The sequence below is a fragment of the Prinia subflava genome, chromosome 7 (genome assembly GCF_021018805.1).
Source record: "Prinia subflava isolate CZ2003 ecotype Zambia chromosome 7, Cam_Psub_1.2, whole genome shotgun sequence".
NCBI lineage: Eukaryota > Metazoa > Chordata > Aves > Passeriformes > Cisticolidae > Prinia > Prinia subflava.
Genome location: NC_086253.1, coordinates 11,415,774 through 11,704,131, shown reverse-complemented (window position 1 = coordinate 11,704,131; position 288,358 = coordinate 11,415,774). Strand labels below are relative to the sequence as shown.

The following is a 288,358-nucleotide window of genomic DNA, read 5'->3' as shown; positions in this document are numbered from 1 at the left end:
AAATAAGGAGGGAAAAATGGAGTTTTGCCCATTATGGGAACACTGTGTAAAGAAACTGTGACCACTGAAGCCTGCCCTACCATGAATATGCCTCCTGAGTGCAACCTTGGATTGCAGGTTAAGCCGCCTAAGGGAACTTAAGATAAGGTGATAATATTGCTCAATCATATCAGGTCTAAGGAAAAGCAAACAAGGCTGAGGGAGAAGAATGCAACCACCCAGCAGCTGTCCTGAAAATCGTCCCTGGCTGGGTTTGGGAGGCCATAGGCCACAGGCTCATCTGCTGAGGCAGGTTTGTACAGACTGCCCCCCAACCAAAGGGGCAGGAGGAGAATTTTGGGTGCGTGGCCTAACCTCTAGTCAGAGACAGTGAACACCCAGCCTCCCTCACACAACTGGTTCAGCTGTAAAAACCCCACCCTGGGAAGGCCATGTCCATGGGACATTCACGTGAGAGGCAGCTGAGGGGGTGTCATAATCCATCAGACCCCCTAAAGTGCTCCCCAGTCTGATTCCTGGGGCCCTGCAGCAGAGCACTGCATGTGATGCAAAGGGATGCAACAGATGCAGAGTCTGCTGCAAGACTGTGCCAAAACTGACCCCCCTCGTCAGGGGAGATACCTGGGCATTCCCACCCAGCACAAATGTATATAATCCATTGAACCCTATGTTTTCAGGGGACCCTCACCACCAAGAAAACCAGGACACCACTGGGATCTACAGTGTGTGTGGTGATATTTTCTGCCTAATGTGTCTCTGTCGTTATCTTTCTCTCTCCACACCTCTTTTTTCCATTTCTTTCTTTCTCTCTCTTTCTCTCATTTACTGTTAAATGAAGTCTATACTACTGACTTTGGCATATGGTCACATTTGCACCTTAATTCAGGCAGAGGCATCTATGTCATTCTAATAATTTTAGGACCTGATTATAACACCTGTTCAGCCTGGAGAAGAGAAGGCTCAGAGGGATCTATCAACGTACATAAAGACCTGAAGGGAGAATGCAAACAGGACGGAGTCAGGATCTTTCCAGTGGTGTCCACTTAATCACAAGGCCAGAGGCAGTGGACACACACTGGAACACAGGAGGTTCCCTCTGAACATCAGGAAGTGCTTTTTTTCCTAGCAGGGTGACTGAGCACTGGCACAGGTTGCCCAAGAAGCTGATGGAGCCTTCACCCTTAGAGATACTCTTAAAGCCATCTGGGCACGATCCTGGGTAGCCAGCCCTAGGTGGCCCTGCATGGGCAGGAGGGAAGAGCAGCTGACCTCAGCATGTCCCTTCCAACCTCAACCATCCTACTGATGCCATGAGTCATAACTGAAATTTAAATAGCTGCTGTGCCATGTTATTACAGTACTTCCATGTTTCTTCTCTGTAGCTGTAACAATTTGCAACTGTGATAATGCCAGATGGGAACTCATCATTTGTGATGAACTAATGCCAAAGTGAAATCAGTGGAATGGATAATGGAAGCTGTCATCATGTCTGAGTTTGTAACATCACTAATTTTATCAGTATTTATATAACACGTGAGTATATAAGGTGTGTGTGACAATTCATTTACTGCAAAGGTTTAGTTGGCCTTAACTAAGGACCTGATCAAATTCAGCAATGGCAGTAATGTGCACCTTCCATGTAGGATCAGACATAAGCAACCAGAGAGTATTTTACATCAAGCCTTGCTGTTATGAGGGTTAGAAGCCAGAGTGGCAATTTTACCCTTGAACTGAGCTCCTCTGGAATGGCTTCTGCCATGTGTGACTCTGCCAGTGCTGGAAAGCAGCAGGGGTGGCTTTATTTTACACTTCCTTTTTAGTTACTCTTCCAGCTACCACCCTCATTTCCACCTGTTCCCTAAGCATGTTACATCCGTTAAGCACACCCACTAAATATCAAATCAATTGTATAAAGTAATATCTTGAAGGAAATGTGAAGGGGAGCAGATTGCAGAACTTCATCGTATCAGAGTTAAGTCACACTGTCAATCTAAGGAAACAACAGGTAACACATGGCTGGCATTGCATGTTCCTGATGGAACACATTACACTCAGTCTACAAGTGAACTTCTTAAATGTGTTTTCAAATTTAAGTTTATTTTGAAGTAAACAGAAGCATAGCCATGTTTGGTTAAACTTGTTTTGAGGGGAAAAAAAAAAAAAAAAAAAAAAAAAAAAAAAAAAAAAAAAGTGTTATGCTTTCCAAGGCAAGGAAATTACACTGGGGAACCACTTTTTTGTGTGGGCATTAAAAAACCTCAACAGATAGTGACCAAGATTTAACTGACATTGAAAAAAAATTGAGAATTTTTACTTTGTGAAAATCAACAAAGTAACTTATATGAATGACTGAAGTTTAAACTTAATCTCCCACTTTGAATTTGTAGCTTGTTTGTTTGATTGGGGTTTTATACGGAAGCTATTCAAAGTACCATATAGGGACTTATTGACTTATTTAAACAGCTCGAAAATAAAAATTATTTCTAAAAAGTACTATGTTCACCGTCAAAACAACAGCAACACTTATACATAAGTTTACAGTTTGCTTCGTGCCCAGAAGCCTTCCACATTTGCGGCAGAAATGCCTGTAGATGCAGTAGCAGTGACTCGGAGGCCATTTAGAAAACATCACTTACGGCGTTACCGCCCTTTCCCCCATTCCCTCCGCTCCTTACCGAAACCCCGCGCTGGGGAAGGTGCGGTGCGGCACCGGGCCCGGCTCACACCGGCCCTGCGGCCGCCGGAGCGGGGCTGGACCCGCGCCCGGCCCCGCCGGCCTCCGCCCGCCTCACCCGGCACCGCCATTTTGCGGCTGCCCAGGCGCGCCCCCGCCCTGACACCCCCTGACCCCAATGATGGGCGGCCATCCCGCCCGCTGCCGCTGCGCGGGGCGCGGCCGCACAGCCCGCTACCCCCGGGACTGCTGCCCTGCTGCCGCCCGCCCCTCCGCCCCGCCGGCCCTGCGCGAACGCCGCCGCCGCCTCCCGCCGCGGGCCCCGCCCGGCCCCGGCGGGGCCTCGCCGGAGCCCTCCCCGAGCGGAGGGCGGTGAGTGGCGGCCGAGAGGGGAGGGGGCCGCGGCCGATGGGCGGGGCAGCGCCGCCCCCCAGGGCTGCGGGCTGCCGGCGGAGCCCCAGTCGGCGTCCGGCCGCCTCCGGAGCCGCGAGGAGGTTCGTGATCGGGGGTGTGCGGTGCTGACTTCGCCCGGCCGGGCTCGGTGAGCGTCTGGGGCGGGAGCCCGCGCAGGACGGCCCGAGCCGCCGGCCCCCGCTGGGGCTCCCTGGCCTTCCGGAGAGGCAGGGCCGCCCCGGCGCTCTCGGACCTCGCGGGGAGCGAGGCCGAGCGAACTCCGGCGCTCCCGACTGGGAGTGGGTGGCTGGCGGTGGGTGCGGATCACCGCCGGCAGCGCGGAGTCACCACCGGGGGTGCGGAGTCACCGCCCGCTGGCTTGGGAGCAACCCGGAGGAAAAGTTGGTGGTGCCCTTTGTAGGACAAGCGCGGAGTGACTTTAGTGACTGGAATGTTTTTGCGAGCCGGCTGACAGCGGGGTGAGCTCCTGCTCACGGCTGTGCCGGAGAGGCGCCGGTGCTGCCCGTTCTGGAAGCAGCCGGACCCGCCCGAGCCGCGCATCCCCCGCGGGGCACCCCGGGCGCGGCCTGGCCGCGATCGCCGTCCCTTAGAGAGCTCTAAGGTCGAGTTAAAAGTGGAGGCACAGTAACTTTTGTGATTGTATGGTTAAAAATACTCATGCTGGTTTACCGGGAAGGTATTTTAATCTCTGTGTTTTCCGAGGACTGTTTGAAGGTTGAACTGAACTGTGTTGGTTTATTTATAACTTGATGTAGAAACATAATACAGAAACGCATTTACTTGTATCAGTAAAATATTTTCTGGTTTAGGGAAGCTTAATTTTGGCAGCCAAGTTGTCAAATTACAAGTAATATGTTTGGTTGTGGTGACATGCATAGTACTCTTAGCACCCTGTCGTGATTTTAGTGTCCTTTGAGTGGAAAAAGTTGTTGCTTAACTGGTGTCTGTGGTTTTGGCTATACTACTTTCATCTTTACAAGGACGTCTTCAGCTCGGTATTCTGAATTAGTCCTGTATTTATACAGAATTAAAAGGTATTGTTTATTGCCAGAAATATTCTACAATGCTCCTTGCTAATTGCTTAACTTTAGGGAAGTTGTTCTTAAGCAGCAGGAGTTACTATGTGTTTTGCGGTGGTAACTTAAGTAGCATAACTTGCTAGGTTTGTCTTGTGAAAGCTAAACTTTAAGTAGGCATTTTATGCAAGTTTACTTATCTAGGGAGCTTTTTACTACAGAGCAGAGATCCCTCTTACAGGGCTTATAGTTAAACGGCTCTCTCTTGTAAGGCCTTTGCCATGTATGAATATTTAAAAATGGGACATAAAGGTATTTAAAGTAAGCCTATTTTGAGTCATGGGCATTTAAGTTGGTAATGTCTAAAACCAGCATCCTTGATGGTGTTCCTCCTCGGACTTCCCATGCAGAGTTCTGTGTTTCCTCCTCTTTTGCCCTCTTATCGTTATTGTTTTTCTCTGTCTCCTGATTAGGTGATGACAGTTAACCGGGCCTTTGATAGGAAATGAATTTTTCTATTACTACAGACTTGTCCCCAAAAAGTTAGGGGCTACTCTTTCTTTCTGGTGTGGATAAGCAGAACATTAAATTCAAAGAAGAAATTTATATGCAGCATTTACAGGATTCATTATTAGTTTTAGCATTTGTTTACGCTTGAAACTCAGTTATTATTAGGGAAAAAAGCCATCAGTGTTCTGGCACAATGCTGTATATATGGTCAGACTCAGCTATAGATGCTTATGCTTGGAATTACTGAAGAAAGTATAAATCTTGAAGATGCTATCAGCCTTCTTGCCGTGTTCTAGGCTTTTTGTTTACCTCATTATACAAATACGTTCAGATTTTAAATTTTTATTCAGTTTTACACTGTAACCTTGCTTTCTGATAATTAATCATTATTTTCTTCTTTGGCAGCTAAAATGAATTCAGATCCTGATCCCGCCTCGAGTCCCTCTCACCCCCAGCAGCATCTTGGAAGGTCCCAGCTAAATGCTGCTCCTGGGGACCATGGTGAGAACAGTCAGAGACCTGGAACATCTTCAGCAGACTCTGCAACTTCTTCAGTTCCTGGCTACTCCCGTAGCAGGGAGAAAACAGAAAAAAAGGGTAAGTATGAAAGCAATTCTTATGCAAAATCTGCTTACGTTAAACATGGGGAGATTATTGTGTGTATATGTATTCTAAACTCTGTTTAAAGACACTGTAAAGTAGGAAAATAAATTTCTCCGATTTCTCTTAACCTGTTGTTGTGGAAGAGTCTTTTCTACTTCAGCTTCCTTTGTGCCTATTTTCAAGTTTTCCTATCTAACTTTTCAGGTTTGTACAAAGCAATAGGAAAGAACTTTATTTGAAAAATTGGCAGGGAGATTTAATTAATCAGCATAATAATGTTTCAGTTTAATTTCTTTATTTGGCTAGAACACATACTATAACTATAGCTTTAATATACATAAGATACTACTGTAATGTAGACTCAGAGAATAGTAAGCTGGTACATGAAACCAAAATTGAAGTTAATGTTAACAGTAAAATAAGAATTTGGATTTACAGTCATGATACACTTTCAGTCATGAAAGGCAGTATGATGGGGTTCTTTTCCCCAAGCTGCTGTGAAGCCATTGAATTTCAAGGTTTGTGGAAACTGATGTGATGAGACAAAAGTCTTGTGTGAAATGAACAACAAAAACTACCTGGCTCCTGTAGTCACCTGCTGAGTTCCAGTTTTAATTCAGCTTGTAACCTCAGACTTGTGCACGATGGTCTTGTGCTCAAGGTCTAGCAAATGCCCGGCTCTTTAACTTTCTTTGAAATTGGACTTTTGATTGTGAAACTGCTTACGTACATGTCCTTATAATCACAAATATGAGTCTCTTTATTGAAGGTAATAAGGCTATCCAAGTGTTTAAATTTATTAAATGTGTGGCTATCTGTGTGGCACATACCAGATGCAACTGAGCTCTGCACATAGTTCAGGCCAATATTATGGCCTGATATTTGTCAGCAAATCTATTGTTTGCATCTAATTCAAAATTGACTGTTGGAACCTTCTGGGTTCCCTGTTTCAAATGAAGGAGAATTTTTTTGCATACCTGAATTTCTATCATGCCTCAGTATTCAATACCAATTTTGTCATCTAGCCCACCTGTAAAAGAATTGAGAGGTTATGGAGATTTCACACTTCTAACATTACCTACATGGTTGCTAATTTAGAGTCAGTGCTAACAGATATGTTTTCTTCATTTTCCAGTTTCTTAGTATGCTTCAACAGAGACAGAACAGTAACTGTAATAGGATTATGGTATGAAGTTATCTTGGGCTTAGTTATGACTTGAAAATACCTAAGTTTCTGTTGTTGGTGCCCACATTCATGCAGGATTCTGGAAACCAACACAAGTTATTTATTTAGTGGTATTTTGCACATAGGTTCTGTCAGATCTTCTTTTCTAGCTAATTTGGAGATTTTCTTACTCTACACAAATGTTGGACTTGTAAAATCACATTGATTTTTATCTTAGTTCTCTTTACAGTCCTGTGTATTTACCAATGACCCCTACCTACGCAGCACTGTATTAGGGATGCTGCTTATATGTGCTCCTGTAAAAGAGGGCTTTTGAGCATTGATATATTTCTCCTTTTCAGTTGTGACTCATTCCTGATTGCTTTAAATCATTTCCCATAAAATGTTGTGGGTGCCTGGTGTCACTGTCATTGCCCTTCCCATGCCCTTCTTAATATATGCAAGTGTTTAACACAGCAGAATGAGCTACCATTGCCACAGTGTCTTCCTGGAGTCTCTAAACCCCAAGATTTTAGTGGATTTTGCACACAATAATACGTAATAAAATATCTTCTTATATGGCTGTTTTAGTTATGTCATTTGTCATAGTGATAACAGTTTCTAGAACTGAAAACTTTATTGAAAGAAAGGAAGGTCTGGTCATCAGAAAGTAAAAATAAGTATTTTAGTAGGACTTTAGAAAGAAGTGCAAATAAAAATACAAATTCAAATATGTACATTTGAAAACAAATATAAAAGAAGCTGATATGTCATACAGAAAATTGTAACTTCAGAAATTCTCGAAATATTTTAATGGACAGAGAAGGTGTTCCTTGGAATCACTAGAGCCCTTACCAATAAAAAACATTCGAGTTTCTCATAGGTCTAGGAAAAGTAAAAGATTTGGACTCTCAGCCAGGGCTTGGTGTGGTTTGGTTGTATGAAAGGAAATACGCTCCAGACCAGATGTTCTGGGAAGGGCTCCTCTGACTTTTTCCTCAGCAGATTAAGAAGTCAGGTAATTTTCAATAGTCACTATGATCATGACTAACTCAGAGTGATGGAGAAGAGGACAGAAAAGACCAGCACACTGATATACAGAGAGCTTGAAATACTTAGAATACTCCTCTTTAACGATGACATAAATATCTTCCTCAAATTTAAATTACTATTACAAATTGAAGTTTTTATAATTTTTAATAAATCACCTATGATTTCTGTTTGAGAAGGGGATGTATTGTGTATATCTCAGTTCTCTGGAAAGGCAGTTTCAGCTGAGGACTATCTACCACACCCCCATGTGCCCTTCCCCCAGAGAAGGTCACTGGTATCCTGGGCTGCAATAATTGAACCATTGCCCAACAGGTGGAAGGAGATCCTTCCCCTCCAGTCAGCGCTGGAGTGCTTCACCCAGTTCTGGACTACCCAGTCATGAGAGACATGGAGAGAGTTCAGCAAAGAGATAGTGAGTGAGCTGCAGCATCTCTCCTGCAGGAGACAGCTGGGGCTATTCAGCCTGGGGAGAGAAGGCTCGGGGGATCTGTCAATGTGCATGAACAGCTGAAGGTAGGGTGCAAAGAAGATGGAGCACGATCTAGCCAGTAGTCCCCAGCACAAGGACCAGAGGCAGCGGGCACAAACAGGAGGTTCTCTTTGACCATCAGTAAACACTTCTTTTTTTTTCTGTGAGAGTGACTGAGCACTGGCACAGATTGTCCAGAGAGGTAATGGAGTCTGCATCCTTTGAGATACTCAGAAAAGTATTTGAACACAATCCTGGGCAGCCAATGTAGTTGGACTTGCATCAGCAGGTTGGAACAGGTGATTCCAGCGGTCCTTTCTAACCTCAAACATTTTACTAATTCTTGTAATATTCTTGACACCATATCTGTATTTCTGATCTGTTTTTCTTCCAGTTTTTGTTAATATACACTGTGTTTAAGGCTATAGCATCAAAATAAATGTTAAGTAATTTGTTTCCTGGAAGCACACATCACATCATCTATTCCTGCAGCATTATCCATATCTTGTTGTGTAATTCAGCAAATTAATGAATGCCTTGGCTCTGACTCAGTAAAGCACTTAAACACACACATATCCTCAGCAGCACAGGTACTTCCCTTAGCTCAAACTCTTATATTGCCATTTTTTTTCTCAGCATTTTTTTAGTCTCCATTCTGCTAATGTATCATTAGGTAGTGTTTATGTTATTCCTTGAACAGCTTCTTTCCCAATGGGAGGTAACAGTGCTTTGAGAATTTATTGAGCAGATTGAATCTGGATTTAATGAAAAAATATTCAACCATTAGGATAATTTATAGATACAGGTTTTGTTGTGTTAAAAAAGAAAAGGAGGGCATTCCTATTTCTACCCAAAACTCATGCGTTCTGCTTATATATGGTTTTCCTTTCCTTGCATATGTAGGAATGGAGTGCATGTCAATACATTGACTTTCATGTTTAAAAATAAACAAGAAAAAAAAAAGAGGTTACTCTTTCAAGGATGATCATGGACAGGGAGCTTATTAGTGAGCAAAGCATATACACTACTAATTAGGGTTCCTGAAATTTTAAAGCCATGGAGTCATCACTATCCATATAAGCAAATTACAGGAGAGTTCGTGTATAGCAGGGAAGACCAGTGTCTGCTTGCTAGTGAAGTCTTTCAAGACTCTAATCTCATGAGACACTTTCATGCCTCTCAGGTGCACAGGCCCCTCAGTTTCTGGTCCAGGTGCTGCATACCCCCTTTCTGGTTTCTGTGTTTCATCCACTGTGTACAATCTCCTTCCTTCAGATACAGCTTTAAAGCAATCTGAGAAGACAGAGCTTGGATGAGAGCTCTGGAGCTCCCAAAACCAATTTCTCCAAGTAGGCTTGAAAACACCATTCTTGCCTGAGAAAAAATTACCTCTACTTACAGAGCAGAGCTAGGAAAAAAAGCACTTTCAACACGATGACTTAGCCTGTGAGTATCTGTAGTACTGCGGCTATTAACGTTTTCTGAAAGAGGTGCCTGAGTCTGCAGTCGAGGTAAGTGCCCTGTATTGCTGAGTTAGAAAGGAGAGCTCTGTGTCCCAGGAGATTTTTTGATTCAGATGAAAGGAAAGCAGAATGGGGAGAAACTTTTCACAATACAGTGGTGATCAGATACTTGACTGTAATTTCTGGATTCAAATAACTGCTTCAGTTCAGCCACAGTGATAACTTGAACCGGATGACTCTCACCCCAGGTGAACATTTATTGTGCTGCAGGTTATCTGGAAGAGTTACCATTTCTTGTAATGCTTAAGTACAATCAAGCATGTAAAGTGTCTTTTTTAAAAATTGACTATCTGCCAGTCAGCAGGTAAAAGAGGTCATGCTTAGGATACTGGAGAAACTGGGGAGAAGATGGTATTTTTTCATATGTGCATGAAACAATTATTACTGGCTTATTACATCATTCATGCACATTTGCTAGCCAGTAAGATTAGAAAGGAGAAATTGCAAAGCTAAATTGCAGTGTTTGAGGAAAGGTCTCTTTGGTTAAGGAACTAGTTGGGGTTTTTTGTCCATGGTTTTGCTGTAATCTCTTCTTCTGGAATTGAGAACACATGGAAAGGTGTTTCTACAGAAAGCTTTGCAGACAGAAATCGATTTCTTATATTTTGTTTGTACATATACAGAGTTCTGTGTGTACTTAGATTATGAGCGTTTTTTGTACCTCTAGGAAGAGAATTAATTTATTGATTGACTGACTTCAAATTTATGAATAGTAAAAAAAATCTTTGAAACAGTTTACAGTGCATTGCAACAATTTACAACAGTGTGTCTCTAAGGCATTGCTAAATGATAGCTAACAAATAAGGAACGTTTCTAATTTACAAATATTTTCTAAGTGTTACCCTCTTCCGCTTAAGGTTACAAAGAACCTTTGCTTCAAAGCTGTATTTTGGCACTTCTGGGTCTTTACTTTTTGGCAAGTAGCTATTACAGACTAACTCTTGAGGCAATGTGAAATGTTTGTGCAAAGCTTGAAGAAATCTCAGAAAAATCTTTGATTATTTGAAGGAGAGGATTATGCCTTGAAGTATTAATTACTTAACAATTTATCTGTCAGTTTATTAATGCTCCTTCAAACTTTACCTTTAAATGCTCAGGCTCTAGCAAGCTGATTTGCCAGGCATTGCTGTGAGAGAGAAAGGATTCTATCCAAACAAAAGTTAATGACTCTATTTTCTGATAAAATTTTGGGACATCATCATTGTTGGTGCAGAACAATGGAAATGGGCTTTTCTGTGCCTGCTGCTACTGTCAGTAACATGCTGGTATTTTTACCCTGGATGGGAGGAGGATTTAACACCCATTTATTTGAGGAAACATTCTCCATCTTTCCTTCTACTGACATTTGAAATACATAAATGGGGTTTTTTGTCTGATTACAAAGATACTATTACTGCTATCAATTTTTCACATTCACATCATGAACCAGATTATGGAAGGTGCCCTAGCTCAGTCTTCATCCATTATTTTCCAGGTGGATCAGTTTCCTAATCTGTTTATGGTAACAAAATTTCTAGTGTAGTCCCAGGGTGCTGGAAGAAAGGAGGGTAGAAAGGGAAGAGCTATACACATATTAGTGAATTAGGTAATGAAATGGGAGTGGCCCTATAAATTCTTTGGTGCAAAGGACTTGACATTTCTTTTGCACACATTTAAAAATTTAATCTAGTGGCTGGAATCTTTCAATTCAGTTTCCTTCAGAAGAGATCCAGTATGTGTGTTCCACTGTGCAAACAAATCCCTGTTACAGTACAGTAATCAAGGAGAGGCTTGGAGCTGTTTGTTGCTGGAGTGCCCCTCACAGCAGCAGCAGCCCCACTTCATTGTGAAAGTTAGAAAGTGAGACTGGGAACAGTAAACTGGGAAGTAAAGCTAATAGTTTGAAAAATTAATTTTTAGTAATGCTTACTTAAGCCACTGGATTTGTGGATTTAGTAAAAAGTTCCTTTTTAAGGGCCCCTCTGTTTTGACAGAGAGTGAACTGCTGGAGTGTCCATGTGGTGAAGTGTTCAATTGCTGAAAGTGCAGAATTGCTGGAATTCCATGTGCATTGTGCAGGCTGTTATGATAACTTTCCATCTGCACCTACAAAAATATGTGGGCTTGGTGGTCTCACATTTTTCATTGCTTTCTCTCTCTCTCTTCTTTTTTTTTTTTTTTTTTTTTTTTTTTTTTTGAAGAGAGGGTTAATATTGATGATTATCAACTAAGAAATGACAAAATGTTAATTTATTTTTAACTCTACAGTTTTGGAACTGTAGATTTGGGTTAGATTTATCCGAGCTCATCCATAAAGGATTCAATCAGAAATGCCTGCATAGAAAAAGCAGCAGGACTGGCTCATTAGTTACATGTGAAATTATTTTAATGACTTTAAAAGATCATTGTACAGTAATAGCTATGCTAGAAAAATACAGATTTGAAGAATGGTTTTTCCTCCAATTTTAAATTTATAGTCTGTAATATCACTCATGCTTTGTTTTTTTTCTCTCCTGACGTTCATGTTGTGGGGGTGCAGAAGTTGTTCCCATTTCAATTTAATGCTATTTGATGACTTGTAACTGGGGTGTGACTAAGACTATTACCATATCTACAAATTGCTCCTCCCAGAGAAAGTAGAGTTGAGTCCTAGACTTGAAAAAAGCTCTGTAAACAAATGTTATTCCCTTCTCTCCCACCACTGGTAATCACCTTTTAAAATAGAATGCCTGCCAAAGTATGGTTGTATAAGAACTCCAAATTGTTCTTGGGACAAATAGGACCATCTTAAGATTTGACCATGGAGGTTAAAGGCGTAAAAGAAATACATGCAATGTACTCTTAATTGTACCAAGTCCTTACTATGCAGTTAAGAATTCAGGAGGCTTCTAAGTGGATGAAAGGATTCAGCACTCAGGGATGAGCAGCTAAGCATCTGAAGTTACTAAAACCTTTTTTCAAACTGTTGATGTTTGTTGAGCAAAGTATTTCTTCTCTTCCATCAGTTCCTGTGTGTTGTCAAATTTGATATGTACAAATCATGTTTATGACATGACACTTGATGCCAGATTTTAGGTGGAATGTCAGTCTTTCCAGAAACTTTACTCCTACATAGTTACTGCATACAATACCACTGAGCTGTTGGAACTTGTGGTTAGTAATTAGGAGTATTTCTCTAGAGACTCAGGCTGGCTCTCCTGAGCACTGAAAGCTCAACAGTACAGTCCAGTGACACAAAAAAGCTGTTAGAACCTGCATTTATTGTTATAAAATGTACAGATCAACGTTTTCTAAAAGCACATATTCTGCCTGTGGATGAGTGAGAGAGATCTGACATCTTTCACTCAGCAGATGAGCTTACACAGCATCCTCTAACAAAATAAATTATTTTTGTTTTGCATTCATTGTGTATGCCTTTACTCCTAAGGGTGTCTGGATTCTGGAAAGCTTGTTTCATAGTGAAAATAAAATCTGCAATAAAAAGCTGTATGCTGTTCTTTGAAATTGTTGAATTTGTTTGATTTTTTTTTTATTAACTTAACAGATTTGTGCTTACAAAAAGAACTTTTCCTGCATAAAATCCAGTGCAACACTACCAGAATTCCCACTATGCATTTCCAAAAGGAACTGGACATATTATATAGGATGTGACTCCAAAAGAAATACCTTCTAGGCAGATTGTGCACAAAATGTGGTGCTCTATCTATTTTGCTTTATATCCACAGGGAAGCACCCCCGTAAGCTTTCTTTTTCTTACTTTTTCTTGATTATTTACTGCTTGACAAATAGGCTTTGATTATTTACTTTTTATGTACATGCATTTTTGTTGCCTGCTTCCTATCCCATGTTGTAAAATTCCTTCATGCTAGCAAATAAGCTATTACTGAAAATCCACAGCAAAAGGATTTCCTATAGCTAGTATATTTAATCTGTGAAAATTGTTAAAGCAAGTTTATTCACTCTTCTAACATAAAATAACTGGTTCATATTTGTGATAGGGTGTTTTTCTGATGGTTCTGTCATGCTTTGGGGTTTGGGTTTTGTTGTTGTTTTTTGATTTCTGGTTTTTTAAGTACTGCAGTAAGACCAGATGATTATAATACAATCCTATCACAGTTTTGAACAGTGCAATAAGACCTCTGCTGACTTCATGAGAAACTATAACATTTTTTGACTATAGCAAACTGGATGAATGGAGCACAAAACTGATGAAAACTGAGCTACAGGAGAAGGATTCTCCTTTCAAAAGGTGTCTGGGAATCCCATTCAGTCATGCAGAGTTGAAAGATGCCAGTGCCTCAACGTAGTCTGCAAATATGGAGGTTTTGCAGCTGGGATGTCTTCAGCAGCTGGATGCCTGGTTTGTAAGGAGCCACATGATGCTTTTTCTTGTAGTTCATTTTGGGTTATTTGTACCATAGGCATTGAAATCTAGGGAACAAAACACATTTCAGGGCTGCTGAATGCAAACTGAGGATGAAAAACTAGTATGAAAAGCTGACTGGCTTCCAGCAAGCTGATTGTCTTTGTCAATATTTGTGGTAATAATTAAGGTGATGTAGGTGCTTTGATGCACCACCCTAAATTCTTTCGGCACGGGATTCATAGCATGTTTTTGACTTTTACTGGCTATTTCTTTTTCAGTCTAATCCAATCCTGGGTTATATAGCGGCATTTTAATCTTTTCTCTGGTGAAACTTGCGGCAAAGTCTGTGTTTGTGATTCTAAACTTAATTGTAGAACCTATCTGGAAGTACTGGTTAAGCACTTTTTTAAGCACTAAGAATGGGATAAGCTTTGTATGTTGCAGCTCAGAGGCATATTTTTATGGAAATTCCTAGACATAAAAAAAAGACTAAGTAAAAATCTAGCTTCAAGTCTGTCATAATGGAAGGCATAGAAGAGGCTTTTTCAAATACAAATAATTCTATATCTGTATTTTCTATGCCATGTCAGTCTCCACCTACGCATTCATTTGTTCATCTTACCTTGTGGAGCATGGTGGGAGGAATGCAGTTTAGCAGTGAACATAGTTTATTCATACTCGTAGCCTCTCACAGTGGAAGCAAGTAATTTTCCTTGTAATTTAGACAGTACTCCCTTTCAGATTCAATTACAGTAAAGCCTTTTTGCTAAAGCAGTGAAGTGATGTATGCCTGAAGCTCCAAGTAAGTGCAGTGCTGTGCAGTGTGACAAGGTTCGGTTCAGACATCAGTGCTCTTCATGGTATATAGAGAATTTGTTCCTACGTGGGAGAAGATCTAATGTCAAAGAAGACATTCTTCACTCCTGTCTCCCACCCCAGTAATTTAACTGGTGGAAATGCCTGGGGATGAAGTCTTGTTCCATACTACTCCATCAAACATCTCAATTACTTTTGTCAGTTAATAACGTGACACCCAGGGAGGTACCTGACATCCTGTGACTTCTTATAAGTAGAAAACCCACTTAAGTAGTGAGCTTTTGGAATGAAGCTAATGAAAACATGAAGTGCAGTTTTTCTTCCTCTGGATGCCATCCAGCTTTTTCTTATACCTGAACTAACATGGGTGTGTTCCAGTTTAGGAAGGCTCACGGAAGTTGCTGTCAATACTCAGTGCCAATACTAGAGATTGGTGACAGGCTTTTTCAGGTTCAAGGTTCTTGTTACCTTTCTCATGAGAATCATTTACACTGTTATTTACAGCACTCCTGTTAGAGCCAAGGGTCTTTTTTTAAATGCAGTGTTAGTGCTGTCCTTACTTTATTTCATTCAGAATATCCTTTATCTACTTGCAGCCTAGACATTTTTGTAAAGCCTTTTTAAACTCGTAAAAATATTTGGCCTTGGCCAAATACTTTTGATCTGTTTATGCTCTTTAATGGAAAGACACTGAAGTCTCTTTATTTACCTTCTCCATTTCATTTTCCTCAGTTTCTTCCCCAGGTTATAAAGCTCTGATAATAGTCTTATTAACACTGAGCTGTGTATTTCATGAAACACTGTTTCAACTCTAAGGTGTTACGCTGTGTGATAATGGTTCAGAGCTTATCACTGTGTGTGCAATGATAAAGTGCCTTCGTGGTTTGCTGCATTTCATCTAGCCTTTTATCACTTAATTAGTCATTAAATCCTTTCTGCTGGTTTTGCTTGAGTTTTTGCTGTTTTTTTCTAGAATGACACAGAATCATCAACAGATTTTTGCACCTTGGTATTAGCCCTTTTTTCTTTCATTCGCATATAAATGTATTGAATGATTTAGGCCTTATTTTGTATCCCTGTGTGTCTAAACTGATAATCTTTCCTCTGGGAGAAGGAAAGCTGTGTTTTTCTAATCTTCACACTCTGTTTCTCAGTCTCTCACTTTTCCATATAACCTGCATTCTAATTTGTTTAGAGGACTTATGTGAGAAGGTTTGCTCCCTGTCTTTAGAGATGTAAATATAAGCTGGATCTACCTGTCCAACCCAGTATATCTTTTTTCTTAATTAGGGAAAAAAAGTAGGTTTGTACCTTTTTTTTTTCCTATATCCTCCTTAGTTGGAGGAACTACTTAACATATAAAATTATTTATTAAATGTATTTAAAATCATATCCTGTTTTTGAGTGTATAGTTTTCTGGGATGTAGTGGAGGTAGTTATTGTCACTTTCTTGCCTTTTTGCTGCTCTGTTTTTTGTCAGTGTGTCTTAGTCACATTTATTCAAACAAAAGATTAAGGAAATGACATTTAAAACTCTATACCTAAAACTAAAATTTGCAAGATCATTTGGAAGACTGCCTGCTTACTGCTTAGCTCACTTTGCTGGACCACCTTGATTACAATTTTCACTTGTGTCAACTGTCAGATCTCATGGAATAATGAAAATGGTTACGTATTTTTCTAGGTGTGTGCTCAGTGAGCTTGGAGGTGTGAACATATTATTTTGTTGTGCATATGCTGACCGTTTTCAATCACTTCAGGAATACTTCCTGTACTATAAAATGGGAAGGCCAATCCAGAAGTCTTGTTTTGTATCTTGTCATCTCAAATCCTTTTTTCTCCCCACCATGTGGGTTTTATGCTCCTCCTACTGCATGTTCCTGTCACTTCTTTTTCTGAGCCCAAATGAATGCATGAAGTAATGATCATATAAACTGTGTGTGCCATACAGGTTTCCTTCATACTCTAAGTGTGGGTGTTGCTTAATACATTAATCTTTTGTTCAGTAGAGTTTCCATGAGCTTTAATATTCACTTGTAAAACCTATAATTTCTTTTAAACTTACATATTTTGTATGAATGTTTCATTGTTGCTTCCTGTCTGAGAAAGTGCTTTCAGTTTTCCTTTTATCCTGTTCTCACTAGGTTTCCACCTTTTCATTCAAAGCACTTAGAAGTCCACAGCTTGTCTGTGTTTGTTTAAAAAATTGTTTTTCATGATAGCATAACTGTCATGGGGCCAGCCTCCAATAACTGTGTGAACAAATATAATCTTAAGCTCAAAAGGCATAAGAAATTCTGATCCTTGAAAATACCTTTTTTTTTTTTTTTTTTTTTTTTTTTTTTTTTTTTTTTTTTTTTTTTTTTTTTTTTTTTCTTTGTTATTCCCTGTTCATGGTCTTTGACCTCTTGCATAATCTGGAATTCAGGTGCTGTAGCTGTGATCTAAGAAGAAAGCTGTGTGCACCTGGCCAGGGGGTGATACTGGCAGGCAAAGGGCTAAAACTCACTTGAGCTGTGTAAATCCACTGCTGAGCGCTTCAATGTGTTTGTGTTGGTAGGAAAGTAGATATACAAACACTTCTGTTGTTCAGCATGCACTCTATTGATCCTTTCTGCCTGAGGTAACTTTAGCAGATTTTTTTGAAGGAAGGCAGTGATTCCAAGTGGTAGGAAGAGCACTGAGAAAATTGAGGGTATTCTGTGTGACGGGTGTGTGTGTATAATCCACTTTGTGTGCATAAATATACAACTAAAAATCGTCCTTTACGTGAAAGGACTATTATGTGCCTTTAAAGATTTCAGAATTCAAGAATGGAAGTGTTATAACACAACGTCACTTAAAATGCCGGGGTTTGGGAAGCAGTGTTTGTCTAGAATGTGTGTAGAACATTTTTGCTAAATACATGATCATACACTTTACAATAGGTCAGCCAATGCTCACATGATGTGATTCAATTGTGTATGTTAAGGGTATTAAAAGGATTGGGAATCTATTGCATCTGTGACTGATTTGTATTAGAATACTGGGAAGGAAATCTTGTGACAACCCCAGTTTATCTTTAAAATCTTTTGCACTGAACAAATTTCTCACCTAGATTGTTTTGTCATTCAAAACCTTGTATGAATGTTGAACAGTGTGTTGGGTTTTAGTCTTCAGTATAGTCCAAAGATGAGGTTTAGATATGTTATTTAATCTCTAACCTATCTTCCTTCTATGATTTAAAGTTGTAAGCATTGGTATCTCACAGTCTCACTTGGACTAATCCCCTACTGTAGATTGGCTCAATTTAATGGTTAAATTTCAGAGGTAAGGGACAATAATTGCATCCCAGCAAAGTATTTGAGAAACTGAAATGTTTCCTTCTTAAACACTTCCTATTTCTGATCAAAACCTAACAGAAATAGTAAAAATGCCTCCCTATGGCAGAATGAATGCTGAATTCCCATTTGAGCTTATAGCATCAAAGTTGGAATCTTACATTATATGGCCAATGTGCCAATTAATGTCTAAGGCTTCCAGAAGTAAGTAGTTATCTTTACTTTTCATCAGCCTGTTTGCAACCTCCCTACATACATGCTTGTGTTTAGACTTTTATATTCTGAGTATTTCTCCTGGAGATGTAAAACATACTTTTTTACTAGGAAAACAGAAATTATTCTATAGTCATGTTTGCCAGTACCATTGAAGTCTATCACTTAATAGCAGGCAGTTTTAGTTTAGTCTTCTTCTGAATGCTGTATGACTATGAAATGCATACAGGTCTTTATGTAATGACCTGTTTTGTTGCAATGAGTCTTTTTTAATAAATGCTTTCATAAAATGGGTTTTTAGGGATGACTTTAACCTGTTCAAAGAAAAGGCTGAATATCAAAAATGGATATTTCTGTAGGCCTTCAAAGGTTTAAATGCTTTCTGTAGTATGATGACATAAATGCAACAAAGTCAGAAATGCATCTACATCATACTTTGCAGATCACAAATAATTTTTTTCTGGTTTTTGTAGTGAAACAGAAAAATTGAAGTATGCAGTGTCATTTCGGATTGTAAACCTAAGACATTAGCACACAAATTTAAAAAAAACCACTAACATTTTATTAGTAATGTTATTGTTACAATATCCTAATAATAACTAATTTGTGTTGAATGATCTGTCTCTGGGAAGGTAGAATTAACTATATTGGGAACTGAATTATAGAGCATCCTGATGATTTAGGCTGCTTAAAACCTCAAGCTTTACACAGTCTTGAGGTTCTTGGTGGCAGAGTTGGAACTACAGGAAATATTAAGTACTAACCACCCTTCTACAGCCTTGCTCTTAATTTCTTTTAGGATTGCTTTGTCCTGTCTTAAACTTCATTGCTTTCTCTTGCCTGCTTTCATTTGAATGATTGCAGTGCTTGTGAGCCTTGCATAACTGATAGACTTCATTGGCTTGTATTAATGCCCTTGACACAAAACAGCTAGTGAAGTCTATTTTAATTGTCATGAAAGATATGTGAAGTGTTGCAAGATGAGTGTTCCTGTCTTCTGAAAATTTTTATATTCAAGACAGAGTAAAATTTGACATTAAAAAAGCACGGGTTTTTAGCAAAGCTGGAAAATAAAAGCTTCCTGTGACAGCATTTCCATTGCAATACTCTTACGTGGGAGGAATACTCATCAAGACATTTTCTGACTAAAAACACACTTAAGAACAAGGGTGATAAATTACAGTCATCACTTATGGTATTGTTATGGGGGTGCAGGTACTCCTGTGTAGCTGTTCAGTGCTGAATTGAATTGAAGGAATGTGTTGGCTGTCCTTGTTCTGAAACACACCTTGACTGTGTTTTGGACCTTTTACCTTCAGAGACTGACCTGTATACCTTATGAAAAAGTAGATTGATAATGGCAGCCATGAAACTAGAGTCATTCATGCTTGACCTGTTTAATTATCCTCTTGGTTATCTTTTAAGCAAAGGAAAAATATTGCTGGTTACAAGAACTGTATATACTGAGATACTCTAAACCTCTGTTCCTCCACCTTTACCCTACAACTACAGAATCAGCCCACAGGCATATTTTATAATACCTGACTGTTATTTATATTCATAGATCACATAGATCACACATGCAAGTACATAGAATTGATGACTGGGTGGGAGGAATTGGGCAGGAGTTGAAAATAACCACAGAAATTGTTTCTTTCCCATGGCAGTCAGCTCTGTTAGAACAAACGTTTCAACAAGTTTACTGCAATAACACCATTTTTTTTATCATTGAAGGAGGTAGTTGACCATAAGGCTGCACATTTTAAGGCCTATTTTACAATAATATTTTTACAGCTTTTTGGAAAGACCAAGTACTAAATGAAAATTATTTTTCATTATGTGCCTTGCTTAGTCAGACAATGTTATAAACTGGCATTAGAACTTTTCCAAGTGGAACTTGTCAGACAAAACTGTGGGATGGTGAAGAAGAAATCTTACTTCATGGTTTGCTCTTGTTAAATACATCCATTCTAGTGAAAGCATTGGCTTTTAGCCTGTTCTTTGAAAATGGTCCCAGTACGAGAGATGTTAAAGAATGCAAGTAACCCTATTCTTCAGGAGATCATGTGGAATGGGGTTTATTTCTTCCTTCCTGCCATCTTCTGAAGAGCTGATTCTGCCTGGCCCCTCAGCTGGCAGGGCCGCTGAGCAGCTTCTCACACTGCTGCTGCCCCAGTCAGGTAGGGACTGGAACTTGAGTAGATGCCTGAAAGTCACTTTCCTACATCTGCAAACTGCTTCCCAAGCACACTTCTGCTGCCACAGCCCTCAGGACATAGCTACAAAGTGTCACAGCGTGTTTGTGTGGGGTAATGGGGTCAATAGGGGTTAGACTTCGGCGCTTAGTGTAGAATCTGAGTCTACCTTTCTAACTATAATTTTAGGTTGGTTAGTTAGTAAAGCTGTAACTCTGAGTCAGTGGTCAGTTGTCCTTTCTTACCCAACCTATAGCATACAAGCTGTATTGATTTGGCTCTTTAAAATTTTATCCAAACTAATTTGTGAGAAGTCATAAGAGAGTAGCAGTCCTGGCCTTCATCAGCTTTGCTATTAACTAATTCTTTATTCATCAAGTAGCATGCAGCAGGATGTTGTTTACAAACACTGGATATCAGATAAAGCTCTCGAGTTTTTCTTTATGATTGACTGGTGGAGTAGTATGATAGTAGCTTTTGAAGAAAACAAATTGTTTCAAGTCTGTATGTGTTCAGTAGATGGGAAAGAAGAAAGGTACAAGATGGAGTTTGGAGCAAAATGAAAAAAATCCAAGGTTTAGCAGGTGTAATAGTTGTTAGTTACTGTATACTCCAGAGACTGATGAATTGAGTTTTCAAATAAACTGTTGTAAAGGCTGATTAATTTTTCAAAATCCTAGAAAAGGTTCCAGTGCTAAACAGAGATTGACAGGTGAAAAACTGAAGTGGTATCAAGAGAAGAATAGTAATAGTACAAAAGCTGATCCATATTACATGGTCCACATGTGCTCACATTTATTGTAATGAATATTCTATTGAGAAATGAATTCTGTGGAAGTAAATGAGAAACTGTAAACTGTGCATCCTGTGCCATATACCAAATAACAAGGGTAAATATACTGAAATACAATACTGAGATGGAGTGTCAATATTGTAATAAGGTAACTCCCACAGTTCTTGTGAGAAATCCCTTGTGTTGGATTTTTTTAGTTACAATCATTTAATTCTTCAACCGCATACAACAACAATTTTTAAAATACTTTATTATTACTAAACAAATCTCTTTGTCTAATTTATAGAGGGCATGAAGGAGGAACCTGAAGTGCTCTTTGAAGAACTGCTTGAAAGGGCCAAAGCTGGAGAACCAAAAGCACAAACAGAGGTAATTTTGTGGTTTTTGTCTGGTCTTGTTTGCTCTTAATTCCAAAAATAGCACCACCTGCTGCAGAACTCTTATCTCTTCCTCAGTTGAACTGTGTCTGTTCAGATGCTAAACTATTCAAAGAAAGGTGATGCCAAATGGTTTCTCTGCCTTGGGAAATGCTGCATCCTTGAGAGTGTGAGTGGTTTCAGGTCCAACTCTTTAGGATGGAAAAGGTACAGAACTGATTTACTTTTCTCTTTTTTAAAGAAGCATGTGTGGAGCTGTGCAGACAGGGACTGTTGAATGCTGTTGCTTCAGCACTACAGTGTATACAAAGATACCAGGGCTCTTAGGCTGGACTGGAGAAAACTGCCACTGAGCTGCTTTAGCAGGGACAGAGGTTGTTGCTGGTGTTTTGCTCATATACCATTTCTTTGTTGAGTTACACATTTTAGAAAAGAAGCCCCTCATTTCTTGAAATTGGCTGTGTTTACTTATTTCATGGCAGATAAAGTTGAATTAATAATATCAGTTCTGTTCTGCATTTGTTAGAACTACAAGTTTTCCCTTTTAGAAAAATTGTACTAGTTTTCTACTGTGTTCCTGGTATAGTGGTCTAGTATAAATAGCTTAAAATTGTCTAGAAGGGTATTACTTTGTGTTTAACTTGGTAGTGTTTTACTTGAGCATACTTTTCCAAATTCAGCTTTGATGCCATATGATAGTGGTTGCAATCTCCTACATGCTCATTGGTGTTTTGGATTTTTCCCCAAGGATCATCACTCCTTGTGGTGATTTTATTGGAAATAAAATTTAGATTAAAATTTAGATTTTATTGTAAATAAAAATTAGAGGTCGGGATGGGAAAGCAATTCTTTTAAAGCTGGTTAAAAAAAATACAGCAGTGCTATTCTTGTTCCCCATTCTATTTCAACTTGTTTGAGGGGCAGGCTGACCTTGGAGTTGTAACCTGAGATAGTAACACATTCCTCACTTTGAAACAGCTGGTAGCTTTGTGGAGGATGAAACATTATCCTGGAGGGAATCATTGCTGTAAAATCCATCTTTTGGCTCTATTCCTCCACATATAAGAAAACAAAGTCCATAATATTCTTAAAGGATATAATTTTCAGCTGAGTATGAATACTACATAATCTAAGTCTGTGATGCATACATATGTATATAAATGATATATATATAATATATAAATGATAGGGATTTTTCTCCTTTGCTATTAATTCCACTTTCACTCTCTTCCTTTATCTCTTTACTGTGTACATTTTCTATTCACATACAATAATAGGATTCTTATCATAAAAAGATACAGCATACAGTTTTGCTTCAGTATGCACTCAGGATGAATTGACTCCCTGAAATGGAGCCCAGTACAAAAAAGTACAGTATTTTTTTTTTTATTCAGTCACATTTCTTGTTACTTGTGGAGAGGGAATTAGTTTTTAGTTTTTAAAACTCGAAAACAAACTTATTTCTTCTCTATGGTTGATTACATTCCTTTTGAATCAATTAGAAAAATGTGGTTTTATTTCTTACATTTGTAGAGTATGGAGTATGGATGAGAAGCTGAGATGCCACTTCTGTGCTATTTGTTAACAATTGCAAAGTCAAAGACAAGAAATCAGCTGGTTCAATGGCTTGTACTTACTTTGTTAGTCTGTATTTATTCAAAAATAGTTCTGCAGCGACTATGGAAATAAATGCACTCTGAGTGCCTGTCAGCATGTATTACTGTAACTTTATATATATATATATTTTTTTTTTTTTTAATTGAAAAGTAACTGTATGGCAGTTACATAAATGAAACACCCACAGCTGGAATTCTGTAATGGAGAAAAGGCAGTTCTGTGTCTTTAACCAGAGGATGTCTCCAAGGGGACTGCTTGAGATGACCACCTCACTTAGCAAAGCCAGAGACGGAGCAACCTTTAGAGAAGTACAGTGGGAGGGTCTGTGCTACCAAATGTGACTTTATTTCACACTTTCAGCTCATGGGAAAGAGAGAGTCCCAGACTGCTTAAATGACAGATTTGAGGTTAACACCTTTTCCCATCTTTTTTTCTTCCTTTGACTGCTACAGGGCAGAGCTTTGCAGCCATTTTCAGGTGGTTTGATGCAGGAACTTTGCTGTTAAAAACACAGACAAGCCCAAAAGTAATTCAGTCATAAAACAGGCTGTGCTATCATTTTGCTTGTGAGTAGCCTTTTGTGCTGACTAGTCCCAGGATCTGTTGGTTGATGTTGCAATACGTGTTTCTATGTCCAAGAGGCCCTTAGAAACTTAACGGCTGTGTGATTAAATGCTGCTACTCTTGAAGCTTTGCTCAAAATCTTAATGGCTGTAAATATAAACATGCTTAAGAAACAGCTGTTCTTGTCAGATGGGTGTTATTTGTCATGTAACTTGTTCAAGCAATTCCTTTCTGAAATAAATAGCTGTAGGTACACCTGCAGTTGAGCCATAGATTACTGTGCAATTGCTGAAATCCTGTTTTCTTTTGTTGTCTCATACATTCTCCCCATGGTGTGCCCTCCCATTGAACTCTGACTTTGTAATCAATGTTTGGATTATCTAGTCCAATTTTCTCCTTATTTCTGTATGGGTTTGGATAGCTTCACTGTATGTGCTATGGATTTAATGTCTACCCAATAACTCTGTGTAGAAGCTGTTGAAGCACTCACTTAAATGTATGAAACCAGTTAAATGTCTGGAGAAATAACCTTTACTGGGAGAAGAAAGACCTTTCTGATTAAATCAGTGCTTTTAATCTACATAAGGATAATGTGATTTCTTAATCTTTCAACAGTATTTCTTTAGTCACCTTTAGTGGCAGTAACAAATGAAAGTTTCAGAGAATCTTTCAAACAGAGGTTTTTGTTCCAGCAGATAATATTGTGGATTTAAAAAGCTATTAAGATATTGCATAAATTGCTTCTAGAATGTAGCTGAAGTAACACTAGGGAGAGACAGAGAGAGAGTGCAGTGAGCCAACCAAAAATATTTTTGAGATTCTTGAGGTATGCAGATAAAATTTCCAGTAGTTCTGGTCATTTTCTGCCATTTAACTTTTTATTGCCTTGTGTTGTGATAAGCAGAAGTGTTTTCATACTATTTTGTGAATATATATAAAAATATATTTACTATTGTATTTTAATATATTTTAATTTTTAGAAGGAGGAAAAAAGTGAGGTTTTTTTCTTACCTGTAAAACAGTAATATAGACACCTACTTGGTAATTTCTGTAATCCTGAACAGGAGAATTTTTTGTATGCTTTTTCATGGAATTTGCTTAAGCAGTATTAGTTTTATTCTATTTGCCAAATAATCATGAGTTTGCTTTGACCTTCAGTGACTGAACTGGTGTGAGTCAGGGATTGCCTTTCTTGAACCGTGTTTCCATGTCAAGGCCTTGTCAGTAGCTTCATTTGAATTTCTGATTGTCACTTACACCAGATTGTATTACACTTATTTTTTCTGGCTCTAAAATGAAGTTAGCAGTATTGTCTGGTCAATGTTGCAGGAGGAAAAGAGTCCAAGAAAACTTTTAACACCATGAGCTTCACCTGATCCTGCCAGATGCCTGAACACCGACAGCAACTGGTTCACTGACCTGGCCAAATGTGTTGCAATTCCTTCTTGCTTCCAGTTCTTCCAGATCTTTCCAATCAGAAGATCAGCTTTCAGCTAGGTTCTTTAATGCTAGGAGCAAATGTTTTGACCTTTTGTTCAGAGAGAATTTATCTTAGCTGACTTCCAGGGGGTGAGAGGGAAGAAGAGAGAAAGACATAGAGACAAAGTAAAGTATATTTCAGTAACTGAAGGAATTTTATTTCCTATTATTATAGGTGGGGAAGCACTACTTGAGATTAGCAGAAGAGGAGGATGAAGAACTTAACAATTGTAGTGCAGTTGACTGGTTCATCCTTGCTGCTAAGCAAGGTCGAAGAGAAGCTGTCAAACTCCTGCGTAGATGCCTGGCTGACAGAAGAGGTATGGGTTCTTCTCAGGCTTCCTGCTTGGACTTCCCACATTACCTGAAACAATATTGTGCTCATTTTAACTCTGAAAAGAGGGGTTAAAGTTTGATGGAAATGGTGGTGGCAAAATTGCGTGAATAGTTGCTAACAGACTGTTCCAACAGGTAATTTAAAAAGACTAATTACCAATACTGTTTATTAAAACATTTTTATTAGTTATTTGCTTGATTTTTTTCATGAAATCCACACATGTTCTTCTTGTCCTCACCGCTAATGGAAGCTTCTGGTTTTTTGACTCTGAAAAACACATATAACCACACACCAGCTACATGTCTGCTGTTGTTTTATTATTTGCCACTCTCCAACCTCTTTTCTAATTGGTCTTGTTCACTGTCTTCTCCCAGTTTAAGGTCCTCACCTTCCTTCATGCTACTTCCCATGCTTGGAATGGTCTCTTCTGGTCCACCAACTATATGAACTCTTACAAGGGGGGAAAAAACCCCAACAAAACAAAAAAGAAAAATTACTTCCATTCAGTTCTTGGTGCCTTTGCATGTCTCCCATGCCTGTCTGCACTACCTTTTGCCTGATCCACTGTGCTTCAAAAGTTGAAGCAAGACATAGTAAAATGCATGGAGTACAGTTTAAACCTAGGCAATGTGGTTAGATTTTGATAAGCAATGGACACGGAAGGGCATTTGAGTCATTTACTTAGGTGGTCAGAATGTGACTGAACCTTGAGATGTTTCAGACTAAACTGAGAAATATAAATTGTGAGCAAATCTATCATTTTTGCATGGGTGTGGGTTAAGTGTGTAATGTATTTTTTCTTTTCATGAGGCATAACTTTTGAGAATGAAGAAGAGGTGAAAAAGTTAACATCTGAGACCGACTTGGAGAGAGCGGTGCGAAAAGCTGCCTTGGTCATGTATTGGAAATTAAACCCAAAAAAGAAGAAGCAATTAGCAGTTTCTGAACTGTTGGAAAATGTTGGGCAAGTTGACAATGAAGGTTTGTTCATGAGCTGATTTATGGTATTGATAAAATACAGATTTTTGGGCCCAGTACAGCTAAAAACCTAAAGGGCTTTATGAGCAGTCAGGAATGCGATATTAGTAACTGTACAATCTACTTAAGATAATGTAACTGTCTCAATGACTAACCCTCTTAATAACTATGCTTTCTGGACCAACACTTGCTTTAGGTCGTGGGTCAGTTAAAAACTTGTTCAAGTGACCATATATATAAAATATCTTTTTTTAGCACTCCTTTCTTTGGAAAATAAGTAATTTATGGCTTTGCTGTATTTGATTTTTTTTCCCTCTAACAGTCATCCTGACGATACCTCACTAGATGTTTCAATTTACAGATTCAGTCTTGAAGACACTCTGCTACTACAGCACTAAATGTTAGCTATGGCAGTCCTGTTTCTTTTTCTAATACAGTAACAGGAATATAGAAAACTATATAGCCACTTGTTATCTGTTTCTATGTAAGTTTGTTGTTTTCTTACTTTGAGGAAATACCATGGCCCAGATGTTGCAGTTACTGTTTGCTCACTTTAATTGACTGCTTTGTCTTTCTATTATTGAAACAGATGGTGAGAAGCAGCCTGGCCCCGTCCCAAAGTCCGTGCAGAGGCAGAGAAGGATGCTGGAGCGATTAGTGAACAGTGAATGTGAGTTCATGCTGCTGCTTTCAATCTTGGCCAGTGGTTTTAGCTTCTGGTTTGCTTTGGTAAACAATTTTGTGCTGCCAGACTAAGAACCTACAGAACGTTTGGATTGCAATAAACTGATAGTGTCAATTTATTCCGTGTAGAAAACAAATAACTGATCTGCATGTGAACTCACAGGAGACATCACCATTACAGTCAACTCCTAAAGGGAGTTTGCCTGTCATTTGTTATTTTTATATTCTTGCCCTCTCAGTGCTCAAAAGTTTCTTCAGCAAAGATTTTCACTTTCAGTATTTTTTTTTTTTTAGTTCTGAATGCAGTAGGGTTTCTGATTGCAGTGAGAGAATGAATTATGCACTAATTTAGTGCAGACAGATCCTTCATTCTATTTGCCTCACCTCTGTTTGCCCTTCCCTTATAATTAATATTTGTCTTTCCATAGTTGTTCAATGAATGATTTTGGAAAGATGCACCAAGTCACTTCTTTTGTTATTTACAGCAGCTTAGTTCATGTATTGTGAAGAATTAAACCCCTTAACACACACAGGGTCAGATTTGTAGACCTAAGTCTGTGGGTTTTGTAAGGTTTGGTGGGATGGGGATTGGAAATGAAAGTTCTCCTCAGTCTGGCATAACTAAGAAATGGTGATGTGCTTTTGGGCTTTAAGGAGGAAAGTCAAAGTATGTTGTGAAAATGAATTATCAACAATGCAGCATGTATAGTTTTTCAAGAACAGTATTTAACATAAGGTTCAATTATTCATTGTCAGGAAAACCTCAGTTTCCTGAAATGCACTAAGTCATATGGAATAGCTCATTTGCAATCTAGATCAGTACTTGAAAAGCACTTTTAAATGTCACAAAGGATATTATTTCCTAATGCATCTGTACTTAAGACTATGTGAAACTAAAGCGTCATACATGGGATAGGGAGTCAATTCTGGAGGTTTGCAGGTTTAAAGTCCTTGAAAGATTAGATTTACATTTCATTAGGTAAATTTGGCCTTTACCTTCAAGGATTGTGTTTGTTACACGGGTGACTTGAAAAACAGCATTCTTGAGAATAGTGGAGGATTTTAGTTTTCACTAGCTTTGGCAGAAGTAAAAGAGGAGCAGGGGCACGTGCCCATATGTGAATATGGGATTAAGGGATGTGAGAAATAATATATTGGAAAGCAGGCTTGTGGTCCTATCAAACCTTCTGTGAGACTATGTCAGCTGTTTTTGTGGCTTGGCTGCTGCTTCTGGCAAGCTAGAAACAGTCCTTGAAGGACAAGGCTGTTGAGTTTCATTGTCCAGTCATTGCATCATGATGCAGATGTATTTGGGTTCATTTGAGCTGTGTTGAATTGAGGTTCTTTCCATTCCTTTAGGTGAACTGGCAATTGCTGCTACTGAGTGAGTGCCCAGCAAGTCATTTTGTTCTGGATACTTCAGTAATTCAGAGAGTTATCGGAAAAGGAACTGGCAATTTTTTTTAAGCCTTAAATTGCGGATAAAATAGCAGGGCAGTAAATGAACCTATTTGTAAGTGTAGGCAGAAATTGATGTGAATATTTTTCTTTTCCTAGGGTGGATGGAGGGAGGCAGGGGAATTTGTCATAACCAAATTGAAAAAAATCTATGAATAATAAAGTAGAATCTACAAAATATGCTTTTTATATCAATTTAAGAGACACTTGGATGACAAAATACTAACGACATTTTAAAATGAAAAGTTTTCATCATACACTTAAAAGTGGGAGTTAAGCTGTTACCTCTTCTCTAGAGAGCTTTTACTTTTTCATGGAGGAACAAGAAACCTGTTACTCTCCAGCTTTTATTTCTCTGACTCACTGAGTTTCTTCATTTACTGTGCCAGAAGGAGATGCTTCTTTCACTGTTAGTACATTGCTAATACTTAGAAGATATTTTTTAAGCCAGATATGGCTTATATTATATTATTGCAGATATCTGGTCTGGTTTGTCCTTAATGGAGGTATAAACAGAAAATTAGAGGTGACAATGTCAATGGGCAGTTGTTGCATGCCTGAGAGGGTGCATGTCATTGCAGTGGATAGGTCATCTATACATAGTAAGTTAATAACTCCTTCCTTTTCAGGATGTCCCATGATCCTCTAAAAGTACTGTTAAGGTATTTTTGTGAGGTTCTAACATGTCTGCTTGCTGATTCTACATAAATAAGACTATTTCAGCACTGTATATTTCTCCCAATAAAACAGTAAATTTAGATGATGCCTTCTGTATTAGGCTTAATTTGAGGCCCACCAAGTCCGTGGATTTCTTGATGCTGGTAGAGTTGCCTTACAGTCTGTGAATAATAAGAAGAGTTAGCAAAAATAAATCCTTTCTTGTTTCTTGAGAGGCATGCCAGAATGTATTTTGTGAGACATAAGGGTTCACGCATGGAGGAGGGGAAGTGGTAAAAGTTCAAGCCAAAGGCAGCATCCTTTTTGAGATTAAACCAAAAGATAGATTGTAAGATGCTGATTTTCTGTTGAACTCTTAGCATTCCTCTTCCTCTAGTATGTATCTTTGGACAAACACTTTATTTTGTTGTATATCTCCAGCGTTTTCAGTATTAAATACTGAGTTATTTATATGTTGCTTCTATAAATGTAGCATATTTAAATTAAAAATTTTCTGGGCCCAAACCCATTCATCCTCAGATTCTGCATTTGATGAAGCAGTTATCTGTCTCTTTAAAATATCAAACTAGTAAGCAGGCCAGCTTTCATATCTCTACATCAGCTAAGTAGTTAAATTCACTGTGTAGGAGGTGTGTTACAGATTTTTGTCATTCAATTCTTTCATTTATAAAGCAATGTCATTTACTGTATTTTATGGGAACAAAATGCTGTTAATTATTCTCCTTTACAAACTGCATCAAACTTGTCTGCCACAGAAACTAGTTAATCCATGCTAATGTAGAGAACTGGATGCAAAGAGTTTGAACCAGTGTATGAATCACCTCCTGTCCTGCCGTTTCCCTAGAGTTTTCAATAGTAACATCGTGCCTCCCTTATGCTCACAGGAGTGGATAAAGATCTTCCAGGGCAGAGGGGTGAATTTTGTTCTATGTAAACTGAGCAAGGTCTGTTCTGCTGCTGGTAGCTGTTTTAGATCATGGTTTATACCGTTTGGAGGAGGCCCTTTGTATAGCCATATAGCATATGAAATTAATACATTTTCGGTGTATTAAGTCTCATAGATACAGTAATTGTGTATTTCCCATAATTATATGCCTGTAACCTCTGAACTCAGAAAAATGACTGTTAAATGACAAATCAGAAGGCAGTGTTTCAGTTGATGATATACAGATACTTCATTACTGCTTCTATACAAGTCTTTCTTTCCAGTGCAACAGTGCAGCTGTTGAATATTCCTCTGAAGCAGATACAGTAGTTCATGATTTAAAACAATGACTTAATCCAGTAGTCTTTTTTCTGTGGAGTACTTGCAGATGAGCTACATTCACTCACTCTGTTATCCTAGTTATTAGTATAATTAACTTACCTACTGATCTGACAAGATGTAAAGTATTATATGTATTGCTGGCACAAGGAGATTGTTGTTTTCAGCAGAGATCTGGGGACAAGTTGCAAGGTCAGCCTGTGTTGTCAGTAGCTAAGTTTTTGTAGACTAGATTCTGTCAGGAAAGAAAATTAATACTCCAATTCATCATCAATACAGTGTTGTCATAAAATTTACTCCCAATTTTCATTTTATCTTTTTAGCTAAAAAATTTATTGCTTTGGATGACTTTGTTGAAATTACCAAGAAGTATGCAAAGGGAATCATCCCATCTAACCTGATTATGCAAGAAGATGATGATGAGTTTGCAGGGAAGAGTCCTGAAGAATTACCCCTACGACTGAAGGTAAAAAGGCAATATGGAACAGGTTAGGTTGGCCTCTTATGCATTGCAGACAAAACAGGAGTGACTCTCTCAGTCCTGATGTTTAGTCTGTATAGATCAGTAAGAATTGTTGCTGTAAGTTCTCTTTGGACTTGACCTCATGTATATGTTTCAAGTTTAGTATATGTAAGTCACATATTTAAAAAAAAAGTGACAGCAGTTTTCCCTGTAAGAGGACAATCTACCTTCATTTTGTCTTCAGTGAGGATTTAAATGTACCTGTCATCACTGCCCTAGTTTTATTAAAGATGTTTTTATATGCTTTGTATCTTTTTAATTTAGACAGGAGCAAGCAGGTAGGAAAAATTATCCATAGCATGAAAATGTTCTGTTCTGACAGAATTCAGAAAAGATGAAACTTGCTGTTAGCTACTACACTGGTACTACTCTAGACAGTGAAAGGAGAAGGGAATATTAAGGTGCATGCCTTCAATACCAGCATAAATTTTAGGTAAGGTAGAGGGTGTGTCGCTGCTGACCTGAGAGTTTGTGCTGTAATTTTGTTGTCCATTATCATATTGCAAAGGTGGGAAAAAAGGGGTGGGAAAAAAGGGGTGGAAAAGGTGTTGCTTTCTGAGCTTTTGCGTGGCTAATTGTCTGAAAGAGATACATTTATGAAGAACGGAGGTGCCTTCACAAATAAACATGTTTTTGCCCAAATCACTGGGGCGTGTGTTGTCCCAGTTCATCACAGTGCCCAGGTATTTGCTGGAACATTCTTTGCTTTTCCCCTTGGACTAATTAATATAAAAATGTAAGATCTGGGAAAACGTAAGTCTGTCATTTTATGGGGGAAGGAGAATTGATTGCAGCATCTAATATTTGCAATCCCTATGCAATATTTGAATGTATGTTTGAATCCAGTACTTTTTAATTGATATTTGTTAAGTGTGTGGTTGGTTATAGGGAGAATGTTCAATCCAGTAGTTTCTATGTTGTCTAGTGAGTGTGGTGGAAAATGCCATGTAAAATAGATAGAATTTTAAGATCCTCTGCAATAATTGTTGTGGAGTTAAAAGAATATGTAAATGTGTAGTAATTGAATTTAACATACTGCTGCTGCTTCCAAAACAGGTTTTGACACCTGCATCCCTAGATTCTTGGGAAGGATTGTTTAAAGATAAAACTGCATCTGTAAAGACTTCCTGTATGTGTATATGAATCATAGGCATTACTTCCTGCAGTGTATATGTATATGTAGAATGTATAGCATAATCCTTGCAGAATGTGGCAGTTACATGCTTTAAAGTACAGTACTCACACTCAGGTAATGACTTAAGATAGTGCAGGGCTGTAGCCGTGTAGTTTATCTTCAGTATGAAGTTAGCAGAGCAGAATATTTGACTAGGAAGCCATTTAATTATATGTGTCAAAGGTAATGAAATACATCTTGCCTGAAATCAAAATTGCCTCTGAGCTTCGTCTGACTGAGTTAATCAAAATGGAGCTAATAATCTCGGACACAGTAATCTTATTTTATTGGCAACATTGATCTGAAATATAAATCTTTCCATGTTAGCTGAGGTTAGACAGCTGGCTGCTACTGCTTCAGCTAAGAATGTCTCTGATGTAAAGATATGAAACTGCTCGTTAATAAAATGCTTCTTTCTCTTTTTCCAGGTTGTAAAATATCCACTTCATGCCATTATGGAAATAAAAGAATACCTTATAGATATTGCATCAAAGGCAGGAATGCATTGGCTGTCTACCATTGTTCCAACACACCATATCAATGCTCTCATCTTTTTCTTCATCATCAGTAATCTGACAATTGATTTTTTTGCCTTCATTATTCCATTAGTCATATTCTATTTGTCCTTTATTTCTATGGTGATTTGCACACTGAAAGTTTTTCAGGACAGTAAGGCTTGGGAAAACTTCCGTGCTTTGACTGACTTACTGCTTCGTTTTGAACCAAACCTAGATGTTGAGCAAGCTGAGGTGAACTTTGGATGGAATCACTTAGAGCCGTACATTTACTTTTTACTCTCAGTATTCTTTGTAATTTTTTCCTTCCCTATAGCAAGCAAAGACTGGATACCATGCTCAGAATTAGCTACTGTCTCAGTTTTCTTCACAGTGACAAGTTACATGAGTTTAAGCACGTGTGCAGAACCTTACACACAAAGGGCATTAATGACTGAGATAGCTGCAGGTTGCTTATCCCTATTGCAGATATTACCTGGCAATTTTGGCTACTTGAAATTCTTAGGTAAAACCTTCTATACAGTTCCTGTAGGCCATTTCTTTGTGATCAATGTAAGCATCCCATGCCTGCTGTTTTTGTACTTGTTCTATCTTTTCTTTAGAATGGCCCAACTACGGAATTTTAAAGGCACCTACTGCTACCTGGTCCCATACCTGGTGTGCTTTATGTGGTGTGAGCTCTCTGTGGTCATTCTGCGGGAGTCCTCTGGCATTGGGCTCGTTCGTGCATCCATCGGTTACTTCCTCTTCCTCTTTGCACTCCCAGTGCTGGGTATAGGCATTACACTGATGTGTCTTGTCCACTTCATTAAGTGGTTTTTGTCTTTGGAGCTCATGAAAATTGTAGTGACCCTGGTTTTGTGTGGTGTTCCTTTGCTCTTTCGATGGTGGACAAAAGTTAACTTCTCTGTGGTTGAAGTGGTTAAATCGCTCACTCAAAGCTCGATTGTGAAGCTCATTCTGGTGTGGATTACAGCTGTAGTGCTGTTCTGTTGGTTCTATGTGTATCGATCTGAAGGAATGAAAGTTTACAACTCCACCCTGACGTGGAATCAGTATGGTTTCCTCTGTGGACCCCGGGCCTGGAAGGAGACTAACATGGCACGGACTCAGATTTTGTGCAGTCACCTGGAAGGGCACCGAGTGACGTGGACTGGGCGGTTCAAATACGTGCGTGTGACAGAAATCGACAATAGTGCGGAATCTGCAATAAATATGCTTCCATTTTTTATTGGTGATTGGATGAGGTGCTTGTATGGTGAAACCTACCCTCTTTGTGATCCCAAAAATGTTACACTGGAGGAGGAAGAATTGTGCCGTCTGAAGTTTTTGACAAAGCATAAATGCCACATGAAAATGTTTGATCGGTACAAATTTGAAATAACTGTGGGCATGCCTTTCAGTAGCAAAAATGGAAGCAAGCCTATTGAGGAGGATGATATAACCAAAGATATTGTGCTGAAGGCAAGCAATGAGTTTAAAAAAGTGTTGCTGAACTTGAGGCAAGGGAGTATAATTGAATTCAGCACAATTCTGGAGGGTCGTCTTGGCAGTAAATGGCCTGTCTTTGAACTGAAAGCAATAACTTGCTTGAATTGCATGTCTAAACTCTTACCTGCAGGGAGGCATGTGAAAATAGAGGAGGACTGGAGGAGCACAGTGCATAAAGCTATGAAATTTGCTTTTGATTTTTTCTTCTTCCCATTCCTGTCAGCTGCATAATGTGCTCACATATTAGTTCAGTGGTATTTTCAGTGTCCGCTGCATTTACACTACCAAAGGTTTGGCTTCTTAAGAGGAATAAAAACCCAACAAAAATCTACCTTGCTGTAGCAATGCTCAAAAAGTGTGCCAGAATAGAGCATTGGTTGAGTTTTGCAAGCGTACACACCGTATCCTGACCTTAAGCCCTGTATGACTGATGTCATATATAGTGCTTCAGTATTATAAATGAATGCAGGGGATCGCTGCTGACTAATTGCATGGAAACTGTTTTGTCCAAAATGGATATATTGCCTGTGGTACAACACTAGATGCATTCACTTGATCAATGTAAAAAGCACTTTACTCTTTTAAGTATTCACAATGTGCCCATTTGTATTTTCACAGGTATAGTTTAGAATAGAGGACTGACAACAGCTTTTGTTGCATTTATTGCTTGTATTTATTTGGTGTTTTCTAGAAAAAAGTGATCTTAGAGTAAGTACCTGGTGGTGATATTTGCGTACAGCAATCACTGTTTCACTATTTGTCCAGAAGATAGTGACCACTGTTTTTTGAAAGGGCACAACATTTTGCACCCCATCAAGGTTTTACAAATTTCCCAGGCTTCTACTTTGCATTAAATATTGTATATGAAATTTGCTATTTGTTCTGACTGGTTACACTAAAGTATAGCCCATGCTGATGTGTGAAAGGCAAATACTAATGCTGGTATTGAGATGGTACCAGTAATGGACAAACCACAGCAACTGAAATTATACCTGAAAGTCTATAGTGGAAATGGAAATAGAATGTTTAATTACTTGTATTTTGCAAATAAACATGAAGTACAAACTTGAATTAAATGGGTACAAGGTTTGTTCATTATGCTTTGGCATTGTGACCAGTTGTTTGTGTTGTGCTGATAGCAGTTTTCACTGAAAACTACGATTTGGAATGTTTAAAATATTCTGGTGTGAGATACTTGAAGTTGCACTTGACCGTTTTGAAGATAACAGTAAAATCTGGTGTGCCAGGTGAAGTTTTTGTAGCTGTGCACCTTTTCTGGCCACTGTGGCTGTATGTCACAGATACATCCTGCCATTTCCATGGCTCCTCCACTGAGCCTGCCTTGGATTCCTTTTTCAATTTGTGTGTCAGTCGTCACCAGGACCAGGGACAAAGGTTAGCAGTGAAAACCTGATGGAGAAGGGAAACTTTGGGGGACAGTGAGGCAATGGCTGCACACCAGCTATGAGCACCCTCTTGAGCATTACCCAGAGCTGCAGCTGGGAGGGAGGACAGCAAAGGCACTTACAGGCATAAATGCAAGTTTTGACAGCTTCCCTTACCTAGGCCCATTTTGCCTGGAAATAAGCCAAACTTGGGCCTTTCTCCTCCTCTTGTTAGAAAATCCATAGGCTCTTTTAAAATATCCAAACATTTTTCCTGGCTCTGAAATGTAAGCGCAAAAAATTTTAATTTTTTTACTTTTTTCCATTACATACACACAATTGTGAAACTTCTATTCATATGTTTATGAGGAAAAAAAGGCAACAGTATTGGTATTCAGAACTAATGTTAAAATTTCTCCTTTTAGCTTTTACCCTTTGTATAGATGTCAACTTAGTGACTTACTGTGGTGCCTTTTGAAGGAGTTGTTATATGCCCTGAAAATGAAAAAGTGACTCAAGTCAGATGTGGGAAATTTTGCAAGAGGAGGGCAAGTACTTGATTTCTTTGGAATTAGTTGCTTCTTTAAGAGACAAAAGGCACTTGTTACCTCAGTTCCCATCTGTATCATAACAACTCTGAAACTTGTATTTCAGTCTTTTTTGTGGAAGTTGTTAGAGGATATTGGCATATAACTGTTACTAAATTTGCAAGCTTAGAATTATTAGCTAAAAATCTCTGGTTTCTTGGACGGGAGAGCTCTTCCAAAAATACTCATATCAGTATTGGTCAGATTCAAAGTTAAATAATTACACTTTATGCACTTACATGAAGAAAAAAAAAAAAGAAAGCCAAACTCTGAATTAGCTAGATCCTAGGAAAAATAATTCATGTGCTTTGTAGTGATGGATTAATGGGGATACTTGAATTTGTCAAGTGCCTCTTTTCAGAACAGGTGGGAAGTTTTGCAAAGTAGCACATTGAAGGTCATTTTCCATATATTTTCAGTTCTTCAGTGCAACCACAAGGGACAGAGGAAGCAAATTTTACTATAAGACCTTTAAATAATGCCTTTTAATGCTAGTTCTCAAGTGTTTCTCCTTGATGCTTTTAAATTTTTATGGAAAAAGAGGACACATTAATGGTAACGTGATGGATAGGTACTCCATTATCCTGTCGGTCTAGTGTTCAGTGTTCTGAAACCTTTACCAAATAATTCTTTTCTTTCTAAAGTGTATCTTAGCTGACAAGCACAAAATTGCTGGAATTTAATAATCAAGGTGTTTTTGCAAAGGGTGCCTCTATTTACTTTGCACCTTGCAAGCAAACAGAGCACAAAATATCTTTGTTCCATTCCTGCTACAGCTCTGTGTTCCAAACCAGTCCATCTTCTAGGCTGGAGAGGCACAGAATCTGGCAGCTGCTGTTAATTATTCAATTACTCTCACATTTATTATTCTTACTCAGTTTTCAATATATGATGAATTATAAACAGTTCCAAAGGCAGATGCCCTTTTTCAAGGCTGGTAATTCAGTCTTTTGAATTAGTATTAATTAACAGAAGAGGAGGAGGCTATTTCATGGCTATTGACAATTCTTAATTAGGTTCAGCTGTTCTTCTGTAAGTTCAGCTTTAACATTTAGAATATACAGAATTTAGAAAAAATATTCATTTGAATTTCATTTTCAATGTAACATGAAAAAGTACTGCTTGTTCTACAAATGGGTACATTTTTCCATAACCACAGAAAAACAACACAACACATATAGAAATTCTGAATAACTTAAGAGCCCACTCTGTAATGACTAACAGCATCTTGCAGGAAGGAAGAATGCAGAGTTTTGCCCTGTTCTCCCAGAGAAAAAAATTGGTAGGTCTGTAGGTACTAACATGTGGTTTTATTTCTTAGAACTAATGGATCTCTTAAGTGCCATAAAATAGCTGTTACTAATTGGAAATCTGTTGCAGTTTTTTTGTAAGACAGGGTAATAAGAATGTTGCCCAGAGATCCTGTGGATGCCCCATCCTTGGAGGTATTTAAGGCCAGGCTGGATGGGGCTCTGAGCAATCTGGTCTTGAGGAAAATGTCCCTGTTCATGGCAGGGGGGTTGACAGTCCCTTCCAACCCAAACCATTCTGTGTTACCACTGGGGTAGTGTAGGGCTTTCTTACATTCTTACACTGAGCTGCTTGTCTGCCTTCTGGCTTCTTTATTTCCATTGGAAAAGGCAAAAGAAGTTTTGAGATAGTGAATACCTTTTCAATAGTTTTGAAACCCATTGCAGCCTCTCAGGGTAAGGCTCACATCCACTAACAGCTGAAGGAGGTTGGAAGAAGCTGTGCTCCAACCTCAGCTTCACAGCTGCAATTGTTTGCACACCAGATGGATATGAAGGAAAACCAACAGTTATGTCATTGAGGTAGAAATGTATTAATCCATGCAGCAGAAATTAGGTGCAATTTGCCAACTTGTAAAGGAGATAACATACCTGTTCTGGCACCTATGTGCAAAGCAAGTGTTGCATGCAAATAGGATGCCTGGAAACCAAACAGCAAATCACATCAGTGTTTATATGCATTAAGATGGTTCATTTGTTTTCATGTTATTACTCAAAAGCTTTCATTACCTTTTACTCTAGGGAAAAAAAAAAAAAAACAAGCTAGCATCCTGCAGTTCCTCTTACAAACCATAGCCTGATGTGGAAAAGATGAGAGTCACCTTCCCTTTAAGGATGGATATTAACACTGAGAAAACTTGTGTTTTTCTCCCCTCTAACTAAACTTGAACTGCAAGTTTTGAAGCAGAACAGGAACACAGAAACACTGCTTATAGCCTTCCTTTAAAAAATATTTTAAATGAGTATGGAAGAAAATTGGATGTGTATCTGCCCACTGACAGCTACATGAAGCAGTTTCTGTAAGATTGCAGCTTCACAACACCAACTTCAGCATTTTCATCTAACAAAAAATTTGATTTAAATCTGCACAAGAAGTGATGGTTTTTACTGCACATCGTGATTTGAGTGCTGAGTTAGTTGGGCTGTTTCCTCTGGGCTGAACTGCTGGTGGAGCTGAGGATCTTCGCAATCCTACTGGAAAATATTGTGTGTGTGTGTATACACGGCAAGTGGCGGGGTGATTAAAAGAGCACAGAGTTCCTCGTTCTCATTAGCCAGGCAGTGCAGAGCTTTCCTCCAGCCAGTGTTGGGGGGAATTAAAAGGGCTCTGGGGAGTGCAGTGAGCAGGGGTGGGCAGGAGGGAGTGGCACGGCTCTGAGGGCATGGCAAGGCAGTTCGCGCAGGCGGGGCAAGCACACGGGGTTGCAGGTTTCCTCCTGCTAGTGGGGTTTTTAGTTTCCTCCTGCTAGTTTCACTGTTTGTTGTGTTTTGGTTGGTTGGTTGGTTTGGGGTTTTTTTTGTTAATAATGGCCTTCACACTATCAAAACCTGCAGCTGGTAAAAGTGTGTGAAGCCAAACAGAACCCTCCACAAAGGATGTGCCTGTCCAGATGCCTTCCTGTGCAGTAACAGGGGGTGTTGCAGAAGAAGCCTGCCTGTGGTGTGAGCAGGTGAAGATCTTTTGCTTCAGTTTGCCCCCACCCTGGGCAGGTAAGTCATCCCTGGAGCTGTCCTGTCCTTAGGGCCCTCAGGACCAGATGTGAGCTGTCCCTCCCCCACTTCTGCTACCTGGTAGACTCCTGTAGCCCAAACTCACCTCTCAGATGACCTGTGGGTTGGGAGGTGAATTCCTCCTTCACTGTCTCACTTAGCAACAAAGAAAATAAAGCAGTGAAACTCCAATGCATTGTGACACATTCCCACTTGTCCTGAAGGACAAGCATGTTTTCCTACAGTTGTATCCAAACAGTGGGCCACTACCTTCAGGCTTGCAAATAAAGGAAGATCTCTTCCCAGGGCAGTGACAATACTAATAATTCATGACTTGGCAGCCCAGACATTGGCAGCCTGCCTTAGGCTGATAGGCACACCTGGAGACATGGCAGTACCTGCTCAGAGGGTTTGCTTTGCTCAACAAGCTGCAGCAAAAACAACATCCCCTCTGCTGAGTCTGGCTGGATTCTCAGCCCCAACACATTTACAGCCTCCTGCATCTTCCCTTCTGGAGGTCCTCACTACAGAGAGAAAAGAGAGGGTTCCACTCAAAGGTTTGTGGATGCTCCAGTTTGATGGGGATGGATTTACCAAGGGAGGCTGCATTCCATTAGTTTTGAACTTTCCCACATGCCTTTAATAATAAAAATTGTCCAGCTTACATGTAGAGGTGCCCACTCCAGTGCCATGATGTGCTGGTCTCTCTCATCCTGGGTCCATTGCCAACAGGAGTTCCCCAGTGGGAGGGAAATTGTTTATCTTTTGGTTCCTCATAGGTGCTGCTGTGAAGGTCAAGTCTCAGTGCTAAAGAGATTGTGTATAGCCACAGTGAGCTGACAGCAGCTTCTGCTCCAGAGAGCAGAGTGCTTTAACAGTGCTGGGTTTTCAGGAAGATCTTGAACTCCCTGAGAAGGAGGTGAGCTGTTTTGCCACCTGTGGTAGTGCTTTTTCCCCCTCCTCCTTTCCAGGCTGCAATATGATTGAGAAATTCTTGGCCTTGAAAACAGCATCTGGGCTCAACTATTTCCAAGCTTATCAGAAACATTGTCCACTCCCAGGAATTGCTAACAAGCTCCTGTTTTCATTATGACTAGTGCTGGAAAATACTCCTCTTGCCTGAATGGCATAACATTCCTGTTCTCACACTTTCAAAGGAAGTGACAACCCAAACTGGAGCCAAGATAAAACATTTTTGTTACTAAAGCCGTCTCTTTTATGACCCTATAAAAAATGGTCCAAAATGAGACGCTCTGAGCTCTCCTAGACCACAGCAAGCCTGTGACCAACATCTCCCTCTGAGTGGGTGTTTGCTGTACCTAGAGGATGCCAAAACATGATGTATCCTGGGACAATATCCCCACTCCTTGAGACCCCATCCTTTGCCCATTGGGAGATGCAAAAGCATCTGAAGTGGGTATTTCACTGGGGGAGTTTTTCACAGGTACCTTGCTTGCACTGACTGGTTTTGTCTGTGTGCATGCCCCAACGCATGTGCTGTAACAAATCTGAGAGAATCACTGCTTTCTTAGATGTTAAGTACCTTAGATATCTAAGTAAGTTAGGCCTGTAGGTAAGGTTAAGTTATAACTATAAACTTACTTAAATGCTGCTAAGTGTTGTTATTTTTCTAAATTGTTAAACATAAGTTATAAGCTGAGCTAAGTGTTGTCAAGCATCCTTCTGTTAAGTTGCCAAGTTCAATGTCAAAGTTGTAAGTTAGGTTAACTGCTGTTAAGTGTCACTCCTCTGTTAGGTTGTTAAGGTTAAGCTATAAATTAAGTTATAAATTAAGCTGGGTATAAGTGTTTCTCCTCTCCTAAATTTCTAGGCTTAAAGCATAAATTGAGTTAAAGTATTTTTGAGTGTTGTTAAGCTTTAGGCCTTTTCATCCTTGCCGGTACTTGTCTTTTGTCACACACAGACACACACACACCTTCATAGATAGCTCTCAGTTTATTTTTGTTTTGATTGCCTGGATTTTGTTTGCTTTCCCTTGTTGGGCCTTAGCTGTCTTGTAAGGAGTAGAGTGAATCTTGCCAATGAACTTGTCATGCTTGCTTGCTTAATATTAAATCTGGCTTTTTCTCATACTCTTGCTGAAGATTTTTTAGGCAATCTCAAATACTCTCATTTGTAACACCATCACCTGGAGGTCTTTGGGGTTCCTGTGTGCAGAATATGACGGTTAGCATGGGCCATTTCTGCTTTAAGGCAGTGCTGGGGACTCAGTCCTGGAAATTTTTTCTATTTCAGTTATTTTTCCTAATCACATTGTCTTTTTTAAGGTGTTAGGATCTTCCTGACCTACCTCTAGATAACATGCATCAGGTTGGTTGTTTTTTCTGGGGCCTTTTGGAGAGGCTTGAATTTTCCCAGCTCAGCCTGGCTTGTTCTACACACAATATAGATGAAGTCTTAATGTAGGATATTTTTCAGTGCCTGAGCTTAGCCAGTGGGAATGCTTCTTTTGTTACTTTCCTTTATTGTTTGGGCAGTGGGAAAGCTGTAGATTTGTGACATAAGAAGCATTGTGCCTCCAAAGCCACTTCAGTCCCTGCCCAGCACAGGTCTGGAAGTTAGGAAGATTGTGGCTGAGACTGTGGCTGCCCCACATATCTTGATGGCCTCAGGGCACATTTGAGTGCCAGTGTGTACAGCAAAAGCCGTACACTTTTGTGGATCAGCTGTGCCAGGCCATCAGATAGATCCACACTGTCCAATGGATCTGATTGTCCCGTTCCTCTACTTGACTAGAGGAAGGGCCCCTCTAATCCTGGTCATGGTCCACATTTGGCTCTTCCTGTAAGTGTGACCAGGAGGACCCTTCAAGAGGATTGGTCATATCAATATCTGTATATTCCTGTACCACCTGGAGTCTCGCCCACACAACACCAGAGCAGCATTTACCCTACATGAGCTTCTTCCAGTAATTGTTCCTCTTTTCAATTCACATACCCAGGCTGCTAAGGAAGAGGTGGGTTTTCCATCCCATTTCCTCATGTCTTCTCCATGCTCATGAGGGGAAAACCTTAGATTGCCTCATGGAGTGTACTCTCTCTCCTTGGCTGGGGGATGCCTGCTGCTAGTAGCAGAGAGTCTTGTTGGTCCTGGCAAGACATGGAAAATTCCTTCCTTGAGCTCTTCTCTCAGTTTCAGGTGGCCCTGTTCAAGTTTCTTTTCCAAGCTCCAGATGTGCTCTGCCAGCATTTTTTCCCACAGATGAGATGTGAGCCTGTAACTGGGCAGTAACAGTGTCCTCACAGATCTTTAATTTGCTGACCAATGCACCCACCTTGTGCTCTCCCTCCCTCCACTGCAGCGTTGCTAGGTAAGGGGAGTATATCTCTGGTGCTAATGTCAGCCACGCCTGTGACATGTGCTGGACACTGTTTGGACTCTCAGGGAATCTCTCACCCTCTGAAAAGATGATCTCCAGGACTGCTAATTCCCTTAGGTATCAGATACATCGGTCCATCGTGTTCCACTATCCTTGGTGCACCTGGAGGTCCTTCTTAGGAAGGTGTACATCCATTAGGCTTACCAGCAGTCACCGTCAAAGGCTGAGTTTCCTGTGTTTTCCTGACCCCCTGGCCAGTGACCACATCCCAGGACAGGGATCCCTGTTGCCTGGCCTCACCTCTGTCCAGATGGTGTCATTGGCTGTGACGTCCCAGATGTGGAACAGCCAGGTCAGGATGGACTCCTTTACCTGCAGGTGACCTTCCTCTGCAGGTCACACAGCTCACCCATGGATAGATACTGAGGGATGATCTCTGGCTCTTTTGCTGGGTGTGAAGGTCCTGCCACCTGCTCATCAGTCAATATGTGGCCTGATTTGATCTTGGATTCCTTTTTCTGAATGGGGGACAACTGTTACTGGCTTAGGCTTCTGGCTCAGACATGGTTTTTGTGGACATGGTTCCTGTTGATACTCAAGCACAAACTCTACCTCTTCCATCCCACTCTCTGGGTCTTGAACACCAAAATGTGAGCCATGCCCTGGCCCCTGCAGAGCCTCACAGAGTGTTGTACCCCTCACACTTTGATGGGTCTGTTGGGAAGTGCTTCTGACAAATGGTCATGAGCCTCTTCAGCCCCTCTATGTATTTCCTTTGAGTTCCATCATGGAGCACATGGGCCACGTACTTGAGATAAAATTTTTCCTGCCTTGTCCATGCATGGGTGCCAACCATGGTGACACCAATAGGCCAGAGAGCATTTCCAATGGCTATCTGGAGATAGGCATTGTTTGCCTTCACATGTTCCCTTTGCAACATGAATTTAATAATATCTGTTATTGGTTCTTTGATGTCTGCAGGAAGTGTCCTTTTGTGGAGTTTCCTGAAGAGTGGCCTCAGGTAGGACTTTCTGAGTGGCACAGTTCAGCTTCCTCTGCACTCCCTGTTTCACACAGTCCTCTCTGGAATTCAGCTCCTTGGCCCAAACTCCCAGAAGAAACTTCAGGAACTTTATTAGGATGTCCATATCATAGTGATCATCACCCTGTCCTCAGGATTCTCCCAAAGCTTCTAGTTCTTCAGTGGCATTCTCCTCATGGACATTCAGGTCATTCTGGGAGTCGTCATTGCCTGCTTCTTGGCCACCTACAATTTCATTCAGATACATGTGATAAATCTTATCCAAAGCAGCTTTCAGGTGATTCTCAGGCCCTTGTTCACTTCAGGTGAAAGGATTTCTATCTTCCTCAGATGTTGAAATGCATTATAATCTGTTTGTCCAAACAGCCTGATGGGCTCACCCTTCGCTCATAACCTCCTGATAACCTCCTGTCTGGAGTCACTGGTAACTTGTCCTCTGCTACTTTGAGTTCCAGCACTGGATTTGATGCAGCCAGTTGGTTTCTCCTCCCCTTCCTGCTGCTGTACCTTGTAGCCACATCTCTGGAAGTACCCCCCCCTCTTCCTTTTTAGCTAATTCACTGTGTTTAAAATAGTTATTTTCCCTCAAGAGCTCCTTGTCCCCAGCTGCTGGCACTTTCCTGCTGATCTCCTGCTTCAGGATGTCCATGGCAGTCCCAGAAGTATCAGCCCAGACTAGGACAGGCGAACAAAACTGAAAATACATTCCAAATTAAATTTACTGCTTCTGATGTTATCATGCCTAAACATAGTATATTAACAAAGCAATTTTGATTTCTCCTCTGATCTTAAGAAGAGCATCACGATGGGTAAATATTTCCCCACATGCAGAAATATGTATAGGGTAAAGCACAACACCCACGTGAGTACATTAAGCATCATGATGATCAGGGAGTCTTGTATCCCAATATGCAAATGGTTTAAAACAAAACTGTAATTCCAATTTCTCTCTCACGACGCATATCACGAGCCAAAAGATGTGCTGGTATGAAAGTAAACCAGCAGGAGAAATGAACCCTACTCAATTACCTTCAGAGAGATTTCAGGTTGGAGTAACAATTTAACAGAAAGATTACAATAAATGCAATGATACAAAGAAAACTGGCTTAAAGCCACAAAATCAGAGTACAGCCTGGCACCCTGTGGGTCAGGGTAGTGGTCACAGTCCTATCAAGTGGTGGTTGTTGTCCTATTGAAGTGATGGTTGCAGTCAAAAGAGGTGGTCCTGTGGAAGCTCTGGTCCTCCTCTAGATCCGTCCAGGTGGCTGTGGTAATGTCCAAAGTCCCCGGTTGTATCTGCTCAGGTTCAGGGGTAATGCTCAGAACCTCCCCCTGGGCACGGAGTTTCACAAGGGAATGATACAATACTGTGAGTCAGGGCATATTTGGAGGTCCTTGATGGTCTAAGTCTTGCAGCTGCCTATTCTGCTGGTGCCATTGAGTCCAAGATGGCCCATGAGCAGAGATAACCCCTCAGGATGGGTGGGCCCCTTCTGGTGCTTCCCAAGAGAGGAGTTATCACAGCTGAGTCATTGGTGTGGAGAAAAAGAGACACCACCCTGCCTCATGGGGTTTGCCTTTTCTTTCTTATCTCATTTAACACCCAGCTTGTAGCCTGAGGTGTGCCCTGGGCAGAGACTGTGAATGACCCATCATTACAGTTTGTCAGAAACAGCACTTCAGCCTGGGAGAGAAGGTTTTGTGTGAGTTCTGGCAGTTCAATCCAGGTGGAAATGTAAATCACACTGTGAGCTCTGGCTGTGCCAGCTCTGGAGCCCTGGGGGTACACTGTTTTCTGCCACAAAACACTCCCTTGCTTCCTCTGCAGCTCCACCAAGGCACAGGGCAACACTCCACAGCTCGTGACACAGTTGCTTTATCTCCAGCTGAGTTTCTTTGGTGTTGCCAGTGCATCTGATTTTATTCACACTCTCATGTCAGGTGATATTTCTCTTAACCTTGTTCATGAATCTGTTGGTGTACGTTTTAGAATCTGTTGGTGTACATTTTACACCTGTTGGTGTACATTTTAGAAAAACAAATGGAGTTTTACAAAAAAGTGGTTTGTATAGGCTAAAATCTAAACTTCACTTAAAATCCTTTCATTTCACTGCCAGGTTTGTACCTTCATTTGGTTGGCATTTTGTTTGTCGTGAGGCTGGATTACTTGGCGTTAGTGACATCTGCCTTGGCTTTACAGAGACGTCAGTGAATGATGTACAAAGGTAATTATCAATTCACATTTCCAGTATTAATTATTTGCAGAGGTTCAGTTCTCGTCTGGAGTTTGATGTCAGATGCCAGAAGGATCACAGTGTGTCACCCACTTGTTTCTGAGTTACACTTTTTCAGTATGTTCTTTAAAAAGTAGGAAGGCTCAGTCCTCGGGCATCCAGGAGGTTGTGCCCTCACGCAGGGGCATTAACCTCCAGAGAGGGCACATCTCTGCTGGAGCCTCTCTGTACTGTTTGCTTTGTCTGCTCAGGACTCTTGGCAAGCAAGTGGCGCTGCTGGTTTGGCAGAGGGCAGGTGTCCCCGGCTGGCAGAGCCCTCACCTGGCGCTGTCCCTCCCGTGCCATCAGGTGGCACTCCAGGCTCACGCTGCGCTCTGCTCCCTCTGCCGCTGTCTCCAGAGGGCACCGCCAAGGAACAAAAGAATCAGGGGCTGGTTTTACTCCATTTCGAAGAGGAAATGCAGTTAGAAAAAAACCCTCTTATGAAAAATAGATAACCATTTGTGAAGCTGATTGCCTGCCAGATACAAACGAAGTTAAACAAAAGCAAAGGCATCACTGTGGAGTGTGCCTGCAATCCAAGACTATGAAAAGGGGGGGAAAAGATCCATATTTCTGTGTGATAAAAAACTGCACAATGATAAATGAACAGCATATGAAACAGTGCATGGCAAACTTAGGGAAAGTGCAGCCTAGCCGATTTGCAGCTCAGCAGGTTTTGAGAACATTCCTGTCTCTAAGATCTAAAAAATAAGCCTGTCAGCATCAGTCTGCATTGTCTGGTTCTGTAGTAAAGTGAGTAGTGACAAAACACAGTCCTGCTGATGCTGCTGGTGGAAACCCTGGTTTTCCCTGCATCTTCATGTATCAGATGAAAAAAAAAAATCACGGTTTATAAGAGCTTAAACCTTTTTATTGACTCTCTGTTATCTGCACAACAAGAAAGACAGAAGCTGTGGCACAGTTTAATAAAAACTTAGGTAGGCACCATGCTGATTTAAGGGAAATTCTAACTGCAATTCTTGCTTGAGATACCCATGGACTGTAGTTAACAAAGGATTTGGGAATGTGGAAAACTTATGGCAAGATCACATACCAGGTATAGACCAATAAAAAAACCTCTGGGATACTGGTTTTTCATCTTTTACAAATCAAAATGGTAGATGACAGCAGGTTGCTAGAGATGTTTTTTTCTGTTTTTGTAGATGGCTGGATTTTTGTGCAATAACAGCAAGTTTGGCAAAAGAAAGGGCCCTGTAAACGTTGCTGTTAACCGCGGGAGACAGCAGTGCCTGACAGCAGGAGCTGGGTCATGCTAAATTAGAAAGGGCTTGAACCAAGCCCACAGAACCCGTAATATCCTGGGAATCAGTTTGTGTCGATCTCAGCATGGCCTGTCTTTATCTGAAATAATTTTGTCACTTTAAAGACCAAGGCATTTCAACAAAGCATCTCCTCTGAAGTTCCTTTCCCGTTCCTCCCTCCCTATTCATCGGTGGTGACAGCAGAGAGGTTTCCACGACAACAAGCCATGCTGTTGCCTCAGGTGACAAACTACAACTTCAATAAACAATCACTGAAAATAACTTCAAACAATTAATTAGGTAATGGCAATGTTATTTTAATAGGGCTTAGATGCTTTGGAAGTAGTCTACAGACCAAGTTCTGATCAAGATTTTGTCTAGAATCAAAGCCAAAGCTGCCATCTGAGGGTCAGGATGGATATCACTGTCTGAATATTCTAAGAACAATCTCTTAAAAAAAATCCTTCAAGATCAAAACATATTCAGTCCTAAAGATGCAATGCAAAACAATTCAGGGGTTTTATTGGTTTGGTTGGTTGTTTTTTATTTCTGTTTTTGTTTGTTTTGTTTTGATTTGATTTCCTTTGTTTTGTTGGGTTTTTGTGGGGTTTTTTAAATTTTAATTTTGTTCAAAGCACATACTGGCAGGAATTTACCAACCTGCTCACTGAAGGCAGTCCATGGCTGACACTCTCCCCATGTGTGCCCTTGCACCACGGTGACAGACAGATTATGAGCCCAGCAATTGGTTTTGCAATAAATGGATTTTTCAGTTTTCTCTTTACAGAAGATGCTTTCCTAGAGTTATAAATGGATCATTAATAAATCTCTCCTAATACTGCTTCTAGTAACAGTTCAATTGATCTTTAATCGTTGTTTAAAAAGTGAATCTCCATGGAGTGCTTCAATCCTATAGCCTGAAGTTTCTCTAGCCCAGGGCAGCTCTTATGTCTAAGCTTAGACGTGCACAGTCTTTAAGTGCAGATGGATACACTGAATATATGCCTGTGCCTTATATCACAGTCCTCATTAGCATGGGCCCTCTTTGGGGCTGGTGGTGGCCCTGGCAGAATTTCTTACTTGCTTTATCTATGATATTAAGTTTCTCCAGAATAGTGAATTAATGAAGCAAGAGCGAGAAAGACAAGGGCTGCCACCTTTCCTGTCCCATCAAGTCTGTGGGCTGTGCAAAGACCTGCCCTTGGAGGAGCCACGATGTGCTCCTGCTCCCCTCAGAGGCTGGTTATGCACTGTGTTCATGGGTTAGGCCCTACATTTCTGTGCACAATGTTTTCAGTCTGTGTATGAGGGACTCTGCACCGCCTCTACTGCATCTTCTTCTGAGGCAGCTCCTTTAGGAAGGATTAAAAACAGCCCTTGAGCTCCCTTTGCAGGACAGTGGGGTTCATCCCTGTGTGTCATCACACAGCTGGGATCAGGCCATTGAGAACAGTTTAGAATAGAACAGAATGTGATCGAAATACTGGCGAGAATTTTTTTTGAGGCAGAAAATGGTGAATTGTCTAAACTAACTTCTGCAGATGCCCTGTTGTTTTTGTTATAATTTTGTCAGGTCAAGGATGAAATCTGGATTTGCTGCAGGTGTGAAAAACCTGAAACAGCTGTTGTATGGGGTGTCCACATAAAGCAGAGAGAGGCCTGACTCCAGTTGTACCAATACTTGGAAGAAAAGAACTGGGGGAAACATGTATCTGAGGACTGACAATTAAGGTACTACCCAGGAAGGGAAAAAAAAGTTGGAATTCTAAGCAGGGTATACATCCTGTATCCCAGCAACTCTTGTGAAGTGATCACAGCCTTCTGCCTATTCCACTCTGAGTTTTCATTGTGGAACTCCTTTATTTCGCCTTGGAAAGTTTTGAAGATCTTGCTTTGGTCCTATGGGCATAAGATTAATATACAAAGCAGGGTTTCTCTGCAAAAAGATGTCTTTTCTTCCCTCTTCTTCCTGCAGGAGAGCATAGGAGGTGGGTGTGGGCACCCTCTCATTTGTGCAGGGAAGGGAGCAGGTTCACCCAGGTGCCTTTGGCAGGTGGATGTGCATAGGGCAGTTGTGTCCCTCACTGGGAATTGCTGCACAGGCTTTGTGTCTGGTGCACAACAGCTGCTTCTTTGTGGTGGGCTTTATAATTGAAGGTTTAAACAGTTAAACTGCTTTCTTAATGCATTTGTGGTTGCTAAGATACAACCTCTTCAATTCTGTAGCTCTTCCACTTGAAATATAGCACATTGGCAAATGGGGCTTTCCCCTGTGACAGCCCAGGAGAGGGGGAGCTGACAGGGCCCTTACCCTTGTGCTGGTGAGAAACTGCTCCTGCAGCCGCCTGAGGGGCTGGCTTTGGTCCACTGGTGGGAATAACTGAGGGTTTTACTGAGTTCTGGCCATTCTGTGTGGCTGGAGGGGAAAAGTGGGGAGTCATAGGATGTGGCAGAAGGAAAAACACAGAACAGGCAGCACAACAGGCTAGGAGAGTGTGTGGGATAGGACTGGGGACTGACTGTAGAGGAAGCAAGGGAAATCTTTCTGTTCCCTTCTTTAGACAAACTCAGGCTTCAATTGCCCTTCTCAAGCAAGAATCATCATCTCTGCTCTTTGATAATGAAGAGTGGATCTCAGAGAGTGTGGTTTTGGGACAGGTTTGATAAAACTTTAGGGATAAATTGGGCAGGGAGAGATTTCTTGCAGTTCTAGAAACTCATTAGGAGATACAGATTTAAAAGTAGCACTAGACTCCTCAAAGCTCATTAGCAATATTACAATATTGCTACAATATAAGCAGCCCAAAATAGCCCGGTATTTTTAAAGGAAGTCTTACAAACTATGTGGAGGAAGGTGGTATAAAATAGTGCCGCTTATCTCTCATTTCATGCTAAAGTAAGTCTTTACCTGCGCGAGTTGCAGAGAATATTTTGAACATGTTGACAGAGCTCAATTGATGCAGAAACATCTCTCTGGGTTTGCAGATCAATAGCTGTGAGAAACAGAGAGTGCAGCTGTTCATCCTGGAAAGGTGTTAGCAGAGATGTCAGAGGGTAATAATTGAACCAACAATGTTCTCCTCCCCACCTCTTCCACAAGGCAGTCCAAGATGTGCATAAATTTTCTGTGAGCATCACCTCCTGTATTGCAAATAGATCACAATAATAAGATCTCTCTTTTCTGTGGGAAACCTCTGCTTCTTTCTGCACCTTCCCACTAAAGTGAGGAGGAGCCTGGTCCAGAGCATCATGCAGAGCTGCTGGAGGTGTTCAAGCCTCACCAAAGGGAAATGAAACCAAGAATGTGCCAGAGCTGGGGTGTTAGAAGTTATTGACAGTGGGGTACACTGTGGTGTCTTGCTTAGGCAGCATTTATATTACAGGTATAGAATGGAAGAATATCAACCTATTTTCTCCCAATCTGACACTGAAATCCCACTTTTGGTTACCTTTTTTTAAATATATATAATTTACGGTGATTTCACCTCCCACCCTGCCTTAAATTGTTTCTCCTGTTTGACAAATGATGATGAAGCCAAAGAAGTGATGGAGTTTCTGGAGTTCTCTGAGCTAAGCACTCTTCTCCTTGAAGCACAGTCATAGTGCCATATTCACATACCTATTGTCAGCTGAAGAATTCGGTCCTGTATTTAAAGCTGACCTGCTTAGATCAGGCTATTGCATGGGACATGCATATTAGTAGTATGATTAGTACTAATTTTGAAACAAGGAGTGGCTGTCCAGGAAACCATCCTGCATATTTTGATCAGTATGTCACTGCTGCAGGGTTTGTTGGAGCAGCCATGTGATAAAAACAATGTATAGTGTTGTCATGAAACTAGAAATAACTGCTTACTGGAATTGTTGGTTTAAGGATCTTGTCTTATTCAATGACTGCCTCAATTGGCAAATGGCAACACAAATAATTATCTGTACCCTGCCTGGCTGATCCACACTCATGGTAGCTTTCAGAGCTGAGGGAACTGAGGAGTTTATGCAGTCAAGTGCCCCATGTAAACTGCTTTGTATCATGGGCCAGATTTAGGATCTACAACTGCCTGAAGAGTTGTGTTCACTTTCACATGAGTAAAAGTTTGATCCTCCAACTTGAGAGAGAAGGAAAATAAAATTTCACTGCTAAGAAATAATTTTCAATGGTGCACTCTGAGAGCAAACCTTTTCAGAGCTGGCCTGTACAGAATTTTCAGACTATTTATTGGTTTCACAAAGCCTAAAAAACATACCACATTCCTTTAAAATTAGATCCATTCCAGTAATCCTGGTTCTGCCACGTGAACAAAAAAGACTTTATGCTCTAATTTTAGACTCAATACAATTTGCTGACAACACTGCAAATGGAAAATAATTCCTATTGGGAGTGGGAGCAAATTGATAATAATGTTACTGAAAATTGGATATAAAACGATCCTTCTACTTGCCCTCGCTTTGGGGCAGCCAAAGGCTCCAACCAAAGGCTCCAAAAGACTTAAAGTAGCACAACTTCCTGGCTGCAAGCAGGTGGCTCATGCCAGTATCGCCCCCAAGCCACAAAGGGTTAAATTGCCTTATGTAGCTACTAAATATGCGTGTGAAAATTTCAAAAGCATGCCAGTGAGCCATCTGGCTCCTGCTCCTACTGGGTATTTGGGGATGAAAAGGGAAACTGGAAAGGTAAATAGTGTATTGCTTGATGTGTTGATTTTCAGCTGAGATTTCTCTCTTCAGTGCCTAGTCATATTTGTCCATCTAAATGAGTGGGATTGACTGTGTCTGCCTAAAAAGGGCTGAAAAAAATTAGCATGTAAGCTCTGGGAGAGTTGTGCAAAGCCACACTCTGCCTCATGTAACAGCTGAGACAAATTTATTCTGGTCTGCATGCAGAAAAAGGCCTCAGCCTCTCTGTGTCTAACTCGTGTAAGAAGGGCAGGAGGCTTCTCAGCCCTGCTCAGTCAGGATCAGCTGCCTCAGACTGAGATTCCAGAGAGCTGCCCCAGATCTGGGCAGTGCCATGGTCACCACGGAGAGTCAGGCATCAGCTCAGACTGGAAAGAGAATGGTTTCCTACCTTGAGGGTGTGTGTCAAGCCAGCATTTTTTTGTTTTCTATTATTACATTTTATTTTCCCCTGTGGTAAAGATCGAGTGGTGGCAGAAAGCAGGATGCTGCTCTGCTGGTAGCATCTGGTTTGTCACCTGGGCCAGTACCTGTCTCATTTGGGAGGCTGGCCTGGCCACATCCCTGATGTGCTCCCATGGTTGGAAGGTCTCAAACCTGGCCAGTGATGACACTGTTGGAAAATATACCAAGTTTAATTTTTATTTTTATTTTATAACTTTAGCCAGTTTTTACAGAATCACAGGATGAACTAAGTTGGAAACCTAGTTACCTTTGTTATCATCAAGTCCAACCTATGTTCTCCTTTGCCCCAGGGAAAGGGAATCAGAGTTTCTTTCCAGGGCATTGTTCCACCAGGTGAAGGCCTGATCAGGTTAACATCTCAGCAGAGTGGGAGTAGCCCAAAAGACACCCCAAAAGATAAGGACCACCAGCAGAACACCAACGGCCATCAGCAAATGTCAAAAAACATCTGCCTCAGAGCTGCCCCTGACATGGCTGGAGACACCTAGTCCAGAAAAGACTGATTAGGAAATCAGGGAGTGAGGATCCAATTAACATCAGAGGTGAAGAAACCCAGATCCAGTAGGAAACAAAATACCAAGGATTATGTAACTTGGAGCCAATGAACATTGAACCGATGAACCTCTATGGGTCTTAACTGTATAAAGTCTGTGAAAAATCTGGTAAAATCCATGGGTCATGGAACGACTTTCTCTGCACACCTGGGCTATGTGTGAACGAAATGATTTCTGTTGCACATCCTGGCCACAACAACATCTTGGCCAGAAATAAAATGTTGTTGGAGGGCTTTTGGTTTTCCCACAGTTTTGGTGACAACACCAATGCCATTTTTTTACCTGTGACTTTGTTTGGCAATTCACACTGTACATCTCTGATTCCATCTGTAGGAGATGGAAACTCAAGCCTCCTAATGGCCAGGTTGGGTTATGAGCAAAAGAAAAAGCTGATCCTGGGACTGAACCTGAGCTCCCCTAAAGCTGCCACACTCTTCTTCACAAAACACCCTAATCCCACTCATGGCATGTGTTCCCTCCTCCACCTGCTACAACACTTGAGGTTCCCACAGCAGCTTGCCCTCCGAGTCCTGATCACTGTGACTCTTCCTCCTCGGTAAAAGGAGCTAAAAAAACTCCTTGCCTAACTTTAAAATAAGCTGTGCCTTGAAGTCATCTATTTATGCCTTTTTTGGTTGTAGTTTTATTGAAAAAGCTGGTATTAACATATTTATATTTTTATTCAACAACAGTTAGCTAATTTGTGCAACACAAAAAATGCAGCCATGAACAACAGCTTTCAAAACAATCAGATTTACCAACTTTACCATCACTTACTCTACACCACTGAAAGCTCAAACTAAAAAGAGAAAGTTGGAAACGTTCACAATGACGATGTTAACTTTCCATACATTCAAGAAACCAGGAAACCGATCTGTAACAGTGTTGTCAAAAACAGGAACGGAATACTGGTCTTTGAAAGGTTTCTAGTTATTTCCTCTATAATTACTTCACGGTATTTTGGTTGGGTATTTAATTAGTTCTATAAAGCTCCAAAGATATATTTGTTTATTGAATTTTAAAATGTTCTTTTTGGTACCCAAAGCTGTAACAGAGTAAGGTACTTCAAATTAAAAACAAAAAATGGTTGCACTAAGATCTGCTTTATAATAAGTTATCTATAGAATCTTACTTGAGAATGTTAAAAGCTAAATATATGTTTTACAGTATCTCTAGCTGCAAATGCCAATATGAGCTGATAGCAATTTTTTTTTTTTTTACTTTTTGAGCTGCAAAGTTAATGGAGGGGGCCAAAAGTCAAAAAAATTGTATGACACCTTGAAGCAGTAGTTTGGCATTAACAAGTTCTCTATACAGTTTACCACACTCTTAAACCTTTTTACATGGAAAAAGAAAAGGAAAAGGCAATTTTGTTAAATTTCGTTAGAATAAATATGTACATATACTGTCCATGCCTGCTGCAGCATACAGTATTTTATAAACAAACATTCTTTGTTCCCTTTAAAGTCACCCTACACATTTCATACTGTATGTGTTTAATGTGGCTGGAAACTGGTGCACATGTGTTTGTGCTTCTACACACAAAATATACAGCATTGATCTAGAAAATTCAAACAGACAGACTTCAGGTGTGGTGTTGAGATGTCATATAAAAGCTCTAGACTTTGTTTTTTTGTTTCTTGTAAGCAGATTTTCACCCATCCTTCTCCCAAACTGAAATACAAAAGCATGCAGATCCCTTCTTCAGTACATTCTCCACTTACCAAGAAATCAGTGCATAATGGCTTAAAGACCTTTTTCTGAGGAGTTTTAATATGGGCAGATTAACAGGTCATGTGAGTTGTGCTCTTTTTTTCATGGTTAGAGTAGGAATCCTTTGGGATATTGAATTTTCTGCCAGAGCCATCAAGGGTGCAGCAGAACTTTCTTTTCCTGGATTAAGAGGACCTCCTGCCCACTGCACCGTTCCTGTACCATTCCAGCATGCCCTACTTTGTGTGTACTTTCCTTTTCCATTTATGTCACTCATCATTACAGAACAGAGATAAATCTAACAGCATTTCTGTGGAGGAAGGTTTTGTTAGGTTTGGATTTTTCAAATTTTCTCATTTCTCCAGGACTAACTTTGTCTCCCAGAAGTGGCCTCGTTCAAAAGTGTTAAAATTCACTGAGCGGTGCTGCCTCTGCAGTACCATTCTTTTCACAGTTACAGACACCAGGCATTGCCCAAAGGCCAGGATTAACATAACCATTCTGCAAACAACAAACAAGGGACTTTATCAAGTGTCTAGCAGGGATGTAACCTTGTTCCCACTCAAGTTCATTGCTGCCTTCAAAGAGAGCACTTCTAGCCAAGGTTTCCAGAACTCCAACCCCAAACAGTAGCACGGGTCTGTGTGTGAATTGCCAGGCTGTGTCTGAACAGCCAGTCCCCCAGAGTTGCAATGCCAAGTTTTTTAATAGTCCTCACACAATGAAGATACTACTCACTGTTTTAAACAGAGCAAAGAGAACCGTGGAGAATAACCTTCTTAAAATAAGCTGGCTGAGTAACTATACCAGTCTGTCACGTACTCACTTGGGAAGGTGAAGCACAAAGTAATGTGATAAATAAATAAATAAATAAATAAGAGGGTATTGCAAAGAAGGGAAAGGGATGGGTGAGATGGGGCAGCTTTTCACCAGCAGGGATTCTGCTTCCACCTCTAACTCTCATGAGGTCCATCCAATGCGCCACATGCTCTGACGGGATGTGGCTATTCATTCTTTCAAACATGACTGGCTTAATTGAAAGACAGGAAAAAAAAAAAACAAAACAATCAAGAGATTGAGGCAAAAAGCTCTAACAATGTGGTAAATGCTGTGCACTGCAAAAGCAGGAAGGGCACCAGAACACCACAGTCCCGCAAACCACTGAGACCCTTGAAAGGATGGACAGGAGCTGAGGAGCCTCAGCCCTCCTCAGAACACTCCTAAACTGAACAAATACCCCTGCTTGTTTAAAGGAACCGATACAGACCACAGTACTGGATTTGCACTCGTGCCTTTTACTCATACAGTTGCAGTGATGGAAAATAATTGGCTTGCCACCAATAATGATACAGGCTGAGGGATGAAAGGATGCAACCTACAAATCCCACCACAGAAGCCACAATTTTTGTGAAGATCACATCCTTCTACAACTCTCAAGAGGCTGGTTTGTAAATATAGAGGGATATTGATAAATCTAGTGCATTTCTGAGTTCACTTTATCCTGAAATATGTACAGATTGTTTGTCGCTGCTATAGCAATGATGTTCTCGGTCGGGTGCCATGCTGTGTGCAAGATCTTCTTAGTAAAGTCCAAACTGTCAACACTGATGTCGTCTTTCCTCCTTTTGCCTCCCACGCAGACTCTCCGGGGCTTCAGAATGGCTCGTGGCTTACTGCTCTCCCGGGAAGCCTCCAAGGTGACATCCCGCTTGGTGTTGCGGTCAAACATCCGAAAAAAGTTGTTGTATGCACCTGTCATTATCACACTGCAGAGACACAGAGAGAGAGACAACAAAGGCACTCAGACAGCAGCTTGTGCAAGGCCTGCCAACATGAGCGGATCAGGACAGCCGCGTTCGACCTTAGGGCTGGCTGTCCTCTGCTTTCAGATGGCAAAGAATAAGGAACAAAAAGGTGTTTGCCCAGTACGCCCCAGAATGAAGAGTTTTCTTCTACCTCTGCCTTCCCCTCCCATATTACTCAATGAAAACTGCAGTTTCACTACCTCAAATAATGTCCTGAGATAATATGATAATCATATGATAATCATATGATTATCATATTATCATATGATATACAATAGTATAATAGTATATAATACATTTCTATTCTATTCATATACTATGATAATAATATGATAATCATGAGATAACAATGAGATCATGAGATCATCACACGACAATAAAAGCAACATGTTTTAGTAAGTCATTTTTAATTGCCCTCCAGCTTTATATGAGTGCTTGAGGATCATACGTTTCAGGCTTTTTCCCTTTCTCTGGAGCTTTACCTTTAATGACAGCTGAATTTTACCATGATTCCAGAAACAGTCTAAAAAGCTCCCATATATTTCAAATCTTTTGATACAACAAGAGTAAGGTTTAGTACATAATTGTGTATTTTAAAGAGTCTTTTGAAGAAGGGTGTTTTGAAAGGTTCTGAAAAATCACACTGAATTTGCATATGTGAATTCTTCCCAGATGAAACTCTTTTCCTTGCTGAAGCCACAGATCTTGCAAGTTCAGATATCATTAAAATTTGTATCTACAATGCTTCTCAGAAATAAACACACTGGTGTCAGGATTCTGGCATCTCTTACATGCAGTTTGAATGAAACATCAACTCAGGACATATTTCTGGGTCTGGGAGAAAGGGACAGAAAACAGACCTCGATCTGTATAAAAATTACCTCATTAATCAGCTAGCAGTTTGAAATAATAGATTGCCAGTTGCTTCACTCCCCTGGTCCCTAGGGGAGGATATTTTGTCACTAACTTTAATGAATTCAGGATTTCATCCATGGCCCTCAGGTTATTGGATTAGCATAATCATGGGTTTCAGAGCCTTGTTCGAAAGCTCATCCCCTGTGAACTTTTTCCATATGTGAAACCAGGGCTGTTCTCTACGCCCCTATCTCAGCCCCAAACAGGGTGGTTTTGTTCTGAATTCCCATGTCTCCACAGAAAAAGCTGCACAGTTTTAAGACTCAGGCAATCAGTAACTATTTGCCTTTCTAACAGAGAGCCCAAAAGAACATATTTGACGTGTGTGGCATTAATAAACAAACCTCCATCTCAAATGACAGCTGCTTTCACACTTTGCTGATGGAGGGGGGGAATCTGTGTTGAGAAGCAGACTGGGAAACATGGAGCATATGGAAGAATAGGGGAGAAGTCCCAGACACGAGCCACAGTCTCCACCACACAAACACTCTCCAGCTGATTAGATTAGATGCTCCTGGATTCAGAAGTGCCTTCCAGTGTGTGCACAGCCTCCAGCCAGAGCTGCCTTGATCTCATTTGGGGCCATTAGGAGCGAATGTAATACAAATGAATGCTGCTCTGGAAAAGCACAAATGTGAGCTGGGACTACAGCTGGCTCCAGAGCCGCTGCAGGGTGGCTGGAGCGGGTGAGCTGGGTTTGTGCACTGGGAATCACCCAGCTCCACCCTGCTTCCATGTCTGCTGACACACTGCAGTCTGCTGGCAGCTGATCCTGAGCTCTGTGCGGCTCCTCAAGAGCCAGAGGGAGCTGCTGCAAACAGAGAGCTCAGCACAGAGACCCAGCACCCACTGCCCTGGGCAGGAGCTCACCTACAGCCTCCCCTCTCAGAGAGGGGCTGCTCCCTGGAGGGCTGCAGGGAGCTCACAGCCCGGGGGATGCACAGGGGCTCTCATCCAGCCCCATCCAGCCCCGGCAGGGAGCTCCTTGCTGCTCTCCAGCAGCAGCACCCGCCCCTGGCTGCCTGCACAGAGGTTTCTCTTTCCTTCTGCACCCGCAAAAGGCCCGGTGCAATCCTGCCTAGCAAGGCACAAGTTAACAACCTCACAAGCTAAAAAACAGGACTCAGTGTGACGGCTTGATAAAATGTATCCCAGAAGCTGCAGAAAGCCTATTGATCAAGATTAGTGCTCATTTCAGAAATTGAATCAACAGCCGTAAATCAAATGTTCCATTCCTTCCAAATCACCATGTCTTGTCATTACAGCTCCTGCTGTAATGGTTATTTGCAACATGAAAAAGTCAAGGTTATTTCATATCTCAGCACTAACACACACACTTTGTGATGCAAACAGCCCATCTATATATTTTTCCCCAGGCAGAATTTTGAAGCAGGTTCACAACGCTGGGGCACCCCTGTGCCAGGGGCTGCAGTGCTGTGGCTCCTGGGGAAAGAGGAGCATCCCTCCTGATGGCAGTGGGAACTGCCAGAGAAGCAGCTTTCATGCTGGCAGAGTACCAGTGCACCAAATGCAGACAGAGGTGTTTGTCAAGGGCCTTATTTTAGAAGGTTTTGCTTGCAGTAAAACTGCCTTTACAGTCCATTTGCTTTTTAATTTCTTGATCTCTCGCATGTTTTTAAAAGTCTGCTTTTGTCGGTTGGATTTACTGCAGTTATTTTTTAACATATGTAGATGACTACTTTTCATGCTGGCCCTATTTTTCTGCAGTTTAATGGCTCAGTAAAAAACAGCATTATGTAAATGAGAAACTGCCCATTCTTGTTCAAGGTCACAAACACAGATGGATTATAACCTTACCTGCTGCTTAAAGTAATAAAAGAGAGTGAAAACTAGACGTAAGCTGTCAATTCTTTCCTGTTCAGGAAAATACAATGTACAATAATAGAGTCTATGTGATAAGGAGATTTTTTAAAACAGTAGAATATAAATTGTAGCTCAGTGTAGGAAGAGTCTTGTCATAACAGCAGTGTTATGGCAAGGGCTTGCACAAAACCCTTGCAGCAGAGGCTGGTTCAAGAAACCCAAGTCCCTCATTCAAAACACTACTTCATAGGTGAGTAAGGCAGCAGCCCAGAAAAGCTCTGTCTAACCACCTTTAATTTTCCTTAGGAGGCAGGTTTACAAGTTGTGCTACACAAGGTCAGAGGTACCATCCTCTCCGCCATGCAGAGGTATTTAGGACGCAGAACACGCTCCAGTGCACCCTGAGGAGCACAGTACTGATAGCTCAGCCTGGAGCAAAGCCTGACTGCACCAGCTCAAAACAACACAGCTACAGCCAGCATGATTGCAAAAAAACCCAAATAAAACAACAGCACAACCCACCTTCTCTCAAACAAACCCTCCAAACCAAGCAAACAAAAACGCAGGGAAAAACCCCAATGGCTGCAGCACGACTACCACTACCTACATTTCACCCTCTGCAGCCCAGCCAGTGCTCTGCAAGGAGAGACAACACCCCATACCTGCAGGGCCCTCAGTGCATTCACACAACCCCACGTTAACCCTGCTGTGCTGCCCCAGGCAGGGAATGTTCTCCTCTCTGCACGGGGCTGCTCTGCAGAGCACCTGGAGAATTCTCTGCTCCCTCTGTTCGATCTGCTCCAAGCAAGGTCCTGGCAATTCTTCAGGTATGTGTGTTTGGAGTGATGACACAAAACGCCACAGATTCCTCCTGCCTGCACTGGCACTGGGCACACTCACCAATGATGCCACCTGAGGCACCTCACTGCCAAACTTCAGTCCTCACCTGGGGTCACTGGGGCCCTGTCTTAACCATCTTTTTGTTGTTGTTGGGTTTTTTTGTTTGTTTGGTTGGTTTGTTTGTTTGGTGGGGTTATTTGTTTGTTTGTTTGTTTTTGGGTTTTTTTTGTTTTTATCAAGAATAACAAATGCATTTTTACAGGATTTAAAAGGGGAAAGAGAAAACTCCACTGCAGAACAAACCCTATTGACTATTCTTTTCACTCCCTCCCTAGGTACCGTTCTGTTCTCTTTTTCTCTTTCTTCCCCTCTGATTTTGATTCTGCCTATACCACATTTCCCACATAGGTTTCCCTTTCCCCTTCTCTTCATTCTCCCCTCTTCTTGCATTTCCATCTATCCTGCTCTACAACTTAAAAAAACCCCCCTGCTTTATCTGCTTCTCTCTTCCTCTTCCCACCCCTTTCAAGTCTGTTTTATTTCTGTAGGTCTCCTTGCTCACCCTTTCTTGGTTATCTCTCCCTACCCTCCAGTCTTGAAGACAACTTGTTTGGTTCCCCAGGTGTTTTGGGGTGCATCCCTCCCTTCTTTGGGCTGAAGGCTGGGGAAACAGCAAATCTCCAGGAACCAGAGCTCATTTGGGCAGGAGAGATAATTAGCAGAACATTTAGTGTACACCTCCCATTCAGTTCAGGCTTCTTCACACTGTGCCATGTTGATCTGGTAGCCAGCAATAATTCAAGTAGGGTTGTTCTTTCTAAAATTAATTTTAAATCCATAAAACTGTCTGAAATAAAGGATTTGAGAGAAAAAAGTTCTTCCTGTTTGCATTGTAACAGTAATACTCAAAAGGAGCAAATGTTTACCTATGGATAACAATTTTATTAAATATGACACCAGCACTGTACCACTGATGTTTAATTTAGGGCTGGAGTTTTAGGGTCTACAGAAACAACCTCTCAGCTACTGATAGCTTTGGCATCTTTATTATCTTAATACTTTTAAGCATCCGAGTCTCAGTATTTTGGTTTGGGTAGTGACTTTAGTTATGAAATGTTTCAGTACGGGATTTTCCCTGCTAAAAATTCTACTTCTCTTGGGCGGTCAAAAAATTCTCTACTTCACCAACTTCAAAGGCATCTGAATAAGATTTTCACCATTTCACTGACCTGCAATGAGATATTCCACAATATTTTTAGGCAATGAGATTTCATCAAACTTGTCAGTCAGTAAGAACTGGCATATCTCTGTATTCCTCAGATTTGTTATTCTCATACCTCAAGCCAATCTCTTAAATGTTATCCATGTTGCAGCCATCCTTGCACACAACAGCCTTCATCAAAATCACTCCATTCAGCTGCACTCCTGGATGTCAGGGATTGCCCTGAAGATTTGGGGTATCAGCTGGAATTAAGGCTTGCTTAAAAACCAAACTATTACTTGCTCCACATTGCTTTGTGTTGTTTTTCTTGTTCAGGGTTTTTTATTTATTTGTTTTTGTGGGTTTTTTTAACCCACAAAAATTTTGACAATTTTTGGGCTAACTGCTTCAAATTAGTCTTCCCAGATGCAAAGAAGTTTTTATCACCTGCAGATTTCTATTGTGTGGAGAAATCCAGCTCGTTTCATAGTTCCCCTCTTTCACTGTTGCTCATGAAACCATGGAAGCCATGGGATGATGTGACAGGACTAAAAGCAGGGCTGGGCAGGGCTTCAAGGACCCACATACATCCTGCTCTAAGGGTGAAAAAGGTAGAAAAACTAAACCAAAAAACTAAAATTAAACCCAGCTGCCCTGCCCCTCAGTGCAGATGTGGCAGCAGAACATCACTCCTCAGGGCAGGAGGCAGGGCTTGGACTTTGCAGGTGTGAGGGGAGGAGACTCAGAGGGCAGCTTCCACAGAGCCTGCAATACACTTGTAAATCTCAGCAAAGACGTCCCTCAGGCACCCAGCATGAAAAGGGACCTTTTCTTTGACCTGAAACTGTCTCCCAATTATATTTTGGGCCCCTAAATTTTCAATATTTCACTGCAATGTGTACCAGTGCAGAAGAGAACATCTGTAGCCTACAATGATTAACATGTAAGGTCCACCAGATCTGGTTTCATTTCCACCCAATGAAAGAAATGATTGATTCCAGAAAAACTCTTAAACAATATTTTCCATAGGAATAAAAAGGGAGATTTACTATAGCACAGGGAAAGGAGGAAGCATTGTTGCAAGCAATAAGGAACTCCTGAAATACTGGGAGATTTTCCTGTATGCTGTGCTGTGTAAAGTCACCAACTCCCCATCACAAAGAAGGAATTACTTGAAACCTGGGGAGGAGGCTGCTAGAAAAACCCGAGACACAAGAATCAGGGCTGTGGCACCCTGGTGCAGCTGTCTGGCATAGTGCTGGGAATAAGAACAAGGGATCCCCAAGTACTTCCAAGCTAACGTTTGACATGCCAGGCTTTGAGAACAAAATGATGTCTTCTAGCACGCCAGCAGGGAGTGTGCTGCCAGACAGGAATAGACTCCTAACATCTCACCCAATGGGATCTGCCAATTCCTCCCAATCAGAGTGAAGGCTGAAGGATATTCAGGGGGATGAATGACAGTTCAGTAGGAAAGGACTGACTGAACAGTTGTATGTGACTTCACTCATCTGCTTGCAACATATCACTTATCATGATGGTATTTAGAAGCCTCCCTGGCAGGGGTCCTATACACCCATTCATTTGAAATCTTAAGAAAAAAATAGTTAACTAAGGTATTCACTTGCTATCATCTAGAATTAGGTTTTGTTTGGGTTTTTTTCTAGCTTCTTTACCTCACAAAAAGCTACAAAATTGTTTATTTTTTAATGTAAAACTAAAAGCTGTTGACAGCAGGAATAAAACAGTGTCCTCCAGGTCATTATTAAAAGACTTGACTTTGGATGTGAATGGAGGAGCTAAATTAAATTGCTGTATAAGTAGAGCTCACCTATAGTCATGTAATGATGTATATACAATAAAGATAGCATGATTTTTGTGTAATACACTCAACTACAGATAATACATGCTCATCTGGATGAATTAGTGTGCGACCCCTGCTTGGCTCTCTCCCCTGACCACTGTTGCCAAAGTACACAGTGATTAATGTGTCCTTCAGCAAATGAGATCAGCTCTGTCTGATTGTATTAGTTCCTGTTCATTGGAGTAACTGAGCATCAATCACGTTCCAATCAGAGCTCACGTATGTTGATTATTTTTGTGAACAGCCTCACCATCAGGTTCTATCACAGCCCAGATTAACTTCTTAGCAATGACAAAACTTAATAAGAAGTATTTTCACCTAAATAATAAACACACTGCCATTTTTAACTGAACAATCCTGTCACTACAAATTGTCATTATAGCTTTGAAGTCTGCAAAAGATAAAACAGTATGTTTAGAAGTGCAGTTATTATTGTTATGCAGATGGATTAATAATCTAAGTACTGAAGCATCTCTTTGGAGTACAACTGTCAATATGCAATTTTTACCTTTAGTAATAGTCCTTTTTTAAAAACTGCATACTGAAAGACTCAAGTTATGTGACCTTACTGTTCAAATGAACTGGTTTTTAAGAGGTACAGTTACCTAAATATTATTTAAATTATGATCCTCCAATAAAAAAAATATTCTGGTAATGTATAGCAATACTTGTCATATTCATAAAGCAAGGAGCTCAGAGGAGTGAATCAAAAGATGAGCATCAGTTCTGATACATTTGACTCCTAAAAAGAAATAACTAAATTAAAGAGAGCCCTTTTCTTTTGTCAAATGTTTGCAGCTCCTCTACTCAAGAGTTTCTTACAATCAAGAGCAGCACATTGTGTTTAGTGACGGGTTTGGTAATTGTGCATGACTAATAATGCCTTGGTGTCTGGGAAGTACAATAAATGAAGCCCTCACAATCTAATGCTCCCACTTAATAATTACTCCCTGCATTGATCTTTCTGATCTGTCAAGTAGGAATGAAAATATTACACTCACTTTAAACCCTGATATTGAACAAGAATTCCATTACTACCAGGCAACTATCTGGAGAGCGCTCTTACCACACTAATGAGGACAGCAGCACTTCATCTGGCCAGAGGAGAGACTCCAGGCCTGGGAGTAAGTGGCTGCCCATCCTGTAAAATACACTAGGAATTCCAATCAAGGATAAGCAAAATGGTCTGAAAATACCTGAAAAGTCCTGGATCTTTTTCAAAATTTCCCAATATCTCCATGATTTGAATGCACTGTTGTTCTGTGCCAGACTTTGGCAGGAATCAGCACTGTCTGTTTTCTAATAAATGCTTTAAATTTTGTACTTCTAGTAGGGCCAAACTCAAGCCGTAAACACACTGAGAAAACCCTCTGCTAAAACAACCATTCATGCATGGGTTTGGGAGTTCCAGAGAAAAGCCCCACAACCTGGATCTTCCACTAAACTTTCTGTGAGTCATTTCCTAATCTTTGGCCATACCAAAGCCACAACAGCTGGTGCCCAAGTTGCAATGACAGCAATCTGGGAAGTATTTTGCTCAGTGTAGTCCATCTATGTAATTTTAAAAGGCCAGCAGTTGGTACCACAGGGGATACTCAATGCTGAGTTAATTCTTGTCAAAAAACACATCACTCTGGCAGGCAGGCAACAGAGATAATAGAATATATATGTATTTTCATTTGCATTATGAATGATACAAGGTAAAAGTTTCATTTTTAGCAAAGACAGAATTTTTCCACTGGTCAGGTAGACAAATTGAGCAAAGAGAAGGTGCCCCTTACTCAGTGTACAGCTTAATACTTGATCTGCATTTGTGGAACACAGGACTAGAAGAGACTTTGTTCTGCACTTCCAAGTTCAGACTCTTAATTTTAACAAATAACTGCTTTCATAAATTTCCTGACCACCACCATCAGAACAGTTTAGTTTTTTGTATCTCCACCACTCAGGATGGGAAGACAGCTTGTCACTGTTTGGACAGGTATGAACTACCTCTAATTTCCAGGTTATAACTACCTGTTGACTCTCAACACCCACTTGGTACTGTGTCATTGTCACTCACATTTATTTTAGCTAGATTCTCTTCCTCCCTATGTCTATCTCCTTGGTACATTTACTACAAGCAATTAAAATCTTGGCTTCTCTTTTGCTAAGCTGATGAAAACCAAAGTCTTGGCCTCTCTTCTTTGGAGCAGCTGTCCATCTGCTTGATTAGCTCACCCACCTTGGAGATGAGGGACAGGAAATGTGTAAATGCAGTTCAAAGGTCTTTGAATAAGAGCCCAACATAATGTCACCACTACTCCTTCCTCTGCTGGACAGCCCAGTCTTGCCCATTCAAGGATCATATTTGTCTTTCACAGATGTCTCAGACTGCCCGTTTCACAGTCCTTGCCCACTCCAGGGTGGTAGACCTGCTTCAATACAATGGGACAGATTGCTTTCCCAAATGAGAGGCTGAGCTGAAGGAGCAGTTCTAGGCTCAGTGCCAACTTCTGCCTCTTGGCTCCCCACTCTGCTGAACCAGGAGTCACTGTGTGTCACTCATTATTGGCTCCTGTGCTCTCTTTCACATGCATTTTGTAAACTGCTAATCCCTCCCAAAGTCACCCAGCATATGAATGTCCCTGGGAGTTGTTCCCAACTGATAAAATGAAGGCTTGTGCTCTTTTTTTAACTCAAATCCTCACCTTGCATTATACTCTTGGATTTTGTCCATTTTTATTAACCCAGTGCTCTTGGCTGCTCAGCTATTGCTGTACCATATTCCTACTCCACAAAGTACTGCCACCATTTGCCAGCATTAGGACGTTAGCCCGCTCTATCCTTGCTCACACTCTCTGACTTGTGCCAATAGTTCTCATTAAAATGTTGGACAAGATATTATGTCCAAGACAAAAACAAGGACCTCTCCATCAGTGCACAGGGAACAGGACGGCTCTGATGGAGGGAGGTATCAGAAGTGTCATTTGGCAGCAGTTTGGAGAGAATCAGTGGGTGCCTGTGATGCTCCTTCCTCACATCCATTTCCAGTAAGTGAACTGAACTTCTGAGGCAGCTCATGTGCAAATACAGGATCATGTAACTTTCCTCAGTGTGTTGGTGGGATTGTGTGAGTCGGCATCATTCTTTTTATCTTTTGCAGCTTGTTTATGATTTGGGTGAAAATGGACCCAATAATTTAAAGGGTTTTTTCCCCTAAGGCACAAGCCAAGGTTATTAAGGCTTACATCATGTCTAAGGCAGTCAGAAACACAACTGCACCAACATTCAAACATCCTCTATCAACCCCAACACTGGCGTGTGATTCCCTGCATTGATGTGGAAAATAACCACGTGTAACTACTCAGTTTGCTCCCCATCATGTGAGAGGTCTTCTGCTGAATGAGGACAGTGATGGACACAAGGATGGATTGATTACCTGTCTGATCCATTCCATGCACATTCAAACTTGTCAAAGATGCAGTCGTTTTCATAGAGGGAACACAACTTGCTTCTAAGGTAATCATGGACCTGTTTTAAAGAAAAATGACTGTTATTCTTGAAATCAAAGAAAATATAAAACGCCGCAAACAGTCCTTCACTTTCTGCATTATTTCCCACATTCAGTTTCAAAATATGCTGCATAGATTGGTAGCGCTGCAGAAGATACTGTGTTTAAACTCCAAAGAAGTTAACTGTACTTTTCCACAGCCCAATTAACCAGGTGCTACAGAATTACTGTTTCAGGAAGGCATGAAACATGTTTTCCTCAGCAGGCTGCAGACCACCCCTCTTCAACATATTTGTTTCCTGCTTGGGTGATTTTTCTCCCTGCTAGCCTAATTCCCAGAGACATTTCACCAGCTGATACCCTAGATGGGCTAATTAATGTGCAAGAAATCTAATTTAAATAGTAACAAAAATGCCATATTCCAAGATAAGTGGACTCTCACTTATAGCAGAAAGAACTTGGCTCTATTAAAAGAACCTTTATGGTATTACATTTATTTTTGTAAGATATTTTAGAAGCCAAATACAGCACAAGGTTGTAGTCGCACAGGCTGCAAACATGAACATTAATTTAGCCCAAGGATTTCTCCTATTTGGCTGAGAATTAAAAACAACATTGCAAATTCTCATTTACTAACTAGAAAAGTGGGATTACCCAGCAGAAAGACTCTCCTCTAGGCCACACATCTCTGCTGAACAAGGATTATCACCAAGAGACCTCATGCAAACTGTTTCAGTCTTTTGCTTAATTTGATTACTTTTTCTTCTGGATGATTTGGTTTATTCCATAAGGAAATAATAAGGTAAAAAAATCCCTGCCTAGATAAATTCACTAATGCACTTCCACTCCTGATATTTTCTTCTAGCTATTGTAGAAACTGTAAAACAAAGATGTGTAAGTGACCTCCTGGAGAAACACCAATCCAATGGCCCAGGGGTGTAACTTAGCTCTGCCATCCTGAGGTTACAGGTTCTTGCAAGTCCAGTGAAACTTCCTGCTCATGGATGCTCAGCATCCTCCTCTGGCCTGAAGGCACAAACATTTCTTCTAGTAAAATAACTTTGATCAAGACCAGATGAGAGACAATGACCTTTCACTTAGATTTTCTTTAAACTGACCCATTTTTGATAGTCAAATTGTACACTATCCAAAAAATATTTGTAATGTAAGATTATTAAGGATTATAAATTTTAGTTATGGATCAATTTTCATCAATAAATAAACACTGAACTTTTCATTGCAGATAATGTCTTATACAGTAATTAATTGGTAAATGGCAGATAGAACATTCCACAATTAAATGCATTTAACATCACAGTGAGCAATAGATCAGGACACTTTTACTATTGATGCAGTTTCCTCCATTCTTTGTAATTAAATCCTTTCCTTTTCTCTTTACTTAAAACCTTTTTATATTAGCAGTGGAACTTGTTACAGAACTGGAATTCTTTCCTTCATTTGTGAGCTCCCAATACTTGGAAGAAAGGTTGGGCAAGGCAGAAGGAAGTAGATCACATTTGCCTCCCCAAATGTCATTTCTAGGTCTTCCTCTTGTTACCATTTCCAGCAGCCATCTGTCATGACCACTGTCATGTACACACCCTTTGCAAAGTGTGTCCAAGTCCACAGCTTGGAGCTGTGCCTTTCTATCAGCTTTGTCAAAAAGGATTTTGCAATTCCTCTCTCAGACGTTTTACCTTGTCAAAACTGTTAGACTCACCCTACTGCCTTGGACAAGCACCTTGTTCTTTATGTGGACCTTTTGATGACCACATTTGAGCACATTCAGACCCTCAGAGAGACTGTGAAAAACTAACTGGAAGAAACATTTCCACTATTTGTGTATTCATATGCCTCTACAACTGAGGGTAAAATCAGACTTGCCTTGTCTGTTACATCTTGTTCTTACCACATATCAATAGTGCTTGAAAGCAAACCAAATTCATTCCTCACTAATTACCAAGGACCTTTATTTCACTGAAATGTTTTAGGTCTGACCCCCATGGAGTTATCTAGCAATTCTGTGCTCCAGACTAACACAGCAACACACCTATGCAGGGACGTGTTTGATTGGGACTGAACAGACACGTCAGGAATTGCCCTGGTAAGTGACACGTTGGTCCGAATCCCTGTGCTACAGACCTTGCCTAAATCCTTGTCTGGATCAAGCTGTCAGCAGCCAACGTGCTCACCTTGCTGCTCCTAAGGCTTCTGCTGGGGTCATTCCCCTGGCAGCATCAGAAGAGCGACCTGCCAGGCAGGGCTGCCTTGCAGCATTCGAGCAGTGGCCACTGCACTGCACTGCTCTCTTAGTGCTGTCCAGTGACCATAATCTGCCCTTTTTTCCTTTGTGTGAAACAAACAGGAGAAAATCATGTTGAGACATTGTCAGCAGACAACGTGTTCAGCAGGGCTGCAACAGCTGCTCTGTGCTATAGCCTTCCTTGAGCCACAGCATTGATATGAAAAAGAACCTGGATGAGGAATTAATTTTTGTTCGTCAGGTTTTTAATATTAAAATTGTAAGCTGATAATGAAGCAGTACAGCTATGGACTCTGCTCTTTATTACAACTCTGTGTGAAATCTCCTGTTGTGACCCTCTTTATTGCAGGTTGGCAATATCTAAGTGCCTATCATGCAGTGGATGAAATGAGAAATTAAATCTTTTAATGAATTTTAATCTTTTAATGATGTATTGTCATCATAATTGTGTGGATACATAAGTGAAAATGTTAGGTTTATTTGTTGCCTTCCAGTGATCTACCCCAAAAAAACCTTTTGAGAAATTGCCAAGTTCATATATGAGATTTAGGTTTGTGAGAGAGAGATATCTCTGAGAAAAACTATTTAAGAGAGTAATTTAAACCACGTTTTCTTAGGATAGAATTCTCAACTCTCTGCAGCTTAAAAACATGAAAGGTTCTCAGAGCAGTTGGATCACATCAATCCCATGGAATCCTGTGGTATTGGCTTCCCAAGGCCCCTAGGTCCAGATTCTCCTTTAGTCTACTGCAATGCCCAGTAACATATCTGTATATCCTTTACAAGGCACTGGGTAAGTACTTGAAAATGAAAGGCAACCCTAAGATTTAAGAACACTCTTATATTTTGCTATATTTTTAAAATATTACATAAGGGGTTCTGTTGTTGTGGGTCTTGGGTTTTTTTTTCTATAAACTTCTGACTGCAATTATCAGTACTCATTTTTCCCCATCTCAGCATGAAGAAATATAACTTTTTAATTGGCCCTACTGTTGGCTGCCAGTCTGATTTAAAAGTGGCCAGCTTGTTTCACAGCTGCCTACAGGAGGAAACAAAAGCAGGTGTCAAAATCAAGACAAACAGGTTGGTTTGACCAGCTATTCCTCCCCAGGGACAAGGCTGCCTACTAAATTAGCATAGGTATAAAGTAATATATTACCTAAGTGCCCAAAACCCGAGATTCTATTCTGTTATATAAAATAGAGTCTCGTCCTTACCCTCCCACTCTATTTTCACTACCTATCACCATTTCTAACACATTCAGCTTTTAAAGCACTGCCATTTTAAGAGCAAACCAAATTCTGTAGTCTTAAAGGTAAGCAGGCTCAGACTTTCCAATATTAGCACATTGAGCAGTGAACACTATCCACGGAAATTTAATGGATGCACTGAAAAACACTGGGGCCCACTCTGTCTACTAAATGCTAGCTAAAAAATACTGGAAAATTTTGTTTGTTTTGACAAGAAATGCTACCAAATTCTCATCATGGTTTTTTAAAACCAATCTTAATTATAGTTACAGTGAACGACTGTATCCCACCTGCCATTATTTAGACACAGAAAACAAGGGACAGATCCAGCACTGTCACAGGATTGTCTCTCACTGAGCAGCACAAGTCAGATGAATGGCATTTTTCCTACTTTGCATACACTTTTTTTTAATGTAAATTAACGGGCTTTTTTCTTACTGCATTTTCATAACAAGCAGTTTCTGTGTCACAGACATATTTTCCTTCTTCAAGCCAGAGTCAAAAAATGTAATTTCAGCCCTCTACTGCCAAACATAACAGATGTCAGAGTACAAACTTAGCACTGGCTGCAGCCACTGGCATTTTGTCTGGATAATATCTCAATGAATTCAGGCAACCAGATGTGTCTGGCATTTGTGAGCTGCTGTGTCAGTGGTGATGCCAGGGTTTAACATGGAGAACTTCTGGAACTAGGCATAAGGGAAAAACATACAGATCAAGTTGTAAAAAGTAGTTCTGAAACGATAAAGGTGTAAACTGTCAGCAGTCCCACCAGGATCAGAGTGCTGAGCAACACACAAAATCTTTTCCTCAGTTCTTTTAAATGTTAGTAGTGAAATACATCATTTGAAAGCAGATGCCAAAGTGAAGAGATGATTTCTCTCGTTAGAATAATAGTTTCTTTCAAGAGCCCAATCCACAGGGAGTTCTACCTTGACTCCCCAGGCTTTACACTTCCTTACTAATGCTCCAATTACCCTTTTCCTGCTATAAGGATGCCACTGTGAGGATTTTAACCACTTTGATTAATTCTCTTAGCTTGCTGCTCCTCAGACAAGGTTATGAGAAGAATACAGACACATCCAGTTTCTGAACACAGATCCTTTTACAATGTTGCATTTTAGGACATAGGAGGTTCCTACCTGGTACGTTTCTACAGGCTTTGTTTCCATGTTCAGATCCCAAACCTTGACAGTGAGGTAATCTCTTGTAAGCATGTATCTACCGCTGTGACTGAATTTGACATCTGACACTGAAGAGATAATTTCTGAAAAAAATGATCTGTTACTGGGGTCTTCTGGTTCTTCATAAACTGTTCAAAGAAAAAGAAGTAAGAGACAGAAATCAAGATTGTATAAAAAACAGCTCTGTTGTACAATCTGAAGTGTACATTTCTTGTGAAACATGTAATTCAATCTACCGAGGAACATGATGCAGAATTAATTGTATATCCAGCACTTAATTTATTCTTTTAACTTGATATAAAAATACAAACCGTAAGCTTTAAATATTATAATAATTCATGTTATAACTATGGACTGAAAGCATGACTTTGGGTAAGTATGCAAATGCACTGGTTAGTTGATTATAGATACCTATAGCAAGGCATTTCATTACTTCATCCTTTCTGGGGTCTGCATACCCGTTTCCCAACATAACCAAAATCCAGGTGTCCCTGTCACATGAGAGGTGTTGTGTGTATGGTGTCACAACAGTCCTGGCACCCCTGGCAGAGGTGGTTACTCAAAGCCTGCCCTGATACTCAAAGCTGCTTGTCAGAACCAGCTGGCCTGGCTGCAAGCTACTCACTGGTCATGTCTGAAGACATCCAAGACAAAGGACAAGAATTTTAAAAAGCAACTGCAAATTGCAATTCCCTCTTCCTGGGAGGTGAGCATAAAACAGACAGGGGTTTACCACGTGGATGCATGAGCTAAGAAGTTGGTGTGCACTTGCTGACAGTTCTGGAAAGCCCTGAACTCCCTGAATGTGATGGTCAGCAGTTCTGTGTGAACTGACAAGGCAGCAGGTCATGAAATATTGCTTACACAATGTTCATATGTGAAAACCCAGCTCTTGCAGCTGTGAGATTGGTCATCCCTGTTCAGCTGTACATATGGATGATACTGGATGACTCTACCCTACCTTAGGGGTGCCTACAGCAATTCTGGTGTCTTTCTGCAGATACCTGTGGCCCTGTGATCCAGCTGACCTCTATGGTGAACTTCAGCAGAAAGCCAGGCTTTCAGGGTCTTTGAGGTCTCACAAAATCCTAGGGTTCTGGGAACTATTCCTAGAATATTCTTTGAAAATTGGCAATTTAGTGAATTTCATTTTCAAGTTTCAAAAGCAGGTACAGCAAAGCCATGTGAGGAAACATGAAAGCATGCTGAAAGTAGAAAAACTTTTTACTGTCAGTCAAAGTGAAGTTTTTTCTATAGTCCACTGGAACATTTCTCTCTCAATTATTTTATCCACGACTATGACTCAGACTGTTGGAAGCAACAAGGTTAGTTTCTATTAGGTGAAATAATGTTCTGCTGAAAGTTAAGGGTGAGTACGTGGGTGAAGTATGTGGGGTAATGCAAAAAATTATGGGCAATTTTCTTTGGGGGTGGGCAGTGGAATGCAGCCAGGCGTGCACATGAGAATAAGGTCTATATTTAAACATGCACCACACATCTGAATGGTAATGAACTACTTCAAAAAGAGCAAAAAACTTTTCAGATAGGCTGTAAATGAACAACTTTAAATAGCTCTTCAAAATTTTGCCTAGACATTCTGCAAAGCAGGTATTTTGTAATTATCCTGTCAGATTTTCAAGAGAAGTCTGATGAGCACAAAGCAATTATCATTTCTCATACCTCTTCCCTTTAATCTGTCCAAACTATAGACTTGGCTGGCAGGAATTTCATCCTCCTAATTATGATGTGAAGATGCTATTAAAACCAGGAAAGAAAAAACCAAAACCCACTCTAACTGATCTACACCTTCATTTATAGCTTAGATACATTTTCTTGGCTCTGTGGCTCATCCAACTCCCAGTGATTAGGAGTGATATTTGTACCTGAATATTCTGCATTTTGTTAATTAATGAGATTAAACAATTTCATTCTTTATCTGCCCTATTTATTGCTTTTCTACACTTACTGTATTAAGTATTTGAAAGACTTAGATTAATTAACTCTGGAACTAACAGAGGCATGAAAGTCTTGTATCACTACAGAAAGAAAGATAGCAGTAGAAATTTCAGTAGCAGCAATTCTTTGGAGATAGTTCCTCTAATCAGCATAACCAACACAGGAAAATTATTACAGGAAATTAAGGAGCAGCTCCCAGTGAAAAGAGGAGAAAGCTTAGCAACTACCAGCATCTGCCTGAGCAACCAGCACAGGGCATTAGCCTCAGGAAATGAAGGTGAGAGAGAGGGTTCTTGGGACTTGGCTATTTCTATTTACATTTAGCATCAATGTAAATTTTGCACATACTGCAAAAAAGCACAATCTTCCTTCAGTTTCCCTAATACAAGTGGAGCAATTGGAGACAGAACAGCAGCGAAGGGACAGCCTTGTGACTTGGACTTCAGGCAAGCAATTCAAATTCAGCCCTGACCTCTCCAAGCTGATGGGAAAAAACCCATGGGTCTAGCCCATGGTTTACAAAACACATTTTATGTTTATTACTGTTAAAACTTAACTTTTGGAGGCTGCTCTTGCTCCCAGGAGCAATCAGTACCTGAAACACAAGATTTCAAATCTAGCTTACTTCTCTGTATATAAATCCCATTAGATCTGAACTTTACTGACATTTGATTACAGATTCTGTTATATTCTTTAATTAATTTCATCCTTAATTTCTTAATAACAAACACCTGCCATATAAAAGGGTATTTAACTCTCATTAAATCAAGAAGTATTGTTCTTGCTAATGGTCACAGTGCTAATTCCAAGAAAGAAACAAAGTTACCTGTCTAGCTACCTAATGAACATAGGAATCACAAATGATGTGATGTGCTGAGTTCTCATGTGACACTTGCTGAGACTCAAATGTGACTCTGATGACAGGATCTGGCATAGAGAAATGTCACAGGATTACAGAGGAAAGCAGAGCACATCTCTGAGTACAGCCAGTGTTCAAAAAGGAGCCTGCCAGGAAGACACTGTTCCTGCCCCTTATGCCAGCAGCAGATACATGGGTAAATGGGGAAGTCTGCTTAGGCAAACAAAAATACTCAATTCCTTTCTACACAGCCTCCTGCTCACAAGTTAAAAACAACAGTAGCTCCTCATAGAAGTCCCGACTTTGTAGAGAAGGATGGGTTTGTTAACAGATCCTTGCCAGAGCCCTGCTTTCCTGAATCCTGAAGAAAATCTGCAGCATGAAAATAAGCTGCTTTTTTCTTAAAAGGAAGTGCCATCTGCTGGAAAACAAACCCTTACCCTCATAAAAAATATTCTTGTTTCCTTGTGAATTTCTCTATCTAATGCAGAATGGAGACTTTCCTTTTCCAATGGATAGGAAAGGCATCTCTAATGTGTGCATTTATCACACAAATACATGCAGATATCTAAAGTTAAAAGACTCATTCCCTCTAGTAGAAAAAAGCAGTTTTCTTTCTACTTACAAACAAATAATAACTCATTAAAGCATTTTTAATAGGATACTGTTCATAGTTTGTATCTTGTCCTGAAAACTTGTGATTTTATAGCATTTGTTGTTACTTAGATTTAAATAATGGGAAATTCCGCACCATGAAATAAATCTCTCCCTCCCTCCAAAGAGCTACTGGATATAGAAAATCATCCAGGTCCTGTTCAAGGGTCACAGCTTTAGTAACAGGGAAACAGAGGCAGTGTGGTTACTGAGTGGGAGATGACCGTGGAGACCAGGGTCAAAAAAGTTGGTGGAACATGATAGAGAAAACAATTTTTCATTTCTGTTATATAAGCAAGTAAACATTCTGCTGCTAGCCTGAATTAAGAACTTATTGCAGATAAACCTCTGGTTACACTGGTACACAAACAACAGGGGAATTTCAGCTGGACCTGGAAATACCAGTGGTGGACCAGGTAATCCCTCACTGGGCTTTAATTTCATAAACACTGAAAACGGGTTCAGTCTCAGGCCAAATAATTCATCATTTAAACTAAGTCCATATTTAATTCCAGATCCTAAATGAAAATGGCTGCAATACTGGATTAGAACATATTGGAAAACAGTAATTTGAAATGTATGGGATTTCACTGGTCTTGTCAGACTAGCCACAGGAACAAGAGGAGCAAGAACCAATATGCTTTCCTAATAGATGATAAATAAAAAATTTTAACCAAAATAACAAATTATTTAACTATACTCTAGTATTTTTAGATGGCAAATCAGCACTATTCCTGGGTCAGCTGTGATTTGTTCTCACATATATTTCATCATTTATCATAAAAAAACTAAACTAAATTTCATTCTAACTTCTATGAAAATATTAATATTCTTTTTTTTTAAGTACATGACACTTATGACTGATGTTCAACACAGAAAGCACTTTTTTGGTGCCATTTAATTTAAGAAATGCTACCTCTAGAGCTAAGCACAATTCTGGGTTTATCTCTAATGTAGCAGAGATCTTCAAGCAGACATAAAAACGGGCAACAAAAAAACAAAAGACCAGAAGTACCAAATTACTTCCATGCAAGGAATGGCTAAATAGACTGAGGTCTCTCAACCTAGGAAAGACTGAGGGGGCCATGATTAGGAGTGGCATGGAAAGGATGAATAGGGAATGACAGTTCACTTTGTACACTGTCTCTTCCAATCCACAAGTAGGGGTCACCACATGAAACTAGGACAGGGTAAGCAGAGAGAAGATGGTCCTTCATACTACACCTAATTAAGGTACTAACGACTTCACTGAAAGGTATTATGAGTGGTAAAAAATGCACACAGGTTCAAAAGTAACTGCACAGCTTCAAGGAAAGAAAAAACCCCACACGTCCATTTCAGTATTGTTGAATGCAGTAAGTTCACTTCCACTAAGGTCCCTGAACCCCAAGTTTCCAGCTGCATATTGAGGGTAAAGATTATACACTTGGTCTGTTTTTATGTTTTCTGCTGATGTAGCTACTGCCAACATCAGAACACTGGGCTAGATGGACTTCTGGTCTGCCCAGGTATGGTCATTTTTATGCACTGTTCAAAATCTATTTTAGGATTTAATACAAAAGAGTCCCTGGGTTCATTCTAAGTGAATCAAGCCCAGCTGCAAGCTCCTATTGAAATTCATGGTCTCTTTATACCTTTTAGCTTCATTATTCATAATAATAATTTGATTTGCCATTATTATTTACTCTATCTTTCACTATCTCTGAATGTTTTATTGTTTTGTATTAAGCCAACCCACTCATACATTCATCTCCCTTGGAAATTCCTTTTCAATAATAGAATATTCTGCTAATGTGACAATCTTGCCTTCTCAGTCTACACTGATTAATATGGTTATACATGAGAGGGAATTTTAGAATCTACTTTCATAAGCAATCTAAAATACAATTATTTTGTGAGACACATTTGTTTAACATTTTACATTGCCATAGCCTGTAGCTGTTTATCCTGCTTTAAACTAAAATAAATCTCTTTTTATATTTCAATTTTCTACTTGCATTTATATAATTAAGGGGGCACCTCTTTGTGCCCTGGTCACTTCCACTTCTCATTTTCTTTCTTTTACTCAAAGCAAATTTCTGACCCTACCTCCACACCACAGGGCTGAAATTTCACCTACCACACAGCATTCCTTTATCCACTGACCCAGTATTAAAACTGGGCTTCTCATCAATACGTCCGGAGAGCATGGCTTTTTAAAGTGGAGCCTCAAATCAATATTTAAGAATCTGTTTTACCATCTGCACTGAGTTGCTGCCGCTTGTCACAAACCACAAGGGAGGGTGCATTAGTGCTGAAAGGCAAAGCCAGATCAATAGCTAAAGATCAGTGGGTGGGAGCTTCACTAAAGAGTTGCTTAGATTAATACAACTTTGCCTGTGAGTTTGTTAATAAAGAGAAATGGTGCTAAACACAGAAGAGGAATTGAAAACACACAAAGCCAATCTGGAAGATCAAGCCTCTTTAAAGCTGTGTCTCACACAGACTTATGTGCATGTTTAATGCCACGTGATGTGAGCAATCCCGAGGAGTTAATGGGACGTAAAACTACCACTGCTCTACAGCCAAACTGATGTGTAAGTCTTTCTGATCCTGATATTTAAGATTAGTGATAAGTGGTTTTTTTCTCCCACAGTGAAATAAGATCTTGAAAGCTGGTTTCATGAGACATTAAAAAGCAGTATTTGTTGCTATTAAAAAAACTAAGCAAACAAGACAGGAATTTTAATAGACTGAATAATTAAATCAATCTTACAGCAATTATTTGCTTTATCTCTGTATGGTTGGGGGAGAGGGGTTAATGAAACACCTCTTCAATCATAAATCATTTACCATTGCTTCAGGCTTTTCTCTTTCCTCCAAGTATTTGATAGCTAGAAATATATAAATGGGGTATTTTCCTCCTCAGATTTAATTTTAACATATCTTGCCCAAGTAGAGGAAACACTATGCAGACATAATTGTATTTCTGCAGAAACATCTTTGAATTTTCATTAGCCATGTTTTAAATGTCTTTATTATATATTCATCCAAACAGAGTAGAATGGAAGCTTTGGAGCCCGTGCTAAAGGCAATCTGTTACCAAATTTCGGTGGGATTCCTGCACAAGGAAGGATCTGCTCCAGGATCTAGTTTAGCATGCATGAAATTGTAGTAACAGACCTTTAGTGACAGTCATAATTACCAAATTGTCAGGATACGGGCACATTTCTTCATTGGGGATATAAAATCAGCGATGCATATTTGCCTTTGTAGTGTATGCTTAAAAATAAATCCAGAATTAGGATAAGGAGAACAAGCCCTCATCAAGCACGGGGTGGAATCATTCCAGAAGCTCAGATAAGTTTCACTCCTGCCACATGAAACCTTGCAGATTTTGCCTGAAGTGGACATCACTTTGACAGGGCCCTCTCTGTGCCTAAAGGGAGAGTGATGACTGTCTCTTTCTCTCAGATGATAACCTGACATGAGACCAGATGCAGAAATAAAAAGCCTATTTTACATCTAAAGCTCACACAGACGAAAAACAAGTTGTCTCTTTTTCAGTCAGACAATAAGCATCATTCATTTGGAAAGGTCAATATTAATTAGCAAATCCAGCAGGGATAGTCTGTCACAGGCTTTTTTGTGCATCTGGTTGTTCTCTGTTGCAAATGAAAGATAATCATTATTCAGTCAGAGGTCTGAAAGGTGTCTCGTCTCTGAAATTCCAACCTGCTTTAAACAAGTGGTAAATATAATTAATTCAACTTTTAAAATTCAACATGTTTAAGTAGATTGTCCTTAATTTGTGTCTTGGCTGCTTCCACAATTCTGAATTCTTTAAAATCAAAGGTAATCTCAAAAAAGCCAGTAGATAACCCAACTGAGTTACATGCCTGACTGACAGGACAGTTGCATTTATCCTTGGGGAAAGGCTGGCATTTCTTTCAGGCCTGGATTTCAAATAAAAATGTGGAACAGGACTCTCAGTGGAAAAACCACCCTCCTCATTTTCAGATGGGATCTCTGAGTCGCAGACCAAACCTGGAATTCACTCTGCACTGCTCCCAAAACCAGTTCATGCTTTTAAGATCCCGAATGTCCAACCCACGGGGCTGGAATGCACCAGCTGGGACGCTTTGCTCCATGCAGGGAGAGCCCAGGGAAGGCTGCTGGGATTTCCTCTCACCTACAAATGCTTCCCTTGGTCAAGGGAGGAGGGCTCTAAACAGCTCCTGCTGCAGACCCAGAGGACACGAGCTTGAGAAGTCTGTCTGGGGGACAGAAGGCACCAACTCATGGTGACAGAGGCTAATGCTACACAACTCCAAAATTTGGGGGTTTAAGATCACCATGGTACACAGAGCAATAAACTTGAAACTGCAGCTCTTCTTTCCTTGAAGTATTTTGCTGTAAACTTTGCATGTGGGTAATGGATAATTAGAAACTGGGTTTTAATCTACAAATACATATTAAGAAATGAATACTAAAAACCCTTAAAGCAACATACAGAATTTAAATAAATTACTACGTCTTCTGAAGTATGCAATGACTTTAAGATGTTAAGGCTACTACACAAAATATCAATAGGAGTTATACTCTTGTGGGGCTTAGATTTCCCTATTGCATAACTATACAATTTATATTTACCATTTAAAAATGGGTTTAATAATTCTGATGAACTACTGAAAAAGCACCTTTTTTTTCTGACTTCACATGCTCAAGCTCAGTTTTCTTTAGCTGACTGATTTATTGTATGATTTGTTGAAACAGCCATATGTACTCATCTAGCCTACAAGCTGTTTGGAAGAATGATATTAACTGCATGCACATTTACGAGGACCTCTGAACACAATATTAGCCATAAAAAAATAAAAACCAAATTAGTAACTACTTGTTAATTGAACAAATGCTGCTGTAAGTATATTTTTAGTCAGGATGGTCTTACTGCAACAGTATCCCTATGCTTGTCTCTCTTGTCACCCTTGCATAAAAATGTTTGGAATTTGAGGTGGGGGTTAATTCTTTTATTTCTTCAATGTTCCCAGCTGACTGCTTTAACAATGACACTTCTGCTGCTGACACAGATTTCCATATACTGCCTTTTTTCTACACTGCACTGCCACACATGTTGCCTGATGACATCTCAAAGGCAACCTTTGGGTGCTTTGACAAGTACACTATTTAACTGAAAGGTTCCATATTATTTAAATTATTCCCCTATTTGTTGCTGCTTGAGTCTGACTTCCATAAATGTTTTTAATCTTTCCCTACAACATCATGGACTGCAAGAACGCCTTCCTCAGTCCCAGTCCTCTAATATTCTAAAGCAGGGACATTCATGTCTTTGGCACCTCCTCTCCAGAACATTTTTGGTGGCAACCTCTCCCACTGCCTGCAAAGTCTGCTAATGACACAGAACACCAATATGTACCTGCTCTGTGGTTACAGAGTGGTGCTTCCCTGAGACACATTTGCTACGGCTACATAAGATTTTCCTGTGATCCTCACTCAGCACTGCACAATCTGTGCACAGGGCTGTCATAAGAAGCAGTTTCAGGTAGTTTATTAGAGACACAACACGTTTTATCACAGCTTATCAGTATCTCAATGACCATTTAAAATTCAGCTACTGACCTGATATTTTTTCAACACTTTATAAATAGATTTGGTGGTCTGAGATAATTTTTCTAAGGTTCAGATATCCCCATTACAACTCATCACACATATTGGCAGCCTGCTATTAAATCTCAGCATAGGCATCAAGGATGAGTACATATGGAAGTAGTCTCATCTCGTCCATGTCAAAACCATGAGGATTTATAAGGGAAACCTTGTAATGCTGCTGTCACTAATGCCAAAAAAGAGATTCTGCCACTAAGCTTAGAAAACCAGAAACCTTCAAGACATTATAATTTATTAATATCCTGTGTTGGTTGACTTTCACTACAGATTTTAATATGTAATTTATTTTTACAGTATGGCACAGTAGTTACTCATGACACTCTCTAAACCTGTACAACCTGGAAGGGCTCTTTCCCCAAGACCTGCAATGAACTTTATGAGAGCTACAGAGATTTGAATAAATAAGGGGAAACAGAGTAAATGCAAAAGTTCACTGCATGTACTCATTATCCAGGTACTTTTCTTAAGTGTTATATTGTATCTTTCATCCCTAAAATATGTACACCCACTACAATCTTGGAACAGCATTAAAAATACAGCAGGCAGTGATGCTAGACTGTGCTGAGAAAGCAGGGATGCATGGCACAATGTGAGGGTTACAGCAACTCCAGTTGTGCTGTTTTGCTTGAAAAGTGAAGTTAGTTATGGGGAAAGACTGAAAGACAAGGCAAGCTAGGAGAGCAGGGTACTGATGATGCATATGCACCAGTTGTAAATTGAGCAACTGCAAAGAGGAATCAGATGCACACTCAAGGTACCAGAGAGACCATCATACAAATAACTTGATTTTGCAAACTGGTTTTTGATATGTCCTTTTAGGATGCTAAGGGCTGTATATAAATCACATTGCTTGTCTTTAAGAGCTATGCTGAAACCACTCCAATCAGCAGTACATGGGCCTACTCCTTTCAACACTTTGGAAATTCTACCATTGCTGTATCACTTTTGTGCTGTGCACACTCAGATTCTCAATGAGCTTGACTCGACTTCAGTGCAGCAATGCTACATTAAATGTCTATTTTCTAACTCATAGATCTGGAAAATGGGGTTTAATCAATGACCATTAGACCTTGCACTCCCTTCTGGCATAAAGTGCCTTCTTTCATCCAGCATTGCCGTATTGTAGCTTTAATAAGTTCTGATTGGCATTTGGCATTGAGTTACAGGGGCATGGAGGCCTTATTAGCAGGAAAAAATGGAAGTATTACAGAACAAAACAATTAAGTGGGACAGGATAACTCACAGCATTGTGTCAGACTGTGTCATGCTTACATTTCACTTCATGATATTGAATTCACTCTACAAGTACAAGGAGATACAGCTAACAAAGGTAAACACTTCTCTGCTAGGGAAGTTGTCCTCAAAGTTCATTTTTTATAATTGGACACCACATCCTAAGAGGTTCTGAGCATGTGCATTTCTCCTTGCAGTCAAAAGGCCCAGTCATAGGCTTTTAACCTAATTTCCTTCAGTTTTAAAAATAGGATACGTATGATATCTGTGCACCACTTACGTCTCATATAAGTCTTCACATGCTTTTTCCTCCCCTCTTGCCCCCACTAACAAGATCTGCCAATCTCAAACAGGTTCAAGTAGGCACTGAATGGCATAAAACCTCTTATGTGCTGTGGTACTAAAATAATTTCTCTTAAATTTCCTTCCAATGTTTCAGCATTGCAAAAGAAACTGATGACCCCTTCTGTGGGACAGAGGTGTCCTGGAAGAGCCCTCGTCCTGAAGGTGACAAAAGCAGAGCCACCACAGTTCACTCATGAGGTTCTCAGCAACCACCCACACGATGCCTTTGTCTGGGTGTTGTCTTTCTCAGAAGATGAGGGTTTGCACAAGGCAAAGTACCCAGGCTTGCCAGATTACTGGTGGGAAGAACCACAGTCTGTCTTCTCTAGACCATAAAGAGCTGAGAGTAAGACAATATAAACATGTATTTTTCTTCAGCTTTTACTTTGAGAACAAAGTCAGTCACATATTTTAAAATTTTACTTCCTACTTCTTATGTACATTTCAGATACGAACTAGCATGATTTGGTGGTTCATCTCAAAATTTCACAGAATACATAAAATCACGTAGGACTGATGACAGCTTCCATATCAGCCCAATTTTTGTTTCTTCCCCTCCTCCTCACCCCCCACCTGATTACTTACTGCATTTCCTCTAAGTCTGTTCAGACATAATATTGAAAAAATACATCTAGGAAATGCTGGGCTACATTTAAGGACACTGAGATTTCCTAATCCAGAAAACAGATTCAAAATTTGAAGGCAGTCTGACAATCAAAATTTACTTGCTGCAGCATTCAGAACAGTCTTGTGTATTCAAACCAGCATGCTCATCTACCTAAATACTCCCTCATCCTCTCTGCTTTCTTAGGAATCCTCTCTCTTCCACTAGAGTTCTGGGTTCTTCCCCGATCCCTGCAATAAGACCTGTAAGGGCAACCGGTCACAGACACAGTTGTTACCAAGTTCATAGCTAATACTTGCACAGGTGAAAAAAACTCTTCCTTTTGCTGTTTTCAAATGTGCCTGCAAATGAGAAACTAATTCCCTGAGGTATGCACCCATCTACGTGCTGTCTGTGAAGAGTAAGAGTGCAGTGGCATCGGGGGCTCCATGGAGCAAGGACTTACGCTTGGAATGTTTGTCACAGAGAGCCGACGCCCTCATGTCGCAGAGTCTCAGGGATCCTTTGCTGCTGCTGTAGACAAAGAGATTGCAGTGGTGGGGATGGAACTCAGAGGCTGTAATCACTTCTGTCAGGTCCTCCATGTTGGCTGGCTTTATATCTACAATGTCTGAATGGAAGTTTCATCAAGGAAAATGCAGTTGTCTGCAGGTAAACCACGACTCTTACTTGAAGGAAGCGTGCAAATGTACACACATGTAATGATTTTAAAGATACACTCATTTTTTTTGGCAGTAGAACAGTTTTAAAGTTCCATACCTGGCCCACTTATACCAAACCCAAAGAGCAATGTAAAACTCAAAGCCTGCAGGGTTTTACTGCAGATGCCATTAGCAGGTCACCATTTATCCGTGCTGTGCAAAGACATCAAAGAAATGTGTTGCAGGGACATAGAATTCTCACTTCAATTCTTCACTGAAACTAACAGAGCAGGTAGCTCTATCTCCTGCACTTGCTATTGAAACCACTGCTCTATCCCAGATTACGCTGACTGAGAGAGAACAATGCACAGCTCAGATCTGCTCACTCCATTAAGGAACATTGGCTTTTATGATTATGCAACTTAAACTAAAAAATACATGTAGCATAAGGTAAAAGACTCAAAAAAAAAAGGTACTTTTTTTACAAAGCCACAGGTGGCAAATACATGAAGAAGTATTTATGCAAATAATTCTGGGTGAATATATACTAATACATTTTCCTTTAAAAAATTACTCACAGTATTAGGTTTGCTATTTGAATATTACAAGGAAGTATCCGAAATGGCATTCTTAGGTTTTTACGTAAATGACACCCACTACCAAAATCAGTATGAATTTCTGTGACTGAGGATCGTCCACCTGAATCATTTAAGTGAACATCATCTGGAACAAAAATACATCAAGCATCTAGCTTCCCAAGCACAAACCTGTCAGCTTGGGAAGCTAGATTACCATACAAAGTGTAACTCACATGGTGCCTCTCCAACACTTATATCTCCACCCGTACACATTACCTGCCTTAAAAGCCAGGACTCACACTGAGCCTGTTTTCTGGGGAGAAGGCCAGTCTGTGAAAGACTGCTTACAGAGAAAAGAAGGAAAGTAAGAGTCTCACGAGGGGGCTGGAAGAAAGCAATAGATACACAAGCATAAAATGAAAGAAGGATATATATGTAAAGCAGTACATTTAAATAAGATTTTAAATTAAATAGGGCATTTTCACATGGCCCTCAGCAATCTGCTACAGATAAGCCATCCAAATGTTAACAAATCCTTCGAACAAGAAGAGTAACATTACCCTGTTTCACTGATGAGTTTGTGCGAGAAGGAATAAAGGATTTGCATAAGATCACATGGGAAATGCATGACAGAACAAGCCCAGACCTACTGAGTCCCAGTGCAGTGCCCCACACACAAATCATCTCAGTGCCTGGATTCCCTGAACATAAAATTTGAATCAGCTGACGTTCAAAATTTAAACATCTCAGAGGATAAGATAAATGAGAAAATCTGTTTTATTGATGGTGAGAGAAATCATATATCACGGTACTAAGCCTGTTTCTGTTCCCACTGTGACCACTTCCCAAATGGAAGACCAATCAAAGACCTTTGATTGATTTCTGTGGGAATGGGATACAGTCTATCATCACCTTTACACTCCATACTTTGATCTTTCCCAAAAATACAGGTCTGGAATACTACAGTGAAATAGTACAAAAGATTCAGAGATAATAATCTTGATGACTGTGCATACATCACACTGTTGTGGGTTTGGGTTTTTTTTTTCTTTTTTTCCCCATGTGGTTTAGAAAGGAAAATATCAGCAAAAACTATTAATATCTTGTGACATTTAATAACAACTGGGAATGAATTAATGTTGCATTTTAATTGCATTCCTACTCACTTGTAGTATCACATTTGCATCCATCTCCAAGAATCCATCATGATTAATAAAAGTGCAATGAATGTTAGGATGTAGAAACATTGATTTACCTCTTTTATAAAGCATCACTAAATAATTCTGAAAATCAACAGAAAAAATATCCTCTCTTCAGTTATGTGTATTTGGTGAATTTGTCTCAAGAAACACCTTTAAGTAAAAGCTTTCAGGGATTGAATTGCTTTGTGGAGTTCAGAGAAATTATGGTAACTCAATAGAAGAATTTCACCTCTCAGCAGAGAGATGAATAATTGCTGAGTGATGAGAAAGATATAAAATATAAATGGAGTATATGAAACAGTCATGGTAAGTATCATTTTTCTGGATGCTGAAGATGCTATTGATGAATTTCCTTTCATTGTGTAAAATGAATAAACCTATGCTGAATAATGAAATTAAATATTCCATCCTCCTGCCAGAAAAGCAGAAAACACTTGAAACATACTGCATTTCCAGACATGATCTAAATCTCCACTGAGAAAAAACTCATTTGCCTACTGAGGATCATAGCAAAAATGAAAATTCATAATTTCACTAGATTTAGAAAAATTAAAACAGTAACACTCTATTGAAGTAAACAACCAAGGGACTAGAGAGTTGCAGATGAGATTTAGCCCAAATACATTTGTAATAATAGATGGAAAAACAGCCTTTGTTTTGACAGCTACAGAACCCAATATATTAAAAGAAGAATATGTCACACAAAAGAACATTTTCCTCCTCTCATGATTTTTGCCATCTATTTGAAAACAATCAAGTACAGCTTGACATGTGATGTGTGGGAACTGTATTTAAACTAGCATGACATGGTAAGGGCAAGCATCTCCCAAGAGACATTTCTCATTTCTATTTTTCTGTCTTCCCTTTGTGTCTTTTCTTCCTTTTAAGCACAGCATTGCAAGGCAGGAAAAAATAACAGAATTTAAAAAACTGGACCAGACAGTGTGCTTCAAAAACAGGGCCTTTGGTGAACTTGAAAAGCACGAAACAGAGGGAATCTGGCAGATATTGATTATATGAAAACTCCACTGCTAAAGAGAAAACTATGGTAATAGCACAAATCTGTAGTTGTCTCCTACCCTACTGCCTTTCCCTGCAATCAGAGCTTGTGGAGGGCTGTCTCAAGTGGGGCACTGTCCTTCTCCCCCACTGCACTCACCTCTGAAATTCCAGTCACATCTGACTCTTGTTGTACCACATGTGATCTGCTTCACTTTCAGAGTATGGAAAAAACACCTAGGGTCAAAGGCATCTAAGACAGAAAGAACAGAGTTCAGTTCACCATTGACAGTGTGCTAGGATATAATTTTGTTGTCCTAAAAAAAGTCAGTGTTTCTTTGCCTTAACAGGGTAGAAATTTCCCCTAAGGAAATGAAAAAGATGTTCATATTGCTTTGACTCCCACACATGCTTGACAAGAACAAGGCATTTCGATCCCTGGTAGATAGCTGTACCAAGGGAAGGTTGAACTGGCACCTTGCCAGTGATGGGCTAGATTACACTGGCAGTCTTTTAATTCATTAACATTAAAACAAGGAATAGAAAATACATTCTTGCTTGCAAAAAGTAGAACAGGTCCTTCCCTCTTAACTATCTGCTGTCTTACATAGCAGACCCGTCCTCCCCTGCTTGGCTCCAGGAAACAGGGTAAAGCTATGAAGAGGCCAGCAGACCTTAGAGATGCTCTCCACAGCAAAATGGAAATAAAAGCCAAGTACACTTGGCAACTACAATGGTGAGTGATGATTCTCACAGTTGGGTTAGTAGAGCTACAAGACCAGGAAAGGCAATTTTGGAAAAGGCAACAGAGCTACTCCAAGGCAATGTAATCTTAACTTTGGCTGAACATCTATGGTGCCTTCCCCAGATTATTCAAGAACAGAAATATAACAAAGGAGAGTGAGCAGAGCAGGGCCTGGCTGTGAGGAGGCTTTAGGGAAAGATCTGAGGGAGGGGGGAAGGGGAGAGAAGAAGAATTCTAAGAGAGGAAAGAGCATAAGGAAAGGCATGATTAACAACCTGCAATGATATGCAGTGTGAGGAATGTGATCTGAGTACACAATTCAGTTATATGGTATGTTTAGTTCTAACTCAGTATTGTGTGCTGCTGTTGTGCAGCTGATAGCAAAATGAGGACAACAGGAGGAAGAAAATTTGTTCCATTGCCTCTGGGCCATTGATCTAACAGAAATATTCCCCTCTGGGAGAAGTCACTCCAGAAAGTTCCTTTTATTGTAGGTTACAAAGTTGACCCTCACCTTGATCCAAAATTCATATTAATCAGAGTTCTCCTCTTGATCAGCTAGAATATAAATGAGCATGCCTGCTTTATGCTCATGCCAAAACATGCATAATGAGAATGTGGAAAATACACAGGGTTCCTGCTGAGCAAAAAAGGTCCCAGAATAAGTTTCCTTGTATGATAATGGAAACATAGCAGCCTCCTCAAAACAGATTAAATTCCCTTTGAAGTGAACAGTATGCATAAAGAAATAGCTGCTTCGCCTTCCTAAAACCATCAAGGAATTCTACAAGAAACTGAATTTTGTAGAGAACAAATTTGTAGCTCACAAGCTATGGCATATAAAGAATTGAATCTTCTATTATTATTTTGGAATAATTTTTAAATGACTTGTGGGTTCACTGTAAGAAAGAAATAGTATTTATGGTCAGAAGAAGGCTCGAGAAAAAAAAATTACTTGCCCCCCTCCCCCCTTTATTCAACTGCAATGGAGGAGGAGAGGCTTTCTTTAAAAAGCCAGACAAAATTTTCCACAGTAACTTCACAAGAAAAATTAAATTCTCCTCTTTCTTATTTCAATATATGCTGATATGACACTTCATTTTTATCCCTGCGTGGGACTTAGGATTTTGCAAATTTAAGCACTTTCAAAAATAACCTTCAGCAAATCTTACCAAACCTGGCTGTTCCCTGTGTTTTCCACAGAGGTTTGTTCAGGTTACTAATTTTGTCTGCATCTCACACCTACATTTCAGCCTAGCCCTAGAAAGATTCACTGACTAGGAGTTGAAATCAATAGCAATTCATGGAAGCTGCCAGGGGTTCAGTTTAGAGTAATTGATTACTGTGGTCCTGCTGAGGCTCTACACTTTTAATATAGGCATTTCTCTGAGTGGTTTTCCCTGTTAGTCATTTAGTGCACGCTATTTTCATTACAAGGAGGGAACTGTGATGCCTACAAACCAAGCTCTACCAGGTTTTCACTTCCTACATGATGGTTATATCATTCCTACACCATGTGGCAGTTAAGAAAACTAATTCCAAATGGTTCCAGTTTTCTTCCATGCTGGGTCTGTAAGGCCTCAGTGTGCTTGACAACATCATGGTGTGATTACATCAATCTTATTATCAACAAAAGAAACAAGCCCTAACTTTTCAATACCCATCAACTCCTTTCTCCCATTTCCTATAGATACACTGTATGTTTTCACTGTTGAATGACAATCCTGCAACAGCCATAGCTTGACATTGTGGACAGCATTGGACAGGGTCCAGCTTCCCAAGCTCTGTATTTCAGGCCTGCTGTCCAAGAGTCAAGGGGTCCTGAAATGAGCTGTCAATAGGTTAATAGATTTGACCTTTTCTTCAAATTCCAGTGTTTTACCTCAGGCAAAGAGAGTATTTATATTCCAAGTACTCCTAATAGCCACAGTGTCAATGTTTTCCATCGCACAGCATTGCCCAGTGCTCCACTAAAATCATGTACTATATGGGTTTTATTAGTTGCAATAAACTAAGTGGTAGTTACATTTTCTGCATCATTTGACTCTTCTGGACCACAAAAGCAGGAACTACATAAGTGTGTGCTCGTCCCAGCTGCCTTGAACCTAATACCTGTTAATGCAAGGTATTGATCCATACTAAGTTGGCATACTAATGTCTGCCCAAATCTATTAACTCCATGGTATTTCTAACAGTGATTCTTCAGAGATCATACTGCACTTGGGAACTTTGTCAACAGTCTAACATTGGTGGTGATTTGCTGAAAATACAATTTAAACTACATGATTTTGATTGGAAATAAAATGCCTTTGTCAAAGGCTTTCTGCCAGTGCCATTACAATAGCACAAAGGCTTCGGTAGTTTTCCTCATATCAGGATTATGAGATATAGAAAGAGTAAAAACCACTATGGGGCCTGTTAGCTCTATGTGGAAGGCCAAACCATAGCCAATTACATTAGGTGCTGTGCAAACACAAAGGGATTGCTCACGATACAAAGAACACGTACAAAGAGCATACAAAGAAGAGATTAAGTAATGTTAACACAGTTCTGTGGACTTCTGAGTTTTCTTAAGTCAAGGATTATAGGCTAAAATAGATGACAAAGAGCTGTTAGTGGAAGAAGGAAAGTCATGGTCATAGCTAAAAGGCTGCAGTAGCAATAAACTATTCAGCTAGAACTAGCCACAAAAGAGAATTTGGCTGTGTTGGCTGAACAAGAGGTTGAGATCTAGCTCATCCAGAGACAGGATGATATATTCAGTACATCCTCCTGTATTACTGGCTGTGCACTTTTATTCAGTGTAGGTAATAAAGGCTCTGCAGATGCTCCTTGGGCAACGGCCTCACATTTATCCTCAGCTTACCAGTGTCAGTACAAGATGCCCGTGTCTCCTCACAGTCTGGTATGTAACACTCCAGTCACAGTCATGCCTGATTGTGCTCTCTATTTCTGCCTTCTAACACCACAACACTTACACCATAACACATGAGGAGCATGAAGGTGAACACTCAGACCCTTTCTACGTGTTTAGGAACCAAGATGTTACTGATTTATCTGGCAGTGATAAAAACCAGAGTGCCTCAGGATGACGGGACAAGAGTTGTTCCAAAATGTAACCTAAATATCAAACTTCTGAGCCAAAGCTGAACCTTCTGGAACTCCTGTCTCAAGTTTCATTTGGAACTGGAGATATATGGCAAGAAATTCAAAGTAGTATTAGAAACATCTTCTATTCATTAGGTTTAAAGCAAAGTAGAGTCAGCATCAGTGCTAATGTTTTACAGAAAATGAAATTGAGTCAGAAAGTGGCAAAGGCTTGGCAAAGGTTAATTTAAGAGCCAGCAAGACTGGATTCTGATCTAGTGGTCTCTCTCCTTCCTACCTGCAGCTATCCAGTCATGGGAGTATTCACTTGGTTCTCTTTATTAACTGTTTTTGAGAGGTCGTTATTATTATTCTCATAATTACATTAGACTTTTGCAACTTTCTCCCAGAATGCATACTGGTCTAAAAACTCCTTCTGAATTTGAGAGGTCTCATTTTGATTTTTGCAACATTAGAATTATTTTGCATTCCTATTATCTAGGTAGGATAAAAAGAAAGAAACAGCAGCAAGAAACTCTAAACCTCCATTACACAAATATTACTTGAAAAAAGAATCAACATCTTTTATATGTACTTAGTAAAATTTTAGGAAATTGCTTTTACTGCCATAAATTCAGTAAACATCAGACTTCACTGCAAGCAAGTTGAGGAAAACCAACTCTAATATGTAAGAGAAACTGCCTATGGAGTAGCTGCAACATTTGACCAAGTGCTGAAAGCAGAGAATTGTAGAGTAGCACTGCTAGGAAGGAGCCCATTTTAAATGGTGCAGGTCACATCCAAACTTTATCACAGATAGGCCTGTTCAGACACATTGCAACAATGATTTACTTAAGGAATAATGAATTTAGGAGTAGATACTAGAAAACCTTATTTAGGAACAGAATTTTTGGCTTGCTTTTTTAAATGGAATGATTGCATTTTCAGCTGTAAACACAGTCACATGCCTGCTTCAGCAACAACCATATGCAGATTCAAATTTCCAAGAGCATAGACATCATTATCTGCGTATACAGAGCTGAAAGAAAAGTTAAGTGGATGAATCAACAGAGGAAGGCCTGCCTTTGTAAATGTACACCTGGAGTCACTCAGTCACTGAAAGACTGCAAAGTCATATTTAGTTCATATATTTGCATATGAATTGATTATGATTTGTCTGAAACTACTGTGGCACGCTTAATGTTACACTTGGAACACAAATACCAGAAGAGCCTCAGGTACATATAAATTATTAATAGAGGAGCCCTATTAAGTCCCCCAGCTGAGCTTCTCTTAGGCAGTGCTGTTCTACACAGTGTGGTTAAGTGGCATCATGTATGACACACTGGCAAAGGTTCCAAGAAAAGAGTGATTCAACATTAATAAGGCAAGGATAATTTATAAACAAAAGCAATATAATCTCATCGTTGACAGACCTTTCCTGAAATACATTAGATGCTTAACAGAAAACTGAGAGGGATCTGCTTAGTTTACTGAATTGAGTCCCTGGTAGTACAGAGAAATATGACATATAAAATTCCCTAAACTCCATCTTAAAAATAGCCAGGGATTTTTTTTCCCCACATAACTTGGGAATAAGAGATAAAACATCTTTTTTTTTTTTTTAATGAATAACCTACATGGTAACATGCAATTCCTATCAAGAAATTTCTTCTTGGTAATTACTAAAATCCTATGTAGCTGAGGAAGATCTGTCTCAAATAAAAGCAGAGACAGAAATTCCAGCTGCAGGGTATAGACTCTTTAGTACATCTTGGTGGCTATTTTTCTTCCACAACATACAACTTATTCTTTAATTTACATTTCAGAAAACCGAAATATACAGTAGTATTTGTACTGCACGAGACTGGAGTAATTCCATATATTTACTGATTTTTCAATTCAAATCACAAATGATACATTTTTGCAAACTTTAGCTAGCTAGAAGTGTCTTTCAGAGCATAAAGCTCTCCTCTTCCCTGCATACTTGTTACAGAAGTAGTGAAATAAAACCATCTTCAAAAATAGCCAGATACTTCTGAAAAATAGCTGCTTTAAGAACACTAATAAAACTTACATTTAAATCACCTATGCACATTACATAAGATACCTGAATAAAAATCTTATTATCTGGTTGCTTAATTCACTTGAAAGGATTTTCAAAAATGCCCATCAGCATGCAGTATGACAACAGTCAAAAAAGACTTATTCTTAAAACCGGTGCTACAACTTTGTGAAAGTTAATATGGCCTTTATTTACTGAGCATTTGTATTCCAAAGGCTCAAACTACTGCAATTTCACGTGCAGTCCTTACCCATGTGTATTATGACAACACAAAGTAATGTGTGCATTAATGAGAGTGTCCCAGCTCTTTTAATAGTGAGAAAAGCTTCCAGGGTCTCAGGTTGTGACAGCTCACACAGAATAAACAGGTACAGACTTCAAACTCGACACAATACCTGAGATGACCATTTGAGCAATTCTGTGACATCTGTCTTTGTATGAGTACTCTTCAAGCTAAAGATTTTTTAGCTAATGAGCAAAGTAAGTTATATTTTCTTCTTTTTTATGTTAATACTCTGAGAAAGATTGTGCTTTGCAAGGTTAATTTCAAGTCCAAACTCACATGGGAATTAGAATAATTAGACTCATTTAAGAGAATTCTCCCCTCTGGCAGAGCTGATTAAATTATTTATACATTATCTTTTCATATAATTGTACCTAAAACTGTGTAAATGGGTTTTTTTGTCTAACTTTCAATAAATTCATAATACACGTTTTTCAAGTTGGATACACTGGCTGCACCTGTGACAACAGAGAATGGCTCATTTTCAAAATGCTTCCATGAGAAATTAATCCAGAGGGAAACAGAAGCATGCAATTTAAAAGCTTCCACAATGACAACACACTGATTAAAACTCATCAGCTGAAGAAATAAAATTAGTAAGACAATAAATCTTGGACTGAATCCTGTTACCCATTTCCACAGGAATAACTTCATTGACTGCAGTCACATTACTCTAAAATATGAGTGCTGTGTAGATGAGGATCAGTGCCATGGTGTGATCCTTTATCTGTAATTTAACATTCTTTGACATAGCTCCCAAGACCGTCTCTGCCAAGGATTTCAGATTTTGGATAATACCTGAAATTACTTTGGTGATAAAGGAAATCTGGTGGTTGATGCTAACATTCATTTCAGCTCTGTTAAGTTTTCTTTCTCTCTTCCATACCAATAAACTTGAGAAATGGTGAGATAATGATATTTTAAAGGGCATTCCTGATAAAAAACAATAACTTGTTTGCTACCATCCCTGTTAAATGGGAAAGCAATTGGCTCTAAAGCGATCTGTGAAAAGACATCTTTGCAGCTATTGTAAAATTTTAAGTATCTCCTAGAGTCACATTGCCTAGACCACTCTACAAACACATGAATTCAGTGAAATCCCAGTTGTGATCTTTAATGCACTATTAAGGAATCCTGAAATGGTTTTTACAGGCTCAGAATTTCACACTATTTTTTTATCATTTGCTACAACCCAAATCAATTTTCTTTTTACAATTCACTATACACTTTCAAAAGGCCATTCTAAAGCCTCAGGCTATGTTTTTCCTTACCTCTGCAGAAATGAAATCATAGGTTTGGGTGTCTATCTGGGGACAGCTGCATTTAGAGAAGACAGAGGGCTGGATACAGAAATCCATTAGAAGAATAACACAGTCACATACTTTAAGTTGTGTGTGGACAGGAGTGATAAGTAAGAAAATTATGTATTCTGATTAACACATTAATATTTCTATTAAACAATAAATCTACAGTGCAGTGATTATCCCAAGGCTATAGCTATGCCCAAATCACCTTAAATTAACTTCTTTAAAAGAAACTACAGAAAAAGAAAGAGACTGGTCACTGCCAAGTATGCAAAGACCTTAGCTGTAATTAGTTTTTCACAGCCAAATTCAACTCTTCCAATTTATTTATTTTGGAGGATGACTAGATAGGGAATGTTCCCACAATGCTATTCCATGCCCTGATGACTGGTATCATCCACTCCAGCCATGCACTGTTTGCTTTTGCTGCAATACACATTTCAGCTGCATGGCCAGGAGGATCTCACTCAGGGAGTCAATGCTAAGGCACTGCTTAACTAGCTCTGATATTGCTCCTTTGGCTATCAGTCATGCTCTGTCAACCAATTCTCTCTGACTGGCTGACAGTCAAACTCCTAAGACAGAAGTCAATTTAAGGTAATCAGAATAGTTAAAAGCAATTGTTTCTGACAGGGATCACAAAGTGTCCTCTGGCAAGAAGCAAAACCAAACAAAGTACTGAAAGACTACTCCTGCAGGTTTAGTCATGGTTTTCAGAGCTCCCTAAACCTGAACTTATTTAAGGGATCTCCTAAAAGATGCGAAGACTTCTAGGTACTTCTTGAAAACAAATAATCTGCAAGGTCTTTATAGTGCCCACTCACACAGCCTTACTGCTGTAATTATTATCCAGTATTTGAGTTACATAGCTAGTTACAAAGACTGCAGTTTGCACAAGCTCAAAGGTAAACACACACCTGTTCTTACTCTGCAAAGTTTAAAAGCTGTACTCAATTAAGATAGTCTAAATAATGATGACCACATCAGAAATAATATTGTATCTGAACTGGATGTAGTTTTGCCTCAACAGAAGCAGAAGACAGTTCAGTGCCTTTTTGAGAAGCTCTATCTACATTAGTGCCTACTAGACAGAGTCATTTAAGTGATCCTAGAAATGCAGTTCTCTCTTGGCACTTTGCACTGAGGACACACAGAATTTTTCTTACAAATGAGTCCATTGAGAGTTCACTAAAGGCTCTGTTTACTATCAGGGTTCTGTGCAGAGATGATGTTCAGAGAAGTTTAGAGAATATGACAAGTTACAGTTGCACATACTGTTTACCTATTACCTATTTACCAATTTAATCCCTTGACTGACATTAAAAACACATTTCTTGTGTGATTTCAATAAAAGAATCCCGACTGCATTTTTCCTAACACCCAGCCAAAAACACACACCAAGGATGTATCTAGAGGGACCTGGACAAGCTCAAGAAGTGGGCCCAAGAGGATCTCATGAGGTTTAACAGCACCAAGTACAAGGTGCTGCACCTGGGTCAGGGCAAGCCTGGTATCAGCACAGGCTGGATGATGGGATTGAGAGCAGCCCTGCCCCTGGGACCTGGGGATGCTGTGGATGAGAGGCTGGGTGCACTCACAGAAACCCACCGTGCCCTGGACTGCACCCAAAGTACCGCGGGCACAGGCCAAGGGAGGGGATTCTGCCCCTCTCTGGGAAATGGATTTTTTGAGAATTCTCAAAGCCTAATAGAAGGCTCACATAGTATGCATCTCTATACAAACTTTAAGATAAGAAATGCTCACTAAGAAATACCACATAATAGGACAGACATTGTTAAGAGAGAAACTGAACTAGAAAGAAGTTTCAAAGGACAGCCTTGCAAATAAGACTAGATACTTTAGAAAAATAGAACTATGAAAGATGCATTGTAGTAAGACCCACAAAGAGTAATTTTAGATGATTAGCTTTAAAGCATTTACAGCATTGTATAGCAGAAACTGATAGGCCAAGAAATGCTTATAATGTGTTGTAATTAAGAAATAGCTTCTAATTGTGACAGCTGAATCACAATTAGAAGAATTGTGAATTAGATAGATGAATTGTAACATCCGTATTATCTCACCCTTCACATGAAACTGGAAATAGAATAAAAGTTCTTAAAATGCCTCTCAGTTGCCCCATCTCTAAGTCAGGAAAAGGGCATAATCCCACACCTCTCTACTCCACACTGGTGAGACTCCACCTGGAGTGCTGTATCCAGTCCTGGAGATGATCTGAATTGCTTATACTTTCTGCTTACTAAATGAAAAGAAGCTTTCCAGAAATAAGGGGCCATTTTTCATCATTTCAAGGATTTCCTAAGTACCCTTAACACTATCATATCTATACAGCACTTTGTTGTGGTCCCATCAGCAGCGCTTTATGGAGCTTTATGTTGGAGTTTGTTCCTATCCTAAGCCTCAGTGTATGATTTATGGCCTGTTGCCCCTCATAGATACCTTTGCTGACACAGAAACAATAAGCATTAGGAATAAAACCTATATAAGAACTATAGCACCTACTGCTAATCTATTCATTACATCTTAGCAAAAGTTATTACTGAACTACACCAGTGTAAATGAACCTCAAGTTACCAGGTGATTTGGTATCTGTAGTTTCATAGGCAATTTCAAAATAATTTATTTTTAATAAACTGACAAGATCTCAAACCCAAAAGTTAAAAGGCAAAGTTGGTGGAATCTGCAATTTTGCAGAGCTTTGAGAATCAGATCACTTTAAAACAACCTGAAATACATTGTGAATTGTTGCTAAATGGGTAGCAATGAATTTCCCTCTGCTATAGTAATTTTTCTCATGAAAAACTTTTCTGTTGCTTCAGATAAGAGTAACATAAAAGGAAAATTCTTGGGAAAGACAAGGGTCTACAAGGCTGAAGGACTACAAGTCAGATATGAAAATCTTTGGGTTTGCCACTGTCAGCTCTTAGTAGAAGACTCTTTTACTAGACAGACAATATTCTGTTCTGAAAAAGTGGAGTCTAGCAAGGGAATCCCATCAACCTGGAATCTAATCAGCTCATTAAAACAGCTTTTCCCCCCTCAGTTGTTCTCATAGGAGTGTTTCAATGAGAAAGGCAAAGCAATCATTTCTCAAGAGCTAGAATAAGAGAGCTCTCCAAACCATGGGATCAATGTACATGGCACCTCTGCAATCCTCTAACTTACAGACCTGATTTAAGCTTTGCAGACATCTTCATCCTCCTTCACCAGAGAGAGACACAAAGCCTGTGGGAGAGGGAGAGACTCTAGGAGGTAAAGAACAAAAGAACACAAATTTAAGGAACAGCTAGTCAAACGTTGCTAGTAGCAACTAGCTGGAATATGACTCCGTGGTATAACATTCACCTTTTAAATGCATGATAAGAGATTGACACACTTTTCCTGACAGAATAGGAAGTGCTAACATGGATTACACAGAGCTCTCAAAAGAGAAATAAGGTCTGCCATCTCCCAAGCAGAAGGTGTGTTCTGTAGGAAAGCAGTGCTGTGGGAGGGCTGGCAGCAGTTTCTCATACAGTACAGATGTACAGACATGCTTTTGAGAGAACAGAAAATGCATCCTTGTGCACACAGCCTGTGCACAGTCATCCTGGCTCGGGCATTTTTATACAAACAGCCTTATCTCACTCGAGGGTACAAACTTCCTCTACAAATAACAAGACAATACTGCAGATCTGCTTTCAGTTTAGCTTTCACACACTTAGCATTGAGGCAGGTACAAGGATTTTGTAAGGCTGGCTATCTCTCCCAGCTCTGTATTTGCTCTATATATGCACTACATTCAGATGCATAGTGGGCTACCACAAACTTGGTCTCCATCAATGTACCATGCTACTTTGGGTTTTTCCATTTTTTTCCCGTTGTTTACTTCTTAAGTAAATTCATTTTCCCAAGACATGGTGCCTAACAAACCGACTATCCAAGATATGCCTCAAATACCAGAATACATTAGACTACAAGAAGGCCCTATGGTGATTTGCTAATTAGCTTAACCCTTTTGGGACACACAAGAAGGAATTTTTTATTAAAACAGGATAACCCTGGACTATATTGATCTGACTGAGAAATGAGTATTTTAGTCAAGATGAGTCTCAAGATGAGCACATGCTGGAAACAGCAATGCTGTTTCCATAGCAATGCCATGACAGCCTCTAGAGTGAAAGAGTGTGCTACCAGGAAATGAAGGGAGTTCAAGTGCTATGAGCTGCACAGTTCTGTGAGCAATCCAAATACATTCTCATAAAGAATATTTAGTGCAGCTAGATAGTCCAAAGATTGCTGCTAAATGCAAGTGAGCCTTATCAGTATGCTCCTGGCAGTCCCTTTTTCTCATTCACTTCACCCAAGATGACTATCTAAAGGCTTAAACTGTGGGCAACACTGCTAAACCATTTCAGACCAAACATTAATAAACAGAGCAACCCTTACCTTAATTCTTTTCCAGTGCAGAATATCACCCATAATTAAGGTCACTGACTCTTGCTTCCCGTAACACAACCAAATACATTAAACCTTTTACTGAAGAAAATCCTAGTATGTGCAATTATTTACCAGGCTAACCTTCCCCCTTCCTCTTTTCTCACCTCCACCTCTCCCTTGCCTCCTCCTGCTCAAATACTGAGCAGACCTGCTTGCAAGGGGGAAGCAATGTACAGAAGTCCTGCATACTTCTCATTAAAATGTACATTGGCATAGCATAAACTCACTTGTCTGCTTTTCACCTCAGCTAGTGCTTACACTAATACAAATGCAAATCAGAAAAGCACTAGTTGTATTTTTTCTGCCTAAGGCTCTACCTAAGGTAAATATTCTGGTCAAATTCTGAAAAGCTGATTTCAAATATTTTCCCATAGACTACAGAAAGAGAATTAAAGATCTCCATTACTCTGTATTTTCGAAGAAATGAAAAATGGCCAGTGATTTGTAAAACTGCTAAAACGATGGTTATAACCAAACTGTTCTCAAATTAAATTCTACAGGGTAAAGTACTTTACTTGTAAAATACCTCAACACACTGCTGCTGATTCAGCCTTTCTCCAGCCTTTCCCATGCAGTTTGTAAAGGTGTTCAGACATGAACTCAATGTCCAAAAACTCAATCACTGTATTTGTTGTTTGTGTCACTGTCACAACCAGCCTCTTGGGTAAACAGATTGTAGGTCATTATATGTAGCAGTGCTGCCTCTGAGGGAAAATAGAACGACAAGAACTCATCCCTGCCAGATTCTTCATTAACAAAATCCACTTCAAACCAAAATGGTTTCTATTTATTGTTTTAAACATGCATTTCAAGGAATCAAGCCTTGAATGTAAAACAGCAAGATGCTTCATTTCCCTTTTGCATTCAGTAAAAAGATGTGAAACATGCATTTTTAAAACAGCCTCAGCCTCTTCCTGCCTATCCCCATAAATGTGTTATAGGAGGCACCAAGCCCAGCTACAATCATTTATAATTTAAACTGTTTGCTTGTCAGAATTTTTTCACCTTAATATGTCTAGTCTTAATTGCAACTGGCACAGCAACTGATTTTACCAGAAGCTCATCTACTTCCAGGAGATTTTTATGTAAGTAGTTTTTCTGTGGGACAGAAATGCAGTTTCAGGGACAAATGTTGTTATCCAAGGAAAAACACATCTCTGAAATTTTACAAGATGTACGGGGCTCTGTATGGACAGAAAGACACCTGTCAGGAGAATGATGCAAGTTTAACTTACTCATTCCCTTCTTCCAGTTATCATAGCCTCCCAGTTAATTCCCCAATATGAGCAATATCCTGTAACTATCTCACCTTCTCTTGGAATATCTATGTCCAAAATTCTGTTTATCAAAGAATTAAGTAAAAGTAATCTGCCTGATGACCTGTTTTTGACAACTGAGTACAGACAGGTACAGCTTATACTGTCTGAAACAGTAGTGGGTACAGCCTCTTTAACTCAGCCTACTCTCCTGAATACATACCAATATCCAGCCACAAAAGCCAACCTGCTGCTGCCACGGGCACCTTAGCAGGAACATTTTGCCTCTAGAATTGATTATCCCATTACCTAGTGTCATCTCCTAGCACTGTCTGAACTCTCTCATGACATCCTCACAGATTTTCATTCAAGTGTAAAAGAAGCAGCAATACCTATATACCAATCCAAGACAGAAATCCAAGTATCTCAAAGCCACTGTCTCAGACACAGGAAAAGTTTCCTATCATAAAGTTCAAAAACACACTCCTAATTTCCCTCTAATCATCATTCTTAGAACATACTCAGAAAATAAGTGTGTCATTATAAACTTTATCATGTTTTAATCAATCAGAAACCTTCAAACACATTTTACCAGTAAATACTCAACCACAGGAGTGGGCTAATGCTTGAGGCAGTGTGCATACAATTATTCATTTATGGCTGATATTTCTGTCAGTAAGCTCTTAGTGTGGAAAATGACACTAAAAATTCGTGTTGTCTTCATGAACTATAATAACTATTTACTTGGTTTTTGAAACTTTTCAGGAACATTTGTCTTGGCAATCCATGGATTATGAAATAGCTTTAATACAAGAAAAGGAATTGCCAAAGGCAGTTATCTTGCATGAGCATTCTGGAGTGTGATCTGGTGATCATACACCGGTGTACAGAGACTGCTGTGCTTGGTCTGACCCCCTGGTCTGCCTTAGAAGAGGACAGACAGGAGAGGAGAACACACAGTGGAGTCACATGTAAAAGTTTCCAGGACAGAGAGAAGCCTGGAGGGTGAAGCTGCTGCGAGGAGGGCACTGCCAGAGCCACACTGCTACTCCAAATAGCTGTGCTGCCAAATAATCTTGATCTGTCTTACCAAAGAATGAAAGTACAGAAGTACAGTTGCTTGTATTGTATCAGACAGAGCTGGACTTTGAAGTACCACATATAAACTGTTCCTAAATAAAGTCATATTAAAGATGGCTCCTTTTAAGCTTGCTTAATCTACAAAGGTGAAAGACAGAAAATAAGTATGAGTTTGGAAACAAATTGAGGAGATATTCACTAAAATCCCCAGGTGCTGACAGGGCACCTGTCACTTGACCCTGCAAAGGTAATTCTTTTATGACATTAAGTGTTGTTTGATTTAAACATCATTGTTTCCTGTGACATTAGCAAAGTATGGGTTAAGTTTCAAAGATGACCTGACCCACAAAGGAAGAAATACAATCACCAGAGACAGGGAGAACACCCCAGCACATTGGTGCCTTCTCTGAGGAAATCTACCCCAACAGGACAACTTCACTTTGACATCTAATAGTCCCTCACATAAACCCACAGTGATATATTCTTCTAACTCCTTTTGATACACTCAAAAAGAAATCGCCAAAGGAACACAACATTCTGACCTGGCCCCATAACCTATTTCTCCTCTTACCAGTCTATTTATGTTCTGCAAAACACAGAGAATTACTTTTCTTGGCTACATTCTCTTTTGCTCCCCCTCCAAGGCACCCTGCTGTAGTGCAAGGGGCAGCCTCACAGATGGCCAGAATGACTCCACGATGGAGTTTTCAGGATAAGGCCAGCACCTGAAACATCAGTGCCTGCATTAACCACAGACACAACTCACCCAAAGCAGCTGAGCCTCACCCCCAAACTGTGCACATCTCAGGCACTAGGGCTCTGGGAAGCAGGATGATGGAGAATGGGAGGCAGGGGCAGGGTAAGGACTGACCTTGCAGCAAAACAAGGTGTAGTATCTCAGCATGAAATGTCTCCAGGATATAACAGTCCAGAGTATTCTAGTCAGGTGGATAGTTACCATTCAGCTGGCATCTGTTTCCTATTTAAATGTCTTTAACCAACACCATTATTTTTCATATAAAATTCCCTGATTTTTCAATCTCTTAGCTGTCTCTTACAATATCTCAGCATTCTCTGTTACAAATACTGCAGGGATTCAGATAAGTAAAGGTATATTTTAAAACCAGCAGAAAAATATTTTAAAATAGCTCTCTTAAGCCCTAGTAATGACATGAACACTGAGCAAGGAATCCCAATGAAGGATACTGAAGCTCCTATCTGTGATAGCTAAATGCCAGAGGTTAATCCTGAGATCATCCGCTGACATGTACGTCTCACAGTCGCTGTTGACAGATATTGAGTTGACATGATAGGTGTGACCATTAGCAAAGATTCTCCTGGGAGTGACTTCTACCATCAAATCCATGGGTTTCAATACAGGCACCTGCCAACAAAAAAAGCAAAACACAGGAGGGTAAGACTTGAAATACTGTTTTGCAGGATGATGAGAATTCCAATAGAGAATTATAATATAAATATTATAAAACTTCTTGATAATATAAAACTTCTTGACAGTGTACACAAGCTGAACATCCCCATGGATTAACTGCTGGGCAAGGCCTTCCTTGCCAAGGAGGAAGGGAGAGACAAGAGAGGCAGGTAAACCATGGAAAGCCTGGACTGTGGGAAGGGAGGGACTCTCAGCTGCCACAGAACAGGTCAGTCCCACTGCACGAGCTACTCTCCCACATGTGTGGGAGGCTCTGGCAAGTGAAGCACTCGTATTTTGCTTTTGCTAAAGGCTTTGCCATTAGCTGTAAATCTCTTCACTGTATTTATTTAGCTACATGATGTTTCTCTTTGAAAAAACTCAAGTGGTAAAAAGGCTGTAGTCTCAGAGAAACATAATAAACAAAGGCTTGCAAAACAAAGCCAACATGACATACTGCACATACACATGTACCCCTGAAAAGCCAATATCACAGATTATCACTTGTCAATGTGCCCTCTTTATTTCCCTGTGTGGCTCTTCAAAGTCATGCTTCAGTAAGTAGACACTCAATTTATTCCCTATCAATAAAGCATTAAACACTGTAAAGCTGTGGTCTATGACTGGGACTATTCAACATTGTTGAACATGCATCAGAAACAATCTATCATACATCAATCCACAAGGGTAGTTTAAAGAGGAACAGAGTAATTAAACATTTGAGTTTCACTTTCTACTACAGGAACAAAACTCAACCTTTGAATTACAGGATCACAGAATATGTTAAATTGGAAGGGACCACAAGGATCCCAGAGCTCAACTCCCACCCTGAACAGCACCATCAGCAAGAGTCACACCACGTGCCTGAGAGCAGTGGCCAAATGTTTCTTTGACTCTGCCAGGCTTGGTGCTGTGAGCATTTCCCTGGGGAGCCTGTTCCAGTGCCCATCCACCCTCCGGGTGAAGAACTAATATCCAACCTAAACCTCCCTGATACAGCTTCAGGCCATTCCCCGGGGTCCTGTCACTGTCACCCCAGAGCAGAGATCAGGGCCTGCCCCTCCTCTCCCCCTCAAGAGATGTTGAATTCTCAGAGAATTCTCTTACCATGAGCAACTGGAATAGTTTTGTTTGCCTAATCATACAGAATAGATAAATATTCCATTAATATAGTCATGTATACACTTTGGAAGCTTTTTCTCCCAACAGACAATACTGGCTTGTTTTACTTTCACTTGTAAATACATATTATTGTTTATACAACATGGCCTTCCAGTTCTAACCTTTATCAACTTCCTTTGCCAAAACACCTGGAGCAAATTCAGCCAAAAAGTCATTAACATGTGGACAATGGGTCTCCTCTCCAAGAAAAAGTGCCAGGACAAAAGGAAATGGCTTTAAGTTGCACTGGGAAGGTTATTATATTACAAGTGGATTAAATTGGTTATTATGTTATAATTGGATATTAAGAAAGATTTGTTCACCAAAATTTTAGACAACCAAAAGGGGATACCCAGGGAAATGGTTGAGTCAGCACACCTGGAGATATTTAAAAAATTTGAAGTGGCATCTGGGGATATGGGTTATTGAATATGGCAGTGCTGGATTCATGGCTGGACTTGATGATCTTAATGGTCTTTTCCAAACAAAACTATTTTATGACCACATATGCTTTTATGATTTCCATGACTGCATCTTTTCAGCAATGCAGCATCTCAGGTTTACCAGAGCACAGACTACTCTAAATCCCACTCTTAAAATAATTCTTTTATAAAACTGAAAAAAAAGATGAAACTGAAAATTGGTACTGTTTTTAACACTTAGTTGCTCTGAATGTGGCAAGAACCTGTTCAAAATTAATTACAAGTAAAATGTTTCCAGCACAAGAGGTTAAAGAATCTTTTATGAAAGCACATTAAATCACAATAAGAAAATTTTATCAGGAAAAATAAAACCAACATGAATTCTCAAAAATATTTACTTTGGTCAGTATATCTTAAAGCATTTGTGACTTGAAAATATGTGGCAGATTCAATACAGTTATCAGTCAGCTAAAGCTTCAGTTAGAATGATCATAGAAATGCTTAGCATTAGGTACATATTTAAATCTTTTACTTAGATAGTACTACATTTTTCATACAGAAACAACTGAATTTTGGACATGGACAGAAGCTTACCTGCAGTGATGTTACTGTAGAAAGATCTTTAAGCTTTCCTTCCTCATCTTTTAAGTTGTACCCCTCTGGTCTCTTATCTCTTTCAGTAATTTTCCACAATTTGATTGTTTTATCTTTAAAAGAAAAGACAAGGAACTGTCAGCTCAGGAATTCTGAATGCAGTTACTCACCTTTCACAACATATACCTTAAATAAGTTTTTACATCTTGGTTTAGACAAGTCCTGTGCTGAAATAGTCTGGGTCACTTCACTCTGCACATCCAGAAAACGTTGCCAACAGACAAAATACTCCTAAAGCACATCCCAGATCTTCACATGGAGTCAGGAGGTCCTGGCAGCTCACAGACTGTGTGGAGCATGGAGAGCACACGTTGCTCTTGTATCCAACCTGGCAGAGTGCAGGTGGAACAAACCCAAACCACTCAACAATCACTGCAGAAGCTCAGTTTAACAATTTGACTTGGCAAGGAAGTATCCTCAATACTAACACCAGTTTGGCATTAATGCCAATTTGCTAGAGTACTTATAGACAGCACAAGAACAGCTTGGAGCACACAGACAGACCAATGACCCCTTCCTGGCACACTGTAGAAATGGGTAGTAGTGAAGCTCCTATAAATGTAAGGCTGTGTCAAACACATGGCATTTCTCTCTCCTAATGGAAAGCAGCTGAGAAGCAACTGAAGAAAAAAAAAACAAAAACCCAACCAAACTGAGAAATGTGTTGTGATGGCAAGAGAGATAAGGAGAAAAATTTATTAATCTTGCAAGGAATGGAATAAAATCTGGGCTCTTCCTTTGTCATGATGGGTGAAGCACATGATGAGGGAGTAATGATGTCTCTCAGTTAGCAAAGAGCCTCTGAAACCAACAAACAGGTTTTAAACATTTCACACTGCATTTGTCTTTGGGGAGTTTTTGTACAAGCTGAAGCTCCAGATTTCCTGATGCTGGTTGTCCATTCCCACTATGATCGTGCTCCTAACCTGCCAACCCTAACTTTTTGCTAGACTGAAAAATCGATGCCAACTCTTCTGCAAAAAATCTGTCCCTGAGAATCTAATGGTTGTTTCACTCATCTGTTTGTGCAGGAGCAAAAGTCTTTCCAAAGCTTCTGCCCTTCAGCTGCCAGCACAGATTTATTAACCTCAGTTCCTGCATCACTTCTAATTTCATCCCACTTTCTTCCTTTACCTTTCTTTCCTTAAGTACATGGTCAAGCATAACAACTTCCCTAGTGTGACTGCTCCAAATACTACTTTCAAATGCTAGTAAAAATCACTTTAAAGACAGGATATACAAAAAACATCAATTGATTTACATTTCTATAGCAACTTTTAACTTTGAACTTACTTTGTTTCAAAATCAATTCTTCCATTACTCATTTTTTTACTATTATGTATGTCTTAATGATATTGATATGCTAATATACAAGCAAAAAAAAAAAATCACAATACAATTACAGTCAATCTACAGAACAAAAGGTTAGTTCAATCTGCAACTAAAAAGCTCCTATTAAATATTCAGTAAATTTAATTTGTATTGTATATCATGTTAATTAATTACTAAAAATACACATAGGTCATGTCATGCCCTTGGATGTTTTATTACATGTAAATAGTGTATTCCTGCTGATCTAGTAAAAAATTATAAATACAGCAATTGTAAGATGAATTATAAGAAAAAACACAAACAATTTTCCACTGCTATTAATACATCTACCTCCTTCCTGAGTGAAAACTGTTTTGTTAGCAGGTAAGGTTATCATGTATGGTTTTCTTCACCTTTATCACTTCTGGACATTAAATACTCCTTAGAAGTTTTAAGTATGCTTATATTTTGCAAAACAGAAAAAATACAAACATCTCTGTGAGGCTAAACATTCAGTTTCAAGGGTGTTTTGAAGCTAAAATTGAAAGGGTCTGTATGGTCCAAATCCTGATCTACTTTATGTAGCTCACACTGAGAGTGGCCCAAATATATCCTAGTGCAGAAGATACTAATGAATCACAATAAGTTATTATTATACTACAAAATCAATTTGCACATTTTACAGTGCAAACTACAAATTTGCTAACTGCAAGGACTGTAAATCCACAGTGGGATTTGAAGGCCTTGGCAATTTCCTTCTGTCTCCATTAACTAAGATGCCACAATCAAAGCTGAGCTGATAACTTGTTGATAACGTGAACTGGAAAGGAATCAAGATCACCTCTGAGAGAGGTGCAGAAACAGCTTCAGACAAAAGTCCTGCTTAGAGTGACAGAAACAGATTTGGGCAGGTGCAGACCTGCCAGGTCTCATAAATGGAGGGTCAGATTTAGAACAACTCTCCCCTCATGCTCCTGAACAGCAGGATGCTCCTTCCAGCACGTTCAGTGGGCACTGTCCACCTGAACACGTGGAAAGGATGCAGTTCCACAGTTCTTATTTTTCTGCAAAACTCCATGCATTAGATCCTAAATTACCAGAGAGCAAAATATAAAAAATTGCATTAAAATAGCAGGCTCAGAATTTAGTAAACAAAAAACAGTACTCGAGATATTTCTACAATCTGTCCAATATGAGCATGTGTGACAGGTGGTACCTCCAAGTTAGGAAACATGTTATTATCCCTTTTTATAGGCATGGAATTGATACACATTGTCAAAGGCTTCTCCCAGGTAATCTGTGAGACAGGGAATAATTCAACGTGGGCTGTCTGTACCCCAAAGTTAAAACCATCTTTAAGAATATGCCAGGAGGTGAATCTTGAGACTTCACCCTGCTGGGCCAAGAAGCCAGGAATCCTCCTTGGCACATGCAAATGTTTTGCAATTCAAAGCCAAAATCCAAAGCTGTGCCAGCAGAACCATTTCTGTTCTCCTCAACATGAACAGGGCTGCTGGGATGCCCCAAAACTAAGGGGGAGAAACAGAGGCCAAAGTATTTTTCCAGGCCCTAGGCTTGCTCACTGGATTGACCACAGCAACGCTAGGATTGACTATTTCTTCCTTTCTCCCCTCTCATGACAGTATGAACCAGAAAACTCCTGTAATGATCTATTATCTATAACTGTAAAAGCTGAAAATCTGAGAACTCGGCTGTATTCCTCTGTGTTTCTAAAAACAAACTTTAAAATGAAAAGATAGATGTTTCCTTTCAATAATCTGCTTTTGCATCACACGCTCGGAAGAAGCTGTTCTTCGTTATCTGAAGAAGGGGAGGGATATTTTGACCAAGGGAGAAGAGTATAAATAAATTCCCAAACTTCATAAGGTGATTAATCATTAAATTAACATAAATCACCTGACTGTAACAGGTATGTTTCATTTCGAATAAGTAACAGTACCCTCAAAAAGTCAAAGGCAACTTTAAGTAAAATAAACTACAAAATACTAAAAAATTACCATCTACTTTGAACTAATATAAAAATTATTTAATGCTATATATTTTAATGCAAAGCAATCAGTTTGTGATTGTGTCAGTTCCCAAAGATGAGATTACCCTATTTTTATCAGCAACTCCCAATTACTCTCAAGCTTCTAGAAGAAAAGAAATTCTTTTCTGATTACCATTAGATCTAAAATTTAAACCCAGGTATTTTGTCTCATGCATCATCTACAATAATAAAGTTTGTAGGTGTCTAAATGCTGCCTAAATGACACCTGTTCATGTTAGGTTACATTCAGATTTTTCCCCTTATTTCATATCTGAATATTCCCTCTTGGTAATAATACTGACTTCTTTCATCAATAAGCCTTAGACATATTAGAAATATGAGTCAGTGTCCAAATCCCAGTACTGGGAATACCTCCTGTCTTCCCAAAATTTGTGTACCTTTTAAAATTTAAATAAACCATACTGATGATAATGAATAAAAAGAAAAATAAATTAATCTCTTATCTACCTTCATTTACATATCTACAAATAATAAAAGTTATGACAAATACAGCAGAAAAAATTCTAAATTTCCCATGAAACATAAACTGCGGAGAAAGGTGATGCCTTTGTCACAAGATCTATTTCAGAACAGCACTGCATATTAATAGAGAAATGGACAGCTCTTTAAATGTCTTTGAATAACCAACAGGAAAAACCTCGTGGTTCTATGAATAAAATATACAAACAACAGATATCAGAGGCAGTATGACAGTTTTGGTGAACTTTGAAAGAGGAAATTACTAAAACAGGAGATTAAAATGAGCAAATATATACCATATACACAAAGAGCAAATATGCAAATATTGATATGTCCTGCATATTCTCATCAATCTCACCATTTGTTGATAGTAGTGAGTGAGCTGCATTTTGCTGTGGTAACCACTTGATCTTGTTTATTTTTTCTTCTATCTCCAAGCTCTTCAAATAATCAAATTCAGGTTCATGGCTCTGGAAAGTGCTGTAAACATTGTACTCCCCCTGATTGTAAGGCTCATTTTTACTCTATGGAAAATAAGAGCAACAAAAACGTTGTTTGTGACAGCAATATATCTTCATCTCTTAGGAAAGGTGTATAAGCAGCTTTATAAATATAAAAATATTAAAAATCTAATTTAATTTCTCATTTAAAACATGATATTGACAGATTTGTTTGAGCAAGAATGAAATTTCCTGTCTATTGAAATATTTAATATGAGCATTTTTGAAGAGATGTCATTTATTCAGGAAAGACTTCTACAGAAGACACTGCAGATGGATGGAATTTACAAGTGGAACATAAAGGTAAGTGAAGGTATTGTTTTAAATGAAATGGGGTTCCATCATCAGGTAAAAGCTATTAAGACAAGGCAGAAGTAAAACAAAAATAACCTTCTTTTTTTGTTATATCAAAATTTTGGAGCTTTGAAGCATTTTTATTTGGGACAGCAAACTTACAAGTTAAAAATCCTTATCCTTTTTCACTTCCTGTCTAAACAGGGGACACTCTGCTTTATTGAATCTTGAGATCATAAACAAATTTTTAAACTCAATTCAAATAAAGTATTAAAAGTTAAGCCAGGTTTTATCAAGCTATTAAGGATTACACTGGCAACCCACATACCTCAGGTTCCCTTTGGAATATAACAACTCGACCCCCCTTGTCACCAGTAGCCAGCAGTTCTCCAGTGTGGTTGAACTCAACTGTAGAAATAATATCAGCTGCAGGAAGAAAGAGAAAAAAAGCAGATTTTAGACTCCTGCTACAGTATGGAGTCACTAGAAAGATCAGGCACTCCACAAAAATGCAACAAATGAGGGATTGGAAGGAATACAGATGAATTCAGTAATGCAAACAGGCTGCATGCCATTACACTCTAATGAAACAAGTGCAAACATTAAAGAGGACAATATTTGTGTTTCCAGCACATCTGCAGTTTGGGGGAGGAGAAGCTCTCTGGAGAGTTTATGCTTCAAGAAGAGCCATCTTGGGTGGCTATAAAGCTTTTTTTCTGTACTGGCAAAGAACAAAACTGGCCTCCTGCTGTATGCTCTAGCAAGGACCAATATAATATCAGCTCTCTTGCATGTATTATTTAATCTACAACCTTTCTAGTGATTTTAACACAACCACCTAGCACTAGACTTCTCAAATATGTATTTGAGTCAGGAGTGCAAACAAGCATGTGCAACTTGTCCTACCAGTAAGGAATGAAGGCAAAACCAGAACTCTTCACTGTGCAGTGCTGGCAAGAGCCCGTTCCAATCACTGTTTTCAGAAAATCATTTCAGCATCATAAAAATGTGTCATCAGAAGACAAAAAGAATCTCAGTCCTACTTTTCCTGATTTTCAACAACTGCCTCTCCCTAAGCAATTTCATCAGTTTAAACAAGAAACCTCATCAAAACCTGAGGCCATTCTTGAGCACAAATTACTACACATCAGGATGAGAGAAAGAGACTCTAGGAGCTGAAGAACTGGTTCTTCTGTTTGAATGACAGTACATGCTAGAATCATAATCTGCAGTTAATCCTGCACTATTAGCATAATTTGAATTAAAATGCCTGGTGCAATAGTAAATTAAGAAACCATCATATATACAATCACAGGCAAATGCAGGGTATTACTCAGAGACTGCATGTATGAATCCTCTATAATGATCAGTATTCACTCATCAGGAACATGGGCCAGATTTTAGAAGTGTCAGTAGTTAGGAGCTCCCCTTAGGCATAAAAGGCTGCAGTTCCCAAACACGTTCATCATCCATCAGTTTATTGTGAGAACAATGGAGTGACAGTGGGCTAAGCTCTTCTAAAAACCTAGTCCCAAATGAGTTCACAGAAATTCAAAGGAATTGAAATAACAAGTGGATGTAGCATTTACTTGAACATTTTATGAATTGAAAACATCTGTTCCTATTATTCTTTTAATAAACTAGCAGTTTGGTGTTAGAAAGCTTCTGTTGCCAGTAGCTCTCATCAGCAACACAGCCATCCAAAAGCCAGATTCTTACTCAAACATTATAAACTATTTACCATCTAAAAAAGGAAAACTTCTCTCCAATCACAGTAGAGAAAAACATCTTTTCATTTTTTAAACAGATCTTCACCATCAAATTCTTCTAAGTCAAACAAACATTTCTCCATTTTTTTTCCTCCATTACTCCATATAGAGAGGAGGAAAGGGGAATCATAAATGGATGTGTAGACTTTGAGAAAAATGGCACATGAAGACAGAGTATTTTAGGTCTGAACCCAAAGCTTCTCAAAGGCAATGGCATTTGATTTTTATGTGGACTTCCACAGACTACACATTTCACAGGTAATAACTACAAAAGCCTGAGATTTACCAAAGTATAGGAAAAGGACAGAGACTCTGGTTATGTTTCATGATGCTCTGGGATTTGCAATGGGTTGAGTTTAATGTCAAAAATAAAAAGGTTTTCTTTCTAAAATCTAAAAATCTAATCAACTTTTCTGGCACGTAAAGTTCATTCAGACTGCTTTCAATGGAAGAACACTTCTTGGCTATTTTCTCCTTACCCTGCAGAATTCATACTGATTGTAGGTGTGGTCACCTGCTTATCAAATGATAGCTGCATGATTTTACTCGTTCAAAGCTGTATCTCACCCCAATCACACAGGCACAACTGCAGAAGCCTCACACTGATACTCCTTTTAAACTGTGCCTTATCTTGAGTGTGCAATGGGCAACAAGGGCAAATGCAGAGGGAGGAATGCAGTATTAAAATATGTGCATATGTATGTATATGGGTCATGTACAGGAGACTTTCTCAACAGATCACAAAAGAATAAGATAAAGTAACTGCAAAAGGAATTAATGGCATTTGGACATATATGTGTGAATACACTTGTTATTGGCCTGGAATAATTCCACAACATCACAAAATATTCTTTTCTACAGGGACAGTGGTCATAAAATATATTGCACTTTACAGAGGGCATCTGTCATTGCCCTGTAAAGTCCACAGCAGTATTTGTACAGCCTTCAACAATAACTGAACCAGGATTGCAATAAAACAGCTCTGCATTTTCTGATTATATTGCATTTGTCATTAAAATATCATGCACAGTTAAATGGTTATTGTTCAAAGAAAAAGACTGTGGGCAGAATGCAACAATGTTGTTCTGAGGCAACATTCTCAGCCCCTCCCAAGGTGCTTTTTCCAGATATATCTCTCCTTTCTATTAGAAAAACTAATCCTGAGCTGGAAACTACCTATCATTTTTAAATTAACTTGTTCTGGAAAAGAGCAGATCCAATATTATGACCTTACAGGCTATGTAGCTTGTTGGTAAAAATTATCCTTGAATTGGAAAATCAGTTTTATTGATCCTGTAAATAACAGCTGAAAACAACAGCTATCTGTCCCCTGTGCAGACACCACCACCCCACCACCCCCAAACATATCCAGCCTATCTGTTCAGCAGCTGAACATCAGTCATGCTGTTTTCTTACAAAGGGTTAGCCAGGCTGGCTCTTCCTAAAACAGAGGAGGTAAGGACAGAATCAATCAACAAAGCTCCTCATACTCTTCTGCAAGACATTTCCCCACATATTTATTAATGCTGTAGCAGCACCAGCCCCTACTGTCCCAATCCTACAGACTCTCACACTGCAGAGCGGCCCCCTGAGTGCACAGAGCAATTAATTCCCAGATTTCAGCCTCTCCACGATCTATAAATGCACCACAATAGAAAAGCTGATGAATTTGCATGTACAGTAAGCCCTTGGCAAGGGATGGCAGAGATGAAAGACTTCTTCCAGCCTTCTCCTCCACTACACCTTCCATATCTCTGCTGGCAGTGCCAAGCTTTGCACTATGATTAGGATTATCAGAGACAGAGATAATTTACCTATTAAGAATAATTATGGGTAACCTCAATGCCAAATGCTGACAATTAAACTGTAAATCCCATCTTTCATAGAACATTAATCTTCCTACTCTAATTTTAAATTTTCCACTTTACCTATGTAGAAACATATATATATATACATGTATATATATTTCTATATATATAGAAACGTATTGGATTTAAAAATCAAGATATTCAATATTTTCCCTCAATATACAGATGCTGACTGAGAAAAGCAAACTCAAAATTTTCAAAATATGAAAATACTCCAGGGGCATGATTATCTGGTCCACATCCAGCCACTGCAAATTGTCCCACTATGTAACATGCATTACAGAATTGAATCCTGAGACTTAATTTACATATTCACAGAAACCTGTTATTCACAGAAACTGTTATTCATACCACATTACTCCACACAGAAGGATATCACACTACTTTACAGCTTAAACTGACAAGAGGTTTTTTCCTCATCCAACCTGTGAAGTATTTAATTTACTGACTCCTAGTCACCCCTGCCCTTTCATACTTCACTAATTCCTCTGCAGCTTCACAATTTAAACTCCTTAAATGTTCTTAATGGCTATGCTGTTAATGGCTGCTGCCTAGCTAGATAAATTCAGGTTTTGTGTGATCTAAGTCCATCTCTGTACATCTGGGCACATCAAGGTAAATCAAGCTGATTGTACTGTTCTTTCCACAACTCCATGAGTGTTGCTCCAGCACAGACCCAGGCAATGAACCTGGCAGCAGCCCCCCCTCAGGCTGAATGCAGGGATGAAACAAAAGCTGGTACATGTAGCCCAAGTTAATTTTGGCCTTTATTTCACACCATTACATACTTTTCTATGTCCACCTTCCAGCCTGTCGCAGCTTTATTTAAGGGAATAAGCTATTAAAAACCACACAGAACACCAACAGGTCCGAATACCTCTACAATAAATTAGAAAAGCCTTATCTATATATTCAATCTTCCTATCATTTTGGGGCACTCAAGTGTAATAGCATGCAATTTTCCACCTAATATGCACTCAGTGAAGCTAAGTGTGAACATACTTACACATCTTCATACAGTCTTTTGGTCAGAAACTGCAAGGAACTCTAATCAAAGCTCAACTGTAATTTTCATGTGTTATTTTTACTGAAAATTCTTACTATTTTTCTACCTTTCTGGAACCTTTAATCTGAAGACCATGGCCTATTTTTTGTTGTTGTTTCAGAAGATCAGGAAAGCAAAGAAAAAATTTTAATTATTTCATCCAGTACACAAACGCAGCTTTTTGAACAGCACAGCAAGTTTTGAGGGCAATCATCATGCAACAGTACAGGGAAAAGAAGATCAGAGAATATAATCTTCAACTGAATTCCAGTGTAATCCTGATAGAGAATTAAAGGATTTGGAACGGGCCAGAACACTGGAATTAACAACAGCACTCTCCTCTAAAAAAAGCTGTGAAATCCTACCAGCCAGAACAGGTCAGAAGTTCTCATTAGTATCACACCCACCGCAGGCAGCACTGCCAGCCTGAGCTGACTGGATCAACATCTGGGTCAGGTTTTGTTGTGTGTGCTCCCAGTGGCTAGCAGGCAAACTTGTAGTCCACGTTATTTCATCCAAGCTCTGACCTGGCCTAACCTTGGTTTGTGAAATCCAATAAGATCACAGCACAATCTGGCATGGCTGCAAGCAATGTTCAGTCATACTGATACACAACTCCCTGAGGAGCATAATCTGGAAGAAACAACAAAGAAGCCTGCAACAAAGAGAGCCATAAAACAGAAGGACAAATGGCAAATAAAAGAGGAGCAGTATTACAGGATCTCGAATGAAGGGAAGGCCAATACAAAGAGCTGTGCTGTCAGAACTTAGTCTAGACTAAGAAAGAAAAAAATAGGCAAGGAAAAAAAAACTGAAAGAAAAAGCCTGCTTTTTAAAAGCTGAAGTTTCAAAGGTTTCCTTAAACAGCTAGAAAATAGAGTATGCAAAAACCTCTAATGTATGAAGGCCTTCTTTTCTGAAACAGCTGGCAGATAAATCATTGACAACTGAAACACTTCCTGCTTGAAGCAGCAGCCTCTGTAAAGTGCATTCATTTTGGGCCACAGCAGTATTATTCACCATCTTGGACCCAGGCATTGTAGGATATCAGGACATCCTCAATACTCAAGCAAGCACAATGCAAACTCTCCCACATCCCAACATCCACCTTGGGTGGGTCAGATACTTTACACTCATAGCCAACACACCAGAAAGCCAACTCCACTCTTGGCCAGGCATCATAGAATCACAATCACCAGGGCTGGAAGAGACCTTTAAGATAATCAAATCTAACCATCAACCCAGCACTACCACTGCAACCTCTAAACCAATATCACAACATACAGGTTCCTTGACCTACACACAAACTGCCTGATCACCTCTCCAAGGCACCAAAACAACACAGATTATGTGCACAAGCTGGGGGGCCAGATGAGGAAAATAAGAAAAAGGAGAGCACAAGGATGCATGAGACGGCAAGAGAAGGAGAGAGCATGCAAATGTTAAAAAGAGCATGAGGAAGGGTACAAAAGAGTGCACCTGAGAAACTACATGCACACATGAGAGCTTAAGAAAGCATGAAGGAGTACAAGGGAATGCTACAACAGAAAAGAAGTTTGACAAGAAGGATCTACCTGCCCCTTCGCCCCTAGGATTATTTGTCATCTTGGTGAATCTTTAATTTTGCTTTTTTTCTCTCTTATTGTGGCTTTAAAGTCTGACGAGTTTGTGCTGATACGTGGTAAATGTTTGCTCCGTGTTAGATGTAGGGACAATGCAGAACACAACAGGAAGCTGATTTCAGCCAAGACCAACTTTGAACACAGATGCTGCTAACAGTGGAAAACCTTCAGGGATCACTGGAACAAGGTGGTCAATTCAAATGAAATCCAGACATAGGTGTCCACTTCAGATAGTTATTTTGTTAGCTGCCACCTCACCCAGCTTCTTTGCTAACACAGGCAAATACATCAAAGGCAAAAACCAAATAGCCCCATTTAATCTTGTCATGCAAGAGCAAGGTTTATCAGGCTAAATATCACCTTTCTTCCACAATACAACCTCTTTCTGACATGAAATCCAAAACCTCACAGTTGAATGCTGAACAAGTCTTGAAAGGCTCCTTGAAACATGACCACTTCAGCTAAGGATGATAGTAAATAAAAGTTTAAAAATCCCAAAGAATGGAAGCAACAAATTTTTCTTACTTCAAATCCTGGCAAGCACTGTGCTAATTTTAACTTTTCTTCATCTTTAATCTCCAACTTTTGGATTTTAGAAATGGTACACATACACATCTTGGTGACCTGCATCAGGCTCAGGTGACCACGAGACCAGTACAAGACTGCTGAGTTTCACAAGTCCATGCATCCCTATCCTCAGGGACCAAGGAAAACACCTTCCCATGCAGAACATCTGAAAAAATGTTCAATGTTCACTCAAAGAGAAAATTCACTTGAAACAGAATCTGAAAAAACAAAAAAACCCAAAAAAACCCCAACCCCCCCCCCCCCAAAAAAAACAAACACAAAAAACAAAACAAACAAACAAACAAAAAAAAAACCCAAAAAAAACCAAAACCAACCAAACAAAAAAAACCACCAACAAAAAAAACCAACAAAAAACCAAAACAAAACAAAACAAAAAACCACCAAAGTCTTTAGCCCCTCTACGGTACTTATGACCACTGTGATTTTCTAGCCTGGAGATTTAATAGAGTTGGGTTTTTCCTCCACTATTTTTGTATGTGTTTATTTTAAGAGCCTAGAAAATTTTATTCAACAGCTTTTTAATCACATGCTAATTTCTAGCTGTATTTCTCAAATTAGAAAAATCAACTATTAAGAGCCCAGTCAATGTAGAAAAGAACTGCTTACAGGACAAATATGTAAAATAGTTTATCTGGGTTCAGTGTACTGTGCTAAAACAACACTTCATACTGAATACAAGTCACTGAGATTCAGTGTTTCATGAACTGACCCTCCCACATAGGTATTGCTCATTCTAAAGCTCCAAGCCCTTACTTCAGAGGTTCTGGCACCCATCTCCCAACTGCAGAGTACAAGGCCTCCAGAAAAAGAGGCCCAAGAGACTTGACATTCTGCCCACTGAGGTAAATGCAAAGTTTCCCACCACTTAAGCAGGAAATAAGGTCAAGGAACATTTGTCACATGTAGCATAGCTGAAAATTAGGACACATTTCTCAAAAATTTGGCTACAGTTTTCATGCACTTCATTGTCTTCACGTTCAAGGTGACCTGCTTAGACCAGCAAGGTTGCAAAGGTAGAATGGCTAATTAACATTACTCATACTATCCTTGCTGAAGTCACCTGGTGCACCACTTTGTGCCTTCTGATTCTGAAACACACAGTGGACTGATGAAAAGCTTCCCACGATTCCTTTTAAGAGCTATTTAGGGCCCCCCAGTAGCAGCAGGCACTGCAGCCCTGCAGTCCCTGAGCTGTGAGCCTGCAGCCCCCCTGAGCACCAAAGGCAAGGCAGGGGCTGCTCCAGCCCTGCTCCCAAAGGCATCTCAGCCACTGGGGATGGCAAACAGGGCACCACTGAGCCCTCCTGCCTGTTCAGCCTGAACAAGACAGAAAAAACAGTGCTAGAAAGCCTCTCACTCTCAGTAAATCTAAACCTCTTGGTAACTCTGCTTGTGTCTATTCTTACAAGCAACGCTTCAAACTAGGAAAACACTGCAGATCAATATCTATTTTAGCATAAATGTATGCACAGAAAGCTTCTAAATTTCACATTCCCTCAAATCTTCTTCACAGCTTACATTGTGTAACACATGCTAGTCATTTACTCATCTGAGATTTTGGTGTGGGGGTAAAAAAAAAAAAAAAGGAAAAACAAAATTGCAGCCAGATCTTTTTTTCTTTCTTTGCTGACAGATGAGACCCTCATCTAAGCAAAGGACTCAGTAACAGGCTTGAAACACCCTCCTCGATAAACATGCGCATATTTAGGAAATGTGCCAGTCCGCTCCTCTTACCAACCCACGCTGAAGGACAAAAGACAAAAAATTGCCATGGGCATCACATCCTGCATTTACAATTTGCAGAGAAGGGTTCAGGCTGGTACCCACAGAAGGAAACGTGCCTGAGCTGGGAGCTGCTGCTCAGCCCTGTGTTACCTCCCAGCGAGGAGCGGCACAGCCTGGCTGCCAGCTCCAGCCAGATTAGAAATGGTGCTGCCAAGTGTTAAAAATGCTAGGCAACCGGATTGATGGAGAGCACAGAAAGACCTTGAACCTCACCCTTCATCTCGGAGCAGACATAAGCCAAATATGGAAAGCACACAAATTATTAATATACACTAATTTTACTTCTATTGTCAGAAGTGATTATGCTTGTGCATAATAATTGCAATGAGCTACAATAAGAAAACATCAAGTTTTGTTAAAAGCCTGTTCTAAAACAACGACAAAAAATCCCACCCATATTTAGAATTTTAAAGGAGAATAATTGATTTCAAATATATCAAAGACTAATGAAAAATCATCCAAAATTTAAAATATAATTCTCAATAACCAGATTCAATATGAATGTTATTTCCATATATTGCATACAAACTTCAATAGAATTTCACTGCCAGCTGGTTCTGAACTCTTCTTCCCTCCCCTCCTTAACTCAGCAATTAAATTCCAGAAGCAAAACTCTCAGTAATTCTGTCACAGCAGTTCTCATGTTCAAAGTAGTTTCTGGGCATTAAACTCCACAGCAACCCAAGGAAGTCAGCAAAGAAATGTCAGCATTCCCATTTTACACAAAAGAAAAAAATGAAACAGATCCTCCAGAGTTTTTATCCAAGATCAGAGAACCAGTTTTGATTATACACATACTAAGGGACAGATAATCCATGCTGTGGCTTAGCAAAACATTTCTATTTAATAAAGCCCTTAATCACTTGTCTAGAGACTTAAATGTTCCTATATTCAGCTCAAACGAGCGTGCGCATGTTGCCAAATGAATATCCTGATGGAGTCCCAACAAACAAAGCCTCACAACAGTGAGCATCCAGGGTGAAAAAGCCCAGTGAGCAGCATTTTGGGTGAAGTGAGGGGCATCTAGTCTTAAAAATCATGAAGGGCTCGAGCTAGAAGCTGGACTAGAGCCAGAGTCTTCAAGCACAGAGTGATGACAAGGGAGGCAGAGGCACAACAGCCCTATCTGTGCTAGCAAATGACAAGTTCCAGGATGTTCCTGGGTTTTGCAGTGCAAGGACTCACACTGTTAAACTGATAAAGAGAGGACCTTGAGAGGCTTTGGGCTGTAATAAATTGCTCTCCCCCACACACCACACTGGAGTGGCTCAGAGGCTACAAGGCAGGGCCACTTCTCAACAGGCAGCACACACATGGCCACTGTGGTTTGGAAGCTGCAGAATGTCACCCTCATGGGCCTCCTCTCTGTGCCAGCTGCTCCCAGGGCTCCCAAACATCCAGTTTGCCCAGGCAGATGTAGTCAGTGATGCAGCTCATAGGAACCAGTGTGGCACAGTAACACACAGTAACATTCACACTCTGCTATGCCTGATTATGTCAGGGTTTCCTACTGCAGCTGGCAGACACTGGGGTTTGCCAGCATACAGGGGCTCTGGATCCTGTAGAACCAGCACAAGGAAAACAAACCGTGTTTGCTTTTCTAGTCGTAACCCAAGAGGGAGGATGGCAGTGTTTAAATCTCCTCCTCAGAGATTCTGACTACAGCATCCAAATAAACTGTATTCAAATACCATGAGCGACAGACAGCTCTAACTCACACGTCACCAGACATCTCCTCTGTGATTCCCAGCAGTGGACCAGCAAGCCAAGGTCACACACAGGGCTTGCTGCCTGTCTTGGGAGCTCCATGCCAAACCATGTAGATACTCATCTAACATTAGCATCTGTTTGCTTGGCAGGCTCCAAAGGCAATTCCGCTGACAACTCTGAATTTGCCTCTGGGTCTGTCACAAGATCATATAACTCTGGGACTTCTGGGAATGCTTAATACTTCTTTGATGAAGATCATGCATATCATAATATATTAGCTGCATTCTAAGCATCCCTTGAAATCAGTGTTTGTGACCTCTCGGAATTATTCAGGTTGTGTGGCTGGTTTAAGTATGTAAACTAAAGCCAAATTCAAAGATCATGCAAGTAGCTCTTGTTAGCATCAAGATCTCTTCAGCAAGTTTACACTATGATCCCAAGGAGATAAAAATCAGATTTTTTGGTGTTAATATGGATTGCTGTTACTGATGGAACACCAAAGTCTGCCCCCAAGCTTGTCTAAAATGAACAGGATAACTGTATCAGTTTTACTATCACTACTGTTTTAAGGTTTGATAGGCATGTGAAAATAATACGAAAAAAGCCTTACACAACTTTACACTGGTCTAAAAGCTCATTTCATAAGATTCAGTTCATAAAAGGCCAAAGTCTTTACTTTTTACCTATCTATATATATACTATATATATCTATATATACATATAAATACACACACGTGTATGTATCCAACTGAATAAATGTGAGGAAAGATGGGAATGCTCACAGGCTTAAAATCAAAGGCATGCTAAATCACCCTATTTTGTCAGGAAAGACATGAACTCTTGGCCTTGAAACTTTGAATTCCAGACAGCTGTGGTGTGAAAACCAAATGTTAAATTTGGCCTCAAGTTTAAATGTTTAAAAGTTTTATCGTATTTCTATAATTATTCATTAAAAAAAATTACTTAAAGAGAAGAAGGCACTAAAAATCAATGCACCTTTCCCCAGTCTATGTCTGATAAAGAAACTTCAAACACCATTAACAGCCTCAGGAAATAAACATCCCTGTTTTGAGATATCCCCAATGGACATCAATTACATAACAGGACTAGAGCAGCAAATATTACAGATTCTATGGACAATGTCTAAAACAGGAATGACTTGTTGGTCAGGCAGTTTCTGGGTTGTTTTTTTTTAATTTAGGAATGTAGCAGCATGCAGGGAACCCAATCAGTGTAAACAGCCCTAAAAGCTCTTTCCAGTTTAATAATGCAATATTGCAAGTGGGAACTCAGACCATTCCCACCGTGTTTACAGCTATGGAACAGAGACTTCAAAGATTCAAATTTATGTTTTAACACTGAGCAAAATCAATCCTTCTTCATCAAAAGGTTAAATGCAAAATGTGGTTTTTTTTTCATCCTATCGCTGAAACTGAAAAGTCAAAAAGAAAATCATCTGGAGAAACAGACACCACTAATCAGCTGTCTGTCTCCTGTACAAAAACAGACCTAGAGGAATTTTCTCAGGAGGCTCCCCAATTCAGGGGGGCTTCAAAGCAAATGGTGGTGGCTCACAAATCTGCAGGCACCTTCCCCAAGGCCATGCCTCCTCATATTGCTTGAGAACTGCTAATTTGCAGCCCACACAGGTAACATTTACACACCTAAGCCCTTGACAGAAGTGCAAGGCTTCCAGACTCCCCTAATATCCTTGAAGCTGTGCCTTGCAATCATGGCTGGTTGTTAAAATGCAGTCCACAGTAATTATTGCTGTGCTCTCAAGGCAGAGCAGCCTTTGCTGCAATACAGCACTTCTGAGACGTGAGGCCAACTGAAGCCTCAAGTCTATTTTAATCTCACTGTAATTATAAATTATGGATATGTAGTTGAGATGCTTCTGAATTTTTGTTTGCATGAGGGTGTATTTATGCATTGCAGAGGAACACTGCAGAGGAATATCTGAGCTTGAACTGACTGCACTGGCATCAGAGCCATTGCAACAACGGCAGACGCTGTGCCCGAGACATCGCTGCCGTCAGGACTCACTGCCCTGCTCAGAGCTAACAACAAAACAGACCTTCTCACCATCCTTCATTAAGCAATGTTGACACATCCATTAAGTACAGAATGAAGAGAAAAGGTGTTGACAGGTTTCTTCAAGGCAAAACAGAGGAGAAACACACTGGTTAGTTGTTCAAAGGACCGTGATAAGGGAAAAGTACTATTACCCAAGTCAGAACCACAGAGCAGATGCTGGAAAATTTGCCAAAGATTGGTTGAGTGGAGAGAGACATTGTCTTAACCATGCCTGCACCAGCACACAGCTGCCATCAGGCCTCACTGCAGCAAAGAGGACAGCTGCAGACCCTGGCACCATCTCCTAACCCTGGAAGAAGTTGGCTCTCTACAACAATGTTTTGATTTTGCATTGCTATCCCTTAGTGATGCAATATTTATAAGTAACAAAACCTCCTCTTTTTACTTCAGTACATCACTGCACTTTTCTAGGAATGGCACCTCCAATCAAATACATCATTTTTTTAAGTTTAATAGTCTCCTATGCACTTGCATAATTAGCAACTAATCCTTTGGAGAAAGAGGTTTGCCTCTACACATGCTCTGCACTAACTGGAGAGTCCACTGTAAAGCAGTACCATATTGAGTAGATTGTAGGGATTAAGTACATTTTCCTCAAACAGTAAGGAGGATTTCTGTAATCGGCCTTGCAGACAGATCTAGATAGACTGGAGCATTGTGCTATAATGAATGGGATGGACTTTCTAAAGTCAAAATGCCAGATTCTGCATGAAGGTGAGAGTATCACCAGGCACAATAATAAATGGGGAGAGGAGGAGCTGGGGAGCAGCCCTGCAGGAGGGTCTGGGGGTGCTGGCCAGCAGCACCTCAGTGTGAGCCTGCAGGGTGCCCTGGCAGCCCCGAGGGCAAACCCCACCCTGGGGTGCCTCAAACACAGCCCAGGCAGGCAGAGCAGTGACTGTGCTGCTGTGCCCAGCGCTGGGGTGGCCTCACCTGGAGGGCTGCGTGTGTGCCACCTGAGAGGATGGTCAGTCTCTGAATGCCTCCAGAGGAGGGGAACGAAGCTGGTGACAGGCTGGAAGGAATGTCCTGTGAGGAGGGGCTGAAGACTCTGGACTTCTCCAGTTTGGAGAAAAGGACACTGATGGGTGACCTCGTTGCTGTCTGCAGCTTCCTGAGAAGTGGAGAGAGACATGCTGATCTCTTGTCCCTGGTATCCTGTGACAGACCATATGGAAATGGACCAAAGCTGCATCTGGGCAGGCTCAGACTGGACAACAGGGAAAATTTCTTGACTGAGAGGGTGGGAAAATATCAGAACAGGCTTCCCAGAGAGGTGGTAGACGCCCCAAGCCTGTCAGTGTTTAAGAGGCAATGCCCGTAACAAGGCTGTCTAAGTTTGGTCAGGCTGAATCAGTCAGGCAGTTGGACTATGTGGTCATTGCAGAACCCTTCCAGCTTAAGTAGTGTACTCTATTTTTATTATTTCACTGTGATCTGCTGTCATGTACTTTTTTCCCCCCAAACACTAAAAAGAACGTAGACATGAAGACAGAGATGTATCACATTATCATTCACAGATAAAAAACAAAGATAGAAGAAAGAAAATTATTTCCTCAGGATGCTGTCATCCAGAGAGGATAAAGTCAACCTCCTAAAACTTAGTCTGATGCCTCAGAATACACAACAAATTATTGTCTGTTAGCTACTCATGAAAGTGTTCTTGAACCTCCATAATCTTCAATCAAAGTGTGGACTCACATTATGAGAGTGGATTTCAATTGAAATCAGCAGGAAATAGTTTAAATAATGCATCACACCAAATTTTGAATGTGTTTCCTGAATATTCAGAAATGATGTTCACTGCATGCAAAGGAAAAATATAAATTTTACCTTAAAAAAATCACAGGTCCTGCCTCAGAGTCTTATGAAGAGAACTAGCTATTTCATTCTTCCATGCTTAAAATGGAGGCCTGAAAAAAGCAGCCAAGGCCTGAAAATTCTACACATCTGTCTCTCTTCCCAAGTCCTATAAACTCCCAGATTACTTAAAGCAAAAAGCCCTTACAGAAAGACATGAGGAAATACAGAGACACTACTTTAGGCCAAATTAACACACCAGAGAGAAGTACCTACCAGAGTTTTATAAGTGCAATCCAACACTCCCTAAAAGAACTGCAGAACCTGACCTGTACTCAAGTACACTCACACTGGGAAGCTGAAACAGGCAGCAAAACTTCTTTTTCCAGTAATTTTGCTCATAATTTTGGGCTCCTTTCAATAAAAGAGACCTTTTATCTGCCCACTTCCATCACACTGCTGATTGTATACCCTAGGAAACTGTCTGAAATAAACATCTAACTATCAAGCAGTCACTAAAATATTCCTTTTTCAGAAACTAGACAAATGACAATCATTATCATAAAGGCCCTATTATGAGAAAAGAAAATTTCTTGTTGCACTAATGTTTCTCCTGATGATGTGAGATAAAGAGTCTTTCAAAAGCTGTCAGAGTAGTAGCTGGCCTGTTGGAGCTAAAAGCATACTGATAGCTTCAGAAAATCAGACTCAAACCATACAAAAATCTGTATTTTTCTGGTAAAGGAAAGCAGGACACTATGAAGCACACAGAAAAATTTCCAACTCTGGATTTCTTTTTCTTAGTAACTGACAAGATTTACTAGATTTACAGCTGGTAAAATAATGAAGCAAAGAGGCCAGCAAAACTATACAAAGCTAAGAGAAACTGCCTTGTACTAATTAGAAACAATGTGCAGCCCAATGACACTTTATAGACTTCAATTAGCATACTCTGCAGGAAGGAGCTTTCGAACATCTGTATGATGATTATTCTCCACTGGGATGTCATTTACAGTGCAAAGTATTAAAAACAGGGCCAAAAAATCAATTACAATCTTTGTAAATGAGCAGATTCTTTATCTAAGAGATTTGAACTTGTATGTGGAAATTTGCTTTAAATGGAGACAGAATCTGATTTGACAGTGAAAAACAGCAGCCCCTCCGTGTGATTTGCACAAAATTAAACTTAAGGATCATTAAGATAACAATTTGTTTATAAAGTGCTAGAATAAAATATTATTTGAAGTCAAGCCTAACAAAGCAATGACTCACCCCATACCAGATTCAAAGAGAGACTTTCATCATGCAAGTTTTTAGGTAAACATCCAGAAATACAGTCCATTGACCAATATTACTTGGATGATTAAAGATATGTACACACCAGACTAGACATGCAAAAGTAATAGGGAGAGTAGAAAGCAACCAATAACCAGTGAAAATGCTACTTCAACTGGTCCCTATTTAATACATTAGAAATGACAATTAAGGATTTTTGCCTATAATCAAAGGAAGCCAAAATAATGTGGAAAAACATATATTACCAGACAAAAAATTAAAAATTTAAAATTTACCACAGTAAAATTAAAAGGAAAAATCTCACAAACCAATAAAAAGGTTGTTTGAATGGACTGAAGGTCTCTTTTCTCATTTACTGATTTTCAGACATCATTTATCTCAGAGAATATGGTTAGAAGCTATGTGAAAGTAATGCTGAGTTTCATTCAAGAGCAATGACCAAGTGCAGAAAATGGCCAGAAAATTTACCAGCCATTTTATCAGTTTTTAATCACGGTAGAAAATGTGGCAGCGTTAACCTGACTTTGCAGATCACTGATGACCAAGCACCATGAGTATTTCGTGCAGGAAGTAAAATGACTATAACTATTCTCTTGGAAGCCAAACTTATTTGTCTTTGTAGGGGCAGATTAATGACCTACAAATGTATGACCATACTTCACGAATATATGAAAGCATGAACTAATGGAGAGTGCAGACACTTGCTGAGTAATGCCAAAAGCATGCCATTCCTGTGCTTTAAAGATTGTCTCCTCATAATTAAGGAGGTGCTAACCTAAGGCATTGCGTTTGACCTTTAAAGCCCTAGCAACCTGAAAGTCTAGCCAAGAGAGCAGGCTTTCTGTGCTCTTTACCCCTCTTTCCTTTTTCCTTCTGCTTTTACAGCAATGATTAGAGAGGAGCTGTCAGTCCCCCTCAGCCCTGGTGTCATTTGGTCAGACAGGACCTGGACCTATTAAACTTTCATTCAAACTTCACAGCTCATTTCTCCCGGTGGGTACCTGGGGAGAAACTAAAAGGATATCCTGGAAGAGTTGTTTTATGAAGCTACTTCCCTGTTTTGTAGTAGGTTACCTGGCAGAGGAGCAATTTTAAAATGCTAGTGGGATTTTTATGGTTAAGGCAGCTCAGAACAGGATGAGGTGCCAATCAGCTGGGTATAATCAAAGATAAGAGGATGAGGATGCTGTCACGATGCCTGGGCCTCTTCATTGACATGGAACATCATGACTGTCACTGGTGCTCTGGAAAAAGAAACTGCACAACCTATTTAATATCATGTGCTCTGCAGAATTAAAATGAAGTCTGAATTGCACGAGAAAATTCAAGATAACTAGGTTAATGCAGGATATCTGCAGCAGAATTTCAGCTGCACAGCAGTCTTAAGCTATTTTGAGCAGCTGCAACTACTTACTTAAGCAGAATCAGCAAGAGGCCACATTCCATATTGTTTGGGAATAACAAAGCTGGAACACCTCTAACAGGCTACCTAGGGATTACTTCAGCTAAATGCAGCTTTGTTATCAAAAAAGAAAAGATTTTTTTTCAGCCTGACAGCACCATAAAAACTCTTGTTCGCAGTGAATGACACATGAACAGAGACTGGTGTTTATAATTTTCTGCTGGTTAAAGACTCATTCTTGCTCCCATTGAATAAATGAGGCAAACCTGCCATTGATTTCAATCAGACTGTCAGTAGACCTTAAAGATACTAACCATCAGCACTTATTAATATGGAATTATCAGCAGAAAACATATTGACTAGTTGATCTAAATACTTTATCTTCATTCATCAAAACACTTAATCCAAATGAACAGAGACAGAAAACTGAACCCAGACCAAAGGTCAGGCTGAACTTACAAATTGCAATGAGTGCTGATGCACACTACCAGCAGCAGCAGCAGAATAATGTGCATTGTATCCAATCAAACCAATGGACAGAATATTAAATGGCAAACGCACAGCAAGCACACACCCCCACACACCCATCTTGCTTTCCCAGCAGTTCAAATGCTGCCTCAATCACAAACATCCTCCACCTTTTCACATAAAACATGAAAAAAACATTAAAAATTCATTAAACTGTCTCCTTATTTGCTGAAGCTTTTAATTATAAAAGCCAAAAATCAACTTTTGTCACTATAAATGCTATAGCTCTCATAAAAAGCTCTTAAACTCCACTGATATTATTTTAACTTCAGAGAAATAACTGATGTACTATAAAGGAGAAAAAGAGCGGTAAAAAACCCTGAATTTAATTATATGAATGGTATTCTGTATACACTTAATTGCATAGCAGTAACACAACCACTTTCATTACTCTTTATAGCTTCAGATGCCCATTAGCACAATCCCCAAGGTTCCTTATGAATAATTAGATTAGGAAAGGGGGACTCTGATGAAACGCAATAGGATGCAATGCTTATGAAACAGCACATCTTGAATCCAGATGCTGACATGACAACATCATGAAGAGCTAATTTGCACATCCAAATTAATACCATCATGATGATAATATAAAAGAAAGATATGCATATGAAACAAGCGACAGAAAATAATGTCAAAAAGAATTGATGTACTTATATTACAAAAATGCATCTTTTTGACATTTTAACTCAGTTGGAAAGGTGTAAATAGACAAAATGTCATATTCATGAGCATGGAGATACTTAAACAGACTTACTAGAATTTAATCCACTATTTGGCAACACATGGGCAAGCTGTTTAATAAATAGTTATAGCCATCAAACATGTGCAGCACTCACATAAGCAGGTGAATAAATTTCATTATATTTTGTAACACATCTGTTCCTATATGATCCACTGAATGTTTTTGTATTGTTTGGTGCTTCTTAGGTATATACCATCAACTTAATCAGCAGTGATATATTTTTGAAGGATCTCTGCGTGGGACCAAAAAGATGGAAACAAATAGGGTTTAAAAACATTTTAAAGAGAGTCAGATATTTCTGCAGTTGCCCTGAGTTGTATGTCTGTGTGTTTACATGTCCAAATGGTTAAGAAAGATCTCCTTCAAATACACTTAACAGAAAATAACAGCATTTGTGTAGAAAGGCAAATAGTTCGCCTTCCATTTCTGTGTCTCTGTTTCATGTACAGATTAAAACACAAGCCCATGGTACAAGGCTTTGCTGCTCAGACAGTGATGTCAACAATGGCTCCTCTCTCCACATTTTACAGCTTGTAACATGCATGGATCCTGTTTGCCCTATGCATCTGAGAATGAGTTCTGGCAAGGCTAGCACACAGCTTTTAACAAAAGTTCACATCAAGATGATGGGATCGCTTTAGAGTGAAGAAAAATTATCATAAACTTAGCAGAAATGATGACATTACTGAAAAATATGGCAGAAACAGAGGGATAAAAGTAGATAGATGGGACACAAACAAGAGGCACAAAACTGGAGACATTTTAGATATGATAAAACAACAATTTGAAACAATGACCAGAGGAAAACCTCACTAGATTAAAAAACATACATAGGGCTAATAATAGCAGTGTTCTTCACGAAGCATTTAGGAATCTACTACAAAATATCACTGGAACAAGGAGATCAATAGGATTCAAGTGATTTATATACTCATGCACTTATCCACAAAAAATTATTACAACAGTGACAACAACCAAAAATAACTTATGACCAAATTTTACTAACTGACTGACATATGAAAGAGAAAGATATATCAAGAAAAATTGAAAAAAAAAAGAAAATTTTAAAAAAACCTCTAAACACAAACCCAAAACAATTCCATATCTTCACAGCAATCATGTCAACACTGTGGAAAAGTAAACATTTTTCTGGACAAATGACACCCACTTAGAACAGGATAGTAACACACGAAGAACAGCAAAACTTTCCACTTTGTGTAGTTATGAGGAAGAATGCATTATTTTTATACATAATATTACACCTACTACATGCACAACAAAAATTACAGGTACTTCATTATTCATTCTCACAAAATGCTTCCTTTTAAAAGAAGTTTGAAGTGCCAGCTTCTTCATTACCACATCCCTACAGACTTTGCTTACTGAGATTGATCCAACACTGTTTAAATCACTAGGAGTTCCTTCCAGGGACTTCAAGGGAAACAGTACCAGGACCAAAATCTATGAGTGGAATACGTTAACGAAACCAAAAATCAAATAACCAGCAAGACAGAGAGGCAACATGCAGTGAGGAAACGTATGTCAGGCGTAAGTGAAAGCTTCTATTGGTATATGAAAGCATTTTCGTGAGCTCTTGCTCATGAAATCCCGATGCTTCCTGTATTTATCTGCCTTTTTTTGTTACCCCTTGCTGTGCACTGTGTAAGTTACAAAATTCTGATGGCATGTTCATTTTAATCACCTGTAAGGCATCATACACTCCTGTGGCACTGAAGTGAATAAATAACATGAGGCTTTTTATTTTGAGAACACACAGCTAAGTGCTCTTAGTCATGATGCTCTTAGTCATTCTACTCATCAAAATAAAAGCCTCAAATCAATGCAGTCCTTCCTTTGGAAGGCAAAATACTAAAAAGTACATATATTTTTAAAGCTCCTATGCATCATCCTGAAAAGCTGAAGTTGTCAACAGCCTCCAAATGCATGAATTCACAAAACACCCTGCCTAAAGCCAGAGCTGGCACACTAGTTTGTTTCCCTCACAGTGTGCCTGCCACACTTCGTGCTTTGCAGCAGCACTGAGCCCATTTCTGGACTGACATGGTGCAAATGGATGACATTTTAGTTCCTTTTTTCCCTCATCTGCTTTCCTATAATTCTGCATTTTCTGCGTAAAGGTTGGAAGTTCTGCCCCAAAACTTGCTACTCCTGAAACACTGTCAGGTGGTTTCGGGTGGGTTTGGCAGACACTGGCTTCTAAGTATATCAGCCTAGGTCTGTGCAGTAATTTATATGCTGCTAAGATCTAATTAAGTCCATGTACAATTTCATACATGTTTTATCCCTAACTTTTCCTGTGGAATGCCCCTTCATGAAATGTATGATACAATATTAGACCTTATTAAATCAGGAGATACACACAATCTATCAAAAACCTAAAGATCACATATACCAACTTAGGATGTCATCTCAAAACAGAACAACAATTCCTGGCATGAGAAAATTTAGGCAGGCAATTTCTATGAAATCTTTTAATATTTACTTTACGAGATACCAAAAAATTGTAATAGTTAACAAAGGGTAAAATAGTTCTGGAACAGGCCCTAAGCTTTTCAGTGTTTTCAGACTGCAGCCAGAGAACTGATGACAGATCACAACCACCCTGGCAGCTGCCATGGCTTGGCAGAGCTGGGACACCACATGGCATGGATGTAGCATGTACTGTTTTAATATAGTAGTTCTAAACATAAATGTTTTAAAGATACTCAAACATATTAGTAGGACAACAAGAGGACAGCAGAAGGTTGGGTTTACTATTACCTCTGCAATATCCCTGCTGTATACTTTTCTCACATTAGTCCAACAAATTTGCAGAATATTTATGCAGGGTTTTTTAATATAAAGAAATTATGTACAGATAACATTTGCAATAATCATCACTCATCCCTCCTTGGTAGTCTCTTTATTACCCTCATTAATATTGCTTTTCTGTCTACAGACCTGTGCCTCCAAGCGCTTCCCCAATTTCTCTCACCTGAGTAGGACTGTGAGACTTATCTCAAGGGTGATATTAAGTTATGTTCACGCATTACCAACATTTTTATGTACTCATCCAGTCTCTGTCTTTCAGAGATCATAACTGGAGCTTTAACTCTCCTTCTCTGGGAATCAACTAAATGCATAATTTGCCTTAGGATAACACTTCAGTCTATTTAAGTGCATTCACAGTGCTCAGTAGCATAAATTGTTACTAAAAGAAACTCTTGGGAATCCATATGGTTAAACTTTCACTGAAGCCCCCATATCTTCACAGCCACCTAGATTTTATAGTTGCCTAAACACCATGCACATTAAAGTGAGATGTGTATTAAAAACTGCATCTTTAGGTTGTCATAATATCCTGCTCTGAAATAAAAATGAATTAAGTCTAATTAAAAAAGTAACCAGACAAAAAACAAACTGTTAGCAGTGGGGAAAGACAACTATTGATTCCCCTTGTTTAAAGCAAAAATAAAACCAAACAACAACAACAATAAAGTAAGAAAAAGCGTACAAGAAGAGCCATCTCACAAGTCTTTAGCTAGATCTGGAATCTGAGATATAAAAAAAGTGTCAGCTGATGAATTACAAGCTTAATTACATCTGGGATAAGACATATTAGAACCCAAAGGAACAATGATTTGCTGAATGTCAGCATGCTCAGATGCCCACCAGCGAGCAGTCCCTCCTCTGTTCCAGGGTTTCAGTGAAGACAACATACATGTCAACCACAGTAGAAGAAACACAAACTAATGAAACTGTGTGTAAGCTGTAATTACACTGTCTCAGTGAATGGCACTTGGGGTATTGTGAACAGATTGTACATGTTACTTCACACAGGGCCTAATGAAGCGTCCCCTGTTCGACAAACTTCACCTCTTGATTTAATTAACCTTCATACCTACACATGAACTACCTACCAATCATATATGTTGGAAACCCCTCAAATCAGCTGCAGTGCTTTTGAGCTACATCAGAAAAGTAACAGAGGTTTGGTTTGTGTTCAGTTTGCTGAAAAGTGAACAGCAAGGAAATTATAAGGTTCTTAGAAAATAAAAACTCATATGGTGAATTTGGCCCTAAATCACCACTCTGAACATAACATCTAATCCTTTAAATGAAATTGCAATGAAGCAGAATTGATTCATTTACAACAATAAAAAGCAACGAATATTTTACTAGAAGAAAAATAAACATGAAAATAATCTAGGAGAACCAACTTTGTAGAAGACCTCTGGATATTAAAACGTGTTCTGTCTTGTAGAACCAATTAGACAGCTAACTCACATCTTAGGTTTGTAGGCATGACTTTGCCCAATACAAATATATAAATATATAAATATATAAAACTGCATCATTTTCACCGACCCTTAAAAATGGAAAAAATACTCATCATTTTTGCCTCAAATAAAAAATCATCTCACAGACCACAGCAGTTAATCTTTTACAAGTTTAGGACAGAGCAGGCTGCCTACAGCCACCCTCCAGGCCTCCCATTAACCTTCATCTTCATGGTTGCCAGATCAAAATTTTCCTCCTGTACAAATTCCTGCTCAGACCCGAGCCCTCAAGGACAGATCTCTACAAATGCAAAGGGAAGCTCTGTCTGTTCTCCTGGCAGGAACAAACCCAAGGAAGGAAAAGAGCAAACCCTCATTTTCTCTTCTAATGAAGGGCAGCATTTTCTGCTGCTCTGTATTCTGAAAGAACAAAGAGAAAGAATTGCACCTCAGAGAGGCACCTCAATGACACAGGAGCTCTGTATTTTGAAAGAAGAGAAAGAATTGCACCTCAGAGAGGCACCTCAATGACACAGGAGCTGCCAGGGCTGCCCCTGGCAGGCAGAGCTCAGCTGAGTTTCCTTCATGAAGACTTAGTAGCCATTTAAACTACAAAGCAAGATTGACACAGTTTCTCTGCTTTCCTTCCCCCAGGATTAAAGTTTGCATAAGATACTTAATATTTTACTTCATTAAAAAATCAAGTTGAAATTACTTAATGCACAAATTAGAAAAACACTCAGAATTGATCTTGAAAATACAGGCTGCATTGGAGAAATATTAGTAAACTCTACACAACAACAAACAGCAAGTGAAAGCTGCAGAGATAATTTATGTGACTCTCCAAAGTCATTTTAATAGTACCTCTCATAAAAAATTAATCAGTGAAAGTTAGCAAGCATGAAACAGAGGAGGAGAACCAGTGGGCTGGATAGAAGTTGGCTGAAGGTAAAAGAGAAAGTTTGCCAGGCACAGAAAATGAAGACTCTCCTTGTATCTTACAATTGAATCTTCTGTTTTTATATCCAGCTCTAAAGACCTATATTGCAAGAAAAAGAAGTACAAAGACTTCCCTAAAAACCTATGAAGCAACAGGATTGCTGCTTTAAAAAGAACAAAACCAAAACCACATTGAATAAAGCAGAAAAAAACCTCAAAAAAATGCAACAACATTTATGGTTACATTTGTCACTCCACAAGAGAGATTTCAAGGAGGGAGCAGAAACCTGTGTAATAGAGGCCATAAAGCAGGGTTTTAAATTAACTGAGAATTCAGCCAACCTTGACAACTTAAACAGAAGGTACGAGGTCTGTCCTTTTCCTTCACTGGAGCTATGCTATTCATAAGAATATCAACCGACATCAATTTCATTTTGGCATAAAGGATAATAATTGTATTTATGATATATCCCTCCAAGGCAGCAGGTGAGATCACTCAAGAAAGCTAAAATATACCATAATACATGAAAATATTAATGTCCTTTAAACTTGTACTTACTACTTTTCACTTGAGTAGAAAATTTGCAGCTTGTGTAAAGCAATATCATGTTTTGCTTTATATCATTTTATTGAATAACTAAATAAGCAAGTATGTTGCTCACTAATGTAACATGAGAAGTAGCTAAGCACACTTGCTTACCTCCATACACTGCAGCTACTTACTCAAAGGCCATCCTTCACCTTTGTTATTCTCTCCCTGACTCAGTTCTTGGGTCCTGGCTGCATGGTAGTAATTTCAACTTCAAGGTACCAAGATGGAAATATATTGTAATGTCACCAAGTGCCACACTCCAGTGAGGCCAGGGACACAGAGCATGACAAATGACTGCAATTGGTGTGAAATGGTTGAGGGAGCATTTGATACAGGATAGAGTTTGAGCTGCTGTAGTGGTGGCACAGATGGCAGATTGTCCATCACTACCAGGCTGGGGCTCAGTTGACAGCAGAGATGCTGAACTTCCCAAGTGAGCTTTGCCTCTCACCTGGTGGGAAGCTAAATTAGACCAAAAACCTTCAAAATCCTCTGGTAGAAGCCTGAAACTAAAGACTCTCAGTTTCCAAGGTGTCTCATCACAGGCAGAGTATGCACTTGACTCCTGCCATGTTCTTCCCCTCCTCTACAGCATCACCAAACAAGGTGGACACTCACAAATCTCCACACACAGCTCAGCACAGGTTCAGGAATTCACTAAGAATCTGAACACATCTATACCTCAGGGTGCTCCACAACCAGATGTTCACTACATCAACTAAATTAAGTCAGAACTGCATGACTTTATGCCAAAGTACTTCTGACTTGCATACTGCAGCACTCTGTGACCCTGTGTTTCAAATCAGAAGCTGCATCACATGGTTTTAGAAACCTCTATGTGCATTCCCATTTTTTTGAGGTTTAAACAGCTAGTACTGACCCATTAACTATGTACACACCAAAGAGGACTAAAAATGATACATTACTGAGGACCTAGCAATACTGGAAGGCACAGGTCAATCTTTTGGGGATGTCTCCTTGCACAGCTAACTCACAAACTCCTCTGACAGTACCTCATGTGAAAGTCAGTGCTACCCAGATGAGAAGGCAAGGCTGCTGCTGCTACTGCACACACCAAGACTCTTCAGATGTTCACAGCTCAAAGGGCAGGATGAGCAGCCTGGCTGTCGTGGCAGAGGTTGCCACAGAACCCTTCACTGCTGTAGTCTACACTAACACAACTGTGAATAGTCCTGGAAGACCCAAAAAATCAAGGAAACGGTCAAAACACAGTGAAAAGCATTTTTGTTCAAACTGTTATTTCCAGCATTGAAAAAGTAGCTATAGCTTTTATAAACCTCAACATGGAGTTTCCTAAAGTGATCCCTTTCCCATCTGGAATGGTGAAAGAGTAAGATATAGGGTATAATCCTGGATTTCTATGAATTTGGAATGAAAAGGTAGAGAACTAAACTCATGGCAATTTTAACACCCTCAGATTCTGGTAACTGCAAGGAGCTGTCCAGGGTAGACCACTGGGTTTGTTAACATAAAAGTGGCGTGAGTTTTATGTTTTATGCAAGGACAGTGGCCTTACTTCTTAAAAAACAAAACTCTAGATGAACAACATGCCAGAATTCATGTAGCACAAAAAATAGCATAGGCTTCTGGGTTTATAATCAGACTGCTTTTCAAAGTCCAAAGCTGTGAACTAATTTATGGCCCCAGTTCACTTGCACTTCCCACTATGGCAAAACCTAAAGCCAATACAGCTGATATCTGGCTTCCCAGGAAGGGCTTTTCACAGACCTAAGTAAAACGCCCTTTTGCACCCTAAACCAATACTATCATAGATCTTACCCAATAATTAAACGTAGATTCCCCCTTGCTCTTGTTGGCAACAATCAGATGTAATAGAAACAACAGGTGTTTTGTTTTTCCTGAACTCTGAAAAATTAGGGGTTGGTGAATGAAAGGAATCCTCTATTTCTTGTGTACCACAAAAATAAATAAACCTTGATCTGCAAAATCCAAAGCTGTATTATTTGCACTGCTTCAGATTCAGCAGTGAATGGAGGCATTTTACTCTGGTCTCTCTGGTCTTCAGTTTCAGAATACAGTGCAGAGCAGAATAAAGCCACAGACTTGGAAAAGCTATTTATAGTGCACATGCCCCAAGGGGATATCGCTAATAACTAATTCATTTCACATCACACATTTGAATGCAATATGAAAACTTCCCAGTTTCTTATCAGCGCAGGAGAAAAGACCCCGCTGTGGCTTTCTTTAAAATAATTAAGGATTCTTTACCAAAACATTTTAATCAAACTACATCTCCACAGCAGTCTTTTCTTTCCCTGCCTTATAGCTATTTTTTAGGAGGTCCATACCTATTAGGTTTGGATAAAAGCGCTGATAAAAGTTTTGATAAAATGATGCTCACTTTCCTAGATAACACATTTATTTATTAAATAGTTTTCCACAAGATGGATTAAAATCTAATGTATTACTGGCTATATCAGTAGGAAACAAATGGGAAAATCTGCTGAAGAATTCAGTGAGCTATGTATCTGTAATATCTGCATATGATGAGGTTTTGGATTGGGCTAGTTTTTTTCCGTAGAGAAAACAGATCAGCTAAGTGTTATTCCATGGACCAGATTGCTGAATATTTTATTACAAATTATTAAGAATTAAACAACAGACAGGGAAGACAAGGATTTGTAGCACTTGAGAGACATCAATAAGCACACTGAGCTTCTGTTCTGCTGCAAGTGCAGCAGAAACAAAGCAGCAAGCTGACACAATGCTCAGTGTACTGACAGCCTTCTTGCTTCTCCACACCCACAATTCTTGTTTTCTTTTGCTTTTCTTCCACATACTGACACCAGGTGTTAGAACAGCTTGACTCAAGGAGAGTGTCCCAAGAACAGTGTGGTTTCAGCCAGTTCTGGTGCCAAGAAGGTATCAGAAATAAGGCAGCAGGGGAGGCTGAGAGGAGCCCCAGCTGGTGCTCCACAGGAGCTACTATTGCCATGGGACTCTGACAACTCTAAGAGAAGTGTAAGGGTCCTTGGAAACAAAAAGGAATTTTAAAAGTCCAAAAAACCCCACAAATACCACAGACTATCCTATGGCTCAGACTTAGCAATGACCCACTATTTAACCTGGGCCTTCTGTTACTTCTTAATTAAAAGGCAAGTTCTTGTTAACAGGTTTTATGCTTAAATTAGAATTAATTGATATATACAACAAAGTGAATGAACTCCACCAATATGTAATTCAGTGCCCCTAGGGCACTCAGTTTTTACTGAGTAGGATGACAACATCCCAATTTTACCACAGCAGAAGCAGCATGAAAATTGTTTGCAATACACAGTAAACATAGACTGTAACTAGATATTGTAAGCTTACACAGCCTTGTACTGATGTTGTAGGATCAGTGAAAATGCTGGCAAACAACACTGAAGGATATATGCACAGACATCCTAATGATTTAAACATAACTGCCTTTCTGTTTGGCAGAAACAAAGCAGTTACCTTGCACACATAATTCTTGCTTGCAAATTTATCAGTCATGAAGGTCAGTGGGTAAAAATTAAATAAACATATTCTAAATCTCTAATTAAATTTAACAGAAAGAAAGCAGATCTCCTTCAACAATCCTTTTAGGGTTTGGGGTTTTTTTTCCTTTCAGCAGAATATTCTGAGAGCATTGGAAAGTACAGCTCAGTGAGCCCTGAATACCCATTTGCAGAATCAGACCTGTTATAGAAAGGATACACTGCCTCATCTGTGTGCATTGATTTTCTAAGGAAATGGAGAGAAGCTGACCTGAGTTTTTTCCAGTTTTAGATTGAGAGAGGGCTTCTGGTTTGGAGATTTTTTTGTTGTTGTTGTTCTATTTTCACCTCTGTTGTTTGTTCATTTAACTATGTTTACTTTATTACATGTTTATTGATCTGAATCTCTTTAGTCTGAATCTCTGTAATAGTCAGAAAATAAATATGTCCTCATTGCAATCAAGCATCAATATATTAACTATAATTATTAAAGCAAACAAGATAAATTATACTGACAAGTATCTGACCAAAAAAAGTCGCAAAGTGTAGTTATAAGAGGATTTAAAAATAACTGCTATGCAAAATAGCATCAGCTGCTCCATTTCTCATACTTTAGTCTGAGCAAGTGCATGTCCAGATTACCTGCAACACAAAACCTACAAAGACTCTACACAACTTCTGAAGGCAGAAATCAGCAAAGTTGCTTAGGTTTCTAAATATATTAAGGGTACATCAGCTATTAAAATTGTCACTTTTAAAATTTTGCTCAAACAGTATTTAAAACTTTGAAGAGTTTGAAGAGTTTGAAGAGTTGACTATCCAGTCATCCTATTAATTCTTTAATTGTGACTTCTCCCATCAAGTGGCAGATAACTTTTTTATATGCTAATAAATAAATTAATTTCTATTAATTGCTGCTCCAATGTCAGCTTTCTAATGGCTTCATTACATCAATAGGTGAAGAAATACAACCTAACAGAAAAGAAGACACTAAAATAAAATATAATAATATAATTTAATATAAATAATACTATATTGGATATAAGTTTTTCTGTGTTTTCCTCAAAGATCAGAATTATCTACTTTCCCCAGGAAATTCCAAGTATTTCACTTTTAACTTTTAGAACAAAGGAGTAGTGCAAAGCATGTAAATTGCCAGAAATGTAAATTCATGAGTTACCAAATCTGTACATTTCAATGGCAAAAACCATAGCACTGCAAATCAAAGACATGTGACAGCACATTGGGCTTTTGGCATCTTTAAATGTGCAACACTGAGTCAGCACCTTCTCTGTAACAGAGGAAAGTGAAAATTTCAAAGATTTGCTCCTTTTGAAAGAGCAAGAAGAGAGGGCTGAGCAGTGGTGTCCTCCTGAGGGTTATTGATAACCACAGCCCTGCAAGGGAACGTGGTCACCGAGCACGCTGCCCCCGATGATGCACAACACAGGATGCTGCTGTGCCAGTACAGCACCTTGCAGGAGCAGCTCGAGCAGATAAAAACCACCCCTGAGCTGCCATCCATGGCTGTTCTGCTTCCAGGTGGGCATGCAGGGAGAAAATCAACCACTACAAAAGCAACCATCACGAAACACTGGATTATATTCACTGCTTGTATAGAGCAAGGCAGAATAAGAGCAACAAAAAAATTCTCTCCTTTACATTTTAAGTTCTGTCTGAGTTTGTGTTTATTACATCAGTACAGCCAATCCCCTCCCAAAGAAACCTAGACATTTCTTCCAACTAACACCTGAAATCTGCATCCTCTCTGACTTGCTTCCCACGATATTTATCAACAATGAAGGACTGGAGCTAATAACATGATGTGTATATCATCATATTTTAGCTCCAGCTAGCATCCAGCTGGAGCATCTTGAGTTTCATTTGAAAAACTTAGTTATATACGAAGACCTTTCAAATAAAGGGAAACCTTATGGATCAAGCTCCAAAAAACAATCACAGAAGAAACTTGCCACTGATACTTTTCAACATACATTTCTATAATTAATTAATTTAGAGATTACTGAGCTAATGTAGAATCAGTCTGTGATTAAACAGCCAAATGCAAAAGCAGATGACAAAAACCATATGCAAATTTCCAACTTTTCACTTAACTTCATTAAACATGTTTTTCATTTAACAGTAGCCATGTCCCTGGGTCTCAGGTATTTCGAAATTCTGCAATTATTGACTATTAAAACTCTCACTTATTAGCTGGATTTTAAAACCATCTTCAGCATTTCACCACTGTTGCAGTACTGTCTACGCTAACAGAAATTCTTCATGCTCTAGTCTTGGTACAATGTGTGGTTAAGGAGAACCTAAGCCATCCTCTCTTCTCTCATTTATCAGGGGCTGGAGAATAGCCTGTCCACATCTGACACCTCCAGACCAGGCACTCAACTCCAGAGCCTCACACCAAAGCACATGGTCAGCTTTCAGTTTCTTGCCAGCTCCCAGATATTTCCAATGTAGCATCCGCTTTTTCCTCTTAAGATGGAACCTTTCTCAAGGCCTTTTCTGTTCTGAAATTATTTTACTGACAGTCAGAAATTTCCTAAGGATTGCAAATAAAGATAGAAGCATGATATTTTATAACTTAAACCCACTGTAAAATACCAACAGAATTTCCTAGAACTAAGAAAATCAAGTTACCTCACTCACATTTTAATGAAGGTGCCTCTGCCCATGACAAGAGCATTGGAACTAGGTGATCTTTAGGGTCTCTTCCAACCCAAACCATTCTGTGATTCTATGATTCAAATGTTTTGATCTGCCCAGATGTTGAATAGACAGATATAAAATAGATATAAAGACTTATCACAAAAACCTGGCAGTGGACAAGATAGGGAAGCATTTGACACAGATCACTGCAGCCATCTGCATGTCATCCTAGACTGCATCACACCCCAGCAAAAAAAAGATCCAGTCATCTTCCTGTCCTCCAATGATACATGCAGAAAATTTATCAATTATCTGTGTGCCAAAGCGTGACCTGTTGCTGTCAGCTGAAAAGATAGGCATATTCTTCAATTATGTTCTGGATTGTACAAATTAAACAGGAAAACTGGTGAAACCTTTCATTAACCTCCCAGCAAGAATGTGTCTTTCAAAACAATTAGAGTCAACAGAAAAATTATCTATAGACCAATTTTGCAAGGCTGAACACCAGAGGCACCCATCCTTTGAATCCAATATTCTTTGGCCAGACAACAGAACACAGACATTATACAGCAAACCCCAAGCTGTAACTCACAACCTGAGCGTGACCTTTTACTGTGGCCAGCTGATGGTTCAGCCTGTGGCTGGTACGGGACCTCCCTCCCAAGACATGGACATTCACAGGGGGCCAAATGCACCAGCCAGTCTGACCAAGTGCTCACTGCAGAACCCAGGTTCTCTCTCAAGTACCTGGGGCACCAGGAAGGAGCCACTGGAAGGATTTGTCCTCTGGGCACCCCACCAAGATAAGGATAAAGCTCAGCATTTGAAGGTGGAGGCAGCAAACAGCTGCAGCCCAACAAGGAGCACAAAAGAACCAGGAAGATACACACAGAAAGCATCCCCCTGTCTTTGGGCAAAAGAAAAGACAGCTTTGAATTCTTCCACCTCAACATCTAAACTATATAAAAATTGACATTGTAATAGTCTGTGCAACTGGGTTAATATTCAACCAATGTCATGCTCAGATCAGACATTTAAAACGCCTCCTTAATCAATCTCAATTCTTAGATGTTATGGACAATCCAAATAGAGGGATATACTCTATTGGATATCAAAGCCTTAAAATGTGAACTAACAGTGCCACTCCAAAAACATCTTTAAGTTGGTAACATTCTGTATTTTGAAAATTATGTCCCTGTAGTGCAGGCAAGACACAGGTAGGAGATAGAATATTTTCCCATCTAAAACAAAAAAAGCAAAGAGAAGTTCTGACCTCAGAAAGCAGCCAGTTGGCACTGAGATTTCTTGCTCATTCCAACAGCTATCTGAGATACCAGAGCTAATTATTAACTATCATTTAGAATAGTGCGTAGTGATCTATTTTTTCCTTTGGATAATATGGATGGTATTTTATACTCAAAATCTATGCTTTGTTAAAACATAGTCTGCTTTAATTTTTCGATTGTTGCGCATACAAACTAAAATGATACCATGTGTCAAAAAGGAAGTTTTGATTTACATTTGCATTTTTCTTTTCCACGGTTAGCAAAACCAAATAAAGTTGTGTTACCAACAATCCCATTGTTTTGCCACTGAAGGCAAGTTTGTGAATCTCAGGAGAGCCTAAGTTTCCCACCAAGCTGCAGACTCGTAAGGAGCTGTCAACAGCAAATGCCAGAGTCAGGCCAGAAGTCTCTTTTAATTTATTTTTTGAAGAACACTGGTGAAAAGATAGTCCACGAGAGTGGGGACAAATTGTAGTGTCACAACTACCCAAAAAGCAACAGAATCAAGAGTCAAATGACATCAAAAACGGTTAGTATACATGACTGTACCTTGGTCTATCATTTGGAAGATATAATTTATCAGTGCAAGCAGTGCAGCTTGTCTACTATATTTAGGGCTAAACCCAGATGGATTCAGTCAAGGAAATCTGAGGATTCTAGATGCCACCAGAGTCGCCTTGCGCACAAGCTTCCTTATAGCTTTCCCTAAAAAACAAAGAAATTCAAGACAAAAATGGTGAAAACTTTCCTCATCTAATGATAATATTTCAAGCAGGAACAAAACTGCTGACCCTGTAAGCAAGCAAGCAAGCACCTTGTTCTCCCAATCACTTTCAATAATAGAAAAATACTTTCTCAGTGGACATTCCCAAACTTTCAAAAGGGAGCTACAAACTGTGGCCCAGATCTTTCCAGCTCCTATATTCACCTACATCAGTGCAATTAACTGAGACTCAAGAGAGTTTCCTCTCTCATACTCATAATCCCAAAGAAGTAGAAACTAACTTTAGAATTACCAGCCCTGATCTAAGTCACTGAAATAATTAAGTACCTTGAAAATTCCTTAATGTGAAACCCATTGTACAGCTGTTGAAAGGATTCAACTCAGGTTAATCAATTCATCCTCCATCAACAGTTCAACAGGATGCCTGTTGAAGCAGTTTCAAGAAGCATTATCTGCTTCAGTCAATAAAATTTAAAATGGAGCCCACAAAATCACTCTACAGGATCTAGAGAACAGGTGCTCTTTCCCTTTTAAAGGCAGGATCTTCCTAATGAGAAAGAAAAAAGTGATAAGGAAAAAATCACACAAGCATATAAATAAAATGCTCCATTTCATAGAAATAAACTGCATTTCCATCATCTGAATATAAGGAGAGGAAATTAAGGAACTGGATTTTATATTAATATTGGTATACAAAACAAAGCAGTCTGAAGGAGCAGCCTCATTCCAGGTCTGTATAACATCAAAGAGAAAAACCTTATGGACCCATAAAGAAACATCATCTCCATTTTAATTTGCATCTTGCATTTTTCAAAAACCTTTCTTTTCTAGGAGTTACATCAGAAAGGAAATACATGCAAGTACTGAGCAGGAAAAAAATAATATTTATTATACATTCCAGGTTGATGTCTATGGTTATTTACACATGCTTATATTCAAATTTGCAGATCTCTGAAATTCAGAAAGATTAAGTGCTGTATCAAAGCAGTTCTTTTTATTAAGGCATTGTGTGACTGTGGTCCAGACAGCAGCAATCCATTCTAGTGAGTTACTCAGGTGTGTATTTGCATGCACCATGCTCTCATGAGAGAAAGAGTACTTTTAATTAATAGTGAATTTGAATCAAGCCCCCACTATTCCTTTGGTGGAAATGGGGCAAGTTCTCTGGACATCTCTAGACCTCACATCTCTAGTACATGATTTTCAAAATCAGTGGAGGTGCAATACTTACACCAGCAAGGGGCTGGTGTCCATCACCACCTGCAGCTTCAGTTCAAGCAGTGCAGAACTATCAGCCTGTGTCTGCAACGTGAGAATTGTCAGCAAAGGAACACAGAGCAAGCCATGGCTTTGAACAACCCACCAGAGCACAGAGCATTCCTTATAGAACCAAATTTAAAGACACTTCCCATCTCTCACATTGCACTTCCCTTAAAAAGGCAGAGCCCTACTAAAGGAAATCCCACTCCTTATGACTTGCCTCGCAAGATGGGTGGCAAGTGGGCATGAGGAATTATTAGCCAAGGGCAATTCCTAAGTGAAGCCATATAGAAATATACATGTACTTTAGGGATGACCCAAAAACCAACCAAAATTATTGTCTTGCATAAATGTTCTTGAAAATGTAATAGAAGGGATACTGCAGAAAATGCTTTAAAGAGCTTGAATATTCTTGTCTGCTTTCTGGCTTAAGAATTTTAGATGTTCAACACTTTTTAAATGATATAATCAACTTGCCTTGAATCAAAACCAAATTAAGTTATTTCTAGATCATCTATGCCACCATAGAAGAACTAATGTAAGTATTTATTTACAGCAAACAATTATACAAAACTCTGATAAGTTATATTTCTATTATTTCTCTGGAAGCCATTTGCTGAGGTTTTCCACATTGACATTTCAAACCATCATTCTTAATAAAGTCACTATATCCCTGATACCAAGTGAAAATCCAGACCAGGGACAATAATTGTCACTTAAATACTGGCAGTGTGCTTATGAACATTTTGATTTCATAATCACCTTCAGGATGTCTTCCACTGTGTTTTAATACCCAGAATGGTTACAAACTAGCCTTGCTTTCCATAAGTGCACTCCATGCATTTTAAATGCAATCCACCAAAAGGTTACATCCAAGAAAAAATGAACTCTCATTCTTTGCTCTCCCTCCTGTAACTACAAATTTATTTATAGCCAAAAAATCAATACAAAATGTCCCCTGCTTATCAGAGTGCAAAAGTATCTGCCATACTCCAATGCTATAATGCCATAAAGACTGCTGGTCATTTGCATATATCTTGCAACTTAGCATATAGTTCTTTAAAGTAAGTTACAAACTAATAATAAACAATAAAACCTCACATAACACTGAAAATTTCAACTGAAAATATCAGAAGATAAAATACCAGTGAACTCTGTCACTAAAATCACATTTGTAAAAAGAGGGCATGCTTTAAAACCATCTCCTGGATGTCTGTTTTTTATGTACTCATGCATCCAATGTCAACAAACAAATGTGAAACATCAAGTGTTAAATTTGACCACCCAAACCCATAAACTCAAAATATATTTGCTGATCCACCCAGACCTTTCCAGGGTTTTCCCTTCACTCAAAACATTAGAACATTTTTCCCATTAATATTTTTAAAGCATAGATTTAACATAAAGAAAAATTAGTAATGGACCTCAAAAGATTTTAGCTACGCAGTCAGTGGAAACAATCCATGCTCTAGTTATTAGTATAGAGGAATCCCAGTGCAATAAATTAATACTTACTCCATATTATAAGCAAAGAAGAGTTTTACTCTTCCTTTTAGTTTGCTGTGACATGACTGGTTTAAGCTCTGCTGGTTTTCAATTTGTTTTTGTTTTGCTTTGGGGTTTTCAAGTACTGTCTTGGGAGTTGGATTTTTCATTGTTTGTTGAGCTGATGCAAATCTTCACCTTGATTTCTAAAGTCATGTACCACACACTTACAAACCTGTGTTTCCCTGAGCATCATTATGGCTTTACCATTCTGCTTTACTATTCTGGTGGCTGCACAATGAGGTTTACCTGGGTGTCCAGTGACAGTGAGGAATCCAAACACTGAAATTGAGCTATTACAGATGTCTACCACCTCATGGTCTCTACCAACATCATATAAAGCCCCTCCAAGATTCAATTTCATCACTTAGTTATTATTCTTAGTCAAACCCCTGATAACTAGGAGGTGGTTTTGTTCACAGCAAGAGCAGAGATAGCATTATTCACTGCCAGCGTTTCACTCCACAGTGGGACATTATTACCTGCACACAGAAATGAAGGGGTAGCACGTAAGGCTCTGGGAGAGCAAACAAAAGCTCTCAAGACTTGTGGGAGAAAAAGGCAAAGGCTTCTTCAGAATATCCTGCTGTCCACAGGGAAAGGACTATGCCCCTCTATTGTACAGAGCATACAGGAAAAAAAAAACATTCCTAGAAGAAAACCTTTCTCTGTCTAGTTATTTCCATGTTCAAATACATGTTTCCACATACTCAGCAGGTGCATGTCTACATCTTCATGGACTTTTAGTACGTAGCACCATCTTTTGTAAATGTCATTTCTAAACTGAAATCTAAAAGTTTTATTTTTGATGTAGGCATGAGTTCAGCAGTAAGTTGTTTTGTATAAAACAAGCTCTGTCTTTTATTTATCCTGCTGATACAACAGCAGCCTGGGTGGCTAGGAGAACTACCTTACCTTCGAGCCAAGCAGCTTAAAACCTTCAGAAGATCAGCAAAATTCACCTTCCTTTTTTGGGTAGTTCAATTATCAGACTCTCTCCCTCTCTAGCTTGTCTTTCTTTTACCCTTGTAGCACTGCCAGCTACATGTCAGCATCATTAGAACTTTAAGATCCTTATAGATTACCTAGCAGTAGTCTAGAATTTTCTGATTAGCCAAAGAGCAACACTAAAACTGAGCAGACAAGCAGCAGTCTGGTAATTCTCTATGAGCAAATAACATCCTGTCAGAAACTTACTAACATTTAGTAACACAATGAAAAACAATCAAACATGGATAAAGAATTTTAAAAACTCATGTTTTTTTAGCTATGAATTACTGACACCTTTGGGTGATAAAACAATATAGAGAAATTAGTTCAGTCATTCAATTTTTACCATCATCCTGGAAAACAACGAGTGCCTTTCACCACCATTACCAGCATTTAGTTACACATCACAATATATACAATAAACATAGATTGTGGTATTTTCTTGAAATTCAAATTCTGCCGTTCTCCCAACCTCTCCAGAACCTTCAAGCCAAAAATATCTGCTTTTTTGATACAGCCCTAGCCTATGTGACCAATTTCTTGTTGTGGGCTGAATCATTACAAAAGCCAGCCTATTGGTTAAAAATAAAAAAAGAATGCTGAGTACCATAGCAACTGGCTTGCAGCCTTGCTAACATGCAGGAAGGATTTTTTGCTTGAACAAGAGCTACAAGTGAAAACACCAGGCCAAAATCAGATCTGGCATAATATCCACAGCACAACAGAAACACAGAAATTACTTGATGCCTTCCCAGTCTCCTCCCTGCAATATCTTCTGTCCAGCTGCAAATCTTCAGGTTCTTATTAAAATACAGTTCAAAAATTAAAACTTGTATCATGTTATTGATTCTACATATACATCAATATGTGGCAGAATCTTTGCCAAAACAATTAGGATTAAGTGGTGAAAAATCAAGTAAAGGAAGCAAAACAATAATAGAGCTTGATCTTCAGTTTTGATTAATAGTCATATCACTCCATAATTAAAAGGATTAAAAGTTTCTAAAGGAACATTTCTAAATACAGATCATTTTAGTGATTTAGTTCTCACTAAATCTCATATCAAATTAGTCACTTAATGTCAATACCCTCTAAGAATTGCATCAAATCCACAAGGAATACATTTGAAGCAGCATATTGCTCTGGAATTACTGCAAGAGTATGTGTTCAGAGCAAGGTTTTGGCAGGGGGCTGGCTCTGTGGGAAGAGACCAGAAGCTGCCCTATGTTGGACAGACCCACTGCTGTCCCAAGCTGAGCCCAAAAATGACACTGGTGGCACCTCTGTGATAACATATATAGGAAAGGGTAAGAAACCTGTCTGGCAGCTGTGAGAAAATATGAGAGAACCAGCTCTGCAGATGCCAAGGTCACTGAAGAAGAAAGGGACAAAGGTTCTGCAGGCACCAGAGCAGAAATTGCACTGCAGCCAATAGAGAAGACCCTGACAATGCAGGTTTTCCTCCTGCAGCTGATGAAGACCACAGCAGAGCAAATACTCACCCTGCAGCACATGGAGAACACCAAACCAGAGCGTGAGGAGATGCCCTAAAGCAAACTGCAACTCATGGAGAGCCCAGGCTGCAGCAGGCTCCTGACAGCAGCCGTGACCCACACAGGAAGCCCACACAGAAGCAGATTTCAGGCAAGAACTGTAGCCTGTAGGAGCAGCACAGTCCTGATGGACTGTAGCCCATGGAAAGGATTCATACTGAAGCAGTGGAGAAGGACCTGTGCTGGAAAAGTTCATGAGGCACTGTATTCCTTGAGTGGGACCGCACGGTGGAGCATGCATGGGAACAGCATAAGGAGAAGGAGCAACAGAGATGAAATGTGAAATGTTATAGACTGAGAATAACTCATTCCCCTGTTGCCATGAGTTTTTCTCAGTTTTGCTGAGTGTTCATATTAAAGGAGAAGTTCGTACCTTCTCACGCTCTTTTAATGTAAACATCAGCTATGTTCTATAAACATAGCCATTGTTTTTACATTCTCTGCTGGGACAAACAAGACTGTGTGACAGTCCCCTTCACCAATGTGATGTGGAGGTGGGAATTCCTTCCTCCAATCCACAGGCCTCATAGAAAAAGTATAAAAGTAAGTTTTTGTAAATAAACTGGGTCTTCTGCCCGGCATGCTCTGATGCACCCAGATCTGTGTCCCCAGTCTGTTTTCTGGCTACACCTCCACAGTGATATTCCCCATTCCCCCTGCTCTGCTCAGGCGTGGCAGAAGGTGGCAGGAAAGTTAGGAAAGAAAGAGGAAAGTATAGTGGGAAAAGAGAGGGGTGAGGGGAAGGTGGTTTTAAGTTTGAATTTTTTTATCATTAGATTTCTATATTTTTCATTAGCAATAAATTAATCTTTCTCCAGTCAAGTATGTTTTGCCTGTGACAGTAATTGGTGAGGGATGTCCTGTCCTTCTCCTTTCATCTTACTTTCTCTCTTTGTGCTGCTGCAGATGGGGAGTGAGAGAGCAGCTTGCTGAGCACCTGGCAGCCAGCCAAGGTCACTCCACTACAGAGCTCCTGCATTTGGGGAAAAGAATAAATTTCTCCTCAGCAACTTAAGCTATAAAGTTTTTGCTTTGAAGTAGCAGTATCCATCTGTTCTAGGTCAGCTCTAATATGAATTTACTGCACTGCACAGTGCAGAATCACAGTCCTGTCTCTTCCTCAACCATGTTTAGGGTGGCTTTGCTCAAGAGAGTATTTGCTGGCATTGAAAGATGCTCACTGAGTTTGGCTTTATAGGCCAGTGGAAATGTCAGCTCTGTTCCTCTTTGTGCATCATTTAAGAGGTATTCAAAACATACTATGAAGTATTATCATGTGAAGAAATACACAATACCCACAGCCCTGGTTTTAACATTAGGGCTGATTTTTAAACCAAGACAGAGTTAAGTCCTTAACTGCACAATATCAAATTGATTTCCTTGCCCTACAAGCAAAATTACTGAGCTTTTACTGGCATTATGGACTGTTACAAGCCATCCATATCTATGAAAGTCCATGTACTTTTCTGCCACTAAAATGAGAGGAAGAGCCTTACTTTGGTTCCTGAAAATAGTGGCCTTGTTTTCTATCAAGAAAATAATGAACTATGGGGTATTACACTTTTTAATATGTTTTCTGTATCTGACAATGGCCAAAAACTGTTTAAGATCTTTTGACCCTCAAACTCATGCAGTCTTACAGGAACTTTATATTCCCAAGAAATTCCTACATCAGAGACCACAGACTTTGAATTAACAATATATCCTTTGGTTTGGGGAGGTGATTGCATTATACTGGTAAATTGTTTGACATGTTCCATGTTGTCTCAGATCTCTGATGTATCATAAGTCAGATATGAAATCAGCCTAATTTTAACCATATATCTGTGCTTGATCTGTACATATCTCCAGCTCTGCATTTATAATATATATATGATTAATACAGGCTTTGTTAAACTCTCTCAGAAAGCATGCAAGCCCTTTATCTTCCAAAAGATACTTACATTATTTCGAAGTCCCACTTTTATTTATTTCACATTCCACAAAACAGTGAAAAAATTGCTAATCTGGCTCCACAAACAGTAGATGTCAAAAGTAGAAATAAGTTAAAACAGGACGAAGACAGCCCAAGAAACTCAGCAAAGCTACACTCGGAGTTTTAGTTGCCCTTGACTTTGAAACATGTGAGTTTCCAATATTTCCCTTGCTCATCAGATAGAATGCTTGATGGGCTGATTACCACAGGGTCATCACTTTTACCCATTTTTCATATTTTTACCACAGGATTTTATAGTTAGCTTATTTTGATTTACCTTTGTTTCGTTTACAAGGGATGAAGCAAAGAATTTTTTTTCACTTAAGCTGCTACCCAGGAAATCACTTATGCTTTATGAAAAAATATGAGATGGTGCTCTATGGTTACTATTACTCATGCAAGCACGCTTTTTCCAAGATCTATACAGAAATGTACTCTGGAAATACTGTTAGGCTCCTGGAAGTATGGCCCTAGCAAGATAAGATTTTGTTCTCATGCCAGTATTCTATTCAATTTATGTCAATGAGAATCTATTCTGTTCTCTGAAACTGTAAATTTTCTCTCAAGAGTTTACCATCTTAAGTCAGAATCCAGAATGCAGAGGACAAGCCAGAAAAAAGGTTTTTCATTCTGCATGTATAAATGTACATACTCACTCTTGCCAATATAAGTTAGGAAAATGTGGATCAAGGGCAGTAACTCATTATAACAAAAAAGGTCAAACTCAAGGAGGACTGGAATACAAAACTGTCAGTGACCTCAGCTCTGAAACAATTCCTCCGTGCTCAAATTGGCAGGAAATCCATGACAAAGATGCAGCAGAGATCCGGTGTTTGAAGGACACAGTGATAAGGCCTAAACTAGAGCTAAAGAGTAACCATCATCAGAACAATGGCTAGAGCTGTTTCCAAAACTTTGGGAGAGGGCAGCACAAATGGCTCAGAAAGTCAATGCCAATATTCTGTTACCCTTCATTTGCCCAGCAGAAAGGCATCATTTCAGACTAAATACTTCCTTTGTTCTTACTACAATTTATTATGACAAAATTATTACCAGAAATTTTAAAACTAACTTGAACCACCAGTTTATTTATTAAAAAAAAAAAAAAAGAGTAAACTGTTTAGGAATGCATATCTGCATGTCAGCCCAATTGAAGGGGGTCTGGAAGCAACCCATTCATGTGAAGGAAACTCAGGGGTAACACTGCTTCTACTATTAAACAGTACTGCTGACACATCAAGGGCCCAGGAAAAAATTACAGAACAAAAGAAGGCATCTTAGCACAAGCACGGTACACTCATACAGAAAATAATCTCCATGATTACAATTCAGTTACAGAAAAACATCTAAACCATTAAACAGATGTGCAGCATTTCGAGTCTTATGTTCTTACAACCTTTTAATGTAGAGCCTCATTCTGTCCTGTAATACTTAGATTTCTGAGTTCAACAGTGAGTCGACCAAGGCAGTTCAAGGTGTTCTGCAAACTAAAGAAGTTTGCTTGGTTAGTCTCAGAAGAGGCTGTGTTAAACCAGGAATTTAAACCAGACAAGTCTATCCAAACACCTTGTCAAAGATCCCCTGCATTATACACAAAACCAGCAGCCCTAAAGAAATATGTAATACCACTCTCTCTGAGAAGTTTTTCTCCCTACTATGGAAATTATAAACCATGGCAGTGAAGTGAGCTAATTTGCCAAAGGATACCTGTAGAATTTGTAGCTAAATAAGAACAAAGACTCTTTATTTTAGATTGGTGAAAATGTTTACATCTACACATGGGTCAATAGAGTAGAAGACAGAGTCAGTATCACCTCATTCAGTTTTCTGTAGTCCAGTTAAAAAATACAAATGAAACAGTGTGCACAATACAGTTAGTGCATAAGATACAGCAAAAGGAGAAACAAAGAAGGAGAAAAAAGGCTTTACTTTTATTGTAGATATTTAGGGTTTGTATTATCTCTAGGACATCTCAGACTAAATAACAACATTCACAACATGGACTACCTGTATGTCACACTTCCTCTAAGACACAGCTGTTTTCAAAATTTTTTTATTCACTGCTTGTAAAGAGACAAAATACAATCAATGAAATATTGACACCTTTATCACATTTGCTTTTTGTAAATTCCAAGGTCCATTGTCATAAGGGATTGCTGTAACCAGCCATCTGGGATGAAAACAAAAATAAGTGACAGGCATCCCTACCTCCCAGGCCACCTCCAGAATCAACCTCACAGATGCTCTCCCCTTCCATTTTGTCTTTGGGATGCAGCAGAAAGCAAAATCTTCCTTGAGTGATTTGCTCAGGCTCCCGAAGGAAGCTGAATCCACCCACTCTGCAGCCAGCAGGTGATACCTTTCAAATAAAAACAAAAACAAAGCTATTAAACCACCTCTGGTATACAACAGATTCATTTAATTTCATTTAATTTCTCCCTTAAACAGTCAGCTTTGACTGTGTCTCAGTTAGTTCTACATTCAACATTGCAGCTCCTTATATCAATACAGTCTCTTCAGTGGGTATCTGAGCTCCTTCTCCCTTGTAAATTCAATGGTGATTCACTCTCCAAACCCTGCACCCAATATAAAGAGGGTGCATCAGTCCAGACTGCAGGACTCTGTTAAGGGGGAAAGCCTCAGCACAGATTCATGCTCATTCCCATGGCCTGACAGGACTGGGAGCAATACACTGTACACCCACACGATCAGCTCTTCTCTGGCACACTGTGAGTATTGTGAAACCAAATTACGTGCACTTTGCAAACAACTACACAGACTGAAAACACACAGCTCATGTGGGTTCACTTCCTTACAACTCCTAGGGTTGTTTTAAGTATAGGTAGAGAGACTGCATCTCAGTTTAGCAATGGATTTGATTTGCAGATGAGTCTAAAGAAGGAAAATGTAAAGATGGGTGTAGACAAAAGAATAACCCCACCTCATGTTTTATTTAAGAGAAGGACAATAAGGGAGCAAAATTTCTTTCACTTAAATTGAGCCTGAATAGCTTATTTTTGCTATTACTGTTCTGTGTAGCTAGTTTTCACCAGCACCCTCTCTTTCTGAATAAAAGATAAATAACTGTCAATCAATTAAAATAAGTACAAGGAATCAGGAAACATTTTCACATTAGTGCCTTTGAGAGGCAAAAACTGACAAAAAGCAATCAGAACAGCATGGAGTTACTAGATTAGTTGTGAAGCAAGTGGAGAACTGTGTGTCAGAATGTGTCTGATGCTCATGATCTAAACAGGAAAGCAAGAATGGGCTTCAACAGTCATCTAAGTATAAGATTTGCAGTATGATTATTTTTAAAACAAAGGAAAATAGAAACCAAAATGCATCCAAAAAGAACCCTCTGCCACAAATGAACTCAGACAGGCCAAGAACAGAAAACACAATGAGAGAACAATGATCAAGTACATGAATGATGTGATACATAAAACTGTTCAGGTATCATCAGTAACTGTGAGCTAGTCATGGAGCAGTGTATTAGCTGTTTTCTTGCCAGTTTCAAATGAGCAAATAACAATTAATTCCTATTTGCAAGTCTGTGGCCTTCTCTTTTCCATGTCACTATGAAAGCATTCAAACTGTCCCATGCAACTGTGTCCTACTGAAGGTGTGGAAAAGGGAAAAAAATTGTATTAACATAAATTGCCCTGCCCTTCCTATCACAAGAAAACAATAAACACTATAAACAAATATGTATTCAGACATCAGGTAAAAGCAAATCAATAGTTCAAGTCATTTTGTTGATAAAAAGAAGAGCATACCTAGAAGTCTCACAGATGAACTCTTCTTATTTCTTCAGCTTCTTCAAGCATCTCTCTCAGCATCTGGGTGTTTTTGTTGATTTTCCGCTGGTTGAGGCAGTGTGGGTGTATGCCATGTAACAGAACATGCATGGCACTGTAAAACACTGAGCAGAATTCCAGTGGAGTGAAAACTGCAGTTCAGCCCTCTTACGCTGCTGATGCCTCTTCTTAAACTTTAAAAGTCAAAGAGTTCTTCTAAACCCGCCTGCATGTTCTTCAGAAGGTGGGCTACTGCAGTTTGCCAAAAAGCAGAGACTCAGAAAAGATCCACCAGCATTCTGATTTTTAGTGATGAAGTATCCGTTGCAAAAACTTGGTTAAAAAAAATCCATACTCCTTATATTAAAAATATGAAAATACTTACCAAATAAATAAATGGAATACAACAGTAATAGTATCAAGCTCTGGCTGAGTATTTATGTCTGAAATATGTATGGTCCAAATGGTGATGTAGGATACTCAGAAGAACATTAACAATCATAGTTCCTGTTTATAAAAGCAAATGCCCTCAAGCAATGAATATTGGATTCCCATGATCAAAGTTTTACTGTCAATGTCACAGGATTCTACTACTTTGTCTAGACAAATAGGCCTGATGAACAATTAACCATCATTTAAAAAAGTCAACCACAACCCTTCAAATATAAGGAATTTTCTTGCAAGTTTGCTTTTGGAAACGTCACCTTATTCTGCTCAGATCTGGGCTTTTATGATGAATGCCACAGTCCTCTTCCACAGTAATACAGAAACGTTTGTATAAAATAACTGACCAAAGGACATTGTGCAATGTCTAGAAACTACACATTACATTTTTACGTTTTCAGCTGTGATTACATTTGAGCAGCTCAAATTGAATTAATTGATTACATTTGAACATTACATTTTCAGGTTTATGCCTGCATATATAGAGAAAAACTAATCAGTGTCCAGCATAAATGCCTACTTCTACATCTACTTAGATACAGTTGTTGCACAACCTAATGTGTTCACTTGTCTGTAAACAAAAATGTGTGTCCATATGAAAAATCCATCAAGTGTCCTATCCATTCTTGTCTTATAATGATTAACTAAATGAAATCTACATGCCTTTATTAAAACCTGTAGGTGTAGAAAGGACTAAATTTCAGGACAGTCAATGCATAAGGGTTGATTACTAAAATTAAGTATCAGCATTGAAAAATACAAGCAATTTCAAGGCAAGTACTAAGACAGTAACTGGAACCAAAGTCTCTGCTGCCTAGCTAGAAAATTACTATTATTATTCTTATGGAAAACTGAGATTAAAAGAAGATAAACAGAAGAAAACCTGGGTTTAGATAATTCATTACTTTATATACATTTCATTGTGAAACAAATTAATTGTTCTTCATTACATGCTTGCTGTCTCTTCCCACTTGGCATCTGCACCGATATTGCTTTTAATAGCATTTCACTCATAGCCGAACCTTTGGGGGGCCGGGAGGGAGGCACTTTTAGTAGATATGAAACCCCCTATTGTTCTGTTGTCTGGCTATGAAAACTTTTAATTAAAAACTGAAAGCAAAAGCATGCAACAGTTCTGAAATCTCGAGCTGCTCAAATGTAATCACAGCAATGGAGTAACCACAGAGGTGGAATTCTTAGTAAAGAACTGCTTCATGCTTGGCTGTGTGTTTACCCCTTATACAACAGAGACAGAAACCTGAAATGTTTCAAGTCATCCCTTCCACAAAGTAAAAATTCCACAGTTGACAAGAAGAGAAGCACAAAAGAAAAAGGTATGAGTAAACTTGTTTTAAAACAGAATGCAGCAACAGTGTTGATACTGTTAAATTACAGAGCATTTGAAACCTACGTTACAGGACTCCTTTGGTCATGTAGTTTCAGTGTTTGGAAGTTTCTTGATCAGCTTGCTCATTCAAATCCTTCTCCCTACGAAGATCATATACTATGTCCCATTTTCCATCAAAACAGAATAAAGCCACATGTGACCCAGCCATCATTTGGTGCTGTCATCTTGATGAAAATGCTATCATAAGAGGGGAAAAAAACCCCAATGAACATGTTTACTTGAGTCTTAGGGAAGTCTTAGGTAAGATCCTTCTGGTATTGAGGGAACTCAACACTGAAGGAGGCTCAGGAAGTCCCTCTGCAAGACCAGTTGTTCACAGCTTCTACCTCAGAGTTCTTCACAGAACCATCCATGTCAGAGTAGGGCAGAGGGTGGCAGAACGATGAAGTAAGGAATGCACGACTACTTGCATGGCTTATATTTTTTCTCTCAGAGTGGTTAAAGAAGCCCCAGCACCGTTTTAACCCAAGCCAAGGCGTTATGTCGCCAAGCAGATGTGCAGAAGAAAGAGCAATAGATAATTACTGTCGTTAGTCGCCTTGTTCAGAGCCTGGCTCCAAGTGCTGTACAGTGGGGTGCAGAGACATTGCATATGCATCCAAGAAAGCCCAATCAAATGTAAATGACTGCAGTCCCTTGATCCTTCTGAAATGATGTGGTTTGCCCTCCGGCTGCAGAGATTGGATCTTGCAGCATTAATCCCTACTAATGTAACGTAATACTACCACTGGAGTATGTAACATAATATTACCAATATGTACATTTTGATAACAACATATGAAGAAGCACAAATTGTGTTACAAAAATCAGAGTATGATAAGAATATTTATATTTCCACACGTTAAACCTTCAGGGAACTTGATAAGTTTAATTCTCCAATTAAAGTCAGAAAGACCACAGTTTTCTACATTTCAAATCAAGTGCTGAGATAACAAACATGCCAGAATTAAAACGCAAAGAGAAGACTCAAGTCACAGAATCACAGAATCTTTGAATGGTATGGATTGGAAAGGACCTTGAAGATCATCTAGTTCCAACTACCTGCCATGGCCAGGGATACTTTCTACTAGACCAGGCTGCTCAGGGCCCTATCCCTGTATTTAACTGCTTCCAAGGAACGAGGCAACCACAACTTCTAGGGGCAACCTGTTTTAGTGTCTCTTTAATTTCTTCTTAATATTTAACCTAAACCTTCTCTCTTTCATTTTAAGGCCATTACCCCTTGTCCTGTCAATACAGCCTTGCTAGAGGGCTCTCTCCAGTTCCCTTGCAACTCCCTTCAAGTACATGAAGGACACAACGAGGTCATCCCAGAGCCTTCTTTTTTCCAGCCTGCACAACCTCAATTTTCTCAGCCTCCCCTCACAGGAGAGCTGCTCCAGCCCTCTGTTCATCTTTGGGTGCTTAAGTCACCACAGCAGCACACTTCTCTGCTAACTCAAATACAGTAGTCTCAAATACATGTTGTGGGTGCACCTTTTCAAACACAATTTTTCACAATGGATTCCTACGTAAGCCCAAACTTCCAGGCTGCCACCAGACAGATGTTCCTCACGTGTACACAGCCCATAAATCCCAGAGGGTAGTGCCATATCTGCTTCTGAAAAGGTTATGTTTCTCAAAGTTTACCATCAAATGGATCTACAATGGATTACCAGTGACCTCTCTTTAGTAATCCTGTGTCTCTGCAGGCAGCCCATCTCACACAAGGAGCCCTGCTGAGCTAGTTATTTTTGCTTTCTCTTCATTTCACTCATTTGTTGTAGGAATTTATTCAAAGTTAATGAATCAGTCCAAAATTCTTCATACATATTGCAGTGTTTTTTAAAAAAGAGATCTACATTTTAGAAATGGGCATATATCTTGCATTCAGTCAGGCATGACCATGCTTGAACTGTCCTGCAATAAAACACTAACAACAAGCCTTCCTGACTACCAGACTTGATAATCATAATTCCTTCCCAACAAGGTTTTCAGTAAGACTTTATTATTCCAAGAAAGTCTGAGTTGAAGTGATTCACTGTATTTCACCACAAAGCTGCATTTTTTGAGGTATCTCCATATGGAAATCTCAGTGAAGTCAAAAGGAAGTTTGTTATAGACATGGGCATTTAAAAAACTGACAAACGCCCCACTTTCCAATACATTAAAGTAAGCTGCCACTCAAAATTTTGCAAAATATGGTTAAGTGCTAAGCAGTTTTCTGGGAACAGCCATGAAAGGAGATCTGAGTATTCTAATCCTGCAAGATACACTTCAGGGAGGGGATAAAGATCATTACCAACAGACAAATTTCACAACTTCATTCCTCCAAAACATCCATCTGAATTGGCAACAGGAATGATTTCTGAGGTACTTCATTTCCACATACATTTCCTTTAATAAAATTTGTATTTCAAATCCTTACCTGTTTTACTCACCGAACTGTTTTACTGCTCCCATCACACAGTACTTCACTTTCCAACTGCTTTTCTTTACATACATATTGTGAGCACTGTGAGAAAGTTACTTCATGCAAAAGGGTTGGCAATTCAGCCATGGTTTCAGCAGAACAGAGACCCACAAAACCTTTGCCACACTATGCCCTTGTGGGCCAGTGCCATAAGGTACAGTGTGGGCTGTGCACTGCAAAACAATTCCCATCAAGTTAACACAGTATTCTCTGTTATCTTAGAAAAATAATCTTGCAATTTTGTTCCTCTGCTAATAGCAGAAACAGTAGAGGCCAAGCTAATATTTTTCAAAGCCACCTGATGATGTTGATAGTGATCTGGAAACAAACTAAATATTATGGTTTCTGTTCTAGGCATACTAATTCAATAACAGAGGGCAGGATAGTAGATCAGAAATATTTTCTTTAAAGATGTGTCTAAGAAGCCAATTTCTCCAACTTGAGATTTACTATACTGTCAGTAGGAATCTGTGTATTGCTGCCAAGATTCATGAAAGAGTGAATTTGACATTTACACAAATTGATTTCTGTATGCAGTTAAGCTCTACTGCTGTTACCAACACAAAGCACACCTTAAAAGCAAAAGCCAACATGACAACCCACAACAAAAACCATAAAAACACCCCCAGAACACATCTCCTTGATAAGGTGAATTTTCAGTTCAGCCTAAATATAGTCTTCAGTTTTAAAAAATCATGCATTTCACATTAGAGACAATGCTGACAAAACAGCAGGATTTTTCTATTTCTTGTAGGACTGCCTTGTTTCCAAAAAAGAGAAGCTATATTTAATTTTGAAACCCACATTTCTACTGCAATTAGCAACGGCTATAGAAGCATATAGCAAAAAAAGGACTAATCAAGATATTGATCAAAACATGATTTGACAAAAACTGTACAGGAAATCTGAATTTTAAAAAATAAAGTCATAACAAGAAAGAACAAGTGAAATAAAAAATCCACTCTCTTTATTATTGGCATAGTTTAACTTAGCAGTTTGCAGCACAAAACCAATTTGCTTTCCTTAAGTTTTAGCTGAAGGTCTAAATGAAGCATGCAATACATACAGAGTATCTTCTCATTTAAACATTAATTTTCAAGACGGTGTTGAAAAGCTGAATTTATACGCAGCTGTAGTTTTTATAACCAACCAAGAGTAATTTAGCTTGTATGCTACAGCAACTGTGGAAATCAATTCTTAATCTATGACCTTGCTTACCACAGCTTGAAGCCCTGCAATAAATAAATGCCTTGAGCCACACATAAGAAACATTTGGTGAATCAGAGACAAATAACACAAATCTATATGTGTATATATAGTATTATAAAGGTCATATAAAATACAATACAGTGTTTTTTCCTTGCTCTAACATAATAATGTTTGAAAGGCAAGACCTGGTAATTGCCTGCATTAATATCCAGGTGGTGAACAGTCACTAGAACCCATTTTCTTTTCAAATTACAGTGTTCATGCTTTTAGACAACTTCTTGTAACCCATCTTTTTTTAGTTTAGAAAATGCTAGAAATCTTAGAAATCTCTGAAAATATCTATTTTCTTTGCACTAGCATAGGAAAAGTCTTTTTCTAAAGCACATTAAATCTTCCTTGTGAACATTGTGCAGTGTTTCATCACTAACAACAGGAAAACAAATGCCAGAGCTCATGTGTTAACCTGCACTTAGTCACAATTACCCTCTTTTATAAGCTGAATCCCTCAAATCCTTACCCTGTATGTTATTACTTATTTCTCACTGGAGTATATGCTGAAAGAAAATAGAACCTATAGTAATGTCTCCTTATAAATATTGCATCATTAAAATTCACAAAAATGCTGTAAACAAATCTGTACCTCCTTCAAAACGCACCTTCCATTCTTGATGTATTTGATTGACTGTAGATTTTAAAATCAAGTGGTACAACATAGCGCTAGTTCAGCTAATTTCCCTCTCTTGATTGTCTCCTTCCTAAAACACTGAAATTCAAATGTGACTGTGACTGACAGCCCTTTTGAGATTAGCATGGCATTATTAGTTTGCACAGCAGGTGACCCAAGTAACTGCTGGAAAGGTTTCCCTTATTTTAACCCTAAAGGATGTAATCTAATATGAAAAGAAAGAATTTGGAGGCTCACAATTACCACTGAATTGGAACTGTACAAAGAAACACGCAGAAAGAAGACATATTTTCTTTAAGTAAGAGTTGCAGTTAAGGTAGCTCATTAGGTGGTTTCTAATGTTACATTTTCACAGATCCTGTAACACTTGGCATTCAGAAGAAAAGCTGGGTTTACACTGAAATTATCAGGATCATCCTGCTTTGTACTACCTGTGAGCATAGGCACACCTAATTAAGATCCACAAAACAACTCAGGAGACTTCTGAAGTTCTGTCCTCAATGTATGGATTTATTCCAACCTAAGGGCAAGTTTGACAAATATGATGCCAAGTACATATTGGTCAGAACTGATGCCTGGAAACAGAGAAACTTTCCAGAGGAACACAATTGTTTTCATAGTGAAAATTAAGCTGTGTTTAACCCTTCCCCAGAAGAGACTACTCTTACCAGCAGCTAAGAAGAGCAGGAGGTTGTAGAATCTGATGCATGCATTAATCAAAAGCACTAATTTTTGCTTGGCAATGACCTTTTTAATACCTAGCTGGAGTGACACTCGCATTCTGAACTGAAGCCCCTCAGGTAGCAGCGATATTCTGCAGATATAAAAGCACAATCAGCTCTCAACTTCCCAAATATTTTGTGAATCACACTAAGCAGAGCTCTCCACGGTGGTTTGTAGGAATGGGCACCATCAGCAGGGCTGCTGCAGAAGGGGGGAAGCCCACACAGCCCTGCTGGGCAGCCCCCACTAACCTAAGACCCTCAGCACCAGCTACCCCCAATGCCCTACCCAGCTCCTCTGCTGTGTCCTGTCGGGAATTTGAAATTGGTTTGCAGGGCACAGTATTAAAGGCAGGTTCCTCTCACTGCAGGAGAGGTGCTCGGTGTATTAATTTGCCTCGGTGGAAACTACTTCCCCACTAACAAAGCAACAAATTTACATGACAATGTGGAGCTGTTTACAACCAATGACCCTTACAAAACAAGTTAAGATTTAATATCTGTGAAACAAAGCAAAGAATTCACTGGCGGCTTTGTAGCAGCATAAATGACTAATTGCTTTAATCAGGAGGCTCAAAAGATAATGAACTTGATTTATTATAAACACAGGGGCTTGCCCTCTTATAAAAATTACTTGTTCTGCAGTTCAGACACATATTGATTTATGGCACTACTTGCAATTCTCTTATTTTTAAATTTAATAATGGGTGAAAATGAATGAAAAGCCAACTGGAAAAATACACATTCCCAATATAATTTTACTCAATTCCACAGCAATATTCACCGGTTATGTATACCCCAGTATCTCACTAACAGTAAAAATACAAAATTATTTTGAAAATAATGCAGTGAGTAAAAGATTCATTTGGTCAAGATTACAGAAAGAGGGAATATTTTTTTGCCTTCTCCTACATGACCCCACATTATTTAGGGATACCTGACATCTGTTGCTGAGACCAGCTGAACTCAATTCAAATCTGGTTTAGCTAGGAATAACTGAGAGAGTCATAAAAAATCTCTGAGGATAGATTATGAATCAATTATGGCTTAGAATTCCATCAGAGAGAGAGAGAGAGAGACTGAGTCTGCCTGGAATGTGGTAGCAGACAAGAAAATAACATCTTTGCAGAAAAGCCACTTTGGAGAGCACTTTACTCTGTCCTGACCCCTGCACCACCAGTCCTTTACCTCACTAAAGGGCCATTTGTGGACACAGAGAGCACTTAAGGCATGTCAGGTCCCCATGACTCGCCTTACAGATTTACTGCATTACATTCAAACTACACAACACAGTGATAAATTTTACTGTACATAGCTCTTAAATAAACATAAAAACATTCCTGTCAAATCCACTCACACTAAGATTAAAATGCTTAGGACTCTGTCACCCACGTGAAGCCCTCCAAGTTTCTCCAAAGATGACTGCCATTAATTTTCTCTTTCTGCCTATTTATGTTGTAGATTTTTGAGGAACCCTCAGGTGCATTTGTATGTATTTTGCTGAAATGTTTTCACAGCTCACTGGTAACCAGCAAAGTTTTCTGACTTCTCTTAAGTATTCTGGAGTAATCACTGGAGTGCCAGGGTATTCAAAAACACTGTCACACAACTGAGTATGAATATAGTTGCTCAGTTATTACAGAGATAATTATTATTATTATTGCATTGTAATTTACAGAAAGCAATGACGAAGGGCACTGTGAGAATATTTCCAGAGTGAAGAATGTTTTCAGAGACTGGATGTACAGCTTGATCTATATTCCACTCTGATGCTCAGCTAAAACAAACTATATTCCTCAGGGCACTCCAACAAATGGATTACCATAAAATAAAGACACTTGCAGCCAGGTTCCTATTACAGCTGCTTCTTGTGCTGACCAGGCATCACGACCTCATGTTCCCCCTGTTTTAATATATCCTCACACTGTCTCTTTCTTGTCTCACACTTAACACTACATTCCTCTGGGCAGAAACCATCTCCCTCTGTGTTTATGGAACCAGCTGCACCTACTGACTCAGTGCTATCACAGTTTGAATAACAAGAAAGATATGCATCTAATACTGATTTAGGGCTGAGTTTAACAACACATTTGATTAAATCTCTGCCTTATCAAAGTCCATGGACATTTTATTCTTGAGGTTAGGGTTTTTCATGGTTGGTATAAAGAAGGAAGAAGGAAGAAGAACCTTTTTCAAAGAAAAAGCTTTAGTCACCCATCAGTTCTGATACCTTGCAATTATTACCATAACCACATCAAATGGGAGTAAGAGTAGTATTTTCACTGGCAATTCTGTCAAATAATCTCTTATTTATCTCCAGCATTTCTTCCAAGCCTGGTTACAGAGTCCCAGAATTCAGACTGGAATTCTGCAGTTTGAAGGATGCCCATCACAAGATGACAAAACAATACCTGCTTTGGTGCAGGAGGGGGACACAGGGGATTGACCTCTGCTAGATCCTGTAACCACTCACCGATGACCAGACACCAAACCACACTTTGCAAAGCTGCAGAAAACCACCTGCTACTGCAGTAATTACAACAGAGCCCAGAAGGCATGGGATACATACCAGTGTAACACAGTTCCATCAGGCTTGGGCTGCCCAGTTAGCCCTGATGGCCTGTGGGAAGTCTGGGAGATGCTTATCCAATGTCAAGATTGTCTGAAACTGCATACATAATTTTTAAGGACCACTGATTAACCTATTTTATTTTCTTTGTTGAATTTTTAACTCCTGTAAATGCTTTACAAATAAAAGTGCCCTCATTCTGTGAAGTGAACCATCTGGAGTTCTTTTTTCTTTTAATCCACAGTGTTAGAGGTCAGTCAGAGAACAAGCATTCAGGGGAGGATTTGGAACAATGAAAAAGGAATGAGAAATATGAATTTAAAAAGAATTAATACAAAAGATGAATTCTCTTCCAAAATGAAGCTCCATTATTTTACATTAAAAAAACCCCATTAATTATTAAATACACATTTCTGGTGAAATCTGGGTTAATGCAGTGAGTTTAGCAGGGGTAATTTTCTTCACAGTGGCTATAATGGGGCTGTATTTTGGATTTGTGCTGGACACAGGGTTGACAACATAGAAATGTTTTTGTTATTGCTGAGCAGCACTTACACAGAGCCTTTTCTGCTTTTGGTACATGGCCAGGCTGGAAGGACGTGGAGGGTGCATGGGGAGTTGAGAGAAGGCACAGCCAGGACAGGTGACCCAAACTGACCAAGGGGACATCCCAGACCATGTGACATCATGCTCAGTGTATAAAATGGGGGGAAAGGACGAAGTGGGGACACTTGGAGTGATTATGTTTGTCTTCCCAAGTCACTGTTACACATGACAGGCCCTGCTCTCCTGGAGATGGCTGAGCACCTGCCTGCCCATGGGAAGCAGTGAATTAATTCTTTGTTTTGCTTTGCCTGTGTGCACGGTTTTTGCTTTCCCTATGAAACTGTCTTTATCTCAACCCATGAGTTTTCCAGCTTCTACTCTTTGAATTCTTTCCCAGATCCTGCTGGTGGGGGAGTGAGCAAGCAGCTGCCTGGGGCTTGGCTGCCAGAGGGGGTGAAACCACAACAATTTTATAGAGAACTATTATGGTAGTGAGAGTGGTGCTACAGAGCAACATTTACTGGCATCCTGAAGATTGTCCCAACCTGCAAAACTGCCTTAATTGTGCTTTTTTCAGAAGGAAGCGTTTTGGACAAAAAATTTATGTAAATTTTATATTTTAAAAGGTACTTCTGTTATGGCAGCATTAAGACTGGAATCTCACTTCCCCAGGCATTTATTTTGTAACAATCATTTAATTTCATATTTGGTTATGTTTGACAACTCTCACGGGGAGCTAAACATTCTGCTCTGCTGCTACTGTGATTTCTGAGACAAAAAATATGAAATAACTTTGAAAATGATAGCTCAGGTTCACTGGCAGGCTTGTTCTGCTGAGCTCAGCAAGAGGGAGAGGTTGCCTGGTGTCAGTCACTCCTAAGGGCTATTCTGAATTGCACTTGCTGGCAAAAGTCCTTCAAGGACCATCTGCCAGCAAGAACGGGGGGGCTGGGGGGGAATCATTCATGTGCACACTCAAGTACTGCCAAGTCCTTCCCTATCCTCAAAAACTTCAGACAGTAGAAGCTACCACTAGCAATATTTCAGATGTCAGTATGCCAGCTTTTTCTTCTGTGGAGTCCTCAAAATAGAAGCACTTCACCAGAAAAGACAAAGAGAAGCTACATAGAAAGAGAAGAAGAAAACTGAATGGATAAAAGAATTTATCTTTTACAGATTTATCTTTTATAAATATCTTCAAAATATTATGCTTGCCATCACAGAACCATGGTCAGCATTATCTGCACTGCAGGATAACTGTACTGAAAAAATACATCTCAAAAGGCTCATAGGAAAGACAGGGGGACACATCAAATATACAACAGATGTTTGCACACTAAGCTCATATCCTCAAAACTGCTGATACAGGTCTATTTATTTAACTTATTACTATAAAAACACATAACAATCCCAAAGCATTCCAAACAGAAGTGCATAGCAGAGCCGCTTATGTTCCAATAAGAGAACATTCTGTTTCCCTCAATCAGATTTAAAGAGGTAGATCAAAGATAAAACATTTAAATTAAATACAAAACCTTATTCTGATTCAAGAAAAAAAATACACTACAAGTACATATATATATACACTTTACATATATGTACATATTTACGTATTGCAAAGTTAGAGATTAATTTGCTTAGCTTGTCCTGTTCTGTGTACCCAGTCCATGCTCCCAGTTTTATCTTTCTGTAAATGCACCCTTGAAGGCATCAGCTTGTATAGAAGGGCAACAGCTGTTCAGCTCTTGGCATGATCAGGATTTCTCTCTCTATGGTACTGGACAAAGAGTATGGTGATTGTAAATGAGCACACCCCACAGTTTTACTTTTAAAGCCTTCTCTTCCTTCCCACCATGCATCTCTGTCTCTATCCCACTGTTCATCACATACTTTTAAGTGACATATAACATTTAGATTATACTTGGTCTTAGACACAGCCCATGGAAACCTTCACTTGAAATCAGCAAAACTGAGTTCATTGAAATGTTTGGTTTCATACCACAGTGCTCTCTGTCCTCTAGCACAGTACCAGACCTTATAAAAGAGTGAGCAAAACCAGAAGAGTTTCCCTATTGCCAAATCTTCAGTTTAGGCTTTATGTTTATTTGGCTCATGGAAAGAAAGGAAAAAAAGGCACCCTTGGCTGTCCAGATGAAGCACAGTGTAACTGGTAACACACTGTCTGCAGACAATGTAAAACAAGTTCCTCTTCTGCAAGAAAAATTCTAAGCTAATCTGTAAGCCCCAGCCAGGCAAGAACTAGATCTCCTTGCTGACACCATTTATAAATCTCTCCAGAATGGAAGAGGCTTTAGGTTTGTTTTACAATGGCTTTTCCTGATTTGTTGGTATCAGACACTCCTCCACTCCCATTTCCATGCAGTTCTACAGCCAGCTGCATGGATCTGTTCTTTTTCTTTTCTTTTGCACACTGATACTACAAAGCTGATCCTGTGAACAGAGAAGACGTTTTCTGTATCTAACATTAACACAGTAGCATTTTCTTCATTCACGTCCTGTTCCTGTGAAGTCAAGGGCAGGGTCAATGTGTGGAATAGATCTCTGAGACACAGCCTCATCTCTAGGCAGTTTCAGCACACAGACTCTATGTAACCAAGCTAATAGCATCAGCAAAAGAATATAAATATTAGGGAAAAAACATCATCATTAGGAAGGTACTGGAAAATAATAATCTCTATCAGTGTGAAACCAGCAGTGCCACAGATTAAAAAATGTTATTACTTGCAGGCAAGGCTCAACTCAATTTGCTTCCCAGCTTCCTTTACTCTGTGAAGTGCTCAGCTCAAAATCAGCATGAGATCTGCTCAGAACTTGTGTCAGATTCCAGACCAAGTGACAAGAAAGCACACACTTGCACTATCCCCAGCAAAGGAGATTACTCCACACAAGAAATCCCTATACACACACTAACAGGTTCAAGGGTAGAAGCAGCAAGTTCACAGCCACTGCACTGTCAGCTGTAAAACCAGGAAAGGCAAAGTACCCAGGCCATAACATCAGTTTTCTTCTGCACAAGCATTTAGCCAAGAGGATATTTTATGGGAGGCAGATGCAGAAATAAGCGGGGGGGGAGGAAGCAGCAGCATCAGCATTAATCTAGCAGCACCCACCCTACAAGGCCCCCAAAGGTCTCCCAGTGTCCTCTGCACTGCTGGGGACAGCATAACCCATCAGCCAGCAGCAGGAGGGGGGCAGGAGACAATACTGAATCAATTACTTCCAAACAGACCTTCAAACTGTCCCCAACCATTCAGAACTTGGCAGCCAAACCTCAATTAAAAGAAACAAAAAATAATACCTACCCAAAATACTACGAGAAGCACAACTTTAAAAACCTATTTACAGTTAAATTACACAATTACACATCAATTCTTCTGAACACTTTTTCATAGTTCTGGAGGTTAAAGAATACTGTCCCATTGTGCTCTACCTGACATAAATAGGCAGCCTTTACTTCAGCACTAGTACAAAACTAAGTAAACTGGCACAGACACTTCTTCCTCACAAACCAAATGTTGGTGTAAACACTAGGAAAAAAATCTCAGAATTAAAAACAATATTTTAAAAAGCTCAATTGCTATGAAATAAAAATGTAATTCTTAAGTTATCTCCACTGCTTCCATCATAAAGAACAAACAGGACATTCCTGTCCCAACCTAGTCACAAACTGCCAGAAAAAAATTTTTCATTCTCTCCTATTTAATTATCAAATTAAGCTCTTTTTCTTTTGACAAACCACAGAGCAATATAAATGGCACAAGGTCATTCAGCACTTAACACACAGATAGGATCTGATAGATTCTTACAGCAAAACCTCTAAATTCCAGCTAACAACTCAGCTTGTAAATTCAAATCAATTTCCTGGGATTTTATTCACTGGGGTTTTTTTTCATTACAGATTAATAAAAATTAAGCGATTGATTAAAATGTAAGTGCTTTTCAAGATGCATCTGTCCTTTAAAATAAATTAAGTTCTCTTTTTCCTGAAGCATGTTCTTAAGTATTTTTTATAAAAGAACATATTTCCTAATTTGCTTCATTTCCTTGTAAGAGCCTAGAGTATTTGATAAGCAAAAGAAAATATACAAAAATCCACAGCCTCCTGGCACAACAGCCATTAAACTGCAGGACAAATTCACTATCAAGTCCAAATGCACAGTAGATGAGCCTAAGAAAGAAACTGCAAACAGTATTTAAGTGCAAACAAACCTTCCTTTTGCCCCAGAAAATCTCACAATTCTAGAGTCTCAGTATTTACTCTGCTAATTTTTCATTTACTGCGTACTCCAGTAGAAAAAACTTACAGAAAATTTAGACTTCATCAGCCTCAATGCTCTTGAGCTGTTAGGTCTCATCAGGCTTCCTAGAAATTGAAGAATGACAAAAACAAAAACCATGGGGTTTTGTAGTTGATCTTATCGTTTGACTTTGTGAAAACTCAGCTCATTTGTGAGTCAGGATTTTATGGAATGCAGAGAATGATGGTTACCTGTGTTGTCATTATGATAATCAGATGGCATTCTCATAGGCTCCTGAAAGAGGATTTACATTCTGTATCACCTTTTCATTTATTGTCTGCATATATCATCCTGTGTAAGTGGCATTTTTTTGGTTGAACTGTTTTCAATATCTGAGTTCAAATACTCTGCTACAAGATTAAAAGCGACACTCTCAAAAGCAATTTCAGTTGGCCTAAATTTTCTAGGCACTCGAAAGAAAATAATTAAATGGGTGAAATCGTTATTGTGGGACTTGGGGGAGTATTTGCTTGCTTTTTGCTTGCACAGAGTCTGCTATGAACACATAGTACCTGCATCACTGGAATATCCAGAGGTACAGAGGGTTGGCTTTATGTGTGCACAGAAGAATGTATTCCCTGCCCTGTAGGAGCAGACAGCAACAGTTCTGCAATGAGTTCCACACGTGGCAACACTTAAACCTTTATAGATGCCATAGTACTGCTGTAGAATACGAAACAAACTTAAAATCAAGCATTTTTCATACACTGTTCTACAGCTGGTCATTGCTAATGATATCTTGTCACAATCCGCTGGACTAAAACTGTGAATCTAAAGAGTAATGGAGGGTAAAAACTTAGTCCTTCATGAAACTGAGAGAGACGTGACAAATTCCTTCCTACAGCCCCAATAATTCTGAACAGTAACATGATAGAAGCCTGAGATAACTATGTGGTAAGTTTGTGAAACCAGTCACACAGCCTGATAGTTGAGCAATGAGATTTCATTTCTGATAGCTTTGGTGCTTTAGTCTGCCTTTTACTTATACATGCCAGTGGCATAAAGCTTTGAGTAGAAGACATTTCCTTCTGCTGTATCTCAGTAATTTACTTTTAGCAGTCCATTGCTGACACATGAAACATTTCTAGGTGCCTCAAATAAACACTTGTTTTTGAACAATCTAAGATTACACAGTTCCTTCCAGATCATCACAGACAGACCAATGTACTTCACCCTAACTCCAAACCTGCTAGAGAAACACTTTTCAAGATGTATCTCCAGAAGACTGAGAATAAGCAAAGTCCCTTCTGGATCTATTATACACACAGATCTGTATTATCTTCACAGATACAAAGTCAAAAAAAGGACAGTATTTTAGCATGGGGGTTTCCCAACTGTGCAAAGACCACACATTACTCAATGTGAACCTAAAGTGTTTCTTATTCCTTGTTTGCAGCCTGTGTTTCCAACACTTGTTCCAAAATTCCGACTATGTCCCTTAAACTCTGTTTTCTACTGGGTTGTGAAAAAAGTGAGTTTGTAAATTGAGCCTGAAGCCTCAAGCCCATTTACTGTATCTTCAGGAAAAATTTATATACACTCTTGAAAGACTGGTTTAACCTTCCTTTGCTCCCAGTCCCTGGGCAGAAGCTCTGAGAGGCTGTACAATCATTAGGCTATAAGTGGAGGTAAAGACAAGTTGATAACGTGGAAACTCTTAAGACAGGGATGTGTAACTCTGAACACAATGCAAAGCCTCTTCTCATGTAAACAGTCACAGCAGAAACAACAGATTTGTACAAGGACTCCAGGATCAAGGAGCTCTGGATGCTCCGGGCCATATGCTGGTTTACAAGTGTGCTACTTTAGATCACCACTAATCAATGTAAATATGCAGAAAAAATCAGACTCTGTATTAATTAGTATTCACAGAAAGCAGATGCAGAGACAGAAAGATGAATGTGGTATGAATAAATACTGTGGGAAGAAAACAGTCTCTACAACTATTCTTTTGTGTTTGTACAGAAAATGTATTTTTGTACTTGAATTTAAAATGTCTATTATAAAAAAGGTTGAATTGTGACAAGGTATATAATTAGCTTCAAAGGTTTACATGCAAGAGAGGGAGGTTTGAGCTGAAATTCTGGGCTTCAGTGTGTGGGAGGCCAGCTCTGGACCTCTCTACAGCTTTGTCAAGATCAGTAAGAGATTAGCACTCTGCACTGCATTCAAAAGAGCTGAAAAAAATCAAATCCACATGGTTTATTGGCACCATACAAATATTAAATAAGGTGACTTATTAGCAAATGTCCTAATGTTGTGTATTCTCATGACAAGGATCCTCAAAATGTTTTCCACTTTATGGATCTGTTTCAAATGACTTCTCAACAGGACTTTGTCATTAATTTTAATTATGAACACAAGTCCATAGCCCCTGCTACCTGACTAAATTTAAAAAGAAATTAAAAGTCAGGAACAGTTTTAGCTGTATATGGAATGAATACTATTCCGATTCACATCCTTTAAAGTTAAAAAATTAAGAAATCCCTTCAGGAAATCTACTTTGACTACAAAAATAACTCTTCTCACTCTATGATCTCATGGAAACAGACAGAAACAATGCTCAATTCATCTAATTATTGAATTGTACCATGGTCTCTTGTTATCACACCTGTTTAGAAACAGCCATAGAAACAGAGTTAAACAGACTTAAGGGCCTCAACTAGAAACCACAATCAAGGTGTTGCAAATCCTTCACACAGCATTGGAAACTAGAAAAGTAATTTGCCATGACCTAATAGCCTTGCTAAGCCTTTGTTTCCCATTTTCTCAGATTTATTTCTATGTTTAAGAGACGTAAATTTGGCTGGAAACAGAATACTTGTGATTGTATTTGAAGTATGCAGTGCTTAAGTAACTCCAGGAATGCATAGGAGAATTAGTTTGCCAAACTGGTAAGCACTCATTATTGTTGTTCTGAAAACTTGCATCAGTCATTAATTCCTCTCACATAATTTAGCACATATTTCTGTTTTGGATGACTACTATCTATTGTAACTGCAATACATACTCTTTATTTTCATACAGTGTAGAATGTTGCATGTCTAGCTTTAGATAGGCAGATTTCATTAATTGTAAAATAATCTAAAAAAGAACATTGGTTTACCAGCTTAATTGATGTTAATATCTAAATTACATAGTAATTAGGAAAAGAGAAATGGTTAAGATATGGTCTTGCAACAGAAACGTAATCATTCATTTAGATACTGGAAACCAACATACACTTTCTTATCAATTTCTGGTGCATTTCAAAGCATGCCTCCTGGTCTAGTGCCCTCCAGCTCCTCTTGCACACATGCCTGCCACCAGTAACTGCTTTTCTGTACCACATTTCCCACCAGGCTGCATTCAGCTATTCACATGCCACTTTGGAGACGTGTACATCAAGCATGTACATCAAGACAAAGTCTTCAACAACAAAACGGTGCAAAAAGAAAAAAAAATGTACAGGTGCCATCCAACCACAAAGAAATATCAAAATGTGACAACAGTCAAGCAGAATAATGCAAGTCAACGAATCCAGCCCACGCTGCTTCACGATACATAAACCGGTTATCTGTTAAAGGCTGGTGGTTCACTCAGGACAAGGGGCCAGCCTCCATCCAACAGCCTGTCCTGCAGGAACCACTGCCCTGCAGCAGTCTCTGACAGACAGAGGCTCTTCCACCCACTCACCTCCAGAAGTGACTTCTTCAGAACTGGGCTGAGGAACACTGGCAGGACAGTGTGGGGAGGCTTGCATTGCTGCTGCCCTTGCTATACCTGTCCTGTGGAGAAATAGAGGACTTAATTTCCAGTGCTGCCAGACAGCACCTTCCACATTACAAGTGACGGAAAAAGAAATGGATTTGAAAACGCCTGATTTGAGTGAGTACATTTTGGGGTGTGGTGAAGAACCCCCAGTTCCTACAGAAGCATTTGGATTGCTTTCACATCTTCCATGGAGCTCCATTTGCAGCAAGCTGGATTCTTTGGTTCATGAGCTGATGATGCTCTTGCCAGTTACCTATGTAGCAAGCTGAGACATGGTCATGGAGAACCAACATAACAAGATAGCCTAAGTAAAATAATTAAGGAAATCATATTTAAAATAATCTCTCAACTCTGACATGAACAAATAACCATTAAGTAGCTCTCTGTTCTACCTCATTTTCAAAACGGCAGTTTTCTGCTCTTTATACATTTCCTTTACAGAAACCATTGCTATACAAATTATCTAATAGAGGAACAGTTATATTGTTTTTCCTGTCCAACCCACTCCGTAGAGGCAGTTTATTTTACTTCCACATAAATCTACATAGGACTACCACAAGAATCTAACCTAACAAAGACTTTTTCCTTTTTAAAGGAGAAAAGGAAACTTTCCACAGTTCTCCTGGTTTCCAGATGGAACAACAGCCACCAGTTTTTAGTATGACACATTCAAATGATTTGTATATCCCAAAGTGCAGTCCATTAGAGAGACAGAGACAAAAATAACTCAAACACATGAATAAATCAGTCTTTTGAGTGTGGTGATGAATGCAATGTTTTTCAATTTCCAAACCAATTCTCTAAAGCCCTACTAAACAAGTGTGTTTGTTCCAAAAGTGATCTCTGTATCTTTCAGGCATACTGTGATGGGTTTTTTTGAGGAAATGTCAAGTTTAGACACTGAGGACTGGAAGCTAATGACCAACCACTTTATTCTGGTATGAGTGTGCAGGGAATACTGATGTTCACAGGCAGGAACAATTTCCAATAATTAATTGGAAAAATATCAGCCTTCATTGCATTTGCTTAACTTTGGTCAACAGCAATGTTAATCTTGCAAGAGAACTGAAAGACAAGACAAAGCCTGTACGTGTGAGATTTATACATAATTCAGAACTGCTGAAAAGCATGGAAAGCAAGATGAGAAAAACATGATAATTATATGGCAGAAAAACTCTACCAAGGAAAAAAACCTAATCCAAAAAATCCACACAAACTTGTATTGCATCCATTACTTCAACTGAAGAGTAAATGTAAGGAATTGCTCATTTCTTATTTCAGCAAAACAGACTCATGCATCAATCACTTCCTTAACAAAATGCCTGGTTTGTTCTTCTTTTTTTTTTTTATTTGCAACTGCATACTGTTTTTCTCTAAAATTCCCAGTTTCCAAGATACTAACCCCTTCAAAGCAATGAAACAGTTTGTGTCTCTCAGTATTTGCTAATTGGAGTATAATTATAGCTGTCTATGAGCTGTGACTATGAGCAGACTTTGCCAAAATATTTGAAAGAAATCTCCAAGAGAAATAGTAACAACTGGTCACATATATAATAGCATATTTAATAAATCCAGTATATGAAAATATAAAATAAGATGCAGCAGGTTGGCTCAAATAAATAGGACTGATTAATTCTGTTATGGGCACCACAGATAGATGTCCTGTTCACCTTCTGAGTAATTATTCTCAGCATTAACAGGAATTTTAGTAAATCTGCTCCTGTTCTTCATGTGACAAAAACAATGAATATCAGAAAGAAGCAAAATGAAAAGAAGCTGACAACCTTAGGTTTTGTGTTGCCTAAAGCCCTCTCAGAGTCCCCAAAAGGTCATGACACATGAATAATCTCGATATTACAGTAACAATGCATTGATAGTACTGATCAGCTCTCCAGAGAAAAGAATTCAAATGCTTTGAAATATTTAGCAATATCTTCTAAGAATCATTGAAAGAACTAGAACTCCTAATACATTTACTCTCACTGAAATGCAAACTGGTAAATGCTAGAATTGTGGAGAGGGGAACCTCTACAATTGAAAGAGCTGAATTGGTGGATTTTTGTAATCTACAAGGACAGCCATGGTTTTCACACTTTGAGGGTACCATACATTTATTTCAAAAACAAGTCTTAAGCGCTCAATAACAAACCTTATGCATTAAATGCCTCTAAGAGCCTTTCTTTTGCTTACATCATCCTGATTTTGTCCCCACAAATTACTGTTCTCCAGCCTCCTACAGCCTGCATTGACCTATGCACACCAAGCACTTCAAGAGGCACTTGAACCATATGGGCTATTTCTAATAGGCAGGATCACTTTCACTGTCTGGGAGAGTAATTCATGGAATAAAAAAAGAAAATAACTTTGGCTCAAGGTAGATACATTTCAGAGATTAGTCCAATTCAAACGGAAAGCTCTTCCAGGACAGAAAACACATGCTATTTTTAGGATGAATATGCATCCTGCCACCAAATCCAAGCTAGAATACCCCTTCTTCCTCCTTGTTTAAATCTTATGTAGAATCTATTGTGCATATAAGAACTCTAATACAACTCTCAGACTGGCTTATCACCTCCACTAGAAACTTTCCTATGAGTCCTATAGAAATCATTGTTTTTTCTTCCGTTCATCTTCCCTTTGAAAAATGAAAAAAAGTCACCTTTGAGTCTCCATGACTTGGAAAAAGAAATGGTGAGCAGTACATTGTGTGGGCCTTTACACGAATGAATACATGTACAAATGAATACATGTATAAATGAATATATGTACAAATGAATACATGTATAAATGACTGGAGCAGTGGATTCCCAAGTGACAATGTTCAGGTGTGCTTGGACATAACCTCTTCCATTCCCTGCAGGGGTGAGAGGACTGTAGCCCCCCCACCTGGGTTTCTCCAACCAACCTACAGCTGATGAAATAAAATAAAACCTTTTGTACCTACAGCTGAATCATGTCAGCCACCACTATTACTGAGCCCATGCTTAAATCCCAGCATCCAGAAATTATACTGCTGGTATATATATACTGCTGAACTTTAATCGATAGTCTCCACAGAAAAAGGAAAATTGCAGTTTCAAAATACTACATGGTATGATTTTGCTAAGAACCTATGATTTTTTAATGCAAGCTAAAAAAGAATATTGATTTCTTTCAAGTCCACTGCACACTAAATATAATTTCCACCATTGCTATTTGAGATATCAGATAAAAATGCCACCTTTCTCACTAAGAAACGAATCAACAAGTCTTTCTTGAAACAGAAATGCCTAAAGCTATTTGGTATATTTCAAACAATCTTGGCAGCTGGTGGTAGACAAAAATACGATGGTAGCTGATTCATGAAAAAACATACAGAAAATTCACTCTGGTGACAGCCAAGCTCAGGGTATGTTCATTGTGCACTGTAAGACATCTAAAACAATCTAAAATATCCACAGTGATAACTAACATTACAAACTCAGTGCTTCACGTCCGAATTACATACTAAGGGAAGGCAAGAAGTGGGAAAAAACCCACCACAAAACTATATGGACTCTGAGTAACTTCAGGAGGTTCAGCAAGAAGTGCAAAATTCTGCACTTGGAGCAGAAGAGCTCCAGACATCTGTCTGAAAAGCAACTGTCTGGAAAGGAGCTGTGGTCATCCTGGATGCTAGGCCAAATACGAGCCAACAGTGGCTTAACACCAGCAAACCACATCCTAGCCCAGCACTAGGGAGAAAAAAGGCAAATCATGCTCCACTCAGCCCTGATGGGGCTACATGTTGAGCAGGAAGCAAGAGCTCAGCGCTCTTCCACAAGTGACTGAACCAGATTATGACAAAGTTGACCACTTTTTAAAGACTGATTAATTGAAGCCAGTAATTCTGCACGTGGCACACAATTGTTCTTCCCAAAAATGCAACTGTGTAAATTCTTCAGCCAGTCTGTTCCTTTATAGTGGGTTAATCTTTCAGGTTTGTCCTCAACCAAGGAACTCTGCGTTGCTCTTAACAGGAACCACCAACTACAGAAAGAATTTTCATCAGCTTAAGTGTTTACCTAAATGTTCTACACTTAGCTCAAAAACCCATCTGTGTGAACTTTCTGGAATCTCTATAAGCATTATTTAGGAGGATAATATGAACCTAACAAATTAGCACAAACCCAAATGGGCAAATGAAGGGGAAAAAATACTGTTTTATTATACATACATTTTAAGGTTCTGGTAGACATAACCCTAAAAAGTATCTGTAACAAAGAAAATTTCTTTAAGGGCTAATACAATGTTACTGACATTCATGAAATATACTGTATTTTTTTTTCTGAGAGATTTAATTATACCTTTCATACTACTCATGCATTAAAAGATCTTCTGGTTAGCATTAATTTGAATTCTATTGCCACATAAATTAATACAACTTAGACACATTTATCAGCCATTTAAATAACAAAGTGATGTGTCCAGGCAGCATATTCTTGAAAAGGAGAAAAAGACATACAATTAAAACCTGAACTGCAATTACTTTACATTTCAGAAAGTTAAAAAGTAGCCTAGAGCAAATTACCTCCTAGAGAAAATACAGAGAGTAGTTTTGCTTCAAGCAAAGAATTAACAGTATTTAAAAGACAACAATATGCAGCATGAGTAAATCATACAGCAGACAAAAAAGTCAAAGAAAAATAAATGAGTTGTACTCAAGTTAGTATAAATCTGAATGCATTAAGCTCCTAAGAAAATTTGCAAAGACAGTATTAAGGTCACAGTACTCAACTGGATAATTTTAACCCTGATTTTAACCTTAAATTTAATAAATCATATTATGCATGAGAATTTCCAAGTAGATTTCCTAAATCATTATGGAAATTAACATAATGATAACTCTAAATAGCTATAGTAGCTACACAAGGTCTGTTCTTTTAGTTAAAGGGCAGCATATGGTTTACTGATGAACAGAATTACAGCAAACCCTAATAAAATTAACAAATCCACATAATTTTAGCTCCCAGAAATTTTTGTACTGAACTGCAGAAATGTACTTATATTTCCTGACAGCAGTAGGAAAATCTAAGCTTTGTAGATTCTAACAATTCTGAATATGGTAGACGGAGTTCAGCAACATTTTCATGTTTACCTGTTGGTGTCCTAAAGAACGAAGACAGCAATGGTATTGAATCACTGAAGATTTAGCACACTTGAACTTTCCAGGAAGGTTTTGGTGAGCACTGAGATAAACTCCTCAAAAAAGGCTCTTCCAGTACCAGGGGTTATAAACTACATCCCCATACTACACAATGTAGTACTGAAGACAAAAGCAACTAAGGTTACTGTACAAAGTAGTTAGAACAAATAGATAAAAGGATGAAGAGAGATGAATAGACGTATAGATGCAGAATAGATGTTGAGGTGAGACACTGGAACAGGTTGCCCAGAGAAGCTCTGTATTTTCCTTGAAAGTGTTCAAGGCCAGCTTGGATGGCTTTGAGCAACCTGGTCTAGTGGAAGGTGTCTTTAAGGTCTCTTCCAACCCAAGCCATTTTATGGTTCTATAAGATTAAAATCATGACTCAAAGCACAAACAAAATATGTGGTTTGTATATACATACATATATTTTTCTGGACTCACAATATGTACATAGAGTACAGCCATGCAAAGCCATGCACCTGGATCCAATCCTGCTTGAGCCAATGGCAGGTTCTCAATGGACTTGATTAGATACTAAATCACACCAAGGCTATTAACGACTTGTCAGGATTTTAAAGATGATGTTTTTGCTGTTTAATAGAAACATGTACAGTAACCTTAGCATCCTAACAAACATAGGTAGCGCATTTCAGTTTTTTAAAACTTACCAGAGTAAAAAAAAAAATTAAAATAAAAATTTGTATTATTTAGTCAGTACCACTTCTACAGCACAATGGCACAAGAGACTGGAATGTTAATGGTTAGTGACTCAAACAATCAGCCATTTGCATCAGCAGTGGGTGCTTTGCCAAGGTTGGCTTTGCAAGGCCACAGCCCAGGTGCAGAGGCTACAAGCTGGGGTTTGAGCCATGTGAGGGAGAAGACAGGTGAGAAGCAGACCCTGCAGAGGTGGGATAATGCTTTTTATCACCCACAGTTTACAACTTCTCCATGGGAAAGGAGCAAGGCATTCACACAGAGGCCTGAAGGTTTTCATCCCTTCTGATGGGGCACAACTGGTTCAACCACACTGGCATGGGAGGCAGGTGTCATGTCTTAGAAGGGGTCATAAACCATCAAAGACCCCCAGAGTGCCCCCTGACTAGGACTGCATGTGATCCATAGCGTCACATCAAACAGTGTAAAACTGAGCCCCCAGTAAGGGAAGAGGTGTCTGACATAAACCTGAACATTTATTAACATTTATTAACTTTGTGTTTGGGGGGCTTCCCCCACTCCCAACTGATCAAGACGGAGATCATCACTTCACCCAACAGACACCAAATAACATCAATCAAGTCTCCTTGCTAGATGGGTGGTGGCATCTTTCCACTATCTACTCTTAATCCTTTTCTTCTCATTCTTTCTTTCCATTATGTATTTTCTGAAGAAGTATCTTTATACTTTTGTACTTTTGTTATATTACTACAGATACAGGTAAGATTACTACTTTTTATACTTTCTTTATACTTTTGTATACTTTTGTTATATTACTACAGATAGATAACAACCAAAATGGCTACATACCTCCTTTCCATGGCAAGCACACTATACTAAAATAATCCCTACATATATATTACATATAAATATATTATATATTTAAAATATTATATATATAATATATATAATATATATTATATATTTTATATATATTATATATATTATATATATAATATATATTATATATATTATATATATATTATATATATATATATTTAAACCGTTTTCCCTTATGATAAAGTGGTAAAATCCTCACCCTGTCCTTCAAGCAGGTCTGTTGATATTTACATAGTTACCCAAGAAGGCTGCCAGACCTCCCCCCAAAAACTCCTTTTCAGTAAAATGGTGCAGAAGAAGGGACTATATTCAAATTTAAAAAAGACCTTCCCCCTGTACCTGAGGGTCATCTACAGATCAATTAATCAGGTCCAAGATGACTTTGAGTCACACCTGTGCCCTTTAATGACGGTAAAAGAATGGTACTAAGTGACACTTCCAGGTCTTGCCCTTACAAGATTCAATGGAGATACATACAGAGAGCAGAAAGAACTTGACAAAGAGTACCAAATGAGTTGTGGTTTTGGCTGGACTTCTTTTATTGTTTTTATGGAGGTTTTTAAATAAAGATTCCTGGAACTTATTTAGTAGCAAGTATCACTACAATCAAGTCAAGCAGCAAATGGAAAGGGAATAATTGCAGTCAAGGAAGGAATTCTGTGTCCTTATTTCTCTCCCCAGCAGTGCTTGGATCTACATATTCTTGATGTCTCTGAAGTCTGAGCAGGGAGTGTTCCCTCCAGAGAGAGAAATTCTGAGAATCTCGAGCTTTAGAGTCCTGCTTGAACAGAGATGGAACAGTTGCCTTCTGGCAGGAATTAAAGTTGGCATGGAAATTTCACAAAAGGAATTAAACGAAGCTCTGGAAAGTGGCCAAAAGGAAATCAAAGGAACTTTAGCAGGATGAAGACACATACCAGAAGCACAAGAAAAGGAACTTCAAGACAGACCATTAGGTTTAAGAGTTAAGGTTACCCATCTGTTCTGGGTAGAAGGCTGTGTGAACCATGGGGAAATGTTAATTATTCCTGTGAGATATTTAGTCCAAAAATATTAATGCTCTCTTACATAATTTCCAGTCTTGACCACGTGTCAGACATCTAGGGGAACAGATTTATTTTAGGTTCAGCCCAGATTTTGAACTATAAGAACTGATCAACGTAGCCTTCTTCCAGTTCTTCAAGTGTGACATGTTACTGGGTCTGAGAATCAGAGTGGAGAAAAAAGACTGTCTGATAGCCAGTCTGACAGCTACCTGTGAGTTAAAAGATCTTAAAAATAGATCAACTATAGTTCATGCCTTATATCACATTTATTGTTGTAAATATCTAATATAGGCATGAGTAATCAGTTATTTTACAGAAACACAACCAAAAAAGTGGACTGTTTTTAAAGCAGCTAGTTTTGAAAACAGAAATGGTAATCCATGGAAATGATCTGGGTAGCCCCACAGCTGAAGAGAGGAGCTCTGGGGACTCTGATTTGTAGAAATGTTAAAGGGAACTGTTGGGCTATTGCATTTAAGAACTATTACAATGAACAGGTGTTTCACCCCAACTCTACTTTAGCCCATGTGCTACTATTGAACTCTGTCAATTTTTTGAAAATAAAACTGAAAAAAGGAAAATCTTTCTGTGCTCCATCAGAAGGTTTCTCAGCAGGGCACAACACAAGGAATAGGAAGAAAACAAAGACTCTCTACATGAACTCACAAGAACCACCACTTACCAGCTAAAACACAAGACTTTGACAAGTTCTTCGTCTAGGATGTTTAAACTAGTGAAGTTTGTGTTTTTATGTGAAAAAAATGTGCTCAAGTTTGCTTGAACTGTGCAGCAGCTCTCCTAGTGTCAGGTTCCACCTATAATGGCACACCCTAGTTAAAATGTTTAGGTATCTCTTGCTGTCACATGTAGTCAAATCTCATCTAGCTACTTGTATTTATTTTAAACTTGCAGGTATTAGCATAGTTTCCCTAATATATCTTCCCTTGCAAAATCCTGCAGGGTTTCACTTACACAATAAAATCTCAGATTTTGGAGTCACAAAATATCTGGACTGCAGTGCAAAACCACCAAAGGCAAAGAATAGGAGACATTGATAAGCTCCTTTATTCCCTTCCTCAGCTTCAATTATTTGAAATCTGTTATTGTGTTAGAGTATGTCTGGGCCTATATGCACAAATTTCTCAATGAAGATTTTTGGATCAAAGGTGACTTAGCTAGAGGGACATTAAGGGCTTTGAAATATTTGCAAAATTTCAGAAAAGGAAACTACCAAACTGAGTAGTTTTTCAAGAAAACTGTAAATTGAACTGCTCACAATAAAATGACTGAGTTCAGTCATTAAAATGTAAAATACAGGAATAGCTTCCTGTGCTAACCTCAATATAACTACATCCATCAAGTCTCATCTGTAATAACCAGGCTGGTGTTTGCTCTGTGGAATCCAAATTGCTAATTCTTCCCATTTACAACAACTCCCTGGCTTTCAGGAACAAAAATAATTTTCTGTCTAAATATACTTACACTTAACAATCAGAAATGAATCCCTCTGCAAACAACTCTCCACACTGGCAATCGCCTTTGTTAGTAATTATTTATAGTGCAGAAGCATCAAAGCTTTCTTCTTTCATATTTAACATTACTACTATTTACCACCATTTCCCAGGTACATCCAGGATAGCTGTCAGACATTTTTCCAATACACTTACAGTTTGTATTTCCTCCCTTCCTTCCTTCTACTGTGCATAAACATTGCAAAAGCCCAAACCAAGGTGGTTTTGAAGGAGCACAGCACAGGCTTCACCGCACTGACCGAACTGGTGCACACCGAGCAGGTCCCAGGGAGCAGCAATGAGACTCTGGGACAGATGGAACTTTGCACCAGCAGAAGACAGCGCTGCCCACGGTCCCCTGTGCCCTCAGGAGTGGCAGCTGGGGTGGTTCCCTCCCTGCCAGCAAGAGACAAATGTACCCCAGGCCAGGCTTGCTGACATTTTCTGAAGAAGCCAATGTTGATGGGCTAACCAGAGCCTCTTCCCCTCTGCTCTGATGGTTCCCGTGCAATGGGAGTGGCTCCAACAGCAGCAGGGAAGGAAAGATGGGCATCCCAGGCTACAGATTCCTCTGGAGAACTGGGCAGTTTGCTGACAATAATGGCATCCAAATCCCAAACCAAATCCCAAATTTTAAATACCTTGAAATTAATTTGAAGATATGAAAAAGATATTTTCAATATAACAATTTTAAGCAAAAAATCTGGGAAAAATCAACACAACAAAGAGCTGGTTGCTTGTATTCTGTACAAATCACATTCAGCAGCAATTTCTGCACCACTGTTCAAAATTAAGGCAACAAAACCCCTTTACTTGGATGTTATGTGAATTCTTGCAGGTAGTATGTTGTAACATTTACATAGTAACACAGAAGGCCTGTGCTCTAGTCTCCTTATTTTTTTCTGAAGTGCAATCTCAAGCACAGAAATGTCTGCTCTATTCAAGTAAGAACACACTTAACCATGGAAAATAAAACCTATATTGAAGGAAACAGTTTTCCAGAAAGCTGCAGCTCATCACCACCACAGAGGAAAATCAGAAATTCAAGGGCACTGCTTCTCACACCATGGCGTAAGGACAGTTTTGCTCCAGCCATAGACAAGTCTCACTCCCCTGACCAGTGCTATCAAACACAGATCAGAACAGTCTGTGAATCACATGGGACCTGAAGGACAGTGCCCTACATAGTAGCTCTTACTGTCTCCCAGTGCTGAAACTTCTCCATAGCCATTCCAGGACTTCTAGATTCATGTTTCAGCATAGCAGCTAGGAAATGCAGACAAACCAGAAACATGCAGTAGGAGTCATCCACAAAACTTCTGTGAGTGTAGCATACACTTGTCTTACACATGCACACAACATGCACAAAATTATATTCACATTGCACCTGAGCAAGGAGAATCACCATCATCCATATGACTCTACTTGACTCTTAGAAAGGCATTCCAGGGAATTCTGTAAGATGTAATAATTCACATCTACCTCCTTCAAAGAGACTGCACATACGAATTCTGCTTTGAGCTTCAGTGCTGATTAAAGAGAATATACTTGACCTAAATCTTCCATTCAAAAGAAGACTACAGAATACACATCTGACTTTAGCTTGTACTGGGTATTCCCATATCACAGATCTGCATGCAGCAATAAAAGCTAGCAAATCAAGCAGGGTGTCAAATTAACATGCAGCATGACAAAGAGTCCCATGTGCTACCCTGGCAGTCAGTTCAGGCCTACACTCACCAGTACACTGTGCTATTTGTTGAAGTTTTCTAATTTTTTATTATTATTATTATTATTATTATTGAATTTATTAGTTGACATTTTCTTTTTATCACAGCCCAATGTAAAAATAAAGACATTCTATCAGAAATTATTTATGAAATAATAACTGATCCTGATTCACAGCTATACACTTATTAAAGACCTCGTGCCAGATTCCATCATAAATTGAAACCTCTCAAACAGTACATAATGTTTTATTGATTGGATGAAAGTTTAGAAATAAATTATTGATAATTGGTGACTAGCTGATTGCTTGAAAACTATTTTTAGTTTCTATTTGAAATGTTCATTTAACATCTTAGAATAAGGAGAAATAATATGGAGTCATTAAAAACTGAGAGAAGGAAATAAACAATCATTTACTTTTAATTCAACTCTGGTGATCTTTATTTCTACTAGAAACTGGCTGAGAAACTGGTAGAGCATGCTATGGCTGTCTTTAATGCAGACAGTACTACCACAGGCAGCATTAACCTCAGAATTTAGGCAAATGATGTTATTTTGTACAGTCACTGACTGTTTGCAACACCTGCGTCACACAAACAACAAAAGCACTGCAAACAGGAAGAAGTATGGTAACAGTAATTAAGTTCTAATCAGACTTGAGTTGAACTAGAGAATAATAAACCAACTCTTATTCTTTTACTTTCTTCTGTGGTCTAAGTAAAACACATAAATGTCATTATAACACAGATGTTTGCATCCTTTTCTTCTCTTTTTTATAACAGATGGATCATTGATATGAAAGAGACAAACACTGCTATATTTAACACTACAGATCCCAAACCCTGTCATATTAATAATTCACAGAAGTCACTGAACTGCATGGCATGTTGCGCTGAGATTTTATTAGGAATCAAATCTCTTAATGTACATTTTTATTATTTGTCTTTCACTGGCAAAATACAGCCTGCTTTTATTTGCATTAAAGCAATAATAAAAACAGAAACAAGAGCTTTTCAGCAAGGTAAGACTCCTGAGAGAAGGAACTCTCTTACCATATATAGGCTGCTTTGCACGGTGGGGCTTTTGTTCTTGGTAAAGAATTGGGTAACTTTCACCAGGAACCAGTAAAATAGACCACATTCATGACTAGGGGCAAACTTAGCATTAACCTAAGAACTATGGAAATAGTTGATCAGGAAGTGCCTCAACATGGCTAGAAGTCCATTTAAAACCCTTTCTTATTTAAAAAATCCCCAAACTCCCAATAATAACTTTATCTAATTTTCTGAGATTATTACCTTTTCCTGGCCACGGGGAAATTAGCCTGAAATTACACTGATATGAGCCAGCAAATACCTTGAGTTCTCTTCGCATACAGTCCTTGAGACAAAGCCTTGCTATGGTGATTAAATAAACTGTGGATGGGAAGTTTCAAGGATACTACTAGTAATGATGTAGTAACACAACGTAAACAGTAAGGATGGATTACCTTTTTATGGCTGTAATAAAATAAAGTCAGCTCTTCTTCATTATAAAATATTCAGTATTATTGTACAGTGTTTCACATTTTAATCTGGTGCAAGAGCAACATCAACCAGTCTCTAAATTCACCATTTAAATATATGATGTATTGCTGAAATGGCAGAGGTTTACATGTAGAACATGTAAAAATGTACTGCTAAGTACAGTTTTCATAATGATACATACACTAAATAAACTGCTCCCATGGTGAACAATGACACTGACTCTACCTGCACAATGTTGTTTAGTTTTACATCATTCAATACTTTTAAACTGTCAATTTCAATTAGAAAAAAAATCTGGCAGAGACAGCGAGCTTGCATGGATCATATTTCTATGCCTGCATTTTATCTCACACACACATTTCACAGTTCATGCCCTGAACTTCTATTTTTAAGGCTTATATGTAGGTCAGTCTATTACATATAACAGTTATATAGTTAAATATACTATAAACATTTCTATTTACAATGCTTCTAGTCTGCTGGCACCTGGAAAAGCTCCACATTGGTGCAAGTATGTTCTTTTCAGCTCCTTGTTGTCACTGTCATGGAAGGAGCTCGGCTTTAGCTAATATTCTAGATGGTTCTTTTGTTAATACATCTTATTCACTTCTCCAGGACCTCTAGCACTATACAGCAACACAATACATTTATTATTTAGATAGTAAGTGCAAGATCATCTGCTGATTACATATGCATGCAAAGAGAGCCAAGGTCACCACCAGTCCCTAAGGGCAACCCACCAAAACCACTGATCCAGCATCAGAGATTTATTCCTCTGCAAACAGCAAGATTGCAGCCCAGCCTAATCACACTTGGTAAAGCTTTAAAGGGTACGTGTGACACTGGTGATTAACTGTCATGTGGAGAACATGACATTAAATGAAGATCCAAACCAAGTTAACTGCATGCCTTTGAAACATGTCCTGCAGCTCAGAGTGCCTTGAGGTGCCCTTTAGGATGATCATCCTAAATCCTTGATCTAGCAACCAGTTCTTACAATTAACCTCATCCTTGAAGAGGCAGGTCTTTTGAGGAGCAATAACAAATTAGCACTAACATGCTCCTGCTCTTTGGGAATGCTGGGAACAGCAAACTAGGAAGCTCCAAAGTCCCAGCCTAGGATCAGCCATCCTAACCCCAACCCTGATTTAGGATTCCTTCATCAAGTACATTTGGCAAGCAAAATAGAGACAACACTATTATGAACCTAATAAATGTAGTATGTATGGAGTACCTTGAATGTGTAGCTGGTACTGCACCATGACAAACACTGCGGAGAGTGTAATTCACTCTGGCTAAATCTATGCTGTCTTTTCTGGCCTTGTTGGAGTGAATTGCTGGCCCGTGTCACCCATACAGACATTGCCCTAAATATCTGTGCTGGGCAGATCCAAGCTTCAAGCAGTTCCAGTGTTGATTTTCCTGGCTGCTGAACCCACACCCAGCTGCAGGTTTGAGTGGGGGAGCACACAGATCAAACTGCAGTGCAAGCCAGCGTGACAGCAGTGCTCCAGCTCTGCCTCCACGCCTGCACCCAACTAAGCTGCATGAATAAAGATTACAAAGTCAGCAACATCACTTGGATGGAATAAACCTTATTAATCCAAATCTTCAAGGCTACCCACAACACTCATCTGACTATCACTGTGAATAAAAGAACCAAATCCATGCACAGAAAGACAGAACTATATCCTGTTTAACAAGGGGCAGAGTTATGCTTTAACAAGGTTTACCCCTATTCACACTCGATTCAAGGAAAAATAAATAACACAAGCGACAGACTAAGAAAGAGCAATAATTTCCATGGTAATTCTAAAACTGTTTCTAAATGAGTTCTGTAAAAAGATTAAAATCATCAATATTCACAATATAAATCCTGAATTGCTGGAGGTTGAGAGGAAGAGTTACTTTTGGAACTCTTAATTTATTAACAAAAGTACTTTTGTGCTTTTCTTAATAAGGAGAAATCAGTGAACTAGACTGACCAATGGTGAGTCTGAGCCAGCAGAGTGGTACTTGTTTGCTACATTCTTCCAATTAATACCTCAGGCATTAGGGTCTATTTCAAATTATATTTGAGATTCATGTTTTATGAAAGAAAAGCTAATAAATAAATTTCTTTTTGGCAGATGAAAAATTACAGTTTTCTCTAATTTTGATTACTGAAGAACAGAGATACTACTTTTGCTAAGATGAAAAAAAAAAAAAAGCCCCCAAAATATGTTTTCATTATCTGCAGAGGACTTTTCTTTAAAATTATTAAGAAAAAAAAAGGGTTCCTTTGTGCTCTGTAACAAACATTTCACATGGCTATGATTCAAAATGTTTTATACTGCACTGTTAATTCTCATTATTCTTCAAATATCATATTTGAGGACATTAATACACCATTAACACCATTAAGTTTTTCACAGAAGTTAAGCTGTATGGAACCAAATGGCACAATTTGGCCATGTAAATGACCAGATAGTGCAGGTCACCTTCTGCCCCGCTGCATCAGTGCAGCTCTGCTGGCTCCACCTGTATTTGCAGGCCTAGACCAAGAGAGGAACCTGTGTCTCTCCAGAAACCTGGAAGTATAAACAACTTTTTATTCCTTCCCAAAACAGAGATATTCCATAAAAAGGCAGGGATCAATTCATATGCTAGACTTGTCTGCATGCAACCTGCAATATGCCTTCATCTACCACAGAAGCATTTCTCAAAAAAATTAGGGATCATGGAGGTGAAACACATCCTTTAACACAGTTTACCAAGAATAGTGGATTTTGTTTGTTATTTCTGTTAACTGTTAAATCAGTAAAACACAGAACAACTGAATTAACCTTGCAGTTGAGTAAGAGAGTGGCACCACTGAGTCCTGCAACTTTTTGTTCCTCGCAGGAATAAGCAACCACACCAGGCAATTCACTGCTCCGAATCAGATCCTGTGTGGCTGATCCCAAAGCCCTCAGACAGCCAAGGGTATCAGCAGTCCTGTCACTTTTACCATTAATCTTAAGCACAGGTAACATCAAGGGAACTCTGGGACTGAAGGACATCCTCTGCCCTCTAAAGCACAGAAGCCTCTTTTATCCCCCTTCCCCCAACCCACGATCTTCTTGCCCTGTCCCCAACAGGCTCTGTCTGTACAGTAGTGCAGGATCATGTTTCTCCATCCAACCCATCTCCTCTCGCCGTGCCTCTCCCCTCTCCTCAGAGCTGCTGCAGTTGCTGTGGGAATAACACATTTTCCAGACCTGACACCTCCTGGGCAGCTGCTTCCCACAGCTGCGGCAAAAGGCAATTAAGATAAAACACAGCCCCGCAATGAATCACAAGCCCGACCAGATCTCAGAGGTCATCGAGTCCATTCCTCTGCCCCACGGGAGGCTCGGCTATCCCCATGGCATTCCTTACAGACATCTATGTCACCTGCTTTTAAAAACTCCACTGATAAAAATTACACAAGCTCCCTAGGCAACATGTCCCAGGGTTTCACCACCTTTGCAAAGAAGTTCAATCTTTCCTCACAGCTCACATTTTCTAAGCATCAGATCTTTCTTCTCTCTTTCTTTACCAGTCTTAGCAGATCTTTTCTATTTTCTTCACACTCACCAATTAAAGCAGTTTGCTTCAACAACTACTTTTGAAAGTGATTGTTGAAAAATTTATTGTATATTGCAGCTGGAATTAAATCACCTTTTTCCACTGTGCAACCACAACACAATTTTAAATTTAAAAATTATTCATGTTCTGTTTGTTTTAATGCCGTGTTGTAGTTGTGCATATGCAACAGGAGACACAGGGCCAGGTTGTCACTGTTGTCATATGTATGTCTATAATGCCTATTACCAGAAACAGTACAACAACAAATTAAAAAACTGTTGAGATTTAAAAGGCAATTTCATTTTCCATAGTCAAGGTAAAGCCACATTTGTTACAGATAATATTGTTAGAAAATAATGACCTATCAAAGAGATGAAATTTTACTTTGCTCAAGCAAGCAGTTTTGCTAGGAACACATTCAGTCCACTAGCAAGAGCAGAGCAAGTCAGATTTGGATCACAGCTTTCCTATACCCTGAATTCATATGTCATCTGACTGTTTGGGCTTTTTTAAATCAGTGAAAAACTAAAACAGGAAGAGAAGTAAAGCAATACAGCAGTTAACCCGCATTTTTATAGTTATTGCTGGCTTTACTTTCCTCAGTGAACAGTTAGAGGAAGAAAGTACATACAAGGGTTAGAAATAACTCCTTTTATAAATCAATTTAGTCTGCTGCATGGAATAGCAAGGACAGAGGACACCACTTACCAAGACTTCAATACTCTGAAAACGAACTAAAAATTTGGTTATTTATGACAACAATAAATTGGTAACTTCTCTAATACACTGGACACAACATAAAGCATTTCTTCATTTTAAACGGTGGATTAAGAAAGCCAAAGAAAAACCTGGAATGGACCCCAAAGAAGTATAACAAGGTAACACATTATTGCCTTTCTATTGTTGCTGCATACTGCACTTAAGACGTCACAGGACCAAATACAAGGCCTGTGAAAGGACTACAGGCCTTTACAGATGAGAAGTCTTAAAGTTCCTTCATGAAGGCAAATCTTTAAACAAAAAAATACAAAATCCCACACAAGAACAAACAAAGCACATTTCAAGCACCAGCTTCACTAATGTATTCATTATGCATTTTAAACAAAGTGTATCAATGAGAAATTAAAATTCGTGATGCTCCTCTTTGATCTGAAAGTCTCCTTGGAAAAATTTCACAGATAAATCCATTCCCTCATGACTTCCAAGATCTTTTAGAAGGTGTGGCAATGTCAGATATAACAGATGTGAAGAATTCTATTACACCTGACAAACTCTGCATTCCCAACAAGAATCACACCAGTCCAAGATGAAAAACTAACACTTTGCTACTGAAGATTTCAAGAACAGATGTCAACATATTTCATGATGACTTCTGATCACAGGAAAATATAATACAGGTCAGCACTGATATTCAAATTGTATTTTGACCCATTTCAGACAAGCCCTTCCATGTGCAATGACAGAAGAACATCCTTATGATCCAAGTATCAAGTGAAGATAAAACATGAGAAAAATTTAACACTTGCCTCAGCAGTGTTAAAAAATACTGAAAATCTGCATCTAATTTTTAGAACACTCATGACATATAAAAGGGGAGAATATGGATTTGCAAAATCCACAAGGCATTATTTTCCTCAGATTACAAAACAGAGATACTTGAAAATTCAATTTTTAACATAGCTGCACCTCTGAAATTCACCATGTATCAATAACACTGCAGCAATTACACTGTGCATTTTGCAGAATCCAAGGCATGAATTTACCAATTTAAACAAAGTTTCTTCAAACAAGTGACCACATTCAAAACATCAATCATCACTGTGAAAAAAACATTAACCATTAACCAAAACAAATTTGAAAATCCACCAAAACATGATCCAGAGTGCAAAGAATGTCCTAGAGGCAAGATTAGCAAGCAATTACACCAGTTACTGGTAGCAGTTACAGTACACAGCATTTTTAATTTTTCTTCTGAAAAATCTGCCTTGTGCTCCCGGTATGACAGAATCACCCTAATGATTTCTCCAATCTAAAACAATTCAAATCATCAATAATCAAGAGAGCATCAGCTGATCACGTTTCAGGATGCAGCATGGGAGTATTAAGTGACTGAGCATTGATCAAATGATGACAGAATCCGGAGACTGTGTTTCAAGGAGTATTGGTTGACCCTGATGTTAAGTATGTTCATATTATATAAGCCTACATTGAGTTACTGTTTCTGCTGCTGAAAAGTGCTGTTAAAACTGCACATACAAATGTATTTGCAAAGTCAAGCACCCACAAACACATTTCTTCTGTTCAATCAATCTTAAAATGGCCTACTCTTAAAACAACTTTCTGGCAAGGAAGCACAGACCAGTACCTGACCGAACCATTTCACGCTGTCAAGGTAAATTCCCTCAGCATTTAATGTATGTCATCTGCAGGAAAATTCCTTTTTATGTAATAACCTGCAAGTCCCTGAATGATTTAAAATGAAGGTGCCTTTTCTTTTCTTATGTACCTTGCACAGACACAGGGGATGGCAAGAAGGCAGCAGCATTTCAAAAGATGATGCCTACATATCCCTTCTAAATGCCTTCTAAATGTATACAGTTCTCTAGGGAGCAATCAACTGAGCAATGTCTGTAATGCTCAGGATATAATTACCAAAATGAGATGCATAACCTTTATTACACCAGCAAACAGTTAACTTTACAGCTTATTTCTTTTACTTTGGTGCTCTCAAACCCTTTTTTTTTTTTTTAGTGATCAAGTGCTTCCAATCCTCTACATTGCAGCTACTGTGCATTCAATGCCAGGTGCTGCACACCTCACTAGCAGAAACTCAGCACAATGCAAGACCTTCTCCAGCCCGTGTAGTTTCACATACTGCTGTAGCATGACAGAATGTCTTTGGGATTTAGCAAATTCAGACAGATTCTGTTGCTACATCCCACAGAAAAACGCCTTGAATGTTCCCCTGTTTAAAAAAAGAAAAAAATGCACAGCCTACATCTCCAAACATGACAGTGCATTCCTGGCATAGACTACGCAATGCAAGAAGAGAAGAAATGACAGTATTTATGTTACCTTCAGTCACATAGTTGTGGTCTCGCAGAAAGCTGTGGTTAATTTTCCGTGTGTCCGTGTCCTCGCCCATTTACAGCAGGATTACTCAGCATGCCTATCCGCAGTGGACTGATAGCATCAGCAGAGGTCGTCACAAGAGCACCATCCATGCTGCCACTGCCTAGCAGAGGCGGGGAACACACCGGGCCACTGAGCACAGCATAATGAGAGCTATTGAGGCAGCGCAGATTGGGGAGGGGGATGGGGGGGGGGATAACGAGAGGAAAAAAAAATTTTAAAAATCCAAAAAAATAAAAGGTGGAGGGAGAAGAATAGCGGGAGAAAGCCGAGGAGAGAAACAGCTCGTAGAAATTACGGCTGCAGAGAGGCAGCGAGGCGCTTGAAGGGAAGAGCGGCACTTCTCGCGGAGTTGAAGAATAGCGCAGTTGCGCGGCGGGCAGGGCCGCGCTGCAGCGGCGCCGCCCGGAGCGGGAGCGCAGCGGAGCCGCCCGGAGCGCAGCGGGCCCGGCCCCGCCGCTCGCCTCTGCCGCAGCAGCGCTGGCCCCTCCCCGCCCGCCCGCCCGCCCGCCCGCCCGCGGCCCCACCGCACCGCATCTGCATGGAGCAAAGTGAAAAATGACACTGCAGGTAATTATCCCGGCTCCTCTGCCGGGGAGAAACAGAGGGAGGGGATGAGCGAGAAGAAACTTCAAGGTGATTAAAGGCGTTCGCATCGGCGCGTGCTGCACACGAACGTGCGGCCACGATTTTGTGCCAGTCGTGGTGTGATCTGCAGCAAAAGCAACAGTCAGCCAGCCCCTATAAATATTACCGAAATCGCCAAATATCTGCCTGTGCAAAGGGATTCGTCAGAGGCGAGGCAACCGTTCAGAGGACGAAAAATAAAACAACTGTTATTTATCTTTTTTATGCCCAGTTTTGTAGATAAATGGAAAATTACAAAGTATTTTAAAACAACCTCTCTGGTTTCCCTGTACAGGAAAGAAAAGCTGGACAAAGGGAATGTTTGCAGGTCATTGGTTTTCTTTCTGCTACTCTTTCAGTTCATTATCCCATCATCTTGGAAAAGCAGTGTTGAAGTATGTATACTCATAAATATGAAATAAGTAAAGAGGAAAATTACTCACTTGCTGTATAAAATAAAGCTTGCTCTTTAGTCCAAATGCTTAATGTTCTATATTACAGCAAAATTCTTTCAACTGAACAGACAAGCGGTTTCCTTTAGCTTTTGGTATCTATTCAAGAGACCACAAACTGTTTGCTGCAGAAAGTATGTATTCAGAAAAGGTAAGCACCACTGAAGTCTAAATATTTGAATAGAAAACAAATGGCTATATACCAAACCACCACTACAGCATGATGAGGGAGTCCACAACCACAAAACCAATTGAGGAGAGAGAATCTTGTGCTTTAGGCCCTGGAATTGAACATGGAGAGTACAATTCAGTTGCCAGCATTACTACAGCATTTTGTCTACCACTGGATGAATTTTTATTGCTTTTTGTTTGTTTTTCTTTTTTTTTTTTTAATGAACTAGGACATACAGTTCTTGAAGGAAAATTCAAGTGTCCTGCTATTCCTATGAACTGGCATGTGACTCTGAAAAAAGTAGAGGACTATGTAAAAACCTGCTCAGGGATACACATCTAATTTCAGTATGAAGCAAGGCTGGGAGGGAAGGAAGAATAGCAATAGAATCACCTTCTTCTTCTCACTAACACAGTAAAATCAAACAGAACCATCTCCAGCCTGACAGGTAAATACTGTAAAATTTTCACATTTGAGCAAGTGGGAAAGTAAGAGAAGTTATTCAGTACTTGAACCTGTACAGACCACATTTTACATGTATGTGAGGTTTGGGGGTGACAATATTGGAAATGTTGTTTCTGCATTGACAGCATCAGTCACTACTGTGGCGGTACCAGCAGCTCACCAGTATCTGCCCTATCCTCTTCAGAAAATAGGAAGGAGGCCTTGCAAATACTGATACTTAGTTTGGACAACATGGTTCTTATCTACGTGATGGAGCTGGTTTATTTTGCCCTTCCCTGACATATTATGATCTCACCTTGGATTTTTCCAAAGACAAAAGAGTCTATGAGCATGATGCACTGCACACAAAATCCCAACTCTGCCAGGGTCCTTGGCAAAGAGTACAACCACCAACCAGTTCACTCTCAGCTACTTAACAAAACAGTTACATCAGTCTGGGTCAAGAAGGCACCTCCCTTCAGCATCTGTGCAAACTGCCTGGCAGTACAAAAGTTTGTCCAAATCCCTTTGTAAAGCCTTCCTGCCCTCCAGCAAATCAAAAACTCCAGTGGTGACCAGCTTCCAGCTAGCTATAACTCCATTTACCACCACTCCCTGAGCTCAGCCATCCAGTCAGTTTTTACCCAGCAAAGAACACACCCATTCAAGCAAAGAGCTGCCAGTTGCTCCAGGAGAATGTTGTGGCAAACTGTGTCAAAGGCTTTACTAAAGTTCATCATTTAGTTCATTACTAAAGGCAACATCCACAGCCTTTCCCTCATCCACTAAGAGGGTCACTTCACCACAGAATGAGATGAACTGGGTCAAGCAGGACCTGCCTTTCACGAACCCGTGCAGCTGGGTGTGATCCCCTGATTGTCCTGTGTGTGCTGTGTGATGTTGCTCAGGATGATCTGCCGTGTGACCTTCCTTGGCACTGAGGTCAGGCTGACAGGCCTCCAGTTCCCTGGATCCTCCTGCCAACCCATTTGATAGATGGGATTCAGGTTTTCCAATCTCCAGTTAATTGGGGCCCGCTCCTCCCTGTTACCCAGGGCTGCTGGTAAATGATGGAAGGTGCCTCAGTGAGCCCTTTCTCCCTCAGTCCCCTCAGCTGGATCCCATCCAGCCCCACAGACTTGTGTGTGTCCAAGTGGTGTAGCAGGCCACTGATCATTTCCCCTTGGATTAGGAGAACTTCATTCTGCTCCCCATCCTTGTCTTCCAGCTCAAGGGACAGGGAACCCAAGAACAATTGGCCTTACTATTAAAAACTGAGGCAAAGAAGACGTTAAGTACCTCATTTATTTCCTCATTCTTTGTTAATGTTGTTTCCCTGTGCATCCAATACAGAATGGAGATTCTCCTTAGCCTTCCCTTTATTCCTGATGTATTACAGAGTGTGGATTCCGCTGTGAAGGTAACACTGAGAAGCTATTACTGTGATGACTTCTAAAACTGAAAGAAATGTCACCTTGCAGGGCATTTGATCCCAAAAATCAAGCAGCACATTTGAGTTGGAACAACTACGCAGGATCAACTTCTTTCTGCAAATACACAGAAAATGAACCTGTGTTTTGTCCTTTCTGAGAAAAAAAGACCATATGGAAAACTTATTATTGAAAAGAAAGGTAATAAATTATGCAAATGATAAGTACAATCTCCAAAAAGTCACACTGACAGTCTTTAAAAAAAAAATTAAAAAACCCACTAGAATAATTTTCTTTGTAAATATCTTTACATTTATGTGACCAAGGTAGGTGAGAGAATTCTGCCCTTCTTGTTCCTGCTCTTCAATGTAAACTCGCCAATATCTGTGCTTTATTTGTCCTCAATCAGTTCAAACTTTACAAATGCTATGGTCTGTCATTTAGAGCCTACACTGGTAATTTGTTAGGTGTAATTTAAGCAGTTAGAAATGTTTTCATTTTTCCCAGGAGCAAAGTGGACATTTTTTTTTGTGAAGTCAAAATTGTAACTCCCATCCATAATTTTCTCCACTCACCATTAAAGAGGCTCATGGACAACTTCCTTAGGCATCACATCTGGGTCAAATCACACTTACCTTGTTCTTCTTATTTTTAAGTTAAAAGAATCTCCTAAGGAGGAACAGAATGAAGAGGAAGCCTTTAACAAAAACCCTAGACAATATTCCCAGTGTGCATGCAAATGCTTTCCCTAAGATTATGAGCCAAATCCTTACTGTGTGGCAAATATTAGCACTCCACTGACTTAAGTAGGTCAGTTCACATGAGAAAGATTAGCAAAACTCTGCTCTGAATTTGTAGCACAATGCAAATTTGTGAGCCAACATTTGCAGATAACTAGCTATGGCATTTTAAAATGCTACTTATTATCAATCCCACCTATAACCTACATAATTTGATCTGGTCAAATACCCAGGGAGAAGGTGGTGAGGAAGGAAGCTTTAATCAAAAGTGTAAAGTTATTTGGACTTTCATAGTAGTTCAAAATGCTACTTATAAAACAACCCTCTAATTGAGCTGAATACAGTACAAACAGAGAAATGAAAGTGTCCTATCTTAAAGAATTTATAAGTAAACTACAAAATAAAAGAGCTACATACAGATCAGCAGCGATATTTAGGTAAACAGTGAGTCAGTAATGAGGATGGAATCCTGGTTTAGAACTTTCTTCAACATAAAGTCATTAGAGACTGTGGAGAGAAGCAGTAAACTGGTTTCAAGGGGTTGAAAAATAACGCATAACAAGAATAAAACAAGCTTAGACATAAAAGGAGGAGAACCGGCCAGCAGGTCAAGGAGGATAGTAAAAGGCAAGAGCAGGCATGACACAAATGCCAATACAGACTGTGGGTATCAGTAAAAGAAGAGTTAAAAGGTGCAAAACAAACACAAAATGGATCTGTGCCAGGAGGAGAAAAATTTCATAGGACAGGGAAAGAAAATATTTAAAGAGATGAATAAACCTACATTTCCCTTTGTCAGAGTTTTGGGCAGAAGAATCAGAGAAAGAGGAAAGTAGAAGGGAAAAACAAAACAAAAAAGTCAACCAACCAACCAAAAAAAAAAAAAAAGCCAGAAATTGAAGCCAGAGGCAGCCAGTACCCTGAGGAAGGGATCAAAAACCATTTATGGTACAAATGGAACTGGGAATGTAAGGATTAGTAACAGTGTAGTCGAACAGTAAGGAATTGAAGAAGATGAGAACAAATCTTTGGCTGAATGACTGTTGATCATGTTTGCTCATCACATTTCCAGCAAGAAGCTCTGCAGCAGAAGAGATGGAGGAATTAGGCATTAGAAGGCAGTTTGTCTGGAAGGTTACAGTGTAATCCTGTTTATAAACACCTGTTGAATACATGGCCATCCTCTTTTGCTCCTGCACAACATTTATGTTCTTCTCTTAAACACATTTTCCTGAAGAGTCTCTATTTAGCTTTGTCAGACACTAAAAGCACAACCTTTTAATAATTAAAACTCTCAGTATCTGAAATAGAACATCATCAGGTGCTCCAAGTCTCCATTTTACTACTGAATTCATCACTCCATCTGAATTAGAATAATTAAGCTTGAACTGCAATTGAAAGAAATAGTAGTGGAATACTTAAATATTTTCTTCATCCAACTAAACTTCTAATATACAGAGCATTCTGTACTTCATTTAGTAAAATACAGTGGCTTTAAATTAAATGAATTTTCAATTGGCACAGAACTTTAATTATTTGTAAAGAACAAGTGATTTAAAGACTGTGAAAGTAAAAAAAAAAAACCCTTAGAAGCTGCACAAATTTCACCAAAAGCAGACTATCTTAAAATACTACCTTAATTTAATGTTTGTGACATCAGAGAAGGGTTTTAAGAGCTTTGACAGCATTTGCTTCTAACCATATCCTACCTAGTACCAGCAAACTGTGCAAAACAATGCAAAATTTCTTCAAGTGAAATAAGGTAACACATACAATTAGTCAGCTGCAGAAAAAACACAGCAAAATATTTAGCCAACCCTTGACAATCATAGCTCATTGCATCTGAATTTACTTACCAACAAAAAATGTTTATAAGCCAGACATTGTCTCCCTTTTACATATGAACAGAGATGTAGAATGCCCTGCTACTGACTTCTCCAGTTAATTGGCAAATTAGTTTTGCTGTTCATTTATTTATTCATGATGCCCACAAAAATAAGATTATATAGTACAGTCATACTTCTGCTCAAAATACTTTCATTTAAAAGGACAAAGCAACAAGGAATTATAATGTGATAAAAAACTATTGCCCTAGTCTTCTTCCAGCTCTCCTCAGCTTGGCAGAGGACTCAGAGCTCTCAGCCAGGTATAAGACAGCAAATTCCCTCCCTTAAGTTTGTGTAGTTTTCCTTCACAAGCCCTTCTGAAGTCCTTTTTGTATTTGGTTAATAGACAATACAATATACATTATATATACTACCATGCAGTTCTTTTTTTGATTATTTCTGACAGCTAAACAAAAGCAAATAGATACTGCCAAAAGCTAACATGAAAAGCAATACAAGAAAAATTATATCAATCATAGCTCTCAAGTAAAAATTAATTGTGTCTTATTTTAATATCTCATAAGTAATCATTTAGGATCTTTACATTTACAGCATTTAATTCATATTTTGCTACAGTCTTCAGTTACATTCAATATTTAATATTTAAAATTATGATGCAGCCCAACAATTTTGAAAAACATTAATGGCTGCTATCAGAATTGGCAAAACACTCCATTATTCAAAAGGGGGAAATTTCTTTAACACACTACCTTTTGCTGTGTTAAATCTAAAAATAACACCTGCCCAGAAGAAGTAATTTATTTTCAACCTACACACTCCAGACACAGAGTAAAACTAATGCCTCCCAGCAGCTAGGGATTCTGGAAAGCAAGCAATTAAAAGTTATCATTGAGTAATTGAAATTACAGAAGCCGATTTCTGTCGATGTCTTTCACCCTCTCTGTTGGGGTGAACATTGTGTAAGGATCCTGGGCTGAGTCAGTGCTTCTTTCAGGTTTGCAGAAAGCCAGAGCACAGGATGGACTACACAGCATGCCACAGTTTTTCACAGAGGAGCCAGCGGTTTTACTCTTATTTTTCTGCGATGTGCTGATGAGAGTGGTGAAACTAATCAATATGAAGAGCTCTGGGGCTGATTTAATGATTTTTACTAACTGAGAGAATGCAGCCAGGATATTTAAACATAAGGGTTCTTGCAAGAAGGCTCCCTGAAGCATGCCCTGAGCTATGACACTCCTGTGCCCCCAGGAAGCCCCTCTGGGGCCACTGCATCATTCTGGCTGCCATGGAGGTCTCCCCATCCTACCAGAGCAGCTGCACACCACGAGCCTCCCTTAATCCAGTCTGGAAACCTACCCTGGGCACTGCTTTCAGGTGTTTGCTATGAAAAAAGAAAGAATTTGAAAACATAAACAGTTCCCTATCCACTGGCCTGAATCAGGCCAGAGCAAGCCTACAGCCAAAGAGCCGGAGCTGGGATAGAAACAGCAACTGCATCTTTGCCTGGTCCTTTTGTGACATAAAAATCACATCAAAAACAAGTCCTGCAACCTATCAGCCAGTGAGCTCAATGAAGCAGGTAAGGAGAGGATGAACGGATTCCAGGAGTGAGTTCTGCACACTCCATGGGCAAGTTTTAATTTGGCAAATTTCAGAATACTGTAACAGATTTCAGTGGGATCTAGGTTTAGCAAGAGATGGAAAGCAAGGCTGCAAAATCATAGGGAAAGGAAAAGCAGAAAGAACAGACAAGATGCCAAAAGGAGATGCTGGAAGTTTTCCCAGAACTTACTAATTTGGAGATTAAGCCTATTCAATGACTGCAGCAGGAATGGGAAAAGTGGTCTGAGGGAAAGAGCACAGGATGAAGAATAACAGACCAAGCACTAAGGCCATCTGTGAGGCTTTAGTCACATCATTTATCTTCCTTATTCTTTTTCACTCTTCCACTGCCTTTCCTAACCAAAAAATTACAAGAGCATAAACACTGTCTTCTCTACTGCAATCATCTCATGGAGACTGATGCAGGACCCTTGGGCAATGCTGATACTTATGAGACACTGTTCCTAGCTAAAGAAGCTCATCTGTTTCTAAAATAAGCTTCTGTGTCCTCTAAAACACAAGGCAGATTATTTACTCCACTGCAAACCACACCACAGTGAAAGAAAAAGAAAACATAGGAGAAGGGTTCTAGGTGAGTTTCACATAGAAAACCTCTCTGTGACAGGGCCTGTCACTGTGCCAAGTAAGCCAGGGACCCTGGTGGACAAGGAAAACAGAGCCTGGAAGAAAGTAGGCTTGGGGACAAGTGTTGAAACAAATGCTTCCAAGTTAGCCCTTAACTTTCTACAGAGGTTACTCTGCTCCCAGATTTCTCAAATTGAAATGTTAGTACAAATATAAATATATTCCAAACAAGAAATACTATGTTAGGTTTGCTATAATTGCATCAGATGCTGGAGAAAGCCTGCTAGTAAACTTCTAATTTAGTTTAGTTTTACAAATACTTTATACAGGTATTAACTCACAGCATCACTTGTACATTGCCTCATACCTAATGTATGAGACAGCAAATACCTTGTTACTGCTGTTTGGTGTGTATGGGTCACTTTCTCTCTAAAGGCACACCCTACAACAGCATCCACTCTCCAAATTATCCCACAACTCCAGTGAAGCTCACTACCCTGTTCTCCTGCTGTGCAGGGGAAAAAACTGTTTAAATGTATGTCTTTTAAAGGCAAGCCTTTAAAAACATGCTGCATATAGTTTATTCAAACTAAAATTTTTGTGTTACGCCCTTTCTTGCTCACCGAAAAGAGAAAATCTACCCACACTACTAAAAACATACAAATTTGTAAAGCAAAAGTAGATCCTAAGAAGGATGGTTAAAGTTCTGCTGGAAAGGGCTGGAAACCATGAAGGAGCTGTTTCAGTGGCTGTTGATGATGAACAGATCACAGGCACCAGAGCACACAGCGCCAGAGGCTGCTGATGGGGACTGTCACAACAGTGCAGCCTCAGGACAGAGCTGTGTGCTGCCTCCCCAGCAGGACACCCAGCACACTGTCAGAAATGCTCCCAGACAAGACCTGTCACTGCACAGCCAGGCAAGGCTGCAACTACAAAACTAACTTCATACCCTAAGACAAGATGACCCACATCTCAAACCACTTCTGCAGGTGTCAGGCTCTGGAGTGGGACACAAAGCCTGCTGAGACTGAAAAGCCTGGAAGAGACTAAATAAGAGCCTACATAAATATACATGGTGCAAAATAGTTATGAAATTTTCACTTGAAGGGACTGAAGAATCCAAAGGAATGTTGCTTAAAACACAGATGAGAAAGGGGCCTGATAAAAGAATTTATAGAGGGATACAGGCACTGTCAGAACTTCTTTATACTGTGCAGACACATATGTGTGCATATTTATTCAATGAATAAACTGGGAAGAGAAGGAGAAAAGCAAGTGAACAGTTCCAAACCCATGCTAGGGGTCATATTCATCCTTCCTGAATAGCAATGGACCAAAACACACATTTCAGCAGTACCCTGGTGTGGCATTTGTGTGGTCGGGCTACTACAGTCAAACCACAGAGAAAGGAAAACACTTTCTAACACAGCTTCCAGAACTCAGCATTTGGAAAAGATTAAGCCAATAAGATACAGAAATCTCAAGAGATGGAGCTTGAACAACTTCAACAGCAAAAATAATCCAGAGGAAAGAGATCAAAGCAAATATAAAGAAACAAACTTTCCACACAAAATCAAGTGAGGAAACAGGAAATTCTTTTAATTACTCTGGCTTATCATAAAATATCAGAAGGTGACTGATAATTTGTAACACATCTGAAATATTTGTTAGGAACTACAGTGAAAAGACAAGGAGTAATTGCAGGTGCAATTTGGTGCAAATTGAAAAGGGCGCAAATCGAAAGAGGAGAAATTTAGGTCAGACATTACACAGAATGTAATGCCCATTCCAACCCCTTAACATTCTATGATTTTTCAGACTTAAAAAATGAATTAAAAATCAAATCAAACTAGCAGATTATATTCACTCTCACATTAAAATGCAAACCACAGGCACTCTTTCTAACATTTTGCTAATTCAGACCTCAAAATATTTCAGGTAATAATAATTCAGGAACAATTCGTGCCCATGGCAAGTCTATTAAATAAAATCAACATACAGGATCATTTATTACTGATTTTGAATTCTATACACAGTCATACAAAGCTGGCAGTTTGAAGGGAACTTAGCCAAATAGACTATGTTACTCACAGGACCACAGAATAATAACATGGCATCTTGACAGGACATTCAACCTCAGTCCTTCCTTTCACCTGTGTAATTTATTAATTCAGGTATAATGCAGGCAGCTTTTTCTCCAGCATTACCTTACACCACAAAGTGTGGTTGCATATTTCTGTGTTCTCCAGTAACTAAGGTGACATGCAAATCCAGCCATCTGAAGCACCTGCAGATCCCAGCCGTCCTGGGCCACAGAGGCAAAAAGGAAAAAAGGCAAAACAAAAAGCTGTTCTAGAAAATGATACAGTGCTAGACTTTTTTCTTGTACTTAATATTTACTGCAATATTGCTAAAACAGCCTCAAGAGAGAGGAAAATAGCTAGTTATAAACAATAATTTTGCTGTTAGCCTTTCCTTCAGGTCATCCCAATATTTAAAATACTGTAGCATCAGATGTACACTAACAAATGCTGCACCTGCTGTAAGAGCTGAAATAATACTTAGTTGGCAAAACAAAAGCTAAAAATAAAATCAAGCTATTTAAAATGGAAAAAAAACAACTCACAGGAAATAAATTCATAAACACTCAATGGTGTGAGAAAAAAAAAAGTAATTTGTTTGCAGAAATGTAGAAAGAAAGCTAGTACTGAATGACATTAAAAGTTTGCAAGACACATTGAACCCAGAATTTTGAGGAGTATGAAATCCCAGACTACATTGCAGTAAACAGCAAATGCACCTAAAGGTTCTGTTCCACTTCTGGCCATCCTAATACCAACAGCAGCAATCAAAATTCAGAAAAACAGAACAAATCACAGAGGTGATCTGACATTGGAGTTTGAGAATTCCAAAGTAAACAAGGACTGAGAAGACTCCTGTAGGAATCAGCTGAAAGGAATGGAAGCACAAACATCAAATGAAATCATTTTTATTTTGGCTCAAGACATAGTAAGTGCAAATTACAGGAAAACTTACAAGGGAGAGTACAAGTGGAATGCTATTAATTGATTTTGCAACCTAATGAAGGACTAAGCACCTACAAATTAAGTGCTGCAGTGAAAACAACAGCAGTGTCTGTCCCCAAGAAGAATTTGGAAACCTGGGGTAAAGTGCTTTGCCGACCCAGTGTAGAAACCTCCCACGTGAGGGAGCTCCCTAGAACCAGCACCCAGGAACACAAATGTTCAAACATTCTTTCCAGAGCTTAGAGATCTCAAATAGGGTCACAAAGGAGACATGCTTGCTGATACAAGGTCTAGACCCTGAGTATGAGTTTAGCCCTAATAGGTGCTGACACTGAGTATTATTCCCTGAAAAAAATGGGAGACCGTCCTACCTTATTATATAATTGTGTATTCATATAAGAAATACAGTATCATTTTCTTTAGTTCAAGAAATAAAAATCTGGGTATGGATATTTACCATATTTCCTGCTTAAGTTGCCCCAGGCATTAATAAAAAATGTATTATTTGTAGAATCAGAAATTATCCCAAGTAAAATTAACATATCTGTGTCTTTGTGATGGAGATGCTCACCATGGCCAGGAAATCTGAAATTTTTGAGCCAAACCTGAGGTCAGTTTCAAGTTTTTGCACTGACTATTACTTTGTCTAGGGTTTTTGTTACAGGCTTCCTCCTTATTCTGTTCCTCCTTAGGAGATTCTTTTTAACTTAAAAATAAGAAGAACAAGGTAAGTGTGATTTGACCCAGATGTGATGCTTAAGGAAGTTGTCCATGAACCTCTTTAATGGTGAGTGGAGAAAATTATGTCTGGACAGGAGTTACAAATTTGACTTCACAAAAAATGTGACAGAAAAACAATCACCTGAACAGGATCTGGAACCAGGTCAGAGAAAATTCAACCTGGCAAAGGAGAAGACAGGAGCCCTCACCAAACAGAGGCCAAAATTCCCCAGCTTAAGCTGCTGTTGGAGAAGAAAGGTCTGCTAAGCAAAACCAGGACCCAGTGCCTCACTAACGACTTTAACAAAAAAGAAGGGGAGGAGTGGCCACTTAATAGTACAATTTTTGCTAAACTCTGCAAAATTATATTTAACCTGACTTACAGCCAGACAGGGATTAACACAGTTGCTGAGCAAGCGTAAATGCTGGGCCTTAGCACATCTGTAGTCTGTAAGAGAATGAACTAATTTCAACTAATGAACTGCTGAGCCAGCGCCATGCAAAGACCAAAGCATGGGAAAGGTAATGCAATAATGGTATGCTTAAGACAATTATAAATCAAAGAAAAGAGAATGATGTCTCTAAGCTTCACCTGGGGAGGCATGAAGAAAACTATCCCTGAGACACCTAAGGGCACAGTGACCAGTGATCTGTGGATGGAACAGAAGCAGTAAAACAAGTGAGTAATCTGGGAAAGGGAAGGGAGCTGTAGTTATGGCAGTTTGGCAGGAATAAAGGCAAATTCAAAAGTCAGCATGGTGGGCACAGCAGAAGAGGGTAAGCACTGCAGACCCCAGCAGTAGAAAACTGACCTTTTGTAGAGACATCAAGGTTTTTCTCTGAAAAACCTTGATACACCAGGAGGGATGTCCTTTGTTGCCTCATGCCATGAGTGCAGGCTGTAAGAGAGGGGGGATGCTGTATCTTATGGGTTGGGAGGGCACGAACACCTTAAAGTCAAGATGTCTACCATAATCACAAAATTACAGAATCACAGAATGGTTAAGGTTGGAAAGAGTGCTGGAGGTCACCTGGTCCAACCTCCCTACTCAAGCAGGGTCCCCAAGAGCATTACTTGGGATTGCATCCAGACAGCTTCTGAGTATCTCCAGAGGAGATGAAATTACATATGCTAATGACTACAGGCTGCTCCTCATACCCACTGTCATTTGTGTAATCTCTTTAGTTACAGAATCCCTCCGTCAACACCCCCACTGCCACTCTTACCTCTTCACACCCTGCCTCACGGTCTGATTGCTGACACTGCTCGTGATCCTGACTCGTTCTGATTATCCCATAGCTAAGTGCCACTGATTTTTAGTTGTCATTGCTTTGCTTTGCCTATAAACACTGTTGACCTGTATAAGCTTTAAAAAATCCTGTCTCGCTGTAAAATGAGAATTCTTCCTTGCCAGATAATACTGCTGCACAGCCCCTCCATCAAAGCTAACCCACATTAACACAGTGTCAAAAGCATAACACAAAGGAAACACAGGTGAATTTTCTGTTAGGGTAAATGTATGCACGCAAGAAATACTCTGAGCCTGCCTTGAGCTTTCAGAGTAATTTCTTCATTCCAGAAACTCAGTGGAGAAACGGGAACATGGTAAATTTAGCCATTTCCACAAAGTGGCACCCTATGAACTTGACTACATATATTCAAGTATATTTAAGCATATAGCTAAGGACTGTTCAGTATCTAACCATAAATCTCATCCTCATATCAGTTAAGCACTTTTATAAATTTCAACATGCAGCTATATTATCGAAAAATTCTTTCAAATAAGATGTGGCAGAAACATCTGGCAGTATGCAATTTGCATAGTTCTATTTAAAGAAATTTAATCTAAAGATTTCCTCAGTAACACTCTTAGAAGTGTAATTTCTTTAACTCCATAGGACAGTAATTAAGAGTGGCTTCTTAATTATTCAATTAATCTGTAATAAACCAGGAAGATTTATCTTTTATTTGTGCCAATGATGGGAGCTTTTCAAGTTCACCAGAAAACACATGAACAGACCAGTAATTATATACAGTATCATTTCAGAGGAAGCACAGTAAACTAGTTATTCTATACAATCACACTGTTACAGGGAAAGCTCAAGAATAAACAAGCAGATTTCAACAATAGTTGAAAAAAATAACAAAGGACTAGAAAGAGAAGCAAAAAAAAAAAAAAAAATGCAATTCTTCATTGCATTTGCCCATCCAACTCTCCCTCTGACACTCCAACATCCCACACACATTTTATGACTGATGAATTTGCCCCAAACCCCACTGTGCAGCTGAGCTGTCCAGCAGTTTGGTGTAGGCAAACATCAGCACTGCTGGTCCTGTAAGGCAACTCTGGCCAGCACAGGCAGCAGGGCTGGCTCAGGGCTTCCCCACCACCCACTCCCACCTTCCCCAGCACTGGGGACTCACAAGACACACCAGAGGATGAACAGTCAGTCTGTTCATCCTTCCTTTCCCCAGCTTTGTGGGTGCTCCCGAACCAGAACATTCAGCTTCAAGATCATTTGGTTGTTTCTCTCTTACAGTACCATCAAAACCCTTGAAAACTTTTAAAGTTACATATACACTCACAGAGAATGAGAAATACTTGTTGCCACAGCGATTATTCAAAATTCTGTTCCTGCCACCACCAGTAAAGGTTCTGCCATTAACAAGAGCCTCACTCACCTCTTCTGCATTTTATGGCCAAGACCCGATGCTATTCCATTGCCTATATTCCATTTGGAAAAAAAATCCAATTAGAATGGATTCACGACAAGCTAGACTCTGACCTTTAGTTTTGACTTTGGCTGCCTTTTGTTTGTTTGTGAGGCCTGTAATTGTTTACACACAATATAAATTGAATCTGTGGCATGTGAAATCCAGCCTCTGCAGCCTCTGTAGGTAACCTAGGGTTAGAGGTTAAAAAACATTGACATTATGACAAATTGCTGTAATTTGAGGAATAATCTGAAATCCTGCTGGGACACAATTGAGCCTGTGAGCCTAGTTGTTAATGATAATAAAAGCTGACACAGTAAAAATGATAAAATTAAAGAGAACACCCAGTAATATAAGTGCCTCCAACATATGACATTGATGATCCAGTTAAGGGGGCCAGTAAAAATACCACTGGTGAGTAACTTAATACTCCATTGCCAGTTACAGAACTCTCCACTCATTTGTGGAAATGCTTTTGTCTTTTCTGCTTACAAGCTATCTGTTTTTCATAATTTTCAGGACATGCAGTTTTCATAATATCTTCAGTAATGCAAGGTCATAATTCCATTTTCTGATTAGTTTCTGTCTATGTACCAGTAGATAAAACCTGTATTTTTCATATAGTACACCCAAGATACCTCTCTCTGTCTCTCTGACATATCATAAACCAGCTGGCAACATAAAATATAAATTGGCTAGCTGTAAGAACAGATGAATCATTAATTACTTATTCTGTACCAAAATAAGAGAGACCAATTTTACAGTATCAAATGGCGAGTGTAGCTGCTAATTAAAATTATATTTTAAAAAAATCCCCAAACTTAATGAGTATTATTTAAGATTGGGTTGAAAACTATTTTAAAGGTCATATAGCACCCCATATATATATATATTTCTGGTTTAAAATATTACCATTTCTAGGAATTTAGAGACATCAATCCTGAATTTTGCTCTGGCTTTGATTCTGTATTTTCATTCTCCGACAATATTTATATATTATGGATCAGTGCATTCCATGACAAGAACCTTAAGGTTTTTATTCTCTCATACTAAATTGTACCTTTCACAGGCCTCATGCTTCAGATTATTATTCTCACTTCACAGGATAAGGGAATAGCGTCTTCTCACAAATACAACTTACAAGACATGAACTATATGCTGCTAATGTGAAAAAAAATCACAAAATCCCCAAATCTAAAGCTAAACAGTTTCTGACATCGTTTCCTTCTGATAATATGACCATCCAGGAGTCAAGAGCTTTGTGAGAAACTGGCTGTATGATGAAGGGAAAAAAGGAATACAACAATGGACAAGGTAGACTGACAAAACCTGAGAAACCATTTGGGTTTGTTTTAGAAGTGCAAGACTCAGAAGAGTGAGTATCTTTGGACTGGTTATGGCCGTGATAAAGTCAAAAACACTGACACTTGGCTTGTTTCCAAACCTCTTCCAGCTTAATCCCTAAAATAAATACTCAAACCTGAAGACTGAAAGGTTAGAAAATGTTATGTCTTTAAATGTTCATAATTAGCAGCCAACTGCCACACTTGGTTATAATATAGAAAATGAATGCAATTAATCTGCCTCTTAATAGCAAAGTGCATTTACAATTATTTCCAGGGGGTTTTTTACATCACTGAAAGCTATGCATGAGGATCCAAAGCTGCACATGCAGCCTGTAATCTTCATGCAGTGGATTTTGAAGATAATGACTGTTACACAGAATATCCAGTGCCTTTTGGCACACTTTTATGTTGCCTGGCATGTAGGTGTTCAAAGTTTTATATTGCTACATATTAAAACATTCTGAAATTGCTATGTTTTTGTAATCTATTTATCTTTTTTTCATATTACCTTATTTTTTCATAAGATATTGTATTTTCTCTACTCCTCTCCATAACCAGCAGCTTCACTGACACCTGCCAAAGAGAGCACCAATCAATTTTCCTCTTAGTGGGATTTTCTTTTGTTGAGGTGGGAGCCTTATCAAAGGAAACAGCTTTCAAGAGCCCATCTACAGAACAGAAAGGAGAAATACTGCCCAATTGAAAATAAGGTGCAAATTAGGTTTTCATTCAGGGAACACTATTTAACCACTTCACAACTGATAAGGAAAAGCAGCATGAAACCCTTCACTGGTGTGAAGCACATCGAAGCAACAGTTCTAAGACAGCTTCTTCAAAAGCCTTGGCTTTGAAGGGTCCCTAGGATAAGCTGATTAACTTGACCACTTCTTCACCCCAAGTCACTGATCTCTGTGTGGCTTGGTAGGCTTCTGTCAAGACTCCTCATCTTTGTCTCCAGACCAAACAATTTAAAAGTTACAAGTAATGAAGTAATATTCAAAGAGGAGTATTTCTTGTCAAATAAAGCTTTCAGAAAAATGTCTACATCTAAATGTTGTAAACATTCAAACTGTAATCGAACACACGACTAATTAGTGTGAGAACTGAGATTATTCTAAACACTCTTGTGTATGGGAAATAGCCCTGATTATTTGGGTTGTCAAAGAAGAATTTTTTAAATTTTGATTTTAATTTTTGATAAGTATTAAATATTCTAAATATAAATGTATTTTCAAAGTGTATTATAACAAAGCAACTGGAATTATACAAAGCTGATGAGGGCTTTGTCCTACTTTTTACAAAAGATTTTTTATCCAGATTTTATTCTTTCTTGATCACAACAAAGCAGCATGATCACAAACAAACCAAGCTCCAAACCGTGGATTGATCCCTTTGCTAATTTCCCAAGGACCTTCACAGATTTCACAAGGACTCTCTCTTGAAGCAGGCTGATTTTATAGGAACTTTCACATGGATTATGCAAGATTTGGGCCCTTCTTGCTTTGTTCTAGCATAAACAAGCATCCACTTTGGCACACTTGGCATCAACCCCACATTTCTAAAATTCAAGTGTTTTTCTGAGCCCATGACCAGCCCTAGAAGAGAACAAAAGATGGACTAAAACTACAAAAGTTGCATAGCTTCTTATTCTGACAGTATCCTTTTGAAAATTTTTATGCATGATAAAGTGTCAAATTTGCAATTTTACTCCCTGTAAAAACAACAAACAAAACCTGCAGTAAACCCTGAAACACAAGCTATGCACAATTCAACCATGCTAAAAGAGAATATCTGGTACACAAATGAAAGAACTTTTTCCAAGATCTTTTCTGTTTAAGAAAAGCCTGGATGTGGCACTTAGTGCCATAGTCTAGTTGACAAGGTGGAGTTAGGTCACAGGTTGAACTTGATGATATCAAATGTCTTTTCTAACCTAGATAATTCTGTGATTCTTTGATTCTTTTAGGCACTGAATCTCAACTTATGATGAAAAACAGAAAATAAATTCTAGTAAAGTTGCACTGAGTTTCTACAGAGACTTACAGGGACAAGTCTTAAAAGTAATACTAAAAATAGACAACACCAACATGTAATAAAAGGTGTCATAAGTATCTTTATATATTTGCCATGGAGACATTAAAATATCTAAAGAAGCAGTTGAGATTTACCATATGAACAGATGCTCTTAAATCGAGACTTCCCAGCTTTCAAATACATTTTCTGATACTAGTGGTTAGAGAAATATGTATATTGAAGAAAATATATAAAATTTTAATTTATGTAAATATATAAAAATAAAATTATATGTATATCATTATGAGAAAACTAAAAAATAAAACTTATTTTAAAGCTTGTTAAAAGTTGCAGAAGGAGCAGCTGAATGTATCTAGTAGTTTCCAAAGACAGTTTAGAATGAACAATGGAAACCTCTTTTTTAGTAAGAGTACTTAGGTATTCTAGTGTTCATTGCAAGGATAAAGATACATTTAGAATTTATAACTAACTCAATAACACATTTGAACAGGGGTTTAGAGTTCCCCTGGGAACTTCAAGGATGAAAGAGAAGCCAGAGCAAACCACGAGATGGTTGCACAGGTTTAAAATGTTAACAGCTAAACAGAAGAGCTGAAGTTATTTTCCCTCTTAAAGCAAGCACCATAATTTAAGAAAGTCATTGCCCCCACATTTCACAGTAAGTCTAAGGACTCACAGCCTTGTGAGCAGCCTCTGCAGTTATTAATCTCAGTAACACACTTTGCACAAAGACATTATAAAGGGCAAAAGATGCAGAATTTAATATTAAATAAAGATAAAACATAAATTAATATAGCAAGGACAGACAGGACACTGACCCTACTAATACTATTTATATAGCATCTTTAATTAACTTAGTATATTTAGAACACACTATTTTATCTGTAAAACACTTGTTTCAAATCAGCTACATTTTTGGAAGATTATGGAGAGTTCATTAGAACAGCACCATCGCTATGAAACACTAAATGGAATGTTATCTTGAAGTACATTTAAGCTAGGTACATAAAATTGCACATTACATAACTGGACATATTGGAGAAAAATCTGAGTATTTACTACCTGCACAGATTTGGGATCTGGCTTTCATGTCACATCAACCAAATAACAGCTATAGTAATATTACTTGGAAATGCTGTCATAGGTAGAAAGCAGAAAGACTAGAACCTCATTTAACTGTCATGAATAAAAATACTTTTATGCAATTTTTTTAATTGACAGTTATAGTTATAGGTGTATTTCTCACTTTCATATCATGTTGGTGAGGCCTTTGTTTCTCATTTTTAAAAATACAATGAACTTCACGTAAACTTTAGTTGGGGTTACAGGACATGACCTATTTTGAAGATGCACCTTGCTTTCTACTGAAGATGTGTATTATCTAACACAATACAAATAGGTCAGTGCTTCTGTTCTAGTTCTTTTTGTTATAGCTAAAACCAGTACAGACTAAAATTAATACACACAGCAGATAAAGAAAATAGAAGTTATTACCATAGCAATGCTCAAGAGATACAATTAGGTCACAAAAACTGAGGGAAAAAGAGCAGAAGCATCACTTCAAAATCAATAGGCACTATGAAAGGATGAGTTTAGCAAAAACAGTTGTGTATTAAGCAAATAACTATACAAAGAAAGGAAAAGTTGTTCAGCAAAGTTTCAAAATTACAAAACCAGTAACTCAAATACCATTTCCTTCTAAAGCTACAACGTGCTCAATATAAAGCACAAAGTGTTCTTCATCATATTTATGATGCAACACAAGTCAAAGAGCAAAGTTTTGCAGTTTTGCCACAGTTCTCAGTTTTCTTGTAGTCACAACTGATGGTCTGAAAAAAAAAATCAAAAATCAACAATTGCAGTTAGAAGCCAGAATTACTGGTGTTACAGTTTTATCATGTAGAAAGCTAGCACAGGGATGGTGAAAGCCATGGGATGTCCTTTCTGTTCCTCATGGAAATTCCTCTGGATTCTTGTGCTGGCACATTCCCCCTCCTACCTCCTTCCTCACTTACCCAGCTACGGACACATACCCACTGTTTTAAATAGCCAATATATCAAACATATAAATTACCATTATAAAACCTCCTCACATTCCAGTTTTATGTAAAAAACATGCAAAAAGAAGAAAATACCTATACCACCACTTGAATAAAACCAATATGTGCCAATTATTTAATATGCACTGTATAGATTACATTCTCATTCCACAGCCATCTTTTGTTTTGTATCTTTCAGAAGATCAGCCCTAAGGGACAAGGGTACAATATTTGTATGCTTAGCAGCAACATTTATGCACCACCATTCTCTCACATAATACTGCTTGGAATGACAAAGTTTCCAGCCCTGTAAGGACAATGTCAACAAGATGCAGATTCAGAAACTGCCTTTCATTTACAGGAGTTTCTTTTTTAAACAGCTGTTGTTCCATTTACGAAAATGAGATTGAATATACTTGAGCATGAAGAAGAGTGAATATTCAACACTTGCAAAAGCTAATATTATTGGGAACTGCAAATAAGAGCATCAAATCAGCAGTACATGCTCAAACGTCCCTATATATCAGTATCCTGACAGGAATAGCAGTCTCAGGAGGAATATAAAGAACAGAGACAGCATAGAAAAGCCTTTCCTGGGGTCCAGAAATTTGTAGGTCAGGGACTACCTCAGAATACAGCTTCTGGATTTCTGTCAGTCTCTCCCAGATCTTTCTTCCATGAATGTGTCCAATTGTTCTTGAGCAGATGAAAACTATGAATGTCCCTGTGGCAGGAATGTTCCGCAAAGTGTTGTCTGTCAGGGAATTTTTAATAGTGTATAGGGATACTTCTGCATGAGCAATTAGAGCTCAACTCAAATATATTTTAATCAGAACACAGAAAATCTGAAGGTGCATCTTTTTGAAATTCTTTCTAACTAGAGCATATCAGAGTTTAATGTAGTGCTATTTAAATGCAAGATCAATTGGGGCTTTTAAGTCTAAATATTAGCATGCTGCAACTTTTGGTAAGAAATGGCAGCATTTGGAACAGTGGTTGGCTACTAACAAGAACAGCCTGCCCCGTATAGAAGCATGACATGAACAGCAGCATCCTTCTATTGTGGATCAGAAATGGAGACAGAGAGTGCTACTGCCCTACTCCCATTAAAGCTGGCTGGTTCCCACCCACACTGCTGTGAACGAGCACCTTTCAGATCAGCTCATTTTAGGTCCACATGTCAGCACAGCACCGGGCTTGTAACTCTTCTGGGCTATTTATGGTGCCTAAAGATGCAATGACTGTTGTGCTGAAGTTGGTTTGGGTTTTTTTCAGTTCAAAGTGATTAAAATTATGCAAAAGCTGTGTTGCACAACCCCAGAATCAGAGCAGGATGCCAAAGGCACATGCATAGAAGTAGGTCAGGTTAGGGCACACAAAGGTGCAAGTACTGCCGGGGCAGAGCTCAAGCACAGCCAAGGCTGGCACATCCATACTGCCAGAGCAGATCCTGAATACACTACACCTCCTGTGCCTGGATTGTCTCTGCAAGGGAGCTACTTCAAAAGGAAGTGCAGGAGCTAAATTATCACATCAAGTGAGCAAAGTGTGGGGCCAAGCCAAGCTGGCACCATGGAGACACTGTGGCTTTGTCTGCATTGCTAAGCTAGACACAGAGCATGGGGCTGGCTGCTGGCATGCAATTTATGCCCCATTATGGCTTTTGTCTCTGTCAGCTAGAGCCCTCCTACAGTGTCTGGGAATGGACTGAGGGCAGCACAGGCCAAGGACCACACCAGTGGGTAGTTCAGATGTATCATGCAACTTTGCTCTGGAGAGGAAAAAAGTTTAGCCATTAAGATGCAAATTTTTATGTTTCTTGGCTTTAGAGCCAAAGCAGAAATCTTGGTCCTTTTTATTTGCTAGTATTGTCTCTTTACCACAGCTCCATCTGTATTCTTACCTCAGCATGACCTAGGAGCTCAAGGCAAGATCATTCCACTTCCAACATCTTCCTTCCTTTCACAAAGTATGCTCAAAGCATACACACACATTGGTAGTAGCTTAGTTAAAAATAAAGAAACACAAGACCTTCATTGTCTATACCAGGTTAATGAATTAATTATAAGAGGAAAACTCCCCATTATGCTTCTGTAGAGAGCACTGTAAAATTCTGCTTTCTCTGGCTTTGAACTCCTGCCCTAAGACACCTCTCAAACTAAGAACACATTTTATTGTACATAAAATAGGCAACAAGTACAAAACAAGAAGTTAATACCTTTCCTTATACATAGATGGACAGAAAATTTTCAGTAGTTGCAAGGATCTTGTGAGTAGAGGCCCATTAAGGAAAATGCTGTATCTAACAGAAAGCAGGTTTGGTTCCCCAGTGACAATAAAATTGTAGTAAAGAATGGATTCAACGCTACTTGCAGTTAATCAAAAATACCTTGTTTTAAACAAGACTGAATCAGCAGTAATTCAGTGAATAAACTGAATTTTTTTGTTAAGTGAATAAGTGATCTCTAGATATTTAAGGAACTTTAGTTTCCAGGTGAATCCATATAGAATTTGCTTTTAATTAAAAAAAATAAAATCCTCACTGCTTTTAAATTCATTCCTAACCTCTGGTTAGTCTTTGCTTATTTGATTGTTATTATTTTTCTTTTTGTCATGGCACTATCCAAAGACTTGATCAGATTGATATTTGAACTGACATTTTCTGAAGCATAAATAACATTAGCATTAGCATTTACCAAAACCAGTTCCATTCAAAAGTCATAATAAAAGACATAGAAAAGTAATTATAAAAATAGACAGGCAAAAGAATTCAAATGAACAGGCTCAGTATCCTGGAAAAAACATCACACTGGATACTAATCCTGGATTTTTATCAATGCAATGTATCAAAAAAATACAGAAAATTTACTGGGTGATTAATCTTTGAAGATATACCACATTATTAAGAACTTTCTCCTAATACAATAGAGAAATATAAATGTTTTTTTCAATTCTTGTGTTTAGCACATACAAGAGGCCAACATGACACCTCTTCTTCCAACAGAGAAATTACCTGCTGTGCTATTTGAAACCAAATCCTGAATAGTTTCAGAAAACAACCATCAAATTAAAGTCTGAAAACACAGACCTGTAAAACTTTAGAACAGAAAAACTTGATAAAGAAGCATCTCTGCTTTGAAAACTTACTGTCCTGCAGCATACTTTATTTTGAATTAATTGTAAAAGTTAAAAAAAAAAGGAGACAGGAATACAAGTGAAAAATTAAAGCAGTTATAAATCAAAGAAAAGTAACAAAAGTATTCATAAAGAAATATGAATGGGGGCATTCACATCCAGATCTGGACCTGAGTGTTGAATACCAACAGTATTTGGGAGCTGACAACTGTTATGTAACCTGGAAAATTCACAAGCTCAGAGCAGCTGTTGACTGAACCAGCTTGCACATCACACACAAACCATCCAGGAGTGGATATCTCTCAACCCAGCCACAGCAGAAAAGCCAGAGACTGAAAGGGCAAGCAGAGTGACTAGGCATGGAGACTGCACAAACCTCCAGAGACACAGCCATATATCCAGTCACATCAACTAAGGGAGCCTGTACTGCCTTAATTCACAGCTATTCTGGCCAACCTGTTCAATCTAACCTGTTCTCAGGTCAAGCCACTTTCCAGAATTATTTCCCCCTCTATAACCCATAGGTTGAGGTAGGTAGAATGGCAATGGACAGTTGCAAAAAGCTTTATTTGGAGTCCATTATCTGAGGTGAACTCTTATCCAGCATAGGGAAATAGTGGTAAAAATAGCTGTGAACAAGGCAGGAAGATACTCAACTCTGTTACTGAAGATGAAGATCTCCTCTGCTATTACAGAGGAAAAACAAAATCACAAAGAGCTCTGTTTTGTTATGCAAGACAACAGACTTCTACCTTTGCCTTTTTTTATGGTATCTGCAAAAGTTACAGCATTTCACTGTGGTTGTTTATATACAGATACAATTTTCAGGGATGTTTTTATTTTAACCATTTATCAAAACTGAAGTTCATTAACAAATACTTTCCATAATCTCTCCTCTGTACCAGGTACTATACAGACATTTACCATTGATTCTTAATTTTTTAACCATTTTTGGTACTGATCTTTTCAGCAGGAAGAGCTGCGGGGAGCTGCAAGGGGAAGGAGAGAAATGCCTGAAGACAGACTCACTGGGAAAAAAAATTGGAGATGTAAAGGACATAAAATTACAATTCTAGAGTTTCAATCTACTAAAATAACTTTTAAAATAAAAGCTCTCACAGATAAAGAAAAAAATAATGTAAATTTGACCCAGTGCAAACACTGCAGCTTGATTCTACAAGTGTAAAAATGTCAGAGTTGGAATAAAATTAATCACTTCTTAATTTAACTCCTGAAGGCTGAAACTGAAGTTAAGTTCATTTAAAAATTAGTAACAGCAACAGAATGTTTCTGCAGGAAAACCCTAATTTCCTTTAATGCTCCCTGTCCATGAGCTCTGCAAAGAACACGAGTATGTGAAACACGCAGGCCTCCTGTTTCTGTTTGTGAGCCAGTGTTGGTGAAATAAATACAGAGTAGGAAACAGCTCCATTACCATCAGCCTCGACTCCCCATTAGAGAGACTTGTATGTCAAGGCACAGGCTGAATAATCAACACTTATTTCCAATCAGTAAGCTCAGCTCTTCAGGTTCAGGCTTGGCTTTAGCAACCTCACTGCTTCCCCCTCTCCCACCAGCACCGCTCCTTACAGCTGACAGCACAAATTACTGTGCTAATGCTTACAGTGAAAGCAGCGAACATGGCTTCTCTCCAGAACAGCAAGAGGGAAGATTATAAAGTCATAATTTCTGATTGTCTCTCCTGTGCTCCATCTGGTCTGTGGTTATCAATCTGTGATGCGCCACCTCACAGCAGGGCCTGGGCTGGGGGGGAGATGCCGTGGCAGATGAAACCCGGCAGACTGGCTTCCTACCTGTGCAGGCCAGTAAGACTGAACCTCTCTGCTCATGGTTTGGTGAACTTCTTTGAGCAGAGACAACTACATCTGAACTTTAAAAATGAAAATTAATGCAGTTTCAGTTACCTAAAATAACTTCAGAATGTTTAAAGGCTGTATTCCTTGCAAGATTAACCTGAATTGCATTAGATTATTTTGTTGTTCTGATTACATCTCCATTCAACACTATAGGTGAAGCCGCATGCTGTAACATTAGCTATCACCATTTTATACTGCTCCCAGCTTTCAAACATGTTGCACACCAACATTTTTGTTTTAAAAAGACTTTTTGTGACTCAGTATGTCTCATGTTGCCTTGGTTAAATTCCTCATGCTTCTTTTCAGCTGGCACAGTAGAGACATAGCTGCTGCTTGCTTCATTATACAGGCTGAAGCCCTGCAGTCTGGCCTTTTGTTTCGTAATCACCAAATCAGGAGAATGAGGGGACAGATTTCATTATAAATATTAGAAAAATACTTTAATTTGTGCTTTCAAAGCTAAATAGGCCATAAAAAATAAAGACCCCAGTTAGTCGCCATTTCCTCCAGAACCTTCTAATTAATTTTCCATAATAAAAGGAAGGTTACAGATGGGGTAATTGGCAAAAACTTTACTGCTGAAAGACAAAATGGTCTATTATGCCCTCAGAAAACACACCTTGCATGACCCTTTGTGAAGCAAAAAAAAGAGAAGAGATCTATGAACAACCAATATTTCCTTTTAATTGGAGCTTTCTATGTAATACTGCCTTGCTCATCTTAGTTTTGTGTTTTTAAGCTTCTTAAACCATCAAGCTTTCTAATAAGCAATATAGAAACTAGTCAGCATTTGCCTGAGCTCTGAATTCAGTGTTTTCAGCCAGGCATTGCAACTCATTCACAGCAACACTCACATTTTGTTTTGGTTTTTTCCAGAAATTCAAAACTAAGCCCTCAGAAAAATAAAAACAAGAAGTCTAGTTACAGCTTTAAAAATCTTGGGCAAGAAGACTCTGAAAACTAGCTGGACTAGATGTATCTAATATCTGTAATGGGTATACACATGGAAGGTGCTTCCTAAAAGGGGAAGCTTCCTAAAAGGGCACAAAGACACTGGGATATGTGGCTAACCATGGCTAACTGTAATTCTTCTGATCCTGTAAAGATCAATGGAAGAAAGATACAGACTGATGAGTTTCAGAGATTCTGAAATTCATAACCAAGGCCTCAGGTGACCTCCTGAACACACCACACAATTCCTGGCCAAGTAAACTGAATTGGGCAGGGTAGCAGGTTAATGTGTCCCTTCAGCTTCCAATGGCTCTACAGTGCTCTTCAATTTAATCTTTCAACAAGTTGATTTTCCATCCCTAGTTATTCAAAGAAGCAAACCATCCATCGTTCATTTTCCAAGTAGAAAATGCTTTTGTTGCTGTTTTGCTATTAAAACTGTCATAGACAAGCTATGTTTAGACTCATCTCTGTATCAGCACCCAGTTCTACTGAAGCTACTTGATAGACAGTCCCTCATTTTTCCTATTTTATGCCCTATCATCACATTTAGTTCCATTTTCCAAAATTACAACCCTTCCCCATCCACACTGATTTAAAGATTTATTGGGAGTTTTTTGGTCATTTTAAGGAGCTGTGGCTGACCTTATTCAGTCAGGCTATTTCTTGAAACTAAATATATCTGCTAAAACACCACCTCACATTTTTAAAGTTCTATGTTAACTTCTTTCATCCAGAAATTGTGAAACTTCTTTATTTTCATATAAATAAATAAAAATTCATTTATTTTAAAATACCATTTTGCTATCTTCATCTTCAAGGTCATGATGCTATTAGCTGCTAGTCCTGTCAGTATTACAACCTAATTTATTGCTTGCAAGTAGTTCCAAAAAGCTTTCATACAGACAATAAAAAATTATGCAAGCAACTTCAACAGAAAAATTTATGATCTTTTCCCATCTGTGAGGGAAAATGTTTCAGGTAGATAAGGATAATTTGAATATCATCTTATTTGTACAGGTTTTTTAATCTTTGCAACAGTGCAGCCTGAATCTACATATTGCCAAAAAATCAAATCAGTTTACAGGACTGTGAGTTGTTACAAAATATTTAAAGAGGCAGCCTGAACTTTCAATTCATATTTAGGGAAACATCTTTAGATCTGAATCCAAAAGTCATTCTTGAATTCTAAAATCTACATGGTCTTACTCAGGAGAGGTTCTGAAATGCTTCAAGAGGTCCCTAGAACACCATTGGGAACTCCAATGAGTAAAAAAGGAGCTGAAACACCTGAAATCTATCCTGTATAATGGTGACTTTTAGCACTGGTACTTCATCAATGCCTAGAGATTCATGTGACAGACCAGAGCCTTGTGTGATAGGCATCACACAAAAGCAGATCTGTAAATTCTCCATAAATTTATCCTTTAAACTCATTAGAATGATAGTCCAGTCCAGTCCAGCCCAGTCACTATTGCTGAGTAAAGCTTTTAGATGGAAGTTTTTCCAGTTCTGACAGGGAAACGTGCATTCTCTATGCCTGGCAGCTCCAACCTGTCAGCAGGAGACCTAGGAGAAAACTAGTAAACTCCCAGAAAACACAGCCAGATGATAATCATAGCAGTAAAACAGACCTTAAGAGCCTGAGATGGTTCCACAGGCCAAACTCTGAGAAGAAAATCAGATAGAAGAGGAGATGTATAGAGATAAACTGATCTATGCAAAAGATCAAATTGAAGGAATATTCTATTCACAACACAGTGCTGTGCAAACAAAGTAGTTTAGATAATGCAAGCAGTACAGAGCAGTCTGCTCAAAAAGCACAATGAGGGAAAAGGAAAACAAAGCCAAAGCAGACTAAAATAGCTCTCTTCTCCTACAGGACTCAGGTCTCCCCGCAGGTCACAGTCCTGCACCATGCAGCCAAACCTTTGATGTCTCCATGCTGTTTTACATTTAACAAATCCTTACCAAAGAAGGGGCACAAGTAGCAGCAAATACATTCAGGAGTCATCTGCAGTGTTCAGAAGTGGTTCACCAGCAAGGACTTGGTTTCCTAAATGGCAGCATCTTGTCTGAAGATAGGAACCACTGCTGGGGAGAGGCAGAACCCACCTAACCTGGACCAGAGAGAACACATTTGCACACAGGCTCACTAAATCCACTGCTTTGGGGTTGGGGTTTTTTCTAGGAAATGGAGACCAAGGCCATGAGCAAGAGAGAAACACATTTCACTGCTCTCTCTGGGTGAGATTCTTACAGACCGCCTGACCAAGTAAGTGGAGAGATTTTAACCATGTAGACATCTGCTGAAAGGCCAACACGGCACCATGCTGGCAATGCAGGTTGTGGCACTGCATTGGTGACAATTTCCTAACAAAAACAATGTAGGGGCTCACTCGCAGTAATTCTGTGTAAGCTGCCACTCACTGACAGGGATAAACTGGTTGGTGATCCTTGTCCAGTGGCCTGGGACCTCAAGATGACTGGCTTGAGGACTTGGAAAAAGGCTGGAAAGTTAAGCAGCAGGGTGAAGAAGGATTTTAGAACTGCAGACTGAGTTTGTTCAAGGGAACAGCTGGGTAAAATCCCAGGAGAACAGGCACAGGAAAAGCCCAATTTCTGAGAATTCAAGCAGGAGGAAGGCCCTGTGGAAAGGCTAGGAGTTCTGGCAGTATGCCCACTTGACCTAGGAAGAAGCTTTTTAATGAGCAAAAATTTAAAAAGAAAAAGGAAGATGAAAACCAGGACAGTCAAAAAAGAAAGAGTACAAAAGCACTGTTCAGAAACTTGGGCACAAAACAAGGGAGACCAGAGTTCACCTGAAGACAGGTCTGGGAAAGGACGTTTTGGGAATGTAGGGAAACCATGAGTGTGACAGCTGTAAAAGGAACTTCAGAAAATGTGTGGGTGACAGATGAGGGAGAGAACGCAGTGACAGACAACAAGGAAAGACTCAATGTCTTTTTTTGTCCCCATCTTTACACAAAAAGCTTCTGCACATAGCAGCACACTACATGTGGGAGGCTGGATCATGTAATGTGTACATCCCTTCAAATTACCTTCGTGGCACTAAACCATAAGTCAAATAACAAAAAATACTGCAGAACGTAGGTACAGTAAAGGATTTATGTTGTAATCACAGTGCACTCCCTGTTTGTCTTATAATGACTGTCCCTACTTGAAGCTACATATGTCCTTTAAAGAAATTTCTTGGCAGATTTGAAATGTAATTAACTTGTTCCAATTACAACTGCATACTGAGTGTGAGCAGGTCATTCTAAAAAAGTTTTGAGTTTGTTATTCTCTGCAAATGACAACCAGAGAAACACAGACTGTCTCATCAATGGAGACAAAACTGAAGAGACGTGTTTCCAGTAGATTTTAACTGCTCATAAGTGCTGATAATTTTATCCTGTTGTACTCCTACTGCCCTACATTGCTGCTGTGAAGGACAATCAGGCAAGCTAGAGAGAACTGGGGAAACAAGGTGGAGAGCACTGTTTCCTTAATCTGTAGAGGTCATCTACCCTCCCTACAAAGCATCTGAAACACCTCCTTGTAGTGTGTTTCTGGATCCTTTGTCATATCAGGTGATGTTTGCTCTCTTACTCTCTCCCCTGGGTAAGCAATGTTTCAGGAGAAAATTGTTTTTCACACTTAGGCAGTTGTCTGTGACTGTAAGTATTCTTTATGTAAGGAAAACAAGCAAAAATATTTTAAGAATAAAAGGTACTTTTATTGTGTTTAGAGGGAGTAATAACAACAATAATAATTTTTCCTCTTTTCTTTTTTTAAGTGAGAAATCATAGAACAGTCTCACGCTACAGAAAACATGAGAAGACTACCTAAAATTATCTCTTTAACTCCTCAGGGATGCCAAGATATCACATATATAAGAACTTATGTACAATATACTTACTTGCCTGTTCTCACCTAAACTGAACCCTGGAAAAGACCTCATCCCTTCCCCCAAAATAGTCCTGCAACAGTTGTTTCAAATCATCTTGAACAGAATGGTGAGCACTGCAGCTGACAACACTGTTCCTTTAGCTTGACAGTTATTTTCTAAAATTAGCCTTTCATACTTAGTTACTTAGTCTTCTACAGTCCAATTATGAAAGCATTTCTTTTTGAGCACATAACCTATAAATATTAATGAAATCATAAGCCTTGTCTATTGAGCTTGGTATTGATCTGTGATTCTTCTGATAATCATTTAAATCTATATAAAGAAAATATAAAGTCTCAGTTAAACAGTCAAAATCATGCAAAATCTCCTGGACCTCTTTTATAAGCTGGGGAACACAGGAGCAAGAAAATAAGTAATATGGGATTGTACTGAGAAAAATTTCTTCACTGAAAGGGTTGTGAAGGACAGGAGCAGAGTGGTTGAGTCACCATCCCTGGAGGTATTTAAAAGATGAGGAGATGTGGTGCTTGGGACTTGGTTTAGTGGCAGACTTGGCAGTGTTAATATTTGGACTCTATGATCTTAAGGCTCTTTCCTAACCTAAATGATTATATAATATTTTTTATTTACCTTCAAGGCACAATGTATAGGTGCTATAGCTCAGAATTAAATTCTGTAAAGAAGAAACTATTTTGGAGATGGAACTTATTTTTCCACTTTGATTTAGAGTTTTATTTGATATTTCCCACTACGCTGTATTTCTATCAGTTACTAAGCTGGATAAAGTTCTTAACACTAATAGTCATTGCTCTATTTTCAGTTTCTTAAAGAAGTTTACATATTTAGAATCTCACACTGGACTAAATGAATAAAAGCACACAAACATACATAATTATATATGTGAACAAATCAAATAAACACAGACAATAGTGAAAACATCTGTTTCCAAATAGCCAAAATGACTCGGTATCCAAATAAAGATAAGATTTCTGCTTTTATGAACATTATAAAAACTCTGAGGCAGCTATGAAACACACTCCTACAGAAACCTACATTCAAACTGGCTAGAAAGTGACCTTTTTCCTCTCAGAGTAAAGAGAAGAAATCAACCCTCCATGACCCACAAACCAAGCATTGGTTGCAAAACCTTGTGTGCTAGTGAAGCTCTGTGAATCTCAGCATTCATCAGGCAGACAGACCATGAAGGTCCCAGCTTCCTCTGGACTTTACCATGTCACACTGTGAGCACAGTGGTGCAGCAAACACTGCAAACTGCCAAGGCATACTGTGGAGAAATGAAAATCACATCCTACAATCACCGAGAGAACAGCAACATCTGATGATTTAGTACTCAAAGAGATACCATTGTTAATGTGGGGGTTTTTTTACTTTTTGAACTTTGTGTCAAAAAGACAAAGATAGGTCTTTCAAGGGCTTTTAAAAAAATTACATCTCATTACACTCTAATTTTCCATGAAATTACAAAAGTGCAAAAATCACCGCAGATATAGCTTTTAAGAATGGCTGCAGCAAAATATAGTTATGACCAAAGCACAGATATAAATCAGAGGCAAAATGAGATAGAGAAGTCTCATCCTCTTTTCCTAATCCAGCTCCCCAGTGTGGCCACACACCTTTAGAGCAACTGATTCACATGACAGAGGGCAGAGCTGATGCAAAAACCTTCTTTATGTGGTACCTCAGTTCAGAGTCTCTGTGTGGAAGAATGTGAGAACTGAACTGGCTGGGATGAGCAGTGATTTATCCTTGGTGGCTAATTCAGGAGGCTTCACCCTGAGACCATGGGAGGCAGACCATCCTGAAAGGATGGAAATTAGGATGCTAACAGAATCATTCCATAATGGGTCGTGTTTCTGGTTCTCAGTTGGTTTGGGACACAAATAAGGTCATGTTCCTGTTCTGTGCTCAGGATTGGACCCCTGCCCTCAGATACCCCTATAAATTGTTAATTTCACCACACTCCTTGGTCTTTGGATCTTGCCCCTCAGATTGTGTGGTTTCTGTGTTTGTTATTTTCACTATTAAAGTTCCTTATTTTTCGGACAACTTCATCATCCCTGCCCCTCTATTTCTGCCATGCCCACCCAGCCACACTGGACTCGGGGTCACAGTGAGCCAGACTGAGATAGAAGAAGGCTTGATAATCTTCATAAGAGATCTAATCAGGGACCAACTCAGACACAGGGAGAAACAACCAACAGCATATTTTCAGCCTTGTTTTTCACATCCATTGAAACAGTATCCTTCATTAGTTTTGATGCTTAGAAGCCATGAGGCTCTCAGAACAGTGGCTCAATCAAAGTGAACAGCCAAGAAGCAGCCAAGAGCTCCGTGGTCACTGAAGGGCACAGGAACAGTCACCACTCCAAAGAGTGGAAGCAGAACTACACAGAGCTATGCAACAGTAACAGGACTTTTTCCACAACTAATTAGAAAAAAAATCTAGGACTTCCAGCAACATGAACGTCTGCCCTTAATAAATCCTTAGAGAAGGCCAGGATATGAGGGGAATTAGTTGTGTGCACAGTCTGAGACAGAAAGGCAAAGGGAAGATCACAGTGAGGTCATTCCCCTCATTGACAGCACAGCTGACACTGCCAGCTTCCCCCAGACCCCTGAAATGGAAGGAGCACAGCATTTGCAGCCAACAAAGCTGATTTTAGGGTATTACACTGCAAGAGTCACAGACAGAAGCTGATCAGCACTGAAGTTCATCCTGGGGCTATCAACTCATGGGCCCAGCACAGAAATATCTTCTAAAGACATTCAGAGTGCAGTACCAACCCTCTGAAATCAACTACATCTCCTCCCTCTGCTGATAAGGTGAGACACAGTCACTACCTAACTGGGTAGAAAGGGTCCTTTCACAGGGCATCACTCATCAACAAATTCTCTTGGGACCTGTTTGAATATTAGAAGCCACAGGAAATGTTAGGGCCTTTCCCCTCCTTCCTAGTTCTAAATTCTCATCTTTCTAAAGCAATCGTGACAATATTTCATTTTGATTACACAAAGAGCTCCTGCAGAATGAAGAATTACTGATGATATTTAAATGACATATACAATTGAACAGAGGAATACCAAATAAACACATTAAAAAGAACATTTGTACTTCAGTATAATATTTGCCACCAAATTAGATTTTGTTTATAGCTACCAGGCTTTCTTTGACTATTAACAGAATTACAACCATAATGCCACCAGCTGCCAAACAGAAACAGAAATCTCTCTAGTGTCTCTCTATGTCAGGTCACTTCATCACTGTGACAGTAGATTGTTTCCTTCTTTTGACTAGATAAAAAATTTTTAGTTTGCCATAATTCTTTCAAAACCTATTCTTTTATGTTCAAACACATAGGAGCATTTTATCACTACCACGAAGAATTACTGATAGTTCCTTTAAAAGCTTGAATGTGCTTCCAAAAACCTGCAGTATTTATGAGAGGACAGACACAGCCAGAAAGTGATTTTTCATATGTCATTTACAACAACTTTTACTTGTGATAGATGAAATATCAACCAAAATATTAATAACAGTATTTTATACATAAATCATCTGACTCTAACAGTAAATTTACTTACCATATGTGGCACACACAGATTTCATTTTCCTTCATAAATAGTTCACCATCTAAATCCTGAAACAAAACAAAGCCTAGCCAAAACACCAAAATCTTTGCTTTTTATATGAAAGAAATGACCAATACAAACATTTCTTAATGCGAAACAAATGCTCTATATAGCTAAATTTGTCCATGACCTAGTGGAGAATAACTGAGACTCCCCTTAATATCTATGAGGTCAATTCTTTAACAACTAAAGATTCAACTTAGAGAACAAAGGTCCTGAGAATTCAGTGAAGCCACATCCTTAGATGGGAGGTTTTAACATTTTTATTTAATACTTGATCTCAGAGAATAACTCACAGCTTCAACTTGACAACTTAACTAGGCATTGCAGAACATTTTAAGACATATGCTTTCTCCAAAGGGATCATGGTACAAGTTAATTTTAAACTAGTTTAAAAGCTAAATTAGTGCTTTAGAAAAAGCAGAGGTTTGATGTATTGTATCAATACACTTATCACAAGTCTAAATCCTGCACTGTATTTAAAAAGACAGCGTTTGGACACTTAGCTAAATGGAAAGAACTCAAATTATGAAATATAGCTATAAAAATAACACCTGCTCTTCTCATTCTTCCTTGAGGATCTGGTTAGATTAACACATGTAATACTTTTGATTTATTCATTGGTTTCTGAGTAGAAACGTAAAGTAGCTAGACTGAACTATAAAAAACAGGTTAGTATAATTTCTCCTTTTATCACACTTGAGAAATAGCAATATGAGCCCTGTCAGATTGTACATGGGGATTTTTCCTTGTTTTAGAACAGCCAATTTAAGCACATGATTCAGTTATCACAGCACTGATACATTAGGCCAGGAAAATACAGCCAACACTACAAAATCTTGATTCACAGATTCTAACATTCAAATACAGAACTGTAAGCTCTAAATACAAACTAACAAACAGTTATGGAAACACAACAGGAAGCTTGGTCTTCTCTAAGCACACATCCTTTAAACAGTTAATTTAAAAACAACATTTAGGAGTCTGATGATTAACACCTAATGGACTGAAGTAGTTACTATGAAGAAAACAGCACAGTTCTCTCCTAATACCCAACTGGCCCACTAAAGCTTTAATATCAGCTAGACCAAGAAAACGCTGATAAATCCTGGCAGATGTTTCATTCATGCAGTATTTCTAAAATTTTTATACTATAATGCATGGAATTGGAACCTGAAGTGAAGGTTTCTGCAATGGAAATGAGACTGGTAAAGGCATTTTTCATGAAATAAGAATCACCTCATACCTCAGTAAGTCACTTTAGGTCAAGGACAAAGGGCTTCAGTGCACAGTAATTAAATTGAAATTTAATAGTGGATTTAATGATCCTTTGGTAAGGAAAAAAATTAAATCTGTACTCATTTGTGGAAGCACTCAGGTTGTGGGAAAAGGCCTACAAGAAAAGGACTTTTATGACCTTCCTAGCAAAGACTTGATGGTTTTAGCTGATAATCAGGGACACCCAGCAGAGGCACCAGGGTTGTTTGGGCTTTTTTTGGAAGATGGTAATTTGTAGTTCCATGCTCTCTTGACTGAGATCTGACAGATTTTCCAAATAAACATGTAGGACCTAGAGCTTAGATAATTTTACAAATTGGCCTCAAACATATTCAAAACTCACATGAAATTTTCCCACAGTCTTCAACATGAATCTATTTTGTCTATGTGTTCCAAATTTCAACTCAATCCCCATGGAACTAAAAACCATCTAAGTCAGGTTTTACTAGAAAACGTTTCAAATAAACTTCATGATCACAACACAGTTGTTTGAGTTACATTTTTAACTTTTCAAGCACATAAGACAAGAGAAATGGGATGAAGAAGAGTAGGCACTCATAATGCAGCCAGGCTGTGTCCACAAGGACGTGGTATGCAATAAATAAAAACTGAGTGTGACATATGGGGACTGTCCATCACTATTTATACAGTATACCAGTTGGCATTACAGTAGAAGAAATTTTTAAGAATGGATTTTAAATAATGTGGTATTCTTAATTTATGAAGCAAAAAACTGGATTTCTCCTTCTATGGAAGAAAATTGTTAATTCAAGTAAAAGATCGCTGAATGTTAACAACAGGTGTTGAATGAGGCTCAGCCATCCAGGATGTGCAATTACACTGAACAGATGTGCATGGAATAAAAAGAAAGGATAAAAGCACCTTAATGCACCAAAAGTTATGTCCTTACATCTAGGTATTGAAAATAAATGAGCCAAATCCTTTAAATTTTTACTCAAGCAAATTACTAGTAAAGCCTAAAACAGTTTGCTAATCAAGGTCCTTAGTTATAAAATTTAAAACTTACAGGAGGACTACTGTTCCCCACAGAGGCCCACTCATAAAATTAAGATCCCTATTTCTTACTAAAAGTAGAAAGAATAAAGGATTTGGGGGCCTAAAAGCTGTCTTCATAAAGACACAATTATTCCCCAGTTCTGTCAAAAAATATTAATTTAATGCTGCAATCACTGTGAGGAAGTCCACAGTTCATGTTCTGAAGCAGGCCAGACTAAATTGTTAAAATCTCCTCCTTTTCTTGATCATCAATATCTGAGTGCTTGATGCTGTGACATCAAAGCAACAAGTGACAACATTTGCCAACAGAAGCTTTCATTAATGAAATAATGAAACAAAAAGAATAAATATTTCAAATATTGAGTATTTTTAAACTATCTTAGTATTGTCTTAATATTAGAGAACATATAGCTCAATTGCACACCAGCTTTCATCAAAACAGTCCAGCAGTAGTTTTAATTTATCAAAGGTCATTCACTGCACATAACCTAAAAATGTCAGCAAAACTTCACATAGAAGAATCAGAGTAACTGGTATTTCCTAAATATGTGTTTTCTCTAGCACAGAATGGCAACAACAGTGTGTGGGTTTTATTTAATTTTTCTGAAAGTTACAGAATCTCTCCCTGCAACAGTGAGTTACTATCCTTTCATGCTGTTTTTTCAACTTGTTTTACAAAAAACATTAACTTTCAAGGAGAGACAATTTTCAGTTACACTGAGTACAGTGTTTCCAACTCTTTAATTTTATATGCATCTCCCCTAGGTAGACTAACAAATATTTTCCTAAATTATATATATGAAATCTAAATCAGACAAAACCAAAATTGTAAAATATGTTTCTCTTCTTCTCATACTCTACATTAGATCTACAGTTATAGCATATTTTCTAAATTTTCCGCATGAATACCCCTATGGAAAAACTGCAATCAATGCAGTAAAGTACTGCATGTCTAGTCAAACTACAAGAGACAGAACTAAGAGAAAAGGTAAAAGATTGTACAATTAAATATATATTCAGAAGATTACTATGCTGTATAAAAGGAACAATAAAAAGCAACAAAAACGCATTTCACAAATTAGTGTATGACTTGGGTAATGCCTACAGACAGAGTATATTGCTATAAAGTCTGTTAGCCCTGAGAGAGGAAGTGCTTTGTTTTTCACATGGGGAAAATTGCACACATCCACAAAGGGCTGGGGTTTTTGTCAATATCTTCATCTGCCTGATCTCTGATGATTCTGTCAGACATTTCAGCAAGGCAAGGCATGGTGAGTGCAACAAATAAGCAGACCTAAAAGACTCTTCAAGCTAGACATAGCTAGAGTTTTCCCTAAGGAATAAAGGGTTCGCCTTCCTCTCACCAGCATAAAAGGCAAACTCTTTTATTCCATGTAAAACCAAGAAAAGCTGAAGGCGAATGCCATTTCTTTAAACAAACAAAACACTGTACAGCTGCAGAGGTGTACAGTATGCATAAAAAAGCTGTACAATAAGGGCTGAGTTACTTCTTTTTAAAATCAGTTACCGGTTTGAATCTGCTAAGGTTGGTCCTGATATTGAGAACACCATGACAGTGAATGCAGACAATTGCCCTCGAAATCCAGTGTGCTCAGAAATGCACTGACTTAAGCCCTGAGTTTTTGCATAAAATCTAATATATTTACGTACTATATTTATATATGTCTATTTACACTAGTGTATTTACACACTATCATGCTGGAAATAAAATTTTAAATAATGTCAGAATAGTGCTCATTAAAGTTACAACTAGGCTAGACTTCATTGCACAGTATTCCATCAGGAATTTGAATCTCACTGAACTGCTGGAGGTGGTAGGGTGGTGGGTTAGCACAACTGCTCCACATCTCTGCAGGTCCATGTGCACCAAACCCACCTCACCTGGCCACAGCTATCACTGACTGACAAGAACTAAACTCTGCCTCTGACTAGATCCAAAGACTGACAGGACTTCACAGAGCTGGAGGAATTTTTGTGGGTGCTACCTGCATTTATAACACGTTTTTAATCACCCTATCTTCCTGCCATGAAGTCCTGTATTCAAGAATAGTTTAAATATTATTATAATAAGTTAAAACGTATAATAATTGCAGCCTTAGGTAAGCAGTTTGCATCCTCTGTAAGACCTGCAGCACTGAAAATGTACTTCCACAGCTCTTGGAATAAAGAAAAGAAACCATGTTGATTGTTGAGCAGAATCAGGCATTCAGGAAAATATACTCTACATAACAACATGGAAAAAGACCTGGCTATAGGCACAGTTCTAACCATCTTAAATAAAGAATGAAGAAGATGGAGAAATCCTCAAGACGGAAAAAATGTAAGATTCTAGAAAAATATTTACATAATTCAGAAGAGAAATGCCTTGAGGAATACAAAAATCTATCATATGTGAACAAAAAACAAATGCTGTATCAAAAGGTATTTGTAGAAGATCAAACTTTTTGCTGATGAAGGCAGTGTAAAAATGACATTTTAATTATCTGTTTATATCTACAGTACTGGAATAATAACCAGTTTAAATCCTGCACATCTGTTGCTGTATTTTCTCAGTATTTCAAGGACATAGAATTTAATCTTACCCCATACTGGCCACATACAAGTTAGATTTTCCATCTATACATGACATATTGTTACTTTGCTAAAAGCCAAATTACTGGACCTGATCTGGGAAAAACAATCCCACACAAGCTGATCAACTGTATCAGAATGGGGTGGCAAAGGGGGTCAGCACAACTCAGCTTGTCCGACTTCTGCACTGCAGAACTGCTCGTGCCACGTCACACTCCAGCCATCCCAGCTCTTTGCCCATCAGCACATCCCATAATTAAATACACGGCATGTCTGTCACGTTAGAAATCACCAGAGCTGTAGCAGTCAGAATTCCTGTTTGAATTATCTAAATCAGCATAAAACAACCTGAGCCCCTCTCTGCAATCAGCAGCACAAACAGCCCCTGTGACCTCGGAGACTTCAGGGGGTGCTGGCTGTCCAGACAGGTCTGCAGCTAGGAAATGACAGACTCGACCATAAAAACACAACCAATAAACCTTCTGATTTTATTACTTGTCATCTACCCCATGTATTAAAAAAAAAAAAAAATCCTGAGTAAATCTCCTGTGGGAGGATTTGCAAAGCTGTGATTTAACAGACATTTCAGGATTTTCAGAAAAGAGAGGTATCTATGTTCTATATCCCCAAATGCCACCCAAAAGAGGGGAACAAAGCCAGCAGCTACGACTTCATGGTTTCAAGCAACACTTTACATCTGTTCCCTGTAGAAAAACAGCTATCACCTCGTCAGCAAAAATTGGTATGAAAAGTCAGATTTCTGCTCCTCCTGAAGTCAATGACAGTTTAACTGTAGCATTCAGTAGGTTCTAAATTGAGTCCCATTAGGATAGAATTCATTTTTTAATGATTTTCTCTCTTTTTTAAAAAGAGAGAAGTAACGGCATTTTGAAATATTAATTACTGTCACCTGCAGACAATTCCAGTAGAACCTTGTGACTTAATAACAATGATAGAGATACTTAATGAGATTTTCTGAATTTTGCAAATTAACCAACCGAAAAAGCACTACAGGAAAGCTACACAAATATTCTAAGTTTAGTTAAAATTGTTTATACCACTTCATAATGTATTTGTCAATCTGATATGTTGCTCTTAGTTTTCAGATCCTTCACTTGCACTCCTGGATGTATTAAGCATCATTACTGCCAAATGATAGTTAATGCTAGGAATACAAAGGAAGTATAACAGCCTCCTGAACCCAGTAATTAGTTTTTATTTCTGATCTAAATCCACAGATTCATTGCTCACATCGTTTTAATTTTGCAGTCAGTTACAACTCCAAAGCCATAAGACTGTTACAGCAGCTAAACTTTCACAAATTTGATTCTCTAAACTTTAAATATTACATGTATTATTATGTTATTTATGTTACTATTATCAAATATCGTTTACTAGTGAAATATGGTTTCTGAATTTGACTTTATTTTTCACAATTACTGCTATAAGGCTAATACCCTATAAAATTATGATACAACATAATTATATTTGAAATCTGTGAAAACTATATCCTTTTCATTTACTTTTGTCTTTTATAGCAACTTGTAAGTATTTATCCAAACCCCCCAGTCCCTCTCATTTTCATTTTCTATGTTCACACAGTTGTTCTTCTTCATTAGTTGCCTTGAAACAACTAAAGACAATTGAAAAAAAAGTTAAGATGTTAAAACAGTACTTTTTTAATTAACAAGAGACTATGTGAGAAGATACAGTAATTACTTCAACTTATTTCCTTACTGTACTCTTTTTCATGCTAAATATTTCTGTAAAGCAAGCCACTTCTATCCAAAATTATTTTTTATTTCTGTAGTTATGTGAAGTCTCTGCTTCTCCCTCATACACACAGTACTTTAAAAGTTATTTGCCAGCAGTGCAAATCGAAATAACCAAAAACTAAAACCTGCAGTATGTTGATGATGCAGTATGATGACTGCTACATGCTGGGATCATCAAAATTTTAACCTTACTTTATTCAATACACAAAAAGGATATAACTCACCTAATGTCATATCTGTAGTTGTCCTGCCTTCTCCATACTACTCATTATGTGGCCCAATCCCCTACATTTTCTATAGTTTATACCTTTCTGTACAGGATTTCCACTGACTGACTATAAAAGGGTAACTCAGCAATTCAGCATCCCAACCTAGATACCCAAAAACTAAAACCACGTGATTAGGGACAACACATTTTAAAGTGCACTGCTTCTCACCTTGCACAGACAGTTTGCTACAGGGAAAGAGATTCCAGTTCTCCGGAATGCTAACAACATGGCTTCCAATTTTTGCAACAATTCAGGCATGGCTTATAGAACAGTATTCTGCATTTCACTGCTCTGATTCATCTGCTCAGTCGGGTGAAAATTAAACCAGCATCATAATATAATTATTATACTACAATGCATACACGCCAGGCATTTAAATTAGGCTGCACGAGCAATTGCACACTTGATATGGCAACTCTGGAGTGTTTCTGAGAAGGTTCTCAAAGGTAAAAAAATTTTCCAAGTTCTTAGAAAAGAAAACATATTCCATTAGATGACAGGAAACCTAACACCTTCAGAGATCTTCTGTAACTGCAGTCATAAGGGCTACTGGAAAATTCCCTGATTTTGAACTGAGCAGGTCCCTGTTCGCCATAGGAACTGATCAGTCTGTGCTTTGAACGAAGAGCTGGTCCAAAAGCACATACCAAGAGCTCACCTGGTGGATTACAGCTTCACTGCCAACGCCAGCAAAGGTGCCATGCAGCCTTCTGGCACCAGAAGTGAAGCAGTTTTCAAGTAAGCTGTATTACTCTCTGGACCTTGCAGGAGACTCAGCTCCACATCTCCCCTCCCCTCCTCATAATGCCTCTTCCCCTGTTTTCACCTCATTCCCAGACTCTGTTCAGGCAGCCTCAGCATCTACCTGTGATGACCAAGTACTACCAGTGTCCTCCACACACTCAGAGTTCTGATTTCCTTTACACCTGAGCTCCACAGTGCCAGTCCATTCCTTCAACCCTACCATCCTTTTCCAAGGTACTTTTGGTGGCCAGTACCTGCTCTATGTCAAATCAAACAGTGATTCTTCTTTTACCCAGCTCCTTTCCAGCAGACAGAAAGAATGCAAGCCAAAGAAGAGAACAGAAAGTTGTAAGACTTCAATACCAAAAAACATCTCTGATTCCAGTCGGACCAGAACTGCAATTATAGAAATGTCAATTCAGCTCTGCATCAGGAAACATTCCCTGTATGCTGAGCTGACAGAAAGGGGGTGGGGGTGGAAATTCTATCTACCCACTTCTACCAACACTTAAATGAGATTATTTAATCATTCTTCCGAGGTTTGTATATTGGCCAAAGAAAAGTGAGTATTCACAGGGACAGCCAAAGACACTCTTGAATATAGTCAAATTGATTATATTGACCTTGTCAATTTGAAGTTTGTCCTTCAAAGCATGCAAGTACTAGAGCTTTTTCAAGGAGAGGTTGATGCAATTCTTTCTTTTTTTAATGAGCAAAAGGATACCAAGAATTTTCTTGTGCGGCTTAGGGCAAAAGCTAAGTTGGAAGTCTTAACTAGATTTTTCTGTGAAAAATCAGCCTGTAGCAAATCCACTAAAAAAATATTGTTAGCCTCAATGGTTAGGAGTTGGTCAAAGTTGGAAACTGAAAATACAGTCCTGCAAAAGGAACTGTATTATCATCAATAACAGAGAATAGTCAACTTGTGTCAGAGTTAGCACATATAATCCAAACATCTTTATGGTAATTTTGACAGGATGTCAAATTTGCAGATAAATGTAAAATACTGAAAATGCTTTAAAAATTAAACTTTTTTTTTAATACCACTTTCCAGCTCATTGTTATTGACAAAAACACCTATTTTCAAATGAAGAGATAGGACAAAAATCTTTGACATATGAGACTGTATATTCTACATACCAACCCTCCATTTACTAAGAGTGACTAGCATATTTAACATCAAATCCTATCTCATACCTAACAGCCTATGATGCATGCAGATGGTTTTAATCCCACCAAAGAAATTTTCTTCTCCATTGAGAACTGTGAGGTGACATGGCCATCCACTTTCATCAAAGTCCCATGTTCCATTAGGAAATCCAACACTTTGGGCACACCTGCACACAGAGGAGGTTACATGCTGGAGGAAAAACACACGCATAAGTAGAGTTACACCAGCTTTCTCCTCTGATGGCAGGAAGTGTTGAAACAATGACCTTGTTCCCAAGACCAGGCACTTTTGCCACTACACAGAAAGCAGTTTCCCATATAGGCATTTTCATCCCACTGGACCCCCATCATCTCAAAACAAAATGAGCTCGTCATGATTACCAGCAATCCCTGGCAGTATTGACTGTACATTTCTCTTCCCTGGGGCTGTCCACACAGTGGTGATTAATTGTATAAAATAACTGCATCGAGTGGGCCAGCAACAGTTATTGATCAACTTGTAATGAACACAAAGGTAATCTTAGTGTTTTCTAGACCCTGTGTTTATTTATGTATTTCTATTTACTACAAATAGATCAATTTCAAGTGGAACATTTTGCTGTTTTCCAGATATCTCAAATCATCCATATGCAGTTCTTAGTATCCACTGAAGTTTGTCATTATTTATTTCACTTCAAATATTAAAGCCACAACTGCTACATGTAAGAGGACAGAAAGAAGAAAACAAAAACATCCTTGTAACTATTCATTCTTCAGAGAAACCCCAAATATTAGCTATATACACTAAGTCATAAGGATGTTGATGAAAGCTAATGACCACAACACAGTTCTTACACAAAACCTACATCCTAAGTATTCATACCTTCTTGTTTCAGCAGGACATAGAGCCTTATTAATCAGGTTTTATCCAGGACTCCACTGACACACCAGGACACTACCTGCTCCTTGAAGAGTTGCCATGGTTCTCAGTTCCCAGTCCCCTTTCAGATTTCACAGAATTCAGACACAGTGGAGCCACTGTGGAAAGACTAGACCAACTCTTGATCAGATGGCAGTCAGAATTTAATTAATCTTCATGTGTTTACCTAGTAAGAAACTGTTGAGCCACTGTGAATGTTTTAACTTTCAGATGGAGCTCAAATTTCAGGTTATAAATTCTTACACAAGAGAACACACACTTCATAGACACTAACAACTTTATTTTAGACAGATGTACAATAACATGTGTGCAGCTCCTAACCAGCTTTTGAACACAATGAAATGGAACAATAAAGCTTTGGGAAGGCTGCAGAGTGAATTCCCCTAACCCTGACTTTGAGGTAGGCAGTGATGGTCCCTACAGGACTCTGCCAAGCAGAGATAACAGGCACTGTCAAAACAGGTTTCCTAGAGCAGATTGCCTAACAATCTGCAAAGGGCAGGATCCAAAGATTTCCCAAGGAGAACATTTTCACATCCAATCAGTCTTTCAGCTCTGCCCAGACTGTCCATAAAAAGGCTCATATAGCAGGCTAAGATGTGATGGAGGGATGAGAAAAATCAGTCTGGTAGAAACTAGATGAAGTCTAAATTAATTTTTTTGTAGTTTACTGAAGAGAAACTCTTTATCACGAACCTTCCTTACCTTGTGTCATTTCCTTTTTTACTTTTATTTTAAATGACTGGTGAGATACAGTTATGCTGTGATTTTTTTTCCAAATAAATTATGAGGTATTAGCATATGCCACAGTCAAAGGGAATTTTTTTTAAATAATCATGAATACTCAATCCAGCCTACAGATCTAATAATCACTCATGGGAATGGGACTTAATACACAATCTTCAAACATCATGGTCTCTCTCTCCACTGGCCATATCTGAAAGGCTAAGAAAGTTCATATAGATATTTCAGCCAATCAACTTCTGGAAATCCTGTAGCTATTATTTACAAACATTTGCTGTGCTCATTAAGTACTATATTTGAAATATTTAGACTTTTCTACATAAAAATATAAATTCAAAACAAGGACACTTCCACCTCTTCACTAACGGTGACAATAACTAAATATGTCTAAGATGACCAAATCAGCAGACTTAGCTGGCAAACAAAGAAACCAAAAGTACCCTATGAGGAATTGAAAAGAAATATATTTTGGGATATTTTATAATGGAACCTTAAGTGACGGATAAAGTGGAATAACAAGATGCATAGCTACATGCAGATAAATATCTGATTTATTTATCCTTGGTAGGCAAACAAGTAGACCCCATTAGCTGCAGGTTTAGTAATAGGGGTAAACAAAGAGAAAAAATAGAGTTAGATAAGGAGGTAGATCAGATTATATTTCACATTCAATATTACTCCCTTAAAAATAAAAGTCAACAGAAAGACAGAGATAGTAATATAATCTATTGTACATTACAAGAATGCAAAAAGATACACTAATCCAAATGGCTTATTTTCCACTTTTGCATTTCTGTACTGATTATAATACTAAGAGATATAAAATGGGAATGTAAATACCTCTAAAAATTTAAATTTATGGCTGTCCTAGCAACTGTGCCTCATAAACTTGCATACATGCAGTATTCTGCATGGTATTTGGTATGAGCTTTTGTGCTTTCACAGCAACGAGGTTGAATTATGGTTGCTGTGGGAACTATATCTTTGAATTTCTTGACTTGTGCTCTCATCTGAACTCAAATGTTACATTTACATAGGTAAGCATTTGCTGGTTTTCTCCACTAAAAGGAACCTACGTGAATGGTTACATACTTAGGTATTCTTACCAAAGAAACAACACAGCTCCATGTCTGGAGAGGTACAGAGCTCCAATCACTGCCATACTGCACACACGAAAAATAAAATAGAGACACATAAAACCTGGGAGACAAATGTGGCAGGGTACCTACAGGAACAGTAATATGTGACGGTGTCACTGACAGTTTGGGGTTTGCAATCCTCCTTTATTTGTTCAGCTTTTTAACCGTGGAGTTTGAATACACGCTTTCTTTCAACCATTTGATGACATAGAGAAAGAGAGAGAAAGAGAGAGAAAGAGAGAGAGAGGGAAAGAGAGAGGGAAAGAGAGAGGGAAAGAGAGAGGGAAAGAGAGAGGGAAAGAGAGAGGGAAAGAGAGAGGGAAAGAGAGAGGGAAAGAGAGAGGGAAAGAGAGAGGGAAAGAGAGAGGGAAAGAGAGAGGGAAAGAGAGAGGGAAAGAGAGAGGGAAAGAGAGAGGGAAAGAGAGAGGGAAAGAGAGAGGGAAAGAGATACTCACACAGCTGTCAGATGCTTTGGAGCTTCTTTGTGAGGGAGTGATCTTATCAGGTGTGAGGGGGTCAGAATTGCCCAGGTCCAGGCAGCACAGGCATTGCCCTGGGTACTTTCTGAACTTGCAGCAAAAGCAAGCAATGACTACACAGGTCTGATACTTGACATGTAATACAGGTCAGAAGCTGCTCTAGAGACTCCCCTCAGCATAGTGGGGGAGAAAGGGAAAACCAGATCTTACTGCTTCAAGAGAAGCAGAGGTGATTTGTCTCATAGTAGAATCAAGAAGCCTAAACTTTGAGGCCTGTTTTCTTGACACAAAATATTCTATTTCCCCATGGATACATTTTATGATTTGACATCATCAAGAAAAGGTGAGTGAAGTCCTTCAACAAAAGCTCTGTGCATTTTTGGAAGTATCGTTGAACAGTTATGCCTCTAAAATCATCAGACTAGGAATCAGAAATACCAATTTAATATTGCAATAGTCTGAAATGCACAGTTGCTACTTCCAGAAGTCAACACAGGCATCATGCTTTAAGGAAGATTTTTGATTTATATGTCAGAGCATGAGGAGAAGGAGAAATCAAAAAGCAACATAAAGTCACAGATCCCAATGCATGGTGGCACCTTTCTGAAAGAAAGCATAGCTACATTCTCTATGCACTCAGAAGACTCCCAAGCTCTCTCTAGCATTTACTTAGGAAAGGTAGACATTCCACTAGGGCAACTATTCTTGGGGAGACAAAAAACTCAACCCAGAAAAAGCAATCAAAGTGAAATATGACTGTTATGCCCTGGTATCAGCACACACTGAAAGTTACAGCCTGCCAAGATTAAAGGGGAAAAAACCCACCAAAAAATAAAAACACCCAAGAAAAACCTACGTGAAAAATTTCAAGGGGAAAATACCCCACAATTTTAAGATGTAGTGAATGAAAAATAAGAATTCTTCTCACTTTAAATTTATTATATCTACTTTGCATGTCATTACAAAGGACACCAAGTTAATACTTCTTGCAAATAAATGAAATCTGGAGCATGGGTTACTTCCACAATAAACAATCAATTTCAAAGCAGAGTTTACAATGTTAACACAAGAACTTATTAGAGAAACTTCAAAAATAAGAGTTATCTGAGAAACACAACCACATATTGAGGAAAACTAGTATGTATTAAAAATTTCAAAGATCACAAAGATTACTCAGTAAGACAGATCTAACACGAAACTATAAAGTCTTGCAAGCATAACGATTCTACTTTGCATCTTTGAGTGTAGTCAACACAGAAGTTTATTATGTATATAAAGAGAAGGAATATTAATATAATTTGTATCTCCTAAAGAAATTGTGGGTTGTTTTCATTTCAGGAGCTCAAGATCACTAAATGTGGTAATTAGTTAAGTAGTTGTGTGAAGTGGAAAGGCACATCACTAACAATGCAACCATGCTGAATAGTTTTACAACTCACTTTTGAATGACACATGCCCTCTCTGTGAATAGGATGTCAAATCAACAGCCCCTGTTAGCGTCTAGACATAATTGTCTGTGAATTGAATACATCAGTTTTAACTGCAATACCAAAATGGTCCCATCTGAAATAATGGAAACGTCTCTTGCACCGTACTTCTGCATATTTTGTAAAAATTACACAATACAATAGGTGGAGAAAGATTTATGAGGTTAACATTTTGCATATTCCTGCAATCAGCCCAACTGTCAACTCTACTCACTGTGACATGAGCCACTATAAAATGTGCTTGCAAATAAACATAGCCAGAACATCTGAGCAATGTACGCATTCCGAAAAGAAATTGTATTTGATGGAAGACTTAAAAACTTACAAATAAGCCATCAGTTTTTTGAACATACTAATATTTTTAAATATTTTATATTTCAATTGTTATAGCCGTGTGAAAAATACTATGTATAAAGAAACACAGCATTTATTTTTGTACTTATCTGAAGCCTCCTGGAGGAAAAGTAAAACACATCTAGATTGATCTCATATAATTCTCTTTTGATTTTTGTATGCACCTTGCATAGACATAAGAAAAAAGTCTATGTGTGTACATTTGTAAGCATCTAAAAAATATTTAAATTTCAAAACTATTTTACAAAATAACTAAAAATAAGCCACAGATTCTTCATGTTGGCACATTTAAATATTGTTAAGAATGTTGTGCACAACTTCACAATGTAATGTCTAAATTGTCTAACAGCTTGCATACATAATCTGAAGGCCAGATGATGTTACTACATAAAGGTATGAAGGGAATCCAGTGGTACCTTCTATGAACGCAGTCATATTTATAGATTTACTAATTGAAAATATAAAATAAATCAACAGCAGGATACTACCACATGCAGGAATGTTCAAGGTCACTAACAAATGAAATGCTCCATCCTCACCCTTCAGTGGAACAGCAAGGTCTTTTACTGTCCTATACTTATCTCCAGAAAGAGAATCACAGGGTCATTTAGTTTGAGAGACACCCTTAAGATTATCCATTCCCACTACCAACACTGCACTGCCAAACCCTCCTCTAATCCAAATCCTGACATGGCACATCTAGATACCTTTCAAACCTCTTCAGGGATGGTGACTCCACCACTTCCCTTGCAGCCTGTCCCAATGCCTGAACAGCCTTTCAGTGAACAAATTTTTCCTAATAGCCAATCTAAACCTCCTCTGGTGCAACTTGAGGCCATTTTGCTTGTCATGTTACTTGGCAGAAGAGACCAATTCCCACCTCTCTACAGTCTCCTCTCAGGTGGTTGTAGAGAGCAATAAGGTCCACCCTGAACCTCCTTTTCTCCAGGCTAAACAACCCTTGTTCCCTCAGCCACGCTCCATAAGACTTGTGCACCAGACTCTTCATCAGTTTTATTGCCATGTTCCAGCACCTCAAAATTTACAAAAAATATTTAAGGTGATCACTCACAAACATATAATCAAGTGCTGTATTCACCCTTCTTCATGAAAAACAAATATAAGCTTCCTAATACTGAGTATCCTCTCAAGCTTTTAATGACAAAAAGACACAAGGAATATATTAGGCAGCTGAAAAAAGGTTTCACGTGTTTCTCAGTACTCCAGTTACCTCATGAAACAAAATCACATCACTGTATCAGTTTTTAACACAAAATTACTAATGATGAATCTGAAGGTAAAATAGCTTTGATAAGACCTGTATCATTACAGCAAATAGCAATCTAGGGTTCCACCAACCAATATCAGAACCTAGATTAAATCATGCACTTGAAAACATGCTCAGGATGCTCAGGATGTCTGGTCTCCTTCCTGACCATAAGTACAAGCTTTCACAAGTACATGTTTTAATGCCTTCTCCCAGTACCTCGTTGTTCTTTAGTTTTATAGCCCACAAATTATAGCTAGAAATTGCTCTGCGGTGCTAAAGAAAAAAAAAAAAAAGAAAGAGAAAACACATTAGAAGCACATTGTAGTCTTCACATTGGCTTTGCTATTTTGCATATATATTGCTGTTTTCAAAATACCAGCTGTAAGTTCTTACTGTGACAGAGGAGCCACTCCCTACACAGAAAAAAATACTACAATGACTCAGAAGCCACCTCTGTCTCACATGAAGTTGCACTGAGGAGGGCCAGCCACCACAAAGTTCTTCCTGCATGCTACAGAAATCATCTGTTAAAAATCCATGGTGTGCTAGTCAAAACCATCTACATTTAAAAAGACTTTGCAGATTGAGTAAAAGGGACTGCACTCATAGAGTCAACAAAAGGTTTTAGCATGGTATTTAAGCAGACTATTTAAAAATATACACTGAACCTATACTCAAAACTGAAGGAAATCAAAGCACTAAGTCTCTAATGCTGTCCTTAGAAATCTGCAAACTATAAACTGAGCAACCAAAAAAGTATCACATGAAACCCCTGGAGTCGGTCCTAAAATTATAAAAATTTTAAAAAAAATCCATTGTAGGGGGTTAAAAGAGACTTTGTTAAGTTCAAACCTGCTAGAAATTTATGTGGCAGCTCCCTCTTCTGGATCACCAAACCCTGACAATTCAGCTGAGATGGCAAGATGTAGAATCTGACTAGTAAATAACACCTTTTCGTTGTTGTTGGGTTTTGTCATGTACCATTAGGCAGTCATACAGAGACTTGTTAGCTATTGCTCATTATTCTGAATGAGTTAATATTCAAGCAGCATACTTATGAAGGAAAATACCTGAATAGTTTTAAATACTTTTGGAATTTTCTCATCAGACAATAAAAACATGACAGAAAAAAAATTGAGTTTTGCTTTCAATCTCTCAGCATTTTACTAAAAAAATGCATTTTACAGAAAAGAAATGATCAGTGAGAATGTTACAATTCAGCCTGTGTGGCCTGCAGTATGACTTCTGAATCCGTATCTCCAGAAGTAAATCTTGTGGGTTGCAATTCTGGGTTGAAACAGAAGAATCTGATCTTGAAATTTCTTTCAGCTGTGACAGTTTAATGCATAAAGAAATCCTTGCAAAATAGAAAAAGCTTCTCTGTGCATCAGCTCTTCAGATGCTCTGCAAGACAGCTTGGGCAATTTCTGCACACATTTCTACATTGGAATTGGAAAAATCAGAAAATTGGTATTCTCTGTCCCTATATAAAATTCATCTCTATAAAGGAACCCTGACTTTCTGACTTGACCTATAATTGAAGTGGAGGCTTTGTGAAAACCTGGTGATTTTTCTGTATCTCAGCTGGAACCACAGGCAATTCTATACTCTCTAAATTGTCCATCACAATTCAAGCTGAGTGGCAATATTTGACTTAAATATAAAAATTACTCTAAATGGCAAATTTATGGCCCAAATCATTGTTTACTTCATCAGTGTAATTACTGATAACAAAATCTTTACCTTAATTAAATTATTGAGTTTTTAATGAGGAAGAAGGTACATAAAAGATGCCCCTGTTAAATTCTGGACTGGGTAACTCGAAAGCATGTTTGACTTGCTAATAATTGCACAGTCAGGCCCACAACAGTGTGATTTCATCTTTCATGACATACATGTACTGAGTGCCTCATAAAGTATATGGCAAACTGGAATATCAGGGAAATTTTGATCATTCAAGCATGGACAAAACTAAAATTGCCAGGAATTATTTGGATGAAACTGAAAGGATCATATAAAATGGAAAGCCTGGAAAGACCTGGAAAGAGTGAGAGAGAGGGAAAAGAGGTAAGATTGCTATGCAGGCACCTGCTGCAAATGGCAGATTTTCAATGACACAGAGGAGAGATGTCTTTGTTGAACTGTACAGCAGTCAGTGGACTGAGGCCACCTGCAATACTTTCTGTGGAGGGAAAAGTTACAGAGAACAAAGGAAAAGTAAATCTGACAGAAACTAGAAAATCCAACCAAGTATGTAAAGGGGCAGACTGGAGAGCAGTGCCCCACTAGACCTGCTGTTTACAAGCAGAGAAGGGTTGGTGAGAAATTTGGTGCCATCTTGGGTAGAGTGACCATGAAATGATAAAAAGTTTTTGATTCTCGGTGAAATAAGGAAGATGATCACCAAACCTCTAGCCAGAAGGACCAGAGCAGTGACTGACCCCCTGTGCTCCGATTGTACCCCTGTACTGGCGAGGTCAGACCTCAAGTTCTGTCTCCTGTCCTGGGCCCCTCACTGCAAGAAAGACATTGAAGTGAGTCCAGAGAAGAGCAACAGAGCCAGCATCTGGAGAGTAAATCATAGGAGGAGTGGCTGAGGGAGCTGTGTGTGTTTAGTCTGGAGAAAAGGAAGCTCAGGAGGGACTTTACCACTCTCTAAACCTACCTGAAAAGAGGTTGTAGCCAGGTGGGATCAGTCTCTTCCCCTAGGTAACAAGTGACAGGACAAGAGGAAATGGCCTCAAGACATACCAGGGGAGATCCAGACTGGACATCAAGAAGAATTTCTTCACTGAAAGAGTTGTTAAGCATTGGTATGGATTACTCAAAGAAGTGGTGGCATCACCGTCACTGCCAGTATTCAAGGAAGGACTGGATGTGGAATTTAGTGCTATGGTTTAGCTAACATGGTTATGTTTCCTCAAAAGTTGGACTCAATGATCATAGAGGTCATTTTTAACCTAAATGATTCTGCGACTCTGTGACTAAAAAGCGAAAAGGAAAGTGGCTGAAGACCACATTCTGGAAACCAAGATGATGAAGGCTGCAACTTACAGCATTTAAGATCCAGATAATTAAAGTACAGAACGTTAGAGCAACATGTGAAGTCCTTGAAAAAGGAAAATCTGAAAACCTGGCAAAAAAGAAAAGCTTAGTCTGTTTTTCAAGCTTAATCCAAATAACAATACCACTTTTCAGGTTACTGAAAAGGAGTTAATGTCTTCAGTCAGACATTTGCAAAATAAAATAATTAGCAAGTATATATTTTATGGTCAAATGACATTTAATGACTCTTATGAGACAAGACACTCTAGCACTCAAATTAAGTTCCAGTGAAAATACTATGTAGGCAAGGATTTTACGAATCATTGTAATTAAATCATCTTAAGGTACTTTAAAAAATTAATTTATTTCATAAATTCAAACAAGATCTTAATCAAAACACCAAAATGGGAAACAACAAATAAAAAATGTAAATAAGTCACTCATCTTTCCCTTTTCATAACAAGTACATGTACTTTCCAGTATTTTATTGTCAGGTTTTTTATAATAATCTACAGAAATATCTGAAATAATGATTTTCATAAAATCCCATCATGTATAAACCACATATAAAATTATTGCAAATGGAATACAGTAGAAAAGTATCACTAGAAGTACAGCTATCACAAATAAAATTTCAATATATCCTAAGTCTCCCTCTTTGCCTATCATGTTGAACTTTTCATATTGAAATTTAATGTCAGATTGTGCAGCAACAACTAGAAGTCTAATCAAATACCCACATTTTCTTGTAATGAGTCATTTACTGGGTCTGGCCTTAAACAAGCACATTCAACGTTATAATGGGAGTAAATGATGATGACACCACTTCAAACAGAAGCTCTTTCCTTGTGCTGCAGCAGCTCTCCGACATCAGTGCTAGTTAACCAACCAAATACCAATATAAGTCAGTGCAAAATAAAGGATGGATAAAATACAGGGACTGGCTGAATGTATAAACAGGGATGTGTGGATAGGACTGGAAAAATTGTATTATCCACGTACATGGCACCAGATGGGCTATCAGGGTAGATAGGAACCCTGTGGCACACCTTACAGCACTGTATACAAGCTGGCAGCGTCCTAAGCTGTTTAAGACTGCATGTGGCACTTAGTGCCATGTTCTGCTTGACATGGGGATGTTTAGTTATAGACTGGACTCAATTTCAGAGGTCTTTTCCAACCTAATCAATACAGTGATTCTGTAAATGTGCAGTGACGTGAGGCAAGGAGAGTATCATTCCCTTCCAGGCATTTTGATTTCCTTTGAATAAAAACGGAATTGTGGCCTGCAGAAAAATCACAGTTCAGCTCACTACATCTCACAGTGATCAGTCACAACCAGCAGGGTTTCATGAGAGGGAAGTCCTGCTTAGCACACCTGATTTCCTTTTATAATAAAGTAACCCACCTAGTTGATCAAGGGAAGACAGCTGATATCATCTTTTTGGATTTCAGTAAAGCTTTCAATACTCTCTCTCACAGGATCCTTCTGGACAAAAAGTCCAGCACACAGCTGGATTAACACATCACAGGATGGCTGAGCAACTGGCTCATGGGTGGGGCATGATGGGGGGACATCAGACTGGGGACCTGTCACTAGGGGGGTTCCACAGGGCTCCATCCTTGTCCCTGTGCTCTTTAACATCTTCATAAATGACTTGGACGTGGGACTGGAAGGGACACTGAGCAAGTTTGCAGGTGATACAAAACTGGGAAGAGCTGCTGACTCCCTCAAAGGCAGGGAGGCCCTGGAGAAGGACCTCAACAAATGAGAGGGCTGGGGAATCACCAACCATCTGAAGGGAACATGGGAAAGTGCCACATTCTGCACCTGGGATGGGGCAACCCTGAATGTATGGACAGACTGAGATGCTGGAGAGTAGCACTATGGAAAGGGACCTGGGGGTCCTGGTCAACAGAAAGCTGGACATGAGCCAGCCCTGCCCTGGCAGCCAGGAGGCCCAGCCCTGACCTGGGGGGCATCAGGCACAGCAACAGCAGCCAGGACAGGGAGAGGATTGTCCTGCTCTGCTCTGCTCTGCTCTGCACTGGGGCAGTCTCACCTCGAGTGCTGAGGGCAGGTTGGGGCACTGCAATGTGAGAAACACAGTGAACTGTTAGAGAGCATCCAAAGGAGGGCAGTGAAGATGGTGAAGGGCCTTGAGACAAAGCTGTGTGAGGAGTTGCTGAGGTCCCTTGGTCTGTTCAGCCTGGGAAAAAAGGAGCCTGAGGGAAGACCTCATGGTAGTTACAACTTCCTCGTGAAGGGAAGAGGAGGGGCAGACCCTGATCTCTTCTCGGTGGTGACAGTGACAGGAACCAAGGGAATGGCCTGAGGTTGTGTCAGGGGAGGTTTAAGTTTGATTCATCCAGACGGTGTTTGGGCACTCAAATGGGCTCTCCAGGGCAGTGCTCCAAGCCTGACAGAGTACAAGAAGAGTTTGGATAACGCTCTCAAGCACATGGTGTGATTCTTGGGGATGGTGCTGTGCAGGGCCAGGAGCTGGACTCAGTGATCCTTCCTTCCAACTTGGCATATTCTGTGATTCTTTGTGGATGTGGGTCCCTTCCTTCCAACTTGGCATATTCTGTGATTCTTTGTGGGTGTGGGTCCCTTCCTTCCAACTTGGCATATTCTGTGATTCTTTGATCTCCAAACTGAACAACTGGAAGCCCAGTTCTGTAAAACACACCATCCAACTAAGATGGGAATACAACATCCATTCATGGTGACGATCCTTTGAAAGAAATCCTGGCAAACGGACTGCTACCATGCCTTTTTGTAAAAGACTAAGGAAAAGTCACTTATTTGGTTGGGGCATGAAAGCAGCTAGATGAGATGAGACTTCCTATTTAATTAGACTTTGCTAATGAGCACATGACTCACAAAAACATTAATTTAGTTGTAAGCTTGTGTAATCATATTGCTTTCTACGGAATTGGTGAAATAATGGAAAAGACAGTATTGAACCAAATCCAGACTTACTGTCTTTGATTGAAAACGACAGTAAACAAAAAGATATTGGAGATAAACCTGACAGTGATCAAACTCATATTAATCAGTTCACAAGTCTTCTAGTTCCTTAAAATGATACACTGCTCAATTGCACTTTCACAACGAAACAGTAGATTACCCATCTTCTCAATAAATCTCACTTCAAATTACTCATAAATGAAAGAGAAAATTACAGCAGTATAAGGGGAGTAATGGGAAGGTTCACATTGCAATTCACAAGGCTAACAGATGCTAACAGTGCTTTCAACCACTCAAGAGCATAAAGTTACAAAATAGATGAAAAGAAAATTTACACTGTAAACCAATCTCAAGTCTTTGATGAGATAACTTTAAGAGTAAAAAATAAAATACGATTTTTGACTGAAACTTTTCATCAAACATATAATCATTCATATCTAGAATAACATACTGCCAGCTTAGAATTCACAGGCCAAAATATTTCAAACGTGTTTTGTCACAGTGGACACGGGAAGAACCACACGAGGACACACTGGTGAGCGAAGCAGGAAAAGAGAGCGAGTTTATTTACAAAACCCAGTTTTATACATTTCCCATGGTGCCCGTGGATTGGAGGATGGAATTCCACCTCTCAATCCACGTTGGTCGAGCTAACTGTCAATCACATTTCTCCTCCTACCTAGAAATATGTAAACAATAAAAGACAGTTAGCAAAACATGGCCAGTGTTTATAGTAGAAAGTGTGATAAGGTGAAACTTCTGACTCCAATATGAAGAACATAACAGAAGGCTTAAAAAAGTCTTCAAAACCAGGGTGACAGTGTTTCAACTTACACAGTTTGCAAGAAGTTAATGTGATTTGGAACTTAAAGCAAAGGCTCTAGATTAAGCAATCCTATAAACAGTCCAATAGATCATTGGACACAGAGCAAACGATTTGACTTTTCAGAAGTCCCGTGTTGTTATCTGCTTAATATTCGACATTCAGCTTCTAAAAAATCACATCCTCAACTTCTATATTTCATTCTTGAAGCCTGTAAATGGATACACTAATGCTGTTCTTCATACAGCTTTTGTGAGGCTGCACTTACTGTGAGCAAAGTGCTTTGAGATGTTTAGCATGAATAAAATATATTTTGCACTTAGACGTTAATTATAGAAGTAGCAATATTTGAAATAGGATTTTGTTTCAAGGCAGCAAGACTAAATCAAACATGATTATCTTGGCTTTGATTGTGATAGTTCACTTACTATGCTTTATTTTCCTTGCATTTGAAATATGCAATTTTGCTTTTCTGTTATGTAAATGAATGTTTTTCATCTAACACATCTCTTTTTGGAAAAAGAATAGTTTTTTCCTAGGCTAAGACAGAAATGTTGCAGAACAAAATTCTGAAGACTCACTGACAGAGTACCACAAGGTCAATGCAAGCATTCAATAGCAAAAGCAGCAAGAGTTGCCCAGAAGACGAACTGAACTTATAACATTAATATGCAAGTGTTTATATACACAGATATCTATCTAGATATATAAATCACACTACAATATTTAATACAGATAAACTAGTCTTTTTGTCCATCAGTTAGGTGATCCTAATCAATGCAGCTGGAATTAAAAGTCGTGGCCTTTCTGAAAAGTAAAAAGAACTGGGGTAAAGAGAAAAAAGAAAGTACGTGATGGAAGTCATAGAACAATCCATTTTAAACTAAAGATTCTGTCTAGCTCTGTGTAATTTATTTTATTTCCTTCAGCAAAGGAAAAGGTTTGGACTTGATCCAAAAACACTGTCAAGCAAAAGAGGTCAAGTCACCTGCCACTGTGGACTTTTCTTTGAACTATTTTTCACTTCTGCAAAGTGTGCTGATTGTATTGCTGTATGTGTTCCTAGAGATAAGTGGCATTAATAGCCAGCATGTACTCTGGAAAATACACATCATATTTATGTACAATACTATTAACATAAAGAGGGTTTACTACCTGCAGATAACTCATTCTACAGTTTGTGTGATCAAATTACATTGCTTCAGCTTTTTTCCTGGTCTCTGAATTTCACATATTTCCATGCTGAGTAAAGAGAAGACATCCCCATTTAAGATCTCCATTTAAGTTGCAATATAAAATTGGGAATTCAAAAATTGGCAGCATTAAAAAGAACTGAAGTCAAGGTTAGCAAAGTAATTTAAGAGAACATGCCCTGTAAAAAGAGATGACCCAACAAATCAAAGGAATAAAACACCTGTTGAGAAAAAACATTATCATCTCAAAGCAGTGCTGAAAGACTGGTATTTACCCAGACAAATGAGGTTAAGAAGCATATTCTACTCATTAAAATCTTTAAATGAAAGTAAATGCCAACCTAAATCTCATTTTCAGCATTCTGTGATGCCTAAGGAATGCTGTCACTCACTCATTACACTCCCTCACACGGATATAATTTCCACCCCCATCTATCGTCATCACATCTGGTTTGGTATGCAGTTTCACCAAAAAAAAATCACGTAAGCAAAAAAATCACAACATCTTTTGATAAACGCTTTAGTATGCAATTGTGTGTAATTACACACACTATTAAGTACACCCTGAAATATAAATCACCATGGAATAATTGGAAAGAAAAACTTAATCCAAAACCTTGATCAAGCTATAGCTTATTATTAGTATACTGGGGTTTAAATCATTTCTCCAAACAGCAAAAAAAAAGACATAACACAAAACTTCAAATCCCACAGGATCATGGATAATAGCTGACACCAGACAGGTAATCTTTCTGCCTGCCCCAAGGCAAGATCTGTAGCTTTATCTCTTCAATGTGTGTTTGTGAAACAAACATTAAATATCTCAAATGAGTGAGATTTTATTATCTACCTGATTCCTATATTCCAGTGCTCCCCTGTTGAAAAGCTTTCCTTAATGTTGAATCTGAAGCCAATCTATTACAGTGTGCCACCTTCCTCAGTACTGCAAAGTTTTTCAGTCTAACTCAACTTCTGATGCATTTTAAACCTTTATGAAGAGTAAATACACTCTTCTTAGAAATACATAACCCCAGCACACCAAAAACATCAAGATGAGGTCTTAGTTCCACTAAAGACAACAGATACTGGAAGATGCTCACAGGCACTGCACACTACACACCCTGGAAAACACAGGTTCACACCTAAGTGTAAATACTCTGCATGTCCAAAACCATACAGAGTTTGAATACAGTGGGGAGACTTTCCTGTCCTGACATCCAAAGACTGCTCTTCTTCTGATCACAGAATATTAATAAATAAAACTTCCCAGGTGACTTCTTTCTTTGAAGTTAAGGAGTGAAAAAAGGCCGGAAAAGTTTCCAGCCCTCCTCGCACCAGCACCCACTGACGCCAAGGCCAAAAGGACTCATGCCACCTCAGCTGCTACACTCAAAACAAACTCCTCCTCAAAAACAAGCCAAAACAAAACCAGTCAAGAAAGACACTTTCACAAGGCCTGGAACATGCAAACCGCCGGTAGATATCCCTTTGCCAGCCCACCTCCACACCTGCCCTTGTGCACTCGCTGGGGCGCCTGCCACGGTCTCTCTCCCGCCGGCGAGCCCCGTTTCTGCACACGCTCCCGGCCGGGACAGCAGGCGAGGGGACGCCCCTCAGCACCTGTACTCACCTTCAGAGACCTCGAACTCGGCCGCTCCATTGAGCTGGTACAGGCACCAGTCAGCCGCGCTCTCGCCTGGGGGGCCGCCGGCTGGGCAGGAGGAAAGGCACAGTCAGGCGGGCACGGCGCCAGAGGGGACACGGGGCTGAGCAAGGGACGAGGGAAAGTGGCATTGGCGGGGAGAAGCAGAGAGTGGGGAGGAGAGATGGAGGGGGCTGAGAAGGGAACGGAGAGGGGATGAGAGGGGACAGCGAGTGCCGGGAGAAGGAGCGCGTTTCCAGATACCCTGTTTGTGGGACATGGGTGTTGCCCTCCGGAATGCGCCCACTGCTCTGAACCGGTCTTTGCTTTGCTCCCAGCGCCCGTGGCTCGGGGCGCCTCCTCCTTCTCCCAGCGGAGCGGGCGCAGGCAGCCGCCGCTGCCTCGGGGTGCTCGGGGAGCCGGGGGAGGGAGGACGGGAAGGAGGGAAGGCTCCGCCCGGAGCTCCCGGCGGAGGCGGCGCAGCCTCGCCAGGACCCGCCGCGCCCGGCAGCGCCGGCCCCGCCAGGTGCGAGAGAGCCCCGGCACCGCGGCGAGCCCGGCCACGGCGGCTTCGGCGGGACGCGCTGCCCCGGCCTGGCCTGGACCCGCTGCCCGTCCCGTTTCCGTGGGAGCTCCCCGTCAAGTGCCTGCGGTGCGGGCAGCCTGGCCAGCATGGGTGCGCATCCCGGCTGCCCCCGAAGCCTGGACGCTTCCCCTGGGGGGTACACCGCACACCAGGCACCCAGCGCCAGTGTCACCCACCGCCAGCGCCATCCCACCGCCAGTGGCACCCACCGCCAGTGGCACCCACCGCCAGTGGCACCCACCGCCAATGGCACCCACCGCCAGTGGCACCCACTGCCAGTAACACCCACCGCCAGTGGCACCCACCGCCAGTGCCACGCACTGCCAGTGGCACCCAGCGCCAGTGCCACCCAGCGCCAGTGGCACCCACCGCTAGTGCCATCCCACCGCCGGTGGCCCTAGTGCCGCTCCCGCCTCACCACGGCTGCGTTCACCCCACAGCATTCACCTCAGTTCTCTTACCGTCCCTAGGACACTTGGGCTATCACACTGATTAAGGCTACAAATTCTACATAAACTCGGGGTATATATGCACTGCCAGCCTGGAGAGTGGTTTTCAGACCCTGTGGATACACAAACTGTCTTTACAGCATCCCTGAGAGGTTAGTAAGAAAGCAAGCCTGTTACCAGGTAAGTCTAAAGGGCTCTGTGCAGTGACCTTTGCCTTCAGTGATAAATGGTTAGGGAAATGGCAAATTATAAAACACTGAAAGAGTCAGCTAGAGCAAATATATGTTAATAAATGCCTTTATTCTTAGAGACTTCCACCCCAAAAATATGTCAGGAGGGAAATGTAAAGGTACATTAATTGTTCTGTTCACCAGGTGACTTTCTTGAAGCCTAATTTAAGACAATTGTGACTGCTTAGCCTGTAGTTGGCAGCATCCTGCCCACGGCTTCTGTCTTATCAAGGTAACAGTGTCAGAGGCCCACGTATGGCACAGTTTGTGTCAAAAAGAGCAGCCACACTTTGTATAGGCAAATGAGAAAAGCTTAAGAAAGAACAGAGGAAGACTATAATCAAGTCATACTCTGAGATTAGGAGCCAACAAGAGGATAAAGTATCGACATGGGCAGCTGTCAAGGCACAATTACACTGGCTCCTCCATCTATCTCTTTGCTATTTGTGAAACAGTATGTAAATGGCAGGGAAGAATTGTTTCTGGCATAAATGCCACCTGATATACCTACATTCACCCCTCTTGCAGCAAATAGAGACCCTCCTGACACCTTTAGGTGTGTAAACAGTGGGCAGTTTGATTCACTTTTTCCTAATAAAAGTATTCTGTTTAAATATTTACATTCCTCTGCATTACTCCAAGACAGTGGCACACTGTGGCCTTTGTGAAAGAATAGGAAATAGGAAATTGGAGGAAATAGGTTTAAAATGGGAGTACCATTGAGCAAGTATTCCCAGTTACTTTTAGAAACAAGGCAAAACACTGATACTTGAGCTTTCCAGGGAACTTCACCTAAATTACAAAGATAATAATGCCTTCTGAGGTAAAAACACCAGTTTGTTTAGACAGTGTGTGTATATATATCCCCAAGCCATATGTTTGCCAAATGTACACTAGCATTCCTGGAAATGAAAAGGTTTATGCTGATGATTTGAGGGGGAAAAAGGTATCGTAGAGCTGCATTAAAGTAAAACTCCCTCCAACTGCTTATAGTGGTACTAACTTCTCCTAAAAATTACCTATAGACCTTGACTGCTCTTCATGACAATGTATTATCAAAAATAAAACTAATCTTAGCATTGCAGTGTTAGCCTCTTCTTTTGCAGAAAATTCTAAACCATGTGAATTAGCAAACAAAGGCCTTGTCCTGGGAGAATCTATTCATGTTAGATTTAAGTTTTATGGACTGTGGCCATTTTATTGTGTTCAACTCATTATTACTGATTTACATATAGTATTTTTTCATTCTGGATGTCAATAATTTACCAACTTTATATGTTAAAAAATCATCAAATTTGGTATGTAAAGCAACACATTTTTTTCTTTCTAAAATAAGGAGATCAATACAAATTTTGTTTATGGTATGTGGTCCATTTTTACAGGTGTCTTGAATATTGAGATGGGTTAATTTGCACCCAAGAGCCAAATAGTCCAAAATGAATTAATCTTTTACTTTTATGAAAACCTGCAGATGGACACTACTAAGCTATTTGTGATTGTTTTGTTCAACCACAGAGGGATGACTGGTTTAACTAGGTTTGGGATCTAGTGATGCTAAATGCACACCAAACTTGGAGGTGGGAACAGTTACCCTCCTTCATGTGATGTTCTTTACTTTTGCACTGTTGGAAATGAGCGAGGACTTTGATGTGATATTTTGTGTCATTTCAGAATTGTAATGTTGTTAAAAGCATGTGATTTAGTCAAACTAAAACTTAAGGAAGGTAGTTAATTCATACTATAGTGTATGTATTTTAGAGAATCAAAGTTTTTAAAAATAGTTTAATGTGTTTTGGCTTTCAATATCACAGTGATTTAATAGGCAGAAACTGGTGCAGCTGTTTACAAAAACTTCCGAGGAGACTGGACTATATTATACGATAATATTTTTTAGTTTGGGGTTGGATTTTATTACAGATTTTTTCCCTTTTCACCTGGACTTTATGAAAACAGAAGCATTTACCTTATAAGTTCTCAGCACAGAGTCCACCTGTTCCTGGCAGCAATAAAACAAGTGACCAAACCAATCTCAATGGGATCAGAAGGTCAACCACATAAAATTTAATCCTCCTTCAATTTCTAAACTTCAGAGATGCAGACAATAATCCGTAATGAACTAGGATAGGATGAAATAAAGTACTCGAGCTCAATTCAAAGGAATTTCCTAAAAACAAAAAAAGATTTCTAGGTGTCCAAGATGCAGAACTCAGCCTCTCCCTGAGCAGTGTTATGGGAAAACCAGCCCCGGAATTCCCAGCGAGAGCCACTCGGGGGCCGCGCTCTCCGTCCCTCAGCCCCCGCCGTGGCGCTCTCACCACCCTCAGCGCCGCCCGGGGCTGAGGCGGGGCCACCCTCGGGCCTGAGGGCCCTCCCGCCCGTCCCGCTCCGTGTCTAATTCCGTACCGGGAGGCGGTGCCGCCCGTCCCTCTCCGTGTCTAATTCCGTACCGGGAGGCGGTGCCGCGGCCCGCGGAAGTGCGGCGGGAGCGCCTGGGCCGCCATGGCTGCCCCGCGCATCCTGCTGCTGCTCCCGCTGCTCGCCCTCCTCCCGCGGGCCGGCGCCGAGCTGCGGGCCTTCGTGGTCGCCCACAGCCACATGGACGTCGGCTGGGTGTACACGGTGCAGGTCGGCGGGGGCGCCGCACGGGTGGGGCGGGTTCGCTGCGGCCGGGGCTGAGCCGCAGCCTGGGCTGCGCGGAGCCGCGCAACGGGGCCAGGCGCTGGCGGCTCCCGGGGCGCTGCGGGCTCCCGGGGCGCTGCGGGCTCCCGGGGCTGCGGCGGCTCCCGGGGCTGCGGCGGCTCCCGGGGCGCTGCGGGCTCCCGGCCGAACTCCCTGCGCAGAAACGCGCACACCCTTGGCCGGTGCAGCTCTTGCCCCGAGTCTGGCCTGGTGTGTCCTCCATGCCCTGGTGTTTCGGGATCCTCCTCTGGAGGAGGCATGGCTAGCATAGGAACCGTGCCCTTGAACTGTAGGTTTCGGTGTGCCTGTGTTCAGCAGGATGCTCCTAATAGATTTTTTTTTTTTTAAGGAAAATCTTAATTCTGTTTGAGGGGGCTTTGACTATGTGGCAGATTTTCATGGTTTTTATGTTCATCTTGTTACAAAGCCAAAACCCCAGGAAAATCTTCTGTCATTTCTTATGACAGCAGAGCAGGATCCCAGGTCATCAGTGACTGGGGAGGTGTTGGAGTCTAGTACCTCTGAAGTATAGTAGCAAACAAATTTTTGCTAAATACATGAGATGCAGAGCAAAATAAATCAGGTGGGGCCTGGCACCTTTTACATTTGTTAGTCAAAATTCTAAATCCTGAATTCTTCTTCATTAGTATGAATTATTTTCATTTATATGTGAAAGATGCTGTGGATACTTCACTCACTAGAGTGAAATTGCATTAGGCCCAACTAATAAAAAAGAGCTAGTGGCTCACCCACTATCTCTGCTGTGCATGTATTTTGTCTCCCCTTTTTAGGAAAGATTAATTAATTACTCCTTTAATATTTCAAATTCCTACTCAGAAATTGCATAAGAGAACACAAAATTTCTAAAAACTCCTAAAATTTCAAATCCTCAGGTAAAATTTCATATAGTTTTAAGTATCTAATAATCTTGATTTCAAAAAACCCTTATGAATCAATAGGAAAAAAATGGGGAAGAAATTATTTGCATGAACCCAACAGTAGTTTAAGCCATTGCTTTTACACTCAAATGTTTTCCTTTTTCTAGTGGCATGAGCGTTTTTACAAAGGTGGCTGGATTTCTGTTGTGGAAAGCAAGGGGCTAGGAAAAGTTAATTTCTGATTGGGATTACCTCATCTCTTTTTTTGAAATTGTTATTTTCATGTAGGAAATCTACCTAAATTGAAACTCTGCATTCATGTTTTACATACCATGTCCATTAGTTTTTCAGTGGGGAGAGATCTTTGTGTCAACTACTTTAAGATGTACATTTTGTGATGTGTGTTCTCAAGTAGCAGTAGTTTAAGTAGATAAGTGTTATGGTTAGTGTAAAATAACTGTCCAATAACATGCAGATAACTTTGTTACAAGGAAAGACAGACATCTCAGGAAATCCTAGGATGTTGGCTGTTGCCTTTAGACATTCTCTATCACTTTAAAATTAAGTAAAAAGTGGAAGACTGGATCTGGTCAACAAAAGTTGTTCGGGTCAAGGTAAGCGTACGAAAAGTATCTCTTTGTGTGCACAACTTCAAAAATGACAAGGTGTTGTTAATTTGATACCATATCCTAGGATGTAACAGTGTGGTGGATTATTTGATGGGTACAGCTGTCATATTTGCATTGCAATAAAAGTCCATAAGCTTCATTCTGGAATAGAGGTGTTTTTAGGAGCAAGAAATGGTAGATGCACAAAATCTCACACTTTCACTGACATTTCTGTGTCAACAGTTGAACTCATTCTAAGGTTCTTTTACCAGCTTGGTTTTTACTCTGTCCCAAAACATCAAGCAAAATAGGGTTATTTTTCATAATAGCATAATTTGCAGTAGATGTATCACTGCATTGTACTGGTAATGCACAGCACAGAGTCATACTCACTCTGAAGAAGCAATTCTGGTAATTCAGGCCATCAAAAGAAGAGCTGGAATGGGAAAATGAACTGTGCATGTAGGGTCATTAACTATGGTGGTGCAAAATATTATCATTCATGGCATCAGCGATTTAAGGTGAGCTGTTCCCAGTGTGTCTAAAAGAAAGTCTGTATTTGTGCTGGTCTTGGGAGAAGCTACACCTTGATCTAGTCAGGTCCCCAGTCAGGAGGATGTTTTCTGAAGCAGAAAAGCCAAAGGCTGTATGTAGCCAGAACTCGATCTTTCTGAGGGTACAAAGGAAGTGGGCAACAAATGTAAAGTTTTTAATATCTTTTCAAGCCCAACGAGTGTTTAAAACACCCCTCTTAATTTAGATAAAACAGACCTTATTTACTTTTTTTTTCTTTCAGGAAAGTATGCACGCATATGCAGCAAATGTCTACACTACTGTTATAGAAGAGCTAATGAAAGGAAAACAGCGCAAATTTATTGCGGTGGAGCAGGAGTTCTTTCGACTCTGGTGGGATATGGTGGCCACAGATACACAGAAGCAGCAGGTAAATTGCACTAGAACCATGCTTCCTGCCAGCAAAGAATTCTGTGTCTTTTCAGGGGACAGATAGGGGCAAAGCACTTCACGATTTGCTTTTTACCCAGGTCTAGTATAAGCTGCCTCTGAATCTAGTACTTAAAGGACTTTAAAGGCAATTGCAAGAGGTTAAACCCCAGATATAGATTAGAGCAGTAGGAGGTAGTAACCTTTGCACTGAAGATTTTTTACACTTTACAGTTCTTGTTTCATTGGCAACTTACTTATCTGGGGGCATGCTACTTTAAGATGTGGGTCAACCTGAAACAGGCTGCACCAATATCTGTTAAAACATCTGACACCTAAAACTGCTCACAAGAGGGAACTTTTTGTTCTTTCCAGTTAAGTACTGCTGAAAAAACTGCCATTTTTAAACAAAGATAGTACAGCAAAGCAGTGACTGTACATTCAATGGCAGTGTTTTTTTTCTAGTAACGTCAATGTGAAGTTTTATTTGTCACTTCTTCTTTCCTCTGACATGAAACAAACACCCTGAATCAGAGACTGGACTGATAAGCTAGCAGCTGGTTGTTTATTTTGGATCCTAAAAGCAAAAGGTGTGCAGGTGCAGCTCCCCATAGGTTCTTACTCAGAACCCCGTGGTCTGTTTTGTTACCAGGTCCAAACCACAGTTCTTTACATTTCAGTGTGTTGAAAGTTCTAGATGTTTGAAACATCACATAGAAAACACACCTCTTGTCTTTTTTTTTTTGTTTTTAACATAGTCCTTCACTGAATTCTGAATCTTTTGTTATGTTCGATATTCAAATAATAGCCTGTCCACAGCTGATCTTTGCATGAAAGATTTTGCTGGGTTTAGGCACTTGGCAGTTTTTGTGGGGGCACTCTGCCCATACTCGCCTGTTGTAGGCAATTTTCTTGTAGATTCGTTAAATTAGAAAACTGTACTGCAAGTGAGGAAGAAAATAGCATAGGAACTGCTTTGTAGAAGGACAGGAAAGTCCTCCAGCTTTCAAAGGTGAGTTGATCTTATTTCAAGTATGTTCTATTGCTATAATCCAAATGTAAAGTCAAGGCCCATGTTCCTAATATCTATTCCTGCTATTATGTGGAATCCAGAGGAATAATGGGTATCACATTTGACCTGGGTAGAGCAAAATTTAGTACCTATGATTCAGGCTTTAGTTTCCTAGCTTAGTTATTTGTAATTGTTACTTTTACACACATAGTCAGTTCTCTAGTTACTTTATAGTTTCTTCTTTCAAAATTAAAATGTTTAAATTCCTCTTAAATCTGTGTGTCTAACTTTGAAACTCTAATTTTCAGATAAATTATATGTTTTTAACATAAGCAGGTTGCAAATATTGGTCCCTGAAATTAGGCCACTCTGGTCACTGCCCTGCTTTTTCCACTTGAATTGTAGCATTAATGATTTTTCTGTGGTATAGGCACTCTGGTTTTAATTTTCCTTTTTTTTTTTTCTTTTAGTGGTTTACTTGGAATACAGGATTTAATTATTTAATTCTAGTTTTTGTTTTGAAGTGTCTCCTTTTATTGGAACTATAGCATGACAAACTAGTAAAAGCTACAGCCTGGGTACAGAAGCTGGTTTTTCAATTCTGACAAGAAAATATGTAAGAGTGAAATGTACTGCAGCAGTATTCAGCCAGATGGGAACCTTGTAGTTCTTAGTACATGCTATTTACACAGAATTTTCTTGTGTGAACCATTCCTACATCCTTAGCATGGGTTGATGTCTGGGTGCATTAACTAGGGGGAAAAAAAGATTTGTAGCCACTTCAGTCTGGTTTGTAGGCGTGAGTTGATGGTAACGTGGTCCCAAGGATCACAGATATGTTCTAACACCATGGCATCCTGCTGCTTACAGTACTTCTGCATGTTTCCTCCATTCCTCCTTCCTTTTGCCCCCTTCTGATCAGAAAAAGTGCTTGTCTTTACAGATACTGTTTTCTTTTCTTTTTGTGGGAGGAGGAAGATTGGATAATACTTAAATTACTTGAATTACTTTTCTTGTGTTTCCAACCTCGCAGTGGTTCCACAAAACTTACATTAAAAAAAAAATCATTTGTGTGGCCCCAGGTCTGGATCAGAGGTATATTTTGGACATCCATCCAAATGGGGAATAATAATCAGAGATTCTTTTCATGTAGGTCAGGGCCAGTCCTGTGCTGACACCAGATATCAGTTATCTGCTCTCCCAGCATGCTAATCAGTCACCACAGTCGGCTGGAACTAATTTAGGAATGCTGAGCCCTGAAGCATTTTCACAACACTGTGAAGGAGAGAAATGATTATAATCAAAATTGACAATCTGGCATCCTATCTGAGTAGACACTGAAGGTTCCTGTGAAAATAAACATAATAGCTCTAAAAATGGCATCCTACATGACAGATTAAAAAAAAAAGTTGAGGATTAAAATACATATTTGCATAAACTTTACTTATTGGAAGTTTGAGATATCTCTGAATTTCCAAAGTAACTAAAATAAAACCAGAAGACTCCTAACACTTTTAGAAAGGGACATAGACTATTCCTTCCTCCCTCCAAACACCACCCCCCCTTCATCCAGCATTTGCTGAAGGCTGTACTTGTCAGCATACCTGTTGTTTCTAGGAGCTGAAATTAAATTTCCCTCGCCACAAGAAAAAAAAAACAACACTACCATCCACCCCACTCCCCACCAAAACCACCACTAAAAGTGGAGCAGGTTGTAATATGGAAAAAGACCAGAAATTAAGGTTAGCAATGGGTTATTCAGGTTGGCAAACCTGTGGAATAACTATTTCTTCATAAATCATTCTGTCAGTCACAAGTTGAGCAACTTGTCTGTGCCCCAAAGGCAAGATAGGTGCATAGGAGTGGAGGAAGATATTTGTGGCCCCAGTGTGATGACACAGTCCGTCTCTCTCCTGGATTCTACAGATCAAATTTTCAGCTAAAAACCTTGAATATTACTGCTTGCCTGGGGCTCCATTGCTACTGGCAAGGAATTGCATATTGCTCCCTCATCCAGCCACCAAGTGCCTTCCCTAAGCCAAGCTGGATGCAGCAGGAGGAGGATTTTGGGAGAAGCATTAATATCTTCTGTTTTAATCCTCCAGCTCCAGTTGCCTTTGAGGCAGGATTACAGGCTGCTGCCAGTGCAGTGTCTGGTGTTCAGACAGTATAAAAAGGCACAGTAGCAGCACTACTGAGAAACACCAAAAGGACAAGGTCTACCTGGCAGTGCATCCTTTGTTCCTCTTACCTGGTTTCAGTGTAAGCTGAATAAATCAATGTGCAGCACATTGAAATACCTTTTTTCCCTGTTATTCTCCTTTAGACAGCCTCGCTACAGACAGACTTTTATCTCACTTTTACCTCACTTTTTGTCCTAAATGCTTTCTTGACAAATGTCGTGTCTTGGTAGTGTGCTGTGGCATCAAACGAATTTGCAGCCTTTTTGGATAAGACTGCAATGATGCTTATGTTCTGTGGCTTCATTTCAATATCATAGGTCCATCAGTTGCTTCAGGAGGGACGACTGGAATTTGTCATTGGAGGACAAGTGATGCATGATGAAGCTGTGACACTAATTGATGATCAAATTTTACAGTTGACGGGTATGCATATTGGCCTTTAACTTTTATTTTTTGTTGTTTTGACCTTGGAGGTTTTATTTGGTTTTCATTTCTCCACTCCAAAGTTGCTATTATTTTCTGACTTCTTAAGAACTAATTAAAGCATTTATTTTTTATTGCTGGTGTGTTATTAGTATAAAAATCATTGCTTAAAAAACCCCATTAGTTTTGACTTGACAGTTCTGCAGCAGGCACAAAGGTTACCAAAAGCTGGTTTGTCAGCTGTAAACTTGTTTGGAGCAGAGGCTTTTTGTGTGTGTGTGTGTTTGAGATCTTAAGCTCCTGGGAAGATAGTTATGGTGAAATTGAGGCTATGAAACACTCTTCAAGAAAACACCTGATAGCAGTTCAAAGTTTGTGGAAGCTGTTTAGGCAAAGTCTTCTGCAGAATGGAGGCCCAGGAATGTCACCAAGGTCAACTAAAATTAGTTGAAAGACTTCCTTGATGAAGAAACCTCCATTTGTAGTTATTGTCATCTTCTGTTAGAAAGAGGTGCATATTTCTGAGAGATGTGCTATTTGCCATTTTAGTCTTCTAAGTTTTGCCTCTAACATTTGTGTGTTGCACCTGTCCATGTGGTGGTTTAAAGAGTCTTTTGGTACATAGGTTTGTTAGCACTGGTTAATGCAAACAGAAGCAGGATAGCTGATGCCAGCACTGTGCTGTGATGGAAACTCTGCCTGTTCCAGAGCTGGAATTGGAGTTAGCTGGAAAAGACATTATTTCTAATTCATCATTTCATTCTGTGTAAACATAATCTTTATTAAAAAAAAAGAAATTTCAAGTTTGGTAATTTATTCATCAGGAACAAACGTAGTAATGTATTTTAAAATTCTCATTTGTTTATCCTGAAAGCATGCTGCTCAGTTTGAGTACATACAAAGAAAATGGATTGTGTGGAGTTTAGGTTGAGAAGACAAAGCCAGTGCAGACATTTGGGGTCTAGATTTGCTGTCTTCTCTTGTCTGTCCAGAATCCCAGTGTTTTGGAGGAGCCTAGAAAACTCTGCTTCAAATACGCCTCCATCGGAACACTTAAACACATTGTGAATATTTTAGCTAGAGAAGACATTAACCATGGGAAAAATGAAGTGAAAAGAGGCCTTGCAGCCTCACTTATTCAGATGTGATATTAAAATTTAAAATGCAGTTATTCCAAAACAAGGAAGATATGATTGTATTTTCAAATAGTTTGAGCAGAATTCTGTAACTATAAAATAATGATCTGCAATTTCCCTTTTCCCTTTTCAATTTGTTTAATGATGACTATCCTAGTACAATATGCCTGAGTTCCAAATAAAATCTACTGCTTTCCTGGTTGTTTTACTTCGATTCAAATTATGTTTTGGAGTTCATGCTATTGTCTGGGCTTTCCTAGTTTGGGGGTTTCTTTTTTCAAAGCTCATTTCTATATTAGTAACATTAGTAACTATATTAGTAACATTGGTTGTAAATAACATCTTGTGTCAAGTTCACACTTAACCTTTGGCTTCTTTCTTTTGATTTGACTGGTAATTATATTCATGCTAGTTTTGTTTAGTGTATGGTTTGCTTCCCTGTCCCTTTGTCATTAATATGAGACTGAAATTTTCTGAGAATGGGTTTTATGATTTGAGCAAACTTAAACCCAGTTTAGTTTGTTGTTTTCATGCATACTCCAACCTGGCTATTGGCTTTAACCTAATCTGTATCCATATACTTTTTCTGAGACCTGTCTCTAATCATAATTCCTTTTTGTTGTTAATCTTTTGTAACGTTAATAAGTTGTACTTGGCATAACAATATAAACATTATCAGTATGAAACTTTTTGCTGTGAATGATTCAATTCCCGAAACTTTGAATGCTTTGGGAAACAGCAACAAGAAGCTATCCTTCAAGTGCTTACCTGTAATACAATATGCCTATTAAATTTACAAAAATAACTTGTTCTAAAATGTTCCTAACCTAAACAAATTTTGCTTTGCAGAAGGTCATGGGTTTTTGTATGAAACTTTTGGCTTCAGGCCTCAGTTTTCTTGGCATGTAGATCCTTTTGGAGCTTCGGCTACAACACCAACTCTTTTTGCTCTGGCTGGTTTCAATGCTCATCTTATTTCTCGTATTGACTATGATCTGAAGGCTGACATGCAGAAAAACAAGGTAAAAATACCCTCAGGAATGAAACCGTTGCTGACCTCTACTTACAGTAATCTAAGCCATGACATTAAGATAAGAATCTCTGTCATCTGGGCAAGAAAATGTAGGTGTTGTTTAAATGGAACATGCTGATTGCATGTGGTAATGGTGAAACATATTAAATCTGGGTTATATGGTCAATTAATGTCCTCAGAACTTCTGGTCAGTGATAAAATGTAGTCTAGCCTGAAGAAGACACAAAATGTGGGCAAATGGGCAAGTCTAATGGACTCTGAATTAGGAGTGTTTGCAGCAGAGATATCTAGCAGTTCCAGCTTTCCCTGGGAAAGTCTTGTATCTGTTGGGTTTTATGTGAGTGGTTTTAAAGTGTAGCCTTTGGCCACAGTGTTGCCAGGCTTGGAATATTTGTTTGTGCCTGTAAAATTAATAATACTAAGTCAGTTAATGGCTGCTAGTCATGGCTGGGCTGAATTCAGGTTTTCTTTCATGTTCTGCTTTCTCTTGCAGAGTATCCCATCCACAGTAAATGCTTTTCGTATCACTGTGTTGGACCCTGATCTGTCATCAGTTTTACTCACTACATTATGTGAAAATAAGGGGCTTTCACCACTGTATTCTGGGCACTAGGCAGTTTTTATGAGTCTTGGGTAAAACTCTAGTGTCTCTGAAGGAGACAACAGAATTCATGTTGAATTTAGTGCAGCCTGGACCTATCACCTTGTGTTTGCAATGACTTGCAGTACTTCCTTTCTGTTCAAATCTTTTATGAGCTTTTGACAATCTTTGCCCAGACAGTTGGGGTTTTTTCTGGCCCTTAACAGTCTGAAGGTTTCCAAAACAGTAAAATTCTACTGCAGTGGAATTTAAACATTAACATCAGTTAACCATTGATTCCCACTGACTACAGTACAGTCGGACTACATCTGGATCTTTTCTAGCTTATAAGTGTTCAGCTTCCATTGAAACAACTTAGGTATAATGGGTGAGATAAGCCAGGCTTATCTGTGGATTTTAGTATGCTGGCAGTGTGCTGCCTCCTCTCCTTCTGCATCAGTTCTAGTGGAAAGAGGCTCTGATGTGGCCTCCTGTATGTGGTGTGTGACCTTGGCTGGGGTACCATTGGCATTGGATCTTCAGAAAATGCACTTAAAAGTATTGAAAGGGGTGGAAGGGAACTCTGAAGTCTTAAGTTGTTAATGATGTATTTCTGTGAATGTCATCAAGGCTAATGGCTTCTTACCTTTTTTGTTTTCCAGAAGCTTCAGTTTGTATGGCAGGGCTCTCCTTCCTTATCTGAGAGACAGGAGATCTTCACCCATGTCATGGATCAGTACAGCTACTGTACTCCATCACAATTACCTTTTTCAAACAGGTCCAAAGATTTCTCAAATATGCAGAAATGTTGTTCACTTCTGAGAGTTGATGTTATTGGGGTTTAAGCATTTTCTTTGACTGTTTTCATTCAAAAGTATCCTTCTGCTTTCTCCTGCTGACCTGTGGTAGGTCAAGGAGCTGTCTAGACTCTGGAGATCTGAGTAAGGTTATTAAGCATCCCCAGCTTTCTACCATAATAAATGAAGTTTGCTCAGTACCTAACAATTGAATTCTCAGAAGTGACACTTAGTACTGATAATCATGAAAAACACCTCTAAATATTGAAAGACTTGTTTTCTTACACCAGGAGGATTGAAACATAGGTGTGTCTTTCATCTGCTTGTAATACAGTGACTGACTTATGATGTCAGTCCTTATTAAAAAAAATAGAATAAAAATGTGAAACGAATTAATTACTGTAAACAGAAAATTTTGAAAGCAGGACTGTCTGCTTTTTTCTCTGCCTGAAAGTAAAGATTTAAAAGCTCCAGGAAGCTCAACAGGGACTTTGCTATTGCTAATTGATTTTCTATGGGAGATTTTCAGCATTATCTTGAGCTGAGATTGTGTATATTGTCCGTGTATAAACTAAAGCAAGAAAATATTGCCACTTATTTTGTGAAGAAATTTGAGAACTTTTGAAAACTTTATTTTTCATACTGGCTTATCCAGTGAAATAGTCTTTGAAAATCAAGTCTACTTGGGGGAACATCCTCATTGTTACAAATCTTGCTAGTTTGTCCTATGGTTTCTTAGTTCTATGCCAGCAAGCAGCAGGGACTTGAAAAGTTGCACAGTGTTGAAAGAAAACTGGAGACTCTTCCCCCTACTTCCACCCCTAAATAAATAGTTAAACCTAAATATTAGCAAGTAATATAAACAGATTTTTTTGCCTCTTGTTCCCTGGGTATGTATATTTTATACCAGCACCTTTTGACGTGTGTTTTTCCCAGATGAGTGTATCCTGTTTACAGCTTACTTCTTCCTGTTTCTGCTTAGGTCAGGATTCTTTTGGAATGGATTTGCAACTTTCCCAGATCCCCCAAAGGATGGTGTTTATCCCAACATGAGTCTCCCTGTTACAGATGCTAACCTGCACCTGTATGCACAAACCATGGTGGCAAACATTAAGGAGAGAGCAGCCTGGTTCCGCACGGGGGAGGTCTTGTGGCCATGGGTAAGTGCCCACACTGCTCAGTGTTTGCTTTAGAAGAGACAGGCACACTCCAGAGTGTAAATGAGTGATACTTGCTGCAGTAGGTACTGCAGAAATGCTGGTACAAACCATGTGATATGAAACGTTTCTCTAATAATTGTGATCTAAATGACTGACTAGTAACGGTATTTAAAATTTCCTTGTATAGCCTGCCAGTTGCCTATCAAGTCTTCCACCCTACTCAGTACAGAAAAAGAAGTGACAAAACTGTAAATATAACTTCTTGTATAACTACATATTGCTGTATTGCTTCCTTTTTTCAACCCTTGCTTTTATCTATTTAAATTATCTCCTTTTTTAACTGCTTAGCCCAACATAACTCTGCATTAACAAAAATTACAGCATTACAGGAAAATGTATGACACTTAGGTAGATGTGATCTTTTCTAAGAGATATGTAGTAATTTTCTTATACAGTCTTTGTATTTTTAGCTAGAACCATAAGCAAGGATATCCCAGTTTGGTCATCCAAACACTTTCTTCAGCATCCTACACGTACATATAACACTGATATGCTCTTGCTGTTTTCAAGTCCTTCAGAAAGAATAACTTTGCCTAAACTGAATGTAAAGTCTGGTTTCTAATTTTGATGGATGCTGTAGGTCTTATAATTACAATATTAAGGATTATGTATGATCTTTATGGGCTGTTTCACCACAATAACTGTTGTTACAAAGAAAATTTTTTTCTGACTGATGCAACTTTGAGTCACTGATTTGTTTTTCTCCTGTGTTTATGACACTGCTGCTTATTTTGAATTTATTATTTTTGTAGAGAGTGAGAAGTAGAATATAACACTCTGTAGTTGTGCTATGGTGAAAATTGTGCTGGAATGGGGAGAAGTTTTGAATAGTACAAATAAATCCCTAACATCTAGATCCAAACCCACAGTTTTGCAGTAATGTAAGAAAACTTCTGGGTTTCTGTGCTTGTGATAATGCTATGTAAAGAAGTAGAGAGACTTCATATGGACTTCATATATGGTTCTAAAACTCTATGCTTTTTTGTGATTTTTTCATGATTACAGGCAGTCTGTGTGAGTAACCCTGCCCAGCATTGATCGTTTTGTAACTAATGTCAGTTATATGAGCAGTCAAAATCAAAATAAATACCCCTGGAACATAGACTAGTGTTAAAAACGATCCTCCTTAATTAGGTGACCCAAAGTCATTTGGCTGTTCTGTGTTTGGAATTTCAGGGCTGTGACAAACAGTTCTTTAATGCATCTGTTCAGTACTCCAACATGGACCTGTTGGTGGATTATATTAACAAGCATTCTGCTGAGTTTGGAGTGACTGTCCAGTATGCCACTGTCAGTGATTACTTCCAAGCAGTTTATAGCAGGAATCTGACATGGGAAATTCGGGACTCTCAAGACTTTCTTCCATATTCAACAGGTAATTAAGTTCACAGCTGCCTAATTTCTGCCTCAAGTGTACATATGCAAAATTTTAATAAGGGAAACTGAGTAGTAAAGAAGAAAAATGCCTTCTTATAAGATTTGTTCACACTATGAGGTGTCATCAACAGACAAGTTGATCCCAGCTTAGTTGTGTAACAAAGATGGGTGTGTGGCCAAATAGAACAATGTTCCAATTTTACTGTTTATAAGAACCTGAATATGCAGAGCTTAAACCAGAGGTGGAAAATGTGATGTGATCTGTGAATGTCTGGAGAAGCTACAGATAACCAAGAGACCAAGGCAATCTGAAAGCTCATAGAGTAATTCTGTGTTACTGCAGTGGGATGGGGGTTCCCAAGGTGAAACAGTCAATGTTGAGGGTTTGGTGTCCACACTCTAAGCAATTGCAGGAAACACATTATCTGGTCATGTAGACTTGAATGCCCATTAATGCTTGTTGCATCCACCAGGAATCCAGTTTGTGAGCTCCAAATCCAAATGTTTATATAAAGCATACTAGGCAAGGATGACCTGATCCAAACAAATACTAATGTAGATGAACCCCTGAAGTCTTCTGTAGGAGCAAGTCTTGCCTTTTTCATTAAAGAAAACAGTTTGAGATTCTGGGGTAGGAAAGAATTCTCTTACAACTGAAGTCTAAATAAGTAAAAATACAGTCAGTACTTCTGAAATTTTGTAATATAGTGTTACAAAAGTTCTTTGCAGCTTCTTTTGCTTGCTTGCATCTTAGGTGCTGCAATAACTTCGCTTTTTATACAGAGCTGAAAAGTACTAGAAAAATACAAAAATGTCATGCCATACCCAACATCCCTTTAATTCTTTTCCCCAATAAATTTACTCTTTTAGATCTCATATCAAAGTATGCAGAGAGAAGACACAGCCAACCTCTCAATTTCTAAACTCATTAATTTATTTTATTGCCTGGTATATTGTTAAAATACCATTGATTTCATTAAAACACCTTTCTGTGCAATTGTAGCTACCGCTGCTTCATCACATTTTTTGGCTGTGTACGTATATTTCAGACTGTTCTGTAATGTGTCTGTTAACTTTTCAATGAATAAAAATAACTATTGCTTCCTGTGAATCATGGCATGGACTGATCTCTGACTCCCTCACCTCCCTCTAGGGATCTTGTCATACCTAACAACTTGCTGATAAAAGCATTGCCAATTCTAACTGCTAATATCCTTTTACATCTGGGCTCTTTCCTTTATCTTTTGGCATAATTTACCTGCAGGATTCAATTGCTATTAGCTTGCATAATAGCAGCACCCTCAGTGTTCCAGGTGGGTGCCCACACAGAGAAGTAGTTTTTTCCCCAAATGACTTTCTGTGCCTTGCAATTGCAGTACAGATTTGAGTGCACTTTCTCCCACATGCTGTTTTGCTTCTTGATGATTAATCCTCTCTTATTCTTGCTGTGCCCGTTTTTTGTGAGTCACTTATTGGGCTCAGTGTCACTTATGACATATGGAAACTCAAGTTTTAAGTCCCAGAAAAGTATTTCCTTCTACTCTGCATTCACTGTACTTTGCTGATACGTATGTCTGGTTCTTCTGCTTGTAATGTTGAAAACTAAAATGGAATTAATTCCGTTGAAACTTCTAGCACCTTTCAGGCCAAAAATAATTTGTCCTGAAGTTTTTTTGAACAAAAGATTCTGTTTTCTAATCGTTGCCTTTGATCTTGATCTGATGGCAGATTATTACAGTTGCGTGCATGCTCTTTGGAAAACACTTTGTGCAACTTCTTTCTGGAAAACCTATTTATCGCTACTGTATTTTAAAAGAAATTGCCCCAGAACAAACACACACTCCCAGCTCTAAGGAGAGATTTGAAGGTTTTAAAAACAAATAAATGTTTTCCTAGTTAACTCTGTGGGATACTGAAACATTAACACAAACAGAATATTGAAATACTTTCCAGTAACCACTTGAGGGCATCTTTTGATGTAGTTTGAAGTGCTGCAGTAGTTTGGAGTCATCACACCACTTTTGAAGAAATTAAATTTAAGCTAGATCCCTTTGACTAAAAGGTTGAAATGTGTGTATCAAGTGATTACCAAAAATTATAATCTATTTTATTAACAACTAATAATAATATATGCTTCAGTGAAACTTTGAAAATTCTTTTGTGCAGATCCACAAGGAGGAAATTTCCATAAACACAGGTTAACTTGGTTGGTACTGGCTTTGTATCAAGCTTGCATGTTACTAGGTGTGTAGGAGAGATGGTAGTTTTTCAAAATGCATGTTCCTGGCTGAGTTTCTTTGTAGGCTTTATGACCTTTCAACTTGATGGCTGCTGTGTAAATCCCCAGTAGGATTCATGTAAGAAGCTGAACAGTAGTAGTAGTAGAGTAGTAGTGGAGTGAATGAAGTGGTGTTTTGATGTGTATTGGATCTGTTCCACTCTAAACAGAGCCATTCCAAGCATGGACTGGGTTTTACACTTCTCGGAGCACATTAAAAGGAATTGCAAGGAGAGCAAGTTCACTGCTTTATGCTGGAGAGTCCTTCTTCACACAGTATGTCCGGAAACACCCAGAAGGTTCTGTTTGCAAGTGTAAAGCCTTAAAGCAACTTCAGAGTCTCAGATGGGCGGTTTCAGAGGTAAAGATTGATTTATTTTCTACTTTGAATGAAAATGTGTATTTTCCAAATGAAAAGTTTGCATAAGCATTTCTTCTGGAGTGTCTCAAAGTTGCTTTTATATTTTTGGAAATAACTTTCCCCCTTTTTCAAGTCATAAGTAAAAATAAAGCAATTTTTCAAAAAACTGTCCTCAAACATGGCTTCAGCCCCTTAACCATGCATTCAAAACATGGTTACAGGCAAATATTTTCTTCAGCCAGTGAAAGAGTATGTGGTTTCAAACTTTGCATATGAAATTCCTTTCTTAGCCTCAGTTCTGTTATTTACAAAACCAAACAAAAATGGAACTAATTGAAAACTACTGATAGTCTCTACTTCCTCTTAGAAGAGGAAGGACAGATTTGATTCTGCAGAGTTCATCAGCTAAGTGATTAGCCTTGTATCATTAACCATTTGAAGTCCTCAGTGCTTTTGCTGTCAATAATTATTTTGTCTGCTAAGTTAATGACCAGATCTAAGTAGGAAATGAAAAACCTGTCTTGTGACAGTATATTTGCTGCATTCTTGGTTTTGGTAACTTGTTTGGGTTTTTTCCTCCAAGGATGCAACTTTAGTGCATTAAAAGAGGAATGTATAGAGGGAAATCTGTATGCACCTTGTCTTTGACCATTTCATGCAGTATATAGGAATTCAGAGCAGGCAAAATGTGAATGTGAATATAGCTGTCATCCCTTATTGTTTTGTGTGGCAGAAGTTTAGTTGACTATTATGTTAATACAAATGCAAACCTGAGGTTGTCATCCTGTTGCACCTTTCAAATTACTTTTGAATACAAGGTCCAGCACCACGATGGTATAACAGGCACAGAGTCTCCCAAGGTGAAGGACATGTACCTGAATAACCTGATGTATGGAATGCTCAACGTAAAGAAGCTGATGGCTTCCATCATCTTTGATATCAACAGTGCGAAGAGGAATGGAGAGGTCTATTCTTCTGTTTACACTAAAGGCTCAGGAAAACCAGGTACTTTTTGCACAGTTTTTCCAATTTTCGAGCTACCCTATGAAAGCTATCATGTTTCCCTCTGTAACAATCAGCGTATTATGTACATCTAAGCTCCGTGAACCATGGCTAGAAAATCCTGTTTGCTTTATGAGACCCTGGATTTCTCAGCTGATGTCAGACAGAACTCTAGGTCAGTGCATATATTAGACATGGCTCTCAGGTTCAGACCTCAAATGTAAAACAAGGGGAGGAAGAGGTGCTGTTCAGAGTAGTCACTAAACTAACTTTACTTTGCAACAGAGCATTACATGATATGGAGCAAAGTCAAAGTCAAGAAATGTTCTTGCTGTAATGTACTGCCAGCTTGTGTAAAAAATGTAAAAGGGTTTTTAAGAAGTCTATTCTAAAGACACTCCCTTTTATCTTTCCTTGGAAACTTTTTAAACTGTCAGATGTAAGCAGTGCCGTGGGCTGTGCAACAGACCGATTTGGATTTTCGCAGGGCTGTTTTTAAATTAGGCTTCTCATTTGATCTTCTGTATAACTCTGATAAAGTTAATACTGCATGACAATGAGTTGCAAGCAGCTTATCTTCACTAAATACATTCACATTCAACTCAGGTGTCATTTTCTGAATACATGGTCTCTTTTGATTGGGCAGAGAATATAAGAATAAAGCAGAAGAGGTTTTTATGAGGGACTATAAAATGTTTTCCTTTTTCCAATCATGAAGTTTTACTGCAGGGATTTTTGTTAAAATTTTGTAAGATAATTGTAACTAGACAGATTTCTTAGCTACTTTTTAATACCACATTTTAAAAATACATAATGTAGTGACTGGCAGTTTTGTTTGTTTGCATGCACAAAGGTGCTACAGATGTTGACCTGTATGTTGTTGTCTATAACCCACTGGCATGGAACATCACTACCTTTGTCACGGTTTCTGTCAGCAGTGAGGCAATGGGTGTATATGATGAACTGGGATATTCTGTGCCAGCACAGGTACTTCAACTTTGTTTCTTTCTGTTACTTTTCTCTCACTTGTCAGTTTTCACTGACTGGATTCTACCTCCTGTCCAAGTGGGATTTTCCTACTTGTCCTTCAAGGATTGTTTTTACTTGCCTGTTGTCTCAACAGAGAGACTTTCTTACTGTCCAAAAGGACTTGCTGCCCTTGTTGGTTTGTCCTTTGCATGTCTGCTGTGTGTGACCTGGTGCTTCTTACCTTATTTTTCTTTCTCTAAAAAACACTTTCAAATAAATCCTTTAATGTTGAAGCACTGCCTTACAATTGACAGATTGCCTTGGGGAGGGAGAAGAAGAGAATAAAGAAATGTAGGTCTTAGAAACTGGTGTCAGTCAGCTGCCATTTGATGGCTCATTCTGTCATAGCCAAGCTCCAAGACATACCCAGCTGTTCCCTGGGAGGCAAGAAAGTGGCCTCAAGTGAAAGCCAGCACTGGCCTTTCTCAGGAGCATCTGCTGTTCAGAATGCATCATCATCAGTGGCTTGATAAACCTCCAGGAATGCTTATTGTACATAAAGCCTGAAGAGGCCTGATGCAATTGCAGATGCTCCCCTCTGTCCCTGAGATTCCAGATAGCTCAGCCAGTTCTGCCAGCCACACAGTTCCTGTGACCTGTGGCTTCGGACTGTGACCCTGCATGAAGGCACACTGTAGTCAGGTCGTGATGCACACCAGCTACTCCTTGTCCCTGTACCCGTGATGGCATAAGATCATACTGCCTTTATCTGGAAACCTTCAGTGCCTTTGGGTTGGCACAGGGTCATGCTTGCTTTTCCGTCACTTACTTACCTCCCAGAAGTCATTCTGCCTGAATTACTTCAGTCGTGTAAGATACAAAGACGAGGTTGACATTTATTCAAGGCATTTATTCAGGATTTAGGATGCCCTAAAGGCAAGTTGCCCTTATTTTAAAAAGGCAAAACTCTCTGTACCAAGTTGATCTGTATTCTCTGTTGCTGGAAGTTACTCTTATTTGCATGTAGATAGTCACTTGAGGCTAAGTAAAATCTCTTCAGCAGCTATGACAAGGTGGTTTGGGGCCATTTAATTCCAATTCAAAAGTGTATTCATATTACTCCTTCCTTTTGTGAGATATAAAACTTTAGCTCAGGACATTGGTGTGAGTATGTGGCTGAGAGGAATTGAAGCTTTGGCAAGTGCTCTGCTGCCTCTGCACCACATGCCACGAGTGTCGTGAAGGGAGAGAATGGGAGTGGACTCTGTTGATGCCACTGTTGTTAGGTTGTCTGTGGTGTAACTGGACATATGTCAGTCCACAGTGTGAGGGTACAGACAGCTTGCTTCAATTGCTTGTTAGTCATAACTAGACTCTTTGCCCACAGAATCTGTTCAGTATTTATCTAGTCCCATTTTCTGTCTCCAAATCAAAAGTAGTGCTAAAGCATATAACATTAACGGGCAGGATACATTTAATTGAAAGATGATTAAAAACTGTTGTTTAAGGTATTTCAGTAGTACATAACACTGGTGTTCTGTTTACTGTTCAGAAGGACATTACATGCTTCTACCTTCTTTCCACATACCTTCTCTAAGGTGAGGGTGGATGTTGGTGCTTCCTCCTCTTGTCTTGAGTTTTCTTCTTTTGCACTACTCACGTCTCCTGTGTTTTAGTCTCTTTCTGTCATTTGATTGGTCAATTTAATGTATGATTATATCTGCTCATATAGACATTTTGCAGTGTGATCTTAAATCTATGATTCCAAGTTCACATTAAAATAACCATTTTAATTTGCTTAGTGATTTTCTTTCCTTCATTGGAAAGGCTCAGCTTAATCCAAGTTCACCAGCTCCCAATTAAAAGCAGCATGGATCTACATTACAATTTGGAATTATAAGAATGGCATGTTTAGAAACTTATTATTAAAGTAGAAGCTAATTTTTATAATTTAGGGCTTACAATACATGAAGGTAATTGCCTTGCTAATTAATTTTCTGTAATGAAGAATTTTTGTGTATGCTAATGTACAGGTTCAAAGCTCCGTGGAATCCCAGTCCACCTATGATCTGTATATTCTAGTTGCAATAAGTGGTCTGAGCTACAGAAAATACAGTATTAAACCCTTGGAGGGTGAACAGTCTGCCTTTATTGGGAGCTCAGTCAAGTACAAGCGCAGAGATTTAACTCGTGCGGCTCAGCGAAGGCGACGGTTGTTCCCTGTGGTTAACAACTGCTACCAGATCGTGTTTGACCAGAACACAAACCTGATGCACAGCATTACAGAGAGGTGAGAGTGCCTGCTTGTTTCTGTAATGTCTCAGATGTTGTAAAACACTTCATAAAAATATGTCCAAGGGCTGTATTATGTGACTTAATTCCAAGACTCAACAAAATGTTCTTTACTGTGTTTAAAATTCTTTTTTATCCCCACTTCACATGCCCTACTTTTTACAGGACACTTCAACACTAGCACAGGCATGATTCCATACTAGTTCTGTGGTGTCACCCTGTTTAACTTTGCAAGTGGTTTGAGGTGACATATCACAGCAATGACTCGTATATCAGCAGAGTTTTGGTGTACTTTAGAACAAAAGAGGGTTATGAATGTGCATTTCTATTAAAAATTACTAAGTAAGAGCATACACTATGGCTACACAGTGAGCCTTAAGTGATAAAGAGCTTACTTATACTAAGTAGTATTTTGCAAGTCCCATATCACTTTTTCTGTGGTAGAAAGGTACAAAACTCTTTGAAAGGAAACTTTTAACTAAGGAATTTCCATTTAATCTGGTACATAAAATGGAAAAATTGTTAAGATTTAGGTGAGATCTGAGGTTTTCAGATGGTCTTTCTCATCTGATGCAAATTGGCCAAATTTCTTCAGCTTCAATGCAGTTGTGGTGCATTTTGCCTGCTCAGTATTCAGATTGTCAGCTGTTATATACTGATGGAACATTTGACCCCTTTGACACTGGTGTGGTCATGGCTAGATGTCTTTCACCTTTGCAGTTTTGTTCATAATTCTGCCTCCTAGAGCAAGGACTTGTTGTCCAGTATCATTAAAATCAGCTTTAAAAGTATAGCTGGACCTTAACTGAGAGCCCTGGAGTAAATATTTTCTCAGAGTGCCTCCAAATCATAACTGGCTACAGATTCTATGAGAAATATAGTGCAGAAGAACTAAGATCTAAATTCAGATTCCAGTTTTCTCCATCCTGTTCTGGCAGGCAGCAAGGGCTGGAATTCAGCATGTGGGGAAAATGAGATATTCACTTTCTTCACAAGCCTTCAGACAAGCTCAAAACGCTTCTTGAGTTTCAGAAAGTTTGCAGTGGGATAATGGGAAAGAATGAGGCCTCACAGGTCAGAATGGGAGGAAAGGTTGAAAAAAATTGAGGTCTTCAATTAGGAAGTCTTTTACTTTTAACTGCAACAGTTAGAACTTCTAGATAGATCCTGCCCTTGCACTAAAAGTGCCTCGTAAGAGAAGGAGTAGAAAACACTTGATATTCTCCTCAGTTATTACAAATTGTGGCTATCTGTGTTAACATGAGATAAACTGTCTGGCATGTAAATTTATATGCTAGATGAAGTGATTTTTCCTGTTTTCACAGCAAGTTGCCAAAGGCAGAGCAGGTAGCTAAGAGCAGCATCTTAAATTACCTTCATATGACTTTCTAAAAATTGTGATAAGTCATGAATAGCTAAACTGTAAGCTTCAGTGGAGAGAGGACGAGATTCAGTAGGTAGTGAGTGATTGTAAATGTTGCTACTCTGTTGATTTTATTGTTACTGGTGCTAAACATGGAAACTTTCATCCTGCTAATTTTAACTAGCTACTAAGTTAAATGAACCTAATTATCCATTAGCACAGTGCAGTGTACCTCATTCTTGTGAAATGGTTAGTTTTAATCCTGTAGCAACTCTGGCATCAAAACAAAGAGGTAATATAAATTATTTTTAATCTTAAAATGTTTCTCTTCCACAAAAATAGAAAATTACATAGAAACTCCATTTGCTTACAAATTGACATATATCTTAATGGGAAGCAGCACTTCTTTGCTGTCCTCATTTACTCATTCTCACAAAATCAATCCACTGTGAAGAAACAGTTTTTTGTCCTTACATTTCCTCATTCCCTTTGCTTTCAGCTTTGCATTTATGATGTACAAAATGTGTTTGTAAGTTATATCAATTTTTACTCTTCTGTGGATTCTCAGGGAGACTAACCAGACTGTCCAGTTCACCCAGGAATTCCTTGAGTACCACGTGAATGGAGACACAAAGAAAGGACCCATTTCAGATAACTACTTATTTGCTCCAAATGCTTCAGCTGTTCCGGTATCAAAAGCAGTGGGGTTGGAAGTGATGTCTGGAAGCTTGATGACAGAGATACGGCAGTATTTCTACAGGTACAGCACCATTACAGCTTCACTTCACTGGACTCTTTACCTATGTGTGAGGTTATTTCTGTACAGTTACTCCTGAGCTCTGTGTATTTGTACTGTGTAGGATTTAGACAAAGTAACTATTATACATCTGTTGAATGTACTGCTGAGGAAGCACATCCTGTAAATCATAGAATCATAGAATTGTTGGTGTTAGAAGAACTGTAAAGATCCAGTTCCAAACCCCTGCAGGGACACCTTCCACTAGACCAGGTTGCTCAAAGCCCCATCCAACCTACAGGGCCAAGAGCAGAGCCTTTAGCACCTCCAGGGATGGAGCATCCTCAGTTTCTATGTGACAGTGCCTTGCTACCCAGAGTAAGGAATTTCTTCCTAACATCCTATCTAAACCTACTCTTTTTTGGTGTAAAGCCATTTCCCCTTGTCCTATCACTACATGCCACTACATGCCCTTGTCAAAAGTACCTCTCCAGCTCTCTTGTAGGTCCCCCTCAAGTACTGCTGGAAGGCTGCCCTAAGGTCTCTCTGGAGCCTTCTCTTCTCCAGGCTGAACAATCTTAAACTGTGTTCATAGGAGAGATGCTCCTGCCCTCTGATCTTCTTTGTGGCCTTCCTCTGACTCCTTCCAATAGGTCCTTGTGCTTCCCATGTTGAGGGCCCCAGAGCTGGATGCAGTTCTGTGGCTGGGGTGACATGAAAGGGAAGCAGAGGGGCAGAATGTCCCACCTTGACCTGCTGGCTGTGCTCCTTTGGAGGCAGCCCAGGATGTGTTTGGGCTTCTGGGCTGTGAGCACCCATTTGCCAGCTCATGTTGAGTTTCCTATTAACAGACACCCCCAATTCCTTCTCCTCAGGGCTGCTTTCCAGCCTTTCTCTGCCCAGCCTGTGTGTGTGCTTGGGATTGCCCTGGCACAGGTGCAGGACCTGGCACTTGGTCTTGTTGAACTTCATGAGGTTAACGTGGCCCCAGTTCTGAAGCACATATTGCTGCAGGAGGGAGGGAGAGATGTGGAGATTGTTTAGGGAGATCCTCTGTGGTACGTTTTTAGTGCAACTTTTGTTGAGAAACTGGTTCTGTACAATTCAATAAATATTGCAGCTAATATCTTACATGGATGGAAACTGGACATAAAGATACATTTTCATAACTGTGAATATCTATCTTGAAAGCAAGTTAGAGAAAGGAGAAATGAATCCTTTATAAGATCACTCTGACCCCTGATGAACAGCTGCTTTCCTGTGTTAAAATTATATCAGTCTATAAACCCTTCACCCTCTTTTAAATCTGGTTGTTTGGTTGAAGTCTTTTGTTTTACATGGCATTGCTCAAGGATTGTAGTTGAGAAGGACCTTTGGAAAGTAGTATAGAATTTTTGCATCAAAGTTGATGTCACCCAGATTGAAAAAGTGTATGTATTCTGTACAATGTAAATATGTTGCTTAGGGAGTCTTAATAATTTTTATATTTGTTCTTAATTTTGAGAAAAACAGAGCCTTTGTAGTCAAATGAGGAATCCTCGTTACACTTGTAATGTGAAGGAAACTTACAGGATATCACTTACTCTGGTTGAGTATCTGTATATCTGAAAGTTAAATTGAAATTAAAAATAATTGTACAAGGAATAAATAGAAAACAAGCAAGAAAGCTGTCTGTGTAGGATGACATCATCAGTACCTTTCAAGTTTTGTCACAATCAGTTAAGTGCTCCACTTTATAAACTCTGCATCCTTCCTCTCATTTTTACAGCAATGTCACTTCTCAGGACTATATATATGCAGTGTACACCAGGCTGTATTCAGTACCAGAGGGCTACGATGGGAACCTGCTTTGCCATAGGATAGAGCAAGAATACAGTGTTGGGCCTTTGGAATTAAATCGGGAAGCAGTTCTAAGAACAAGCACTAATCTGAACACCAGACAACTTCTCTACACTGACAACAATGGATATCAGATGCAGAAAAGACCCTTCAAGGCTTATGTGAATAACACAGTGGCTCGGGTAGGCACAAGGGTGTAATCCAGAGTCAGTTGTGTCTTGCCTTTGTTCTCCATTACTGTTCCCTGGGTTAATTTTATCTCTGCATGGTTTGTGTGTTTACAGAACTATTACCCTGTGGTGCAGACTGCCTACATTGAAGATGACACCACAAGGCTGATGCTGCTTACAGAAAGAGCTCACGGTGTATCAAGTCAAGGGAATGGACAAGTCGAGGTAAAGTATAAATTTTTATTTCTTTTTCTAGGCGAGCATAATGGCTGCTGATAATGTAAGTAAAGCCTGATGGCTGATTCCTGTTGTGACATTTACCTTCCCAATACAGGTGATGCTACACAGGAGACTGTGGAACAACCTTCAGTGGGACCTGAATAACAACCTCACTTTGAATGACTCTTCAGTGGTTCGCCCTGTAATTTGGCTTATTTTAGGAGCCAAGGCTGTCACCAATACTTTGTATCGGACCAGTGCACTGGCATTAGAGCACAGGCCAGTTGTAATGTTTGGAGCATTATCAGGTAATCATTCCATTTCCTGTGCTATCTTTAGCATCTGGATGGCTTGTTTGTGTTGCTTTGGTTTATGCTGTTGAGTTTTTAAATGCAGACTTCAAGCCTCCTGTGGGGCAAAGTTAGTATATAGTGAGTTAGGAGGCAGATTTAGAGCCTGCTAATTACTTTGCATTAATTTCAAACATGGATATTGTCCAAGTAGGTGAAATTTTTCTCTTGTTATATAACTATCTCTACTTTTAGAGGAAAATAAATTTTAAAGCATCTAATGAGAACAAAATGTTCACACAGGTAATTAGTGCAAAGTAGGTAGTGCACCATATATCAGCTTCCTGGATGCTGAGTCCTTAATGACCATTTTTGAGTCATTCTTTTAAAAACATTTGTTCGCCTTATGAACTAAAACTGAAGCCTGGTAGTGAAATAGCAATTTCAGACTGCAGTGAAATTTGTTTTATGGAAAGCTCTGATACACTTTTCTAGCAGTTAAAATCATGCTGCTTTCTGCTTTGTATTTTAGAACAGCTTGGAGGAGAAGCATATCATCTATTTTGCCTCTGCCTTGGCAGAATAAGCAAAAAGCCCTTTACTCTCCACTGTGCCCTAGCCAGGCTTGTGTCTGATGGATGTTTAGTGTTTGTTTTGTTTTATTTTGCATGGAGAAGATAAACCAAAGCTACCCAGACGACTTCAGCAGAATTCAGTCCGTGATTTGCCTGTAACTGTGCCACCTAATCTTCATCTGCAGACTCTGAGCATTCCAGGGTGGAGGTACAGCTCTAGTCATGCAGAGCAGGTGTGCAGCATCCGCATGGGTAGGTGCCCTCAAAAAGGTAGCTGGATGTTATTCTTAAATAAGCTGGGTTTCTTTCCTTCTTTCTTCTGTGGCTAGTACTTTTATTTATTCAAAGCAATAAATTCCTCAATCAAGAAAGCTAACTGGGCTGTATTATTTCTCTGCCTAAGTAGATATTTCTCCTGCATGAGTTTGTCATGACTGTTAGTGACATTCCTGTTAAAGTGGAAGCTGGGTATTTCCTGATATTGGTCCTCTTGCTAACTTTAAAAAATAGAAACTAAGTTCAAATGATGAGAGTTTAAAGTTAAAAAAAATTAAAGCTTGGATTTAATTTTAAAGTAAGAATATATATGCATTTTGATTTTTTTTGAAGGTGAACAGAAGCAAGATGATGCAGATTTCAGTCGTGTCCTGTTAAGAATTAGACACTTGTATGAAGTTGGAGAGGATCCTGTGCTGTCTCAGCCTGTGACAGTAGATCTACAGGTAAATCTAACCCTTTGAGACAGAATACCAAGTGAGGTGTTCTTATACCAGAGAGAAATGCTCTGGAATGACACATCCTGTGTACTATAAAGTACACAAAAGATGGATACAGAAGTATGAGTAGAACTTTAACCTCAGAGGGAAGTGAGCCTTTGGTAGGACTGGTCCTGCTGAGCTGTTGGTAGTGTAACACTTCCTGCACTGCCTTAACCAGTGCAGAGAGTAGGATTCTGTTTTGTTGTTTCTTTGGTTATTGAAAATTGTACCTATGAGTAGTGAAACGTGCACAGTTTTTTCTCTGCGGTTTATTTCTGTGAGTTGGTCAAACTTTGTCACTTCCATTGTGTACTCGCTTCTTTTGAGTTTCATGTTTATTTGATCTTTCCTATGGAAGTAGATTACTTTATACTCCATGGCAGGGTTTATTATTTTGATTGCCATGACAGAAACATGGGGAACAATGTGTAGGATTATCTGTTTCAGTAAAAAGGGGAGTCTGAGTTTCAGCCCTTTTAATAGACTCTGTACTACAACTCAGAGGAAGCTTTCAGCACTTCAGCTTCTTATTTTGAAGCCTGGTGAATCTCTATTTGCCCTTGTGTTGCATGACACTGCAGGTTTTTCAAGTCTCTCTGCTCTAATTAACAGGCCAATGCTAGTGTTGAAAATTCTATCTGGTCTTACTGTGTACTATTGTCTGTGAACTCTTGTTTGATTCCTGGTGCTTTCTTTGCTCAGTCTTTGCTAAAGGGATTGGGCTCAGTGACGGCAGTGGAGGAGCGATCCCTCACGGGCACCTGGGATGTGAACACGTTGGAGCGGTGGAAATGGAGGACTGCACAATATCCAGGCAAAAGTAGGTGGAATAAGGTGCTTGGTGTCCATGTTGTTGTTGACTGTTGAAGCTTGATGATTAGTGTAGTTAAAAATATTTTTCCAATTTGCAAGATTAGAAATGTATTATTGTTTTGTATGACAGACCTGGTACCTGTCACAGCCAGCAGCTAGGAACATTTAGCTAAGATTCCCTTCGAGTACCAGGCTGTTGTATTTATCTGATAGCTTGTTTTGCCTAGAAGTGTTAAAATCTTGGAATATTTCTGGAGTTTTCTTTGGCCAGATAGAAGTGGCTACTTTATGAATTCACACTTATGAATTCAGATTGATTTTGTCAGATGCTGATGAATTGTGTGTATCTGAGTTTAAGCCTATAATGCAGAAAAACACAGCTGCAGTTAAAAATCTCTGCTGCAATCAGCTTAAAGGACTCTGTGGATATGATTCAATTTAGGGCTGACACTCAGATCCAATGCTGTGGGTGACCTCATTTTATTTCTGATTCCAGTTAGTTGCTTGGACAATGTCCTTGCTGTGACTTACATACGTATTGTGCCATGTAAAAAGCTTGCAGAGGTTTTGGGATGGGCTAGGTGAGAGTTTAGAGCTCTATTTGATCTGCAACTCGGAGCTTGTTTGCTCTTCATTCATGATGAGGAAAAGGTGCCTGACTGGGGAGTCATTGCACATTTTCTGTGTGAGTCACTGTGTGAAAAGGTGAGAAATTGATGTATATCTTCATATTATGAATGGGAACATCTTAGCTCTATACTACTTAGATTTTCAGGGAGGAGAATCTGCTTGAACACTAGCTTTTAGCAAAGGGATAAGGAAAAAATGATGTGATAGAATAACATGTCTGGTTGAGTAAAGATCCTTTAGTAAATTACCAATGCTTTTGTGTTTTACAGAGTTCTTCAACAGCACAGAGACCTCAGAAGACTTTATAATAACTGTTCACCCAAAGGAAATAAGGACTTTCTTTGTATACTTTCAGGTTCAATAATGTTTGATGATTTCAGGTGAATATGTAATATCTTTGAAGATTTGTTTCAAGATACAAGTTGAAAAACATCCTAATGAAAGAAATTGAAGTTAATGAAAGAAAAATTAATTTTGAAATAAACTTTGAATTTAATGGAGCTGTGGGTGTTTTTGTTGGTTAATTATTTACAATTTTCTTTTCTAAAACTTGTTCAATGCAAAAAAGACCTGTGTTGCAGAGTGAGCATATTGAACATTTTTTTGCTTGCTGTCAATGGTTTTAAAGTGATTGCTTCTATGATGCTTCACTGTGAAGCACTAACAAAATCATATTAATCCTACAGTCTTGAATTGCCTTTCTAACTAATAGTGCTGCCAAAACTCTTCTCTTACAGTTTTTATTGTTAGAGAAGATGAGTTCCAAATCACAGAATAGTGATTGGTCTAGTGGTGATCTGTTCTACATGCAAGGAGAGAAATGCCTGCTGTGTTTCAGCTACTTTGTCTTCTGGGCAACAACTGCAAGGTTCTGCTTTGCTATACACTGAAATTGAATGTATTGTTTGTATTCCTTTCCCCAAGTTCATTTAAATTGTGTCTCTGTAAGGTTCAGAACTGATGAACTTTGCCTGACAGAATCCTGGCCCTGGATGTGTGTTTTGTGGTAAACTGAAGCCAGTCTGACAGCAGAAGGTGTCTTGCCCCATGGCCAGTGATTAACTCTTGTAACCTGGGGGAGGAACACTGTTCTTGTGATGCTGGGAGTTTTCTTAGGCTCAGAGAATGTGCACAGTGGTAGCAGGAAATGTTCCAATAGCAGCAAGTCAAAGTTAACTGTGGAGTATTGTGTGGAGAGGTTAAACTGGCAAATTCTAAGCAGATCTGCTGAAAGAAACTAACTTTCCCAAGTTAGTGGGAAAGTGACTAACTTTCCCAAGAGCTGGAATGGATCTTTGTCAAAAATAAAAGCTGCATTTTTGTTCTTAGCTCTAGACAACATGGATGTGTAGAATCTTACTCTGTTCTCGTGCCATTGGGCATCTCTGTTTCTTTTGCTTATTCACAAGGAAAATGCCCATAGCCAAGATGAGAATCAAGTAGGTTACTTCACTGCAGTAGTAATAATGAATTATGCTTGGTGCAACACTGTACAAAGCTGTATTTCTGATCAGAGAAACATAAAACTGAAAGAGGAAATAGAGAGGTTTAGAAGAGAATAGGTGCATTTTCAGCCTGTTAATAGTATCATATCTAGAATCATGTGACAATGACATTTTACTGTGGTAATTGTTCTTTGCCTGTTTAGCAATAATTTTCTCCACATGGAGACACTGTTCAAAACAAAGGAAAAAGAGTGAAAAAGGCCCTTTCAGAATACCTGTTGGGAAATGGTTATGCTGAAGACCTGCACTGGTGGTCAACTTTTCTGTGCAGACAGCCTGTTTTGCATCTCATTGAAGTCACTGCAGAAACTGTCACATTAGTTTAGTGGATGAAGAAAGGATGTTTCATATTTTCTGATGGTTATTTTTCGTCTTTGGCTGTAAATATTTAGTGATGTGCCAATCAAACCTGTCCTACCATTAAAAGCCGTTTTCCTGCAACATTAAGCCAGAAGGAGAAGCACATAAACAGAGTTACTGTGATGCAGTAAAGGACGATGGCAGCTGTTTTCATTTTGTTTTGTGTATGTATTCGGGAAATGAAATGTGTTCAACTACATAATTTCACTTGCTTCTACATCTTCCTTCATTCCCTGCTTGGTTCTGCCATGGAATATAATGCATGGGTTACACAGGGATATGATTGCAATTCATATTTTTGTGACTGCAGTGGTATTCACTAATACCAGTGATGGCAACAGCCAACAAAGTCATGTTGATAGATTATAACAATTATAATTATACAATTATACAATTATAACAATAATAACTGAACTGTCCCTTCAGTGAGCAATTGCATGGTCAGTCCTGGCCAAGCAGCAAAAGATCCTACAGCTGCTGCCTCTGGGCACAGCTTTCCCAGGTGGCAGATTGAACTAGGACTACAAAAACCTTCTTATACAGGATAATATAAGCAGGAATACCTCATTACCAACTCATTGATCTGTTTGAGGGAATTTCTGTTTTGATTAGTGGAAGCTCTCTGATTTAAAGGAAAAAAATAAGATAAAAAGGAATATTTTATCTGGAGTTATTTCAATGCAATTGGCCATCAGGGAATAATTTGCCAGAGTCAAATCTTGTATTGCACCGGAGGCATCCCAGACTGTGGTCTGTAAAAAGCATGGCATTCCTGCTAGATGAAAACGTCATTCCACATTTTGTGTGTTCTTTTTCCTGAGAAGTCTCAGCCTAAGCAAATGGAAGCCTGTAGGCATTCAAATCTCAGTAGAGGGACTTGTTTACTAATGATCCTTTTTCTTCCCTCACATACATGAATCTAGTGAGGAGGAATACTGCAGTGCTACATAAAAAATTGACAGAAATCAAGCCACTCAAACGCTATTTCAAACCATCAGACAGGACCTGCAAAAGAAGAGGGTTGATGTAATGTTATAACCAGAGGACAAAGTCACATGTGTGCAGCATGTTTGTGCTATGGTGAGCCTTGGTGTTATTTTCAGTTCAACACATTTTCCTCAGTGTTGCTATCTATCAATAAATTGTCCCAGCTGACAGTTGCACCTCACAAAAGCTGCTGTCTCATTAATACTTTTATTACAAGCTCTCAGACAAGTCTGACATGTAGGTAGGGAAAAGGAAGAGGGTTTAGATCCTCTTTGTTTAAAAGTTTCAAATAGTTTTCAGTATACCTCAGGTGGTGCTCTGTGAAAGAACAGAGATAAGTTTTGGGAAGAGAGATTTGTGGAAAGTGTTTGGAAGAGACTGACTCTGCACTGAGCAGCTGCTCTGCAATCATCTCCAGCACACAGGTAAGTTTCCACATTCAGAGAATCCAAATTCACCAATGCAGTTTCCAAGGTTAAATATGATTGAGTTGCAGAAGGATCCCATTAATATTTATTTTCTTTCTGTTGTAGATGCTTTCCTGACCCACCTAGTTATTTTGTACTACACTTCTCCTGGCAGCAAAGGTCATTTAAGAAATTTTGTCACCATATTTTTCTACCCACTCAGCAGTGCTGTGATGAGAATTTGTGTTGTAAAATGGTACAGAGAAGTTACCAGGTCTAAAAATAAACCTTACAGCCAACCCCCTTTTTTGTGTGCTAGTTCATTTCATCTCTGACAGTAGATGCTTTGGACTAGAACCAAAATCTCTCTTAGAGTAAATACAAGCTGCTATGAGCACTATGGAAAAAGCTTCACCTAGTTTCTAGACAGATTATTCTGCACGTTGGAGCTGCCAGCTGCACAACTCAACACTAAATTCCCAAATGCAGTTATTTAAATGCAAAATAGAATACTTTTTCCTTTGGATTTACACATGCATCTTTGTGTATGTAAATTTTTAGTGCAATCTACATCTTTGATCAGTATTGCCGAAGCATGAATGTGAGCAGAATTATTTACATAATGAAATAATATCCTTAAATATAAATTATTTGCTTTAATAAATCCTTTTATTCATTTGAATTTAAAGGTATTTGTTATGTCCTCACTAGTTCTAAAGGATGATAAACAAGTCAGCTGTATACCAGCAGAAATGGGGCTAGCCTGCAGCACTTTGTGACATTTATCTTTGCTATATTCTCCTTTTAATTTTATATGGCAATCTCAATGACACTGAAACTGTGTCTGTGAGGTAGGTACAGAGAAGTGGATGAGCTGGTGCACTGTGCTTTTTTTGCTGATAACTGGAAAGGAACAGTGCCTTGGGCTCTAAATATTACTGTGTCGTCATTACAGAATGCTGTTCAGTTGTTTCTGGGCACCTGCCCAGTGCTGCCAAAACCTGATGTAAGTTCTAGGAAATTACTGGCTGACAGATCCTTAATCAAGTTCTTAATGTAACTGATTGCTATTGTCAGCATGTTCTATTTGATTTATTTTTCTAGCTCCTTTTTTTGGTTTGTTATGGGGGTTTTGTTTGTTTTTGTTTGGTTTTTTAAAATTCTGTTGTTGCAATTTTGACTGTTGTTGCAATTATCCAACTGAACATGTTTGTGGGACAATTTGTTCTGGCCTGATAACAGTGGGAAATGAATGTAGATTATTTTAACTCTTTAACAGTCTTTTAATGTCCTAAAATTAGTTAGGGAGTCTGATCTCTTACGTGGTCAAGTACAAGCAGGGGGAATGTCAATCTGCAGGAGCTGCAGGAGGTACAGACATTGCTGTTCATCAGGCATGCATCCCTTAGGAACGGGAAAAGGACTTTGCACCTGATTCACTCTTGAAAGAATTTTAATTTTACCTGTCTTTTGTTTTCCTGTGATGTTTTTCTCTTATTTCATGTTTGACTAGTACATCACTTAATTTAAAAACCGTAATTGTAAAAGCTCACTCACTGAAAATGAGATATTGGAAACATGGGCAATCCTTCCTTTTTTTGTGGCCCTGGGCAGCTTGTATCTTTGCTACAAAAAAGAAACAGCACTCCACCCTGTAGAGTTACAATATTTCCATTAGCAGGTATGTTTAATGTTTGGTTTGGGATGCTGGAGAGGTGCACTTAGGGGGTATTTCAGGGTATAACTTTGCTCACCTGCTCTGCTGAGGCCTCTCCAGCTGACAGGAGGGATCAGAGGCACAGCTGCTAGTTCAGGTGAGTGTCCTTGCAGCCACTTGCTCTCATTATTTATCCTTTAAGGAGAGTCATCTCTTAAACTGAAGATTTTGACCTGGCTGGGGTATTCAGGGATATCAGTTCTGATAATTTGTTGCTGATTTCTGACTGAAAAAATGAGGAACCCGAACTTAGCTCTGCATCATAATCTCCTACTCCTGGTAGTGACAGCAGGAAGCGATATCTGAAAGACTCAGCCTTGAACACATAGTTCTGTTTTTTCAAGCTGTGATTTGTTTTTAATTAATTATTAATTTGGGTTGGTAGGGGGTTTTGGAGGGCAGCGTTGTTTGTTCATTTGGGTTTTTTGTTGTTGTTGGGTTTGGGTTGTTTTTTCAAAAGCTAGAACTTTAAGGGTGGAAGAAGTCACAGAAGATAATGGTGAATGAGACGGGTGCAGGACAAATATAAATGTAGGGCAGCTCTGGGCAGAGGGCTCAGATCAGTGAGATCATCTAAGGCAGCCTCTTAAGTAACTGTTTGGGTTGTTTTCAGCTTATTTCATTTACAGGCATGAGCAGGAGCAGATGCTCAAGGTGGAAGAGCTTCACAGGAGAAATGAATCCACCAGGGAAGCAGCTGAGGAAAAATCATAATGAAATTTGCTGAATGGGTAAGAGGTTTATAAAAAGACTCTTGCTATGAGAGGATTTTCAAAATAAGGCACTGGGGAGTGGACTGAACAGAAAGCACACAACAACCTGCTGCTCCAGAGACAGCATCTTCCTACACATGAAAAAGGTTTAAAGCAAAGAAAACACACTCAGAAATAAGAGAGATATTTATGTAGTAGCAAAGTATTGAAATCTGTTGTTATAATTAATAACACTCTAAAATTTTTTGGAGAAGAGGGCAGCAAAAAGTGGAGAATGTCAATGTAGAGATGACTGAGTGAAAGAAAGAAGCATAGGGGAAGTTAAATATGGCAATAAAGTCCCTTTATGTGTAATTGTGTACCAAGCTCAAGGGGCTTGGACCAGCTCCAGCTCACAGGGCCATTAGAGCTGGCAACACTTGCTGAGAGCAGGTAGCAGATATGGAAAAGCTCCATATCCAGCAAACGGGAAAGCTCCTTTTTGGAGGCAGTTATTCATCTTTTAGTTACATTAAAACATAAAGTAGGCAAGGGAAAGAAGCCCTAATTTAACCCTTGCATAGGCAGGCACAGTTTCCATTGCAATCAGCTGGACAGGCTTGGGCAAGTGACACAGAAGTGAAGGAAAATGCTCAAGCCCCTGGTCACAACTGCAGTTACTGAGCTTACAGATCCCCAGGATCTCCTGTGAGGAAACCTGGCTGCAGCCTTGGTTTGATCACATTGCTACTGTGGTCATGGTGAGAGAAAATATCAGTGTGCAGGTAGTGAAACAGTAATATCTGTCTTTTATTGAGCAGTAGTCATTGCTCTAAGAAAAAGAAAATACCTGGGAAAATTCATTCTGTAGTTAGTAGATTGCCACTGAAACAAAGAGTCTTGCTTTTACTGAAGATACCATAGTGGAAAATTATAAGAATACGAGGTATAATATGGTCTGGTCATAGTTCTAATTACTAGCTATGAAGGGATTACTCTTCTGCTTGTTAATAGTTAATGAAGATGTAGGAAAACAAGGCTGAGAATGAGAAAACAAGCATCCTAGGGGGTGCTAAGTGAAAAGTTCATTAGTAGCCAGCTACTGCTCAGGATTTGTGTGGATAAGACTGCTCCAGAGGATGTGTGAATGCAATTATAATCTTTTGCAACTGCTTTATAATTTAGCAGCTACCAGCCACAGTGATGTGTCATGACATAGGTTCAGTACTTTCCTTCATGTAAAAGACCTTTTTGCTATTTTAGTGAAAGCAGAAGGAGTGGTTTCATAATGTCAACTTTTTAAATGTTCAAGCATAATTGGATGTTATAAATCATTCAAGAGATTCAGTAGGTTAGTAAAGCCAGCACATGCAATGTGTATGGACAGCACATTTCAAACAAATTAGGCCAGTAGTGAGGAGCAAATATTATGGTGTCTCTGTAATTGCATTTACTGACTTTCATTTGTACTGCACAACATAATCACCTTAATTTAAATTTTTTTTCTGATTGTGAAAGAGTCTTTACTTACTTGGGAAAAACTAGTCTCACACTGGTAACCTACACTTTTCTTTTTAAGTCTGGAAATTTGGTGAATATTCTGGGTAGGTTTGGACATCATTTCTAGAACAGTGAACATGAAGGTTCTATCTGCCTCTGCAAGGCTATTTACGGTCTCATGCTTTTTTTACAGTTCTTGGTGTTGAAGAGGCAATCCTGTAACACAGAAATTGAATCAAGCCAAGGGTTTTATTCTCACCTGTACTTTGTCACAGCAACACTGAGCAATTAGGTCAGGTGACAACACACAGCTGCAAGCACCCAAGGTAACTTAACCTGGGAGAGAACATCCTCATGGCAAAGCTGGCTCCTGTAGCTGTGCTTTTAGTATGCAGCACTTGTCTGTCTCTGGAGAACCATCCCATGTTTCCTCAGCTGAGATGCTCTGGGAGAGTTTCTCAGACAGTTCTGCCAGCTGCACGGGAATTCGGCCTTGGAGGGAATTCCCAATGCAGCTGATGATTTTTTCATCAAGTTCTGCAGGTTCCAGCCAAAAATCTGAGCACTTTTGCAGCATTAATACAAACTTCAAGCTCATGGTAGCATGCATAATGCTCTCTCTTGATTTGGGGGTTCTGGTTGTTCAAAATGCACAGGATAGTGATGCAGATTAGCTGTCCATCCCTTCCATGCCTCCTGTTTGACATTTGTCTGGCAGGTACCTCTCTGTGCTGAACATGGTTCATCAGAACACACACAGCAAACCCCCCCAGCAGAGTGTAAATGTGGAGACAAAAAGCTGCTTCTTCATGACTTCCACCCATTTATTCATTTATGCCATCTCAGCTTGAGAATTTGATTTCATATGTCTGTGGGAACGGGTCTTTGTGTACATTTTAGGCAGATCTTTAATTCTCATGTTTTGCTAAAGGACTTACCTATGTTTAGGAATAGGATGACTTTTGTACTGTCCAGAAGAGCATCTGATACCACAGCAGTGTGCCAGTTTACTGCATCAAAAGAGCATCCAGCCAGAAGGGAGAGAATGATCACATTTTTTGGAAATATCAGAGCTAAAAGACTGGGGGATAAAAATGTTTTCCATTTTAGATTTCATAGAATCTGATCTACAGGGAAACTTCACACCTTTAATATTCTGAAAAAGTATTTTCTGCCTGCTGCCTAATTAACTAAGAGAATTGAATCCAAACAAATTAAGGCTTTGCCTTTCAACATTGGTGCTGAGACATTCTTTTCCTCTGTGACTGTAACTTCATGGGTTTCTTTGTGTTTCCTGGGGCTGTGCTGTGTCATGGGTAAAAGTTCATTTTACATCCACTTTATGGGTAAAACTCTTGACTGGCATTTTCTTTGCTTTTGAAGGCTGTGTCTACCCTTTATGAATCACATGGATGTTTTGCAGTGAGTCAAGAGGAAAAGATGACAAATGCACTGTGACTATTGTATCCAATGGAGCAGAGAAGCAAATCCCACAAACTAGGGCAGCTGAAAAATCTAGAATGAGACAAGGATCTGCCATCTACTTTGACATTCAGAACTAAACAAATATGGCTAAATAACTATGAAACTGAAAAATATGATAATTTGCTGCTGCAAGATGGATTACGTGTTTCCTGTCAAAAGCTTGTCAGTGGGACAATATATTAGAAAAACAGTTGGTTCTAAGAAGTTTTTGAATGTTTTGTCAGTAACAAAACATTTTAAGGAGTCTCTGAATTTGGAGGATATGTAATTTGGAAGACTGTCTTCAGTTCCTCCTCTGGTGTCCAGAAATGCTGTGTTACCATGCTTTGAAAAAAACTTCTGGGCTGAATAACATTCTTCAATTAAAGCATTTTTTCAGGAAGCCCGTGTGTGAATAGGAGATGCTAGAGAAAAAAAATGCATGGAATCTGAACCTGTCATCAATGCTGACCACATTAGAGACAGAGAGGTATGCCAGAAAGGATCACATTCCTGTGGAAAGGGAGTGTTAGTGTTCACTAGTTCATTCACAAACCAGGAATAGTCTTCCAGAGAAGAAGTCTCCTATGAACAATGAAATACTAGGTTAAAATAAGATATATATAGAGATAGATAAATAGATATAGATATAATGTATAATTATTATCTAACTGGTTGAGGAGGGCTGCTTGGAGGAGATAGGGATGGTAATGCTTGTTCCACTTCTGCCAGCTTTAAAACTTTAAAAATCACTGAAGAAAAACCAAAGTTGAAAGAATGAAGGAGAGAACCTGGCCTCCAAGGTCAGAACAGAGGTGAAGAGTTTTGACAGCAAAGCTAATGGCAGTTGTCCAAGGGCTGCTGAATGCTGAGTGGATATCTGAAATGTGAATGTGTTTATGTGCCAGGGTTATGTCATCTTCTTTTAATATCTTTTTTTTTCAGAGTTTAGCTAGAGGTTAGACCATCTTGCCATCAGTGCAGGTAGAAACAACTTCACTGCTCGAGATTTTTGTCCAGCTTGTACCTGGGCAGTGCAATAGACACAAATCAGCTTTCCCAGAGCCCTTAAAAACTGTTTGTGTAGTCTAAATGTGTGAGTGGCTTGCTACTAAAGAGTGTTAATGAAGTCTCTGTGGCCATACAGCACAGCTCCTGGTGTGGCCCTGTCTATGCTGCACTGACTGCAGTTCTCAAAGCTGCCTCTCAAATGACTGTAGCTGAGCTGTGTCTCACTCTGTGCCCTGCATCCTCTGTCCTGGGCTGTTCTGTAACCTGCCCTGAATTCCCTACTGCAAGAAATGTGCTGCTGCCTGAACTAGACTGTAATCAATGCTCTGTGACTGTGTCTTGTATGAGACAAACTGTTAAAATTCATCTCATGGTATTTATGTGTAAATTGAATAAAGCAAAAGAATATTATTTTTTTTTTCTTCTTGAAGCTCAGGTTTTTTAAAATCCTAGTGGGCTTTGTCCTGAAACTCACTATTACAGATCCATATCCTTTACTGCATGGTGAAACTCTGTCATGTGCCACATTCCCTTAAGGAATCAGAGATGGAGCTGCTCTGGATTCCCCCAAACCCTTTGTTTGCTACACAAGAAAGTCATAATCTGTAAAATTATGACCTTCAGCCCAAGTCCCTGTTCAAGGAAGCTCTCAGTCATGCACCAGAGCTGTAAGTGGATGCAGTAAATTTTGATCTTTCTATATACTGCTGCTCACTTCTCTATTTAATCACAGTAAAATGTACAGTGTTCAGG

At 39.2% G+C, this 288,358-nt stretch overlaps 3 protein-coding genes and 1 pseudogene across 10 annotated transcripts; 2 read left to right on the top strand and 2 right to left on the bottom strand.

Moving 5' to 3' along the window:
• Window positions 1–3,031: 3,031 nt before the first annotated feature.
• Window positions 3,032–35,334, top strand: WFS1 (wolframin ER transmembrane glycoprotein). 3 transcript variants are annotated; one of them, XM_063401593.1, is made up of 8 exons: window positions 3,032–3,168; window positions 5,020–5,211; window positions 21,396–21,478; window positions 25,322–25,466; window positions 26,294–26,464; window positions 27,051–27,131; window positions 30,869–31,011; window positions 32,671–35,334. In XM_063401593.1, the coding sequence occupies exons 2-8, from the start codon at window positions 5,025–5,027 to the stop codon at window positions 34,477–34,479; spliced, it is 2,619 nt and encodes an 872-aa protein (XP_063257663.1). In that variant the 5' UTR covers window positions 3,032–3,168; window positions 5,020–5,024; the 3' UTR covers window positions 34,480–35,334. The 3 variants fall into 3 exon arrangements, with proteins under 3 accessions (XP_063257663.1, XP_063257662.1, XP_063257664.1); XM_063401592.1 differs by having other exon boundaries at window positions 3,076–3,215; XM_063401594.1 differs by lacking the exon at window positions 3,032–3,168 and adding an exon at window positions 3,384–3,546.
• Window positions 35,335–43,259: 7,925 nt separating this feature from the next.
• Window positions 43,260–44,271, bottom strand: LOC134552504 (pre-mRNA-splicing factor 18-like; annotated as a pseudogene).
• Window positions 44,272–53,472: 9,201 nt separating this feature from the next.
• Window positions 53,473–247,960, bottom strand: PPP2R2C (protein phosphatase 2 regulatory subunit Bgamma). Of its 5 annotated transcripts, XM_063401591.1 has the most exons (11): window positions 247,799–247,851; window positions 247,523–247,603; window positions 140,651–140,806; window positions 108,914–109,011; window positions 108,150–108,315; window positions 103,891–104,003; window positions 101,491–101,668; window positions 82,990–83,154; window positions 71,164–71,333; window positions 66,437–66,528; window positions 53,473–56,332 (listed from the first exon to the last, which is right to left on the bottom strand). In XM_063401591.1, exons 3-11 carry the CDS (start codon window positions 140,661–140,663, stop codon window positions 56,041–56,043), a joined length of 1,287 nt encoding a protein of 428 aa, XP_063257661.1. In that variant the 5' UTR covers window positions 140,664–140,806; window positions 247,523–247,603; window positions 247,799–247,851; the 3' UTR covers window positions 53,473–56,040. The 5 variants fall into 5 exon arrangements, with proteins under 5 accessions (XP_063257661.1, XP_063257657.1, XP_063257659.1 ...); XM_063401587.1 differs by lacking the exon at window positions 140,651–140,806 and having other exon boundaries at window positions 247,799–247,960; XM_063401589.1 differs by lacking the exons at window positions 140,651–140,806; window positions 247,523–247,603; window positions 247,799–247,851 and adding exons at window positions 150,357–150,507; window positions 189,254–189,802.
• Window positions 247,961–251,199: 3,239 nt separating this feature from the next.
• Window positions 251,200–278,462, top strand: MAN2B2 (mannosidase alpha class 2B member 2). 2 transcript variants are annotated; one of them, XM_063401586.1, is made up of 19 exons: window positions 251,200–251,424; window positions 253,761–253,907; window positions 257,419–257,524; window positions 259,510–259,682; window positions 260,936–261,051; window positions 262,053–262,230; window positions 263,467–263,665; window positions 266,116–266,306; window positions 267,125–267,311; window positions 268,162–268,295; window positions 270,311–270,567; window positions 272,501–272,692; window positions 274,437–274,689; window positions 274,792–274,902; window positions 275,012–275,204; window positions 275,864–276,013; window positions 276,371–276,483; window positions 277,222–277,339; window positions 278,232–278,462. In XM_063401586.1, exons 1-19 carry the CDS (start codon window positions 251,299–251,301, stop codon window positions 278,324–278,326), a joined length of 3,039 nt encoding a protein of 1,012 aa, XP_063257656.1. In that variant the 5' UTR covers window positions 251,200–251,298; the 3' UTR covers window positions 278,327–278,462. The 2 variants fall into 2 exon arrangements, with proteins under 2 accessions (XP_063257656.1, XP_063257655.1); XM_063401585.1 differs by having other exon boundaries at window positions 251,202–251,424; window positions 275,861–276,013.
• The last annotated feature ends 9,896 nt before the right edge of the window (window positions 278,463–288,358 follow it).

Coding starts and splice junctions, on each gene's coding strand:
- PPP2R2C (XM_063401587.1), bottom strand. Junction 108,316..108,913: donor TATTCCAAAGGGAACCTGAG/GTATGTGGGTTG, acceptor TATTTTCCATAG/AGTAAAAATGAGCCTTACAA. Junction 66,529..71,163: donor AGCCTGTAGAAACGTACCAG/GTAGGAACCTCC, acceptor TCTTTAAAACAG/GTCCATGATTACCTTAGAAG.
- WFS1 (XM_063401593.1), top strand. CDS start 5,025: ATGAATTCAGATCCTGATCCCGCCTCGAGTCCCTCTCACCCCCAGCAG. Junction 5,212..21,395: donor GGAGAAAACAGAAAAAAAGG/GTAAGTATGAAA, acceptor TCTAATTTATAG/AGGGCATGAAGGAGGAACCT. Junction 25,467..26,293: donor ATGCCTGGCTGACAGAAGAG/GTATGGGTTCTT, acceptor TCTTTTCATGAG/GCATAACTTTTGAGAATGAA.
- MAN2B2 (XM_063401585.1), top strand. CDS start 251,299: ATGGCTGCCCCGCGCATCCTGCTGCTGCTCCCGCTGCTCGCCCTCCTC. Junction 251,425..253,760: donor GCTGGGTGTACACGGTGCAG/GTCGGCGGGGGC, acceptor TTTTTCTTTCAG/GAAAGTATGCACGCATATGC. Junction 263,666..266,115: donor CTTTCTTCCATATTCAACAG/GTAATTAAGTTC, acceptor CACTCTAAACAG/AGCCATTCCAAGCATGGACT.